This window comes from Sphaerodactylus townsendi, linkage group LG07, assembly GCF_021028975.2.
Source record: "Sphaerodactylus townsendi isolate TG3544 linkage group LG07, MPM_Stown_v2.3, whole genome shotgun sequence".
In the NCBI taxonomy this organism is placed as follows: Eukaryota; Metazoa; Chordata; class Lepidosauria; order Squamata; family Sphaerodactylidae; genus Sphaerodactylus; species Sphaerodactylus townsendi.
Genome location: NC_059431.1, coordinates 97,746,041 through 98,033,596, shown reverse-complemented (window position 1 = coordinate 98,033,596; position 287,556 = coordinate 97,746,041). Strand labels below are relative to the sequence as shown.

At 45.0% G+C, this 287,556-nt stretch overlaps 10 protein-coding genes across 17 annotated transcripts; 4 read left to right on the top strand and 6 right to left on the bottom strand.

Annotated features, from left to right (window-relative positions):
* Positions 1–92,063: 92,063 nt before the first annotated feature.
* On the top strand, positions 92,064–97,651 carry SPINK2 (serine peptidase inhibitor Kazal type 2). Its single transcript, XM_048502651.1, has 4 exons — positions 92,064–92,268; positions 93,126–93,166; positions 95,152–95,261; positions 97,494–97,651. The coding sequence occupies exons 1-4, from the start codon at positions 92,232–92,234 to the stop codon at positions 97,537–97,539; spliced, it is 234 nt and encodes a 77-aa protein (XP_048358608.1). The 5' UTR covers positions 92,064–92,231; the 3' UTR covers positions 97,540–97,651.
* A 4,493-nt stretch (positions 97,652–102,144) lies between these two features.
* Positions 102,145–103,230, bottom strand: LOC125437036 (2-hydroxyacyl-CoA lyase 2-like). Its single transcript, XM_048504407.1, is given in 2 exon segments — positions 102,145–102,676; positions 102,678–103,230. Coding segments are annotated over 2 exon segments (975 nt in total). The 5' UTR covers positions 103,121–103,230.
* A 33,558-nt stretch (positions 103,231–136,788) lies between these two features.
* Positions 136,789–159,562, top strand: HOPX (HOP homeobox). Of its 2 annotated transcripts, XM_048504286.1 has the most exons (4): positions 136,789–137,349; positions 140,698–140,758; positions 154,715–154,893; positions 158,216–159,562. In XM_048504286.1, the coding sequence occupies exons 3-4, from the start codon at positions 154,750–154,752 to the stop codon at positions 158,291–158,293; spliced, it is 222 nt and encodes a 73-aa protein (XP_048360243.1). In that variant the 5' UTR covers positions 136,789–137,349; positions 140,698–140,758; positions 154,715–154,749; the 3' UTR covers positions 158,294–159,562. The 2 variants fall into 2 exon arrangements, with proteins under 2 accessions (XP_048360243.1, XP_048360242.1); XM_048504285.1 differs by lacking the exon at positions 140,698–140,758 and having other exon boundaries at positions 136,792–137,349.
* On the top strand, positions 149,852–151,277 carry LOC125436912 (actin-like protein 7A). The gene has a single exon (XM_048504284.1). The coding sequence runs from the start codon at positions 149,956–149,958 to the stop codon at positions 151,177–151,179; it is 1,224 nt and encodes a 407-aa protein (XP_048360241.1). The 5' UTR covers positions 149,852–149,955; the 3' UTR covers positions 151,180–151,277.
* Positions 159,563–161,357: 1,795 nt separating the features above from the next.
* Positions 161,358–164,109, bottom strand: LOC125436706 (actin-like protein 7A). Its single transcript, XM_048503930.1, is given in 3 exon segments — positions 161,358–162,054; positions 162,056–162,333; positions 163,721–164,109. Coding segments are annotated over 3 exon segments (1,059 nt in total). The 5' UTR covers positions 163,955–164,109; the 3' UTR covers positions 161,358–161,507.
* A 9,490-nt stretch (positions 164,110–173,599) lies between these two features.
* On the bottom strand, positions 173,600–208,560 carry THEGL (theg spermatid protein like). 4 transcript variants are annotated; one of them, XM_048502715.1, is made up of 10 exons: positions 208,449–208,560; positions 207,060–207,090; positions 202,941–203,024; positions 200,741–200,794; positions 198,391–198,519; positions 192,173–192,304; positions 185,439–185,559; positions 178,335–178,466; positions 175,913–176,088; positions 173,600–173,808 (listed from the first exon to the last, which is right to left on the bottom strand). In XM_048502715.1, exons 1-10 carry the CDS (start codon positions 208,456–208,458, stop codon positions 173,694–173,696), a joined length of 984 nt encoding a protein of 327 aa, XP_048358672.1. In that variant the 5' UTR covers positions 208,459–208,560; the 3' UTR covers positions 173,600–173,693. The 4 variants fall into 4 exon arrangements, with proteins under 4 accessions (XP_048358672.1, XP_048358674.1, XP_048358676.1 ...); XM_048502717.1 differs by having other exon boundaries at positions 202,941–203,021; XM_048502719.1 differs by lacking the exon at positions 178,335–178,466.
* A 1,570-nt stretch (positions 208,561–210,130) lies between these two features.
* On the bottom strand, positions 210,131–222,148 carry ARL9 (ADP ribosylation factor like GTPase 9). Of its 3 annotated transcripts, none has more exons than XM_048503831.1 (4): positions 221,823–222,148; positions 215,970–216,138; positions 213,912–214,087; positions 210,131–212,807 (listed from the first exon to the last, which is right to left on the bottom strand). In XM_048503831.1, exons 1-4 carry the CDS (start codon positions 222,003–222,005, stop codon positions 212,628–212,630), a joined length of 708 nt encoding a protein of 235 aa, XP_048359788.1. In that variant the 5' UTR covers positions 222,006–222,148; the 3' UTR covers positions 210,131–212,627. The 3 variants fall into 3 exon arrangements, with proteins under 3 accessions (XP_048359788.1, XP_048359786.1, XP_048359787.1); XM_048503829.1 differs by having other exon boundaries at positions 221,778–222,142; XM_048503830.1 differs by having other exon boundaries at positions 221,808–222,142.
* Positions 222,149–226,956: 4,808 nt separating this feature from the next.
* On the bottom strand, positions 226,957–252,132 carry SRP72 (signal recognition particle 72). Its single transcript, XM_048503914.1, has 19 exons — positions 251,867–252,132; positions 249,231–249,351; positions 246,147–246,270; positions 245,325–245,468; positions 243,763–243,874; positions 241,585–241,616; positions 238,917–239,041; positions 238,764–238,821; positions 238,245–238,376; positions 237,468–237,596; positions 235,588–235,660; positions 234,557–234,621; positions 234,039–234,134; positions 232,965–233,068; positions 231,149–231,226; positions 230,279–230,416; positions 229,812–229,849; positions 228,666–228,825; positions 226,957–227,220 (listed from the first exon to the last, which is right to left on the bottom strand). Exons 1-19 carry the CDS (start codon positions 251,997–251,999, stop codon positions 227,040–227,042), a joined length of 2,043 nt encoding a protein of 680 aa, XP_048359871.1. The 5' UTR covers positions 252,000–252,132; the 3' UTR covers positions 226,957–227,039.
* Positions 252,133–258,403: 6,271 nt separating this feature from the next.
* Positions 258,404–268,612, bottom strand: LEPROTL1 (leptin receptor overlapping transcript like 1). Its single transcript, XM_048503756.1, has 4 exons — positions 268,534–268,612; positions 264,365–264,440; positions 260,681–260,867; positions 258,404–258,817 (listed from the first exon to the last, which is right to left on the bottom strand). Exons 1-4 carry the CDS (start codon positions 268,547–268,549, stop codon positions 258,701–258,703), a joined length of 396 nt encoding a protein of 131 aa, XP_048359713.1. The 5' UTR covers positions 268,550–268,612; the 3' UTR covers positions 258,404–258,700.
* Positions 268,613–271,999: 3,387 nt separating this feature from the next.
* On the top strand, positions 272,000–286,906 carry SARAF (store-operated calcium entry associated regulatory factor). 2 transcript variants are annotated; one of them, XM_048504011.1, is made up of 6 exons: positions 272,000–272,234; positions 275,277–275,455; positions 276,762–277,146; positions 279,416–279,512; positions 282,785–282,900; positions 284,895–286,906. In XM_048504011.1, the coding sequence occupies exons 1-6, from the start codon at positions 272,147–272,149 to the stop codon at positions 284,918–284,920; spliced, it is 891 nt and encodes a 296-aa protein (XP_048359968.1). In that variant the 5' UTR covers positions 272,000–272,146; the 3' UTR covers positions 284,921–286,906. The 2 variants fall into 2 exon arrangements, with proteins under 2 accessions (XP_048359968.1, XP_048359967.1); XM_048504010.1 differs by having other exon boundaries at positions 272,001–272,234; positions 279,413–279,512.
* Positions 286,907–287,556: the final 650 nt, after the last annotated feature.

The window sequence follows — 287,556 nt, the reverse complement described above, 5'->3', positions numbered from 1 at the left end:
GCTCTCATCTGTCTCTCAGGGAAAGTTGAAGGAAGGTGTGTGTGAGAATCTGGCTGCACCTCATTCACAAATGTGTAAGGAGGAGGAACCTGTTAAACACACAGCACAATAAAGCCTGTTAATCTTGACAGAGCCACCAGAACCCTTTTCTGATTTAAAATGAACGCATTCAGAGGCATTTGAGGTCCCCCCCTCAAAAAAATATATCAATATATGCAGTTAATGTATTCGCTGCTCACTCCTGAGAAATACAAAAGGTGGAATTCAGCCCTGTCAAGTCCTGTTGGTATCAGTGTGAGAAAGTTAAGCATGAGCTGAACTGTCTCAGGGAAATCAATGGGATGTAAAGTCAAAGTTTCATTTCTGAATTTATGACTCTCTGACTTTCAGTGAGTGGCTTTGGGAAAGTACTGTGAGATCTGAGAAAGGTACAGTGCAGAACACTGTGCTGTACACTGCATTGGCCAGGCCGCACCTGGAGTATTGTGTGCAGTTCTGGAAGCCTCACTTCAAAAGGTTGAGGGACCTGGGGATATTCAGTCGGGAAAAGAGGAGGTTGAAGAAGAAGAAGAAGTGTTTTGATTTATACCCCACCTTTCTCTCCTGGAAGGAGACTCAAGGTGGCGAGATCCAAAGACTGTGTCTAGGCCAAGGTCACCCAGCTGGCATGTGTTGGAGTGCACAAGCTAATCTGGTTCACCAGATAAGCCTCCACAGCTCAAGTGGCAGAGCAGGGAATCAAACCCGGTTCTCCAGATTGGAGTGCACCTGCTCTTAACCACTACGCCACGCTGGCTCTCATGAGCGGGTCATGATTGCTCTCTTTAAGTATTTGAAGGGCTGTCACTTAGAGGAGGGCAGGGAGCTGTTCCTGATGGCAGCAGAGGATAGGACTTCCAATAATGGGTTTAAAATATTGGCAGAAAGGTTCCAACTGGATGCTAGGATCTCCCCCCCCCCCCCACCAATAAGAGTAGTTCAGGAGTGGAATCAGCTATGTGGAAAGGTGGTGAGCTCCCCTTCACTGGCCGTCTTTAAGCAGCAGCTAGACCAGGGATAGGGAACCTGCGGCTCTCCAGATGTTCAGGAACTACAATTCCCATCAGCCCCTACCAGCATGGCCAATTGGCCATGCTGACAGAGGCTGATGGGAATTGCAGTTCCTGAACATCTGGAGAGCCGCAGGTTCCCTACCCCTGAGCTAGACAAACATTGATCTGGGATGACTGATCTTGCACTGATATTCCAACTCTATGATTCTAATTAAAAACTGCAACTGAAAAGATACTGCCACAATTTTACCAAGAGTGAAGGAAGCTGCTTAGAAAAGTCCTTTTTATTCAGCGTAAGTTATGCAGCCTGATTCTATGTGTGTTTGGAAGTAAAGACTATCTGGGGGCGTGGAAGGCGGCGTTGTGTAGCTCAGCCTCCTTCAGATCTCGGAAGCTAAGCGGGGTCAGTACTTGGGTGGGAGATCGCCCAGGAAGAGGAAGGGAATGGCAGACCAACTCTGCTAAGTCATTTGCCTTGAACACCCCTTCCTGAGTCAAGCTGCAAACTCAATGGCACTTCTCTACATAAGCACAGACCGTGGGATTCCAGAACCCAGAACTGCTACCTTTGCCCACATAAGCAGGCCTAAACATGCCTCATTTGGGACGGCTCTTCCTATCATCTGGCATTTGCAACCTCTACACTTTGGACTGGCTGAAGATGCAACCAGCTGCCAAGTGATCTTGCTGCCTCCAAAGAGCGATCCTGTGTCCCAGGAATATGGTACACAGAATGTTGTGCCTAGGCCAGTCCACTGTGCTCTCAGTCCTGAAGCCCCAGGCCTGAAGGCACAACAGAGCCCTGTGTCTGCCAGCCTTGCTGCTGGGCTCTGCAGAGCCTTTGGAACAGCAGAGAAGGTGGGTCCGGAGAGAGGTTCAGGACCAGCACCATAGTGTATAGCTGTCAGTTCTGCACCACTCAACTTCTGCCTGTGGGCTTGAGTCACCACGATCAGGGCTGACAGCCAGACAGGCTGCTCAGCCAGTGACGAATTCCACCTGTCCCTAGATGACTCAGCTCGGTGTTTTCCAATAAGAGCAATCAGGGAAGGGTGAACCAGCATGGAAGCAACATGTCCACAACTGTTGTGTTCCTGCCATTGGTCATAAGGACATAAGAATGAGCCACCTGGATCAGACCAGAGTCCATCTAGTCCAGCACTCTGCTACTTGCAGTGGCCCACCAGGTGCCTTTGGGAGCTCACATGCAGGAGGTGAAAGCAATGGCCTGCTGCTGCTGCTGCTCCTGAGCAGCTGGTCTGCTAAGGCAGTTGCAATCTCAGATCAAGGAGGATCAAGATTGGTAGCCATAGATCGACTTCTCCTCCATAAATTTGTCCAAGCCCTTTTAAAAGCTATCCAGGTTAGTGGCCATCACCACTTCCTGTGGCAGCATATTCCAAACACCAATCACACGTTGTGTGAAAAAATGTCCTTTGTCTTATTTTAGACCTCAGTGTGTTTGACCTTCTGGATGGTGAGCTGGCTTGTGCTTTTGAATTCACCCTCCTGGTTTTGACACCTGGATTTCTGAATACCTGTGCTTCCACTCCCAAACTGTTTTTTGACTACGCTTGTTGTCTCTTGTATCAGGCACTTGCTTGAACCCAGGCATGAACATTTAATCAAGCTGCATGTTACAGGCGAACTGGCACAAAGAGGAGTTGTTGTGCTCTGGGGACATAGCACTTTTTGATAGCTACACCTGATCCTGTAAAGGCTTGAGCTCACGGCAAACTAGTTCTGCTGGTCTGCCACTTGGCACGATGTTGATTGGCTGGTGGCCATGATATCACCAACCTCTTCCTCTCCTTTCCCCAGATCAGTTTTGTGGCTTTATAAAACAAATTATCCCCCATCAATAGGGAAGAAATAAGGTGACAAATGGAATGTTGATTGGTAAAATAAACCATGCTCCTTTGAAACAGAGGTGTTTTTTTTTTAAGGGAGTCCCCCATCCTGAAACCTGGGGGCAGGGAAACACACTTCTGAATAGGCATCTGATCCGCTGACCTGTGTTGTGGTCAAGTGCTTTGTACTAGCGGGAGGAATATGGGGAAAGTGCTCTGATTTCTATGCAAAGTGGCACGTAGGCCTAGCAGTATTTTCCTACGTCATGCAAGTGCTTCAGTTTTGTCCTGCATGGGTTTATGATGCATATTTCCTAAACAGACATTCCAACAACAATGAAATAACCACGAGCAAAGCTCACACCGGTTCTTTTGCAGAATAAACCTGTCCATCTCCGCCACAATCTTGCCTCGTGTTGAATTGATACAGCTTTCCTGGAGGCAGAAACATCGTAATCCCCAGAAGATGTAAGATGTGTTTGGGGTCAAAAGGCAAGGAAGAATTTAACCCACTGCATGTTGAATTACTGTTTATATAAGGACTCCCCCCAGGGGTGACTTCTTTCCAGCCTCATTAATAGCAATCATAAACAAATCTTCAAAAGATCATTTATATATTGTCGGACAAATATGTCACTTAAAACAGCAGTTTTTACTGAGAAAAACAGAGCTGAATGTGTGAAAACTATGGCAGTTCTTGCAGAAGTGAGTGTTAAGTGCCGTTGACTTGCTATGAATGATGGCAACCCTGCAATGAATGACCTCCACGATGTTCTATCTTTAACAGCCGTTCTCAGATGTTGCAAACTGAAGTCCATGCCTTCTTTTATTGAGTCAATTCATCTCAGGATGGGTTTTCCTCTTTTCCCACTGCCTTCAATTTTTCCTAGCATTCATGGCTTTTCCGGCGAGTCTTGTCTTCTCATGATGTGACCAAAGTATGATAGAAGTCTGCCTCTGCATAACAACCCCAGTCTTCCTTGGTGGTCTCCCATTGAAGCCAGCTTGGTTAAGAGTGATGGACTCTAATCTGGAGTACTGGCTTTCCCCACTCCTCCATTTGAGCAGCTGACTCTAATCTGGAGAACCAGATTTGTTTCCTGGCTCCTCCACATAGAGGCGTAACTCCAAGGGGACAGGGGAGTGCATGATGCACCAGGCGGCACCCCTGTGGGGGTGTGGTGAGGGCGTTCTGGGGCAGGACAAGGGGGGCGGAGGACGCACCGGTGCACCGGGAGCATTTCCCCCTTGCCACGCCTCTGCCTTCACATGAAGCCTGCTGGATGACTTTGGGCTAGCTAGTCACTGTCTTCTCAGAACTCTCTCAGCCCCACCTACCTCACAAGGTGTCTGTTGTGGGGAGAGGAAGGAATGAAGTTTGTATGCCACCTTGAGTCTCCTTACAGGAGAGAAAGGGGAATATAAATCTAACTCTTTTTCCGCCAACCATGGCCAGCCCAGCTTAGCTTCCCAGGTCTCATGAGATTGAGCAAGCCCAGGTCAGCGTACAACTTTCACAAGGCTGTGCAAAAACACACATGTACGAAATATCCTCAGTGGTAATACAGATTTAAATGACCATCAATTAACCAGTTTGTCGAAGCTTTTGCAAAATACAGTTTTTATTCATCATCTCTGACTGATTAATAATTTGCTTGCTGTTTATTTCTGCACTTGGCTGCTGAGCTGTGAACGGTGATCACAGATCCATGAAGGAGGGATCCATGAAGGAGGGAAGGAATATTTCTATGCTCTCTACGATCTTGCATATGTGAAAATATTGCCACTTGCACCCTCCGGGTCTGTGGTATTTGAATATGCAAAAAGTAGCTCAACAACTAGGCCAGAGTTGTACTTACGACAACGATCCCATTTGCTAAAAATGTCCAAACAGTGTTGTGGAATCTCAGGCATCCGATGAAACTAGGATCGTTTCTCCTTGCCATCGTCAATGAAAGTTTCAAGCAATTCCTATTGTGACAAGTATCAGAGTTATAATTACATTGAGCAACCTGGTATTATGAAACTCCAGCACAGTCTGGAAGAAAGTGAATTAAACGTTCGCATCCGAAGGAGGTGACAGAGCCCCAAGCAAATGTAGGACAATCTCAAGAAGAAGACAGTTACAGAAGAAGTCAATCAGAATAATCAGAAAGAGGTGTGGGTCTATTTGGGGCTGCCAGTTCTGGGTTGGAAAATTCCAGGAGACTGTGGCCCCTTCCACACATGCAGAATAATGCACTTTCAATCCACTTTCAATGCACTTTGCAGCTGGATTTTACTGTGCAGAATAGCAAAATCCACTTTCGAACAATTGTGAAAGTGGATTGAAAGTGCATCATTCTGCATGTGCAGAAGGGCCTTGTGGGGGTGGAGCCGGGGGAGGATGGGTTTGGGGAGGGATGGGACCTCAGTCGGGCATAATGCCAAAGACTCCACCTTCCAAAGTATACATTTTCTCCGGGGAAACTGATCTCTGTTTATCTGGAGACCACCTGTAATTCCAGGAAATCTCCAGTCACTCCCTGGGGACTGGCAACCCTTGGTCTCTGTAAACTTTCAGAAAATGCAGTGATATTTTCTTATAGAAATAGAAAAGTTAAGTAGAAATAGAGATTTGATGACCATATGGATGGAATTCTAAAACTCCGTCTATGTCTAGAATTAAACTGAAAGCCAGCAGGCTCACAGCCTGTAGAAACTATCATACATAATGGGTTCCCTCCTGTCTGTGGGGTGCTGCAGGGGGCACCCCTTTCCCTGATATTATTTAACATCTATATGTGACCACTGGTGCGGAGCTTTGGGCTGGGCTGCCATGAGCATGCAGTTGACACCCAGCTTTTTCTGTTGATGGAGGGCCAGTGGACCGCTGCCCCTGATGTTTTAGCCTGGTGCTTTGAGGTCATGGTGGGATGGTTAGCCCAGAGCAGGCTGAAACTAAATCCAGTGAAAATAGAAGTCCTGTGGCTGGGGCAGGTTCCAGCTGCTGATGCTAGGTAGTGAGGCTTTAACATAAGGTGACCAGATGTCTTTTGGCGGGACAGTCCCACCTTAAACCACTCTGTCCGGCGTGGTTTTGTAATTGTCCCGATTTTGCCTTCTGGGGCACTCCCCTTTTCCCACCCTGTCACAGGAGCGCCCCAAAAGGCAGTGCGCTCCTGCGGCTGCGTGCATGCGCCTGCATGCACGCATGCGTGCGCCCCCGTCCCGGTTTTAAAAGGTGACAATCTGGTCACCATACTTTAACACTTTCTTTTTCTGCCAAAAGCCTGGGTGTGGTCCTGGAGTCCTTCCAATCTATGGAGGCCTAGGTCACATATATGGCCAAATTGGCTTCCTTCCATCTTCTCCAGGCTAAGCAGTTGGCCCCTTATCTGTCCTGTGCTGACCTTGCTACAGCGATCCATGGGGTGGTCACCTCTAGGCTAGATTACTGTAACTTGCTCTATGCTGGTCTGCCCTTGAGACCGCTACGGCAAGAGTACTCACCAGAACACAGGTGAGGAAGCATCTCTGCCCTACCTTTTGAATTGCTGGTGTGAGTGGGGGAAAACAAAGCCCGCCCCCTTTCCCAGTTCTGGATAGGGCCAGGCACAGGCCTCAACACAGCAAGTGGCAGCAAAAAAAAAAAACAATGGGGCACAGCATCACATCACACATTCCCACTCACATTCTCATATTTTTGTGGAAAACAAGAGACTCCCCTCCCCATCGTGATATGCCCACTAATATTCAGCCCAAAGTGCACATTTCCCTAGCTATGCATTCTGAGCAACCAGTACATGTACAGAAAAGAAAACAGAGACATTTTAGGACTCCACCAGTGGCGTAGCGCCAATGGGACTTGGGGGGTACAGCTCCCTGGGCATGTGCCTGTGTGGGGGTGTGACGGGGGCGTGAAGGGGCAAAGGGCGCACACGTGCCCCGGACGCAGTTCCCCTGTGCTGTGTCCCTGGACTCCACTCTTGATTAACCCAGGCGAAATGGCAACCGGTTGATACCATGAGCAGAAAACGTGCTTGGGGGATGTTTTGGAAAGGGTGGGCTGCAACAGTTGGTGGCTCAGCAGAGTTGAAAACTGACATGATGTCATTTGGGGAGATCAGGTTGTGGGGAGATCAGGTGGCTGGGCTGGAAAAATAAATTGGTTCTGCTCCCATGGTGTTTGCACAGTAGTGGGTTCAACACAGGATTTTTGAAAAGAATTGCCAAATTGGCGATTTTAGAATTGCCAAATTGGCGATTTTAGAAAATCCCAGGATGAGGGAAATATCGCAGGACACACCCGCTTTAGGACCGGGAACCATGCAAACTTCTTGGCCAAACCAAGATATTTTTCTTGCTCAACCTGGGATATTTGGATCGTGCAGAAGTGACCTTGGAAGATTAAAATGTTCTCCTACTGGTTTTTGAGAGTTGTGGTTTTCAATGTCGTGACTTTCTCCACTCTTTTGCATAGGAACTGACGTGTTTGTTGGTTGTAGAGAGCGAAAAGGCATTGCTGACATTTCATGGCATATATAACCGTTGCAAGATGAAGAAGCAAATGAACCAGATATGGTATGGCAATACTGCTGCTAATAGCAATTAACATTACTGTTGCAAATGACTAAGAACTATTTTGACACTTAAAAGTGAAGGGAAAACAATCGATTCCCTGGCACAGTTGATCAAAGTCAGTATAGATGAGAAGCACTTAGCATTGTACTGAAAAACAAATTGGGTGTAGCAGAAGCAAACCATTTGTTCCAAGTTAACTTTGCACCACAGCTTTGGACTCCTTTCCAGGAATTGACTCGAAACAAGTATTTTTTAAAAATCACAACAGTAAAATAGTTATCACAATATAACATTAACTTCTTTAAAAAATGAAACGGAAATAGAATAATAACTTTTCAGATAGCAGAGGGCTTTGTGTACAGCAAACAACTAAAATATGCAAAAGGATGGAGGGGCCCAAAGTTTAGAAATAAAACAGTGAAACCTGTGTATCTGGGTATATCATTATTTTGGAGTGCGTTTATCCCTCAGTTTCTGCATATGCATTTGTCCTGGTGGGAACCCACTTTATAGCAGCTGGCACAAGTACTGGGCTTTGGAAACAGGATACGTCCCCTTGGGAGTACTGTTGCCTGAATGTGGGGGTGTATATGGTGGTTCAAACTTTATTTTGGGGTGCACAGGGGCTTTAACCATCCCAGTTCCTTATTCGGATCTTCTTCCCAATACGGGCTTCTTGGTGGCCACCCAAATAGAACCTTTTGGTGCCACAACCAGTGTTTGGACCAGGCACTAGTGTATGTCTTCTTGCAGGGGACATTACAACTGCGTGATGTGTGGTGGACACAGATTGTTTTGGGATGCGACTTGGCTCCAGTTTCTGCATGTAATTTTGTCCTGGGGACAACCCGCAAGGGATCCATTGGCACAAGAACTGATCCTTGGATCAAGAAGCAACATAGGTCCACTTGGAGGGCAAAGTTCCCTGAATGTGGGGTGTATGATATTTTGGGCTTCAGAGCTTTTAATCTTCCTCAATATTTGTGATTGGATTCACAAATAAGAAACTAGGAAATGTTAAAGAGGGAGCAAGCTTGTTTTCTGCTGCTCCAGAGACTAGGACAAGGACTATGGAGTCAAGGTACAGGAAAAGAGATTCCACCTAAACATCAGGCAGTAAGGGCTGCTCGACAGTGGAGTATGCAGCCTTGGAGAGTGGTGAAATCTCCTTCTTCGGAGGTTTTTAAACAGAGGCTGGATGGCCGTCTGTCAGGAGTGCTTTGATTGTGTGTTCCTGCATGGCAGGGGGTTGGATTTGATGGCCCTTGTGGTCTCTTCCAACTCTATGATTCTATGAAATGCAAATAAGGAACTGGGAACTAACCTCAACCTTGTAAAAACGAAAGTCTTTCAAAAGGTTACAGAGCTGTAAAACCTGAGCAACAAAGGAAGTGGAAGGTGTCTTCTCCCAGCTTGGCCTGAGTTTGGGTGGGATCATTAGTGCAAAAGAATTTCCTTTAAAAAAAAAGTTGTCTACAATAGGGCCACAAAAGAGGTTCCGCTGCAGACCTGGGTGTGGCTTTGGCAAGAGCAGATGCTGAATAGCCACGTTCCCAAACTGCTTCCTAACTCCCCCCTCTCCCCAGCTTCTAAATGCACAAAAGGATACTCGCCCCAAAGCTTCCCCTCACCCAAGTGCTGAAATAGCCACCTTAGCGTGTGATTCATTTCCTTTGCCGGTCTACTATACTGCCATTGCCAGGAAGGCAATCACGGAAGGAGTGCAGGGGAAATGAATTGTCAAGGCGAGCAAAGATTTGTATGATGAAATGTCAGCAGATACCTTGAATTAAGGCATAGAAATACATGCTATCGCTATCCATCAGGACTGATTCACAGCTGAGGACTTGGGGCTCACCTGTTTGGCACCTTGGTCCAAATGCATTTACTTGGACATGAGCCCCCCCCCCCCCTTCAAATTCAGCCTCAATGTTTCACTAGAATTTATTTCTGAGAATTGGGAATACAGTTTCAATTCAGGTGCATTGGCTCGAATCAAATTACAGGCTGATTGTAAATTCAAGAGCTACTCAAGAATGAAGAGATGTGTCGCTGTAACTCTCAATATACATTTTTGTGGTGTGATCTGAATTAATACTGGTGGGGGATAGGGTTGCTGCATCATGGAATTCAAGCTGAGCCCCTTTCAAAGGTTGCATCTGGGGGTCTCTGACTTGGAGCTGCTGATTTCCAGGGGGTGGCTAGAAATTTCCTGCCATTACAACTCCAGGCGATAGAAATCAGTTCATTTGGAGAAAATGGACATTTTGAAAGATGGACTCTATGCTGATATACCCCAATGAAATCCCTTCCCAAACCACATCCTCCTTAGGCTCCACCTCTCCCCAAATCTCCAGATATTTCCTTACCAAAAGCAGGGAGCCCTACTCTGAGTGCCTGCATATGATCTTCCAGGTATGCACAGTTGCTATTAAGGTTGCTAGCTTCCATTGGGGCATGGAGTCCTCCGGGAGTTACAATCAGTTTCCAGACTGCAGAGATAAGTTTCTCTAGAGAAAACGGCAGCTTTTGGAGGGTGAACCCTATGGAATTACATTCCTTCTGAGCTCCCTCTGCACCCCAGTCTCTTCACTCAACATTACCAATTCAATATTACCAATTACTCAATATTACCAATATTACCAATTACTCAACATTACCAATTCTTGCTTGGGAAATACCGGGAGGCTACAGAAGGCAGGGTCTGAGGATCTCGACCTACGGAAGCCTCTGTTCAGAAGATGACTTTTCACAAGAAGCTCCCTTAAGTTTTAATGTAGGATTGTCTTGACCTGAGGAGACCAGCTCCCAGTTGGGAGATTTCTGGGATGGAGCTCTGGGAGAGCAGAGTTTGGGGTGGGGAGGGACCTAATCTGGGTCTCGTAGAATCCCAGGGCTAGGAAGAGCAATGCAAACCATCTTGTCCTGAGTAAAGATGCTAATTTTTGGATTCGGCTCTGCAGAGCCTTCTCAGATAAAACCAGACACCGTCAGGCCTGAACCCAGGAAGTCAGCCCTGGAAGAATCCGGTGCTTTCTGCGTTTCTGACAGGATGCGGTTTTACTGGTCTGATGAGTAAAAAAATAACTGCCTGGTTGGCCAGTTTAACCCTCTGCGTCAACTCTGGCCTTTGCACGAAGGATGTGGATGTTGTTTTCCCTTGCACAGAAATCTATACCAGGAATTAAACTTTGTTGGCCTTTAGGTGCCACTGGAATCAAACTCTTTTCTGTGACAAAGCTATAACTTTCCCTAGGCTCTACAGCAAGTGCAGTTTGAAACAGAGTTATGCCCTTCTAAGCCCTCTGAAGTTGGGGGACTTGAATGGTATAATAACTCTGTTTAGGATGGCCCTCCAAATCATTTAGAGATTGGGTGACATTTGCACAGCACCACAGCTGTTACATACAACTCCAGCTCCCAAGCAAGCTGGCATGTTAACAGGACGTCTGGGTATATTCATTGTGGGAGATGCTAATAAACCTGGGGGGAATAAAAAGGAAATTATGTAAGGCGGAAAGGTAAAGAAAGACAATGAGAAGGGAGGGCAGCATCCTCCGTATGTGTTCTACCATTTCCTTACTCTCCGCATTTAAATTTTGATGGCCCATTGCAAATCACCTTTGTATAACTTTTTTTTGCATGTTCCATGGAGGAGATTAGGATGAAGAATCAGCATCCACTGCTAGTAAGTTAGATGTCTCCATACATTGTTGCTTTTTTGTTAACAAAAATACTGGTACCTGTTCTTTGCTTGTAAGTATTTTCATGTTTTGGAATTGGTGTTCCCTGTATATGGTGATGTTTTGTGTAACATGTTTTTTATTTTGTTTTACAGAACAGCCTTGAAGGTTTCATGAGGCCAGTAATTATCTAGATTCTGGCTAGCTGTTGCTGTTATTGTGTTAAAAAAGAAAAAAAATATTTACTGTGTACCTGTATTGTACCTGTATTGTACAAATGTACCTGTATTGTCCTATGTACCTGTATTGTACAAAATTGCTTTGAAATAATTCTTCAACACTGCTATGATGTTATAAAATTCCTTGTGATTTTTTAGTCTTCAGCCTGGTGGGTAAAAATTTTCTCTTATCATTATAGTAAGTTAGATGTAGCATTTTATATAGTGAGTGAGAATGGCCTTACATATTAGCGAGACTCGTAGTCCCATCCACAGACAGCTGCTGTGAACCTCTGTGGCACCTGACCGGGAAGGGCAGCTAGCATTTCACCCTGTGTTGGCTTCCAATTGGATGCCAATGCGGGAGATGGGGGTGCAGGGCATTCCCAGGGCAATATCCGACGATAGTCAGTTCTCACCTGGGCTTTCGAGCTACAGGTGCTGGCTGGCACCTCAGACTTATGCCACCCAAAAAGGTAGTGTCTATCCAGCCCCATGGAGGGCTTTTGGCCAGGCTTGTTTGTTGTTTTTCCCTGCCTTTCTGTGCCAGCTGAAAGCCCCCCAGAGGTGGCCAAACTATGGGTAGCAGTGCTGCATCCCTTTGTTTTGGGCTCTGGATGGGACTGCCCATGTGTTACCCTCAGTAATACTAAATGAGAGATTCCATAAAATGCCACTCGCATCTACATTATGCCCCCTGGGGCCCAAGCCATGCAGACTCTGTTATACATGTCCTTCTGTTCTGCCCCCTTTATCAGACCACTCAGTCCAAGCTTATCAGTGTGTTTTGTCAAAGGCTTTCACAGCTGGATTCAACTGGTTGTGGTGGGTTTTCTGGGCTGTGTGGCTGTGGTCTGGTAGATCTTGTTCCTAACGTTTTGCCTGCATCTGTGGCTGGCATCTTCAGAGGTGTATCCCAGAGAATCGTCTGTTTCACACTGTGTCTAGTGAGAAGGGAAAGTTTAGTGGGGTATATATTGGCCATGTCCCTGGGTGGGGAACCAATCAGTAAGTGTTTGGGTGGAACTTGCTATGCAAAGGTGTGGTTGAGAGCATTGTATTGCGGGTGGGGTTATCAGTCCATTTTTTAAGTATTGGGAGCCAAGCTTTGCTAATTTTCAGAGTCTCTTCTTTGTTGTTGAAGTTGCCTTGGTGTTTGTGAATTTCAATGGCCTCCCTGTGCAGTCTGACATAGTAACCTTCCAAATTGTCCAGAATTTCAGTGTTCTCAAATAAAATGTTATGTCCAGTTTTGTTTAACACATGTTCTGCAACTGCAGATTTTTCAGGATGGTTAAGCTGACAGTGTCTTTCATGCTCCTTAATGCGAGTCTGAATGCTGCATTTTGTGGTTCCTATGTAGACCTTTCCACAGCTGCAGGGTATGAGATGGACTCCTGCAGAAGTGAGGGGGATCTCTTGTCCTTTTGCTGAGAGTAACATCTGCTGTATTTTCCTGGTAGGCTTGTATTACCAGTGTGTTGTTTGTTCATAGACAGCAGCAATCTGGGGAGAATACAGTAGCCTTCCTTATCAGAATAAGGATATGATAGATTTAGTAGCCTGCTTTTTGCAGCAAGCCATGAGGATCTGTGTAAGTGAACACTATTTCAACAAACATGGATGTCGCAGAGTGATTTTATATCACTGTGTTTTCTTGGAACCCCTTTTATATGCCAAAAAAGGTGTGTGTTTGCAAGTGAGAATGGCTCTGCTTTATTAACTAGCCAAATGACTGGGGCAGTTTGGAAGCAGAGCTGATGAGATAACAACATATGGCCCTGCTGGGTCTAGTGGTGGAAAGTGGCATCAAGTTGCAGTCGATTTACATCCGCCCCGTGGGTTTTCAAGGCCAGAGATGAACAGAGGGGCTTGCTGTTGCCTGCCTCCTCTGCCTAGTGACTGTGAACTTTTTTGGTGGTTTCCCTTTGAACTACTAACCAGGGTTGACCCTACTTAGCTTTCAAGATTTGATTAGATTGGGCCAGCCTGGGGTGTCATCTCCTTAAAAGGTGGATTTGGGGTGGGTAGAAATGGGTATACGGAGATAGAAACTGGCCAAAAGGTTTGAATCAGAGACAATATCCTTCAGGGCTCAGGTTCTTAGCTACAACACTCAGATTCTTAGCTACAATCTATATAATTATTTAGATCCTGAGTTGGATGAAGTGGAGACACAGACTTTTCCACTGTTTTACACAGCTCTGTGGTGCATTTGTGTTTCTCCCAGATATTTCCTGCCTTCTTCCCCATCCTTCCCAAAGTTCCTTTTGCTGAAGACTGCAGAAATGCCTGGATGGTTTCCACATGGGTGGGAAAGTTCAAATTTTTCAGTCTTACTCATATAGGTAGCAGAAAAATGTTCGGAATCCAGTGGCACCTTTAAGACCAACAAAGTATATATATAAGCAGAGTAGGACAGAAGAGACAGATTCTCAGTTGCTTTTTCATGTATGAGTTTACTAACTATAAAGGGAGGGTTACATGGAGATAAAATAAGAAATCCTTTCTTGCGTGTTACACATCTACATTAGTGTACGTTTGGTTACATCTTGCTACTTATCTGCTGTCTCATGCTCGTGGGGGTGGTGGAGGAGTGGTGCCGTGTCTGCTCAAACAAAGAAACAGAGTTAACTTTATAACTTCAGATGAACGTGCTCACTAGCATGAAAGCAATGGCTATCTGACTGACCTGTTGGAAGTGAAGGACTTTGTTACGCTGTTTCCTGCCTCGACCTACAGAGGGGGTTTTACTAGAGAGCTAGTGGCTAGATAGGGACCTAAGGATTTGACACCTTTACTCTATCATGCTGGTTCTATCCCTTTGATGTTAGACTGATACTCTCAGGGACTTCCTTCCTTCCGGCTTCTTCCTCGACCCCTTCTCACCCACTTCTTCCTACCATGCCTAGAGAGAGGATGGATGCTCCTCGCATCCATCTCCATCCAGCTAGATTAAGATAGCATAGTGACTCTATCTACCTACCTTTCTATCCAGAATGGAGTTCACTAATAAATACTCTTTTTATTAGACCAGAAACTATAACTGACTCCGACTTTCTTTTGTGTAAGCTTGCCGCACATTGGGACTCATCACGCACACGCACGCACACGAGGTAAGGGCTTCTGCTGTGTTCTAGCCACCCGTGCCGCTCTGCTAACTACGATAAAGAGATAATCTCCAACTACCAGGAGCGCTTATCCCAACATGACCAATAGTTAATTAACAGACCAGGTCATAAACAGTGACTTCAGCAACTTGTTTACATACAGTTAACCCTTTTATAGCTGAGTTGTGACAGACGCTTGCAAAATCCCGACAATTATAGCGGTAGGTTTGTCAACATTGGGTTGGCAAATTCTGGGGATTTGGGGGTGGGTACTGAGGTGGGAGGGAAGGACCCTTCACAAAACTGCCAGGAGAGGGGACCACCGGCAGTTATCTTGAGAAGGCCCTTCCCGAGTTCCAGGATCATCACCAAAAAGCCCTGCTTTCTGCTGTTATTACTACCTGATCCAAAGAATTTAGGGGAATGCCTCTGGGTATGGAGTGACTCTCACCTGCTGTGTAAACTCTACTAGAAACATTCCAAAGTTCTGCAGATCCAGAAATGGGTTCTTCTTAGGATTGTGTGTGACTTAGAGCTCTGCTAAAGCAGAAGTCAGCACATGTAAACAATTTGACGCAGACAACAACAACACCTGAGGGGCGATTTGCATGCACAGCCCAGATTATGGTTACTTTTCTTATGGGAGCTGAATTGAATGACTGAATGAAACACCTTTTACCGCTATGATGGCTGGATGCCCACAGTCTGCTCAAATCCATTTTTAAAACTTCTCATATGAGGGATGGAGTTCTTAGTACTGATCTTAAAATGGGTTCCTCTAATCTTCTGATGTCACCTCCTCCAGAGGAGATGTCACAGTTCAAACCTCTCCACTGAAGATTATTCAGCACTGCAAACTCCTAAATGGTGATATTAAACATGTCCTGAGAACTGCCCTCAGGAGGCAAACAGACACATTACTTCCTGACTATCATGGAACTTGCAAATTGCTTTCCCATGTGCTCCCCAGGAGTGCATTTCCCATATTGTTCCCATGTGCTCACTGGGGGCTACAGATCTGCCACCCGCAGTGGGCCTTGCCTGCTGGCATTCTAAAACTTGGTGGGAGAAAGAAATGTTTTAAACCTCTGGCAGCAATGTCAGCTATCACTTATGGGGGAAAAAATCAAGAATTGAAGCCATGCCTGTCTAGGAATTGCCAAAAACTCGGTAGAAAAGCCATAAAGTCAAGTCCTACAGAAGACTGAGCTCTGATCTGGATAGTCCAGGCTCGCCTAATCTCGTTAGATCTCAGAAGCTGTATTTGGATGGGAGACCACAAAGGAAGTCCAAGGTCACTATGGATAGACAGGCAATGGCAAACTACATCTGTTAGTCTCTTACCTTGAATACCCCATGGGGTCGTCATATGTCAGCTGTGACTTGATACGAGAGAGAGAGAGAGAGAGAGAGAGAGAGAGAGAGAGAGAGAGAGAGAGAGAGAGAGCTGATGTCCCTTTTGTGAAAAAAATGGAAGTGATTCACTGAAAACTCTATGATGTTTCTCAGAGAGACATGATGTCACTTCCAGGTTTTCCCAGGAAGTGACATCATGTCCCCCTCACTCCATCTAGTTTGCCAGCCCAGCCTGGCAACCATATAGCTCTTTCTTAGTTTGCATCTAGGGCAAGGCTAGTGCAAATGCCTGAACATTTAAAGCCCCCAATGGTTTGAGTTCAAAGAAATACCTCTTGTACCTTTTTCAGTCATAGCTAGCTGGTACTGGCTGCAAAACAGAAGGACCATTGGGGGAGGCCCAAGTTATCTTCAGCTATAGCCATTAGACCAGGCTGAAGGAAGTCAACAAGGTGGGGAGGCTTTTTATTACTCAGTAGCACTCAAGTGGGTCACTAGAGTGGACTCTGTAAGAGTCTCCCTGTGAAGAAAAAGCCAGCCCTGCAAACCAAGAGATGAGGCAGAAGCTTTCTCCCTGATATGCTAGTTTTCTTCTAGCAGGGAGCTTTTGACATAGGGAAGTGTTTAAAGTGTGATGCCCTACATTCAGTCTGATGCTGCCCAGTCCATTTTACTGCCTTGGTGCCTATAAGATGAAACCATCAGAATCTACCCAACTGCATTGTGGAGTTTGGGTTTTTTTTTAAATGGAAGGAAAGGGTTAAGTCAGGGAAGAGAAAGGCTGGTGTGTGGTCCCCTGGCAGGGTTGCGTGATCCTGACCTTCACATTCTTGCACTTTTAAGAGCCTGTTTCAGATTCCTGGGGGAGATGAGAAGGGGCAGGGGAAAACAAACAAATGGAAGCATCCACAACAGTCCCCAAAGCAACAAGGGGGGGGGGGGAAATGGATTGGCCATATAGTCAAGCTGGGACATCCTGTATTATTGTGGAAGCTCTAAAAGAATGCCAGTCAGGACCAATTCTTTGCTTTGGGGAAGAAGCCAGCCCCAAAATACATCCGCAGCAGGCGCAGGTTGGCCAATCAGCAGGTAGGGCCTGGGATTCGCAAATCGACAGAATTAACATGAACTTGGGCTGCTCGCTTTCTCTCGGCCTAACCTACCTCACAGGGTTGTTGTAAGGATAAAGCAGGAGAAGGATGTAAGCTGCTTTGGATCCCCACTAGATAAGTGAATAAATAAAAATAAGAAAAAAATTAAGAAAGACATAATGAAGATGAAGCAGAGGAATGCTTCATTGCCTGGGAAGACAGAATGAGAATATAGATATCGATGATATATAGACTCCAGATGAATGTGAACAGATAATATACCTATGATGTAAGTGGGAGCATAAGAATAGCAGCACTTTCTGAGCATTATGAAACATTTAGAGGACTCTGTTCGAACTCAGAAAAGACATTGGATATCCTCTAATATCATATTGATATTCATTCACCCAACTTCTGAGGAAGCTTAAAGGAAACAAGAGTGAATCAGCAACTTGCCGAGGTCAACGGGTGACTTAGATCAACAAATGACTTCAATACCAGAAGTATCTCCAAAGATTTCAAATGAGTATCGGTGAGCAAGATCTTACAGGGAAATTTATTTTGCAACCATTTAGCTGGAATATAATTTTTGAATATATGTATAACATGATAATATACAACTGAAATATTTGAAGTTTTCTTTATGGTTGTTGTATTCTTTGTTTGGGGGTACATGTAGGATTGTCAGGGTTTAGCTTCAGAAGTGAAGTTTGAGGCTATATAAGGCAGTCATGAACTGGCCATACCTCTCTGTTCATCATCGCCACCGCCACCCCCTTCCAAGAATCTCTTCCAAAGTATTCCCTAAATCATAGGTGTCAAACTCGTGGCCCTCCAGGCGTTATGCACTACAGTTCCCATCATGCTGGCAGGGGATGATGGGAACTGTAGTCCATAACATCTGGAGGGGCGTGAGTTTGACACCTGCGCCCTAAATGCTCTATTGGAGCAGACCATCTGTACTTTCCCATCCTCTTCTGGCCCTTGTGTGTGTGTGACTGTGTGTGCGTGCGTGTGTGCGGACTGAATGGTGCCAGGATGTACGAAATTAGACGTGTTAGTAATAGAGAGAGAGAGAGCAATTTTCTGCCTCAGATTCCGTTTCCTCTGCCCCTGCCATAGGCACCCTTGATTGGCTCATCCCACATCGGAAGGTCAATTGTAAACTGCCGGGAGCTCATGATGGATCACAGGGATGCTCTGGAAAGATCATGGGAGGACTCGTGGTTTTAAAACCTGATTTATTATGAGATGATGTTGCTAATTAGTTTTATGGCAGGGGCTGGAAGTGAACATTTGCTGTAATGCTGACTGTTAACCTCCACTTTACCTCGTTTTTTAAAAAGACAATAATTCTCCTCTCAAGCTAAATGGCTCTGTCAGTATTTTTTTTTTTTTAGAAAAAAATACGACAGGGCAAAAACAGGCACACAAAAGACATCCACGTCCTACTCATTTCAGCGGAAGAATTTAGAGTGTTCTTAATTTCCTCCCATCAGAACTGTGGGACTTGAACATGGAGGGATGCCAGTCCCCCAGAATTATAGCTCATCTCCAGACTACGGGGCTCAGTTTCCCTGGAGGAAAACAGATGCTTTGGAGGGGGAACATTATGCCACAGTCCCCCACTCATGTCTTTGTCATCCCCAGACTTCATCCTCAAATTTCTGGAAATTTTCCAACCAGGATCTGATAACCCCCTGGGCCTCAACCCCCACTAGTGGCCAAGGGGAACGTGAGAACCATCTGTGGTGCACTCAACTTTAGATGGGTCAGCCCCTCCAGCTTATAGGAAACCTTAAAATCCATGAGTTATTGGAATTGATTTTTAGTTTTTTACGTTGTGATTGTAATTTCTTATTTCTTATTTTTCTTATTTTATATACGTATACATAAAATAGCATCCTCAAGCCAACCCTGACATATGTTGCAATTGCTAAGAGGTAAAAGCGATGGTTCCACATGGGCACCCAATTTAGCGGGCCCAGTGGCCATTTGTACCCTGAAGCAACGGAGTAACCTAAATTGCAAGTCTGGGCGTGCGTCTATCAATATTAGAGAAATGACCCATTTCTGGCTGCTGGCTGCGAGATTTCATTAAAAGAAGGGTGCCTGTTCAGTGGTGGGATTCAAATAATTTAACCACTGGTTGTTTACAAGCACCAATTTAACAACCGGTTCTGCCGAAGTGGTGCGAACCGGCTGAATCCCACCACTGTGCCTGTTCCTTTATCTACCAGTTTAATGGAGAGTAAAGCTACAAACTGTGCTGATCTTTCTTTTAAAATCCCAAGACAAAACACATTCAGACTTTAACAAATGATTTGTTGTTTAATGAGTGACTTCTCTAACCAGAAAGAAGTGATACAGTTTGTACCTTAGGACATTTTCTAAAAAAAACACAAATATGAATGCTCATTGTTCTGTTGTGGAACTGGTGCATGGAAATTACAGATTTATTTCTTTTTTTCCTTACAATGATGGCAGTCAGGTTTTGATATGCAAAAGCAAAGTCTCACTTCCCCCCAAGGGAAGCCAGTGTGGGCGAAGTTCTCATACAAACTGTCATGCACGATCCATGCAGCCCAGACAAGTAGCTGGCCGACTGCTCAGAAATAAAAAATCCCACATCCTTTTGGTCTATTCATAATCTCTGCAGGTAGACCCTACAAACACTCTCTAAGACTTCAGAGAAGAGCCCTTGTGGTAGAATTTATATGCTGTACCACCTTGAGAAACACCATGTCTAGCCACCATGGGGCAGGACCCCAGGCTAAATTTCTGCTAGCAGAAAGGGGTAATTTTTGCAGGCACCCATACTTTAGGAGGGCCACACCTATACTGCTGGTAGAAACCCTTTTAGCCAGTGCTGCATCTGACCAACAGAACTGCCACAAATCTGCAATTGTTGTTACAGAAGCAAAACTCAGGCTCATTCCGCACATGCAGAATAATGCACTTTCAAACTGCTTTCAGTGCTCTTTGAAGCTATGAGGAATAGCAAAATCCACTTTCAAACAGTTGTGAAAGTGGTTTGAAAACGCATTATTTTGCGTGTGCGGAAGGGACCTCACAGTGTGAGAGCTAGAGTTTCCAGGTCCTCCCCAGTGTTGGCTGGCATGGGAGGAGGGGTAAGATCCAGGTTGGAGAATTCATGGAGATACAGAGGTGGAGGAGCTTGGGAAGGACAGGAACTCAAAAGCATACAATGCCAGAAAGTCCACCCTCCAAAGCATCCATTTTCTCCAGGGAAACTGAATTCTGTATTCTAGAAACGAGCTGTAACTCTGAGGAGTCCCCAGGTCCCACCAGGAGGCTGGCTTCCCTAGTGAAGACCTGTGTGTTACAGTGTCAGCCTAAGATCTCAGAGACCCAAATTCAAATCCCCCCTTTTCCATAGAAGCTTGCTGGGTCATCTTGGGACAGCTGATCTACCCCACAGAGAATGTTACAAGGTTAAAACAGAGGAGAGGATAAGGGTGAAAAACCCATATTTGATCCTTACTGGGGAGAAAGGTAGGATATAACTGGTACAGACAGGTAGATTCTATCTATCTGAATATGTCCCCAAAGTACTGAACAACTTGCTGTCTTCTCATCTCAGTAATCAGATCCATGTCGGAGGCACGACAGTAGGATTGTAGCCAGCATTCTGAAAGCGGTGGGGTCAAAACTCTGCAAAAAGACATTTACGGTTGGAAAGACAAGCCCTTATGACTTAGGGAATCAAGTCATTGCTAGATTAAACCTGTCCCAAATTAGAGTTTGGTTCTCACAGTTTTATTACGTGCCCATGTATTGATTTTTTTAAAAAGGCCACTTTTGATAAATGACTATGGTGTGACCATCTGGTTTATTTATTTAAAGGCATGTTGGGTCAGGGAAAGTAGGGTTGTCCCAGAATTGCAATGCAATATAGTTCCTTGCTTCTGCTAGTATCTGGAAGCCTTTTCCAGATACCATGGATCTCGGTGAACACCAGCCCCTGCCAGCATGCCATGCTGGCAGGGGCTGATGGGATTTGTAGTCCATGAACATCTGGAGAGCCACAGGTTGCAGACCCTTGCCTAGAGCAAATGGGTGCTTTGGAATATAGACTCCATGGAATTGCGTTCCTGCTGATCTCCCTCCCCTTTCCAGACTGCCTCCCCCTAGGCTTCACCCCAAATCTCTAGGAATTTCCCAACCCAGAACTGGCATCCCTAAGTTCGGACAGCTGTGTCAAGAATGAACTCATGAGAAGTGCAGCGTATCTGAAGCTGAAGCTGGGAACTGGAGCCAGGCTTTGAAACGGAGACCTTTTCTGCACGCACACCTTACCAGAGCTTTTCCCAGTGGTCAGCCCTTGTGCCTTGGAAACGTTTTGTGTAAAATCATTGGGCACACCGTCATTTCCCCCTTGTCTCTGTAGTCACATTTATTTCACATGCGACTGCTGAAAATATATTTTTCTCATTGTTGTGGGTTTGGTACCCTCCTCCTCTCTGGTTTTACTGAATTCCATCAGAAGTCTCATCAATGTGGAATATTGTTGGTTGCTATTTTGTAATAAGTATTTAGATGTTTATCTGAGATTGTTTTTGATGTTTTTAATATTTATACTGTTTATTTATGCTGTTGTTTAGTATGATGTGAGCCGCCCTGAGCCCGTAAAGGGAAGGGTGGCATAGTAAGTCTAATACCTAATAAAAATAATGTCATCTGTGACACAGAAAAATGATCCTCCCCTCTTTTTTTCTTTTGTGCAGGCGCTCTAGCGTTACTGCGCAGTTACACTGAAGCAGCAATTCAAAAACTGTCTCAGCCCCCATTTCTACCATTGAGAACTACCCACGCAAAAAGGAGGGGAAAAAACGTTTTAGACAAGAGCCATTACCTGAAGAAATAAATACACCTACCCCCTCCGAACACATTTTTCAGCCAAATTATTACTACAGTAATGCACAATCGTTACTGCAGCAGTCCCCTAGTTTCCTCCTGCAAAGTCTTACCTTGTCAGTTTCACTACTTGTAAACACAGTGTATCTTCACTTTAAGGTTACATCTAATTCAATATGAAATTGACAAGGCTGATCCAATAGCCCCTGCTTCATTGAATCTGTGCCTGATCAGTAACATTGCAAGCTCTGTGTAAAATATATGCACTATATATGCACATTCTAATAATCCAAAATACGTTTTTAAAACACTAATGAATGGTTGCGGGTGTGAAATTACTATTGTAATTTTTTTCCCAAAAAATAGTTGTATTGGCATATTAACACCACCTTTCGCATAAAATAAAAGTTGTATTGGCATTGTAACATTCTCTCATTGATTAATCGTTTATTTCCCTTAAAGCCTTTTTCAGTATAATATATAGTATTTCATAAAGGTTATTTGATCATTTATGTACATCATTTCAGATATATGCTTCACATTTCCCCATTTTTCGATTTTGGGAATAATATAAACAATCCACTTTCCATTTAGTTTGAAATTCTTCGCTTCACAAATTCATTTATTCCCAAAGTTTGTTAATTTTGCCATTGTTGCATATTCCACTAGTTATTTTCCAAATTCTCTCAGCTCGGACATTCTTCTGCCTCCCATTTGGATGCAAAAACTACTCTGGCCACCATTATCAAATATCTAAACAATTTTTCTTTTTGGAATATTTTTTATCAATAAGCCTAGCAACATAGTCTTGGCATCCGTTGCAAATTTTTTGAATTTTTGCATGATTTTTTTTTCATTTTTAAAAACTTTTCCACATGTATGGTAAAATGAACCATTTGTTTCTTTGCATTTCCAACATCGTAATTTTTATCTGTCTTCTCAATGTCCTTTGGAGTGATGTGCCACCAATAAAATATCTTGTACCAGTTTTCGCTTGATATTTGACTAGCTGTGAATTTTATACCTGTCGTCCATAAAACTTTCCATTGTTGAAAGGATATTTCTTGTGACTTGGTGGCTCTATCCATCACTGAGGTGCAGTTGTGCTCCTGTTTTATCCAGCCTGTTGTTTCACAAATCCCTGCAGCTTCACTAGCAATTAAAAACATTCAATGAGCATTTCAAGCTCACTTTACAAACAATTGGCTATCCTCGCTCTTTAGGAAGCAATAAAACAATACAAAAGATTCATTGGATCGAATGTGACCGTATTCGAATTGCAAAACCCTCTTTACTATCTCATCTGGACTTAAATGCTCAAGGTAAACGAGCCACACCTGGGTTCTGCAGTTTCCCAACATGAACATCTTGTCATTGTGACCAACCATAACCTGTGTTCTTCTGGGTTATTTATTGAATTGGCCTGTGGTGTTGTAGGGCTGTCAATATGCCAGCGAGGAAATGACAGCAATAAAGAAACATCACAAAACTGCTAGGAAGAGGGGTCCAATCTTAAACCCTGACTGCTACCTCCCTTTCCCTGTTTTGCCCCATCCCAAAAAGACATCTGGCACATTCCCCTCCCCCCCTTCCTCCAGGCAGCTGGGGAGTACATAGTTCTGCCTCCCATGTCTTAGCTTAAAAATATAGGGTTGCCATTGTCCAGATGGAGCCTGGAGATTTCCTGGAATTACAACTGATTTCTGGACAACTGATAAAATGGCTGCTTTGGAGGGCAAACTATATGGCATTGTACCTTGCTGAGATCTCTCTCCTCCCAAACCCCACTCTTCCCACGTTCCACCTCCAAATCTCCAGAAATTTCCTAACATGGAGTTGGCAAACCTATCAAACCAACTCGCTGAGGGAAACTCCCTGAGGGAAACCTACCAAAATAACTCCATGTTGGGAAATACCTGGAGATTTTTTTTTTTTGGGGGGGGGGGGGGGGGAAACTGAGGATGGCAGAGTTGGGTGAGGGGTGGGATTTTTATGGGCTTTAATGCCACAGAGTCCACCTGAAGGTTGGCAACTGTACCTTCAGGTAGGCTGGGCTCTGTGTGTGAGAGAGAGAGATAGAAAGAGAAGTTAAGGATACCCAGTGACTTTTTAGACTTGAACAGGAATTTGAACCCAGGTTTCCCAAATCTCATTCTGGCCCTTTCCCCACTTACCTTAAGCCCCGTGCTACTCTCCACAAGTAGCGCGGGGTCCCACTGCACTCCCCACGTCAGGGGCGGCAACAGCGCCAGTCGGGCCCCGACGCTGTCAGCTTTCTATACTCCAGCCAGCCGCGCAGCATCCCTGCACGCTGGCGGTAAATGCGATGGGGACGTCTCGATCGCCAAGGCCAGGGATGCCAGCGCTCGAAGGCAAGAGCAGCACGCAGCGACGGCGGCAGCAGGAGAAGTGGGGAAAGGCCCTCTGATACTCTAATCACTATATCACACTGCCCCTTGCAAATTTTTGCATGCAGAGTTATTCTGCTGACAGGACAGGGTAGTGAAACAGGCATGTATGAAGACAGAGGGCTTACTCATATGTCATTTCTCCGACATGTGGCAAAAACCTCACAGTGGGCCTGAGGCACCCACAAGGTTGCCAGAGCCTGAACAGGACCCTTTAGAAAACTTCAGCTGTTACCCAGTTATAATGTTGACACCTGGACCATAAATAGCTTGGCCTGTGGGGAGTCATGAGGATCTGGCAGCTGTTGAGAGGCACAGAAGTAGTTTCAGCTGCTTCCCCCATTGGCAATCCATTCTGACCTAGGGCTGGGAGTCGGGGGAAGGGTCATCCTACAAGTGAGACTACCAAGATGGGTTCCCCTGGCAGCTCCAGAGGGTGGACCGTACGGCATCACATCCCTGCTGAGATCTCACCCGCCCCAAACTCCACACTCCTCAGACTCTGTCCCCAAATCTTCAAGAACTTCCCAAGACAGAGTTGGCAGCCTTAGCTGGGAAGGCACTTTTAAAGAAAATTGTTTTAAGGAGGGCAAATTAAAGAGAAGAATAGAAGTACTAGATATTTGGGAATGGAGAAGCGAAAATCCTGGACATTTGGGATTGGAAACTGAAGATGGTGGAGTTTGGGGAAGGGAGGGGGCCCTATGGGGTAGATAATGCCATAAACTCCACCTTCTGAAGCAGCTGTTTTCTCCAGGGAACTAAGCTCTGTAGCCTGGAGATCACTTATAATTCTGAGAGATCTCCTGGATCTGTCTGGAAGCTGGCAAACATGTACAAACACCTCTTTGTGTGTGTGTGTGTGTGTGTGTGTGTGTGTGTGTGTGTGTGTGTGTGTGTGTGTGTGTGAGTGATGCCTTGAGGAGTGCATGCTCCTATATTTCAGCCCTTCCCCCTATGTGAGTAATCCTCAGGAGCTCTACAGCTCACAACATTTTTCCTGGTCCTGTATTTATTCCATCAGCATTCACACTGAATTGCCCCACCACACACAAAACACCTAGATTTAAGCTCCAAGTATGAAACTGCAAGAGCTCGTCTCTCACCTGGGCCTATGAGGAACACAAGGACTTTGTAACTTGGGAATTGGCTTGGCGTGTGCCTCCAAAAATGGCCCCCCAGTCAAGCTGTGGCAGACACTCAAGGTTCCGCTGCAGTCAGGTCAGCATACAAAATGTTACTCTGAAGGCAGAAAGGCTGAAAATATCTGCCCTGTAACACCACATCTTCCGATGAGTTTCATGCCCTGTGAGTGCAGCCCAAGGAGGGTTGCCAGGTCTGGGTTGGGAAATACCTGGAGGTTTGTGGGTGGAGATTGGGGTATGGAGTCTGGGAAGGGGAGGTAGCTTAGCAAGGTATAATTCCATAGAATCCACCCTCCAAAGCAGCCATTTTCTCCAAAGGAACTAATCTGATCATCTGAAATCAATCATAGTAGCAGATGATTTCCAGGTCTCTCCTGGAGGTTGGCAACCCTAACCCAAAGGAGGGAAAGCATTACAGAATTACAGTCTACTTGCTAATGTGTCTTGCTGTGGCACTGTGACTCAGAAGGACTGCAGGGAGAGAAATATCTGCCGCAGGAATTTTGCAGCTTTCGTTGCCACTTCCCTTTGATAAAGGTCACCAAGAATAGACACCACACCCAAACTTGTAAAAGATGCGCACGTTAGAAAAGGCCAGGTGATTTCACAAAGCAAGCACATTCTTTTACCTCCAAAGAATGTAACTTTCTATAAGGTTATCTTCCACAAATTCCATGTGGTTGTGACTCACCATTAACAAATATGTGATTAGTAACATCTCTGAATCGCTCAAGAGTTTGCAAGCAAAGAAAGAAAAGTTCTTATCAGCCCAGGCTTGGCTGGATCTGCCCAGTTCTTACCTTTCTGCTTTTTCACAGAGGGTCGAATAATATGGAGTTTGGAATACTTTTCCTCTTGTTTATGCCATAATCTGCGATAATAGCCAAACTGCAATACAGGCCCCGCATCCCACTGGCACAAACCCACATCTTGCTTTAGCACTCCTCTCTCAACTGCCAAGACAACTTGTCTGTTCTGATAAGGTTCAGAGCGGTGAAGTGGGGTGCTGGTGAGCTAACGCTGGGGCTTACCCTAGAACAGGGGTAGGGAACCTGCGGCTCAAGAGCCGCATGCGGCTCTTCTGCCCTTGCACTGTGGCTCCACGAGCCGAGCCGCCAGCCCCATCCTTGCCTGCCCTGCAGGCAGCAGGGCGGGCGCACCAACTGCCCACAGTCGGCTGGGCCGCGCCGCGGGCTTCCCCTCTCACCCGCCCCGTTGGAGCGGGGCGGGCGCTTTCCTGGTGGCCGGCGAGGCCGAGCCGCCGGCTTCATCCTTCCCCGCCCTGCAAGCAGCAGGGCGGGCGCATCCATGCGCTTCTCAGAATGAGCGGAGTAAAAGGTAAAAAAACCCTCCTATATATATAGTGTTATCTTTGTTTTAAATGTCAAAAATTATTTGCAGCTTCAAGTGTTTTCTTTTCCCGTGGAAAACGGGTCCAAATGGCTCTTTGAGTGTTAAAGGTTCCCTACCCCTGCCCTAGAACAGGGGTATCCAACATGGTGCCTGTGAGCGCCAGGGCACCTGCCAACACCTTTTCTGGCTCCCGCTATGTGTTTTTAGGAAGTAGGCGGGGCCAGGTAGGGGTTTTGCCCAGTGAAGCTTCTGATTATTAGAGATTTGATTGGTTGTGCACATTTTTTTAAAAAACATCATTTTGGCAGCAGCTGCCACCACAGCACAAGGATGTGCTCTGTGTTACTGAAGTTAAGCGATGCCCCTTTCTACACAAGCCCCTGGAAACATTTTGCAAACATTTTGCAAACATTTTCAAAAAAACTCCATTTTTTCCTCACTCACCACCTTGAAAACACTTCTTGGCCACCATTTTGTGGTAATAACATGCTTTAAAAATTCTTAGATTCATAGCTAAGAAGCTTCAAAGCCTTGTGCTGTGATTCCCTAGGGGTTGTGTCTAGGTAGCTACATAGATACAACCCCCTGAAATGTAAAAAAAACCAACAACTGACAAAAATAAAGCACAAGACGCAAACTCAGAAAATGGTGCCAATGAGGAAGTCCAGGAATTGCAGAGAGGAATGGGAAACATTTTTAAGAGATCGCATTTTTAAGAGATCGTTTTCAAGATGTTTTCACAAAAAGAATTACTAGGGAATAATATGCAAATGAAACATTTTGGGCTAAACACAATGCGGAACTCCATGGAGGAAACCTTTTATTTGTGTTGTGTGGAAAGGGCCTGTGGCAATCATTTTTAGCTCATCTGGCTCAGTCTCCTACATCAGTTCTATGGCGTCAATTCTGTTGCTGTATCAGAATTCCAAAGGTGCCCACAAGGCTCAAAAAGGTGGGGAACCCCTTTTCCTAGAAGCTGGGTGCCTGTTTCTCCCCCCAACTTTTTTCTCTAAAGGGTTCTAACATTCTGGAGGAGCAGGGTTAGTTTCTTTAGCCCCTGGCCTTTTCTGGGTGAATTGTTTACATCAAATCTTGCTGCCAAATGCTACGTATTTTCTTCAAATTCCACACATTTTTTTTTACTCCATTTAGTTCTGGAAACATTTTCCCTTCATTTTTTCTCCATTTTTCCCCCCAAACACTTTTACCACAATTTTCCCATCAGTTTCCAACCCACCTTCCCTTGAGTATGTTGAGACAGTCTTTATTTTTCCAACCCATCAAACACCTGGCCCTTACCCATCCACGCAGCCATGATGCACCTTATCCATGCAACCAACATCTCCTTCAACCACTTTCTCCTCCCACTCATCCTCCATTTTTGAAAGGATTTTTTTTCTGTTTGTCTTATTGAACTAGCAGTTTAACCTTGAGGCAGGGATGAAAAGCAGGGGCGATTAGATCAGCTTTGTTAATTTCACATACAGTTTGCAATGTTAATGTTCAGGCATAGATACAAAGACTCAGAGGTAATTAGATCAGCTTTGCCAGTTTCACATAAAGCTTGTGACATTAACATTCAGGTACGAAGAAGCAAGGGCAATTAGATTGGCTTTGCCAATTTCATATAGAGCTTGCAATGTCAACCTTCAGGCACAGATTCAAATACCGGTAAGTAGGGGGTGATTGGATCAGCTTTGTCAATTTGGCCATGCCAGCAGGGGCCGATGGGAATTGTAGTCCATGAACATCTGACGCGCAAGAGTTGTACATCCCTGACCTAAGGTTTCATTGGTAACTCATATCTCATGATATCTTTAAAATCCAACAAGAAATCAATGTATTAAAATTAAAGGCTTCTCTGAATAAAGGACTCTGTTATCTCTCCATCTTTGAAAAGTCCAGCCACCTTTTCATATGCAGCCTAAAGATGAACCCTGCACAGCAATGGCCTACCTAACAGGGTTGTTGTACAGAGACGATATGAAATGGTCTGAATGTTTTGAACATCCTAAAGCTCTATATAAATGCATTTGAATTGTAGCAAATTATCTCTCCCCGCTGGCCCCCCCACCCCGAGAACTCCAAAATGTATATACATATCTTGTATCCTGGTAGAGCCATTTGTCCTTAGGTAACTATGCCTCCCCACACCCTCATCCCTGTCTCCGCCCCCGGAACCCAGTTTTACAAGCACCCTATTGTTAGAAAGCTCGGCATGACGTGCTTAAGTGGATTCAAATGGACTTGTGGCTCCTCTCCAGGCATTGATTTTGGCCTTCCCGAATGCTGTAATCTGGCAAAAGTCACGTCGGCATTACATAGGGGCTCAGCAATTGTTGACCTCCTGAGTAGTACATAGTCACAAGCCAATACTGCATTAATTGGTTTTGCTGTTCACTGATGCAGTACAAATTACATTAGGCAATAGCTTCTCCTGTATTTTTGGTGACCTCAAAGCAGGCAATGCGAGTGGGGGAGAGATGACTGTGTCTAGTGAGATCCGAGCCCTGCGGGGTCTGATGCAGTTACGCAGGGCCTGTAAGATAGAGACACCCCACCAGGCCTATGACTGAGGCAGCTGCATTTTTATCACCTTGGCCTCCTCCCCCTCTCCTTCTTTTTTACTCCACTATTCTATTCTTTTTTAATTGTACAGTGGAACCTACGGCTCTCCACATGTTCATGGACTATAATTCCCATCAGCCCCTGCCAGCATGGCCAATTGTAGTCCATGAACATCTGGAGAGCCGCAGGTTGCAGACCCCTGGTGTAGTGGTTAAGAGCACGTAAACTGACCCAGAGCTGGGTTTAATTTCTCACTCGTTCACATGAGTGGTGGACTCTTATCTGGTGAACCAGATTTGTTTCCCCACTCCTACGTTCCTGTTTGGTGACTTTGAGTCAATCACAGTTCTTTCCAAATGCTCTCAACCCCACCAACCTCACAAACTGCCTGTTGTGCTGAGAAGAAGGGAAAGGAGCTTGAGTCTCCTTACAGGAGAGAACAGCAGGGTATAAATCCAAACTCTTCCTCTTCTCCTTGGATATATCCAGTGGTGGGATCCAAAAATTTTAGTAACAGCTTCCCATGGTGGTGGGATTCAAACAGTGGCGTAGCGCCAATGGGAATGGGTGGGGCACGACCGGGGCGTAGCCGGGCATTCCGGGGGCGGGGCATTAATAATTTCTCTGTTACTGTAAAAAACTCTTACTGCAAAAAAAAAGTTCCTAATTTCCAGCTGGTCTCTTTCTGTCCATAATTTAAACTCATTATAGCAAGTCCTATCGTCTACTGCCAACAGAAACAACTACTTCTCCTCTAATTGACTGCCTGTCAAATACTTAATACTTTCAAATACTTAATTTTGTTTCTAGAAATCAAAAGAAGGATACTTTCCTTAAACAAGGAACTTCACCATATTTCTAAAACATGTTTTTAAAACAGCCCAACAGGGAGAATTATCCCGTTTTATACCTTCGCTAACCAGCCACAAAGGAAACAACAGGGCTTTATGATTTTTGGACCTAATGGAATTTCTAACGGAAAAGCAGACTCAATTAGTAACCCCTCTCGGCACACACAAATAATTAGTAACCCACTCTCGGGAACTGGTGAGAACCTGCTGGATCCCACCTCTGGATATATCCCAGTTGAAACCTCTGATCAGGTAGCCTTGCTGTTGACTGATGTTCTTCTTGAATAGTGTGCAAACAGCTTTGCCTCTATGTTATGGAATCTATGCATCTATGCAGGTGGCAAAACAAACTTTCTTGATCAAGGCAGAAGGGGGGGACATTATCAGGTGATTAAAGTGTCCTACTTTGTAGGGGTGAGCCCGCGAACCCCGCAGAACCGTAGAAAGAGCGCCTGGCATGCCGGTGCCGGCTCACTGCCATTATCCGGGCGCACACCGCGGCTCCCTAACCCCCGTTCCCCGTAGAGTCCGCGAGGTCATGAACTACCCAGCTCACGATCACCAGGTGTCCCATACAAAGGGACAAAATGGCCCTTGCCCTCAGGTGAGGATTAGACCCAGACAAGGATGCTTCCTCCCGCACGTAGCAGCCCGATGAGATCATGCATCACATGATGATCTCCCGCTCTCCCGACCTCCCGCTCTCCCACCTGCCCGACCCCTTTACACGCCCCCATTGAAACCCCAATAAAAGGTGTGAGGGGCGAGCACACGGCAGAGTTGCCAGGATCACGGGATCCCGCACTTCCTGCTGCTGGCTCTCTCCACCAGATGAAATCTCCACGTCTCGTCTCTTCATTGGGGCCTCGTGGGCAAGACTACACTACTTGTTGAGCACAGAATCACACAAATTACCTGCTCATTTTAAATGACTTTAAATGACTAAGATTGGCTTCATGGTCCTGAATTTATCCCAAGTCAGGGCAGACATTTAGCTTTCAGTTAGAGGCATTATGTGCTAGGACAGAAATATTGTGTTGTAAATAGCAGAAGTCCTGAAATGTATGTCTTTTAGGCATGGATAATTTTAAAAAAATAAGTTTTGCAGAGACTAGAGAAATACAGTTCCCATGAAACTGTACAAGAATGTGCATGTGAAAATTGATATGGATCCAGACAGCACAGTAATAATTGATAGATATCAAGTAATGCTGTTATAAGGCATACAGAGAAACTAAAATAGTAAATCTCAAATTTAAAAAATCAAACTTTTATTATCAGAGTTGCTTTTAAGTTGGAGATGGTGGCAGGTTTTTTTTTTTAATTTACTTCAATTATACCATACCTTTCTCCCCATTTGGAACCCAAAACACCTTACAACATTCTCTTCTCCACTTTATCGTCACGACACTACTATGAGTTAGGTTAGGCTGAGAGAGTGTCATCACTTATGCATACACTATTTATCCTGCAGCTGTTTGCTTCTCAGTGGGGTTTCTTATGATTTGTATGTATGTTTGTTTGTTTGCACAGGGATTCTCCTCCTTCAAAATGTCCTTATCTGAACTGATCCGCCATTTTGTCCTTCCCCCTGCTTCCTTGTTGTTTCCATGCAACCACCATTTGGTGCCTTTTCACCCGGTCATCTTTGTGCTGATGTTAGTTTGCTATTTCTTGTCAATTTCACCGGGTCTATTAGTCCAGGAATAAACCTTCAGAGAGTTTTTTTTAAAGCCCTTCTGATTGTTTTGAAATGGTGGCCTGAAGAGTGGGAGGAAACTGCTGTGGTGTGTGCAGTGGAAGGTGGGGAGGAGTGCGAAAACCCAAAGAAAGCCAAATGCACGCTATTCACTTTCCCTGTGAAGGGAGAGGAAAAGTTGCACTTTCAGAGCTTTTGGAAATCATGGGGATTCTCTGACCTGGAGGTGGAGTGACTGCCAAAGAGAGGGAAATGTGTGCCTAATTGAGAATCAAACCCAAAGGGAATGTATACCCAATGTAAAAGAGACCCTAAGTGGGTAAATGGCCAGGATTCTCCCCCTGTGACTGGTTCAAGGTCACCCAGCAAGTTTCCATGACACAGCGGAGGTTCAAACGTGAGGCCTTTCCAGATCCTACATCAATACTCTGACCACTGTACCACACTGTCTCTGCAGTAAATGGAGTAAAAAATCACAGAACTTCCTATAATCTATAATCTGGGCTTTAGAGCAAAGGCACATGGGAAAGATCTTCAGATTCTTTGGCATTTTTTTTAAAAAAGAAAGGTCTTTATGGGCTTCATTTTTCTTTTCTTAATTTTAAAGCTAGCCTCGGAGCCAGGCCAATTAAAACCAAAGGAGCTTTGGGGAGCAGAGCAATCCGAAGATTAAAGTTTCAGTCTTAAGCAAGGCTGTTGTAGGAAAGCTATGCCCTAGTTAACCGTGCTCCAAGTATTACCAAATCGCATCTGTTGACAAAGACTGCAGGTTGGGTGCAGACAGCAGTTACAAGAGCCAGAGTCAGGCTGACCTGGTAGAATCCAGGAGTGAAACCAGACATCAGTCTGTAAATGGTTGGGAGAAGCAGGTGTGCTCCAGAAGACTGGCTTCCACCTTTCCCAGAACTAGTCCTGTTTCTCTTGAAGTTGGGAAATTCCTGAAGACTTGAGTGCACCCGGAAAGGGCAGAGTTTGAAGAAGGGAGGGAACATAATGCCATAGAGTCCACCTCCAAGGCAGCCATTTTCTCTGGGGCAACCGATCTCTGTAGTCTGGAATTCTTTTGAATTTCAGGGGATTTCCAGGACCCACTTGGAGTTTGGCAACCCGGCTGAAGTTAGACTTGGGCCCCTTCTGCACACGCAAAATAATGCGTTTTCAAACCACTTTCACAACTGTTTGCAAGTGGATTTTGCTATTCTGCACAGCTTCAAAGAGCACTGAAAGCAGTTTGAAAGTGAATTATTCTGCATGTGCGGAATGAGCCTTGGATTCTGACTACACCAGTCTATCCTTTCCTTAACAGTCAGAGTAAATTGTTACAGAGAGGGCTACACCAGAGAGGGCTACAAGAATCACTCTGTCCTTTTCTTGAGGTAAATCTAAAACTACTCTGCTCTTCTTCTGAGGACTAAACTGAAAGAGATGTGCTAACCCAAGGACATGCTACAAAGAGTGAGTTCTTCATCCCCTGCCTTGGAACTGATCTCTGTAATCTGCAGATCCCTTGCAATTCTGGGAGATCTTCAGGCCCAGTCTGGAGGCTGGTAGCCCTAGCATCTCCCTCATAAGAACATAAGAAGGAGCCTGCTGGATCAGACCAGAGTCCATCTAGTCCAGCACTCTGCTACTCGCAGTGGCCCACCAGGTGCCTTTGGGAGCTCACAAGCAGGAGGTGAAAGCAGTGGCCTTCTGCTGCTGCTGCTCCCTCACATGCTTAAGCTTCCCTAGTCCCTCCTACCTGCTTACTCGCCTTTGCCTCTGAGGGGGCAAGATGGGGAAAGTGGCTGGGTTGGAGAAGGCAAGCGGGATTGGGCTTCAGTCTCCCTCCTCACCAATTACTACTAGCTGTGCTTTTGTGTACCATGTGGGGTGTCAAGAGAGAATCCATTTTGTTTGCTGGAAGGCCTAGTAAAAATCCTTTTGCCTTACTCATGAGCTCTGAGGGTTTAGAAAGCAGGTGTCTTTAGTTGGGAATGAGTGTACTATCTCTCCAAGGTCCTAGTGTTTGTTAGGCATCATGGAATCATCTTCATTAATCCCAACCAGCTGGAACTGGTCAGTTCCACCACGCCCCCTCCATGCCCCCACACTGGCATACACCCGGGGCATTGCCCCCCACATCCCATTGGCGCTACGCCACTGGTTAAAGGCTAACTGGGAAGCTTTCATTTTAGAAGAGAGGGGTAGGCTCGCTCTTCATCCAGAACATTCTGAACAAAGTGTGCCCTGTTAGATTAATCAATGATCCCTTGGTGTGCCAGCATAAACCATAAATTAGTTCGATAATTGTTAGCTGTCACTTCTATTTCTTTTATGTTTTGTCCACTCTGCTTGAAAATTCTATTGGAACTTTTCACATGTACTGAAAACATCCAGTACCTTTTACCTGCAAGTATTTCTTTCTGGTACGTAGACTTTAGTTTTGTCGTTTTATTTTATTAACTGAATTGCACCTTTGACTTTATGTTTACTGTGTTTTAAACCTATGTTTTACTACTCTTCTTTAATAAAATTTTAAAAATATATTTTGTGTTTGGAGTTCTGGTTCAGAGCCTATGGCTTGGTGTTTCTACCACCCTAAAGGTTGGGTCAGGTCTTTGACAAGGGGTTACAATATGTCAACCCGCAGTGCTGCTGCCTAAAAATTTGTTTTGGGGGTGGTCCCCTTTTCAAACCTAATTTGAACTTTCAGAAACTCATAGTGTAGCCAGGGCTGGTCTCATTTTTCAGATTTGTCTCTCTGCACTGTGGCTGTCCTCCTTTACTGAACTTTATGAACTGCAATCATAGGGGAAAGGTGCAAACAAACAAGATCAAAAACCAAAACATCTGCACCAGTGTGATAACTGTCTGTACCACTTATCTATGAATACTACCAGGATAATACAAAATCAATTTATCTAATGTAAGCAATATTAAATTTTTAAAAAATATTTGATCTTGCAGAACTTCATAAACAGGTTCAAGACCATTAAAGGATTACAACCCTGAATATAGGAAAAGAACAGAGAAAGGGGAAATGAAGAGAGTGACAAGACTAGTGAAGGAATTAATGTGAGTGTTAATTAATGCTGCTATTTGAACTTGGTAGTCACAGTTGGGGTTACCTGAATGTTAAGGGGCTAAACTACCAGCTTCACAGAATCAAGTGCACGTTGAGGTGGAATCAGGAGGACAGTAGATTCTGGGAACGGCATCTAACGTGAGGAGGCAGAGTACCAGGAACAAGACCATTCAAGATGCGTGGGTAGTTTTTAAGAAGGCTAGATAGTGTTGGGTGGCTAAGGATGTCTGTGCTGCCAGAGTAAAGGTCATAGGCGGGGACATATCAAGAAATCAAGACAGAGAAAGAGAAGAGAAGTATATCCATGGAGAGCTGTGAATATTTGCTCTGCTAGCAATTCTCTATCAGATGTGCTTGAATCTCTTCATGACTATCCTCATATTCATTTCTCTCTTCAATGTACAAATTAAACATTTGCTACCTGTAGATCTCAAGCTGGCCTCGTTAGGGTATTTATTTACCACTACAGAATCCCCTGCAGAGTTATTGCGAACAAATTTATTATCCATCTCTCCATGAAGAATGACTAATTGAGCTTTTGGAGTCATTCATTCAACTTTATTAATTACCCAGCTAGTGATAGCAACTACTAATGGGACTCACAGGGCCATACAGAAAGCCATAATGATTCAGCTGAGCAGAGAAGAGACATAGAAGAGACTCCAGATATTTTTTTTAAATGGGCTGTTTAAGAAGTGTAAAATAAAACAGAAGTCCGGTAGCCCTTCAAAGACTAACAACATCTATTTTTCATGAGTTTTCATGAGTCAGTGCTCATTTCTTCAGAGGTAAATTAAAGGGAAATAATTTTGCAATCTGAATGCATTCATAAGGAAAACTGCAGAGGAGGGAGGGAGGAGTTGGTGCTCTGAAAAGCTTTGTGTGGAACCTGACTCAAATCTTTTAGGTGTAATTCTCTGGGTAAGGAACTGGAACAAATTGGGTTGTTACACTTAACAAATTGTGAGAGAGGTCAGAAGTTACAGCCTCACTGTCTCATAGGGTGTAGATAAACAAAAGTGTCGTTAAGTAGGATAAGTTACAACTAATCAAGGAAGAAGCAGTGAAGCGTAATAAAATTAGCTGACGCTGGAAAAGTATGATGCAATATGTTGAGGTCAGCCAATTAACATTTCTAAAAAGTGGGTTCTATTGGAAATTGTAGTGAATAAGGAAATCCAAGTCTATATTTAAGCCAGGATGACAGAAGGTGTTTAAGGACTTTAGCTTTTCATTGCAGTTAGAATAGAATTCTGATTTAAAAAAAAATACTGGGTGCTCTTGTAGTTTTCCTGACTGGAAAACAATATTCTGCTTTCAGGGGGCATATGGTAAACAGTAGCCTGTACTCATCACATCTACAAAGCTAAGCAGGATCAGCCCTGGTTAGAATTTTGTATGGGGCACCACAGAGGACGTCCAGAGTTGCTGCACAGAGACAGGCAAAATGGTTAACCATTTTTGAATGTCTCTTGCCTTGAAAATGCCCTGAAGGGTCACTATGGGTCAGCTGTGATTTTATGGCACAGTTAAAGGGCCTTACAGTTGTGTCCCTGGTTGCATTGGTATGGGGTGGGGGGTGGCGGCTGTTGTGTAGTTGAATATAATGAAAGGCGTAGCTTTCCTCAGTTTCCCCCAGCTACACAGAATTGACCCACTTTGCAGATAAGGAGCCAAACTAAGGCTCAAAAAAGATGGGCCAGAGAGAAAGCCCCAATAATTTTCCATGCCTAAATTGGAAGGGGGTGGGGCAGGGTTGGGCACAGCTGTTCTGCCAGTGGAGGCTCCTACTTCCAAGCATGTGGATAAGGATGTTGTCATCTAAGGAAGGCATTTCCACCTGCCAAACAGATCCATGGAATCCAGCCCACAGAAGCAACCAGGCCCAGCACAAATGTTGGGCTATACCAAATTTATATACTTGCATATTTGCTAGGTAAAGGGAGATTGGGAAAGGAAGGGGGTCAGAAAATATATTCCCCTCCCTTCTCCCAATCTGTGCAACAATAGGCAGTTTTTGCCCCCCTCTCTTTTTGGGCTGGCATTTTTCCCCCCTTGAATTACCCTGCCCAATGACATCACAGCACTCCCTGCCCAATGGGACACCGCTGGTTGACAACATCAATAAGGACTATTAAACCAGATACTTGGCATCAGTGCTGATGGAGTGGCTATTGGCTTCCTGGTTGCCAAGTCAACCAGTTCAATGTTCCCTATCATGCTAACTTGTGTGTTATATTACTTGACTTCACAATGTTGCAGCAAACAAACTGAGACTTATTTCTTTCCCCACTAATTGTAAAAAAACAAAATCCTCTGGTTTGTCTGTGATGTTTGATTGCAGCCAAAGTGCTGACCTTACAATTGTGATGCCCCAAGCTACGCAAATGGCCCCTGCTCAAAGCAACTTCTTTTAATTATGCTCTTGCAGTTCAGCTCTACCCAAATGTTGCTGCTTATCACTGCCTGCTTATCACAGCAGGCAGTCTGAAGAAATATCTGCACCAGTTCCTGGAAATTCCAGTTGTCTCCCAGTGAAGTTTCACCAGTAAGATATTCCTACAGGCTTTGGGATCTTGCACAAGGAATCAATCTAGTGAGCTACTTGGGCCTGTGCTTTCTTCGTTCTCAGACCTTGCTCGCTTTGGGCACAGAAGGGAGCAAAGGTGAGTACAATTCTAGGTTTGCCAACCTGAGTTTGGTAAATGCCTGGATATTTGGAAGTAATGCCTGAGGAGGCCAACGTTCAGGGAGAGTAGGGAGTTCAGCAGGGCTTTGAGGCCATAGAATCAGCCTTCCAGAGGTGCCATTTCTACCTGGAAAATCAACACATACTGCACCCCCTTTTCAATATTTTTTTCTCATTTATATAAAATATCTAGAAGACAGAAGACCGAAAATGTCACAAACGGAATACACAAACACACACACAAAAAATCACACAATGAAAAAAATAACAAAACAATGCAACCACAAGAAAGGGAAAACCCAAAAGGATTTGGGGAAAGGCAGCCAGCCTCCTGGAACATTTCCACTTGCTCTTACCCACTGGTCTTGATTATTGGGGGGGGGGGGGGCTTGTGGACCTTTTTTCAGGTCACTTGTCAAATTTGGAGTTGCCATGACCAGGGGAGGTGGGGGTTAAGTAAAACTCACCCTTCCAGCCTACAGATCAGTCCCCTCAGTGAAGCTGTGAAAAGCTCAGCCTTAATGAAGCGCAGCGATCCCAGAAATCTCATACTGTGTTCTTTCTGGATTCACCTAAGAACAGTGTCTCCACTTCTGCATGCTTTACAGTAATGCCTGTAGAGGGCTGGCAGCCTTCAGGTGGGGCCTGAAGCTCTCTTAGGACTACAACTTTTCTCAGGCTACAGATACCCATTCCCTTGGAGAAGATAGCAACTTGGGAGGGTAAACGCTGTGGCAGTCTCCCTTCTCCAAGCCCATTCTCCAAATCTCCAGGAACTGGCCGTCCTCTGCAGATAAATCAACATTTTGCAAAAAGGTGTGTTGAAACTGTTAGTTAAATAAACAATGAATGCTCAGCCATTAGGACAGTTGATGCCAATTCCTGGTCATGATGTCGAAATTAAAATCATAGGGCTGGAAAGGGCCATACAGACCATCTAGTCCAGGGGTCTGCAACCTGCGGCTCTCCAGATGTTCATGGACTACAATTCCTATCAGCCCCTGCCACCACGGCCAATTGGTGGCAGGGGTTGATGGGAATTGTAGTCCATGAACATCTGGAGAGCTGCAGGTTGCAGACCTCTGATCTAGTCCAACCCTCCACTCAATGCAGGATCATCCCTGACAAGTGTTCTTCCAATGGATACTTGAAGTGACAAGGAGTTCACCATCTCCCTAGGCAGCCAATTCCACAGTTGAACAACTCTTACTGTAAAAAGTTTTCCCCTAATATCCAGCTGGTACCTTTCTGCCCGTAATGTCAACTCATTATTGCAAGGTCTATTTTCTGCTGCCAATATGAACAGCTCCCTGCCCTCCTCTAAGTGACAGCCCTTCAAATACTTAGAGCAATTATCTTCCCCCTGAACCTCCTCTAGACTGAATATTCCCAAGTCCCTCCACCTCTACTCCTAAGGTTTGGTCTTCAGGTCTCCGATCATCCTCGTCGCTCTCTATGCCATTCTGTCCACATCCTTTTTGCAATGAGACCTCCAGAACTGCACACAATACTCCAGGTGTGGCCTGACTAATGCAGTGCACAATGGGACTGTAACATCTTGCAATTTGGATGTTGATAAACCCCAAGCCCACATTAGCCTTTTTCACTGCTGCATCACACTGGCGGCTCATATTTTGCTTATGGTCCACCTGTATCCCAAGATCTTGTTCATACACACTGATACTCAGAACTGAATCGGCCATTCAACATGCATGTTTTTTATTACCCAGATGTAGACCTCTGCACTTGTCCTTGTCGAAGAGTGAAAAGAAAGCGCCTCACTGCTGTCAGAGGAAATATTCCTTTGGTGTTTTAAAATGAATTGCAACGAAGCCTTTCCTAGCCCTAATAATGCTGACTCAAAGACCTTCCAGTAAACAGGGCTCATTCCTCATTACAACAGATCTCTGGAGATTTGTTTTAATTTTACCGCTTCCTGCGCTGCATGGATTTGCCTTGGAGGCCTTATTCTATTTCCACCCAGGCCAGACACTCCAGAGCTGATTGGACCTGACAGCCTTATGGTCCCAGGGGCTGTGCTGAGAACCTCTTCCGTTCATGCAGAAATAGCCCGATTTCCCCATGGCAGCGGAAACAAGGCTCGATCTCCCTTCCCCCACCACCCTTCTGCATTTACACTCTGTTCGCGTCTGATTCCCTGCCACCAAAGATATTGAAACACGCTGATCCAAAACGGGATGTCTCAACCAGAAAAAGAAACTCAAGTCTGAAAATTGCCTGATATCTGAAATCCAAAACCCAAGTTTAAATGAAACTTCATGCTTCTTAAACTTGGGAGAAGCACTTTACTTAACTGGACCCCAATTAATTCATAGTTGAGAAAGGACACCATAACCGACTATAATACCAGTGTAATATAAAACAAATGAAGGTTAAGGATCATTGTCCATAGGAAAGGAGTTTCACTGTAGGGGGATGCCGCAGACTAACAATGGGCCTTTCCCCACTTACCGTAAGCCCCGCGCTACTTGAGGAGAGTAGCGCGGGGTTCCTCCTCCCTCCCCCCGGCAGGGGCGACCACAGTGCAGCTGCCCCGACGCTGCCGCTGTCGCGACTCCCCTTAAGCTGCGGCATCCCAGGTGTTTCTCTTCCTAACGGGCGCTTTTGATCGCACCCCCCCCCGCACAGAGCTGGGTCGATGGGGACGCCTGGTGCTGCCAGCTCTGGGAGCTGCCAGCTACGCTGAGAGTTGTGTGCATCCTTTGAAGTTACAGCTGACGCATGGCGACCCTGCAGGGTTTTCAAGGCACGAATTGTTCAGAGGTGGTTTGCTATTGCCTGCCTCTATGTAGTCTGAGAGACGTCAGAGAGAACTGTGACTAGCCCAAAGTCGCCCAGCAGATTTCATCTGGAGGAACGGGGAATTTAATTTGTTTCTCCAGATTAGAGTCTGTCCCTCTTAACCACTACACCCTTCTAACTCCATTGATGTTTATCTCTGTTTAGGATGGCACTCTAAACTTCCTGGAATTTGTCTTTCACAAAGATACAGGGTCTGTAATCTCCTGTGTTAATGACTGTGGAATTTCACTAACTCCTGGCATCTTAAAGGTAAAGATAGTGCAAGCACCAGGTCATTACTGACCCATGGGGTCACATTATGACATTTACTAGGTGGCAGACTATGTTTATGGGGTGGTTTGCCATTGCCTTCCCCAGTCATCTACAATTTACTGGGTACTTGTTTTGCCAATCTTTGAAGGTGATCCACCACCTGAAACCAACTTCCGGTAGTATCGAACTCAGGTCATGAGCAGAACGTTGACTGGAGTATTGCACTTTCCCCTTTGTCTCCAGACTCAGAGGCAAGACATTAAAATAAAATTTTCTCTAAACAGTTAACATTTCCTTATCTTCTGCTCCATCAACATAAAGCCAAAGTTTTGTGTCCCGAGATCTTTAGGATCTCCAGTTCTGTGAATGAGCAACGTTTTCCTTTTCCCAGTCACTGCAGATGAGCTCCAACTCGCCCCAACACCCTTACAGTGACACCCACATGTTAAAAGAATAACCCAAGGAGGCTAAAATACTACAGAACAATGAACTCTCTCACTAGAAATAGGTTACAATCCTACAATCCTATGAACCTTTTCACAGGAGTTAAGTCCTATTGAATAAAATGGGGCTTACATCTGCATAGGTCTGCTTAGGAGTGTTCTCATTGTGTTTGAAGTGCCTCAGCTTTCCCATGTTGCTCATACCCCTTTAGGGTTGCCAGCTCCTTGTTGAGAAACTCTTGGAGGTTTGAGGGTGAAGCCTGGAGAGGACAGAGATCCCAACAAGGCACAATGCTATAGAGTCCACCTCTGATATCTGTAGTTGAGCTGTAATTCCAGGGGATCCCCAGTCACCCCTGGAGGCTGACATCCTTATACCCCTTTCAGACTTCGACCCCTCATTCTTGAGAAGGCTGCAGTTTTACCAGTTGCAGACTTTGCACCTGGTGACTCTGAGGCTCTGGCTTTTGACACAGCCTAATTCCTTTCTACTAACTCCTCGGCCATTTCCTGTGACTGCCGCTTCTTATCAGGGCTTGGGCTTGCAGATGAGCCAGGCCTGAGTCATCATGTTGATGAAGACATGGATGTTCTCCAAGCGATCTCCAAAGCTGTGCCCACATTTTGCTGTGCCTTCATACCAGCCAGTTCACTTGGGGGTTAATCACAAGCCACAGCCCTTCTGCCTTTCACAGACTTCCCGTCAGTCACCGATCCGATCTCACATTTCCCTTCTTGCTCTGTGATCTTTGAACTGCTTAAGGCTGGGTATTGTCAACCTGGGCAATTTGTGGCTAGGGAAGGGGAATGAATCTTTCCCTGGAGGGGAAAAAATGTCCTGTCCCTTTAATGGAGGCTTAACAGGATGTCAGTTACCAAATAATGTCATTGACCCCTCCCCCCTGCCATGAAAAGCTTCACCTGACTATTTCCACACATTAAGCCTCTGTTAAAGGGACAGGGCTTTTTCCCTCCAGGTCTGTAGGAGGGCTCTCTTAAGGGTTAACAAAACAGCTCTCAATTAAGTTCCCTACCATAATAGGATTGCTCATATATGCTTGGGTGGGGTGCGTGGAAAGAATAGGGGCAATCAGAGTTCAGAATCAAAGGAAGAAAGATGGTAGGTGAAGTGATAGCTTGCAAGATAATGGCTGCTGAGACAGACTCATCATGTTCCTCCCAGATGCTACAGAACCCCACTAATGGTTACTAAATGTGTGTTTGAACCAATTATGAATGAACAAAGGGATCGTTATTTTTAGTTACGCCTCCAGTCACTTTCTTCACTGACAGAAATAGCGTTGCATAGAAAGTAGGTGGTTACATATGAGGGCTATGATTTTGAACTGCATCATTCTTTGAATCACCCTTCAAGACTTAAAATGCATGTTCCCCAGTAGTAAACTGAATGTGGACGCTAAGCAAACATACAGTTCATTGGTTTGCTTTGTATTTTTGCGTAGTGGGCTGCCTCTAAAATATCTCAGGTGGCTCTGCCCATCACTTAGGGTGGTCTATAGACCAGGAGAAAAATGCCCTGTGCCCTTCATGGCATTTTTAACATTTGAAAATGGCCAGTTTGAAGCTTTTCATGGTATTGTTTGCTGCACATCAAGTGGAGATTGAAGAGACAACTAGACTGGCCACTTAAAAAGTTTGCCACCCTACAAGTTCTATGACTTCCTTCACACTTGTGGACCTCTGAGGGTCTGAACTGGATAGCTCACCCTGGGAGGGCAAGAGATGGCAGCGTGCCAAAGTTAATCATTTCTTCATCCTCTACCAGAAGCCAGAGGTTATTTGGACAGATCCAGGTTTCCTCCCCTACATCCCAACGTTGCCCTTTCATCCTTCATAGACATCAAAGGGGACTAAAGCAGGGGGTGCTAGATCAGTGGTCTTCAGTCTTTCCAGACCCAGAACCCACACAGCACAGGGGCAACGAAGTTGCAAGCATGTGACAGGAAGTCAGAGTCATGAGAGAGGAAGTGGGCAGCCAGAATTTATCTATCTATCTATCTATCTATCTATCTATCTATCTATCTATCTATCTATCTATCTATCTATCTATCTATCTATCTATCTATCTATCTATCTATCTATCTATCTATCTATCTATCTATCTATCTATCTATCTATCGTCTGTCTGTCTGTCTGTCTGTCTGTCTGTCTGTCTGTCTGTCTGTCTGTCTGTCTGTCTGTCTGTCTGTCTGTCTGTCTATTTATTTGTCAGGACTAAGATGTCTAAGGATGGGAGACACAGGCTGACCAGGAGTTGCACTGAAGTGAAGAACAAGCCAGAAGCCTAAGACATGGAAGAATCCTTTCCACTATTCAATGCACTATCCTGCCGCTCTACTCAGAATGTGGAAGAAGAGTTTGGATTTGTACCCCACCTTTCTTTCTCTCCTGTGCTGTTAGGACTCAAGACTGCTTACAAATTCCTTTCCTGTCCTTTCCTTACAACAGACCCCTTGTGAGGAAAGTGGGGCTGAGAGAGTCCTGGGAGAGCTGTGACTAACCCAGGGTCACACAGCAGGCTTCATGTGGAAGAGTGCGGAAACAAATCCGGTTCACCGGATGAGAGTCCACGGCTCATGTGGAGGAGAGGGAATCCAACTTGGTTTTCCAGATTAGAGTCCATCTCTCCTCGCACCCTGGCAAAAAATTGGTGCCCTTGCTCTATATACCCACGCACACTAGCAACAAAACTTTTGAATAATGGAGTGCTGTCAAGTTGGAGCCAAGTCATCGCAATCCCTTGCAGGATGTTCAAGGCAAGAGGTGAGCAGAGGTGGTTTGCCATTGTTAACCCCTGAATGGCAGCCTCAGCCTTCCTTGCTGGACTCCAGGCTGAGTGCTCACTATATACCCTACCCTACTACACTATATACCCTACCCTACTACACTATATACCCTACTTACCCTACTTAGCTGTGAAAGGATCAGGCTAGTAGGCCATTAGGCTGCCTGAAGTGTGTCATCAATGACCACAATAAAGATTTGATTCGATTTTGCCTCATAGGGTTTTTGATATCAAAAATATTGAGGGTTACGGTAGTAGGATTGCCACAGAGAACAACGCAGCAGCTGTAACAATGATAGCTAAGACGGGCTGTTAGGGTGCCTGAAGGGGGTCAGAAGTCACAACTGATTTCATTGTGAAGATATAACTGTTGGAAAGGAAACCTTGAAAAAAGGGTAGGATATAAAAATCAGGAGTAAACAAAGTTTGCTAAGTCTGTTCTGGCCAGGAAATAGAACTCTAAACAAAGGCCCTCTTTGATTTTATGGCAGAAGCAAATCTGGGACTGGTTTGTTTCTGAGATCATGCACCAAGCTCCAGTTTTAAGACTTCATCTTAGAGGGTCCATTGTGTCATCCAGATTTTCCTTTCCACGAGACTGTGCTTTTTCATTGTTGAAGAATAACCTCATCATATTGTCGAAGGCTTTCACGACTGGAATCACTGGGGTGCTGTGTGGTTTCCGGGCTGTATGGCCGTGTTCTAGCAGCATTCTCTCCTGACGTTTCGCCTGCATCTGTGGCTGGCATCTTCAGAGGATCTGAAGATGCCAGCCGACCAGAAATCAGAAGACATGGCCATACAGCCCGGAAATCACACAGCACCCCAATAACCTCAACGTTTGTTAAAGGTGGTGCTTAAGGGCACTGTTGTAGTGTCCACCCAAATACTTCTTTCCCAAAACATTTATTTCCTACAGTAGAAAGCCAATCCTGAGGCATCACCTTTGGCTCTACATGGAGCACCCATTCAGAAAAGGTGATACCTTGATAATTTATTATTTTATTATTTTATTTATTTATTTTATCAATTTTATATACCGCCGTCTCCCAAAGGGCTCAGGGCGGTGTCCAACATTGGAGAATGCTTGACTTAGAACTTTCCAAGACTGTGTTCTAAGGTGAGTACAAGGTACAAAGGCAAATAGGTAGGAACTAGGATCAGCAGAATGGACAGTCTTCACAGTATGGACAAGTTACTCAGACTGAGGACCTTGCTTGGACACAGCAGCTTTATAGCTGCAGGCTGAATCTGATTGGACATTTCAGTCAGCTGCCCTCCCTCTGCTCGACATCTTGAGGAGGACACTGTGATGCAGAGGAATTTCATCCTGCAGTTCTAGAAGTGGAGAGTTCCATTGGCCACAAAATAAGGTTCTGGAGTTGCTGGCTCCAGGACTTAGGCTCCTTCTGTACATGCAGAATAATGCACTTTCAATCCACTTTCACAATTGCTTGCAAGTTGATTTTGCTATTCTGCACAGTAAAATCCAGCTACAAAGTGTATTGAAAGTGCATTGAAAGTGCGTTATTCTGCATGTGCAGAAAGGGCCTGAGTTTGCTTTCATGTGACACCCGTACCGAACCACATGCCTCAGCTGAGAGTGCCCCATTCACCACACATCAATATAAAAGATGCAACTAGCTCAGGGGTAGGGAACCTGCGGCTCTCCAGATGTTCAGGAACTACAATTCCCATCAGCCCCTGCCAGCATGGCCAATTGGCCATGCTGACGAAACTGATGCTAATTGTAATTTGAACATCTGAGAGAAACAGGTTCCTACCCCTGAATCCCTGAAGGTGGTCAACAATAAGTTGTCCTAGAGGGAGGTTCCTTTGCCACTGAGGATCTTCTGAGTAAACAACTCCCAGTCCATTTCCTGAGGTGTTCCGGGATTCCTTGGAACTCAGTTTAGAAACTGCTAGCCTATATAAAAAAATCCCTGATAGCTAATGAGTCAAGACGTTAAAAGCAAAAATGCATTAGCTTCAAAATCCTCCTCCGAAAATGATAATGACGCATATCCTCCACTTGTGCAAATATCCTGCCCGTATTTGCTATTACTTTACAATCAGCATTTGGCATCTGATGCTTTTGTAATAACGGTTAACATTTTCCATCCAGTAGCAGTCAATGTTTCTCAACGTTTGAATGCTGACCTGTAATCATTTGGCAAACTCCAGCCAAGAACAAAAGAAGAATCCTACCGGATCCGATCAAAGATCCATCTAGTCCCACTTTCTGTAATGGTGGCTGGCCAGAAATTGTAGGGAGTGTACAGGCAGGCCACAAAGGAAATAGCAGCTGCTTATGTCTTTGTCTCAGCCATCTAGTATAGAGAAATATTGCCTCTGAACATGAAGAAGAGTTTGGATTTATATCCCGTCTTTCTCTCCTGCAAGGAGACTAGGGGCTTACAAACTCCTTTCCCCTTCCTCTCCCAGCAACAGACATATTGTGAAGTAGGTGGAGCTGAGAGAGTTCTGAGAGAACTGAGACCAGCCCAAGGTCACCCAGCAGGCTTCAAGTGGAGGAGCGGGGAAACAAAATCCAGTTCACCAGATAAGACTTCACTGCTCATGTGGAGGAGCGGGGAGTCAAACCGAATCTCCAGATTAGACTCCACCACTCCTAACCAGCACACTATGCTGGCTCTCCATTTAACAAATCTCCCATGAGGAAGATTTTCTACATTTTTTCCCTTTTTCTCAGCCCTTTCAAAACCATCTTTGGGGCCAACTAGATACTTTGCTTTCCGTTAGTTGTGTTGGAGTTGCCTGGACCCATTTCTCATTGCCTTCAGCTGCTGTGACCACATTTCTCAGGTGCTGCAGGAGCCCTGTTTGGATTTCTACGCCGCTTTCCTGACTTGAAAAGGATATTCACTAGTGGGTATTATTTGCTCCTCTGAAGGGCTGCATGTGCACGATGGGCTCCATGTGTACTCCTCCCTCTAGTGGGACAAACATCAACCCCCTGAGATGGTTCAGGTTAGGAAAATGATGTGTGTGTGTGTGTGGGGGGGGAATGAAACCCCTACTTTCTGCTGTGATTCAGTCATCATTTGAATCAGGCCCCTGCAGCAATGAAGGAATAAGAGGGGAAGTCCTCCTATGGATTAAAAACTGGTTGAGGAACAGGAAACAAAGGGTGGGTATAAATGGGAAGTTCTCACAATGGAGAGATGTAGGGAGTGGTGTCCCCCAAGGATCCGTATTGGGACCAGTGCTCTTTAACCTATTCATAAATGACCTGGAAGTAGGGGTGGGTAGCGTGGTGGCCAAGTTTGCAGATGATACCAAATTATGTAGGGTGGTGAGAACCACAAGGGATTGCGAAGAGCTCCAAGCGGACCTTGATAAATTAGGTGAGTGGGCTAAGAAATGGCAAATGCAGTTCAATGTAGCTAAATGTAAAGTGATGCACATAGGGGCAAAAAAAATCCAAACTTCACATACACGCTACAGGGGTCAGTGCTATCAGTCACAGACCAGGAAAGGGATTTGGGCGTCTTAGTTGATAGTTCCATGGGAATGTCAACTCAATGCATGGCAGCTGTGAAAAAGGCAAACTCTATGCTGGGGATAATTAGGAAAGGAGTTGATAATAAAACTGCAAGGATTGTCATGCCCTTATATAAAGCCGTGGTGCGACCGCACTTGGAGTACTGTGTTCAGTTCTGGTCGCCACATCTCAAAAAGGATATCGAAGAGATAGAAAAAGTGCAGAGAAGGGCAATGAGGATGATTGAGGGACTGGAGCACCTTCCTTATGAGGAGAGGCTGCAGCGTTTGGGACTCTTTAGTTTGGAGAGGAGACGTCTGAGGGGGGATATGATTGAAGTCTATAAAATTATGCATGGGGTAGAAAATGTTGACAGAGAGAAATTTTTCTCTCTTTCTCACAATACTAGAACCAGGGGGCATTCATTGAAAATGCTGGGGGGAAGAATTAGGACTAATAAAAGGAAACACTTCTTCACATAACGTGTGATTGGTGTTTGGAATATGCTGCCACAGGAGGTAGTTATGGCCACTAACCTGGATAGCTTTAAAAAGGGGCTTGGACAGATTTATGGAGGAGAAGTCGATCTATGGCTACCAATCTTGATCCTCCTTGATCTCAGATTGCAAATGCTTTAGCAGACCAGGTGCTCAGGAGCAGCAGCAGCAGCAGGCCATTGCTTTCACATCCTGCATGTGAACTCCCAAAGGCACCTGGTGGGCCACTGCGAGTAGCAGACTGCTGGACTAGATGGACTCTGGTCTGATCCAGCAGGCTAGTTCTTATGTTCTTATGTTCATTTGGGAACTTAAGTTCCCTGCAGCTGCCACCTGACTGAAGCAATGAAAGATCCTACTCATTAAAAATGTAATGTTTAGTTTGGTCCTCAGCCAATATTTTGTGGCAAAAGGTTACTTTGACTAAGACCTTGGAGAGCCACTACTAACCAGAATTGCCCTTACTGAGTAGACCTCTGCGTACCAGTCAGAGTAGACCTTGATGGACCAAGGGTCTGGATCAGAATAACGCAGGTTAATCTGTACATGACATAAAACCACTTAATGCTGTTGGATTCACCTGCCGTGTTATTTCCCTAAAACAGGGACACCCCCTCCCCCCTCCTTTTTGAGCCTGTGGAAGTCTGGCACAAGATGGTTGGGGCAAGCACAAAATGCCTGTCACAGGAAGCAGAGCCAGCCACAGAACACCAGGTGAATGAGGCCATGCAAAACTATAGGCCCCTTCCGCACATGCAGAATAAAACACTTTCAATCCACTTTCACAATTGTTTGCAAGTGGATTTTGCTATTCCCCACATCAAAATCCAGCTGCAAAGTGGATTGAAGGAGCATTATACTGCATGTGCAGGCCTAATAGTAATGCCTTAGCATTTCAAGCAAAAGCTCAGTTTAACAGGATACCTTTTTAAAATGAATATACTGTTCAAAGCTATTTTCTTGCATACACACAGCTTGCCTGCAGTCATACAGTGAAGAACTGTGCTGTGGTAGTAGTGATGCTAACACCATGTTTTTAAAGGTCTGCACAGCCAATTAGAAGTACTGCTAGGCCAAAAGCCCTATTTGGTCTCTTCCATTAAAAAAAATACTCGGTGGGCATCAGGAAAAGTGGTGGCAGGCACTATGGGACCCATGGGGATCGTATTGGAGATCCCTGCCCTAAAATAGAGGAGCAAAGGAGCAGATTTGTCAGCTTCCGTTCATAGTCAAAATGGACCTAATTTAGCCAGCCATCTGTCAGGCTCCTTGCTTTGGAGGGGCAGAGATCTACTTCAGGTCTTGACCATGTCATCCACTGATGAACACTGCTCACAGTTTAAATTGCTGTTCTTGGGAGTGGGGGGTTCTCACGAGGAGAAGAGCAGCAGAGAATCAACTGCAAGAGCACAAAACAATTATTGTTAGTGGTGTGTCTACTCCCAAACCAGCTTGTTCCTCAGGGGAAAAAAATTCAGCAAAGATTTTTTTGTTTCCATAACAGATATTGATTGTCCTAATAGATTTTACTAGCTGCATCTACAAGATTGATTAAGCCATGATAGCATGGAGAACTACTGTCACACACACTGTAAAACTAGCAAGTCCTCTGTTCAAAACTTGTCTCTGCTATGAGCTCAGTAAATGGTCTAGGGCAAACATCACCTGTCGAAATACTTAACCTACATTGCAGGATTGTTCTACTCTACTGGGTGTTGATTCAGTCAGTGTTGACCTTGCCTTTTCATCAAGCAGTTCAGTGAGACACACATGGGAAGAAGAAGAGGAAGAGGAGGAGGAGCCTTCAGAGACTTCACTGCCATCTCATGGGCTTTCATAAGCCACTGAGAAGATTTTCTTACCACTTTGTCACTAGTTCTCTGCCAAGCTCCGTCTAACTGTCTTAGTTCCCTGTTTTTTCTTCCTTAGCTCTGGGTTATATCACACGAGTAAAGGGGGAGTTGGGGAGTGATTTCACCAATGGCCTCTGAGACCCAGTCATGCCAATCCTTTGTTAGCATAACCAATGAGTCTCTATGAGGCATTGGATCCCAAAAAGCATTCCATAATCCAATAGGATGCATAAGTCTCTGTGAGTGAGCAAAAATCAGTTTGCTGCCTATATGAGGAGAGTTTGGTACACTTAGGTGGGCTTTCAGGGCATAGTGGTCCAGCCATGGCACCTGAATTGTAATAATTGGATTCACTTCCCAGCACACCCCAATATTAAGCCCAAGATGGGAACTGCTTGATATATGGGGTCTGATACAAATAGAAAGAGTCCCAGTGCTGCCATGGATGACACTAGGTCTGAGGCCTATCTAGAGGTGGCATTATCCACATGGCCATTGAAATCCCCCAGGACTAACACCACTTCCATCCCACCCAGCTGGGCACTGCATAAGACCTTGATGGGGAACCTTGAACCATGTAGCAAGGTGATGGTCATTCAGGACCTGGGACAGCTCCCAATGAGCTATTCAATATAAAATGGGTGGTGCTTTGCTCAAACTGCTGCCCAGTTCAGGTCAGCGTTGTCCCAAACAGCAATGCCAGCCTCTGACCTGCTTGCTCTTTCTCTTCAAGGTAATACCCTTAGGGGAGAAAGGTGAGATACAAATGAATTAAAAAGTAGTAGCCTAGATTTTTGGAAAAAGGACTGCTCCTTTACCAAATCTTCTAGCCAGCCCCAAGCAAAATGATATTTAAAAGTTTACAATGAGTTGCTGTCCTCTATTGCACTACCAGGAGAGAATATAAATTTGTTGCTAGAATTTGAAATTCGTTGCTAGAGTTTCCTTCTTTCAGGTCCTGTCAGCAACTTACTCCTGTAATGTGTGTATACAGCTCGAAGCTTGAGCCGCATCAGGCATGCAGAGAAATTGATTCAAAGAAAATAATGACACTTTCACAGTTACTATTCTTAGCAGCATCAGATAAATACAAAGAGATACACAGGCTGGGATGCTAATTGTTCTTCAGAATATTGTTTCATGCTTCCCCAAATAGTTGAGGCAACTTTACAGGGTCAGTTTCCTGGTGAAGAGAATTTTGGTGTTTTAAAGTTTTTTTTAAGTTAAATGTACAGGTTAAAAAGTTGGGAAGCAAGTATGTACAGAGACATCACTTATCCCAAAGTAACATCACCCCTACACAGCAGTTGCGCAGAGTGCTCCCGTATGTGTGTATGCATTACTGTGAGACCTGTTGTATTGCTGATAAAAGGCTTGCAACGTCCAGGGTCAGTAAACAGTAAGCTGTGCAGTCTCAGTCACACACAAGAGCTTCCTTAGTCGCGTTCTTTGTCAGCCTCTTGCTCTGAATGTTGATGTTGTTTGGAATTATAAAAAGGTTGCTGAACACTGCATCACATGAGACCGCATCAGAGGCGGAACTACCAGGGGGATGCGTTGCACTGGGTGCATGCCTGGGGGAGCAGAAAATCACCCTAGTCCCCTGCCAACCCTCTCCCCTGCCTGCTCCATGGCGCCCCCCCTGCCCCCACAACCTTATGGCAACAGTGCAGGTTGGAGAAGTGGCCTGTTCCCTCAAGCTGAAAACGGCCTGGTGGGAACTACACTTCCCAGGAGACCTTGCGAGCCCCAAGATCTCATGGGAAGTGTAGTTCCCACCAGTCCGTTTTCAGCCTGAAGGGAACAGGCTGCTTTTCCTGGCTGAACTAAGGTAAATGTGTGTGTGTGGGGGGGGGCAGGGCACTATGGAGAGGGGGAAACACAGTGTGTGCACCAGGCGCACTGTAGCCCAGCTATGCCTCTGGACTGCATCATGCAAGTCTACCCGGTTCCTATGGACATGCTCATACCATTGCTCTCCTTTCATTTAAGCCACCGGGTGTGGGTCCTGTCCATGGGATTCAACTAATCCTATGGATTTTGGTCAACCAAATGTTGCCAAAGCAAGGTCTGATCCTGCTATGGGAAGAGCAGTAACCATGCTGTCCCAGTAATGGACACATTGAATCTGTGTCTTCTGGTGAGTTATGCCAACATGGTGTAATGGTTAAGAGCTCTAATCTGGAGAATCAGCTTTGATTCCCCACTCCTTCACATGAGCAGCCGACACTTATCTGGTAAACTGGATTTGCTTCCCCACTCCTACACACAAAGCCTGCTGGGTGACCTTGGGCCAGTCACAGTTCTCTCAGGACTCTCTCAGCCCCACCTACCCCACAAGGTCTCTGTTGTGAGTACAGGAAGGGATGGAGTTTGTAAGTCCCTTTGAGTCTCTTTACAGGAGAGAAAGGGGGTATAAATCCAAACTCCTCTTCTTCTTCATCATCAATGTGCAGAGCTATCCCAGTAGCTCCTCAGGAGGCTTGTGCATGCCAAAATTCTGCATTTAGTCCAAAGCTGAAGGGACCTACGTAACATTAGGTACTAAAAAGGGACTCTCCCCTGATCCCCACCCGCACTTTACTTATGTCACTGTTACCACGGCAGCTGCACATGAGTCATCCTTACCTCAAAAGGGCACAGTCGAGCAGGTGATGCCTTAACTCTTTGCATACCTCAGGAGCATCTGGGTTGTATGGAGGCATTTTGTTGCTCTTCCAAAATGCTATACATAGCAAACTGGTGATCTTGATTTCTCTGTAATATCTGGCTGAAAAAATAGTCCAGTTTCCTCTTCAGGGCCATGTTTGCTTTCAGAGGATCTCAGACCTCTCATTTACCAAAGGGCCCGGCTCCATTTCCTTTTATAAACTTTTGGGGATGGATTCCAGTGTGCAAAAAAATATATATTATTTGGATCCCAAAATGGAAGCAGTTCATCGATTCATCATGAAGTAACTACAGCAAATGATGACTGCAGAGAGGGAAGTGTCAAAATCATGGTTGCCGGGGACAGATTGCCAGCCTACTTTTAAAAAAAGCCTGTTGCCCATGTATTTAGTACTACTGGAAGTTTGTGAGGCAGGAACCCAAGGATCTTGTTGAAGATGGGAAAGAGAAAGTTGGAGATTCAGATATTGGCTTGGAGTAACCATTTAAACCGCAGGTGTCAAACTCCTGGCCCTCCAGATATTATGGACTACAGGAGTGATGTTACAAACAAAAAGGAGCTCATGTTTGAGGAAAAGGTGCTAAACTGACTTTTTTTAAAAGTCAGTCAGTTTTTTTATTTGGTCCTGGCAAAAATGGCTGTTGTTTTGTTAGTTTCTTTCAGTTAGGAAGTGGTTGCCAGTATGAGAAGAAAAAAGGAGGAGACCTGTCTTGAAATGCATTTATCAAATTAATATCCTTGCCCCCCTTCCCGGAACTTGAGGTAAAGGTCTTTGGCCCTCTCCTGTGCAAGACGTGACAAGACAAGGCCTGCTTAGCTTCAGCTAGGCAGGTGTTTCATGTCAGCGTTTCCCCTAACTCAGTTCTTCACAGAACACAGCCTGATTTCTAATGGAAGCATCATACAATTCTGACCCAGCAGTCATTTCTGACCCAGCATATATATATGTTTATGGTTATGTTTACACACACACACGCACGCACGCACGCACGCACGCACACACACACACACACCAATATAATTGGTAAACTCAATATAGTTAGTAAACTCAATATAGTTAGTCTCATCCAACAATATAGTTAGTAAACTCATTCATAAAAAACACGACACTCTCTCTATATAAGCAGAGTAGTTTTTTTTAATAAATGAGTTTACTAACTATAAAGGAGGGTTACATGGAGATAAAATCAGAAATCCTTTCTTTCCTGTTACACATCTACATTACTGTCTGTTTGATTACATCTTGCTACCTCTCTGCTGTCTCACGTAATGTTGTCTTCCTCGTGTCTCCCCTCTGGTGTCGTGTCTGCTCAAAGAAACAGAGTTAACTTCATAAGTTCACATGTACATGCTCACTAACATGTAAGCAATGGCTGTCTGACTGACTAACAGCTAATCAATAGATCAGGTCATACACAGTGACTCCAGCAACTTGTTTACATACAAACAGTTAACCCTTTTACAACTGAGTTGTGACTGACCGACACTTGCAAAATCCCAACCAAAATCACTTTCTTTCTTCGACAAACATGTTACAACGTGCCTTGTGCTTGTTTCACTCTGGAGCAGGGGTCTGCAACCTGTGGCTCTCCAGATGTTTATGGATGATGGTTCCCATCAGCTCTGCCAATTGGCCATGCTGGCAGGGGCTGATGGGAATTGTAGTCCATGAACATCTGGAGAGCCACAGGTTGCAGACCCCTGCTCTTGAGCTTCTGTAGACTGTCAAAATGTCTTGGCTTTCATCCTAGGCGTGGGCTTCTTGTCAGCTCCATCTGTCCTCAGACCTGTCCAGCTCAGCTTCTGAAAACTGCCCATTAGAATGAACTGCAGGGAAGATACTACGAAAATCTGGTTGCTCCTTACTTTTTGGCTTGCCAACGACTCCATCAGATTACTCTTTGTTTCAGCAAGGCACCGCTCGTCAGATATTTGACATGTGCCAGGATTATACCATTCTCTCGGGCCACTGTGAAGGTCTTAGAATACCTACCCAACATTGGTACAATTTTATCTGCAAAGCTTAGGTGGAGATGCTCAGTGTCTCAGTCACTGAAAGCTTAACTGACCTTAAAAACACAAAACAGGATTTTTTTCTGCTATGGCATCTAGATGTCACAAAATATGACATTAAGCAGCAGTGTGTGTTTGTGCACAATGACAAGGAAAACGTATAAGTGTGGGACAGCAGCAGGCTTGGTTTGCATGAAGGATAATCACACAGATCCACTGGGTAGGTCTACACTGTCCTTCGAAAAACCTCTTTCCCATGTATTTCCAGACCGTGCCCAGGGGCCAGGAGATGCATTTATCCCTTCAACACCTGCTTGGGTGGTTTTCTCCATCCTATCCCACAGGAGATTGGTGCGTATTCGCCAGCTGTCTTTCAGCTTCCCCTGTGGCCTGGCAGCTGATGACTGGAATTGTTTTCTCAAAGGCAACACCTGCCTGTGTTAATAAGTTGCTTGTTATTGCTCAGAGTCTTCACGGTCTTCTCCCACGACTCCATACGGTTTCCAGTATCTGGCCTTTGAGGCTCTCCAACCCAGCTTGAGCCCCACCCCACCCCATTCAGCCATAGAAGACTAATTTTTTACATTTTAAATAGTATTTACTTGAAATGTTTCCATGTTTGGTAGCAAAGGATGTCCAAGGCGGTCTGTTTAACCACAGCCCCATCACCTGCTTCTCTTCTTCTCTTTCTCTTTTTTTATTCTTTTCCTTCCACCCTAAAATGCTCAAACAACTTTATGTGGGGGCCTGACCGGTTGTTGATCACAACCAGCGTTTACCAGCTGAGAGAGGCAGCATTTATGGCTCATGTGCAAAAAAGAGGCACAGTGTTTGTGTGCGTGGAAAGTGCCATCAAGTCACAGCTGATTTATGGCAACCTAATAGGGTTTTCAAGGCAAGTGATTAAGCAGAGGTAGTTTGCCTTCCTTTGCAGAGCCTTCCTTAGTGGTCTCCCATCCAAGTACTGACTCTGCTTAGCTTTTGAGATCGGATGACATTGGGCTATAGACCATACCATTCCACATCTCAGTGCAGCGTCTATTTGTGAAGATTTTGATGTACTGGAAACAGTGGGGGTGAGAGGAGAGAGGAGAGTTGCCTTTGGCTAGATACATTGGCACCTTGCTTACCACTTTGGCCAGTAAAGTCTGAAGGTTTCCTTCAGCCCAAATAAACTTCCTCCAATAGCAATAGTTAAACCGTAGAGTTTTGGATAAATCCTAGAGTGTCACTCTGATTTCCAGCTTTGTTCTGGAAGTGACGTTGCATGCCAGCATGGCATTGGTTTGGCACCTACCTCCATTTCCCCCCCACACCAGTTTGCGAAGTGTGATAGCAATGGCGGTAACTGCTGAGAGGCCTCAGACTGGTACAGGGGGACTGATTTCCCAAGTGTGTAAGGTCCCAGTTTAGATTGGGACCATAGCACACTGGGGAAAGCAAATTTAGCCTTCCTCCCTCTTCTGCTTCTGTGATTTGAAACAGCACCAAGGGTTGTGTATATAGTCCCTCAGAACATGGTACCCCATGGGACAAATAAAACCATCCAAGGTATGGTTGCAATGCCAGTCAGTGGCTGGCACCTGGTGGGAGACTGGGGGAGGACACCACTGTGGTGCCATGTCACCTTACACTTCAGCAGAAATTCAGTGGTTTCTGGTGACTCCTGTGGTGGTGTGATGTCACTTCTGGGCTCTCCATGGAAACAACATTTTTTTTACATGAAATTGCTTTATTGTGAATAATATCATTTTTTTGACATAGACATACTACATGAAAATAAAACAAACATTGCAAACTTATATACAATCAACATATTTTGATACAAACAACATTAAACATAGGACATAGACTAAAAAGGTGTCCATGGAAACAACATCATGCCATGAACGCAACAGCAATGTTTGCCTTATGTTTCCCTTGCCAGTCTACCATGCATGAGTCAGGTGCTGCTGGCAGGCTGTTTCCCACTCTACCATGAGAGCTGGCATAGGAGAAACACTGAAATACCTTCTCGTCCAGAATTGTGGTGGGTATCCAAACTGAGTCCTCACACACTTACAAGTTCCATTGCATCTGACATGTGACTGAGTCGAAGTTGAGTCAGGAGAACTGGACGCTACATGTTAATGTTTATAATGGCAGGTGTGGCCCTTCAAAGGACTGGGCGAGGGGGGAATTCATAGCACAGTGCTAAAGCAGGTAGGGTTGGATCCAGCCAGCTGTTCTGCTGCTGACAAAGAGAAGAGCTGTGCTTTTTGACCATGCTGGAGAAAAGTGGTTTGAACGTGGGCAGCAGGAAGAATGAGAACTGAGAAAGGGAACTGTATTAAATTGAGTGGGAAAAAACTGGCCAGCTCCAGTTAACTCTTGGCGTGCATATAGTCTCAGATCCAGTCAGCAGTGAACAGAAATGTTGGGTAGTAACACTGTGGAAAACCTTGCTCTATCTGAGACTCTGGAGAGCTTGTGCTAATAAGTGTGGGCAAGATGTGATGGACAGCCTAAAGGTCTGACCCTTATCTAAGGCAGTATCTGTTCCATTAGTAATTGGAGGAGATGTAAAACCCTGAGAAGCAAATGATTCAAGGGTGGCATCAAGACTTTACAAGCCCAGCCAAGAAAACAAACACTCAAAGCGGAAAGATCCTCTGGATAGGACGGGACTAAAAAGCACAAATTGCTTTCCCTGGGTTTCAAGGTCACTTTGAAATGACTGGAGCAGTGCTAGGTTGATTTGTTTGGGGAGGGGGAGAATGTCAGCCCCTGATAATGGATTCAGCCCCTGAGCTTTTAATGACTTCCCGGGTGAATGTCAATGGAATGGATTTTGTCCTTGACATAAAAATGAACGTTAATTCATGAGGTGGAAATTACTCAGTAGACAATCGCAAAGAAGGACTCACGAGGGGCAGAGGAAAGACAAGAGAAGCTGTGGGTATGTGTGGGAGGGGGTGATTTGTTTGGTTCAGGGATAAGGTGATAGTTGAAGAGAAACTCCATATTCATAGGTCCCAGATTCTGGGATGAGACATCTTTCGCATGAGGAAAGGCTAAAATGTTCAGAGTATTTTTACAGGGAGGTTGAAGCTCAGTTAAACTCTTCTAAGCCTATTGACTTTAGCAGACTTAGAAAGTTGTATTAGGATTTTATCGTTGGGTTAGAAAAAAATAATAGTAAAAGGGGAACAGGATGGAGGTTTCAAGATGCAGAATGGTGCAGCGAAAGAGCAGAGAGAGGCAATGTATTTCTCCTTGTCTTGTAATGCTCAACGAGCTGAAATTGTCTGTCAGAATGTTTAGGGCTGACAAAAGAAACTACTTTTTCACATAACACGTTAGGAACTCTGGGCTGAGAAAATGGAACAGGGCAGAAGACAAAAGTCTATCCCTCCATCCTTTCTTATGGAACGCCGATAGTCCAAAAACCAGCAACTAGGGGCACTATAGGGCGTAGCTTAGGATTGAAGCTTTCAAGTCATCCTTTGGCAAAATTGGAAATCCCAGTGAGGAGGACCATGTGCAGGTTGTCCTTGAGGGAAGAAAACTAGGATGTGATCACAGAGTATATTAACTGGCACATAAATGTTGTTTTCAGCCTCTCCCTGCTGGGTTAGTTGTATGTATGTATGTATGTATGTATGTATGTATGTATGTATGTATGTATGTATGTATGTATGTATGTATGTATGTATGTATGCATGCATGCAGTGGTGGGATCCAAAAATTTTAGTAACAGATTCCCATGGTGGTGGGATTCAAAAATTTTTAGTAACAGGTTCCCATGTTGGTGGGATTCAAACAGTGGCGTAGCGCCAATGGGGCTGGCTGGGGCACGATGGGGGCGTGGCCGGGCATTCTGAGGGTGGGGCATTAATAATTTCTCTGTTACTGAAAAAAAACAGTTCCAGCTGGCTAATTTCCAGCTGGTCTCTTTCTGTCCATAATTTAAACTCATTATAGCAAGTCCTATCATCTACTGCCAACAGAAACAACTACTTCTCCTCTATTTGACTGCCTGTCAAATACTTAATACTTTCAAATACTCAATTTTGTTTCTAGAAATCAAAGAAGGATACTTTCCTTAAACAAGGAACTTTACCATATTTCTAAAACATGTTTTTAAAACAGCCCAACAGGGAGAATTATCCCGTTTTCTACCTTCGCTAACCAGCCACATAGGAAACAACAGGACTTTATGATTTTTGGACCTAATGGAATTTCTAACGGAAAAGCAGACCCAATTAGTAACCCCCTCTCGGCACACACAAATAATTAGTAACCTACTCTCGGGAACTGGTGAGAACCTGCTGGATCCCACCTCTGTACGTACATATGTACGTATGTATTTTAGCATAAAGGAACATTCAGAAATGTGATCTTTCTTCTGTGGTGTGATTTAGAACAACCAGTTGGGTCAGGATTTTGCTGTGTTGAGATCTCTAGACTTTGAAACCCTTGCTGCAGGCCATGGTCTTTTTACCTGACAAGTAAGAGGGCATTTTTTTTTGGCTTCCTGTTCTTATCATTCTGCGGTGATTCTCAGGGGACCAGGGTAATGTCTGCCTCACAATGACCCCTTAATGTAGGATCAGCCCTCAAAAGATGTTTCCCTTGACACGGATAACAGGCAAAATGGTCAGCCATGTGTGACTACTTTAGCCGCTCCGCTGTCAGCAGTGTTCATTCCCAGCAGCAGAAAAGGAGACCAGGTTGAAAAAAATCAAAAGCTTGGGGAGAAAACAGGGGTAAAAGCTCTCCAGTGCCATAACTAGAGGAGGCAGTAATTTAACTTGTGCTGCCTTCGTTTAATCAATTTCTCCATTAAAAAGCTGACACCCTTAACAGCAAAACTAATTGAGCTCAAGAGCCCCGTGGGTAGAAGGTGAGCGCAAGGGCAGCACGCAGCACTTATCCTGGCTGTGTGTCACTTGTGATAAATCGCCTACCTGCTCAGGTGTGCATAAAGGCATCCATCAGCCAGTCACTTGCCCTCTTGCTGTGCTAGGCAAAGAAAAGCCATGTCCCCTCCCCAAATATTGCATGAGGGAACCCCCAAACCTGCTCGTTGTTATTGTGGTGCATTTTTATCTGACTCAGTGCAGCTGCCAGAATTCTCTTCACTGCTTCCATTTTATTTCCAGTCCTGTGAGGCAGGCTAGGTGTGGTGAGATCTTGGGCCAAGGGGCACCCAGTGATGTTTATGGCCAGTGGGGATTTGAGTCTAGGTCTGCCCAGTCCTGGTCCAATACTCCAACCACTGTGCCGCTTTTCTTAAAGGTGGCTAATGCTTCAGAAACAGCATTAATGGCCACTGTAGACTCCGGACTCAAAATAAAAATGAGCATCACAAGTTGTGAAAAATCCCATTACAGGGCAATTCTTTTCAGTTTTGTCAGCAATTTGAGTTTATACAATCAGCATAATGGAGCAGCAAAGTTTTTTTCCCCCAGAGTGCATTACTTCAGGCTGCTAGGAGCAGCAGTGGTGTAGGAGGTTAAGAGCTCATGTATCTAATCTGGAGGAACAAGGTTTGATTCCCAGCTCTGCTGCCTGAGCTGTGGGCTTATCTGGGGAATTCAGATTAGCCTGTACACTCCCACACACACCAGCTGGGTGACCTTGGGCTAGTCACAGCTTCTCGGAGCTCTCTCAGCCCCACCTACCTCACAGGGTGTTTGTTGTGAGGGGGGAAGGGCAAGGAGATTGAAAACCCCTTTGGAGTCTCTCCTACAGGAGAGAAAGGGGGATATAAATCCAAACTCCTCCTCCTCCTCCTCCTCCTCCTCCTCCTCCTCCTCCTCCTCCTCCTCCTCTTCTTCTTCTTCTTCTTCTTTCTTTCTTCTTCTTCTTCTTCTTCTTCTTCTTCTTCTTCTTCTTCTTCTTCTTCTTCTTCTTCTTCTTCTTCTTCTTCTTCTTCTTCTTCTTCTTCTTCTTCTTCTTCTTCTTCTTCTTCTTCTTCTTCTTCTAGGAGGGGGAGTCGTTGAATGCTCCCTCATAAAAAACATCCTTTCTGCATCTAGAAAACAAACATGTCAGGGAGAAATAGTTGGTAAGGAGTCCTGACTGAATGGAAGCGACTCATTTGGAACAGGAAGGGGTAGCACCCCTCCCCAGCTCTCCTGAGCAGAGCGAGCAATGGCTGCCTAGGAGGTAAAAATGTACCTGGAAAAAAGGCATGCCCCCTGGTCTGGCCACACCCCTTGTTAGAGGAGAAAGAACCAGCATCTGCACACCCCTCACAAAGACTGTCTGGTTTGCCACCCCCCTGCTCCAGAGCATGGTGCCTAGTGCTTGTCTTGGCTGGTACGAAAGCCTCTGCTTCTTTGGGTCTGAGGAGTCCCTGGTTGGGCGGGGGAGGGGGGAAGCCTCTCAGGGCAGTGGCTCACCAGGGCTTTTCCCAGCAGTCTTTATGGCCAATCCACCCTTGAAAGTGAAATGTAATGTTTCTTTCTTGGGACACAGCCAGTGGTGGGATTCAAAAATTTTAACAACAGGTTCCAATGGTGGTGGGACTCAAATAATGACCGTTTGAAGTATTAAAAAAAGATATACTGAAAGGTAGTGTATTATTTCTTTATATAATTATGTTGATTGATTTTAAATGATAACATAAGTAAGGCTCGCAGGCAGCAAAGAGAGCTGCTGCTGCTTGCTCCCTGCCTGCAAGGGGGGGGGGACTCGCTCCTGGGCTCGCAGGCAGCAAAGAGGGGTCTCCGCCTGTTCCTTGCCTGCAAGCTGTGGGGGTGAGGGAAACTTGCTCCCCAGCAGCGAAGAGGGGCCGCCGCCTGCTCCCTGCCTGCAAGCCAGGGGGCGAGAGAAACTTGCTCCCTGGCTTGCAGGCAGCGAAGAGGGGCTGGAGCCCAACTCACAAGTAAGTGGGGCTTACTCACAGGCCAGCCACGCTTACTCGCGAGTATGCAGGGTTTCGTACATGGTATACATATATGTATAGTATTGTATAATATCAATATATTTTATCTTTTAAAACATACACAATTTCATTTTTTAAGTAAAAATAAAAGATAAAGAAAACATTCAGACTTATTCTCTGGTACAAAGGGAGGGCCAAAATTATTTGCGCTGATTTTATTTATTTATTTATTTTTAGATTTCTAGGCTGCCCATATGAAGAAGGGATTTCCAGATGATGGGGCGAGGTACTGCACCAATAACCCCAGCAATGTAAAAGGGATAACTGTAAACTAGTTCCAAGCATTTTCTCTAAACTGTAGATTCTTTTCCGAGAATCAGCCATGAAGCTTAAAACTGGTATGGAACCAATACAGCTTTGTAGTCTGATGGGGGTATTTCCATAGTTGAAAAAATAACAACTTTCTGCTTTCATTCTGGCCTTCACTGTGTTACAGACTATTTGAAAGACTGACTAATATAACCTTTCTTGTCCTGGGATACGCTCCACCGCTGAAGAATTAGATCAGTGCTCTCGTCATTCAATTTTCCATCATCATACACAGCATGAAGGACATGTGAGCTCAAAATACCAACACAACCATTTTGTAGTAATGCGTGGGAAGCATTTGGAACACTCTAAAATGTTAAAGATTAGTGTTATTTTGACAACAATAACAATATTATTTATGGAAGAGAGGAAATCCTATACCTCTACATCTCTTTCTCTAGGTCTACTTTCCCTCCCTCCTGCTGACTAATTCCTCCGCCTTTAGCTCTGCTTCCCTTTCCCCTCAGCTACAGTTTACTCACTGTGGAAGCTGAAGCTGCCGTATCAGGTGCCATTTTGAGTTGCTGCAGCAAGACGTTGCCTGAACTCAGTGCATTCACAGATCTCACTATTGTTATTTGGATTTTTTAAAAGCCCCTCTCTCAAATTTTATTTTATTTTACAAACAAGATTTTTGAACAATCCTTGGAGCTCCCTGGGTCAGCAGAAGTATTATAGCTACGGTCATGAACCTGTTTTGTGGATTTTTTGATCCGCACAGGAGTTAGCCCTTGCCCGTTAGATATAAAGATAGGTATGAAGGCTTCTTGCATATTCTTATGAGAAAAACATTCTATATGTACTTAGAGGAGTACTGCTTGTTGGATATCATTTTACACCTTATCTATTTCTGATGGCTTGTGAAAGAGGAGGCTAACCATTCCCGATAGAGATTTCCCCCACTCCCACTTTTAAAATGTTTTGTCATCCCTTAAAAAAATGTTAAAACATCCATCCTAACCAGGCACGAATTCCCTTGAAACAAAACAGCACATTCTGTTCCCTCTCCCTCAACAATTGCGACTTGTTCACACCACGTCCTTGGGGAGGTGTGTGACGTCACCCGATTCTCTCAAGTGAATCACAACTGGATACTCTCTTTGAAGCCACACATTTTTCTCTTCTGTGCACCACCTAAGTGAAGCAGCAACCTTGCAAATGATGCATTTGAACACAGCCCCTTCCTGGGAGAGAGTGGATTTTAATGGCTGCCTGTTAAAACTCTCAAACAAGGGAAAAGGGGATAATTGACACAAAGGTGAAGCAAAAGACGGAAATACATTGTCAAGGGGATGGAAAGACGGAAATACACTGTCAAGGGGACAATGGTGGACCAAACATAAACGTCTGTTGCATTGCTCCTGTCAAATGAAGGGTTTGGTTTCACCAGATTAGAGTTCTGCTACTCGTGAGGAAAAGAGGGGATCCAGTTGGGTCCTCCAGTCCACTGCTCCTAACCACTAGACCAGTGGTGGTGAACCTTTGGCACTCCAGATGTTATGGACTACAATTCCCATCAGCCCCTGCCAGCGTGGCCAATTGGCCATTCTGGCAGAGGCTGATAAGAATTGTAGTCCATAACATCTGGAGTGTCAAAGGTTCGCCACCACGGCACTAGACCGTGCTGACCCTCATCAAGTCCTTATCAAGGGTTTTCGAACCTTTAAGGTAGACTATAAGGTCTACCTTATAGTAGTGAAGAGGGGTAACTTTTTGTCCCATTTAGTAGCACAACAATGTATGACATCAGGATAGAGCACCACCTCACTGCATTCTTTATGTCTTCACCTGGAGGATAGCGCTGTGGTGGCACTTGTCAGAAAACATTAGGGTCCTGGTTAGAATAATTCCTCCTTTCCTGGTAGCTCTCCAAGGTCCCAGTTGACCATCTTGGTATCTGTTGCTGCCAATTGGGTTTGCTACCTGTCAGACAATGATTGAAAATGACATGAATTGTTAGTACAGATTTTTTGGAGCAGAACCAAGTCAATTTTAAAATAAAACAGTAGGAGGGTTTTTGTTTATTGTTTTAGCACGCTTGTCTATTTTTTGCCATTCCACTTTTAGCAATTAGAACTTTTCAATAACTGGCAATGCTAATGTAATCTTTGTTCTAGAAAAACGCTGAAATTAAATATTGGGGGCAGGAACTATGTTTTATTCAGTAATCAACGTGAATTAAGGGGTGGGGGATTTGCTGCCAGTGAAATGCACAGCTTCAGGGAAATTGTTTCACAGTGATCCCAAGACTTCAGGGCACTGAATGACACTGTTTTGGATTGCAGGTGTATTCTCCTACCTATAAAAATGATGACACCCTTTTTCTTTACCAATTGCACCGGGCTGATTGAATAGAATTTGTCTCCATTAATCACAGTCTTCATTTTGTGCTCGAACTTGCTTTGTGAGCTATTCATTTCTGCCTGTCAGAGAACACCTAGGCTCTTCAGAGTGAGGTAACTATCTCTGGCTCTCCACATGAACTTGGCAGAAGAAATTCCTGAGATTACCACAGGGTGATTTTCCTCTGGAACCATATGCACTGGCAGCCCATTCATTATAGGTTGCTATGGCAACCGTTGTCATAGCACTGGAAGTCTCTTCCCTGAGAGACCTGATCATTCATATTCTAATAATATACATGAATGAACTTAGCTGCATAAGAACCTCCGACATGCCTTGCTGGATCAAACCACATATCCATCTCGGCTTGAATGCTCACAGCAACCAGCCGCTGGACTCTGCCAACTCCCACGCAGGACATGATACAGGATTCCACCCGCTTTGTCTTGCCCTCAGAATCTGACCCTCCAAAGCACAGAAGGGGCTGTTTTTTGCTGCTAGGATTGGCTGGTAACAATAGACCCATCCCCCATGATTTCTCCTCATCTGAGCTAGTGACCTTTGCTGCACCAGCCATATGCAAGCTTCTGAGTTCTCCAGAACTCTTCAGTAATCTGGATGTTAAAAAATGGGGGGGGAAGACACTTCAGGCTATGAACATGAGGCCTTCTGTTTGCATTCTGGGCAGATTTAGGGTCAAGCTACGCATAACAACATCTTGCAGCAAGTCGAGTCACCTTTCCCAGTGGGACTGATTTGTCTCATGACTGTGACACAGAAGGAAAGACAGAGCTCTTGACTTCCCTTCTTGCACTGTTTTCCTGAGCTGAAACAGCCTTGGGGGTGGAGTTATTTGCCCCATTTGGAGCTGCATGGGCACAAGGCAGCAAATGCGGGTGGAGCCATAGCTCAGCAGTGGAGCATCTGATTGGCATTTAGGACATCCCAGGTTCTGTCTCTGCATCCCCAGTTAAAAGGATCCAGTGGGAGGTGATGGGAAAGACCTGAGATCCTGGAAAGGTGCTACCAGTCAGCATGGGCATTAATAGACCAAGAGTCTGATTCAGTATAAGGGTAGCTTTGTGTGTATGTGCTCAGGTGTTTACTACTGTCTTCTAAAAGAAAAATGGAAATGAACGGGAGAACTGGCTATTGCGAGGTCCTGCACAGAGGTACTCCAGACTGAGCCCACTACAATCAATTACAACCAGCGTTGTCCCCAGTTTGGCTCTCACCTTGGCCATGAACACCCAGACAGTAATGGGGAGAATAACACTGGCTGACTTTGCAAGGCTGTTGTAAAGAGATCCAAGGCAGAAAGGACTACCCAATGCTAACTATTCTTGGACCGGCCAATTCAACAAGACTAGTCTCTGTTTTTAAAGTAGAAAACACTATTGGGAAGGCATCAGAATAATGCAGGATGTTCTCTTTCTTATGTGGATTCTTATGTGGATTCAAGGTTCATTCTGTCTAAGATATATTTGACTGGAAAAGCTTTCTCTCCCCTCTCTTTCCTTTTTCCATTTGACTGAGAAATGCACATATTTCATGTTTGGCATTCCAACTGTTCTGTGGTTTTAAAAATCTATTTTGTCAGTGTTCTGCTGGAACACTGTTTACGTTTGAGTCTCTGTAGCAAACATTCGTATGGGATCCTATAAGATTTTTAGACACACTTCAAAAGCCTAGAGGGAACGTACATTCAAGTATTCTTTATTAAACACATTCAGGATGCTGAGTTGTATATATTTTTATCAAGGGCCTGGCTAGGGTAACTGGGTTAGGCTATGGATAAAAAGGGACCCTTTTGCTCTCTTGCATTTGGCATGAATAACGTGTCACAAGGAACTTTCTCCTGTCCATTTTCAAACTCACTGCCAACCAATTTCATTACGGTGACACCCGGTGGTTTTATGTTGACAGCGGGTAACAAATGTCTACAATCCATCTCTATGGTAAATTGAGAGGACTGCTCAAGTGGAAGTGCCGGTACTGGAGGTCTGTGGGTACCATGGTTTCTGAATGCGTCAAATTGCCTGGAGACATCTCTTAGTCATTAGGCAGAAGCCTTAGCCACCCACAGCAATCTCTGTATATAGATCTCAGTGGCAAGGAGACTGAACCACCGTGGGTGCGTGAGCTCATGCTGCAAACATGTGCACCCTTTCCCTGGGACTAAGCCCAGTTCTTATCATGGAACCCCAGGTGAGTAAGGGGGCTGTCCTAAGCTGAGTTATGCCCTTCGGAACTCATTGGTTTCAATGGATTTAAAAGGGACTATAACCGCTCAGGATCACACTGTGAATTCTTTTGGGATTACTTATTGGTCTATCTAGAGATACTGTGTCTTGGGGGCATGCCTAGGGACAACCTGGCTTTAATTGGTATCTGTGGCCAACTCAGTGCAGGAGTTGCTATAAAGACTCCCACTGGATCCACTGATAAATAACCCCTCCCCCCACACATCCCTTCCCTTGAAATAGGGCCCCTTTTAAAAAACTGGAGCATGAACAGCTGAGGAGGAGAGCAAGCTTTGCGACAGGATATTGTTAATTATGAATCTTTGCAAGTGTCACATCTCAGGGTAAAAATCCAGATCTGGCTCCTCTACCTGAGGATTTGCAAGGGAGGGAGGATCTCCTGCCTCAAACTCTGGCTGCTGAAAATGCCCATGACTTGACATTGTTTACCTACGATGTTGACTCTGCAACCCTCCTCTGCTCGCCAAGCTTTGCCTTTAACCCTTTTCTGCGAATGCTCTACCATGTGCTATTCTGTGTGTATCCCTCCCCTTGAAAAAAAAAAAGCTCCCTCTCCTCCCAGGGGCACAAGTCCCATCCTGAACCCTTGTCATTGGCTTTGGGGGTGGGGGCTTCTATTCCATCAGAGTTGGGGGGGAAGTACGTTTGGCCAGTCAGGCTGTCTTTGCAATGTATTCATTTGTCAAAGGGTTATGCATTTGCAGAAGGGGATTCGAACACACATTGGAAGAGATCCTGGGAAGCTGAGAGGCAGAAGGCTCCTACTATACTATGTCCCACATAAAGACGATAGTAGATTGTATATTCCTCCACCACAGAACAAAGCATGCCGGACCTTCTTTGTTGTACAATGCTCCTCCTGGCTCCTAACGCCTACTGAGCACTTCTCCCCCCAGTCCGTTTGAAAGTAAAAATACATTTTGGCATAAATGCTTATATCAAAATACCATGTTCAGTAAGAACATAAGAACATAAGAACATGCCAGCTGGATCAGACCAGAGTCCATCTAGTCCAGCTCTCTGCTACTCGCAGTGGCCCACCAGGTGCCTTTGGGAGCTCACATGCAGGATGTGAAAGCAATGGCCTTCTGCGGCTAAAACACAAAATGGCCTTCTGTGGCTAAAACACAAAATAATGGTTTTGACAAAGGAAATGTGTAAAAATGAATGCTAATTCTCATACTTGTTCGGGATTGTATTCTAATGCAGAAGCATACAACTTTCTCAACTGCTGAACCTCAACCGACCAAACTACCATCTTGATGTGGAACAGAGTATAGGCACATGGTAGTCCTCCATCCAATGGGGGGCACTGTATTGTCTTTGTCCCCATCCTGTTCTGCAGGTGTTTTCACAGAGGTACATCAGCTTACATTGATTAGCTTCTATTGTATAGGATTGAAAGGGGTATCTATGGCATGTCTTGCTTGGCGGATATGCAGGGTTGCCATCTTTTGCTCGAGAAAATCCACGGAGATTTGGGGATGGAGCCTAGAAGAGGACCTCAACAGAGTGTAACGCCATAGAATCCACCCTCAAAAGCAGCCATTTTCTCCAAGGGAACTGATCTTTGCCCTCTGGAAATTAGTTGTAACTCAGGGAGATCTCCAGATGCCACCTGGCAGTTGGCAACCCTGTGAACGTGGGAGTCGGCGCTGTGGTGCTGCTAGGCTCTAAGCTCCTTGGAGTGGGTGTCTTTTTGGGAATTTGTTTAGTTCTGTCCAGAGAGAGCAGAGGATCCCAGTTAGCTACCCCAGCATCATACCAATGTGAGCAATGTGCTGACCTCACAGGGCATAGGACTGGGCTGTCTGTCCAACTGAGTTGAGTGGGCAGTGCTTCTGAGTACACAGACACTGCACTGGGCTGCACGTCTCTCAGTATGGATCCACAGATCCTTCTCCCACGAAATATACAGAAGCTTTGCTTGGGCGGCTGAATGAGTCAGGTGTGACTCACCAATTCTCATTTGAAGGGCAGATGGATGCACATCACTGGTGGGGAACTAACAGCACGAAGAGCAGGAGGGAAAGGTTATCGACAGGAATATCCCGGGCCCTGTGATGGAGGGAATATATTCACTGCAGTTCACTGAAATGTATTTATTAGACCTGGTGTTTTGCATTGCATGAATAATAGCACATTCATTTTACATACCTGTCTTCCTTTCTAGATTCTTTTGGTACACTTTGGAACTACTTACACCTGCCATCCTTCAAAAGCATCACTGCAGCCACCATAATTTTATCCCGCCTGTCTTTCAAGGAGCTGAGGATAGCACATATTGTTTTCCCCACCTCCATTTTATCCTCCCCGTGACCCTGTCAGGTAGGCTAGAGTACTTGGCCCAAGAGACAAAGTGGGCTTCGGGGCCCAAGATCATCTTGTGAGCTTATGGACCAAGTGAGGAGTTGAACCCAGATCTCACCTCAGTGATCTAAATGATGCATCCTGGCTCCTAAATCCTCTATTCCATTCTAAGTACCACATCGTAGTATCAACATGTTGTAGCAGAGGTGCTGTCCATGCCTTGGAAACAGCCCCCTTACATGTGGCTAAGCTCTGATGTTCAGAGAATGTTTCTAGAGCTGGCTTGCTCAGCAATGGCTGGAAGAAGAAAAAGAAGAGTTTGTTTTTATGCCCTGCTTTTCTCTACCTTTAAGGAGTGTCAAAGCAGCTTACAGTCACCTTCCCTTCACCTCCTCACCACAGACACCTTGTGAGACAGATGGGGCTGAGAGAGTTCTGAGAGAACTGTGACTAGCTAAAGATCAGCCACAGCCTTCATGTGGAGCAGTGCGGAAACAAACCTGTCTCACTAGATTAGAGTCCACAGCCCATGTGGAAGAGTAAGGAAGACCCTCCTTTAATGATCCGTGATGCTCAGTGGAAACCTCTCACTTACTTGTGTGGAGTCTAGAGACAATGATATGTAGGTGTTGTATAGCCAACAAAGGAAACCAACATTCAATTCAGATGTTATAGAGCACACAGGCTCTGTCTGAGCTATTTAGCCTGTTGGGAAAACCCACTTGTAGCTCAGAAAATGTGGTTTACTCCAAATTTTCCAACCTGGAGCTGGCAACTCTAGGCAACACCCACACTCAACACCCATACTCAACATGGCAACCCCCACACTCAACCCGTGTGCTCTGTGACATGTGAATTGGCAAACCTGACTGGAAGAGTGATGGAGGGAAAGGTAGCTCCTTGCTGTTTGCTTTTGGGGAAACAGAGACCTTTTCTACATGATGGAGTAAAGTTACTCTTGATTTTCTTGAGAGTTGATCCACAAGCACTGGAATCCATTTGGGCAGGCTTGTTCTGCACACACACGCTCCTTGTATATTTCCCCAGTTCTGGAGTCAGTTTACTGTCTTCCATGTGGGGTTTAACTAACAAAGATTTTCAAGGGAGGGTGCTGTTGTCCTCGGTTTCATTATAGGTGGTATCACCCCCCCCCCAAAATATTGATATATCGATACAGTGTTGTGATGATAGTTTAAGCAGGTTCTCTGAATTCTCGGCTTTCAAAGTATCTATCCTCTTCCCTCACAGAGATACACCTTTTCTCCCCAGAAGTGACATCAGATACCCTTCATGTCCTGCCGTCCCCATACCTGGCAACCCTGGATTTTTATTGTAGGTATCGAGGGAAATCTTATTCCACATGGGCAAACAAACATGGGTGTAGGATTCTATAAAATCCTTTGGGGGGGGGGAACTTCCAGTGGCATAGCCCCAAGGGAACGGGGGGGGGGGGGGGGGCAACGCACTGGGCCCCGGGCACAGTTCCCCTCTCTCCGGCCCTGGGAACTTCCCACAGGTTCCGTTCCCAGAACAAGTTTGCCTCACTTTATTTCCCTCAACCTGATTTTTTAAAAAATTGCTAAATTAGTGATTCTTTTGAAAAATAGCCCGTTGGAGCCGCTCCCAAGTGAACAGCCAGGCAGGAGGTGCTTTATTTCCCTCCCCTCCACCGCCCCATCCATTGTCAGAAAGAATCTGCCTGCCAGTACACTGCCTTTCCAAGGAGGCCCCTTTTTCTTTTCTTTTGCGTGTTGCGCAAGCACAGCTACCCAAGTGCAGCTGGTCGTATTGTGGGACGATCAGCATGGCTGTGGGGGTTCATCTCTGCATGCCTGTGTAGCTACGCACACGTAGCAAGATTTTTTTGAAAAAGAGAAGCGTCTCTGAGCGAAGGTAGGAAAGCTAGATTGTTTCCATGGCCTCCAATCGCTGCCTCCGCGGAACGCATGTAAACGAATAAACAGGAAAACGTGTTCCTTTATCATGACTGCAACCCATTAAACATTTGCTGTGCAGAATCAGTCTTAAAGTTTCACCATATTGCAACAACTTTACTTCCAGGTCCCAACCTGACTGTGATGTCATTGTGTCATGTGATACCATTTTGCAAGTCTCCACTCCTAAAATACTTCTACAGGAACTTGGAGTTCAGCTGGCAACTTTAGGTGGCAGCGGCAACTATCTTCTTGGCATTTCACGAGAGTCCTCATTCTCAACATAGTTGGCAACCTTTAATAGATGACATACAGCTCAGGGACATAAAATGGAGAGATCTCATTAAAGATGGCCCTGCTGGTTTAATCTATCTGCAGTCATGGGAAAAAAATGAACTAGCAAAGGCAGCTAAGGAGAAAACACACCTGCCCACACATCTTTGACTTGTGTGTATTGGTGTGTAAAGTGTCGTCAAATCATAACTGACATATGGCTACCCCCTAGGTTTTCAGATCAAGAGATGTTCAGGGGTGGTTTGCCATTGCCTGCCTCCGCATCACACCCCTGGTATTCCTTGGAGGTCTCCCATCCAAATATTAGCCAGAGTTAAAGCTGAAAGTGTGTGACTGACCCAAGGTCACCCAGTGAGTTCTCATGGCAGAGTAGAGAGTCAAACCTGGGTTTCCCAGATCCTAGTCAGACACCTTAGCCACTACCATGCTGGACAGTTCTGAAATACAACCATGGCAGAGAGAAAAGGAAGTAGGAGAGAGTGAGTGCTAATCCAGACCACCCAACTAATGGCCTAGCCAGTGGCTCAGAAGCACTCCCCAAATAGTCAAAAGTGGGTGATTCAGGCAAATGGAACTTTGTGCAGCAAAACAGAAAAGTCAAGATGAATTCCAGTCATAAGAAACTTCTTGGGGCTGTTGACGTACTTCAAGATGGTGAATAATCTACTTCAGCACAGGAAGGGGGGGACTCATCTTCCCTCAGGCAAGCTCCAGTTTCCTCCTCTGAGTCATTCAGAAAATTGTTTTCAAAAAAGGACTTCTTAACTGGGTTACATTTCTTTTTACATGGGATTTAAAACTCTTCTCTCCATTCATATAAAACACTCTGGGAAGGAAGGTAGTGTTCCAGAACCACTCGAAGACCAAATATTGTTCTTCTTTACAACCTACAGTTGACAACATTTTATTTTTACTTATTTATTTTTTTATTTGGGGCAGGGTAGTGTAGAGATACTTGGGGGGGAGAGGAGAAGAAGAAGAAGAAGAAGAAGAAGAAGAAGAAGAAGAAGAAGAAGAAGAAGAAGAAGAAGAAGAAGAAGAAGAAGAAGAAGAAGAAGAAGAAGAAGAAGAAGAAGAAGAAGAATTTGGATTTATATCCCACCTTTTTCCCCTGTAAGGAGACTCAAGGAGGCTTACAAACTCTTTTCCCTTCCAAGCAACAGACACTTTGTGAGGTAGATGGGGCTGAGAGAGTTCTGAACAGAGGCCCTTTCTGCACGGGCCATAAACGGCGCCCTGGGGATGGCAAAAACGCCGTCCCCAGGGAGCCATTCGCACAGGCGGCACTGCTAAAATGCAGCAGCGCCGACCTGGCTCCCCTCCCCCACCCCCAGGGCGTCGTCGGGCTGCCTCCAAAAACCTCCCTCCTGGAGGGAGGTTTTTGGGAAAACAGCGCGTGCTCACCGGCACGGGCGCGTAATGGCACTGAACATCTGATTGGGTTCTTTCTCCCTCACCTCGTGCTCTTTGTCGCTCTAGTTGTTGTTGAGATTTCTCCTTCGCTGTCCTCCAACCCCTGGAGGTCGGAGGGCAGCGTGGGCGGGTCTCAGCAGTCCAGTAGAGCGATGAAGGCAATGAGGTGAGTAGGAGAGGGACGGGGAAGAGGCGGCTTCGTGCGGAGCCACTTCTCCCACGCCGGCCTCTGCGGGGGCCGCTCACATGCTCCCGTGCGAACGGCCCCCCCCCCTCCACCGGCAGAATTCCTGCCGGTGGAGGAGCGCCCTTTCCATAGTGCGGAAAGGGCCAGACTGTGACTAGCCCAAAGTCACCCAACAGGAATGTAGGGATGGGGAAACAAATCTGGTTTACCCGATAAGAGTCTGCTGCTGAGGTGAAGAAGTGGGAATCAAACCTGTTTCTCCAAATTAGAATCCACCTACTCTTAATCACTTCATCATGCTGGTTCTCAGATAAAGATAGCCCCTTTGCAACACCAGGTCATTACTGACCCATGGAATGACCATGACATTTACTAGGCAGACTTACAGGATGGTTTGCCATTGCCTTTCCCAGTCCGCCACACTTTACTCCCAGCAAGATGGCTACTCATTTTACTGACTTCAGAAGGACGGAAGGCTAAACCAACCTTGAGCCAGCTACCTGAAACTGACTTCCATTGGGATTGAATGCAGGTCATGAACAAAGCTTTGACTACAGTTCTGCAGCTTACCTTTCAGTACTACAGGGACTCTGAGGGCTCCTGAGAGCTAGTATTGTAGAAAGGCATAGAGATAACCTCACCTAAATAGTGCAGGCTAGCCAGATCTGCCAGATTTCAGAAACTAAGTACAGTCGACCCTGATTAGTATTTGGATGGGAGACCACCAAGAAAATCCAGAGTTCCTATTCGGAGGCAACCAATGGCAGACCACCTCTGAACATTTGCCTTGAAAACCTTATTGAATTGCTTAAAGGTGGTTTCTATCCCCACCAATAAGATAAACCTTTAAATTTTGAAGTTCTCAGTCCAGATCCAGTTTATTTACATGTTACCAAGTCCTCTGTTCTCTCTCTCTCTCTCCTCCCACCCCTGCAAATATCCTGCATGCGTCCTATTGTCAGACATGGGCTGGGACTGTTCTCAGTTGAAATTAAATGCTCAGATCTGTGGAGGCCTAATTTGGATTGGAACCATGGTGTGACAGGAACTGTGGTGTATGAGGAAAAGGAACTAAAGACTTCTCACCTCAAGCCTGTGCATGTTTCCCAACCTGAATCACCCTGGGGAGCTGCTTATGCCCAACTGAGAAAATTGCATGTACTAGGGTTGCCAGTGTGAGAGCCAGAGTGGTGTAGTGGTTAAGAACAGGCTCTAATCTGGAGAACCCGGTTTGATTCCCCTCTCCTCCACCTGAGTGGTAGAATCTTATCGGGTGAACCACATTTGTTTCTGCATTCCTACATTCCTGCTGGTTGACCTTGGGCTAGTCACAGTTTTCTCAAGAACTCTTTCATCCCCACCTACCTCAAAAGGCGCCTATTGTGGGGAGAGGAAGGGAAAGTCCCTTTGAACCTCCTTACAAGAGAGAAAATCCAAACTCCTCCTACTCCTCCTCCTAGCTCTGTGGTGGCGAACCTTTGGCACTCCAGATGTTATGGACTACATTTCCCACCAGCCCCTGCCAGCATGGCCAATTGGCCATGCTGGCAGGGTCTGATGGGAAATATAGTCCATAACATCTGGAGTGCCAAAGGTTCGCCACCACTGTCCTAGCTGATGATAATATCCCTACCCCACTCTGTCTCAAATAAAACAATAAGTAAAAATAAAATGCTTTCAACTGTAGGTTGTAAAAAAAATCACATGGATTTGGCCTTCGAATGGTATTGAAACACCACCTTCCTTCTCAGAACAAGCTTATCTCATACTGCCTCAAGACACAATCGGGATATAAATATTGGTCCTTTTGCTATTCATTGCTTGTGTATGTTCTGGATCCATGCATGCACCCCCCATTTGCACAGGGCTCTTTCTTTAGCTCCTGGAAATGCTGGTCATTTTCCTCTTCTGTTCTGCTTTCAGTGGATGTCCCTTCTATCACCCATCTTTGAAACCCTGTCCAACTTCCACCCATTTTTTCATAGACAGCCTTGTAAGGTTTGTGTATGTGTGTGATTGCCAAAATATACATTCCTTATTTTCAATAATAATTATCAGTACAATGCAATTTGTTGATTGTACAATTGCCTTTTCATTTGAGAGTTTCCACCCTGGTATACACAGGTTGCCGATCCCATTTACTCCTCTCACTCGGTCTCTGCAGCTACCCAACTAAAGTGGAGGCTGACAGCCTAGGGGTAACAGCACATGTTTTGCCCCCACCTCAATGCAAGAGTTCCTCCATACCCCTACCAGAGCCAGTGTGGTGTGGTTAAGAGCGGTCGACTCTAACCTGGAGGACCCAGTTTGACTTCCCTCCCTCCACTCCTCCATGTGAGCGGCAGACTCTTATCTGGTGAACCGGATTTGTTTCCCTGCTCTGACACATTAAGCCTGCTGGGTGACCTGGGGCTAGTCACAGTTCTCTCAGAACTCTCTCAGCCCCACCTACCTCACTTGGTATCTATTGTGGGGAAAGGAAGGGAAAGGAGCTTGTAAGCAGCCTTAAGTCTTCTTACAGGAAAGGAAAGTGAGGTATACTTCCAAACTCCTCTTCCTCGTTTTCTATTTGAACCTGTCCAACTCTACAATCTCTTACTGTGGCTGCTCACCTGGTTGAGGATAGCAGTTTGTCCCCTTGGCAGTGCATTGTGCAGTGGCGTATCAAGGGAAAATGGAGCCCGGGGCAAAACCTGATCTTTCTGCAAATCCCCCCCCCCATGCCCCTCCATGGGCGGCTCTGAAGCTGCCCTCTCCAGCTCCCTTGGGCAGGGGAGGGACTCAGAAGGCCTCAAGTCTGGCCCCCTGCTGTCCTCTCCCACTTGCCGGCTGTCTTCCCGGCCGCCACCTTGGTTCCAGCGTTGGGTAGGTTGCCATGGAGCTGGGGTGGGGGTGAATGGGTGAGTCTGAAGCACGGGTGTCCCCAGCCTCGAACACTTTGTTAGTGTTGACCCCACATGTCCCTGTGGGCGGCACGTCCCTGGCATTGTGTTATTTACACAGACTGTTTGCCCAGCTCTGATGTGCCCCCTGCATAAACACCAAAAGGAGCTACAAGAGGCGGACTGAGGGGAAACTGTGCTGCGGTGCCGCTGCCTGCCACCACCCTGCCCTGGAATGCCCCCACCCGGCCTGGCCACACCTCCGCCGCTGCGCTGCCTGGGGCAGCCAACCAATGTTGTTCCCCATAAGGTTTTCAAGATAAGTGATTTCAGAGGTGTTTGCCATCATCTTCTTCTTTGTAGCAACCTTGGCCTTCCGTGGTTGCCTCCCAACTAGGTCCTAGGCAGGGCTGACCCTGCTTTCCTTCCGATTCTAGACCAGGCTTTTCTTCTAGGCAGGGTTCTCCTAGGAAGGCTAAAAAAAAAACATCCAGAGGAAAGAAGCAAAACAGAGAAAGGTGATCTAAGGGGACAAAACAATATGGAAGGTTTTAGCAAAAATGGCCTTCAACAAATCAGAGAATGAGGTTAAAAACAGCAGGATACTGCTGTGGGTGATTGGATAACCTTGCAGTACTGTGCATCCAAATTAATTAAAAACTCAGTTAAAAGAAAATGTTTTAAACAGTTCGGGGATGGGAGTTTTAGAAAGGAATGGAAAGGCGGGGATGCTACATAACTTGGCCCTTTAAAGGAACCACAGGTTTGCACAAGGGTTCAATGGAACCTCCACGGTTAGGGACAGTGGAGCTCTCCCGCCCTACTCACAAATGCCTCTGAGAGATTGGATCGGCCACTGTCAGACTAGATGTGGTTTATATCTAATTCTATAGGCCTTCTTTTCGCTAAGGGAAGAAATTCAATTACAAATCTGTTCAGCTGTTGCCAAGTGCGACAGAAGCTATCAATTACTGGCCAGCCTAGAATAAATAAGAACTGGGGATTCAATTTTAACATGCTTGGATCGTCCTTTCTGCAATCTCACGAGTGCGTGTACACACACTGTGATACGGAGCCCAGCATTTTCCCCATTAACAGCTGCTGAAGCATCGCTGTCTTGGGGACTAGATTAGAATTCTAATAGGCGAACCCCATGAGCCTCTTGAAGAACAACAAAAACCCCTTTGGTGCATCAACCAAATGACAAAGCTCTGTGTTTTCAGAAGGAGGGGTATTGCACATTTTTCTTCCCAAGGATCTAGTTTTAAAAACAAAACTGCTTCCTGGCCTGATGGATTGCAGCAGCTTTCTTTTTTTAATTTACAAAAAATGCTGCAATCCATTTTTTTTTAAAAAACCAGAGACCTGTCCTGCATTTCCGCATCTCAGCTCAAAGGGCCTGATGCCTTTTAAAGAAATAGATGACCCAAGTCTGTGAAAATCAAAGGGACACCCATATTCCAAAAGAACGGATGAAAAAGACTGGGATCTTTGACCACCCGCTTTCATGGTTTTTTTTTAAAAAAAGCTTATCTCCCCTTGCAGCTGCTCTGAATTGAAAAATAGTTTTAAATTAGTTCCTCCTGCAGTCTGTAGCACACCAGTACAGCAGCGGCCTGCTAACTCACTGGCCCAAGGTTCTCTGACCTTCCTGATCTGGAGAGCAAGCTTTTACTCTCTTGCAGCTGCTTTTCAGCATGTCACAGCATCCAGTTGAGCATAGAGAAGGAGCTCCAAAGAACTGTGACTAGCCCAAGGTCACCCAGCTGGCAGTGTTGCGGTGCACAAGCTAATCTGATTCACCAGACAAGCCTTCACAGTTCAAGTGGCAGAGCAGGGAATTCAACCCGGTTTTCCAGATTAGAGTGCACGTATTCTTAACCACTACACTACACTGGCTCTCAGTAGATGTATCCTTGGCTGACAATGATACTGAGTGCAAAGCTTGTGGCACAGAGACCGATAACGGAACAATCAGTCCAAAGCATAGTACTGAAAGTGGCAGAGCCGGAGTAGTGCTTTGCATCTGTGCAGTATTGTGCCTGAATACAGGCATGTATGCACAGTATGAAACACAACTTCAAGTGTATGATGTTCATGTTAGGCAGCCAGCCTGGGGACTGAGGAGGTTGTAGGCTGGAGTTACATTTCATAGTGTTGATCTCTCTGACATGGAACTTGGACATAGGTGCAAACATTCCATTCCTCCCCAAAAGTCTGAAGCATGAAAGTATAGGAGGATTTCTATGAGGAGGGGAAGAATTTTGTGGAAAGCAGAGATATCTCCATGAGAGCATATGGGTTTCAGAACTCTTTTGAGGAGTTGGGAATCTGGCTGCAGCAGAAGTGATGCCCATGGAACGAGCCCCCAGTCATAGCATCTACGGTGTCCGTGAAGTGTCATCAGTGTTGCTGCTGAACAAAATTCTCCCTGCAGCCATGAAAAGGAGTGCAAATTCATCCCCCCCCCTTTTCTGAGTACTAGTTCATTGCTGCAGATACCAGCATGTAGACCCAGAGCCTTCCAAGTTGAAACGAGGGATTCCAACCTCCAGGTGGGGCCTGGGGGTCTCTTGGAATTACAGTTCATCTCCTTAATACAGACATCAATTCCCCTGGAGAAAATGGATGCTTTGAAGTGTATGTTCTGTGGAATCGTCCTCCTCTGAGGTCCATCCCTGTCCTCACCAGCCTCCATCACCAAATCTCTAGTTTCCCAATCTGGAACTGGCCACACTAGTTGAAACTCAAAGCCTGCATTGTATCATATTTACCCCCAAGAACCCCGAATGTAAGGCCCTTTCCCCACTTACCTTAAGCCCCGCGCTACTCTCCTCAAGTAGCGCGGGGGTCCCCCGGCACTCCCCACTACAGGGGCACGACAACACAGCCACCCCAACGCTGCCGCTCTCGCGCCCCCTCAGCGCGCTGCATCCTTAGCGCTCCTCAAAATGGCGCCTTTTGATGACCCCGTGCAGAGCGTGGGGTCGTGGGGACGCCCGGGAGCGCACCAGAGATGCCGCGAGCTGAGAGTAGCGCGCAGCAAAGGGCAGCAAAGGTAAGTGGGGAAATGCCCTAAGATGATCCTCCCACCAATGTAATGCAAGTTTTATTAATGTATCTCCATGTATGAGAATGTAAGATCCACCACCGCCCCTTTCTTAATAGCTCACCTGGAAAAAGAACAAATCCTCCTAACACTAAATCCAGTGTTTCAGCGTGGTATCCATGGTGATCAGTTGCAGCCAAAATGAAAGGAGCTTTCTGAAAAGACCAACAGATTTATTATGGCATAAGCTTTGTTGGACTAAGGAAAAAAGCGTGGGCTCTCCTTCACAAAAGCTTATATGCCAATAAGTCTTTATAATGCCACAAAACCACCATTTGTTTTCCTTGCTAGCTAAGGGGCTGCCTTCCTCCCACACCCATCACCTCATAATGCTGGATTTTTTGCGAGGTTATTAACCATGAAGATGACTCTATGCTTGGCACGCAGCAGCATGGTTTTACCACCACAGTTACTTGCCAATCCGTCTCTTCTGTGCTAAAGGAGAATCCTGTTATTCATTCATGCTGCTAGTGCCTCTTGAATTCTCTCTATACATTTTTGGTTTTTCCCCCACATATCATAGAGGACTAAAATCAGCACCAAGAGAGGCCAGATAGGAATGAATCATTGGAGCAGCAGAATCACTGTGCTTTCCAATCCCAAGAGACTTTTTGGATTAATAATGAACTGAATGGAGCACCGCTGGTGGGGTGTGTGTGTGTGCGTGCGCGCACGCGGTGAATAACATATGGCTTTTTGATTCCCAGTCAGCTGAATGACATGACTCACAGCAAGTGTCATGGGACGAAGAGCAAATTGTTATATCTATACCCTTAAAGAGCTGTAAAAGCTGCTTGGCTATTGTAGTGTCTCTCTCTCTCCCTCTCTCTCTCTCTCTCTCTCTCTCTCTCTGTGTGTGTGTGTGTGTGTGTGTGTGTGTGTGTGTGTGTGTGTGTGTGTGTGTGTTCAAGGCGGGAAAAAACTATCTATGCAAAAATACAGGCAGTACCATACATCAGGGTGTTCTTAAGACAGTGTCAGATACTTTCAGGGCTTTAAATGGAGAGTTGTTCAAGTCTAGCATTACTTCCCTGGGCCCTTTGCTATCAGGGCTAGGGATCAGAAGCACAAGGACAAACTTGGAGTCCAGTTATGCCTTAAAGGCCAACAGGAGTTAAGCTCAGGGGCGTATCTAAGGAAAACAACGCCTAGGGCAGGGGTCTGCAACCTGTGGCTCTCCAGATGTTCATGGACTACAAATCCATGCTGGCAGGGGCTGGTGGGAATTGTAGTCCATGAACATCTGGAGAGCTGCAGGTTGCAGACCCCTGGCCTAGGGCAAGCACCAAAAGTACCGCTCTCTCCCTCCTGGGCTGGAGCCAGCAGTACAAAGCTAGACCTGGCCATGTCAAGCTCACAGTTCAATGCTGGACTTGGCCTGGTCAAGTCCCGCTTTAAACTGCTCCTGCACCTTAAAGCTGAGCCCAAAGTTGGACTGTGGACTCGGCCTGGTTAGATCCAGCTTCATACTGCTGGTTCCACCTCTGAAGTCCATGTGTCTTCAGGGGCAGGGCTTCAGAGACAGAGACAGCAGTAGAAATCTGGACCCAGCCAGGCCATAGCCAAGGGTCAATGCTGGGCTTGGCCTAGCTGAGTCCAGATTTAAACTGTCGACTCCTCTTCTGAAATCCATGTGGACTTTGGAGGCAGAGCCTGAAGCTGGACCCGCCTGGGGCACAGAGAAGTGTGGAGGGGGAGGGGGCTGGCTGAATGATAGCATCCCCCTTAAAGTGGTACCCAGGGCATGCACCCTGGCTGTCCCAACCTAGATACGCCTCTATATCCAGTGTTTATGAGTCAAAACTCCCTTCATCAAATACTTGATCAAGAAAGACCCAAGCAGTCGATAAGAGTTTGCCAGGACATGAAGGACAAGACTATGAGTATGTGAAGTAGGCCATCTTTGATCAATAGGAGATGCCTAAGGAGATATATAGACAAAATGGTTCCTGAATTTGGGGTATTATCCTAATAATGACTGTGCCCATAGCATTTGTAGGTGAGGTAAGAGCCAGCATGGGTGTATGGTTAAGAACAATGGACTCTAATCCAGGGTTTCATTCCCCATTACTCCACATAGGTGGTAGACTCTAATCAGGTGAACAGGATTTGTTTCCTTATTCCTACACATGAAGCCTGTTGGGTGACCTTGGGCTAGTCACAGTTCTCTCTTAGAACTCTCTCAGCCCCACAAGATGTCTGTTGTGAGTTGAGAAAGGGAAGGAGTTTGTAAGCTGCTTTGAGACTCCTAACAGGATAGAAACAGGGAATAAATCTAAACTCTTCTTCCTCTTGCCTTGAAGTAGTTAGAACCTAAAATTGGTAGGACTTGCCAGATAAACCAGACCTCCAGCAATCTGTTTCCAGAAATAGCCTGCCAGATGTCTAGGTACTTACATAATGACATAAAAGTAGTGGCTCTGCCTCTGCTTCAAGGCATGGTTCGTGTGCAGTGAACTTTGGACTTTAAACATCCTTAAAGCGAGCATCAGGAAAGCCATCCGACTGGCTCTACTTGAGAAAGGACAATCAGATCAATACTTCCCAATCTGTGTGCTAAAATGCACTAGAAATAAATGAATTAAACAAGACTAGGCACAGCGTGTAACAGACTTCTCTCTGATACACCTCTGAAAATGCCAGCCACAGATGCAGGCGAAATGTTAGGAACCAGATCTACCAGACCATGGCCACACAGCCTGGAAAACCCAAAACAACAAGTTGAATCTGGCCATGAAAGCCTTCGACAATAAATTAAAGGGTACCTTGAGCCCAAATAACACCCCCCCCCCCTCAATAGTGGAGTTTGCACACTGTTACTCTGCAAGATTTCCTTCTCTTGCCTCCTTATAAATTTTGTCTGACTTCAGTTAATTTGCTAATTTTCTGCATAGGGTCTCATTGGCTCATTCAACTACTCTCAGTGCAGAGGTGCAAGGAAGTGATCAGCGCACATAACAGGCCTGCCCGTTGTATCTCTGTATGAATCATTCCTCTGGATGATCTTCTTTCTAATCAGGAGGCATTCTGAAAACAGTGATTTAAACAACACATGGGTCTGCTCTTCAAGAGTTGGTTATTCTTACTGTTATATGATCTGAAAGTGACCTTTGGAGGCTATAACTGAAGCTGGCTTCCAATTCAGAACAAAAAGATATGCCTCAGGGATCAAAAGTTTTGAAAGCACTGCATTTTCTTTGCCCCATTCTGTGTGGCTGAGCTGAAAGAACATCTCACATCCATCATCACATGGGTCACTCATCTTCAGAAAGATCCACCTCTGATCTGACACCTGCAGCATAAACAAACAACAGGTTGAAACCTGTTTGAGAAATTATTGTGTGAAAGAAACTTACAGTTGAACAGTTCTAATCAATCAAGAATACAAAACCAAGTGGGGGAAAGGTATTATTAGTTGCTCTATCTTACAGCTGCCATGATATCTTGTTACATTATGACAAGAACGGGAGTGAATAGTGAACACTGTAAAAAGAATGATTATATATCTATGTCCACATCAGTATCAATATGTATGAAAGAAGACCATTTCAAACTCCAACACCTTTAAGTATGAAATATGGTTATGACCAGCACATTTCTGGTGATATCAATGACAAATATGCATGTCTCACATATATGTTGGACCTGCTCCTTTTAGGATCAGGTCTGGGTATTGATCAAAAATAGGGCATAAGATAGTAAGTGGCACCTAAAATATTTATTGAGTTCAGTGATATAGTTTTGTCACATGAGTATTGTGGTTGCAGAGAAACCAAAGAAACTACCACTTGTCATTGATTGGCAGTGGCGTATTTGCTAGGGACAGGGGGTATCTTCTGTTCCCAGGCGCCACTCATCTGGTCACACAGGGGGCGCAAAATTGGGCCCCCCATGTGACCAGGAAGACAGCAAGGCAGCAGGAAGTCCTACTGCCTTGTCATCTTCTGGAGCCCTTGGCCCCACCCATGTTGTCATCGACATGGGTGGGGCCAAGGAAGCCAGAGGACCCTCAAGCCTCGCCCCCTCCCAGCTGCCAGCTGCCAGCTGCCAGCTCCCCCAAGCCCCACCCCCCTCCTGGCTGCCAGCTCCAAGCCGGCAACCAGCAGTCCCTTCTGCCCTCCCCTGGGGGAGGACAGAAGTAAATGGAAGGCTCTGTGCTGGGGCTTTTGCTTTTATAAGTTGGGGGGCGTGGCCCTGCCCCTTGGGAGCATGGCCCCACTCCCAAGCTTATAAAAGCAAAGTCCCCAGCATGGAGTCTTCCAGTTGCTTCTGTCTTCCCAGAGGGGAGGGCAGAAGGGACTGCCAGGTGGCGGCTCGGAGCGGGCAGCCAGGAGGGGGCAGGGCTTGGGGGTGGGGCCCAGGCATGGGGGGGGGCACCCGGAGAACTGATGTCTCCGGGTGCCATTTCCCCCCAGGGATGCCTCTGTTGATTGGTGTGAACAGATTTGGAAGGGGGTGATATGAAACTGAAAGAGAAGCAAAAGACAATCAGTCAAGTTGATTTGGGGAGAAACTAGCCATTGTTGATTGAATATTAGAATACAACATTTTTGGACTCTGAACCACCATATGTATTATATTCTTTGGCATAAAAAGACAAAAAGAGAAACAGAGTGAGTCAGAGGGAACATATACTTCAGTTTAATTAACTGTGTTAAGTTCCAGGCCCAGGTCTGTTTCAGAATTATAAGCACATTTATAGAACTGGATCCAGTGACTCCTTTCTGCTAAGTATTTCTTGATTGGTGGCTTTTTTCTAACAAAAAAACATTGGCAGAAAGGAATAAATGACGCCAATCCAGTAGAAGAAAATCACTAGAGCCCAGCCCATTTTTATACATGCATTTTGTATCATGTCTGTCCCCCAAACTCTTCAGGGCAGCATACATGAGCATATTCCATTTTATCCTCAAAAAAGCCCAGACTTTTCTCTGCAATACATCTCTGAAGATGCTAGCCACAGATGCAGGCAAAACATTAGGAACAAGATCCACCAGACCACAGCCACACAGCCCGGAAAACCCACCACAACTAGTTGAATCAGGCCGTGAAAGTCTTCGACAATACCCTGTGGGGTGGTTTGAGCAGAAATACTGACTTGACTACAGTCATTCAAGGTCCTTCATAAGAACATAAGAACATAAGAACAAGCCAGCTGGATCAGACCAGAGTCCATCTAGTCCAGCTCTCTGCTACTCGCAGTGGCCCACCAGGTGCCTTTGGGAGTTCACATGTAGGATGTGAAAGCAATGGCCTTCTGCGGCTGTTGCTCCCGAGCACCTGGACTGTTAAGGCATTTGCAATCTCAGATCAAAGAGGATCAAGATTGGTAGCCATAGATCGACTTCTCCTCCATAAATCTGTCCAAGCCCCTTTTAAAGCTTCGCTATCCAGGTTAGTGGCCATCACCACCTCCTGTGGCAGCATATCTCCAAACACCAAATCACACGCTAAGTGAAGAAGTGTTTCCTTTTATTAGTCTCTAATTCTTTCCCAGCATTTTCAACAGAATGCCCCCTGGTTCTAGTATTGTGAGAAAGAGAGAAAAAATTTCTCTCTGTCAACATTTTCTACCCCATGCATAATTTTATAGACTTCAATCATATCCCCCCTCAGACGTCTCCTCTCCAAACTAAAGAGTCCCAAACGCTGCATGACTAAGTAGGAATTTGAACCCAGGATCTTCCAGTTCAAGTATAAAATCCAGATTTTATGTGGGAGGCACAACTGAGATAGAACATGACACAGGAGAGCTAGCCTACTAAAAACATGCTTCGATTTGGTTGGCATAATGAATCTCTTCAAGCCAAACTGAAACAAATCTGAGCCTCAAAAATGTCTCTGGGGGAGGGATTTACAAAGCACAATAATTTCAATTTCCATAAAGATCCTGTTTTGTTCATATAATGGGTTATTTTTTACAAAATACAAACCCTCCCTCCAAAGCAACTGACCTCTGAAGTCTGGAGATGAATTGTAATTCGAGCAGATCCCCAGGTCTTTCCTGAAGGCTGGCAACCCTAGTATATCAGGCAGAGACACAAGAAGCAGCTTCCTCTTTGGGTGGTATTTTTAGCTCTAGGAGCCTTTAATCATAACATTGATTATTTTTTGTAGTGATTCAGGTCTCACTGGGCATAAGGAAACGATTTGTCTTTTTTGGACATCGTTGTGAAACTGTCCTTTGAGCATACAGGGTCATTCCAACCAGGGCCCAATGTCAAAGTGACCCAGACAGAACAGTTTTTTAAAAAAACCAAAATGTTTAGCTTTGCTTTTAGGAATAAAATATAGAATGTGCTGATTTGATCCATCTGATTTCTTCCTAGGTAACAGCTCCTGGTACGTATCAGCCATTCTGTTGCACTGATGTGACATCTAGTGGTTAATTTTATCAGATATTTTGGTGCTTGGCACAGTCTGTCAAAATGGGACGGGAGCCACCCAAATAATGGTTAAAATACAAGGTGCTAAATTAATAGATAATTTACTGCCCACTTCCTGAGAACCAATATGGTGTAGTGATTAAGGTGTTGGATTCGGACACGGGAAAACCAGGTTCAAATCCCCCCTCTGCCAGGGAAGCTTGCTGAGTGCACTTGGGTGCCAGTCATACATTTGCTGGGCGCACTTGCTGGGTGCCAGTCATACACTTTCGGTCCTAACCCTGGCTACCATTTGGGATGGGAGACCTCCAAGGAATACCATGGGGACATGGAGGCTGGCAATGGCAAACCACTTCCTAATGTCTCTCCCAGGTTGCCATAAGTCAGCTGTGATTTCACAGCAAACAAAAAAAAATCTGCTTCCTGGGGCAGCCCACTTCTTCCTGCTCTAAGGTGCTCTCAATCTTGAATGCCACATTTGGCCCACAGGATTTTGTTTTACCAGTGTTAGGAAGAGGGAACTCTAAAGAGGAAGCTACCAGCAAGTGTGAGAATTGAAAATTCGGGTTTGCCTGCTCAAGCTAATGTTGGAAGGGAGGTTCTTGCAAAGGGATGAAATTAGGTTGCTTAACCTTCCTTCCCCTATACTCTTGCCTCAGCTTTTTGAAAAACATTTGTCACTCTTTCCACTCTCTTGTTTAACTGCCTGTTGATGCCTATCTGCCCACCTTCCCAGGAGGATTCTGTACCTAGATAAAAGGGGATGGATAACAGCAGCTATTGCTTTAGCAAAGGCAGAGCAGGGCCTTCATTGCATTGATGTTTCCTCCACTTTGGGTTTTTTTATTTATCTTAGCAGCATGCAGCATATAAATCCCCTATGCTTGATGCAATCCCCATGGTCATTACATCTTGGTACAGAGAAGGCTACCTTTTGTGTTGTCCTTTCATAGAGCACCAGAGGGTGGATTCTTAATGGGGCAATCTATAAGTGGGGTAGGAGGATGCAAAACTTTGGAAGACTTTCTGGAAAATGGAGAGCTGTTCGGTTGTTCCAAAGATAATTCATTTTGGCGTTGTACGAGAGCAGTTGGGACCTTCTGGAAAAACCTAGATCTAAGTTCTGTGAATTTGGGGCAGACAAGTAAAATTTGTTCTGAGGTCTCATCGAGCATTGGGCAACACATACAGGCACACATGTGATGTAGAGCAGACTTGAATCTCTCTGGTGATAGGGTGGGAGGGAGTGTGTTAGTTCTTGCCCTGAATCACCCATCTTAACTTGGGATCAAGCAATACATTTAGATAGCCAGCTACTGTACCTTTCTTGGTTATAATGCCAAAGTAGAGAGGGGAGCAAAGGGTCCTTGCTTTACCAATTAAGAGTTGGTATTCTTGGTCAAGTAGTCTCTCCTTGAGGCGATGAAGCATTTTGCTGGGGTAAAGCATGTGAAGCTGATCCCAAGTAAAGTCCAGGGAGAGAATCTTTGATTTAATGTGGGCCCTCCAGGCAGATCGTTGGAGTTCGGGAAGTGCACAATGAACAAGACTATTTAAGTCATGGAAGAAGCACAGCCGGACGCAAACTTTGAGGGTAATCCACCAGGCCCTTGTTTCTAGGAGGTGTTGCCCTACCTCTAAACAGAGAGCTGTGTAGGGTACACAGTGAGGGACCCCAAAGATCTTTTACAGGAATCTGGACTGGATACGCTCCAGGGAGATGTGCCTTCGCATTGAACACCCTAAGGGTATGAACCTACCCCCTTTTGTGAAAAAGAATTTTGCAATTGCTGCAGATAATGTTTTGCAGCTCATAACCACGGCCTCCCTATGCTTGAGCCAGCTGGTTCTATGATGGAAGTTGATGTAAAAATTTGACCTGTTCGATGGTTTCACTATTCAGGGTTCAGTTTGTAGGCTTGAAATTACTTGAAAAAATCAGGATCTTGGATTTGAGTGGGTTGATTGACAGGAAGTTGGTGGTACAATATTCATTGCATTTGCCTAGGAGGCGGGTTAAGCCAACGTTGGTGCGAGATAGTAAGAGTGCATCATCTGCATAAAGCAGAATTGGTAATGGCACGTTTCCTAACTCAATGGTTCTCAAGGTAGGGGCAAGGTCACTTAGAAACAGATTGAATGGAAAAGGGGACATGACACCTCATTATTTCTTCCTGCCAGAAAAGTAAAATCAGGCAGCTTTAGGAGAGCACTGTCATGCATTAAGTTATTATGGCTTGATGCAGGCAAGGAGAGAAGATTCTTAACACAAGGTTTTATTCGTCTGTCTTTCTTATACCCCCTAATCTACTTTCTCCATCTTTCTTTCCTCTTCCTGTGTTAATAACTCTTTCTGTACAATGAAATAAGCTGCAGATATTAAAACACAACATACATTTTAGGAGGTTAAAATATTCAGGTATCCACTGTGAGTTTGTAATAAGGTTGTTTGCTAAACATCAAACCAGTGTAAGATGGCATGGCAGAAGCACCATCCACTGAGAAGGCTGGATTTATGGACCATTTTCTTCGTTCCGTTTCTATCGAATACAGTCCAAGCCAAAAGCAAATACTTAAGTCTTGCCCTTTTACTGTGTCTTCATTAACTGTAAAAACTGGAATCAACCAATTTCTTCAGATGGGCTGGCCAAATCTGGGCCAGGCTTTTTGTGGAGGTGCAGATGCTGCTTGGCAACGGATGGTTTGCATATTGAATTCTGCAGCTAAATTTGGAAATGTGTGAAGTAGTTATTAAATGAAATAAGTTGTACAAGATTTCCCCGCGGTTACTTTCTATAAAATTGGGTTGCAGGCTGCAGTGGAGTATGGATTGTCACACAAAGAGAGCTCAACATGAATCAGTAAGCCAAAGTTTAGTGTCGGGGCTACTTATTTAGAAGGCCTTGTTAAGGTTAGAAGCATTAGCAGCTGTCCACTCCTGTAAGAGAAACAATGACCATTAAAAAAAACAACAGCCCTCCCCTCAGCCTTTCTGTGTGTTTTCTATATCACAAGATGTGTGTTGTCTGTTGTGGAATACCCTTGTTAAGGTGGTCAGCTCTGACGTTACCCAAAGTAGTGGTCCGCAACCAAGTAAATTATTGTGGGGAATTTTTATTTAAATAAGAGCTGTGGTGATGTATGCCTTTAAGACTTGAGGTTAATCTGTGGAGTTAAGAGACCCAAGAAAAGCAGTTGTAACTGAGACCTGGGAGAGTTACGACTGAGAGCTTCTGTTCACTGTTAACAGTACTAATAGTTTTCATTGTTAACTGAAAATAAACTTGTTTTAAACCACTATGGTCATCCTGCCTTCCGTCCTGACAAAAGGTGGGTAACAGCAAGCCAGTGTATACCAGGATCCTTCGAAAGGAGTTTAGACCTTGGAATAATGAGAACCAATCTGACAATTAAGATTTTTTTTTACTGAGTCTCAGAAAAATAATAAAGATTATTACAATAATCTTAGAGTGATTCATTCATATGGAGTCTATGAAAATATAGTATTGAATAGGGTTTGGAAAAGATGTAGGAAAGAGCTATTACCTTACCAATCCAGAAGTCAAGAAGCAAAAGAGCTATGCATGACCAGAGCACATAAACATGATGGGGAGAAGTGACGGGATGGGATGAGAGCAGCAGCAGCAGCATATGTAGGTGCTAGCTTTATTAAAAAAATGTGCTTAACTGATGCTGAATGATGCTCAGTTTTCATAAGAACAATAGCTGAATGTTCTCATGAAAACTACGTGTTCTGTCAATGTTGCTTCAGGAAATGCTGGTCAGTGTCTTTAGCTGTGATAAAAGACACATTAGGCAGCTGAGTGAAACTTACCTGGGAGAAGATTTTTTTAAGTATGAAAGGACAAACTGCTGATGATCTTTTATATTTAAAAAATAGGTGTTTATCTCTTGTACTGCATTCCTAAAGGATAGCCCCTCTGCAGACAGTATTGGTCTGGCTTATAACAGCCACATTCCCAGCAAAATGTATACCGTAATTCTTCAACAGTAGAAATCCCCTGATACTCTCAAACCTGATCAAGGGACAAATCATCTTTTGGCTCAGAAAACAAACAAACAGGTGGCTTGCAACAAACTGAATCACTTTGATAAATTTTGAACTAGGTGACAAATATGCCCCAGATCCAATGCAGGCTAAGCACTAGTCATCAAAATCACCATTGATAAATTGAATTATAGTGGAAGAATCCAGTTTTCTGCTCATGAGTCTCGACCTCCACTGCATCTTTTGGTGTAAGCTATTTGTATTTTACCTTTTAAACAGAAACAATAATTGGCCTTATTTAGGGCAGGAAATCCCATCTCCCACAATTAAAGGCAGGGGGGGAAATGTCTGGAAGGCGTTCCCTGATGACTTTTCCACAAAGAGTCTTTGTTGGCCTGCGGATGAATGGCTGATTGGAAAGTAGACAATTAATACCATGGACCATTTGGGCAGGTAGATAAGCAATGGAACTTAATACAAGGTAACCTTCTAGCTATACAACTCCAGTACATATCAAACAATCAGGAATACCATTTGGTTTTTTCTCCCTCTTGGTTTGTTTTTCCTGCAGACAATGTGTTCAAATAATGAATGAAACCTCCTTTAGTTGAAGTATTTTCGACTAAAACTTTCAGAGTCTTGCAGTTTCCACATTGATTCTTTTTCTCCATAAGCTTCAATTGATTAGTGTAAATGTGTAAAAAAAAGACTGAAAACTGCTTTATGGCTTCTAAGGAATTTTAAATTTTATCTACTGATTGTACTCAAGTGTTTTCATGTTGTTTTAGTAAGATGGTTTTTTCCTTTTCCTTTCATCGTGGTCTTTTAGAATGGCTATTGTTAGTGTGCTAACATTTGATATGATATTTGATATTTGATATGGAGAAAACTGCCTTGGAGGTATATTGAAAGGCAGCACTTTCAGATATCTAATAGCCCAAGCTGCACAACAGAACAGCCATCACTACAATGTACAATTCTGCAAACTGAGCGGTTGGGGTTTGCGTTTGCAGGAAATGCATGATTTAAGAACAGTAACTGTTGCATAATTTTTTAAAACAAACGTTAAGATCACTGTCTGTACAGGTACAGATATAAAAAAACAGAGCTGGGGAAATCTAGGGTGCCATAGCAATCCAAAATGCCACCAGGAAGAGGAAGTGAGATTAGGGAGGGAAAGAGTTAGCACTAGCAGGTGATTGGAACAGAGGGATCATAGTGTCCAACTTGGGCAGGGGAGCAGAGCCAACTGACAGTCAAATGGTAAGTAGAAGAAGATGAAGAAGAGTTTGAATGTATTAACCCCCCCTTCTGTCCTGTAAGGAGACTCAAAGGGGCTTACAATCTCCTTTCCCTTCCCCCACCCAACAAATACCCTGTGAAGTGGGTGGGGCTGAGAGAGCTCTGAAAAGCTGTGACTAGCCTAAGGTCACCCAGCTGGCACAAACTGGAGTGCACGGGGCTAATCTAGTTCCCCAGATAAGCCTCCACAGCTCAAGAGGCATACCCGGGAATCAAACCCAGTTCTCCAGATTAGAGTGCACCTGCTCTTAACCACTAGGCCACAACTGCTGCTCCTTTCCCTTGAAAATCCATATGGGTTTCAAAATACTCCCCCCTAACCCACTCTGCTAAGAATAAAGAGTGGAATGACTACTGCAGGGGATTGGGAAATAATTAAATTGCAATTGTTAATTAATTATTACAATGATTATTGTCTTGCTTCAATTATTGCCATGTGGCGTGTGTTTTTTTAAACCTAAAACTGCCTGGAAAGAAATTTCAGAAATTCCAACTGTTACAGAACACACTTTGTATCAACTACTGCCAAATCTAATTTGCAAGCATCAGAACCTAGTTTTTGGGCAGAAGACAGATGTATTTGTTGCCATGTGTTCCTTTTCTAAGTTGGTTCACTGGTGACCAGAAATGAGTAGCCATAAGCCAACAACACATTTCTTCTTCTCACATCTCCTATTTTTCTTGTGAGTCCTGATTGAGGCTGAAGGCTGAATGGGCAGCAAACCCCCAAACCCCCACCTTTCACCAGGTGACCATGCAGGGTGGGCCCAAGTCATTTTGCTGACCTCCACACAGCTGGAGTGTTGTACCCCATCCTTGCTTACAGAGACAGGTTGTAGAGTGGAATAATTTCCTCCAGGATGTGATGTGTGATGAGGACACTTGTGAGCTGCCTGGCAGGTTAATACTTCTTGGGGACTAGTTTTGTTGGGGCTCATTTGCAAATTTGAAGCATGACCTACAGAGCCATGTTTGTACAGACATAGATGAAAATGCTCTTTTGTTACAGCACCACTTGAAAAGAATTAGAATGTGTGTGTAGGAGGGGGGGTTGTGTTTCAGTTTCTATATTGAAAAAGAGCTAAATTTTAATTGTCTACAACTTTAAAAATGTATTTCATTTCATTAACCTTTAAAAGGCATAAATTAAAAATTACATAAACACCTTACAGCCTCAAGCATGGCTTAATAAGAAAATGATCGGATCAGAGAGTTCCAGAATCACATCAGGTATGAAAAGTGCCAAGAAGAATGAATATACATTGCAATATTTTTATCACTTGTGTAAAGGAGTTTAACAATTTAAAAGAAAGTGGAACAGCAGTAGGTATGCTAACAGGTATAATTAATAACGTCAAAAGGATTTTTTTTTGCTTTAATAGTTTTGCTAAAATGGAGGACGAAATTATTCACTGCTCAGAGCCCTTTGGGGGTGAGCGGTATAAAAGTCCAACAAACAAACAAACAAATAAAGATTATGATAATGATAATGATAATGATAATGATAATGATGATGATGATGATGATAATAATAATAATAATAATAATAATAATAATAATAATAATAATAATAATAATAAAAAAAAAAACCTTGGCTACTAGAACAGAAGTTCCAGCATATATATATAGACAGCTCGAATTAGTTTTTTTAATTTATGTATTGTCTGATTTCTGCTACACAATTTGGTAACCGACTGTCCTAGCTGCCTTTCGCTTCAAAGCCACGGCGGGGGTGAGACAAAACTCGTGAGTTTTGGTTTAAAAATCCATTTAAAGCAAACGAATGACGACCTCACTCTGACAGAATTTCAGGGTTCCTCGACTTGATAGACAGGCTCGCTCTGACAGGCTTTTTGCGCCATTGGCTAGCTGGATGCCGAGGGGCGGAGACTTGCGCGCCAGGTCCGGCCCGTCGAGCATCAGTTGCTTCTCGGCGGGGCTTGGGCCCCTCCCCCTTCTGGCGCGTGCTGCTATGGCGGGCGGAGGGGGGGCGCCCCTGGGGGTCCCGTGGGCGTGGTTTCCTCCGCGCGCTCTAACGGACCTCCCAGACACCTCAGGGCGGGACTGGCTGCTCCCCTTTCTCCACCTGCCGTCGGCGCTGCTGGAGGAAGATGAGAGGGTCGGTCCCGTTCCTGTGGCTGGTGTCAGGTACCGAGAGGAGGGGGCTTTCCCTCCATCCCACCCCAGCAACGGCTCCATTGATGTGTGGGGAGGGGGACGGACACCAGCGCGGGGTCGGGAATTACCAATTTACCAGCTGCCCCTTGCTCCTGTGCGCCTTCAGGAAACAGCCCGACTCGGTAGCGAGGCTCCACCTGTTAAGATTTCGGCCACAGGTTGCAAGATAAAACAAAAACTTGAACAGCACCTTTAAAGATGTTTATTTTCATGACGGGGGTAGTAGCTGTGTTAAGCTCTCAGTGCAGGAGCGCAGAATAAAATCGGAGGGTTGTATACATTTTTCACATGCCCTAATGTTTAGTGCCTTCTTACGAAGTTAATTAAAATTGCTTTTTAATGCCAGTTTATTTATTTGGGGTTTTTTTTGTTCATGATTTTATAGACATCCCCCCTTCCCCCCAGGAAGTGCAGGTGAAACACGTAGGGACAGTATAATTGAATAAAATTAATTTTCTTCCAATTGCATCCTTGTTTATTTTGGGGGAGGGGGGGGGTGTTACTCCCTGTTGCTTTTTTAGTGTATCTTTAAAAACTGACGATGTTGAATCCAGCACAAGCTTTCATGAGTCTGAGCATCAAAGCTTGCACTGGAATAAAAATGCTTTAAAAGGCCCCTGTTTTATTTCCTCGGCAAAGGAGGCTCTTTAGTGCATGAACTTTTCTGCTGGGATAAACGGTGCAAGTCATTTAGGTGCTTTGTTTTATTTTGACTAATTAAATCTTGTCTGGAGTTTCTGTGTGTTTTGGGTATTGGCGGGAAGTAAGTGAGGCTGCTGCGGGAAGGAATGGGGATGTTTGTTAATGAAACTTTTTTGTCCTTCTAGGGCTTTTGTTGATCCTTCCTCTGGGGAAGGGGGACTCTGTGGTGAGTTAAAGGGTATATGAGAAGGGGGATAGAGAATTCCTACCTTCTTCCCATCCCTTGATACAATAACAAGTACAGTTGCTACAGTGAATCAGGTGTGTGTGTGTGTGGGGGGGGTCCTTAGTGTATTATACTACTCCCCTTCTTTTTAAAAATAATTTTTATTTTATCGACAAGAAATTACAGAAATGAAAGAAGAAAAGAATGGGGAAAAGTAAACATAAACAAACATAACAAGTAAACATTAACAAACATAAACAAACAATAATAATACAATTTTAAAAATAAAAGAACTGAAAAAATAGAGAGGAAAAGAAATATTACAAAAGAAAGGGGGGAGTCTACTTCTGAAGGCTCACTGCTCACATGGGCTTGCTAATCCTAGGTTTCCCCTGAACTAGTGGGTCTATATGAAGCCCTGTCTAGTCCACCTGTTGGATTTTAGGCCCCCAATATCTGAGGAAGGGTGAGCTGAGGAAAAACTCGCTCTTTGAGCCAGGAAAATTGCTCCTTTCAGCAAGAATGGTTAGGAACCCCCGAGAGGCTCAACTGCAGGAAAGTGCCATTTCCCCAGAAGTCCACTACCCCCTTCTTAAAATGCCCTTTAAACGCCTCTGGGATCACTTTCCACCTTTCAAAGTGTGCTGCCCAGCTTTTCAGAGCACAGTCAATGTTTTAATGTATTTATTGATGTGAACTGCCCTGAGCCCCTAAGGGTATATAAACTTAATAATAATAATAAATGGTCCAGAGGCTTATTGTGAGGTTTTTTTTATTTATTTGCTTCATTCGTTCCTCAATGGAAAGATTTTCTCCCCAGTAGGGACCCAAAGTGGCTTTTGTTGTTTCCTCTGTTTTATCCTCATAACAACCCTATGGGGTAGGCTAGGCTGAATGTGTGTGAGACTGGCCCAAGGCCAGTCAGCAAGTTTCCATGGCAGAAGGGGGATTCGAACCTGGGTCTCCCCAGATTCTAGTCTCCTGGTGGTTCTTTGGCACCTTCCAGATAAGGATGGACTGCTGGCTCATCAGTCTTCCCTGCCAGCATGGCCAATTGGCCATGCTGGCAGGGGCTGATGGGAATTGTAGACCATAACATCTGGAGTGCCAAAGGTTTGCCACCACTGTGACCTAGTCCGACACTAACTACTACACCATACTGGCCTATGTAAGTGCAGATATTCCTTGATCTATATGCGTCATGGATAATCTGATACTTGGAGGCCTTTGGAGTGGCACTGTAACACATTTTTGAAATGTTTTAATTGTGGCTCCAAAAGCCACTTTTTGGATGGAGAATAGGACAAAAATATAAACATTGTTTTATGAATAGGGAAATAAATTTCCCTATTCTGTCAATATTAGCAGTCCGACTCAATGCTATACAATGTCAGTTTTCATCATGCAATGTTACATCGCTGTTCCACAAACCTTAAGAAGGGGTGAGTTTGTGTTTATTTTATTTATTCTTTTGAGGTGCTGGGTTTTCCTTGCAGGTTACCCTGTGAAGTAACAGTCGGCTAATGGGAACTGATTTGAACTAAAATCTCCCAGTAATTAAGGTGCTGAACTGAGGTCTTCCCAGTGTATGTTCAGTCCTTTCACAGCTGTTACACTGCACAGCCTTCCCAAGACTGAATTACCCTGTCGAGACCCATAGTTTCATTGACCCTGAGCAGTTCGATAATTGGTTCATCGTGTGCTCAGTACAACCTTCAACTTGCATTGATAGCGCAGCTACTGAGCTTCAGAAAGCAAAGTGAGTGGACAATTGATACGTGGGAGTTGAACTGCAGACTGAATACACAGTGAACTTTCCCACGTTATGACATGCTGAATGCTGCACAGGTCCACTTAATTCTGTGAATTGTTCCCTAGTTCTGTGACACTGGCAAAGTGGGCTTTAGAGAATGATTGATCTGTATTTCAAGTATTCTAAAAATATGCTTTTTTGGTAAATGTCAGCAAATCGGTTTTCTTTGCAGCCCCAGTGCAGTTTGTATGGTTTGCCTGGATGCCCAAGGAACTTTAATCCAGTCTGTGGGACTGATGGAGTAACATACGCAAATGAGTGCATGCTTTGCTCTTCAAACAGGTAACCGGTGAATTCATTGTTCTTATCCTCTGTCTGAGAGCCAAGCTGAGGGGGAATCTTTCAGGTCAGTTACTTGTGTTTGCTCCAGTAGTTTCCAACAGACATTTCAGTCTGGGAAAGTGATACAGGGAAGAAGTTTCAACTCTCCCCCTGACCCCGGTGTGCCCAAATCCTGATCAGAATTGGTACTGCTAAACTAGATGATTGCATTAAAAAACAACAACTGGGAATTGCAATCATAGAACTTCCAGTGCTTTTCTCCTTGTGGCCCTAAATTCATGTTAATTTTGCAAATAAACAACTAATTCAGCAACTTTAGATATTTTTAGTACAATAGTCCTCCACACTATTATACTAGGTCACATATACAGTGCCTGCCTCTTCCTTCCCTTCCACCCATACTTGAGCAGTGTAATTGTATAGTACTCTAGTGTTACAGTCTTAAGGTTCAGGTTCCGTGAGCAGCAAGGTGTTATTCCCACCTAGGTTTTCCCTCCATCTCTCTCTGGGTTTCCTCAAAATTAGTTTTTCTGTTTTCTCACTATTTGTGTTGTCTTCCATGGTTTCTTTGTTATGCCTTTGGGTTTTCTCAAATTGGACCAAAGGTGGTTTGTTAAAGTATGCAAGCCATGGAAAGACAACAAATACAAAAATAACGCTGTGAGGCAGCACAGAGACAAACCACTGCAGTTCAGCACCTAAACTTCAGGAAAACCTCCACTCATAGAATGAGGAGATGAATTTTTTCCATTGATTACTCTTCCTCCCCTTTTTTTGTAGGTCTTCAAGGACCCTTTCAAGGACCCTTAGTGAAACTGGGCCACTCACACATGATGGAGAGATTTCTGCCTAATTGGGACTACCCAATTATGCAGAACTTTTTTTTAAAAGTCCCAATGAAACTGTTGTAAGCAGTCGGCCTCCTCTTCCGCTACGGGAGTACCATGAAGGCATGTGGGCCAGACTGGCATCAGAAAAAGGCACTACTCTACAAAAAATGGAGGCCTCTCAGAGAATTTTGTGTGTCAAGACTGGGCTGGCAGGTAGTTGACCACTGAACGTTTCCCCTGGCCCTAATGCAGGGGCGGAGCAAGGGGAAACTATACCTGGGCCACGCATGCGCCCTGCGCCCCCGCCACACCCCCATCTGCCCCTGCCCCAGAACGCCCTCGCCCTGTCCCCTTGGCGCTACGCCACTGCCCTTGCTTTGCTGGCCAATCCCCTAGCTAATCTAGCTAGCTAATCCCCATTGGGTCACCCTAAGGTGATTTAATCAACTCTCAATTGGTATTCAAGAGAATAGTCCAGGCATTTTCTTGGGTCCTGACAACTCATCAAACCTCTCCTATCTTTTCTCTGGATCCCTGGAAAAGCAATCAGTTAATTTATTGTCTCTGGCTTTCCAGTCAGCGTTCCACATATTACCTCAGGACCCATTTTAGGGTGTAAATATTGGCCCTTTGACCATTCATAGTGTGTGTGGTTTTCTGGATCCATGCATGCGCACTCACTTGCATATGGGTTATTTGCTTTGCTCCTGAAAATGCTAGTCATTTTCCACTTCAGCGCTGCTTTCCCTGAACGTCCTTCAAAACTGGTAACTATCACCCATCTTTGAAACCCTATCCAACTTCCTCTCTTTTCTCTTAGTCAGCCCTCGTATGCTTTGCATGTGTGCGCTTGTTGCTTAAAATATATTTTCTAGTTTTGTATTTTTATCCCTTAGTAAAACTACATTTGAATTATACAACTGCCTGCTCATTTGAGAGTTTTCACCAAAGACTATCCTGATATACATAAGTTATCGATCCCAATTGCCCCCTCCCGCTCTCTGTCCCACCTAATTCCCCCAACTAAAACTGAGACTGCCTACTTAGGCTAGCAGTGTCTGCATGTTGATAGAAACTGAATGGTCACAACCATTTGTTTTGACCCTGTCAAGGGAGTAATTTTTCCCAGAGTTCTCCCTACCACATGACGCTGTTATATATCATGTCAAACCCTTTGTTTGTGAAGGCCGATATTAGTTCCTGTGGCAGTGGCTGTCCGAGTTTCCAGGCTGAGTTGCTGACATCTCCTACTCGCTTGTCATATCTAGGTGGGATCTTTTCTTCACAGAGGAATTAATAGTTGAATGTGATACCTGATGTCTGTGGATGAGTCACCAGACTGATATTCTGGGATGGGGCTTGTACATTTCACCATCCCCAGTCATTTTCTTTCTCTCTACAGGGAGGAGAAGAAGAATGTCCAGATCGCCAGCAAAGGCCCATGCTGATGAGACAAGCGTCAAGGGAAGACAGTACACATGTGACCTACTGAGAAGTGGAAACCATCTTTTAAAAGTAGCTTCCAATCTGCTAAAATGAAAACACTCTGTTTAACCCTTATCCAGCCTCTCTGTGTGCTTAATGCTGCTATTTTATTGGGGGGAAAGATGTGTGGCTTGTTTATTGGTAGGGAAGGGAGTGCGTGCACCAGGTTTTGTTGTTTGGGAGGATTATGTGTTTCTGTCACAATCTTAGGAAATTCTGTTTTTGATAACAGCTTTTCGTTGTGATAAATGGGATGTAAGTTTGTACAGTGGCTCATACCATGAACATGTTATGGAGAGAAAGAGATGTCAGAAATTGGAAGAGGGGGTTATCAATACAGAGGCCCCTAGAAACTGCCACCTGAAGGTATTTGTAATTCACAGAGCTCCAGCAAAGGTGCATGTGTAAATGCAACTTAAGCAAGCAGAAGAAGCACAACTTAATCAGAATTTCAAAGTGACAGATCAATCACGGAAAATAGGTTGAGTGTGAAAAGAAACAGATAGACCCTTCTGCTGCTCCCTTCTTTCTGGTCTGCTGCTGCTGCCACTACTACTACTATGAAGTTCCTCCCCGTCAATAATAGATTAAATGAATTAGATTAATAGAATAATAAATGGATTAATAGAATAATAGATTAAATGTTACTTCACAGCTACTTTGCTTCTACCTTGACCTGGATAGCCCAAGCTATCTTTTAATCTAAGCACAATTAACCTTCCTTGAAAGGGCAGCCACTTTTTCTTGCATAGGAGACCACCCAGGCAGAACAGGGTCTCTGTGCATTTTCTATGCTGAGATCCGGGAATGACTAGTCAACTTTTATTGACTAGCAGTGTTTACAATTGCAACATCTGATGGTATTAAGTGTCTTGGACTTCCCTTTGCTCCTGAAAACTCTTAATTGAATCGATGAGGAAAACAAAACCTACAATATTTCTTTATAAATATTTGATGTTGATTATTAAATATGGTATACAAGGAATGTATGGGATAAAGTGCTAGATTGCCTTGTTTTGCTGTAACAGAGAGGCATGGCCTTGAAGTCTACATCTGCTCTCTGTATAGATCTTAACTTCCAACATTCAACACAATAGTGACGCTTTAGTAAAGAATTGAGTTAAATGATTAATTGTTGATGCTGTGATTCATAGAAGACATCCTTTAAAGCTATGCTTTGGGCATGTCCTGTTTATCTGGGAAGAAGTTATTACTCATATCATTTTTTTATTCAAACGTTCATTGGTTTTTGAGGATTTTTCTGTACTTTTATACTATCTGCCCATCTCCTGGAAGCTAACTGATGGTCCGTTAGCTTTCTACAGCTAAAAGACCTGTGTAATAACATTGGAGAGATGATGGCCCATTTTGCACAGAACACTTAAAACATCTGAACTGTTTTGGCTTCCTTGCCCCACACAGCGCAGGACAATAAAGCATTTCAGGCCAAAACAGTTCTTTCTGCCTGCCTGCCTGACAAAGCTTGTCAGTTTCATTTTGTTGTGCCTGCCATTTTGTGCTGCTACAGAGATTCTCCGAGCTGCCAGCCATTTGCTGAAGGTTTCCGACAGATTTCCTTGGCTTGCAGCTCATTTGCATGTGATTTCACTGTGTAAAGTACATGAATAAAGTTAGTTTGGATGGGAAATCCTGTGCATGCGTCATTTTTCCTTTTTTGTTTTCAAAGAGATCTTTGAAACTACAGCAGAGGTGGAGTGAGGGGAAACTGTGCCCGAGGGACGTGCACGCCCTGTACCCCTGCTGTGGCGTTCCCCACCCCAGAATGCCCCCGCTCCATTGGCGCTACGCCACTGAGCTATATTGCAGATTTTCATATCAAGTCGTAACTTTGAAGATGTCTCATTGAAAACAAACAAAAAGGAAAAACTACACGTGCACGGGATTGCGAGTCCAAACTAACTTTATCGATGTACTGTACACAGTGAAATTGCATGCAAATGAGCTGCGAGCAGAAGAAACTGCCATCGGAAGCCTTCAGCAAATGGCTAGCAGCATGGAAAATCTCTGCGGCATCACAAAATGGCAGGCACTGGCTGCAGAGAAAATGAAAGTGGAAGCTGGTAAGTTGGGCAGGAAGAATGAACTTTCTCCTGCTTTCTGCACAGCAAGCAGGGAACATTTTGAAAACATCTTAGGGAAAAATGCTATTTAGTGTTTTCAAAATAAAACGTTTTGAGAGAAAATAAAACATCTTCTAAACGTTTTAAGGAAAAAGCTGTGTGGAATTCCAGCAGGAAACATTTTATATTTCAGCCTCAAAATATGTTGTGTTGTGCAGAATCAGCCAATGTCAATGAATTAGTTGAGGACCTTACAACTTTTATCAGTATTTCAGTGCGTTTCATATAGACAACAACTGAATAAGTACTTATTTTTTAGATATTTGGAAATATTTTATAGAAGCTTATATTCCTTTCTTAATCTTTTTGTTTGTTTTGAAAGACAGATTTTTTAAAAGAGTTGCTATGCAGAGGCAGGCAATGCTAACCCCCCTCCCCCAGAATGACTTAAAAATGTCGCCTTAAGCCAGCAGTTGCTTGACAGCAAAGAGTTTATTTCTGCTGTAATCAGCGTAGTCACTAGGTGGTGCTCAATCTTATGATAAAAACAAGAGAATTGGTAGGTGTGATAGCTTGGATTTCTCTTGAACTTGACTGTGGTCTCTCAAGTCATTACTTAACAGAACTGTTATTGAAAGGTTAGCCAAGGAGACAATGTAGAGCACTACTGTAAAGCTGGCCCTGACAGCGAAAAGTCAAAATAGTAAATACAACTTTCAAGGATTTGTTTAGGCATTCAAAGTGGGGAGCAATCCATTTCTTGGGTTCTATGATGTTAAGAATGGAGAGATTTTTTTAAAGTCCTAGCGTAGGATTTCCAGTTCTTGAAATCAGAGGTGGATCATGAACAAGGAGTCTGCTGCGCGATGGGGGTGAATGTCCATCATAGCAAGATTTCTTGTTGCCTGGAGCTTTCACTTTCCAATCTCTCTCATACTTCTGGAATGACTTTTAATTTGCTTCACTGCCAGAGCAGGCAGAGTTGCCAGTTAGCACAGCCTTGGTCTGGACATCAGAGATTTTTGAGGAGAGTCCACTTTAAGCCTACTGGGGCAGTGAAGAGCCCCAAGGTAAGCCTTCCATGCATAATGGGACAAAAGTTCTGGTACCTGGTTTGTAGCCTCACAGGTGCGGAGGTAGCATCTCTATGTAAAGCCCTCTTTTCTTAGCTGTGCTATGATGTGCTTATGTTTTCTCCTACCTCCAAACAATACCAGCAGAACATGATATCCAACCACCCTAGATCAACCTCAACTTCAACTGACCTTTATTAGGCATATCAGTAAAAATAAAACAAAATACAGGACAGAGTGGGTGTTAAACCTAGCAGTGGAGATTTAAGGCTGTATCACGAACTGACAAAAACCTATGCTGTTGAATTTATGCCATTTTACAGATGGCAAATATTGAGACTGGCTTTTTCGCAAGACTCAAAATCAGCATGTAATGTGTAGGGGCTATTTTACAACACCAAATCCATGGAATAGCATTCCTATGCAAAGCGCAGAGATAGCAAGCACAGTACAGAGGACAGTGAACTAGAAGGACAATGATAACTCTCCTTAACGTAGTGTGTATATGACTTGCTAATGAATTGGTATATGTTGCCCTGCCTAGTGGTTCAAAGAATCTTAACTCTACCCTGCTGTTTCTGCAGATTTTTAAATCATGCAGAAAAGTGTGATAACAATTTCCTCCTATCTTGGCAGAACAACAGCACTAGGCAAGATTCATGAGCACATTTCCAGTTAATTTTAATTGTCTTTAGAAGCAGGGGTGTGGTCGGTGTGGGACTTGGGGCTGGGAGTCTAGTTTCCTGTCTCTACCCTTTCGAGAAATCACACACATCCCAAGAGGTTATAGGGGGAAAGACAGTGGGCAGTCCCACCTAACACTCCCACCCCTGCAGAGGCTGTTAGCAGCTTGGCAAAGGGAAATTCCGTCTGGGAAATGATGGAGGAGATGAACTCCCCGGCATTATGACCCCATTGCCCATCCTCCTTTTCCATGGCTACTTTTCAGGACCAGTGTGCCTGGAAACCTGGCTATGAATCTGGCATCTCATCTCACTGCTTTCATGATATGTTTTTCATGAATCAGGCCCCTTTCCACAATCAGGTGCCCAGGGGTTTTAAAAACAATATTTTCTTGTAACTGCTGGAAAACTTGTTTTAAAATGTAACATAATTCATCCCATTGTGACCATATGTGAACATATGTATCCTAGGGTATGCTAACACTTGGCAAAGAGAGCATCAGAGATGGAAACAGAAAAGGGGCGGGGGATACCTGAGCAGGTATGATACAATCACAGATAGAACATCATACAACATGTGACATAGAAGTAGTATTCATTCTCACAAACGGGAAGTTTTGGGAGTGGGGAGTCACTATTGCCTGTCATTGCTGCTTTTGCTATGAAGAGCACATTTATGAGTCCTGGGAAGCAAGATCTGCTTTTCCCAGAGATGTTTGCAGGTAGTCACTTCAGTACCGGTGCACAGAAGTAGCCCTCTGCTTCCTGTTACTTGGCTGTCTTTCCTCCTTCATGTGCTCTAACGCAGCTCTGAGTACCTCTACGGGCGTCGGAGGTGATGTCACTTGGCTACCAAGAAGGAGGAGCGGTTTCTTGGCTCGGCTGATGAGCTCCACACACTGCTGGACCTGACCCTTGGTGGCACGCGGCACCCTCACTGGCAGTGGTGAACGGTCCCTCGGCTCCCACGCCCCAGCAAACAGGTTCGCTACATAGTGGCACAGATACAAGTTGACCATGTTTCCCACCAGGCCCTTCGCAGCCTGAGCTTTCAACTGCTCTCTCTTGACCAGATGATAGGGATACAGCACATCCAAAGGGAACTCCACAAACACAGGACCTAGTGTATCACTCTGGGCAACGGCAATGGCCTTCCGCAGCACAGGGACGATCTCCCGCACAGTCTTCACCGTGGCACAGAATTTGCAGAGGGGCTTGAAGAGCGACAGCTCGTCAATGTCCTGGAGAGCCTCTCGCCCCTTCTGCAGCCCCTCCGATCAACAGCACGGGGGACTCTGCCATCTGCGCATTCTTCATTGCCGTCACGGTGTTTGTCACTCCTGGTCCTGCGGTCACTGCAGCAACTCCCACTGTCCCTGAGAGTCGAGCCACTGCATCGGCTGCAAACACAGCTGTCGTTTCATGCCTTGTGTCCACCACACAAATGCCCATCTTCTCACAAGCCACCAGAATAGGTGATATGTGTCCTCCCACCAGGGTGAAGACGTGACGCACACCGTGGGCTTTCAGCACTTCCACCACACTCTCCCCGCCATGCCGAGGGCTCTGGGTGTCCACCTGATGCCAAAGCTGGTAGGTTAATCCTAGTTTGTGAGAGGCCACGAAAGTCAGCATCCCTGACAGCACTAAGAGCCAGAGCAAGGGGCCGCCCAGGGCCAAAGCGATGGCAGAAACAGCGGGATCCATTCGGTCAGCTGAGCACACAGTCCTAGCAAGGCAGTCGCTGCACAAACTCCCCGCTGACTCTTCGCCGCCTCCCTTCGTCTGGCGGCTTTTATGGGGCAGTCAGAAGACCGGCTTGGTCTCCCTTCCGCCCCCGTGGCGTCATTTCTGGCCCCTCCTTCATGTGTATGTGCCTGCCTTCTGCCCCCCCCCAAAGAAAGACTTTTTAATAGAAAAAAAGTTTAAATTCTAAATGTACCAAAACTTCAGGAGCGACAAGGAAAACCAAGTTCACCCTGACTTGTCTGGCATCTATCCATATATTGTGTGTGTGTGGGAGGGGGAGATGCATACTGAGCCTTTGTGTGTGTTTTTTTCTGGTTGACTGACAAACTTTAAACTTAGCTTGACAGAATTGCTGTTTGATGTTCAAATTCATGAAGAGTTGCCATTTGTTTGAGAATGCATTTGTACAGTTTGTTGAAAGGTGCATGCGATCCAAAACTCCAACATGGGCCCTTTGCCACTTAGAGGAATTTGCTTACACCTTCCTTCAACTACGAGCAATATTTCCTTCCCTGCAAAACCAGTATGTGACTGGGTCCAAACCGTGCTAACATTAGCATTCCCTCCAGCAATCATAACACCCTTTGCCTCCCCAAAACCAGATTAGTTGAGGTCCCAGAAGTCAGTAATGTGGTCAGAAGTCAGTAACTCCCAGAAGTCAGTAACTCCCTGCTGTCCTCTAAATTAGAATCTTTCATATATTTAAGATGGCAATCTTGTTCCCCCTCAACCTCTTTTCCAGACAGAACATGCCAAAGTCCCTCAGCCTTTCCTCGTAGGGGACTGGTCTCCAGGCCCCTGATCATCCTCTTTGCTCTCCTCTCTGCCCATTTTCCATTCTGTACACATCTTTTTTGAGATGAGGCCTTCAGAACTGCAGGCAATACTCAATAGCGTGGTCTGGCCAATGTGTATAGCAAGGCTATGACATCTTGCAGTTTGGATGCTATGCCCCTGATTATTCACCTCAAAACTGCATTAGCCTTTTTTTGCCGCTGCATCACAACTGACTGCTCATATTTAGCTTACAGACCACCTGTATCCCAACATCTTGTTCATAGGGTTGCTATGCAGAGGTAGGCAATGGCAAACCTCCTATGTTTGTCTCTTGCCTTGAAAACCCTATGGGGTCACCATAAGTTGACTGCAACTCGATGCACTTTTCACCATCAAAGTGTACACACCAAAGTCATCTTAATTGCTTAGCAGCACTCAGGTACTCCTTGCTCCCTGTCTAGAATTGCTAAAGGGATAAAAGACTATAGATGCTACTACTGTGTCCTGTTGCCAAAAGTATGTTCTTACTATGTAATTTTTGCATTGTTTAATGGTTAATGTTTGAACCATTAAACAATGCAAAAATTACATATACTTCATCATTATACTTCATCATTGTTTCAGCTCAGGATCAGACTTCTGCATGTTTTCAGATGTCCACAATCCAAACCTCATATCACTGTTTACTGGATATCCCAGCCTGTTGATCCTATTTATTTATATTGTGTAATCTGTCTGGAATCTGAGTGAACCAGGCAGACTATAAATAACATAAACAAGAATTCTAGAGTAATTATTGAGTCTTGCTAAGAGAAAACGTTGAAAGAGCAGAACTAACTACATGGCAAAGGTTTGGATCCTGCATACATTTCTGCGTGTAGGGTATTGTGGGGTGGATTGATTCCCCCCACCCCCCCCATGAAAGACCTCTGATCCCCCTAAGCTATATGTAGGGATTCCTCATCCTACATGAACAGCACAGTGTAGTGTATGTGATTTGAGCTGTCATGGGAAAGATGAATCAGTTAAAATTTCTGCCCTCTTCCAGCGCCTCCAGAAATCTATTCAGGATAAAAACACGAGGCTTTCACTAGAATGTGCTTTGCTCTGGTCCATTTGGAACAAAACATGCACAAAGAATAACATCTCCCTTTCACATTCGTTGCCCTTTATCTCCACTGCCTGTGTTCCACAGAAGTGCATTGTTCATTACGAGCCGAAATCATTCTGGAAAGTGTTTCCCTCCCTCCCAAACAGGTCTGACAGAAACCAGCAGTGTCAGAAGTAAAAGAATATGCACAAAAAAAACCACACAGCAAAATGCACATTCCCATGGAAAGATGCCAGAGCATCTGTCACTTTGCCAGGAGTGCAGCGTATGGTTTTTAGCTTATAACAGCTCCCATGGAGAGCATCTAAGATCGAACTGGGGGCTCCAAAACATGGCTAAGTCATTGATATGCCATCCAGGTCTGTGCTAATTTACTTTGAAGTAATCCCCAGTCTATTCCAATAGGTTTACTCTCAAGGACACACATAAGATAGCAGCCTTGTTTACCTTGCTTGGGAACACTGCTGACAGTACCACCCGGTGCACTACGCCGTGTGTCAACCCTTTTGTCTTTCAAGAGGAGGAGTAGTTTGGATTTATATCCCATCTGAAGTCTCAAAGTTGCTTACAATCACCTTCTCTTCCTCTCCCCTTGTGAGGTAGGTGGGGCTGAGAGAATTCTCAGAGAACTTTGACTGGCCCAAGGTCACCCAGCAGGCTTCATATGTAGGAGTAGGCAAGCAAATTCAGTTCATCAGGTCAGAGTCCACTGCTCATGTGAAGCAGTGGGGAATCAAACTTGCTTCTCCAGATTAGAGTCCACCATTCTAAACCACTACACTATGCTGGCTAGCGAAATTATCGGCATTGTGCTGCTCAAATGGCATGTGCAAAGAGGTTTGTACATTCATTGCCAGAGTGCCTGGGAAGGGGTGCATCTCTGTGATTTGCAGGAAGGAAAAAACCCTTTATTTTGCCCTCCCTCCCAAATGGGATGCTTGTCAGTGGGCCACGTCGTCATAGCCAGAGAGCAAATTTTTGGCACAGCTGTGTCCCAAATATTTGTTTGCTTATTTTTTACTTTATATTCTGCCTTTCTCTCTGAAATTCAAGGCAGACCACATATTATAAAAGAGGAAAATCCCAGCCTCTGGAGAATTCCCTATAGCCCAAAATATACTTAGGGTGGCTTAAGTTGGACTCCTGCACTGGGGCATCCCTGGACCGAAAGTCTGGTGAAAGTCGTGGTTAAGCGTAGTGGTTAAGAGCAGGTGTACTCTAATCTGGAGGAACCGGGTTTGATTCCCCGCTCTGCCTCTTGAGCTGTGGAAACTTATCTGGGGAATTCAGATTAGCCTGTACACTCCCACACACGCCAGCTGGGTGACCTTGGGCTAGTCACAGTTCTTCTGAACTCTCTCAGCCCCACCTACCTCACAGGGTGTTTGTTGTGAGGGGGGAAGGGCAAGGAGATTGTCAGCCCCTTTGAGTCTCCTACGGGAGAGAAAGGGGGGATTATAAATCCAAACTCTTCTTCTTCTAAGGTTAGCTCTGCCTCCAGGAACATTCCTAACTCACCCCTAGTCATACTGGCATCAACATTGGCTCCGGAGCAGGTAGTATCTTTTGGGTCAGCTGCCTTTCAGCTCCACAGCACCTGGTCACCACCCTGTTTGTCCTCTCTTCTGGTGTAGGTGTCACTTATGTCACTGTAGTGGGCAAATGCATCAGCACAGGCCCACACTGCTCGGGCACCACCTCTGGATTGGGCTGCCCACCTGTTCCATGTAGCTGATGCGCACTATGATTAAGATCCAAGCGTGTTCCCTTTTACATAACCCACCCCAGATACCATTTCTGGAGAACTATTAATACAAAAAGAACCCTGGGTAGTTTGGCCAAATACTGGCAAGTAATCTCTATAGGACATATAATAAAGACTGGAGTCTGAATTGTAATTCTTTATTCTTCAGCTTGCTTTCATCCAGCGAAATGTCTTCAGTATGTAAACTTAATCAGTTCAATTTCGCTCTTCCATGCAATGATACAGCTAGATGCAATACAGACAAGTTGCTGGCTCCAGCTCTGTTTTGTTATCTGCCTCAGCGTATGCTTATTCATCATTGACTATTGAGCTAAGCGGTTAGAATTCTGCTGTAGGCTTTCTCAAAACTGCTAATGAAGCATTATCTCCTATTGTTTCTGGGGAACTGGCAGCGAAAGGGAGAGGGGAATCCCAAAGCTGGCTTCATCGAGAACTGTATAATGATGATAAATCTCACTGGATGTAGTTACCTGTTGTGGAAGAAGAAGAAAAAATACAGGGTGGAGGGGGCTATGTTTCATGTTCCACTCTGTGGCCCATTATGCATGGAACACTTTCCTCTCAGCTCCTATATGCGCAGTGGAGCTGTAGTGTGGTCTCCTTGTGTTTCTCTGTTTACATGCGAGGAGACATTCACTCCCTGCTCAGCGGCTAACTTGCTGAAATCGCAAGGGGCCTCTTCTTTTCCTGGTTCTCTTAACTCCGCCCATCAGCTCTATCTTGAAGGCACAGATCTCATCACACTGGATGTTGCAAAATTGCTGGCTTTGTTAAAGCCTTTTCAATTGCAGTTATGTCGATATACCTGTGATTGCAGTTATATCAATATTGTAGACTCTTTCCAAAAATACACCCCCCTCCCCCAAAAAGAAAAAGGCAAAGTAATTCCCTGGACAATTTCTGCTGAAGAAGAGGGCCATGTCCTAGAAACCACCACCCCCCCCACACACACACACATACTTCCTGCCACTACTGCTGTGGGAGGAGAGACAGGCTTGTGACTAAATGGTTAGGCCACCCACTTTATGATTCATCATAAAGACATCCCTCCCACAGCCTGTTGTTAATTCATGAGCTCTGTAAGTGAGAGCATGGCTGATTTGCCATTTGGAGGCTTTCAAATACAATAAAAGTGTGTGGTTTTGCAGTGATTCTCTGTATAATGATATATCAATATAATAACAAAAATTAAAGCAACAAAAAATCTAAAAGGGGGGAAGGGAAGAGGTGTGTGCAAGAGTGCGAGGGAACGGGAGGGGCTGGTGTGAGCGGAGGGAAGATGTTCAGGGCAAAGCTGCGCTCGCCAGCAAATCTCCCCTGCTCTGGTGGTGAAGAATATTAAAGTTGCGCTTAAAGTGGTATCGCTTGGCATGGGGAGAATGGAAATTGAAAGTGGGGCTTGGGAAATACATCTGTACTAGAAATCTTGCTGCAACGGATATGTGCTCCTTCTGCACAGCAGACATGTTGTGCGTAGAGGGTCCATGAGCCTCTAGCAGTGAATGCCTAGCCCTAGATGCTTGTTGCCAGGAGCCATCGATAGATTTTCCCCCCTTACAATTCTGCGTAAGCTTTATCGACCTCCATATATGTGAATGGTAGCCATTCATTTCTAGTGAAGACAATGAAAAGTGCACTCAGGGGTGTCCTCGCACTGGGAACTAAAACTGCACCACCCACCCACAGTGGCCCCAGTTTCTCAGAAAGCTGTCATGTTTGGGCCTTTCTGGGTGGTGTTTCAGACTGCGGCCTCCTTCTTTTGTTCTATAGAACTCAGCCGAAGTCATTGAGAACTCTCTTCATAGCTCCTCCCCTTTATTTGCATATCAGTGCCTTCCTTTCCATTCTTTGATGGATTTTGGAGCATGATGGAACCCAGCCAGCTGTTCTGATGCAGATGTGTTGTGTGAATACACAAAATCAGAGATACAGTTTCAGCAAGTATATTTTACTGAACTACTTTATGCAGAGGAAACTTTGTTCAATCTTTGGTCAGGAATGCAGTTCTCCTGATTTCACCACATTCTTTGCTAGACAGACTGGAAAGCTAGCCAGGTAGTTTTACTGCACTTACATTAGAGAGCTCTTTGAGTCTAGAAAGTTCATGTGCCTCTTCATCTGTCTGTAATCTGTAGTACTTTTCTAAAGTTCTCTTATATATTTTAAAGGCTTGGCTTTGAAAAGAAGGTGAAAATCTTGATCCACCCGATTACCACTCTTTCCAAATTAAATCGAAGTGTTTATAAGACATCAGAGTGATACCCGATCTTCAGCCACAAAACTCCTTGGCCTGCTGTTTGCCTCTCAGAGCACTTGAAAAGTAAAGTGATCTCCATAGTGATCTCTTTCCACCAGAGGGCAGAATGGGATCTGCCACTTAAGAAAGGACTGCTTATTTAGCGAGTATTGAAGGTGCTTTGAAGTTTTGCTGAGGGCAAGTAGAAGGGGCATAGACAGATTTGTATGCTGCGCATCCACAATAATCCTGTACCACTTCATTCCGTACATTTTTAGGGATATGTTGAACATTTTTTTTGTAAAAGTGTATCCCTGAAAGGGTAATGAGGCAAATGCATAATTGGAAATGTGCATCAGAAGCATCAAAGTGTGGGTCCTCCTGGCTACAGTTTTCTATTGTGGTAACAAATTGAGGGAGGGAAAGTGATCTGGTACAGCCTGATTTGGGATGGGAGACCAACAAAGAAGGCTCTGCAGAAGAAGGCAATGGCCCTTGCTGGCAGTGGCATATGAGGAGGGCATGGGGGGGGGGGCAGAGCACCCCTTCCTGGGTGCATATTGCAGGGCCACACACATCCCTCACAACTGCGCCCCAGCCCTGAATTTTCCATGGAATTTGGGACAGGGGCACAGTTAAACACTGGCCAGTGGTGCCCCCCCCCCCAGCTCCACGTGGGAGCAGGGCCAGCAGGGCTCTCCCCTGCCCCCAAATTCCACATGGAGTCCAGAAGGTCGTTTGAGGTTGGCCACAGTTTGTTGGGGCCAGCTTTAAACTGCAGGGGGCAGGGATGGCCCACGGGGGAGGCCCAAATATCCTCTTACAACACCATGCCCCTGCTTTCTGGGTTCACAATAAGGTGGTTGAGACTTGACGGCACATGTCCTACACTACAAACTGGGCTTGCTGCCATGTAACGCATGGAATAATCCTTTGTATTTGTTTCCACCCTGAAGGGGTTGTTTTTCTTGACTGCAAGCAAGGCCATGTGGAGGAATCATGTGTTCCAGCCTTGCTGGGACTGCTGGTGGAGGATTGCAATGCCTGAATGTTCTCCCAGGTAAAAAGAGAAATGACCTGCTTATAGAAAAGGAGCGTTCCAACAGCTGTGCTGCTGGCAGGCGCCAGCTATGGCATAGTCAGGCAGGTCTGAAGTTAAGTAGTCCAGGAGTGGAAGCAGGCTAGGAACCGAGGGTCAGAGGAATTAAGAAGCCAGGCGTGTAGAGCTTTCCTGTGAAATACACACATTGCACCAAGACAGAACTGAGCCCAAGACAGGATTTATGTAGAAGGCCCATGCTAATGAGACCAGGATCCTGCAAGGAATCAGTCGTCCTCTGCTGTTGCTGTTTCCAGCTCTCAGAGCCTTCTGTCATATCGAGCTGCAATGCCAGCACTTCTTTTAATACTGAGCTGTTGCCTCTGCCTTTGCTTCCTTTGTGCAGCTAGCCTAGCACTGCTGCTGAAGGCTCTCCCAGATTTACTATCTGGCTCAGCCTTGGCTGACAGGGAAGTGCTTGGCTCTATTACTTGCTTCTCCTCTCGAGGAGCCAGCTCCTGGCCTATAGTGTCATCAGATTGAGATTCCTTGTCTCCCAGGGACTGGCTCATGACACCAGCATTACATGGGTGGATATACTTCACTGCATTAGGCTTCAGGTACAAGGCCAGTGAGGAACTCCAGCAGTGTCCCTTTGGCCAATGGGTGGTTCTTGTACATCTTTGAGCAAACTGGGAGTCTGGCTTCCTACCTCCCACCAAGAAGATGTAATTTTATGACATTTTAACTCCTTCCAGTGGATGACTTCGGGTGTCATTTCAGCACCCTTGTCCATGCTGCGCTCAGGGCGGGTGCTGTTCATGGCACTGCAAGAGCTTCCTACTGTGATCCCCAAGCAAGATATTTCCAGGATAATTGTAGGACTGCCTGTCATCCCTCTTTTGAATGCACATCAGAGATGAAAGCACAACTCCCACAGGCAAGAAAATGAGATGCTGAAATGCTGAGATAGCAAGCAGGGAACCTCTGTATTAAAACGTCCCTATATTCTAAATTGCTTGTAGCCAGAAAACTTTTTTTTTAATCTCTGGAATGAAATCTTAAATATGATCAAGAATGTGATTGGTCTGCACATCTCTTGTGATCCATGAATGTTCTGTTATGATACTGAAAACAAAGAAATTGATAGATCCGATCTAAGAGTTAATGCTGAGTTTGCTATCAGAAGCTTTGTGTCTGTCTGGCGCAACCAATCAGAAACAGGCATCAACAGTGTAGAAAGAAGCTTGGCTGGCATCGTCCCACCATTTTGTGATGGCTCCCTTTTTCCAACGCAGCCATTTTGTGGTGGCATCCACGGCCTGTTCCCAGAATTCCAAAAGTGGTCGAAGTAGTTTTAACCAACACAAATAAATTCCAATCTAAATTACTGAAACTTAGTGGGAGATCACGAAGGAAGACTCTGTGGAGGAATGCAATGGCAAACCACCTCTGCTTCTCCCTCGCCTTGAAAGCCTCTTGCTGGGATCATCACAAGTCAGTTGAGACTTGATGGCACTTTGTGTGTGAAGGGAATAGGCCTTGCTATCATTCTTTCCCTTTCCAGTGGATGGCCTGGCCTCTGTCAGAAATTGTGTGGGGAAGATAGGAATGGTTCCTTGCCTAAGTAACTTCTTGGGACATAACAATGAGGAGGGTGTCAGTATTTTGCTATGGTGCAGACTTTTCTCAGGTATCAGCCACATGGAAAATGATTGGGACTGCCTGCCTGTTGTCTGGGTTCAAGACAAATCCCTATGCTGGTTTAGGAGGTGATGGGTATACCCAACTAAGGGCAAGAAAACATCTTGAACTAGCTCTGGCAGAGCTTCACTTGACAGTTGGCCAGGAGTGTGGAAGATATGAGGCACCTTTTCCCCTCACCTGCAGAATGGGCAGCCATTGACTGAACCAGCAGTTACAAATAATGGCAGTCATAGCCTAAAACATGGAGGTAAAAAGTGTATTGTATTACTGAGCTCTGCTGTTCTGTACCTTGAACCTCGTCCATTTCAATACGTGCAGGGCTTTAAAACCCTTTATCTACGCAACAACCAGCTCTAGACCATCTAGCCCGAGCTGCTCTATACAATACATATTCCAGAGGGGAAAAAAAGGTAAAGATGCATGTCTAACTGTGCAGTGGACCTGTGCTGGGAAACTACAGTCCTTTGCATCTTTATAGGTTGTCTTACTGAATGCATCTCCTTCAAGCTTGACACATTTACTACTGAAAAGACCACTGGAATAGCTGTGGAACCTGGTTGCTACCTAAAATATGAAGCAACTCTACCTTTTGCATGACAACTTGGATCCCCTACATGGGCTTATAACATTCCCCCTTGACTGTCTTAGCTTCAGATGATGCTTATGTAGGACTGCAGAAGGCTTGTTTTGGTAACAGTTCATGCTTGGTTTGTGGTTTTCTAAAGGACTTTTGTTTTGTTTTGTTTGAGATGCTGCTAAGAGAGAGGATTAAAGATGTCAAGAGGCTCGGCATCAAAAAGGTGCGGTCACAAATTAGTGTGTTGTCCTTTGTAGGAGTTGCATTTCAGTCTTGGCCTGTTTCCTGGGAGGGTTTGGTATCCCACACAAAGATGTTTAATCGTCTTTGTGTAGCACAACAGTCGACTGGAGGTATTAACAGTCTGTCACCTACAGCTTATGGCCCTGGACCATCAAAATGCTTCGGAAATCAGGACACTGAGAACCTTCCAGGTCTGTAAAAAGGAGGAATCGGCATGCTGTAAAACTGAGGTTGCCCTACTAGAAACTACTGCAGTGTGGTTTTTTTATGAGTTCCGATCTAGGATAACCCATCACATCAGTTCTGTCAGTCTTCTTGACATAGTGGTTATACTAGAGTTCAAATCCCAGCTCAGCTATAGAGATGATAATGAAGAAGAGTTTAGATTTATACCTGCCTCTCCTTCCTGTAAAGAGACTCAAAGGGGCTTACAAATTCCTTTCCCTTCCTCTCCCCACACCTTGTAAGATAGGTGGGAGTTCTGAGAGAACTGTGACTAGCCCAAGGTCACCTAGCAGGCTTCATGTGTAGGAGCGGGGAAACAAAGCTAGTTCACCAGATGAACATCGATTTTAGTGATTCTTTTTCTGAAAACGTTGTCACCTGTTGTGCGGTGTCTTTAAGACATTTCCCACACCTCTCTGCAGTCCCTAGTCTTCCTCCTCAGTGCCATTTTCTGAGCTCGCTCCACTATCTCTTCTTTTTATTTTCATCAGATCCTGAGGGTTAAATCCTCACAGTTTTGAGTGCACAACCCTTGGAGAATTGTGGCACGAGGCTTTGAAGTATCAAAACATCAAATCCATGGAGCATTTAAAAAAAACAGAAAAAACTCACAAAATGATGGCCAGGAATTGTTTTGAGGGAGCAAGTTACTGGCAAATGGGGGGGGGGGGAGAAGGGGAGTGAAAACGTTTTGCAAACATTTTCGAAGACTTGTGCATTAAAAAACAATGTGTGCTCTAAAACATTCATTTCCTACAGAGCAGGGGTCTGCAACCTGTGGCTCCCAAGATGTTCATGGACTACAATTCCCATCAGCCCCTGCCAGCATGGCCAATTGGGATGATGGTAATTGTAGTCCATGAACATCTGGAGAGCTACAGGTTGCAGACCCCTGCTACAGAGGAAAGTATCCCTGTAGTCTGGAGATCCCTTGTAATTCCTGGAGATCTCCAGGCTTCATGTGGAGGCTGGCAACCCAACCCATATAGCTTCTTAGATGCACTGTGTTTTATCCATGGGGGAGCATTCAAACTAGTCGCTCACCACATTCCAACTGAAATGGTAGAGTCCAGAGCACTGCTTCCCAGGTATTCTGCTCTTTTTTCGCAGCCTGTTAATACATCAGCATTCCCGGCATGAGTGCTCTCGATAACAGCTGGTTTACAGGGTCCCATCCTGACATCTGCTGCTTCTGTTCAAAGCCTTGGTTCTATTCAAAGGCACCTCCCCTCCCAGTCCTCATGAGGCTCCCTGTTATTACCATAGAAGGTAGTAAAGGGAGAGTCTAAGGAAGGCCTCCTTCTCACAGTGGCCAGAGGCAAGGGAGTCCCGTCTTACAAGCTTCTGATGTACCCTCAGTGTTATGTCATTACTTTCATCATCACAGCACTCAGTGGCTGCAAAAGGAACTGAGGATATATTACTGTGAAAGAAAATATAAAAAGATTTGCTGGTTCAGACCGAAGGACCTCTTGGTCCTGGGTTGTCTTTCAAAAGTGCTAAGTAGGTATTTCTGGGAAGCCCCATAAGCCAGGCATAAATGCCACCCCTTGTTTATTGCCAGCCTCTGCTGCATAGTGGTAGGTTGCCTCTAAACATGGAGGTTTCATTGTGATACCATGGTCAATCAGGAATATATCTACGTAGAAGATTACCTAGGGCTAGCCTAGGCACCCCACCGCACTGGGTATGAGACTGGCGAGCAGGGCTTGCCCCACTCACAATCTTCATGTGGAGATTGCAAATGGGGCCGGCCAGGTTCACCCTACCTGGAGATCCAGTGTGGCATTATCCTGCCCAATCTCATGTGAAGATGGGAACAGCAGGGATCCTTTGAGCCCATCTGAGGCCAGGCTTTGATCCAGCTCTTAGGTCCTTTCTGCACACACAAGGCGACTCAGGTTTGACTCATGTCTGCGGAAATCGTTACCTGAGCTCGACTTTTGGGGTGGGGTGGGGTGGGGTGGGGTGGGGTGGGGCACGATGCCCCGGGTGGAGCCGCAGCAGAGGCATGGCCAGGTTGCGGAGGGGGCGGGGCAGGGGTGTTTCGGGGGCAGGCGCCGCTGCAGCAGGGGCACAGGGCACACGTGCGCCCCAGGCGAAGTTTCCCCACGTTCCGCCTCTGCATCCGTCTAGCTTTATACTGTTGGCTCCACCCAAAACTCCATATTTGGTTAGAGGTGGTGCTTGGGGGCGGAGCCAACAGTATAAAGCTAGAGAAGTGAGACTTGTGGGCTTCAGTCTGAGCCCGGCTGAGACCAGATTGGAATCTAAGCTGGATCCAAGCCTGGCTCAAATGGGCCTTGCTGCTCCCATCTCCACATCAGCCCCATACCTGACCTTCAGTTGAGATCAGGGCAGCAGGATGAGCTGACTGGCCTTGTTTGTAGAGATTTCAGGAGGGAAGAACCCAGCTCACTGACCTTCAACTGCGTCCCAAACTCTGTGGGGAGTTCTGGGGCACAAATGCACACCCAAGAAGTGGTGCCTGAGGCTCAAGACCCCCCCTCCTAGATACACCAGAGTAGTCCATAAAAGCAGAAGAGGCTCAGACCAAGGGGCTATCTAAGCCCAAATTCTTATCTCCAATCATGGCCTCTTAGATACCTCTGAAACATTCTCAAGTAGAACTTGGAGGTGTCGGAAAGTGAGTTTCTTCTCTGTTTCAGCTAGGGATGCTAGCTTCCAAGTGTGACCTGGGGAGCCTCCGGAATTACACCTGCTCTCCAGACTATAGCGATCACTTCCCTGGAGAGAATGGATCCTTTTCATTTAGCTAAAATGACTAAACTGAGGCTATTGTACTTTGGTCACATTATGAGAAGTCATTGGGGGAAAACAGCAGTGCTAAGAAAAACTGGAGGCAGTGGGAAAAGAGGATGACCCAACATGAGATGGCTTGATTCAACAAAGGAAGCCACAACCCTCTCAAGGCTGTGTATGATATGACATTTTGGAGGATATAAAATTACAGGATTGCCATAAGTCGGAAGTTACTTGACGGCATTTGACATGCACGTAGTCCAAGAAGGGAATGCTGCTACTGAGACAAGCCTTTTCACTTCCTCTGGCAGTCTGCATCACAGGACAGATGTAGCAACAAGAAAAGCACAGCAAACAGGGCAGGTGGGCCAAGGCACTCCCCTTGATGCTGTCCCCTAGCACTGGCATTCAGATGTTGACTACTTCTGAGGGTGCCCTTCAGTCATTGATAGATACCCTGTTTCCCCGAATATAAGACATCCCCTGAAAATAAGACGTAGTAGAGGTTTTGCTGAAGTGCAAAATGTAAGGCATCCCCCGAAAATAAGACGTAGCAAAGTTTTTGTTTGGAAGCATGTCCGACGAACAGAACACAGAAAAATAAGACATCCCCTGAAAATAAGACATAGCACATCTTTGGGAGCAAAAATTAATATAAGACACTGTCTTATTTTTGGGGAAACACGGTAGACCTATCCTCCATGTTCACGTTACAGCCTTCATTTTGAGGCATGTGTAAGAAAAGCTAACCCAGACGGTATCCTGAGGGGGTGGCCTACATGTGTGGGGTGCCATTTTGCTTCTTTCAGAAGACAAACCCCCACTAAAGCAGCCAGTATGTCACCTGTTTTCAAATGAATGGTGGGAAAAAATGGAGGACACACTAGAATTTTGCCTATCCTAGAAAATTGTTGATTTTGTGGTACACAGCGGCATATCTAAGGGAAATCTGTAAGAAAAAATGTAGGAAGGCTATTGAACTTCAGGGCCTCGAGTGTAGCATATTCAGAACTACTGCTACCTTTCTGCCTGCAGGGGCAGCTACATACATAGAGCTGAGGAGTCTCAATGTGTAAATTAGACTATTAGGGGAAAGGCTTTTGACACTGGAGCAGTGTTTCCCAACCTTTTCGAGATCAGGGTACCCTTGACCTCACTCTTCATATCTCACGGTACCCCTGCCGCCACCATCCACCTTCCCCTCCCATTGCCCCTGTTTGCCACACCCCCCACCTTCCCCTCCCAGGGTGAAGGGTAGCACTGGGGGTGGGGGGTGGCTGCTGACCTTGTGGCAGGCCCTGCCCCATGGGCCAGCTCCATGTCCTTGCTGGCGCCGGTGGGAGACACCACAAAAATGACAGCGGGGGCGGTAGTGTTGCCACGGTACCCCTGGGACATGCTCACGGCACCCCAGGGTCCCACGGTACCCTGGTTGAGAATGGCTGCACTGGAGGATGTTTTGGGATAAACTGACCCTGTACAAAAGAGACAGCTGCCAGTTCAGTCCAAATAGAACCTGACTGCTTATGCTTAATTATTATTTTTAAATTTGCAGAGCAGCAAAAGACAATTTTTAGATCGAAAACTATCTTTGTCGGAGCAAAATATGTCAGGAGACCACAACCTCATTTACTCCAGTCCCTCTGACAGGGACTCTCACCTGGAGGACAACAGGAATTCTTGGGATTGTAACACTTGTCTAATGAAGTGAAGAAACAGATAGATAAAGCCAGAAAGGTACATAGAAATAGCCTATTACAACCCAGGCCCAAAGGGAATGCCAGCAGAAGTCTGCTGGTTGTTCCCTGCAGATCAAACCTGTCCAGTGCATCATTAATGATTTGCAGTCTGTCCTGGATACAACATGTCTCTTTCGGACGCCTTGGGTGATATGCCTGCCCTTGCCTACAAAACAGAATCCTGTGTGAATGGCCAATGACCTAGCAAAAATTTCAATGCAATGTATGATAATGAAGTCTTAAGTCTTATTTTAAATAATCTTTCTTCTTCTGCTTGCTTTAGCCACATCAGTGCAGGGAGAAATTCAATTTGCTTCCATTAATATACTGACACAGTACATCAGAAACTCAACTTGCTTCCAGCCCATATTGACATAGTACAAGCAACCATTTAGCTTGCTTTCAGCTGCTGGCTTTCAACAGTACCAGCAGAAGCGAAACTCATTTTCATTAATACATTGACACACCACCAGCCAGTATTGGAAGCAAATTGAATTTCCGCCTACGCTGAGGTGGCTGAAGCAAGCAGAAGATTAACAGCCCAATCCAGACCTTTCTGGTGGGCGGAGATGGTGCCACTGTGGCACCACCCCTCCACCTCCACAGGGCTTCTCCCCAGTGTGGGAAGCCCCCCTCCCCAAAAGGAAAACACCAGTCATCTACAATTCCCCACAGGGCTGATGGATGTATGCCACGAAAAAAGTGCCATATGTCCAAAGCTGGCTTTGTTGGTGCATAGAGGCTGGGAGCACAGCGGAAGGCCTGGGGTGGCATGCCTGTCCTTGCCTACATTCTACCCCCTGGAATACCCCCAGAATTCCCCTAGCTACACCAGAGCATCTTTCTGCGCTGGGGGAGCTGGGGAATCATGGCGGCTTCTGAGGTCGGGTGTCCCTCAGCAGCGTAGCACCCGCCCACATATTTCCCCTCTCCACTGGCACATTTGTCCCTTGCACTAGTAGGGTGGGCCCCCCCACAACAGCACAGAGCTGCACTGACTGCTAAAATGAGTGCCCCCCCTGAATTTGACTGCTTAAAGAACCACATTACATTGAAGGTCATTTGCCATTCACACAGGATTCTGTTTTGTATTAACAGTTCCTACGGTGGGTTCCCTTGTTTGTATTTTTATATTCTCCTTGCTTACAGACAACCTCCCAGTCTAAAATACCTTCTCACCGTGGATGAGAGACGCAATGAAGAACAAAACTCTGCCACAGTCCTAGATGGGCACTTCATTCTCACACAGGCAATATTATTACAAGACCCAGTCACATAAGCCACACGCACAGTTGGCAACTTCCCGTTGGGAAATTTCTGGAGATTAGGGGTGGGGCCTGCAAAAGGTGGAGGGACCTCAGTGGAGTGGAGTGCCATAGAGTCCCCTCTCCAAAGCTGCATTTTCTCCAGGGAAACGATAGCCTGGAGAGCAATTATAATTCCAGGGGATCCCAAGGCCCTGCCTGGAGGTTGGCAACTTTATGCATGGCTCGTCCACTTGCTTTATCCTTCAACACATCATACACCATCATACGTCAACAATGCCCTTCTACTCTCTACATAGGACAAATGGACCAAAGGAAAAATGGATGCCATTTTTTAACATTAAAAATCCCAGCATTCAAAAACCAGTGGGTGCATATTTCAGTCACCTACAGTGTTCTGTTGTTCAGCTACACCTCTGTAACTTCCTATTGCATCTGCTCATCTTGATGTAGAATCTAATCCTGGATGAACATCAATGATATTTTACCTATGTAATGACAGTGGGAGTGGCTCTCCCCTGGTTTAAGCAATTAAATCTTGTTTCAAATGGATCTCTCTTTGTAACATCGCTCTTTTCCCTGCCATTCCTGTTGTGTTGTAAATATAAACGTCTCAGCCTAAGGGATGCACTCTGTATGTGTCTGATGAATCTGGCTGACAAAAGCATCTGCCGGAATACATTTACTTGACCATTTAAGCACTTGTAGCCTCCTCTGCATTGAGCCAACGTTCCCTTTGGGTTTGATTCTTGGATACACACACATTTTCCCCTCTTTGGTCTGGAGGTCACCCAGCTTTCAGCCACCCAGCTTTCAGATCAGAGAATCTCTAGAGAATCTCCAAAACCTGTTTAAGTGCAACTTTTTCTCTCACTTCATAGGGAAAGTGAAGACCACTATGCATTAAGCTTTTTTCAGGTTTTCTCCCTCTGCCTCACCTTTCCCCCACCCATGCAACGGCAGTTTCTCCCATTCTTCAAGCCAGCATTTCAAAACAATCAAAAAAATTAAAAAATTAATTAATTTTTTTAATTTTTTTTAAATTAACACTGAAGGTCTGTTGTTGAAGTGATAGACCCTTGAAATTGACATGGTCTAAAAGCAATGCTCCACCAAAGACGGCCCATGCGCACACACACACGCACGCGCGCGCACACACACACACACACACACAAAGACAGCAAGCAACCTCCCCAAATCGAGATTGCACAGAAACCACAAGGAAGAAGCAGGAGTGCAAGATGGCAGCTTTGCTTGGCTGGGGACACATTGCAGGAGTGAAATCCCTGAGCAAACAAAGAACTGCAGGAAAACCCCACTGTGAAGCAAACCACTATGGGGTGAGCAGTGTATGCATAAATGACAATTTTGTTACCTCTAAGGAGCTGGTGAACTCCTGACTTACCCAGAGTGAAGCTGATGGGGGAATTTCCAATTTGGAGCAAGAAGAGATTACAGAGCAAATCATCTGAACTGGGACAGGACAGTACTGCAAATGAACACACTGAAGGAAACACTGACCACTTAAAGAGACCACAGGGATCGTAACTGAGGACAGAGGACCCCTGCCTAGATGTTTGTATGGTAATTCTGCAAGTCTCTCAGCCAAAATGGGAAGGTAGAGCACTTATCACGTAGAGTCACAGTCTCCAGATTGGGAAATGCCTGAAGATTTGGGGGTAGTAACCAGAGAAGGCAGTAGTGTTGCCTCTTCCTGGTGGTAGAGGGCATTCTTCCAGTCTCAGGGAGGAACTCTGGCTCAGTGATAGAGCATCTTCTTGTCATACAGAAGGCCCCAGGTTAAACCCCCGGCATCTTCCGTTAAAGAGTTCAGGTAGTAGGTGATGCAAAAGACCTCAGCCAGAGATTCGGGGAGGAGCTACTGCCAATCCGAGTAGCCAGTACTGACCTTGAAGGACCAAGGGTCTGATTCACAGAAGGCAGCTTCATGTCCTTCCACAGGTGAATCTGAGTATGTTCTCCTAAAATAGTGATAAAATACAGATTAACAAAAGATTCTCCAGAAACAGTGTCACAGCTACCCCCACAAAGTCCTAGGAATTCCCCAAATCTCCTTGAGCAACATAGGATACCTGAGATATCAGTTCTGTGGAAGGGGTGTTTGCCAAAAGTGACATTGCAACACACGCACGCACACATGCACGCACGCACGCACGCATGCACGCACACGTTCCAGCTCATTGTGGGACCTGGGCTTGCAAAGGCAGAGTTTGGGGAGGGGAGGGAACACAGCAGGACTGCAATGCCATAGACCATCAGTTCACGACTGCTTTGGTACGGTGAACCACCCGTTCAAATGTACTTGGTATGGAGATCCAGCCACGACTGGCCAAATACGTAACTTTTTTTTTGATGCCTTAAGCAAACTATTCCAGCGTTCCATTTGGCTGACCAAAAGTTTTTGAGAAACCAACGAACATCACACAAAGGTCCTCACTGTGAACCAGGTTCCATTTCAGTCATTGGCTACCCCATCTTTCTTTAACCCCCCCTAAGATTCTCACTCAAGTAACCATCAGGACATGTTTCACTTGATCAAAGTATATATGCAGTGAAGGAAAAATAGCAGCTAATGTATGACATGGAATGTGCTGTTTCCAGTATCAGATTTTGGTTTCCGGAATACAAAAGAGAGCAATAGAAAGGGAAAGGGTGGCCATCTGGGAGGATTGGGCCATGACCCACATTCAGAGACTTTGCAACTCTCTTTTGGCATGTGCCAGTTTCTCCAGAAGAACCGATGTCTCTTGTCTGGAGATCTTTTGAAATTCTGGGAGAATTCCAGACCCCACCTTGAGGTTGATAACCCTATTAGCACAGGACACAAACTCTTTCAAATAGGCTTTTTAGGTCATACTGGGAGCACGGTGCTGTATGTCAACGAGGGCGTCAAGACAGTCAGCTAGAAAAAGAGGAATAAACAACTCCTCCACAGAACAGCTGTGGGTGGAAATATCAGGCCTCGGAAATTATTTCAGACGTGGTATGTATTCTTGCACTCCTGATTTTGAAACCAGGGTGGCAACCCAAGAAGAAAATGTTGTAATGATGGGTGACTTCAGCTATCCTCTCGTTGACTGAGCAACTGCAAGCTTATTTGATTCACAACAAAGAAACGACACATCCAAAGACTGTTCATGACTGTATCAAAGCTACCACTTTGAGGTTGTTAACTCCATCTGAAACCGTCACATGCAGTTCCTCAGAATGCTTTCGAGTACAACTTGTGTGCTGTGCTTAATTTCCATGCACTTGCTTCCTGCTCCAGATTGGTGCGCATGTGCAGAAGCAACTACAACCTCTCCTTCCTGTACCAACCCACACACCTCACTCTGTTAACCTGAACTGAAGAGGTCTGAGGCAGAGTTCTTTGGCCTGTTATACAAGAGCAGATGCATAGTGGCAATTGGGACATCAGGAGCGGCTTGTCCCGGGCGCCGCCACTGCAGTCACATGTCAGGGGCAAGAGGAGGCGCGTGGGCAGCTCATTCTCCGGGCATAGTTCCCCCTCCCTTTGTCACTGTAGAGGACCACATGGTGTCACATAGGCCAATTCCCCACGGAGAAAATCATCTTGGGATTGGACTGGAACCATAAAGTACAGTACCTTTTGACCCTGGTCTGTCACTCCCCATGGCAGTCAAGGTCTGGAGTTGAAACCAGGATCTGAGCCCGGGATCAGCTCCATGGCTCTTTTGCTCCTCGCTCCTGACTGGCTGTTGCTTTAGGGCAGGAACGTGAACAGGCATTCCCTTTTTTGTTTTTTTCGTAATGACTACGTAGTTAAGTCGTTACAAAGCATAGAGCTTCATGGCCAAGAATGGCACACAAACGTGCGCCTATTATTTGTACAGTCATGGCTTCATATGCAAGAATAATTTTTTTAAGGTGCATGTTTCTGCCCTCCCTGAGTCTCCTGTTCTGCGCATGCCCAGGCCACTATGCTGTGATTGGCTGCCAGAACGAACAGAGACTCAGGGCAGGAAAATGTTTACCCACGATACTGGGTTCATCCTGGGATCACCAGAAATCACCAGAAAAGATTTACCATCCTGGTGGTTTCCAAAAATCCCGGGATGAGGGGAGTATTGCAGGGTCGGGCTGGGACGGAGTCGAATTTGACCCAGGAGCCATGCCCCAGGATACGTGCCAGGGCTATCCCAGGATAATTTCGCTCGTGGGGAATTGCCCATAGTTTTCCACCTTGAGCCAAATAGCTCTCTCCCTGGACTCTGTCAGTTCAAAGTAATTGTCTGGGGGCACAGAAACTCTTTTTGAATGCTTGCAGTAGCCATGATCTGAAGCGGGAACCACATATGTGGAAACTGAGGACAATAGATGATTCAGATACCTTTATGGATATACAAATGATAAGTTTTTTAAAAAAATTAACATCAGTAGGTTAAAAAGAAAAAGAAATTAAACAGCACCGTTTTTCAAATTATAACAAATCTTCATTTTTGGTATCAGTGAGAGAAATTTGGCAATAGAGCTGGTAAGAACTGGATCCATATCTGACAGAAGGAAAGAGAATAGCTTCTTTTTACTTAGGAATGTTTTGGCTTGAATTGCTGGAATTATCAGTTTCTCTAGCACATAGGGGTCAAACTCGTGGCCCTCCAGATGTTATGGACTACAGTTCCCATCATCCCCTGCCAGCAAGATGCTGGCAGGGGATGATGGGAACTGTAGTCCATAACATCTGGAGGGCCACGAGTTTGACACCTGTGCTCTAGCAGATCCTTATGAAGCTGTGAGAGATTATGTGAGAGATAAGAGGCATTATGTGAGAGGGTGGTTGTGAAAAAGGAAATTCTGTTCTAGGCATTATTAGGAAAAGGTTTGCAAATAACCTTGTAACACCAAGTAATTATTAGTAAATTATTAGTAAATTAGTAAAATGCAAAACTGATCTGATAGACTAAGAACGTAACTGAGTAATTAAAAAAATAAAAGGTAGAAAATAGTACTTAATAATAGCCAATACATATTGTTAAATTTTCTTGTGGTAAGAATAGAAGGATAAATTCTACACTTACTGCTAAAATATAAGATTGATGAGAAGATTATTATATATTATTACAAATGAATAATTGTTTATAAGGCTCTCTTATACTGTAAATTCTTTTGTAACAGTTACAATTTCTTTCTATTATTTTTATTTTGTTATATTGTATAGTTTGTCTCTAAATTTTATTCATGTTTCTTTGGTATGTTATAAATGTGAAAATAAGAAAAGTATTATTTTTAAAAGATGCATTTAAAAAAATCTCTGATGCAGCCACATTTGGAATAGTGTGTACAGTTCTGGTCAATTCACCTCAAAAGAGCCCTTCGGGGGAGGGCAGTATAGAAATATAACCAATAAATAAATAAATAAATAAATAAATAAATAAATAAATAAATAAATAAAAGAGCAAACCAAAAATCAGGCAGAGGTTAGAGAAGCCCCAATACAAAGAAAGTACTAAAATACAGGGGCCTCTTTAGTTTAGGGAGGTAAGATAAATGATGGGGGAATATGATAAGAATTTATAAAATTATGCACAGGGTGGAGAAAATGAATACCGAGAATAACTACTTCTACAGTCAAAGGACCCAATCAAATTAACAGGGTTTTAAAAAAGGGTTCTGGGTGTGACTTTTGGTCTGATCCATTAGCATTTGCTTAGCTTGCAAGGTGATCCTCATTATCTTTGGTGCAATCAGCCAAACTTGGAAAGAGTTAAGGATGGTTAAAAATAGCTGTGGATCTTTCAGGATCTTTATGCAGCAATTCCCAGATCTTCCTGCAGAGATATACTGCTCTGATTCTTCTTCAAGGAGTCCATCCAGCATTTTGCCGGAAAGCTGCCTGTCTGCCTGCTGCTGCCACTTTCACTTGTCTGTCATACATTGTTGCAGAATGTTTAGGAGTTTCAGAGTATTACAGGACGGCCTCTTGGGAAAAATGTTAAAAAATGGTGCAAACATGTTTTTAAAATGGTATTCCAAGAGCTCAACTTTATGTGGAAACCAGGCCCTCAGACACTTCATGCAAGCGTTAGCTCATCTATGTGGGCTCAACCAGCCATAAATCCCTGGAGGCAAAGTAACTTAGTTTAAATGAAATGTCAGCCATGGGGAATACAGCACAAGTAAGTTTTGCTTTTAACAATAAACATATTTAAATAGTCCACCCAGGATACATGCCAGACCTGTTGAGCCTCACTGTGGTGCCAGGTGAGATTGAGGGTGCAACCTCAAAGACACCCCCTCACCAGATTGATAGTGGCATTTCCGGGGAAAGTATCTGTCATTTTTGTTTTCTCACTGAAGAGCAGTAGATAAGCTGCTGAGAAATCCCAGAGTGCCTTGGGAAACCTCTGGGCTACAGGTGCAGTGCCAGGGTCAAATCATTCAAGAGGTGTCTATGGCAAACGAATAAGGAAAGACAGCATGTTGTAATGTGTTTGAATGGCTGGATTTCATACCTGCGACTCATCTAGATCAGGGTTAGGGAACCTTTAACACTCAAAGAGCCATTTGGACCCGTTTTCCATGGGAAAAGAAAACACTTGGAGCCGCAAATAATTTTTGACATTTAAAATAAAGATAACACTGTATATACTGGGTTTTTTAACCTTTTTACCTTTTACTCTGCTCATTCTGAGAAGCGCATGCAGGGCAGACAAGGATGGGGCCAGCGGCTCGGCCTCGCCAGCCACTGGGAAAGCGCCCCCCGCTCCAATCCATGGGGCAGGCAAGAGGGGAAGCCCGCGGCATGGCCCAGCCGGTTGCGGGCAGTTGGTGCGCCCGCCCTGCTGCCTGCAGGGCGGGCAAGGATGGGGCCAGCAGCTTGGCTCATGGAGCCGTAGTGCAAGGGCAGAAGAGCCGCATGCGGCTCTCGAGCCGCAGGTTCCCTACCCCTGATCTGGATAGTCCTGGGAGCAAGCACCTCCATTTCCCCAAATTATTGACACTGAGATTGCTGGATATTGATTCAGATTTCTGCACAGTTCATGAAAGGTCCCCCTACCCACAACACAGGCCACATTCAAGACAGAAAGAGGTACTTGCTAAGAATGGCACTGGAATATTCCTTAGCAATTTCTCTTTAAGCACCACAAAGTTCTCCAAAAAGGTCAGTAAAACATGATATAGGTTGGAAAATCTCAGTTTGCATCCTACAGCTTGGCCAAGTTTGAAGTCTTCCTTGGGTCTAAACAGCCTTTTTCCAGTGACAAAACCAGATTCAAATCCCTATTACATGGTGAAGTTTTTCTGGGTGACCTTGGACCAATCTTGATCCAGCATGATGTAGTGGTTAAGAATAGTGAACTCTAATCTGGAGAACCGGTTTGATTCCTCACTCTTCCACATGATCGGTGGACTCTTATCTAATGAACCAGATTTGCTTCCCCAGTCCTACATTCCTGCCAGGTAACCTTGGTCACAGTTCTTTGGAACTGTCTCAGCCCCACTGTGTCTGTTGTGGGAAGAGGAAGGGAAAGAAGTTTGTAAGCCGCCTTGAGTCTCCCTGCTGGCAAGAAAGGCAAGGTATAAATCCTGTCCTTACAGGAATATAAAAACAACTTCTTCATAGAGGGAGAGGCGGCCTTTGAGGTTCACAGCTTTTCAAGGTAAACTCAGCCAAGTGGTAATTTGGTTTTAAAAAGTTTCCCTTTCAGGGGCCAGTTAATTATGATGCAACACCTCATGAGGTGGCCTTTTCCGGACTGATATGGACAACACTGTTCTTTCGTAAGATACTGCTCCTTCAGACCGGTCTGGCAGAGGGAGGAAACCATGTTCCTGTTACCTGGCACTGCCCCTGGGCAGAACTTATGGGATTGGAATGTGGCTCCAGAGTTGCACCTCATGTTTCAAACGTGGAAGCACATGCCCTAAGTTGCATGCCAGGGTGAGGTAGGCTGGCACATTCCTGCTTTTTCTATATTGGCAAACACCTACATTTGTGGAGGACAGATCTTTGCACTAGTTATTAGCCATGTTACCTAATATACATCCTAAACACCAGATGTCACGGACAACACAACAACATTACCTTCATCTCTGAGAACCATCCAGCTAACTGGTACTGCTGGGCTAGAAGACACACCCCTAGTCAGATACAGCAAGGCAATTCTTTCAGGGGCCCTTTCCCCACTTACCTTAAGCCCCGCGCTACTCTCCTCAAGTAGCGCGGGGTCCCGGGGCATACCCCACTACAGGGGCGGCGACAATGCAGCCACCCTGACGCTGCCGCTCTCGTGCCCCCTCAGCGCGCGGCATCCCTGGCTCTCCTCAAAACGGCGCCTTTTGATGACCCCACGTAGAGCGTGGGGTCGTGGGGACGCCCGGGCGCGCGCCAGAGATGCCGAGCACTGAGAGCAGCGCGCAGCAAAGGGTGGTCAAAGGTAAGTGGGGAAAGGGCCAGGGTTGCCAACCTCATGGCAATGGAATTATAACAGCAGAGGCTTCTGGTGGCCAAACAGCACCCGGAGACAAAACAAACTCTGGGTGGTGCACTGCACGGAGCCCCGTTCCCATGAGGCACAATACCTCCTCAGACTTCATCCTCCCTGCCTCTACCCCGGGACGATGTGGGCAGGGCCGAGGGAGGGAAAAGTCCTCCCTCAGCCCCACCCGCATTGTCAAAGAGGATGATGTGAATAGGGTTGGGGGGGGCAAAGTCTGTTGAGGCTCCCTCATCAGACTTCATCCTCACGCAGCCCCCACCCACATCGTCAAACCAAACAACGTGGGCAGGGTTGGGGGTGGCCGAAGTTTGACGAGGCTCTGTGCCTCATCAGACTTCTGCCTCCCTTGGCCCAACTGTCTGGTCCTGTGGGGGGCCGATTTTGCACACACACCCACATGACCAGAATGGTTGCACCTGGGTACCCCATGTCCCTAGGCAGATATTCCTTTGTATAACAGATCTCCAGACTATTGAGATCACTTCCCTGGGATCAGGTAGCTGCTTTGAGGGGAGCTGGATTCTATACTATTAAAGGCTGCTGAGGTTCCTCTCCTTCCCAAACTCTGTCCCGCCCCCCCCCAGGCTCCACCCCCAAATCTGCAGGAATTTCACAACCCAGAGTTGACAAATCTAGTTTTGTAAGTGAGCCCAGAGAATACATGCTTGGAAACTGGAGCATGCACCAGCTCCATGATTTAGAGGGAATATTCCCTTGTATCTGTGTAAAGTGCCATCGTCACAGTTGACTTATAGTGACCCTATGGGGTTTCAAGGCAAATGATTAAGCAGAGGTGCGCCCTTTCTGCACAAACTTTAAAAAACATTTTGAGGCAGTAAATAAAACATTTACTCCATTGAGTTCTGCATTGTTTATATCCACTTTGGTTCCCAAAATTTTTTATTTGCAGCTTCAAAATGTTTTAGCTGAATGCACTTTTTAAGTGATTTTTTTAGTTAAAACATCTTCAAAATGGCTTCATTTGCTTGAAGAAGAGTTTGGATTTATACCCCACCTTTCTCCCCTGTAAGGAGACTCAAGGTGGCTTACAAGCTCCTTTCCCTTCCTCTCCCCACAACAGTCACCTTGTGAGGTAGGTGGGGCTGAGAGTTCTGAGAGAACTGCGACTAGCCCAAGGTCACCCAGCAGGAATGTAGGAGTGGAGAAACACATCTGGTTCACCAGATAAGCCTCTGCCACTCAGATGGAGGAGAGGGGAATCAAACTGGTTCTCCAGATTAGAGTCCACCTGCTCTTAACCACTACACCATGCTGTGCAATCTCTTTAAGATGTTTCCTACACCTCTGTGCTGTTCCCTGAACTTCCTTCTCGGTGCCATTTTCAAAGCTCACTCCTTGCCCCTTGCCTGTTTTTCCTGCACCATTTCTGTCAGTTTCTTTAGTTTTGAGGAGCTAATCTTCGAAGGATAGAGTATAGAAGGCACATAGAATCACAGCATGAAGCTGTGAAGGATTGAAGCATTCATTGGACAGTGTATTCAAAAAAAAGGGGGGGGGGGTCATAACATGGCAGCCAGGAATTGATTTGAGGGAGTGAGTGAGGACATACATTGTTGTAAAGGTGGGGATTGAAAATGTTTTAGAAACGTTTGAGGGGATTTTTTGCAGAAAGGACTGTAGTTCTGCCATTGCTTTCCTTTGCAGAGTCTTCATTGGAGGTCTCCCTTCCAACTACTGACCCTGCTTAACTTCCGATGAGATCTGATGAGATAAGGCTATATTACACCATACTACATACCGGATATTTCCTGAGAGAACATAAAATTGTGATGCTGTGTCATACTTCATAACAATATGCTGGAAGCACTTTACCACACACAAAGCAGGTGTTGCATTATTTTAGGGAAGGCATCTTCAACCTTCCCTTGTCTGAGATCCATTAAACATGGTACATGACAGGAAGTTATGTGACATAAGAGCCATATGATGGGACAAGGGGGAGCCTGAAGTTGTGATTTCACCAGTGTCAAGGCCTAGATTGTGTGCAGATGACCAAAACATTTGGGGTCAGGGATCACAAATCCAAGCATGAGGCGATGGTGGACCAACTGGGCCTTCAGTGAGGCACCAAAGGTCAGAGCATAAAAGAGTCCTCTCTGAGACATCACTTTGCTGTGCTTCTGCTCTCTGAGTTTGCATGCAAAGCGAGTAAGGAAGCATGGCTGCCTTATTATTTTCCCAACGGGTCCTTCCAAAAGGCAAGCAAAAATTGTTGGAAGTGAAGGACTTTGCACTGTCTCTTAACCTCAGACTTCACAAGGGGGCTACAAGAGAGTCAAAGAGTTGGGCCCTTTCTACACAACACAAATAAAATTCTTGAAGAGGAAACATTTCCTGCAGGAATGCCACAGTTTTTAGCTCAAAACATTTTGTAAATGTTTTATTTCAGCCCAAAAATGTTTTATTTGGAAATGCTAAATTCGCAATCTTTTCCCTCAAAACATTTTATTTCTCCTGCCTGATTTTGAAGTTCTCACTTACGTTTCTCTGCTGCTTGCTGCCTGCCATTTTCTGCCTCTTCTCCATGCTGTCTGCCATTTGTTGGAGCGTCCTATGGACATTTCCTTATCTGGCATGGTTGCTGCCAACCATTTCTGTCATTGCTGTGCACTAAATCAGTGTTGTTTGCTGTTTAGGCTAACGTGTTTTTTTCTGTTTGTTTTAATTTTGTGTGAGGCATCTTTGAAGCAACGTAGACATGATATGAGACTCAGCAAGGCTTTGGATATTGAGTCCCCATAGCTTTGAAGATACAATGGCTTCTTTTTTTACAAAAGGAAAAAACTGTTGTCCCCAGAAATGCTTTATTTGTCCATGCTATGCAGACAAAATAGACAAAATGATTCTTTTCAAAATGTTTGCACAAAGTTTTAAACGTTCTGTGTGGACAAAGCCATCGATAGGTTCCCACACTGAATGTCCTCCTTTCTACTGCCCTGTTTGCTATCCCTTTGATGTGTACATTGAAACTCTCAAGGTAGTTTTTTTCACTTTCTCTCCACACCTTTTCTCTGTCTTGGCACTATGAGGGAGGGCATGCACCCTACCACTCTCTCCATCCAAGTTAGTTACACTAGGTTAGAAATCTATCCCTACCCTTCTGAGAAATGGAGTGTTTTACAATGAAGGAAGCATATTAGTTTTACAAAAATAAAAAGGCTCCATGTATAACTTGGTTTTATACCAGCAAATAAACCAGGTGGTACTTTCTGCATATATGTGTCCTCGAACACTCTGCTAATTTAAGGAAAAATCTGGAGAAAATTTCAGACAACCCGAAGGTCCCATGGTCAGCCCATTAGAGCCATTGTTTAGAGCAGTGGTGGCAAACCTATGGCATGGGTGCCAGAGGTGGCACTCAGAGCCCTCTCTGTGGGCACGTGCGAACAGAGTTTGTCATGTGAGGGGGTGGAAAACCCCACTAATTTTCATGGGAAGAACTAAAGCATGATCCTTTACCAGGGAGTAAGCTCAGTTGCTGGCAATGGGGCTTGCTTCTGAGTAAACCCTCCTAGGGTTGTGATTCATCCATTCGAGGCATTGCATGGTTGCTTCACCAAGCTTACTCCCAAGTAACGTGCGCCTCGGAGCCTCTTTCTAAACTAAAACCTCAGTATTCAGGTTAAATTGCTGTGTTGGCACTTTGCGATGAATAAGTGGGTTTTGGGTTGCCATTTGGGCACTCGGTCTCAAAAAGGTTCACCATCACTGGTTTAGAGTCTTCTGAGAAAGGGACTGAAAGAAAGATCCTTCTAGAAGTGCTCCTATAGACAAAGCCGTGGCAAGATTCATTCTTGCTTTTACTACTAAGAAAGAACAAGCTGCCTCCAGGTCTGGTTCCAGGTCCCGTTAAGTGTTAGCACATGGAAATGCAATTGGAAACACTGCCCAGCAGTGACACAATGCTTAGCAGAGAGATGGGACTGCGAGAAGCATATTGTAACAAAAAACAGATGCGAGTTCCTGCCTGGCTATTAAATCAGTCTGCAACTCACTTTCGCCCCCAGATCGGCTCTCGAGCTGGAAAGATTGGTGGAGAATGGAAACAGAAGAGTTTAGCGTTTCCCTAACATTTACTGCACGCTTTTCATGTTGATGCTCAAATGCCCTGAATCTGTAAGGCTGCTGCCAATGGAATAATATAACAGCTCCGTTGGCCCCAGACCAGTTGGAATCAATCAATCCAAGAATCAATCCAAGAATCAATCCAAGCAAGTCCTTGAAGGAGATGTTTGTTGCATATGGCTTCTCACAGTCCTTCAACTCCAAGTATGAATTCCATCTCTGTAACGAATGCATTGTTACAGAACCACAACAATGTTGTGCTGGCACTAATCTCTGATGTGGAAGTCAGTTCTCTTCCTTGATGGCTAAGCCACTCCCATCTTGAGAACAGCTTTATCAAAGATCCTTTCAGCACCAACACTTTAAAATGTTTTGGGACATGAAATAAAGGGTTTCTTCCAAGGAGTTCTAAGTTGTTTTTCCCCCAAAATGTTTTATTTGCAGTCTCAAAATGTTTAAATATATCCTCTTTTCTCACGATTCTTTTGACTGAAACATTTTTTTAAAGGTTTCATTTATGTGCTGTCCCTTTAAGATGCCATTTTGTGAGTTCGCTCCTCACCTGTAGAAGCCCTGTTTTTGGAGCATTTCAGAGGCTCATTCTGCACATGCAGAATAATGCACTTTCAAACTGCTTTCAGTGCTCTTTGAAGCTGTGCGGAATAACAAAATCCACTTGCAAACAGTTGTGAAAGTGGTTTGAAAATGCATTATTTTGCGTGTGTGGAAGGGGCCAGAGTGTTTTTGGTTGGGGGCTTTATTCTTACAGCATGGACTACAGAAGACGGGGAAAATAAAATGATTGCCACAAAAGCACAACCTCTTCTTCTGGGATATTTATTGTCAAAATCCTTTTCTGTCTAGCTGGTAGACGTCCACGGAGTCATCATTTCTTGGAAAATACAAGGATTGTTCTTGTGTTGACTGTAGAGAAAGACAGGATGCCCAACAGTCCAGATGGTACCTGTTATTGTACCAACTGTGCTGGTAGGGGAGCAAACTTCAGCCTTGCTACGTGTTCCTGGAAACTACCAGGGTGCCTCCAAGCATGAGCTGAAAACGGTACAATCTATAAAAATTATATTTATTATATAGCATGCACAAAAGCATTTGTTAAAAACACAAGACCTGAAATAAAGACTACACCTTAAAAAATCAGCATGAACTGTTATGCAAATCTCAAACACTGTTGATGACACAATCATATAAGTGACCAACAAGGGGCCATACACGTTTCAGTCTGTTTGGCCTTCCTCAGTGGTCATACATACAAACAAGAATATTAAAGATAACACATTTGGAAATACACCGGACAAATAGTTTTACCTGAAGATGAAAAACGTTTATATCCTGTGTGACCTGATATTGCTTTTTAACACAAACCATGAGTTTTTCATCATTGAAACTGGCTCACACTGTATCTGGTATCTAATTACCAATGTTTTCAGATGTGTGTAACATCAACCAGTGATAAAACAATCAGACCGTAACATGGAGCGTTTTCCCACTTACCTTCTGCCCCGCGCTAGTGTAGCCAAGTAGTGCAGGGTCCTCCAGCACTCCCCACTACAGGGGCGGTGACAACACAGCCACCCCGATGCTGCTGCTGTCGTGCCCCCTCAGCTCGCGTCATTCCTGGTGCTCTTCAAAACGGCGCCATTTGATGACTGCGCGGGGTCGTGGGGAAGCCTGGGCGCGCGCCAGAAATGACGCGCGCTGAGAGTAGCGCACGGCATAGGGGGCTATGAGTAAGTGGGGAAACGCTCATGGAGTGCTTGACCAGCTCTGTCACCCATTTCACATAGCTGAGGATATATCGACCTGGCTGGTTGCCCATCAGATGTGGGCAGATGGACTATGGAATGGCAGGATCTGTATTGAGCAGTGGGGTATGCAAGACATTTGATTGATGTATCCTCCGTCACTGATGGAATTCAGCTCGTTTAAAAAATTATATTAAATTTCTATATTGCCCCTCATCTCGTAGCATTACTACAGCCCTAAAAAGCCTAATCCTGAAAGGGCCTTTGAGAGTATTCAAGGCTTATCTTAATCTAACGTTAACAACAACACATCTATATGTGTGAGTAATGGCAGGAATCACCACTGATTTGTCAATCAATCAATCAATGGCCCTTTTTTGCACAACACAAATAAAATGTTTTCAGGACTGAAATAAAAGTATTTTGGGGAGGAGTTCTGCACAGTTTTTTTTACCCAAGTTGTTTTGTTTGCAGCCTTAAAATGTTTTAAATTACCATAATCCTCTTTTCTGGTGATTCTTTTGACTCGGTACCTTTTTAAAAGGCTAGTTCTTTCCTTGCCTGTAAAAGTTCCTTGCCTTGTTTTTGGAGCATTTCAGAGTGTTTTTGAGATTTTGGGGGGCTTAATCTACAGAAGACTCAGGGAATTGCCACACAAGCATAGAATACTGATTTGTCCACATTCTGGGGAAAAACAGGGGAAAACAGAAAATGGTGCCCAGGAATCATTTCAAGGGGGTGATTTTGGACAAAAAGGGGAGGGAATTGAAAGCATTTTATAAATGTTTTAGAAGGTTTTGTGTGGAAAGGGCCCATTTGTGTTATCCACAAAAACAGTCACCTTCTCCAATCTAGTCTTTCCTGGAAACTATATAATGTATGTTGTCATTGTGGCCCTTATTCATTAGATTTTTATCCTTCCTGTCTTCCAAGGAATTCAGAGCAACATGCATGGTTTCACTTCCACATAGCTTGCCCTCACAACAGCCCTGACAAGTAGGTTAATCAGAAAAAATGACTGGCCCAAAGTCACTCACTGAATTTCATGGAAGGGTGGGGATTTGAATGCCTCGTTGGTCTGAGTCCAACATCTTAACTAGTGTGCTATTAGCTGCCAAATTATTCGAGGGCTCCTCACAACAAATGCAATGTCCAGGTATAGTGCTGACTTCTTTATATTTGTATCTCCCTGAGGGCTCAGACAGATGAGACAGAAGATCCTGCAGCTTTGGCTGTCTATAAAATGTTATTTGTAGGCTTTTGCAGCCTCAATTTGCCCTGGTCCATGCAGGGAAGGGATGGCTTCAACCTTCACTCTGGCCTGCAACTCGTTCATGCTGATATTAGCATTTTAAGGGGGAAAGGCCTTTGTCCTTTTTGCAAAAAAAATACCCTTTTATTGTAAAATGTTAACACAGGAGGGATCAGTGGTGGGATCCAAAAATTTTAGTAACAGGTTCCCATGGTGGTGGGATTCAAATTGTGGCGTAGCGCCAATGGGGCTGGGCAGGGAACGACAGGGGCGTGGCTGGGCATTCTGGGGGTGGGGCATTCCTGGGCGGGGCTGTGGCAAGGACGCAGCCGCTGTGCCAGTCCTTGGGTGGGAAACGAATGCACGCAGGCGCAGGCTGCCACGCGCGCCGGTACACCTCCTGCTAGACTGCTTCAAGTTCTGCACGCTACTGCTTAGAGGAGGGGCGTAACTAAGGCAAAAATCACGTGGCAAAATCACCAATTAGTAACCGCCTCTCGGCACACACAAATAATTAGTAACCTACTCTCGGGAACCTGTGAGAACCTGCTGGATCCCACCTCTGGGAGGGATCCTAGTTATGAATAAAACAACCCTTGCGCAGTGCTGAAGCAAATTGAGGCTGCACAAGCCTGCAGCTTGCATATTATAGAACTGTGAAATGGATAACTATCTCATCCAATGGAGGATCGTGTATGTTTATATCCTGTTTGCTCTGGAATCCCTTGTTTTTGCTCCTAGGTTTCTGTGGGTACTGTGCCCAATCAGGAGGAGGATTCAGTGGGAAGGGAGAGGGTAAAAGTGCTTTGGAAGGAGTTCAGGATTGAGAACAGATGCAGGATCTAAAGGTGAGGGGTGTATGTGGTATTCTCATTCTAGAATCTAGTGGGATTAGGAAGCAAGGAGACCTCACAGGCAAAATCTCAATGCTCCGAAACAAGGAAAGCTGGCACAGAAAGATACTTATGACTATATACAACACTGGATTCCTAGCCAACTGGCTGCTCAATTAAGAAGGCCGCACTCCCAGCCCAAAGCCAAACCCTCCCAGTGATCACTCCAGAAATGTATTATTATAGATTCATATGCCCTGTTTGTGTCCCCAGTGGGAATCCAGAATGACTGTCCACATTATTCTGCCCTCCTCCATTTTATCTTCACAACTCTATAATGTAAGTTCGGGTGAGAGAAAGTGACAGGCCCAAGGTCACCCAGTGAACTTCCTTGGCTGAGCGAGGATTTGAACTTGGGTCTTCAAGATTCTAGCCCAGGGGTCTGCAACCTGTGGCTCTCCAGATGTTCATGGACTACAATTCCCATCAGCCCCTGCCAGCATGGCCAATTGGAGAGGCATAAGTTGCAGACCCCTGTTCTAGCCTGACACAGTACCCACTACTGTGTGGTGGCTCAGAAGTAATCTGGAGGGCACAGATGAATTCCCCACTCTCCCAAAGCAAATGAAAAACCAAAAGCAATGGTGCTTGAGGGAAAACATTTATTGGCTGTACACCCCTGTGAGTGTCGCATGGCTTCCATCAGGGAATGTACAGTTATCCCTTCCACATCACTGGGGTTAGGGGCGCGGCACCTCCCACAATCTAGAAATCCACATAAAATGCTTTGGCTCTCCCTTCGTACCAGAGAATAAACATATTTTTTCTTTTCTTGTATTTTAAAAATAAATTGCGTATATTTGTTGTAATAAAATATAAAATATGTTGATATATTGTGCAATACTATACCTATAATTTGTGCATTTCTGAGTTTCTTTTTCTGTGTCATTCGTAGCATTCGCAAAATTCCCCAAGATTCCCATTTAATTTCTCATGCTGACCTGCGATATATCAAAACCGCTGTGGGGAAAGTCACAATGTGGAAGGAATAACTGTAACAAGAAATTTTAAAAAAACATTCCAGTTACACCTGCCTGATGAAGCTCATGCGAAACATGCAGGGATGAGACAAAAAACATTTTTCCTCAAGGACCATTTTTTGGGCTTTTCTTTCGTTTCACTTGGTGCAGCCATTTTCTCCAGAACTGATCTTGTAGTCTGGAGATCAGGTGTAATTCTGGGAGGTGCCAGCTTATAGTTGGGACCTGATGACCCCCCCAGAATGACAGTTTATCTCTAGACCACAAGTTCCCCTGAGGAAAAAGGGATGCTTGGGAGGATGAACTCTATGGCCCTGTACTCCACTGAGGCCCCTGCCTTTCCCCAGACTCCATCCCTACATTTCCAGGAGTTTCCCAACCAGGATCTGGCAACCCTATCCACCCATCCCCCGCTGGTACCCAGGGGAGACGCGGCCACCCAATCTCCAGGCCTCCCCTGGAGGTTGTCAACCCTACGTAGGCATCCCCTCCCAAGTGTGGGTGCACGCCCTAAGCACCCGAGCACCTGCCTTTTGCTCCACGACACGTGAGCGCCGTTTGCACACACACCTTCCTGGTGTGCTTTCTCCAGGGTGTGGACAGCAACTGCATGAGCAGTTTTTCTTTTCTGGCAGAGGTCAGGTGGTTGCATCATCAGGCCCACCTCCCCCCGGCGTGTGGCACAAATACATGCCGCCCCTCCAGGTTAATAACAAGTGTCAGCTGCCACACGGGGCAACTGGCAAAGGGACCATCCCAACCGGGGAAGCCAAGTTCTCTGGCAGCCGGAGTCTCTGGCACGCGCGGCCGCATCCCCTCCTCCCCTTCCCCGCCCTGTCACGCTGCAGGCTTCAGGAAGGGAAGCCAAGAATCCACTCTTCTCCCCCATCCGGAGCCCAGCCTCGTTTTTCGGGGAAGAGCCGAGGGACTGGCGACCCAGAAGGCTTCCGCAGGCGTCTTCGGAGGCGCTTCCTCCCGCCCTCCCTCGCTCGCTCGCTCGCTCGCTCCGCAGTAGGCTGGTTGCCAAACCTGAATTGTCAGCGGGAGAGCGGCAGAGCAGCCCAGCGGCTGCCCTGTAGTTTCAGCCTGCCTGTGCTGCAGGTTTTTCAGGTCACAGGAGCACCTGCCTAGTGCGCACTCATTCATATAAACAGGCACGCACACACACCCCACAGGTACACACACATATAAGGGTGCTGGTTGAGGCAACCGCCTTCAGAAGTACAGCAGCCTTCACCTGAGAGCCGAGCCCACTTCAGGAAGAGCCCTCGCTTGCTTCCCAGGTAAGTGCAATTTTGAACGGACTGCATTGATGTGCTTTTGATGCCCAGAGGGAATTTCATGGTCCTGCAGGGATGCCGGAGCAGAGGAGCACTTGCAGAGAGAATGCAGGGAGAGTTGGCCTCATCTCTTCAGGTGTTTTCAAATGTATAGTGACAGGGAGTTTCCCTCCCTCTTAATTTCCGCTGCTTTTTGTTAGCTATCAATAGCATTATGAAACAAGTAGATGTTGTTTTACAGGGGGTGGAAACAGTGCGGTGTTGTGGTTAGAGAGTTGGGCCAGCGTCTGAGAGACCCAAGTTCGAATCCCAACTCTGCCATGGCAACTTGTTGGGGAAAACAACTCTACCTCACAGGGTTGTTGTAAGGATCAAATGGAAACGGGGATGTTGTATAAGCAGTTTGGGATTTCTGTTGGGGAGAAAAAGCAGAGGGTAAATAAAGGCAGTCTCCTGCCCCAAGGAGTCTACTTTTTCTCAGTGAACGAGACAACAGAGAGAGAGAAGAGAGAAATTTCTGTAGCCCTTTTTTTTGCAAAAGATACCAGTCTGAGCATGCTATCCTGATGACGGAAGTTTCTTTACAACATTGGTAGCTGACATGCAAATGGTATTTAATGTGACTCCTGACAGCTTATGAGAGTTCAAATTTAATGGCTTCTGAAACAGTCCCTGACGCTGGCGCTGCTAAAACACCAACCTTTCCAGTTTTGAGGTGCGCTTCAAAATGCAAGTGTGGATGTCTCATTCAAAATTTTACATTTAACATTCAAACAGCAAAATGAGTGAAAGCCAGCATGGTATAGGGGTTAGAATCTGGGAGAGCCAGGTTCAAATTCTACAGTTTCATGGCAGCTGTCTTGGAGATTTTGGGTCATTCTCTCTCAGCATAACCTACCCAACAGGGTGGTTGTTGTGTGAATAAAATGACGGAGGCGTGGATAGTGTCATACGTTGCTTTGGGCTCCCTTTGGAAAGGAAGATGGGATATAAATAGCTTATTGGTAACATTTCCCTGTTGTCAAAGCCCTATGAACGTCTGCCCCATTGGACGTAAATGTTTACAAACATTCAGCTTGTGAACTGTGCAAAAGCCTCACAAAGAGGTCATTATTGTATGCATTCAAAGAGCGTGCATGAAAAGGCAACTTTTGGACAGACTGAGCTCATTTATGCCTTGCCAAATCTGGCCACTGTAATCGCTACATAAAATGGACAACACCCAGAGAACCTTTTGTGGAAGATTCTGTTGTGCCCCATCCAGAGTGAAGCTAAGGGAAGAGAAGTGAGCGGCTGTGTTTCTTGACGGTCCTTACGTTCCCTTTCTGCACAGCTAGTGCTTGCCAACAGTTTTGCTGGGGAGTCCGTGGAAGGAGCTGAAAGCAAACAGAAGCTAAGAATAGCAACTCCTCCAACGATTGAACAACAGTGCTGCATACAGCAGTGTGGTCGACACCAGAAGCATACATTATTCAAGTGCCTGCTTGTTAAAAGGATGATGGAGGGGAAAATAAAAGGCAAACACAATGGGAAAAGTTTCTCTTCCTGGTGACATAAGAGCTGGCCTATTGTTTCCACAATGCAGCCGGCAGCTGAATATCTGCCCTTCAAAGGAGCCATCAGAAGGGCAGCGTTTGTATGATGCTGTTGGAGTAGCCACACCAAAGGGAGCAGCAAGTGAAATCTCAGGAGAAGGGTCATCCTCCGGGGTCAGGGTGGACCTGCACAGGTAGCTGTGAAGGTGTAGCCTAAGAAATAGGAGATTGCGCCTAGCACTGCCAAGCTCTGCAGAAGAAAAGCCCCGGGATACTGTTTCAGATATCAGGGGAAGGGGCAAGGCTCGCCACAAAGTTTGACATTCCAATCTTGAATATATATTTACTTTTTGTTTTTAAAAGATGGACAGGTCACCTTTTCTGGAGATCTGTTTGTGGAAGCGAACTAATTAAAACCAAACATCATTAAAGAAACCATAATAAATGTCAGCGGCAATGCCATCCCAAGGGCATCAGCAACATAAAAATGGCAACCAGTCCTTCCAGAAGTTAAAATCAGTAGACAAAAAAGAACAGGACAGAAAAACAACCAATTTCTTTTAAGATGGGATAAAACTTCAGCAGAAAGCTCAGGTAAAGCGGAAATGTTTTTTGCCCAGCACCTACATGGCAGTAAAGTAGACTGCAGATGAGCCTGAAGGGGAGGATGTTCTAAAGCAGGGGTATCCAACTCTGGTGCCCCAGATGTTCATGGACAATTGACCATGCTGGCAGGGGATGATGGGAATCGTAGTCCATGAACATCTGGGGCACCAGAGTTGGACACCCCTTTTCTAAAGGGAAGGCACCCCCACTAGGAAAGCTCTGCCTTTGGTGACCACTTGCCTCACCTTCATGGATGGCATCCATTTTGAGATGGAAATCTCAAGTACCTTGGAAAGAAGCACAGAATTGTCAAAGGCTTTCATGGCCATAATCACCTGGCTAGTGTGGGTTTTCCAAGCTGTGTGGTCTGTGGTTTGTTAGTTTTTGCTCCTAGCATTTTGCCCACATTCATAGATGGCACCTTCAGAGGTATATCATAGTCAGATGAATTTGGGAGATTGTGACATGCCTCTGAAGACGCCAGCCATATATACGGGCAAAACATTAGGAGCAAAAACTACCAGACCACAACCACACACCCTGGAAAACCCACAACAGCAAGGTCAGAATTACTTTTTTGAGAGGGCCCCATGTTTAGAAGAGGCTGCTACTTCAGAATAGTCTGAGATGAACTGATCTAGTCATAGCAGTGCTATAAATTATATCAATCCATAACAGTTTGTTTTCCTATTTCATTGTCACAGTTTTGCCTCAAAAGGCCTGGGACTTGTAGTTTAGGGAGAGTGCTGGCAATTCTCTGTTAGGCTGCCTTGCAAAATCATTGCTCATTTAAAGTGGTTTTATAACCTAAGGACACGATTATACATGCCAAGATGCTCTTTCTAAGGCAAAGCCACTTTGGGAGAAGGCAACGCGGAGGTGCTTCGTAACTATTTCTGTGCTCCAAATCATCCCCTCCCCTATCTGCTTCTGTTTAGAAATTGCCACTCCGAAGTTGGAGCTTTTTAAAACATATTTTTTGTAGTTCTGCATTTAGTCTGTGTGGTGCAGATACTGAGCTTTTTACCTTACTGAACAGATCTCTGGTTCTGCGCTGCTGGAAGGCACTCTCTTTGCGGTCCTTGATGTGAAGCCACACGGCTCTCTATGCAGGCAGCATTTGGGGAATTAATATGCTGGGCTGGTCTTGGCCTGGTTGAAGTCCAGGGCGGGAGGGCTTGGTAGAAGAACAACAACTTTCTCTCCTCGGGACACAAGGGCTGCCAAAGACCAGCTGAGAGAGAGCCCAGCGTTGACAGCCTCAGAGCAGAGTGAGTAGTGAGTTGCTTTCCCTGGAAGATTCGGTGGGATTAGATTTCTTTCAAAACCGGGACAGAACAATCCCGTAAACTGCTCTTGGTGAATGAGGCCCAGTGTGTTCTGCAGCAACCTCAGGTTTTGTCTGCAGGTAGCAAGGGAGCACAGGTTTGAATGCCATGAGAGGTGGGGGTGGGGGATGGGAAAGCAATGTCCATCTGTCAGACTGGAAAAATCAAAAAGAAGGAAAATCCAGGCAGAGAGTTAGCAGCCAGCCACTGTTCTATTTCTAGATAGTATATTTTTCCATCTTCTCTGCTATGCTTGTTTGCATTTGTTTTGTTACACAAATCCACCAGGGTTCATGCCTCGAAGCATGGGCTGTGCCAAAGGCTTGTCGGAGTATTGGAGCTGTGTGCGAGCAGGTGTTTTGAATGTTCCAGGTTCAAATCTCATCTCTGTACAAATTTCCAAAGGTGGGCAAAGCCCTGGCCCCTCCTCATTCCACCTTTCTAACAGGGAATGGCTGTAAGGGGACTGCTTACGTTGAGGGTGCACCCCAACACTCTGGCCAGCATTGTGAAATGAAAGGGGGTGCATGCTGCCCCTTAGAAAGAAGTGCAGATGCCCACACCTCTGGACCTGGCTGCCATCAACAAGGGAGGCTTTGAGGTTCAGGATGAGGTTTGGGCACAATGTGGAGCAGAGAGAGAGAGCCATGTCACAGTGACTCGCGTGCCTTGGTTTCCCTGGTGATTTTGGAAATCCATTGGTCTCTGCCTTGGTAACAGAAAGCCACTACTGAGCTGTACTGGCATTGTGCCTTAGGCACTATAGGGATAATCCAGATCTACCTTACGAGGCACCTTTAAAGAACAAGATCTTTGTGGCTTGAGCTTCCAGTCTGACAATTGCAGGGGATGCAGGGGGCACTTACAGGGGGAGAGTGAGTAAAAGGGAGCTTATCGCCCCCTATAAAGTGTGACCTGGTAGCCTGCTGGAATGACAACTGACCTTCAGAGATCAATTCTCCTGGAGCAATTGGCTGTTTTGGATGGTGGACTCTATGGAAAGATACCCTGCTCAACTTCCTCCCTCCCCAAACCACACCCTCCGTAGACTCCACCCACAAATGTCCAGGAATTTCCAAACCCAGAGTTGACAATCCTTCCTACACTTCCTGAGTCCTGATTCTCCCCTGAAAATGCCAACATGGTGTAATGGTTAAGAGCAGTGGGCTCTTATCTGAAAAACCAGGTTTGATCATTCCTCCTCATGAGCGGCAGGCTCTAATGTGGTGAACCAGATTAATTTGTCCCATTCTTCCACCTGCTAGTCACAGTCCTCTCTCCAAACTCTCTCAGCCCCACCTATCTCACAGCGTGTCTTTTGTGGGGAGAGGAAGAGGAGTTTGTAAGCTGTTTGAGACTCCTTATGCTTAAGAAAAGTGGGGTATAAATTCCAAACTCTTCCTTTTCTCTTCTTCCTCCCCCAATGGGCTTTATTCTGTTTTGGGGTGCTAGTTGGGAAAGGCAAAAATGTTATAAATGTCTAAAGGAGAGGGGGTTTTGCAGGTAGAATTGTTAATTAATTAACGTGTTAATAAATTAATTAAATGTTAAATAAAATAATTAATTAATTGTTAAATAAAATAATGAGTAAATGTTAATAAAAAGGAACGAAAGTGTTAATCATTCCCCTCCTGCTTACCAATTCTTCCCTGCAAATACTCCCACCCCACACACATACATTTTATGGACTACATGTGCTCTCGTAGTTTGGCCCTGAGATGATGTATGTGACCTTCTAGAGTATTATCTCACTACTAAGCATCTTACATCATCAGATCCTCCAAGGTGGCCTGTCCAGTTTCTCTTCCTTGCCAGCTGTGACGCTGGTACCTCTCCCACATTTTCACTCACAAGCTTCCTCTCCCAAGGAAACGACCGTTAAGCTTATGCGATAGCAAGCACCAATCGCTATCCTCATCTCAGAACTATTTGCAGGTTTAGCAACCTAAGAGCAAAAACACACTCAACAGACCTGGGAGCAAAGAGTCAAAAACAAGTGTGGATATATGGAAGTGAGCTACAGTCCATTGTACTGCCACATTTGCCTCCGGTCCTACCATTCGGTGGAGATTTTACTAATTATTGTTAACTTGACAAAGAGACTTTCTTGATTCCTCGTCCATACACTGTTTTCGGTGCAATATGAGCCTTATTATTTATTTATTTAAATTTATAACCTGCCCTCCCCCGTAGGGCTCAAAGTGGTGAACAAGAAGAAGATAAAACAAAACAACAAAAATCAACCATAAAATACAATAAATAAGAAACAATAACAATAGCAGATGATGACAGACACCCCCCCACACACACACACACCATACCCACGGGAGGCCAAGATGGTAACATGGGTGCAATCAACCAGACTGACCCGATGGAAACGCCTGGTGGAATAGTTCTATTTTGCAGGTCCTGTGGAAACTTTGCAAATCCCACAGGGCCCTGATCTCCCTAGGGAGCCTATTCCACCAGGTAGGTGGAATTGATTAATTAATAGATTGATATTTAGCAATATTTGGAGGGGCGATTCTGGCACAGTAACACAGCTGTCTTTTTGGAACGGGTCTTATAGTTCACTTAGCTTGCATGTCAGAGAAGGAGGAGGTAGGCGCTATAGAGGTCCAAAGAAAGACAAGGCCTCCCGCCCTTATTTGCTGAACCCTTTCAAAAGCTGTCACTTGAGTGGCAGGACCGTGACACAGGCAGAAACAGTTGGTCCGCTCCTGAAGCTCTGTGGGGCAATGCCCTAAGAGGTCTAGCACTGAAAGCAGCTCAAATGGGTGCATTCAGTGGGAAACTGGAATAGCTGATCCAGCTGCATAGGAGCTGTGAGTTCTTGGAAGGCAGAGAGAGCTTTGAGTCTTGAAAACCCATGGTCTGGAAATCTTGTTGATCTTGAAGATGCTTCTGGACTGAAATCTTGGTCTTCTTATCAGACCAACACAGCTACCTGCCTGAAACTATCTTGGAAGACTCAGCATCTTTGTCTTCGAGGTCACCAGTGTAAACCCTATATAGATTTCCGGAGGTGTTCTTTGCTACAGTGTCTTCGATATTGATTCTTGCAGGTTCTATTGATAGAACGCCTAATGGTGTGTGGTGCTGCAATTTATGGACGCTATGAGGCCAGTCAAGGTGATTCACGCAGACCTGTGTGCTCAACCGGGTCTGCTGCAACATGCCTCTAAGATGTATGGGTTGGAGAGCGATACAGTGTGGATAGTGGGGAGGGGGAAACTGAACCCCCATCCCCATTCCAGGGTCTCCCTCCAAACAACAATGCTTTTCTGTTGTGGGGGGAAGTCCAAGACCGGAAGTAACGCTTGTTGGGAGAAATGAAAAGTGGGTTCAGTGGGAAAATAGGAGGGTGAGGGCCATTTCACCCATTTACCTGTTCATGCTGTCCCCACTCCATGTTACAGGGAATTTTGGGCAGGACCCAAACAGAATCCTGTTAGGGTTGCTGATCCTGGGTTAAGAAGATTCTGGAGCGTGGCACCTGGGAAGGGAAGGGGTTGGGGAAGGGACCTTGTAAGGTATAATGCTATAGAGTTCACCCTCCAATGCAGCCATTTTCTCCAGGTCAACTAAACTTTGTAGCCTGGAGATCAGTTGCATTTCTGGGAGAATGCCAGGCCTCCCCTGGAGTTGGCACCCAACCTGCCACACCATGTCCAGTTGGCACCCAACCTGCATGTAGCCAAATGGAACTGGGTTCCTTATTCTGCCCTCTGTGAAGCTCAGAGGCCACTTTAGTTATTTTTTATTTATATCCCACTTTTGCTCCCCAGTGAGGACACAAAGTGGCTTACAGTGTTCTCCTCACATCCATTTTATCCTCACAACAACCCTATGAGGTAGGTTAGGCTTAGAATATGTGGGCAGCCCAAGGTTGGCCAACAAACTTCTATGGCAGAATAGGCGTTCAAAATTGGCCTAGTCCCATATACGCTGTACTAACTTTCATACAATCATCCTCTTCTTGCCCCCCCCCCCCGAAAGCAGCACCAGTTTTTAAGCTTCTACCATAACCTTGCTGCTGTGTGTTTTGTTGGGGACACATTTTGGAAAGTCACTTTTAAAGGGAACATAAAGTATCTGTGGTTTTATTATTGCTTCTTCTGTAACAAAGATTGCCTCAGAACATCTTATCCGTTGGTTTAGAAGGATCCGGGGACAGGATGGTGTAAGTTATTTCTTCATGTGGTTCACTTCTCCTGTGTTCTCCTTGAGAAAGTTTCTTTGCTTCTTTGCACATCAAATGCCATTTTCTGAAATGTTGAGGTTGCAGTATCAGTGTAGTGCTTATCTGCCCTTTTATTTTTCTTTTAAATAAACCCTTCAGGGGCTGCTGGCTAAGCATGCTAAACAGTTAACGAAAACTCTGACACAGAACAGCGGAAGAGAAAAGGAGTGAAAGTCAAAGAAATTGCAGCTGCTGCTATATTTTGATAATCATTCATCTAATAGATATTACTCATTACTGCTCCTCGCCCTGTACGATTTAAAAAATCTGCAGGGTAGGTTTCTTATGACTTTGCCTGCTTTTGCAGATTTGGAGTAATCTCTAGGTTTGCACAAAAAAAGGAGGAAACTTTAAAAAAAGGATTAAATAAAATTGAAAAGGTTTGAAAATACTGGTTTGGAAATACCTTGTGAGATCTCAGCTGCCATTTAGGGTTGTGTGAGAAGCCTTTTTTCCTCTACAACAGAAGAAGAAGAAGAAGAAGGAGAAGGAGAAGGAGAAGAAGGAGAAGGAGACGACTCAAAGGGGCTTACAATCTCCTTGCCCTTCCCCCCTCACAACACCCTGTGAGGTAGGTGGGGCTGAGAGAGCTCCGAGAAGCTGTGACTAGCCCAAGGTCACCCAGCTGGCGTGTGTGGGAGTGTACAGGCTAATCTGAACTCCCCAGATAAGCCTTCACAACTCAGGTGGCAGAGCTGGGAATCAAGCCCGGTTCCTCCAGATTAGATGCATGAGCTCTTAACCTCCTACGCCACTGCTGCTCCTGAGGGGACACATGCAGACTTTGAAGATTTTTGGAATTTAGGTTTGCTTTAAACTATCAACTTTCTCCTCAGTTTCCTGGTGATCTGCAGGTAGCGAATGTATGGGCTTTGGGATTTGCTGTTGTGAGGTAAATTTTGTGGTGCACAAGGTGATTACTGAGATCATTGAGACTGGATTAATATATAAACAACTAAGAAGATTTATTTAGTTACATACTGGTTGTAAAGGAACAAACCAGCAGCACAGGTCTCCATGTGGAAACCTGGCAGAGGCACAAAAACTTAAGCGGGTTATGACTTCAGAGAGTAGTTACACTTTTCTACAATGCTTTCAGGCAGACTTTTATTGACTATACACTAGATTGGATCCTCTCTCGCACACAAGATCCCATCCACACCAGCCTGCCCTTTCCCCCGTCAGATGGGCAGCCCCATCCAGTTGAACAGATATGTAGGCATCTATAGGAAGCTGTCATCTGACAGGGAAGTCTATGTGCTTTTGTGTATGATTGAAAAGTCTCTGTGTGTTTTTGCATATGAAATTACCAAGAGCTTTAGGTGTTTTTCAAAGATTCCTGTACAGCATCAGTGGCTGCTCCACATTAGGAAACCTGCTAGCCTTGTTTTGGCACATTCTAACAGCTGAAGGAAACTTTCCCCTCCCCTTTTGCCCCCCAAATTAAAATGAGAGGTGTTCTTCATTCTGTCACACACACACAAAGGTTTATTTTCACATATACAAAAAGATTTACCCATCTGTAGAGGAATGCTCCCCCACCCCAGGGCCAGTTCCAGGTTTGGGAGGTCCTTGAGCAAAGAGGACTCAGGGCTACCTCTTCCCCCCAGAATAGCACCAAGACCCCAACTCATGCTTTCTATCCATCCACATTGCCCCCTGCCTTGGACTAGTCACAGTTCTCTCTGAAATCTCTCAGCCTACTTACCTCACAAGGTTCTGTGGTGGGGAGAGGAAGGGAAAGGACTGGTTGTGGTGGGTTTTCCGGGCTGTGTGGCTGAGGTCTGGTAGACATTTTGCCTGCATCTGTGGCTGGTGTCTTCAGAGGTGTATCACAGAGGGAAGTCTGTTACACACTGCGTCTAGTGTGAAGGGAATGTTTAGTGGAGTATATATTGTCCATGTCCCAGGGTGGGGAACCAATCAGTAAGTGTTTGGGTGGAACTTGCTATGCAAAGGTGTGATTGAGTGCATTGTATTGCAGGTGGGGTTATCAGTCCATTTATATTTATAGTCGCATTTGCATTTCCTGCAGCAGCAGCAGTATTGGTGAATTCAAATCCTGTGTCTGGGTGGAGTCCACTGTCCATGAACTTAGCATGCCTTTGGCCTTTGTAAGGCATTTGTAAGCAGCTTTGAGACTCCTTACAGTTGAGAAAAGTGGGGTATAAAATTCAAAACTCTTCCCTTTCCTTTTTCAGCCTGCAGCTTCAGCTTGTTTGGTTTGTAGGTTGTCTTGTATCCCCTTCCTACCCAATCCACCTCTCACTGGTTCTAAAGACAGAGGAAACAGCTCTCTCCTCCCCCCCCCCCAGAGGAGAAAATATACCGGGTCTGCTCCTGTGGTGTTTGCACGGCAGCGGGGTCACCCCAGGATTTTTTAAAAGAACCTCCAAACAGGCAATTTTTGAATATCCCAGGGTAAGGGAAATACTGCCTGGAAGTGCTGGGCAGAAATGCATTTGCACTGGGAGCCATGCAGAATTCAATGCTGAACTGGGATATTTTTCTTGCTCACCCTGGGATATTTTGACTGTGCAAAAACAGCCAATGTCTGCCTCCTCCTCTCTGGCCCTGGCTTGTGTGGCACCTCATTTCTCCTTCCCTTGTTGTCTGCTTTCCCTGCTTGGGACCCCAGTCTTTCCAACTCCGGCTCCCTGAACCAAATCTCTGCCTAATAATCCAGGGGCTACTGCTGCCCCCAAATGCTGGCTGACTTCATACAGATGTCTTGCTCATGCTTGGATACAGGAATTCACCAGGAGGACCATTAACCCATCTGCAGACAGATTCTCACATTCTATCCTCCTTTTGCTGCATTCCTCAATTATTTCTGGCTGCTTCAACTTCACGAACCTCGGCTGTCCCACTGCGTCCATATTGGCTATTCAAAATCACCCTGCTTTGTAGTGAGAAAAAAAAAGAAATAATCCCATTGCCTCCACCTATGCATTTGTATAACAACTTTTTAAAAATGCAGCCAATTTTATTTCTTCACTAATCCCGGCACATTCCAGCCCTCTGCAGGGGTGTGGGAGGTTGCTCCCTGACAAGGTCTTCCAAAGCTCCTCCCAGTCTTGCAGATTGGCTTGCTTCCTGTGGAACTGTTGCTGATGTGGGCCTCAGGGGATTCCAGTTCTCTTGTAAACTCATGAGATTACACTGTTCTCTCTACACACACAAAAAAAACCCTTTTCCTAAGACATCCTTCTCTCTCTTCAGATATCTTCATTCCTCCACAGCCAACTCTCTTTTATTTGTTTCTTCAGCAGCCTCCTAGAGCTTCTCCACAGGGACAAAACTCTTTCCTTGTTATCCTACATTGTATTATGGAGGGGTGTGTGTGTGTGTAAGCTCTCGTTCTAAGTGAACATAGGTGGTGTTTTGGAGAAAATGTTAACTACAAGGTGGTGTTTTTGAGAAAATGTTAACTCAGTTTTTGCACCAAGCTTCATTTTACCCAAGCTACGCCTCTGGTGTCTCCTCAACTCCTATTTGTTAACATCTCTCTTCTTCCTGAGATTTACTGATGACATTTTTATCATCTAGACACATGAGGAAGAAGGCCTTGAGAAATTTCACCAAGCCTCCAGCAACAGTCACCCCACTGTCAGCTGGAAATCAGTCTGCCCAATAAGTAAATACGTGATCTTATTCCAGGAAGCTACTGTTTGCCAAACCTATTGAATCACCCTCCAGTTACCATCCTAAAAACACCAAACAATCCACTGTCTAAGGCGTTTACAAACATTTAAAAACCGAGAAGACCACAACAGGGACTCGTTCATCAGGTAGCCCCCCCCCCCCCCGCAATTTCTGAGCTTTCAGGTGTTTTTGTTTTATTTATTGTGGCACACTAGCCACAATTTGGGAATTACTGGATGAGGAGACAGCACAAAGCAAATCAGAGGAGTGCAAAGAGTTGATGCTGGTATGACCCATGCAAAGCCAACAATGCTGCAGGTGTGCAGAGTAAGCCAATATGAGTAGCTATATTCTGCACATGTGCACTACTGCTGGTTGTATACCAGCCATATCAGTGTTAACGCATTCCTGTCTTCTACTTTGCCTTTTTTGTAGTATCAGCTGTGTAAACTCAGATTTGGTTTCTTACAATTCTGGCGAGTTACCAGATTCTGTGGCATTCTCTGGCAAGTCTGGCCCTTCCAAAGCCTTCCTGACAAATTCCGCAAATTGTGCTGAGGATACATCGATGTGTGGAACATAGTGAGGCTCCTAAAGAGCCAAACATTGGTTGGCGCTGGCTGGTCCAATCTCATCAGATTGTGGCAGGTCAGCAGTTGACCCTGGTTATTACAGGGATGGATATCACCGAAGTCCAGCATTGCTATGCAGAGGCAGGCAATGGCCAATCACCTGTTTGTCACATCTTGAAATCTTCATGGGGTTCTCATAAGCTGGTTGGGACTTGACCGTGCTATCCACCAAAGGGTCAAATATGGCCTTTGGATCTTTTCTCGCCTGCAAATTAAGTGATGGGTGAACATTTCCTCATTCCTGAAAGAGAGCAAGTGGACAGGCTGAGAGCACAGATTTCCACAGAGCTTTGCCAGAAAAGTAATCAATATCCTAGCAGGTACTGAATCACTTTGTCTTTTTAAGACTACTTAGGATCCATCAAGAAGTGCCCAGCATTTGTTTTGCAAGACCAAATGACTTGAATACAGGTAACAACCATCTTCCTGTGGCTAATCTCATCTACTCTTTCCACAGGGATGTGGTTTATGGGTTTTTCCTCCTCCACTTTACAAGCAAGCATGTTAGTGATGTCATAATACACAAGGCTTACATCATCCAGGTTTTAAAACTGTGTGTACCTTCTCTCCATGTGACATGGCAACCAGAGAATGAGAACCAATGAGAACTATGAAAGACAATGTCGAGCAGAAGCAACGCCAGTTCCAGTTCCGTGTCAGTACGGAAAGGGCCAATAGGTAGGCCCAGCGCCAAGCCCCAAAGAGAGGCAGCGACACCGCGGAAAATGATAGTGAAAGAGACCAGAGCTGTTATCATAGATATCGGGACTGGGTCCTGCAAGTGTGGCTTTGCTGGAGAGCAGAAGCCAGCCCACGTGATCTCATCGACCGTGGGCAAGCATTTCCAGGAGACTGCGAAAACAGGAGACAACAGGAAGGAAACTTTTGTCGGTAAAGAACTTCGGGATGCCGGAATACCCCTGAAGCTCATCAACCCTTTGAGACATGGCATAATAGTGGACTGGGATACCGTTCAGGACATATGGGAGTACATTTTCCACAAGGAGATGAAGATCCGACCAGAGGAGCATGCTGTCCTGGTATCCGACCCTCCCCTCAGCCCCACCACCAACAGAGAGAAATATGCGGAGATGCTCTTTGAGACCTTCTGCACCCCTGCCATGCACATTGCCTATCAGTCTCGCCTGTCCATGTATTCCTACGGGAAGACATCCGGTCTCGTTGTGGAAAGCGGCCACGGGGTTTCTTATGTCGTTCCGATCTACGAAGGCTACACTTTGCCCAGCATCACCGAGCGAGTAGATTATGCTGGGTCAGACGTCACTCAATATCTCATGAAATTATTAAACGAGTCTGTGAAACTGTTCTCAGAGAAAGACTGGGAGACCCTGGAAGACATCAAAGAGAACCACTGCTTCACCTCACTGGATTTCCAGCAGGATTCCACAGCACCTGTGGGGAAACATGAGATCGAGTACGGGCTTCCCGACGGGCAAGTGATCCATATCGGTCGGGAGAGATTCATGTGTTCTGAAATGCTCTTCAAGCCGTCCTTGATCAACTCGCAGCAGTTGGGGCTTCCTCTCTTGACCATGACGAGCCTCAACAAGTGTGATGCCGCCCTCAAGAAGAACCTAATGGGCAACATCTTGCTGTGCGGGGGCTGCACCACAATGAAAGGCTTTGCTGACCGCTTTCAGAAAGAGCTGACTAGGATGTGTCCGAATGATAAACCCATTCTGGTAGCCTCCCCTGAAAGAAATACCTCCGTGTGGACGGGAGGCTCCATCTTAGCGTCCCTCAAGGCCTTCCAGCAGCTCTGGGTTCATCGCAAGGAATATGAGGAACGGGGTCCTTTTTACATCTACAGGAAATGTTTCTGAGCACACAACAAGCAGATGACTCTCTCTCTCTCTCTCTCTTTCTTAAGCAGGTGCTTGTTGTTGAAGAAATCAACCAGAATATTGATTGCTGTGTAAGAACTGGCGGTTTGCTTTCAATTGTTTTTTCCATTAAAGGCTTAATTATCATGCTTCAGTTCCAAAAATGTGGTTTTCTATTTCTTGACACACATGGCATACAAAAGGGGCGAGAGATTTATACACATGCAATTTTCCTTCATAAGTGCTTCCTATGTGCACTTCCAACTTCCTATGTGCACTTTTCCTTCATAAGCTCTTCCTATGTGCACTTTCTGAGGACTGGGATTGGGACTGTTCTCATTTAATTCAGTTGGGGCTGTATTCTGAGTAAACATGCACAGGATCTAAATTGTTGGGCAATAGCCAGTAAGTCTCTGGTTGAAATTCTGACTCTGCAATGAACCCTGGGCCAGTCACTCCCTATGAGTCTCTGAATAGCACCAGGACCCCAACTCATGCCTTCCACCCACCCACAACGACCCCTATCTTGGGCTAGTCACAGTTGTCTCTGAACTCTCTCAGCCTCACTTAACTCACAAGGTGTCTGTTATGGGGAGAGAAAAGGAAAGGAGTTTGTAAGCTGCTTTGAGACTCCTTACTGTCAAGAAACGTGGGGTATAAATCCAAACTCCTCCTCTTCTCCTGCTGCAGCTGCCCCACCTTTGGGAATGGTGATGCTGGCCACGTCACCCCTACCCCAATATTTCTGCATGTGCATTTGATCCAAAGATTCTTCCTGGGAGGAGGAAGACAGGACAGTAACAGTAAGGCAGCATCCAGGTTCTTCCTGAGCTACTCTAACACTGGAATTTAACCTTGACAGAAAAGATGACGCTGGGCACTTCCGCACATGCAGAATAATGCACTTTCAATCCACTTTCAATAAACTTTGCAGCTGTATTTCCCTGTGCAAAACAGCAAAATCCACTCGCAAACCATTGTGAAAGTGCATTGAAACTGGATTATTCTGCATGTGCAGAAGTGCCCACTGAAAGGTATTCATGTTGCTACAGTGAAAGTAACAATAATAATCGTAGTGTGTAGACTGGCCTCTCCCAGTATGTCCCCTGATGGATGTTGCGATCAGCAAGTAATCTGCTGGTGGTCCCTGGCGCAAAAGATGTCCAGCTGGCCTCAACCCAGGCCAGGGCATTCTCCATCCTGGCCCCACCTAGTGGAATGCTCTGTCTAGCAAGACCCTGCGGGACCTGTTGAAATTCTGCAGGGCCTGTAAAACAGAGCTGTTCCACCAGGCTTATAGCTGAGGCAGCTACGGTTGCACCCTATGAACTCTTCTTTCCCTCTTCTCTTTCCCTTTATTGTTGATATTGACTGGGTTATTTTAGTAGAAACAACCTGTGTTTTTGATTGTTGCATTTATGGTTTTATGCTGTTTGTGTTTTGAAATGTTGGAAGCCGCCCTGAGCCCGCAAAGGGAAGGGCGGCACATAAATATAAATAAATAATTTAGAAAGAGATGAAACAGGCAGCTTCTTTCGAGAGCAGGAAATTCAGCTGTATCCTCAGTGACTGAATGAACCATTCCCTCCTGATAATGCGATATGGCAGTCTTACACACACCCCGCAGTGAGTTATAATGCAGAGACCTTTCCGTGGCTGAGAGCTTGGAGCTCGACAGAAGCCTTTGATTACTTAATTCATTTATGGCACCAGATTCTTTCACACCACTGTTGTGCACCCTGGCACATAGGGGAATTTACTGACACTCACAAAGCATGCTTAGTCAAGCAGAGCTCAGGAAGGGTCCCTGTTTGTGCCAAGATTCTGTGGGAGCCCAGAAAAAAGCTACACCGTGCAGTGTTGGCCACACTGTTAAACGTATGAGGAATTTCAGCATTCTTTTAATTTAAAAAAAATATTTCTAGCTGTTATGCTTGGAAGTAGGTGGATTAAATCTCTGAAGCTGCTAAGTCAGGGGACATAATTTCAGTGCCCTGCACTAATCGTGTCCCCTCCTTACAGTGAAAAGAAAGAAAGAAACCTTGAAACTCTCCATCCTGTGAATAACTTTAGACAGGTTGTGCAACTGCTTCCCACTGAACAGACTTTTTTTCTTTGAAATACTCAGCCCCCCCTGCCCCCCTCCCAGCTCTGGGTTCAAATGACAGTGCCTCAGTTCAGACATTGCAGGGGACAAAGTGTGTTCTCTATTGCTGGGTGTGGTGGCTGAAACTGAACCCATGGCTGTCTCTCCAGATGCTACTGTCCTACGGAGACAGGCATGAATTTTATGGAGAGCCAGCATGGTGTAGGGGTTAAGAGTGGTGGACTCTAATCTGAAAAACTGTGTTTGATTCTCTACTTTTCAGCTGATTATGCACAAGGTGCCTGCTGCATGGTAGGAGGGAATGTCTGTCACCACCCTATTTCTTGTACAGATATATTTCTTCAAACCTCACTTCCACTTTCCATTCTCTCCATGGCAAGTGAGACCACTTCTAGTATGATTTTAAATTTGCTTCACTGCCAGAGTGGGCACAGTCAGCTTGCCTAGTTTCACCCTTCCTACTCTCTTGCACTACATGCTTTCCTGCTTGCTCTCCTCTTCCATATTGCCAGCTCACAGAAAAGAAGCTCATTCACACAGAATCACACACCAATCTCCACTTTCTCATGTTGATATATTTAGGTACTGACATAATAAGAACAGAGAGTGCTTGGAAATAACAAGCCTCTCTGCTCTTTCGCAGCAGCAGCATGAATTGGAGCAGGGGGGTGAATATCAGCTATAGCACAATGTCCCCTTCTTTGCCACCAAGTAATCCAGGGAATTTCTTGGTCTTTCTTTTGGTGGAGTGGTATTTTTGGAACAGTAATATTGATAAAAGTGCAGTTAGATATTGTATTCAGTCATTTAATTTTAGTACTTAGTTTGGTATTTGATGTACAGCAGCATGTTATGGTTGACATGTAACGGGATCTTGCATTTGAGAGCAGTGGCATGCAATGGTATTTCTGATGGTACTTAATGGCATGCAATGGTTTTTACTATTTTACAGTATTTGGAAGCCAACAGACTATGGTTCTTAGTAATTTGTCAGTAATATTTTGTGCAATTTCAAATCTGACAACTGCCAAATCAAAACAATTAAGGGATGTCCATAAGACTGAAGAATTCTAAGTATTTAGTTTGGGGGTGGAAAAGGGAAGGAAATTTCACATTCTACATAAACTTGATATTGAAAAGATGAATGGTGAAACAGAAAATTATGCCACGTATTCAACACATGCAAAAATTGGTGTGGCTCTATTGGCACATTTCCACTGACGGGAGGATTTTTGCCAACAGAGTGTGACTTTCTCTCTCTCTCTCTGTTCCTGATACAGTCTAGAGTGGAAATGAGAAGGTCATGCTCAATGGGGAAAATTACTTCCATTGAAGGAAACACGCAAGTGGATCTGAGCCATTTATTTAAGTCCAAGAAGACCTCTGTCTTGCTGGATCTAATTCTGGTATCCCTGTCTTTTCCTATAGATCACTCGTTCCATCAAACCAACACAAGCAGTAAAATGTCCTCTGAAACAGTTGCCAGTCCCACCGAGGAACAGAGAGAAATCCTGGAGTTCAATTTTAACAGGGTGAACAAGCACCCTGACCCCACCACTCTTTGTCTCATTGCTGCTGAGGCAGGGCTGTCGGAGGAAGAGACCCTGGTGAGTGACACAGCCTCTCGTCCACCCCGAGAAGCCAAGGCCTAGGGGTGCCAACTTCCAGAGAGTGGTTGAAGTTCTCCTGAATTACTGCTGATCTCTAGACCACAGAGATCAGTTCTGACAAGATGGGGGGAAAGAGAGCAAGAGAGAATGTTCTTTGCGTTTCAGCTTCAGCATGCACAGGAGAAACAACTGTGATGATCAAAACTGTGTTCCGCCTTTGTTGGCTAGCATGCTATTGTCATGTTACAGCACTCATTCATCTTTGAACTGACTTACCCACAGAGTAAAATCCTGTTGGAAATGATGAGCATAAGGCAACTGTAACATAGCAGCCAACGTTGTGTGAACACAACCCAGAGAATGTTCTCTTTTTCACCTTCTTTCCCCCCAAAAGTGTTGTTTTCCCAGATTTTTCCTCCCTTCATTTAAAGATATGATGCACAATATCTGAAGAGAAGTCCAGAATAAATGCCACAATATATCCACACATATGCCCCTCGATTAACTGTGGCTGTTACCATTTGGCAGAATTTATGAAGTCAAGTAGAATTTGAACACTTGATATAGTTGGCTGTTGTGGGTTTTCTGGGCTGTGTGGGGCTGTGGCCTGGTAGATTTTGCTCCTGACGTTTTGCCTGCATCAGTGGCTGACATCTTCAGAGGCCTGTCATGGTAAGATCCACGACAGTTTCTCTCCACGACAGTTCCTACTGTGAAAGGTCTCTGAAGATGCCAACCATAGATGCAGGCGGAACTACCAGACCACAGCCACACAACCTGGAAAATCCACAACAGCCAATTGATTCTGACTGTGAAAATCTTTGACAATGCACTTGATTGAGTTGCCAACCTCCAGTTGGCACCTGGAGATATCCTGCTTTTACAATTGATCTCTAGGCTATGCAGATCAGTTCCCCTGGAGTAAATGGCTGATTTGGAGGGTGGACTTTTTGGCATTATATACCCTGCTGAAATGCCTCCCCAAACCCCATCCTGTCCAGCCTCCACCCCCAAAATCTACAGGTATTTCCCAACCTAACACAGGCAATCCTAACGCCTGATCTACGTTCTGTGTCATGCTGATTATTCTTTGCTGCGTTCTCCCCACCCCCCCACCCCCCCACCCCCCCACACACACACCTTTCCTCCAAGGTGGCATGTGTTGTTCTCCACCCTTCTCCAAGAGGCAGCTTTGTCTTATGAAGTCCAAGAGAGTTACTGTCATGGATGAACTCAAAACATTATTATCCAGTGACTCATTCCTTAACCTGCCCTATTTTACTTTTCCTTCACCGTGGGCAGAAGTGAATGCTTAGCTTACAGCCACAAACTTCTCAAACACTGAACAAACAGTTGTGGCCCACAATAGCCCATTTTCCATGGCAAGGGATGTGGAGCCAGAGCAAGCTGTGTCGGCTTTCAGCATCCAGGAGGAATGGGATTATATAGAGCTGCATAAACCAGCCATTAGAGATTTGGGAAGGAAAATTTGAGATGGACTGAAGGAAGCCTGACAGAGCTGAGATTTATCTCCCCAGACTTAAAAGGAGGGGAGACCACTGAGGCTGCTGTAAACCCAACAACCTGCAGAGGCCTGGGCTTGCTTGCTAGTCTTGCAAGGTGAACCAGGGTCCAATTTTTAGTGCATACACATGCACAACTATTAATGTTCGACAGTGCTCATGCAGATGAAGGAGAGAGAGCGCAAGCAACTCCCCTCATCCCACTTCAGGGATTCCTGAAAGGGGGGAGGAGGAGAGACAGAGTGGCACAGTGGTTAAAGTGTCAGACTAAGGCCCTTTCCGCATAAACCAAATAAAATGTTTTGAGACAGGAAATAAAACATTTCCTCTGTAAAGTTCTGCATGGTTTTTAGCCCAATTTTTTTTTATTTCCTGCCTGAAAACATTTTATTTGCATGCTGTTCCCTAGCAACACATCGTTGAAAACATTTTGAAAATGTTTTCACTTGCTGTGCAGTCCCTTTAAAATGTTTCCCATGCCTCTCTGCAGTGTCTGGACTTCTTGATCAGTGACATTTTCTGAGCTTGCACTGACCATCTTATACTGTATTTCTGTCAGGATTTTTTTTTAGGGGGGGGGGTTCCTGTTTATGTAGCTCAGCGGTTCTCAACCAGTGTGTCGCGACCCCTTTGGGGATCGAACGACCCTTTCACAGGGGTCGCCTATGACGCTCTGCATCAGTGTTCTCCATCTGTAAAATGGATAAATGTTAGGGTTGGGGGTCACCACAACATGAGGAACTGTATTAAAGGGTCGCCGCAATAGGAAGGTTGAGAACCACTGATGTAGCTAAAGAATCACAGTATGAGGCTTTGAAGCCTCATAGCTACAAATCTAAGAAGTAGTTAAAAATGGAACAACCACAAAATGGTGGTTAAGAAGTGTGTTTGAAGGGGTGGGTGCAGACAAATGGGGTTTTAAAAACATTTCCAAAACACTTTCAGAGGCTTGTGCAGAATGGGCCTAAGGCTCAAACTGGATATGATGTCATCTTCATGGTTACCACAAGGGTGCAGGCTGAGGAGACTTGCCCCCCCCCCCCCCCGCCCACCAACCAAGGTCTTCTGAACTGCCCAAATAGCTGCACACATGCACCCCACTGGATATTCTGGCAGTTCAAAAGGTATTTGAGGGGGGTGGGGAGAAGACCACATGTCAGGAACTAGGCCCTTACAGCATTTTAAAATCATTTCAGAATGGTGACAGAGTCCTTGTGACTGTCTGTCACATCCAGTTTGCCTCCAAGTTCAAATGTGGTGTGATGGTTAAGAGTGTCAGGCTAGTATCTGGAAGGGGGAATCCATGTTCAAATCCTCACTTGTTCCATGGAAGCTTGCCCCATCACACACTCTCAGCCTAATGAACCTCACAGGGTTGTTGTGAAGATAAAATGGAGGAGAGGAAAAGGCTGCAAGCTGCTTTGGGTCGCTATTGGAGAGAACAGCAGGCCATCAATGCATTAAATAAATACAGACAGATGTAAATAAATCCATATTCTCTACCATAGAAGTTTGCCCGGTGACTTTGGGCCTGTCACACTCACTCAACCAAACCTTCTCACTGGGTTATTTTGTGTGAATACAGTGGAGAAGGAGAGAGTGATATAAGCATAAATAATAAAGCAAATAAATTAAGGAAATGGCTATTGTAATGAGATCAGAGGTATATATTTGCTCTCCGTTGATACCAAGTAGATTAAGCATGTGTGAATAGAGATTTGAGTGTAGTTGGATGAGCTCATGTACCAGCTCTGTTCCTTTGTATTCATTCTGCCCTGTTCCTTTCCTTTCCCCAGAAATGGTTCAAGAAGCGCCTGGCAGAGTGGAGGAGATCAGAAGGGCTCCCTTCTGAGAGCAGATCTGTCAGAGACTGACTGGAAATACCCTTCAGGAGTCAAACCTGCCAAAACTGATGGCCGTCTGAATTCAGTGATGACTTTTGTTGTGGGAATTGCGACTATCAAAACTAATGTATTCTGTTATTTAATCTGCTGCCTTATTTAAAATGTACATAACCTAATAATTATATAAAACATTATGCATTAGCCATGGTTGTGTAAAACTTAGAAAGGAGATGCTACAAATCCCATTTGCTGCTGTGTTCCTTTTATGGTTATGATCAACATTTCCTTCAATTGCTGGAAAAACGAATACAAGATTGAAAGAAAATGTCTCTATGCACAGTCATAAAATTACCCAGGGTTGCTGCTAGAGCATGTCAGAGCAACTTCCAGAAAACTGACAATTAACAACCTAGGCATAAAGTTGTCAGTTATTTGTCCACTGAGAGGCCTTAGCATACAGAAGCGAGTTATGCATTGTTCATGTTCCGTTCCTAAGGCCTGTGGTTGTGCAAAAACCACACTGAGCTAATGAGGTTTCAGGCTGGAATTGGGAAATCCCTGGTGATTGTGCAGTGGAGTCCGAGGAAGGTGGGATTTGAAGAGGGGAGGGGGCCTGAGCAGGTTATAATGCCATCGTCCATTCTCCAAACAAGCGGTTTTCTTCAGGGAACTGATCACTGTAATCTGGAAATCAGTTTTTAATCCCAGGATTTCTCCAGGTCCCACCCAGAGATTGGCAGCTCCAATACTAATACACAATAGGGCCAAGGCACTCCGGCCACTATCAGCTCATTTCTCACAGCTGGACGATGCTAAGAATTTCACCAGAACACATCTGCAGCAACAGGAGGGTCCTTGTTTGGGAGGGGGGGAGGGACAAAGCAGTGCTTTCCCAAGGCTCTTGTAAAAAGGAAAGAGCAGACTAGAGCTGCACATTGAGGCCACTTAGGTCCTATCAGGAAGGGCTGGATCCAGAGTGGCTGCTATATTTCTTCCACCCAGCTTCCTGTTCCTAGTCAGGCAGGCTGAGTCACTTAACATTGCCATACCTTTTCCACTTCGGTTGGCTTGGTACAAAGAGGGCAGCAGGAAAGTCTGCCCCAGGCAGTGTTAGCCTCTACTGGAAGGGTTGGGTTGTGCCCTTAGTACGCTGGCATATTAAAATGTTGTGTCAGCTGAATGAGGATTTGTGAATGCATACACAATAGCCACATTTCCTGGATTCTTCCAAACGTTTGCTAAACAAAATGGATTATTTTTTTCTCAGCTATGTTAATAATAAAGAATGTTTTACTTAAACTGCATGTGTGCATTTTTATTAATGTCATCACATCTATCTATCTGTCGATTAATTTCTGTGTCGTTCTGTTATATGTAAGGCCTGTCTGTACATTCATGAATGGGAATTGGTCTGCTATTGGAACTTCCAAGTTCCTCTCTTAAGAAATCAATTCCCAGGCACACAAGACCCTGATTTGCTTGGGACCACAAGAAGATAAGATTGCCAGGTTCACCTGGGCCACTGGTGGGTGTTGGGGGCAGGAGAGGGTAAGGTTGCCATATACAGACTGGGAAACTCCTGGATATTTGGAGATGGAGGATAGGGACCTCAGAGGGGTATATTGTCATACAGACCAGCATCCATTTTCTCCAGGGAAATTGATTTCTGTAATCTGGAGAGGAGGCATATTTTGAGGGATCCCCAGGTCCCACCTGGAGGCTGGCATCTCTAGGAGACAGTGGTTAAGACTTATTCCTGCATTGTTTTCCGTCCTAAAATAGCTGGGGGGTCTATTTGCCCAGTTGCATATACCCCAGCAATACAGGGCAAATACAACCCTGCTGAATAGGTTGTTGGCACTACCCCTCTCTTCTAAAAAACCCCACCCAGAAGCTGGGGTCAGGCATGGCAGAGTTGTTTGGTTGGAAAGGGAGGGAAGCCTAGCTTACCTCACCCTCAGGGCCTTGAGGCCATGTTCCATGAGGAGGAAGGGCAAGGCCAGGTGTAGAAAAGAAGGGCAGGCCTCACCCACTGATCTGCCTGAAGCAATGTTTTTAATAATAGGGAAAATCAGAGAAGCTGGGATGAGGAAAACCAGGAACACTCCATTCCTCTTCCATTTGTCATTCACAGGGGAGCTGACAATAAACAAGAGGCACCGATACCAGTGCACCAACCACAGAACTCTACCCCAGTTGCACCGTATATCCCTTTCTATGTAACCTTTGGTTGAGCCAGAACTGGGTCTGACTGATGTACTGCAACAAGCACACAATATTGCACGATCTGTGGTGGATGGGAGAATAACCCCCATGTTCCCATCACTTCAAACTGGAACATCTGTACTCCTAATTTTGACAACTCAAAGCATTCAATGAAGTTTAAAAACCACTTCACAAAGTTTGGTTAGAAATCTGAACAAATGTGTTTCATATTTGATTAAATATTTTTTTCATATTCTGTCTTAACTTTTTTGTTTTGTTTTTCTCAATCTTTTTGGTTACCCAATTCAATTTGAGTTGGGAGTTTTCCCCTTCATTTTTCTTTCGAACTGTAAACTGCTAGCCTGTCTTTATTAAACACCGTTTAGGCTAAGTATCGAGAGTAGGGAAAGATGTTTGCACTTTTTCTTTATATCCTTGCTCAGCCTGAATGCTTGAACAAACAGTGTGTATTCTTTTAATTCATTTTAAACTTTGTTATACCTTGAACGTTTAAAGCCTGCTCTCTGGAAACACAACATACCAGTTTGTGCGATGTGGGTGGGTAGAAAGCATAAGTTGGGGTCCTGGTGCTATTCAGAGACTCATATGGAGTGACTGGCCCAGGGTTCATTGCAGAGTCAGAATTTCAACCAGAGACTTACTGGCTATTCCCCAACAATTTAGATCCTGTGCATATTTACTCAGAATACAGCCCCAAATGAATTCAATGAGAACAGTCCCAGTTCTCAGAAAGTGCACATAGGAAGTTGGTCTAAAACACTTATGAAGGAAAAGTGTATGTTTATAAATCTCTCGCCCCTTTTGTATGCCATGTGTGTCAAGAAATAGAAAACCACATTTTTGGAACTGCAGCGTGTTAATTAAGCCTTTAATGGAAAAACTATTGAAGGCAAACTGCCAGCTCTTGCAGAGCAATCAATATTCTGGTTGTTAAAGGAACACAGGAGATTTCTTCAACCACAAGCAATCTGCTTAAGAAAGAGAGAGAGAGAGAGAGAGTCATCTGCTTGTTGTGTGCTCAGAAACATTTCCTGTAGATGTAAAAAGGACCCCGTTCCTCATATTCCTTGCGATGAACCCAGAGCTGCTGGAAGGCCTTGAGGGACGCTAAGATGGAGCCTCCCGTCCACACGGAGGTATTTCTTTCAGGGGAGGCTACCAGAATGGGTTTATCATTCGGACACATCCTAGTCAGCTCCTTCTGAAAGCGGTCAGCAAAGCCTTTCATTGTGGTGCAGCCCCCGCACAGCAAGATGTTGCCCATTAGGTTCTTCTTGAGGGCGGCATCACACTTGTTGAGGCTCGTCATGGTCAGGAGAGGAAGCCCCAACTGCTGCGAGTTGATCAAGGACAGCTTGAAGAGCATTTCAGAACACATGAATCTCTCCCGACCGATATGGATCACTTGCCCGTCGGGAAGCCCGTACTCGATCTCATGTTTCCCCACAGGTGCTGTGGAATCCTGCTGGAAATCCAGTGAGGTGAAGCAGTGGTTCTCTTTGATGTCTTCCAGGGTCTCCCAGTCTTTCTCTGAGAACAGTTTCACAGACTCGTTTAATAATTTCAATGTGCATGGCAGGGGTGCAGAAGGTCTCAAAGAGCATCTCCGCATATTTCTCTCTGTTGGTGGTGGGGCTGAGGGGAGGGTCGGATACCAGGACAGCATGCTCCTCTGGTCGGATCTTCATCTCCTTGTGGAAAATGTACTCCCATATGTCCTGAACGGTATCCCAGTCCACTATTATGCCATGTCTCAAAGGGTTGATGAGCTTCAGGGGTATTCCGGCATCCCGAAGTTCTTTACCGACAAATGTTTCCTTCCTGTTGTCTCCTGTTTTCGCAGTCTCCTGGAAATGCTTTTTTTAAGTGATCTGGCTTCCTTTTTGATGGAGGATTCCTCGCACTGCCCTGCTTTGAATCATATGACCATACCTTTACTTTTGTATGCTGATGACGCTATATTACTCTCCCGTACAAAAGCTGGCTTGAAACGCTTACTGGCACGCTGTGTTGAATATTGTAGTCATAATAACCTGACGCTTAATTTTGCAAAGTCAAAAATAATGGTTTTTGCTTGTTCTTGGAGACCATTTAGTTGGCCAATAAATAATGAACAGCTTGAACAGGTCAAACATTTTAAATACCTGGGTCTCCATTTTAATTATAACTCCTCTTGGGTTACCCAAAGGAAATTGGCCATTGAATCAAGCAAACTTAGTTGCAAGGCCATTAGCCGCTATTTTCGCACCAAAGGTCATGAATTTGTACCTGCAGCCATTAAGGCATTTAATGCTAAAATCACCATGCAATTACTATACGGAATCCCACTGTGGATACAAGCATGGAGCTGCTATTTGGAAAGAGTTCAGTCATGCTTTCTCTATAGTATACTCGGCTTACCTCACTCAGTCCCATATGCTGCGGTCTGTTTGGAGGTGGGCCAACATCTACTCCATACAAGAGCATGGTGCATGACCTTCCAATTCTGGATCACGATTGTGCTTGAACAACTTTCACAAAAGCTTTACCTACCAGGCTCTTTCTTTCCATAGCCAAAACCGAGTGGTGGTCCTTTGTTTTGGCGAAAATCCATGAAATGGGTCTATCCTTGGATGCATTGGTTTTAATGAATGCCAATGAGCTAAAGCTGACTATCAAAAAGATTGTATGATCTCGGTATAGTCACCTGATGCAGCAGGCTAATAAGCGCTGCTCTCTCCTTGCACTTGGGTATACCATTAAAACCCTATACCATGGCCAAGTATTTCCATTTGGTCTTAGAACCCAATTGCGACGAGCCCTGACCCTTGCCAGGTGCAATATTCTCCCTTCAGCTACCACTCAGGGCAGAATACAGAAAGTGCCTTTTAATGAAAGATTTTGTCCCTGCAGTTCAGCTTACGAAGAATCAATCCAACACGTGATATTACACTGCCCGTTACACAGTTTAGCCAGGAATAAATATCTAAACCCGTGGTTAAAACCCCCCATTGATAATATTAATCTATCAATTGTGGTAACGATGTTGGATTGTGGTTCTGCAAGTGTATTGGAAGCGCTGGCTAACTTTTTGTGCTCTGTCATCAGCAAACGGTTATAACTGTACTGGAGATTGTATCATTACACTGAGGTCGCCATTTTTTCTGGTATATTGCTGCTGTTTTAATTATGCCATTAAAGGTTTATATATATATATATATATATATCCTTCCTGTTGTCTCCTGTTTTCGCAGTCTCCTGGAAATGCTTGCCCACGGTCGATGAGATCACGTGGGCTGGCTTCTGCTCTCCAGCAAAGCCACACTTGCAGGACCCAGTCCCGATATCTATGATAACAGCTCTGGTCTCTTTCACTATCATTTTCCGCGGTGTCGCTGCCTCTCTTTGGGGCTTGGCGCTGGGCCTACCTATTGGCCCTTTCCTTACTGACACGGACCTGGAACTGGCGTTGCTTCTGCTCGACATTGTCTTTCATAGTTCTCATTGGTTCTCATTCTCTGGTTGCCATGTCACATGGAGAGAAGGTACACACAGTTTTAAAACCTGGATGATGTACGCCTTGTGTATTATGACATCACTAACATGCTTGCTTGTAAAGTGGAGGAGGAAAAACCCATAAACCACATCCCTGTGGAAAGAGTAGATGGGATTAGCCACAGGGAGATGGTTGTTACCTGTATTCATTTGGTCTTGCAAAACAAAAGCTGGGCACTTCTTGATGTATCCTAAGTAGTCTTACAAAACAAAGTGATCCAGTACCTGCTAGGATATTGATTACTTTTCTGGCAAAGCTCTGTGGAAATCTGTGCTCTCAGCCTGTCCACTTGCTCTCTTTCAGGAATGAGGAAATGTTCACCCATCACTTAATTTGGAGGCAAGAAAAGGTCCAAAGGCCATATATGACCCCAGTGACCAGTGGGGTCACATGTCCCTGAGCACACACCACCTGATCATGTGGGGGCAGAGCATTGCCCATCCCTTCATCCCCACCTCTGCCAGCTGAAGGAGCAGCCACCGGGTGCCCCTTGGCCCTGCCCTGCCTGTCAGCTCCTTCAGCCGGCAGAGGCTCCGCTGGCAGAAGGAGCAGCCTGGCAGGGATGGGCAAGGGGTGGCACACAGTAGGCTCCCACTGACTAAAATATGGGGGGGATGTGGAGGAGCACCAGGAGCAGGTGTTGCCCGGGTGCCATTTTCCTCTTTATGCCTCTGTTTGACCCCTTGGTGGAAAGTCCCAACCAGCTTATGGGAGCCCCATGGAGATTTCAAGACGAGACAAACAGGTGATTGGCCATTGCCTGCCTCCGCATAGCACCCTGGACTTCCTTGGTGATATCCATCCCTGTAATAACCAGGGTCAACTGCTGACCTGCCACAATCTGATGAGATTGGACCAGCCAGAGCCAACCATGTTTGGCTCTTTAAGAGCCTCACTATGTTCCACACATCGATGTATCCTCAGCACAATTTGCGGAATTTGTCAGGAAGGCTTTGGAAGGGCCAGACTTGCCAGAGAATGCCACAGAATCTGGTAACTCGCCAGAATTGTAAGAAACCAAATCTGATTTTACACAGCTGATACTACAAAAAAGGCAAAGTAGAAGACAGGAATGCGTTAACACTGATATGGCCGGTATACAGCCAGCAGTGGTGCACATATGCAGAATATAGCTACTCATATTGGCTTATTCTGCACACCTGCAGCATTGTTGACTTTGCATGGGTCATACCAGCGTCAACTCTTTGCACTCCTCTGATTTGTTTTGTGCTGTCTCCTCATCCAGTAATTCCCAAATAGTGGCTAGCGTGCCACGATAAATAAAACAAAAACACTTGAAAGCTCAGAAGTTGCTGCGGGGGGGGGGGGGGGGGGGGGGTGCCTGATGAACGAGTCCCTGTCGTGGTCCTCTCTGTTTTAAAATGTTTGTAAATGCCTTAGACAGTGGGTTGTTTGGTGTTTTTAGGATGGGAACTGGAGGGTGATTCGGTAGGTTTGGCAATCAGTAGCTTCCTGGAATAAGATAGTGTTTGTGCTTCTCTCACGTATTTACTTATTGGGCAGACTGATTTCCAGCTGACAGTGGGGTGGCTGTTGCTGAGGGCTTGGTGAAATTTCTCAAGGCCTTCTTCCTCATGTGGCTAGATCAGACCTGGGCATTATATGGCCCGCGGGCCACATCTGGCCCGCCGGATGACCCTGACTGGCCCCCCTGCTGTGCTGGGGAGCGAGGCGTCTTTGAAAGCCCCACAGAAGCCAGTTGCCTTGGCTGCCAGTTTCTGCGGGGCTTTCAAAAGCGCCTCGCCCCCCTGCCTTTTGGCCCGGCCCTCCACAATATTTTCTGTTTCTTATGCGGCCCCATGGGAAAAATAATTGCTCATCCCTGGGCTAGATGATAAAATAGTCATCAGTAAATCTCAGGAAGAAGAGAGATGTTAACAAATAGGAGTTGAGGAAACACTGTTCCAAGTCAGACATGAAGACGTTGGCAAATTGTGCTGTCTTGTGGTTGCTCACAACTGTGCCATTGATCTGAGCAAAGAAATCATTACAAATAAAGGAATAAATTTCAAAACTGAAGGACTTGCAATGGACAATCAAGTCATTGTGTAGGGACACGGGACAATGTGGTAAGCAGTGGGGGAGTGGGATTTCCATATAAGTATCTGCTTGTAGTTAACATATTCTCAAAAACACCACCTATGTTCACTTAGAACGAGAGCTTACACACACACACCCCTCCGTAATATGATGTAGGATAACAAGGAAAGAATTTTGTCCCTGTGGAGAAGCTCTAGGAGGCTGCTGAAGAAGCAAATAAAAGAGAGTTGGCTGTGGAAGAATTAAGATATCTGAAGAGAGGGGAAGATGCCTTAGGAAAAGGGTGTGTGTGTGTGTGTGTGTGTGTGTATAGAGAGAACAGTGTAATCTAAGGTGACCAGATTTTAACACTGGTAAAGTGGGACACCATTGACCTTCGCGCCCCGCCGCCAGACCTACCCAGGCTCTCAGGGTCCCCGGGAGGCACAAAACATGTCAAGGGACCCGATACCCCGAGGCACGCCTTTCCGTTTAACCCGAATGGACGATAAGAAAAGGTGCTTCAGATCCTTTTTTTCAAATACCTTAACTCAGCAGAGCTGCAGCCCTCTAACATCACTCCCGTAACCTCGGTAAAGCACTTTCTTGGGCGCAGAGGTGTAGCTAGGGGAAATGGAGCCCGGTGCAAAATCTGAGTTTTGCACCCCCCACCCTGTGGATGGCTTCCCCAAGACCAAAGGCCGCCCTCCCCCACTATGACCAAGAGAACAATTTTTTTGCACCGGGTCATCTCAAAGTCACAATCACATTATAGAACATGCCGCAACTCACAAATCTGAACACATGCCCCAACTCACAAATCTGAGGCTCCCTAGTTGAAACAATATTGAAAGTGGATGCTGTTTGGGGGGTGGGTGGGTGGAGGAATCCCACCCTGAAACAGCATCACTTTTAATGTTGTTAGACTAGAGAGCCCAGGTTCTCCTTTTAAATCCGCTTTAAAGGGAGAATCTGGGCTCCCTAGTTTGAACGACATTGAAATTGATGCTGTTTGAGGGGAGATTCACTACCCACCCCACAAACAACATCACTCAATGATGTGTTGTTGTGTGTTTTCAGGCTGCGTGACCGTGTTCTGGTAGATCTTGTTCCTAATGTTTCACCTGCATCTGTGGTTGGCATCTTCAGAGGTGTATCACAGAGAGAAGTCTGTTATACACTGTGTCCAGACTTCTCTTATTACAGACTCCTCTCTGTGATACACCTCTGAAGATGCCAGCCACAGATGCAAGAAGAATGAAACGGTAGGAACAAGATCTAAACTCACCTGACACACACCGACCAGAGCGCCCACGACAACCAGTTGAATCCATCCTGTGAAAGCCTTCAACAATACTTTCAATTTTTTTTTAATCTAGGGAGCCCAGATTCTCCCTTTAAATCCCACTCCAGAAGGACCCAATATCTGGGGAAAATTTAGGTGGTGTGCCTGTCAGGGTAGCAATGGTTAAGCAGTACCAAAATTTCAGGCTACTTTCAGGAGACTATCCTGATGATACCACCCAGGTTTAGTGAAGTTTGGTTCAGGGAGTCCAAAGTTATGGACCCCCAAAAGGGGTTCTCCCATTCCCCATTGTTTTCAATGGGAGCTAATAGTAAACCATAAACCATACTTCACCAGACCTGGCTGGTATCAGCAAGAGTCTATCCTGATGATACCACCATACTTCACCAAACCTGGCTGGTATCAGCAAGAGTCTATCCTGATGATACCACCCAGGTTTGGTGAAGTTTGGTTCAGGGGGCCCAAAGTTATGGACCCTCAAAGGGAAGCCCCATCTACTATTAGCTTCCATTGGAAACAATGGGGAATGGTGGCAATGGGGAATGGTGGCACCAAAGTTATGGACCCCCTGAACCAAACTTCACCAAACCTGGCTGATATCATCAGGAATGTCACCTGATGATAACCTGAAATTTTGGTGCCACTAGTCTAAACATTGCACCCCCTGCAGGCCAACAAAGTAAAAACCCTAAAATATTTTTAAAATGCATTTTTGAGGTTTGGGCAGCCCCTTCAGGCATGCGCCCGGTGCATCGCACACCCCTTCAGCCCCTGGTGGCTATGCCACTGCTCCCCAGTGCGTACCAAATCTAAGGCTTTCCTTCTTGCATCACTTCCTCATCATGCATTGAGCCCCCTAATTTCTGCCTGCTCAGTGGATCTGTGCATGGAACTGATAGCAGTTCTGAGAATACTATCTTGGAGATTCTGGTCTTTAACTTTCTACCTACTGATGTACCTTCTTCCTCCAGGGCTACACAACTACAATAAGCAGATTGCATTGACATCTTTCTTGTCTTCTTAGTAGACAAAAGTGAAGCCCTGAAGGGTTTTCCTGTCACGCTTTAAAAAGTTTCTGGCCTTTTGGAAGATACATGAGGACAGGAGTTCTCAAGAAACATGCACAGGAGAAAGCTGGGGCACTAAATTTCCTAAACTGATGTACTTAAATATACAGGCCAACTGGCCGAGATTCCAAGGCTGGTGGCCTGGTGCTTGGCATTGAGCAGGCTTCCACAGAACTGAGTCCCCTCCCAGATCACAGAAAACACACAAGAATCTCTCTATTGTGGTGGGGGCTGTGGGTGAAATTCGATGCTAAATGGATGCTTAAATATATACAGGCCAACTGGCCAGGATTCCACACAGAAAAAAATCCCAAAAAACTTCTTTATTTTTTTTTGAAGGAAAAAGCCCCTCCAAAAAACTCAAAGCCCTAACTTCAGAAACAGCCCAGGGATTAGCCTTTGAGAAGGGGACAGCCATTCATATGGCTAGCTTATTTCAACAAACTGGAAGTGTGGGACTAAGTGCTTAAGGAGTCTCTCAGTACAACAGTCAGTAAAAAAACATAGAAAGAGCCTGCTGGAACAGACCAGACACCATCTAATCTGGCACTCTGCTACTCGCATGAGCGGCTCACCAGGTGCCTTTTGGGGGCTCACATGCAGGATGTGAAAGCAATGGCCTGCTGCTGCTGCTGCTTTCGCTGAGCACCTGGTGCTGCTAAGGCCTTTGCAATCTCAGATCAAGGAGGATCAAGATTGGTAGCCATAGATCGACTTCTCCTCCCATCCAATCTGCCCAAGCCCCTTTTAAGCTAGCTATCCCAGGTTAGCAGCCATCACCACCTGCTGGTGGCAGCATATTCCAAACACTAATCTGCGTGTTCTTTGCATTGAAAAAATATCTTCTCTTTATTAGTCCTAATTCTTCTCTCCCTAAGCATTTTCAATGGATGCCCCCTGGTTCTAGTGTTCTGAGAATAATAATGGGAAACTCTTCATAAAAGCCTCCAGAAGCCTTCACTGAACTGGGTCAGGAGGCAAATTCATAAAGCAAAAAAAGCAAGAACTGAGAGTCTCTGCTAAGCTAACATTGAATACTAGCAACAATCCAAAGTCCCCCTCCCCCACCCCACCACTATTTAACCAGCATCTTCCAGAATACCACAACAGAGACCTTGGTTTAGAACAACAGAAACGAGAAGGGGAATTGTTTTAGTAGCTCAAGTTCATCACCTATGAATTGCCATTGAAAGACACAGCAATTAAGACTGGAAAAGGGCCATTGCATGATGAGCTAAGAGAAAACGAAACTGGTTTTTCCCCCAGCAAACAACACAAAGCACCCATGAATTTCACCACTCCGCCCCCCTCCTCTCAACTCCCAATCTTTCTTACCCCGCCTACCTCGTTGGGGAGATTGTGAGGAAGTTCTCTCCCTCTCCTTCCATCCACCAGCGAGCAAAGCATGTTCTATAATGTGATTGTGACTTTGAGATGACACGGTGCAAAAATTGTTCTTTGGTCATAGTGGGGGAGGGCGGCCTTTGGTCTTGGGGAAGCCGTCCACAGGGTGGGGGGCGCAAAACTCAGATTTTGCACCGGGCTCCATTTCCCCTAGCTACACCTCTGCGCCCAAGAAAGTGCTTTACCGAGGTTACGGGAGTGATGTTAGAGGGCTGCAGCTCTGCTGAGTTAAGGTATTTGAAAAAAAGGATCTGAAGCACCTTTTCTTATCGTCCATTCGGGTTAAACGGAAAGGCGTGCCTCGGGGTATCGGGTCCCTTGACATGTTTTGTGCCTCCTGGGGACTCTGAGAGCCTGGGTAGGTCTGGCGGCGGGGCGCGAAGGTCAATGGTGTCCCACTTTACCAGTGTTAAAATCTGGTCACCTTACTGTAATCTCATGAGTTTACAAGAGAACTGGAATCCCCTGAGGCCCACATCAGCAACAGTTCCACAGGAAGCCAGCCAATCTGCAGGACTGGGAGGAGCTTTGGAAGACCTTGTCAGGGAGCAACCTCTGACACCCCTGCAGTGGGCTGGAATGTGCCCGGATTAGTGAAGAAATAAAATTGGCTGCATTTTTAAAAAGTTGTTATACAAATGCATAGGTGGAGGCAATGGGATTATTTCTTTTTTTTTCTCACTGCAAAGCAGGGTGATTTTGAATAGCCAATATGGATGCAGTGGGACAGCCGAGGTTCGTGAAGTTGAAGCAGCCAGAAATAATTGAGGAATGCAGGAAAAGGAGGATAGAATGTGAGAATCTGTCTGCAGAGGAGTTAATGGTCCTCCTGGTGAATTCCTGTATCCAGGCATGAACAAGCACATCTGCATGAAGTCAGCCAGCATTTGGGGGTGACAGTAGCTCCTGGATTATTAGGCAGAGATTTGGTTCAGGGAGCCGGAGTTGGAAAGACTGGGGCCCCAAGCAGGGGAAGCAGACAACAAGGGAAGAAGAAATGAGGTGCCAGAAACTCTGAGCACAAGCCAGGACAGAAGGAGGCAGACATTGAGCTCACCTTGCATGTGCAAGAACTGGAGAGAAAGGAAAGTCTGGAAAAAGAGGATAATGGAGACAAAAGAAAAGTGGAAGGGAAGGGAAGGATGCAGGACCAGGAGGACCCGAAGGACTTTGAGGTCCTGCACCAGAAATCCGAGCTGAAAAGTGAAACACAATTGCCATGAGGTCAAACCTGTTCCAAACCAGCTTACAAGACAGCCTGCAAACCAAAGAAGCTGAAGGCAGAAGAACAAAAGAGTTTTGGATTTTATGCTCCGCTTTTCTCAACTGTAAGGAATCTCAAAGCGGCTTACAAACTCCTTTCCCTTCCTCTTCCTATAACAGACACCTTGTGAGGTAGGTGGGGCTGAAAGAGTTCTGAGAGAACTGTGACTGACCCAAGGTCACTCCGCAGGCTGCATGTGGGAGAGTGGGGAAACAAACTGTTATTTGTACCTTTAGTTAATACTATATAAGAATAGCTCCTATATTAAAAACTACTAGCAGGACTTCCCTAGTGACTGGCAGGAAGTTTCAGCTGTAGTAGAAAGCAGTAGTGTTCCTCAATATATGAAGAGGATGCCGAAGGACTTTAATCAGGGCTTTCCATTAATTTTCAGACACAATTTAAGCTATTGTTCGGAGCCTACAAAAGCTTTTGTGTTTGCGTTCCTCCTGGATTACTGCTGCCTGTCTCACCATCCCCTCCTTCTGTTGTCTTCCTATGCTCCTCTACACTACATTTAGGTGATAGCTTTCTTGAGGCAGGGATCTGGCTTTGCTTATTTATGGGTTTCTGTAGAGCACCAACAGATGAGAAGTAACACTAGCGTCACAACTATCAATAATATTGGGGTGTTGTGTGGTTTCCGGGCTGTATGGCCATGTTCTAGTAGCATTTTCTCCTGATGTCTCGCCTGAATCTGCGGCTGGCACCTTCAGAGGATCTGATGGCAGTAGAGCATGGCCATACAGTCTGAAAACCATGCAACACCCCAGTAATTCCAGCCGTGAAAGCCTTCAACAATACATTGAACATCTCTATGGGGAGAAATTGTTCCAAGACACATGGAGATTGGAAACATGGCTATACAGCCCGGAAACCCCACAACACCCCAGTGATTCTGGCCATGAAAGCCTTCAACAATACATTGAATAATAATAATAATAATAATAATAATAATAATAATAATAATAATAATAATAATAATAATAATAATGTCAATAATATTGTTCTGGACCAACCGTATCTCAGATACTAAATTCTTCATTTTCTTGCATTTTCAGCTTTAAGGTCAACCAGGATGGATTCTTGGGCGTGTCATCCATATAGCAAGTTTGAGTGAAAAGGAATCATGGGTGTGGGTACCCACAACTCTACAGTTCCTCCTTTTTGAGAAGCTTGTCAAAGTCTGAAGTTGTGTATGTCCTCAAAGTGCTTTCCCTGTTTGCTGGCACGAAGGAATTTAGTGACTGAACTACTGGATCTCTTGTAAATGCATTTTGTTTAAATTGTCATTAACCACCATGGCTGCTGGGGAGAAGCAGTTAAAAAATGAAGTAAATAAACAATACATCCACACAGAAAATGTTCTCTATGGCTCCTTCCACATGGACATTGCTTCCAAATGGAACAATTTTTTAAAGTCATCTATAACCCTTTCCCCACTTACCTTAAGCCCCGCGCTACTCTCCTAAAGTAGCGCGAGTCCAGCTGCACTCCCCACTTCAGGGGCAGCGAGAATGCAGCCGCCCCGACGCTGCCTCTCTCATGCCCCCTCAGCGCGTGTAATTCCTGGTGCCTTTTCAAATGGCGCCTTTTGATGACCACCCAGCGCAGAAGCGTTAAGGGTCATGGGGAGAAAGCTAGAGCTTTCACCAGGAATTGCACACGCTGGGAATTGCGCACAGCATCCCTCCGACAAGGGTAAGTGGGGAAAGGGCCTTAGTGACATCCTACAACTGCCCTATTTCCAGCTTTTCCCTTGCTTTGCTATGATCTCTTTTGAATGGAAGGGGCAGATTGGCCATTTACTTTACTTGGGTGGGAGAGGCAAACATGGTGGGTCTGTGCCCTGGAAGGTGCCCTGGCCAGACCCTTCACCTGCCCTCCTGGTAGGGCTGGTGAAGAAGAGCTCAGCTGAGTCTGTCTTTGCCCTATCAGGCTGGGCATGGTGTGACTTGCCAGGAGGAGCATAACAGCGCATCCTTTCCATCCAGAAGGCTCTTTAGCTTTCCATTAGGTAAAGGAGCAAAGCGGTAAGAGGAACGTGGCACTTTTCCAAGGTAATTTTGGCCTCCCAGCCCATGCCTGCCCTGTAACTTTCTCCACCTGTCTCTGGGGGATTCTCAGGATTCTCATCTGCCAGAACCTGGCTTTTCGCTTCAGAAAAAATAATGTAGAATCAGGCTGTATAACAGACTGATTCCCTGACATGGTAATTCAGAGCCAGCTGTCCCTTGCCTTCCTCACTTTCTTATTTTTACTATGTGGTGAAAATAATTTTCCAGGCCCAATGCAGAGCAACCCTGAAAACTGCTCCCTCCTCTCTCAGCTCCCTTCCCCAGATTATTTCTGGCTTCCCTAGATTATTTCTGATTTAAGAACAGCTAGAAGTCATTTTCGGAGAGGGCACACAAGCCCAGGCCCACCTTATGTCCAAAAACTCCTGAGCATTTTGGGGGGAGGGGCATGCATGAAGGAAATACAGTCAAATAAGTAACCATTGCCCATCTGTTTTAATGATGGATAGAGACAGCAGAGATAGTTCTTTAGTTCCAATAAATGGGCTCAGATAGTTACAACAAAAGGGTTCAGCGCAAAATTGGTTCGGCTAGCTTGTTGAGCCGATCTGTACAGCGTGCCTTCTTAGCTGCCTCTGTCACCGTAAAGGCTTCTGGGTTGAATTGTACAAAGTTGGTGGAGGCTCTGCAAAAGCAAAGGGGAAAAGAAGAAATTTATCCGTCTAAATATTATCTTTTTTTGACTAAGGTGACCTGCAGTACTAGCAATTAAATTTGATCCGGAGAGGGTTATGTCCACTGGGTGGGATTGGGATCACTATTTATGTATCTAGGGCAGGGGTGACCAACCTATGGTGCTCCAGATGTTCATGTACTACAATTCCCATCAGCCCCTGCCAATTGGACATCAGCCAATTCCCATCAATTGGCCATGCTGGCAGAGGCTGATGGGAATTGTAGTCCATGAACACCTGCAGCACCATAGGTTGGCCACCCCTGATTTAGGGTATGATGCCTTTCTCCCGGCACAATCAGGACTCAACGTGAGGGGTGTGTGTGTGTGTGTGTGTGTGTGTGTGTGTGTGTGTCTGTGTCTGTGTGTGTCTGTGTGTAAAGTGCCATCAAGTCATAGCCGACTTATGGTGACTTATTAATCTTTGTCTGCACAGCAACCCAAGTAAACAACAGCAAATACAATACCAAAAAATGATCATCTGTTAAAATAAATAATTAATACCTATTAAAGCAGATAAGCCATTGCCTCATCTCTCCCAGGCTTTTGTACAAGAAGAGGGGGGTGGGGGAGCCCAAGCCCAGGCTGTAACAGAGAGTACTCTCAAAAACCAGGGGACTACTAGGAGGCAAGTGCAATTTCTACGTAGTTTTCATGTTGACAGAGATAGTCCTTCAAGCATGTGGGCTCCAGGCCATGAAGGGTTTTTAAAAATTTAAGCACCCACACTTTGAAATGGACCTGGAAACAAATAGATGCCCAATGAAGAGACGTCATGTGCTGCAGACAGGCAGCTCCTGATAACCAATAGGCCACTACATTTTGTACTCCTCGTAGTTCCTGAGTTGTCTTCAAGGGCAGCCTTCAAGAAGCCAGTGTGGTGGGTGGTTAAGACTGATTTTGCACTTTCTAAATGCTCCATGGCTTAGCCGGGGAGAGTACCTGCTGCAGGGCTTCAAACCCTGCTTGTAGTTTCCCACTGCTGCCCAGCTCTGTCCTTTGCTCGAGTCAGGGCCGGTGAGGGAAGCCCCAAATGGCTCCCAATAAGCCCAGGGCTTTCCCATAAGCACCACTTAAGCACTGCAAGCTCTTCCATAATCTCTTTCACGCACGCGCAGGAAGCTTCCGTTTCCTGCGTTTGGATTGGCTGAATCTCACCCAATTCCCCCCACTGACTTGCACTATTCAGTTTTATATGACAACACAAATCAGGCGCTGGGAATCGGTCCCCTTCCCCCCTCCCCGTCTAAAATCCTTGTGTGTGTGACAGGATCGCCATCCTCCACCCCGCCCCCCGCATCTAAAATGTAAATCTGAAATCCTTGCGTGTGCGAGAGAATCGCTGCCCTCCCGTTCGTAGCACCTGCACATATCGCTTTTCTGCCAAAGGTTTCTCCCTCCATTCTAAAAACCAAGGTTTCTCCCTCTGTTTTTTTTTTCACTGCAAGGGGAGGAGGGCGCCACTTCTCCATTGGTGGAGCGGGCCAGAGTGGCGAGGCGGGAAAACTGGCCCCATTTCTGCTACAGAGGGTTTTGCACAGTGGCGGAAGCCTCCGGAGCAACAAAGGGGCATTTCACAAGGACCTCAACCTTTGCATGCTTCTGTATTGGAATACAGTCCTGAACAAATATTCATTTTTACACACTGCCTTTATCAAAACCATTGTTTTGTGCATTATTGAACGTCGTACTTTAATACAAGAGCATTTATGCCAAAATGTATTTTTTACTTTCAAACGAATGTGGAGAGCTAGGTAGGCACTACGACCCAGACCCAGAGCATTCCACAACACAGAAGGTCTGGCATGCTTTGTTCTGTGGCGGAGGAATATACAATCTACTAACATCTTTATGTAAAACAATCTACTAACATCTTTTAACTGAAGATGTTGGGGATTTAACCTGGGACTTTTGTGTGCAAAGCAGAGGCTCTTCCATGGAGCCAAGAGGAAGGCAAATCTACCACACTCCTTCCTTCCTCATCCAGCAATGGGGATCAGACATGCTGTATGAGGACAAGCAGAACTCATCCACTGAGTAATCCCAGGAAGCTCACCTTGTGGGACAACGAGCAAGTTCCAAAAGTCTTGGCGAAGCCACTGTTTTCTTTGCTGCCTGTGACACGGACCACTCCGCACGGCGGTCAGGGAAGCTATTCGGGGGCAGCGCTTTCGCTTTAGATAGTTCCACTAGTCTTGGAGTCGCAACTGTTTGAAGGGCGGCCAGGTTTACCTGCAGGAGGGGACATTTGTTATTGAATAAGCCTACCAGATAGATCAATCCAATATGCATTTGAAAAATCGCTTCCAATATAGGGATTCAATTCAATACATCTGGATTTCTGGTGGAATGGCGTTTTACTATGATTCAGCGGCCTACAAGTTCTCCCAGACTACACATTGCTTATAGGGCTATTTTGCTGGCTACAGAGCAAGATTTTCTTAGCTCTCGCCTCCCTGGATATTGGGAACCTTCAATTTGACAGATGGACTGGAAGGGTCCGGATTTTAAGCCCACTAGATCTGAAAAAATCCAGAATCAGCAGTTGTATGAGCTGCTGAGCTCTTGGAAACAGCCTCCTCCTTTTCTTTGCTTTTCCTCTCACTAGTCTTTCTTTCATTTTCTTTCTTATCTTTTCATTTTTTAGCTCTTATATTTTTTAATAATAGTGGATCTGCTTTACTTGAAAATTTTACAAGGCCATAAATGCAGACCCACTCTAATAATTTTTAAAATGTACTATTATTATCGCTATTACTGTCAACTTTCTTTTCTTGTAATCTTTTGTTGATAAAAGAAAAAAATGTTTTTTTAATTGGAAGCTAAACTAGGAGATGATACAAGGGATATTGGCTGTTGTTAATCCACCCACCTCCACCCTGGGGGAGTGGGGGGGGCCTGAATGCAATATCTGGTCTACAGTTCTCCAACACAATTAAGCTAAGCTGACTGTCCGGAGATCAGGCCACTTCTTGGCTCTACAAATGGCTGCTGCAGGGATGGCTCTACAGCCAAGCCATCTGGGCAACTTTTGGGGGCACCACAACACTGCAGGCGCTCATTTCTAGTCACCAGCAGCCCAGGAGGGGACTGACATCCCTTCATAGGCCTGTGGAGGCAGAGGAAGGGATGGGGGACACTGACTGGAACAATGGAATTCCTTGAACTGGACCTACATCTACACTGCCACATAGTAAGGCGGTCTGTGGTGGCAGTGAAGCCCCTGTGGATGGTTGGTGAAGGTCACCTGGTATCACAGAAAGGCAGGTCAAGAAAAACAGTCTCTGCCTCCCACTGGCTGACCTGAAACTCTGGTACCAATTGAGCTGAGCTGTACAGATCAGGGGTAGGGACTAGGAACAGAAGGCTATAAAGAACAGGATGAAGTCTGTTCAGCCTGGGACCCGTGTATCTATGGGACTGCATGTCCCCATATTGCCCACAAAGGAGGCCTTCTAGAAGGAATCTCCTGGTGGACCCTGGCCCCAAGAATATTAGCTTGGCCTCAACCAGAGCCAGGGCTTTTTTGGCCCTGACTCCTCCCTGGTGGAACTCTCTTCCAGCTGACATCAGGGCCCTGTGGGACCTGGTTCAATTCCACAGGGTCTGCAAAACAGAGATGTTCCACCAGGCCTTTGGTTGAGGCAGCCTTGAGTCCATTCCATCTGCTGGCCTCCTGACCCTGTCCTTCCTCCTTTCCTCATCTCAAGAGTTAATGTCTAGCGATATAAATGGCACAGTGTTGATATTATATATTATAGGATAGGTAAGGGTCCTTGTGGACACATAGGTTACACCATGTTTGATATTTACAGTGTTTTAAGTGTTTAATTGTATCATTTAATCGATTTTATGATTGCTTTAATCACGTGTGCGAGCTGTTGAGAGCCTGGCCCTAGTTGGGAAAGGGTGAGGTGTAAAATTTTATAAAATAAAAATAAAATTTGCCACATGCTCCTCCTACTTAAGCAAGCATTCAGTTAGCTCCAAGGACCAATCTCTGTCCACCAGCCCCGATAAAACTTCAACCTCAGACCCTGATTTTCAATCTTAGCAGTTTTTCTGTGTAGAGAAGACCTCTCCTGGCTAAGTGCCTGGTTGTACTGCTGGTTTTTGTGTACTTCCTGCCTGTTTTTGACTCCATCACCTGCCTCTGGCCCTTCTGACCTTTGGCTCCAGTTCCTGGAATGTGGAGTTTGCCTTTGACTGTACTGCTTATCTGGTTCTATTGCACAGGCAACTGACCCCTCATCTTGGAACCTTGAAACCTTAATGCTTGGGGCTGGCCCACCATGGCATCGCTTCAGGAGAATAGCATGAACATTCAATGACATCGCAGTAGCCCAGCCAATGTCTAGGGGGTGAGCCAAAGGCATTTGCCTATCACCAAACAAGAAACAAGTGTAACGGTATGGATTAAAATTCACCCATGGGCGATCCAAACAGCTAGAACTTCTTCTTTGAAGCTATGGTATTACTTTTCGGATGGGAGCCTCCATATATCGGTTTTCGTAGCAGGGGTTGCTCTTCTTGACTATCGGCTGGGCAAGACGTTGTATCCGTGCGGATGCTACAGCGGTCCGGACAGACTGTTTAATGCGTGTTTTGTGCTAGGTAAGGCAAATCAGTTGGTCAGTAAGATGCTCTTTTCTTTTTAAAAACCCACCAGCCCCAAAACAGGCCCCTCAAACTGGTAATTACAAATTTTGTAATAACTACACAATTCCCTTGATAGAAAAGTGCACTTCTTAAAAAGAGGCCAGTCTTACTAAATGACTCCTTTTAATAAGGAGTTTGGGATCCAGTTTGGGATCCAGAAAAACAGGAGCATGACCTGGGGTCCAGGGCAAAAGATGGTGTTGTATCCTACCAAGCAACACAGTGGCATTTGAAGTCTTCCTATAGTCCAGTGACTGCTGGATCAGTCCAATGTCTATCTAGCATACTGTTTCCAACAGTGATCAGCCAGATATCTTTTGGTACTCCAGCAAAGAGCCTGAAGCAGATAACCAGCCCCCATTGCTTTCCCACAGCAGCTGGTACTCACAGCAATGTTGGTTTCTGAAAGATGCATGTGGCTATCCTGGCTATCTGCTGCTGATACATCTCTCCCTATGAAAGTTCTAATCCTTTAAAACAAAAGCTCGTGGCCTCGGCCATGACTTGTAGCAGTTACTTATGTAGCTTAATGATGCGAAAGAAAAGGTATCAAAGAGCTATCCTTTGACTGTCCTGAGTCTACTGTGAAACTGCTCTCTCTCAAATATTTTTCTTCCTTTAAATATTTGTGCTACATCTTTCTCTGAAGACCCCTGTTCCCAGCTGCCACTCAACAGGCTACAGGAAGGTAAATGGGGTAGGATTTCCATCATTGTACCAATGCACGACGTCATTTTTGGCATACAACACACTGAGTTGCCACAACATGGCAGGACTCACCATAGAGTTTTTGGTGAGTCCTAGAGCATCCCTCTGACATGATGACATCTCTTCCAGTTTCATGCTGGAAGTGATGTTGAGTCTCTGCAATGCCAAACAGCCTGCCTGCTGCTAAAATTCCCCAGCAAGGTTGTCAGTCAAGGTCCCTGTATCAGATTATCAGAGCTTCTTTTATCTTGGGCCACAGGAAAGTTTTGAAATTTGCTGAGTTGAGTACAATGGTATGTAGGTCAAAGTCTTTGGGCACTTGTCCTGTTCTGCCCCCTTCCAAAACATTTTTGGCAGGTAACATAGCACCCTTAAGTACATAGAATATGAAAATAATAAATGTATTCTCTCTCATAGTTTGCTGAAAGTTCCTCTCTCTGCATAACCCTCATTCATAATGAACCTAATCTGGAAACGTGTCTATTTTGTTGGCAGGCCACTGTAGTTTCATTAGTGTGTAGGGTCACTTTGACTTTCATTAGCCAGTCATGAATTCTGGGCTTTTTAATTTTTTTGCTTCCATTTCCTAGCAAAGACCAATCTGGTTGTGGTACTCATATGTAAAGCAACTGCTTGAAGATTATTAGGCATGTCAACTACCTGATTTAACAGCTGAAAGCAAGTGAGGCCAATTGAGGCCAGATCATCAGTTCTTCTCAACAGCAGGTAGACTAGCTCTCCGGAATGGTGGTCTACCTGCAGTTGAAAGCAATGGGTAGATCTGGTCACTGCAGAGGCCAGGTGTTCCAGTTTGTCTTACTGGCAGGTAGACCAACTCTCCAGAGAGCTGGTGCCCATGTTGAAAGCAACGGACAGGCTTGGCCATAGGAGACCTGGTCTACCAAGATGGAGAAGACCTGTCAGGTTTGGGTGGGCATGGTGGTGACAACATTTCATTGCTTGTCCTGGGAACCATTTTCTGCAGATAGGTCCCTGCCAAGACACTTTGCCCTCTCTATTCCTCCTGCCCATGTACCCCCAGCATGCAAGCAACACATGCATTTTGCAAGCAACTATCTACTTAGACTCTGTCTACATCACAAATGTGGATTGGTTTCATATCAGTTTAACTCCCACCAAATTCTGGGAATTTAATTAAGAACATAATAACACAACAAGAGGCCTGCTGGCTTAGACCAGTGGTCCATCTAGTCCAGCATCTTGTCTCCAACAGTGGCCAACCAGTTCCTCTGAAAGGCTAGCAACAGGGCATGGAGGCCAAAGCCTTCCCATGATGTTGCCTTCTGGCACTAGTATTCAGAGGTTACTGCCTCTGAATATGGAGGTTCCCTTTATTCCCCATGGCAAGAAGCCACTGATAGACCTATCCTCCACGAATCTATTTAATTCCCTTTTAAAGCTATCTATGGCTGGTTTTGCACTGTAGAAATGCCCTGTGGTATGTCCGGGAGCATACCTGCTGCAGGGCTCCTCACCCCGCTCACAGCATCCCACAGCTGCTCTATTCTCTCCCTGACTTGAGTCAGGGCCTGTGTGGAAAGCCCCAGCTGGTTTTGCACCAGCCCGAGGCTTTGCCATAAGCACCCGAGATTTGCCATAAACATCTTCTGGGATCTCTTCCATGCATGTGCGGGCAGCCTCTGTTTCCTGCATTCTGATTGGCCGACTCTCGCTCCATTTCCTGTGTTCTGATTGGCTGAATCTAGCTCAGTTTCCTGCATTCTGGTTGGCCGAGTCTCATTCAATTTCCTGCGTTCTGATTGGCCAAATCTCGCCCCATTTCCCCCACTCACTCTCAGTATTTTATTTTTAAAACTTTTTATTTTATTTTAATTTTTAAAAGCTGGTGATTCTCTTGCACGCAAACTCCTTGTGTGTGTGAGAGAATCACCAGCTTCCCTGCCAGCAAACTCCTCACGCATGTGAGAGAATCACCAGTCCCCCCCCCCCCCCGCAAACTCCTCGCACATGGGGGGACGGGAAGGCAGGGATTCTCCTGTTCGGTGGGGTGGGTCAGAGCAGTGAAGAGGGAAAAAGTGGCCCCAATGCTGCTGCCGTGTGGTTCTGCACAACAGTAAAGCCTCTGGAGCAACAGGGGGCATTAAAAAAAACCATTTTGGCTATTCTGGACAGTTGCGGAGCAAAGCCAATGCTCTGGGGCCGTGTCAGGACAACAGCGTGGCAGACATGCTGCAGCAATGGGGGCAGTGCAGAACTTTCCATTGCACTGAGGCATTCCCCATGCCAACAGAGGAGCAATTTCGGCATGCAAAACCAGCCTATGCCTGTGGCCATCACTAAATTATCCAGCTGTAAATTCCACACTCATTGGGATAAGTAGTATTTCCATTTGTCCATTCTCAGACCTCATTTGTCCATTCACCAGACCTCATTTCTAAGAGAACTACAGTTCCTAGTGTTCCAAGGAAACAAGGAAAGGGTGTTAAATCCTTACTGTGGGTTTACTCTTAGACCTCCTGCATGAAGACTTTCCATGTTGTATTTGTTTCTGCCCAAACAGATCCCCCATTCATCTGTACTTCAATAAGGTTCAGATTTTGGATTAGCACAGTGAGGTCTTTCCACATAGCAGTAGACACCAAAACAGTGATGGGACATAGCTCTCCTATTCCATCTTGTTTTTGCTACCAGAAAGCCAAATTTTAAGAGATTTTTCTTTTGTACTCCATGCAGTTTTATATAAAATATCTTCATTTATGACCTTTTGGATCATTTGCTGCTGTTTGAAATGGTTTCTATCAGTCCCTGGTTTTTTAAAAATTGGGAACCTTCCTGGATTTCTGCCTCATGAACCAGTCCCTGGCTGAGGGAATGCAAGATAACCATGTATAATAAAATAATATAAATGCCTGCCTCTCGTTAAATGCCCAAGCTGTCCTCTTCTTGTAAATCTACTTCTGACCAACCAGTTGTGATGCCATAGAACTATGTCTCCTCATAAGTTCCACGGAAAGGAAAGAGCTTTGGCAATCCATCCTGCAGTGTTTTCATAATTTCACCCACTCATGGGTGTTGTTTTAAAAAAGAACACTGTCTGGCTGAATAATCTTTGCCCAGAATAACGCATTTTACATAACTGTCCAAGAAACAGAATGCTGGATTTTAGTGGGACAGAGTGGGAGTGCTTTTAAGCAACACAGGAAGCAGGAAATGATGGTTATGTAGTGAGTCAAAGAATAGAAATGGAAGATTTTGTGAAGTTTGTGTGTGAGACATCCTGGTATTAAGTCTATGCATTTGGAGGGTAGATTTACAGCGCAAGCATTTTATACCAGTTTCTTGAACATGATCAGTCTCTCTTTCAAATTTTATACTACTGACCATTCCTTTGAGGAATTCATACTAATGTATTCAATTCTCCCCTCTCTAGTTTATGCTTACAATAACCCTGCAAGGTAGATTAAGCTGCAAGAAGGTGATTAGCCCAAGGTCACATGACGAAGTGTCATGATGAAGTGGTTTTAGAGGGTAGCCAAGTTGATCTGCAGTAGGACAGATACCTGACAAAGGCAAGGAGTTTTGACTTTCAAAAACTTATACCCCCAAAATCTTTTTGATCTTTATGATGAAATAAGAATTTGAGCCTGGCACTCCCATGTGTTTAACTGACCCTGTAACCATTATACCAGGGGTGGCCAACCTATGGTGGTTCAGATGTTCATGAACTACAATTCCCATCAGCCTCTGCCAGCATGGCCAATTGGGCATGATGGGAACTGTAGTCCAATTGGAATGATGGGAATTGTAGGCTGATGGAAATTGTAGTCCATGAACATCTGGAGCACCATAGGTTGGCCACCCCTGCATTATACCACACCAGCTTTCTAAAGGCAAAACCAGATGCCACAACTACAGACAGAAAAAAATGGGTCATTACCAAATTCATATGTCTAAACTACAATTAGAAGATTTAGAATCCAAATGAGGAGTGATATTTGGGAATTATCAAGTAAAAGTTATTCTTTATTTGAAAATAATTTTCAAAAAATGGAAAGAAATCAAAGATCTTTTAAAGAAATGGAGAAATCTTCAACTATCTCTATTAGGAAGAATTGTCCCAATAGAAATGTTGATGCTACCAAAAATTATTTTTTCTGTTTCAGACATTGCCAATTATTAGCTCCCAAAAACTAGAAGACAGGGTTGCCCTTGCCGGGGGTCTTTGGGTTGCCCTGGCCATGAGCTTTGCCATGGAGGCTAGCAAAAAGCTTGAGCAGCAGCCTCAGAAACTGGAAAGGTTGTGAACAGAAAACACTGATTTGCTTGTGCACAAAGGGACTTTTGCTTCTGTCAAATCACAGGCAGGATCACAGGCAGAAACTGGAAGATGGGACTTAAACAAGGGACATTAAGCTCAGGGGTGGGGTTGGTTTTACTATCTGACAGGGTTGCAAGGGGAGAATGAGCTCTCTCAAACTTACAGCCATCACCTGAGGGATTTTCAGAGCAGCAGGAGGAAGAGAGTCAGGAACCCAGTTGAGCTAACTTGGTCCAGATTCAGAAGGGAGGGTGCTGCTCCACAACGCAGGACAACTGGCTAACCCTAACAAGTCTGGCACCATGACAGATATTCCCAGCTATTGTTCTCACAAACATGATCCTTGGGGAACTAAAGCTAAGGGGCTGGGAACTCCCTACCACTACCTTGCTAATCAAAATGGCAGCCTGCAGCCATTCCAAAGGAACTCCTACCCTATCAAAGCACCTTTCTAATGCACCAAAGATCCACCCAGAGTAGATCCAAGATACCGTAGGTCAAAAGGAAAAAGCACCATGTTGCCCCATTGCAGTCCACTATGCCTCACAGCCATTTGCACAAACTTGTGTGCTAGTAGGAGCAGCTGAACACCACAATCTTTGAAGGTGAAAGGGGGAGAAAGATTCCCACACCCGATAATCACTCTTATAGAATCAAGCACACTCAAACACAAAGAGTCTCCCACTGGGATGTCTGTCTGTAATCTAAATACATTTTGAAAGTGGAATTTAGCACTACTCCAACTCCATTGGTGTGATGCAGCAGGCAAGAAAGTCAGTGCCATTCTGGGCTGCATCAACAGGAGTTTAGTGTCTAGAATGAGGGACATAACAGTATTACTCTGTTCTGCCCTGGTCAGACCTCCCCTGGAATACTGTGTCCAGTTCTGGGCTCCACAATTCAAGAAGGATATTGACAACCTGGAACAGATCCAGAGGAGGGTGACTAAAATGGTAAAAAGTCTGGAAACCATGCCCTATGAGGAGCGGCTTTGTAAGCTAGGTATGTTTAGCCTGGAGAAGAGAAGGTTAAGGGGTGACATGATAGCCAAGTTTAAATATCTGAAGGGATGTCATCTTGAAGCTGGAGCAAGTTTGTTTTCTGCTGCTCCAGAGACTAGGTCAAGGAGTTCAAGGGACAGGAAAAGAGATTCCACCTAAACATTAGGAAGAACTTCCTGACAATAAGGGCTGTTCAACAGTGGAATATGCCACCTCAGAGGGTGGTGGAGTCTCCTTCTTTGAGGGGTTTTAAACAGAGGCTGGATGGTCATATGTCAGGAGTGCTGTTCCTGTATGGCAGGGAGTTGGACTGGATGGCCCTTGTGGTCTCTTCTATAATTCTATCCTCACTGATGGATGGTCCCACCCACAGTCACCTCTACATATTCCCCTTTAAGTCATAGACAATGAGGTTAGCATTTTCTTTGGTATTAAGGGGGGCAAAATGACATCCCTTCTGCTATACCCAGATTTGGACGTAATGTGTTCTGGATGCTTGGAGCTTCCTGTGTCCATTTGGCAGGAATTCCCTATATCAGATGCTGACTCAGCCAATAGTCACATTCTCTTTTTCACATTATCTGACAAACTGGGAATAGAAGGCTAATGAATTATCTCACTCTCTTTATCACATGGCACGTAGCCCAAAACAGTAGTGTTTTTTCAAGCTGGTTATTTCCCATCAGTCTCAAAGCCTCTTACGTAGCCAGAGGAATGCCAAACACAACAATATTTATTTCAGGGCTCCACTATTTTTAAAATCATGAAGCAGCTACGTTTGTCTTGGGGCTCCACCGTAGCCATTCCAGAAAGCTGAGAGAAACGTAAAATGCTTCATGGCTTCGAAACGGAGCTCAGTACAGAAACCCCTGGACAGATGATCAAGACAAGTTCTGGTAAAAAACTGTTATTACCTCTTTTGGAAAAATGAAGGACGGGCTTAGGTTTCTTGGCTGCGACAGGTCCAGAAGCCGCTGGGAAGCTTTACAAGATAATGCCGACGAGCTGACAGGCCACACTGCAGACCTTCTTGGCCTACAAGGAAACACAAGGACCACTAGCAAGCCTCGAACCCCATTTTTCACAAGAATGGGGCTTTGTTCCTCTAGCCTAGAGTTTCATAGCTACCTGGACAGCACAGTTGCCATTTACAGTCGTTAGTGGCAAACCCATTGATGCAGGGCTGATGAGCGCCACCTCTGGAACCCAGGCAAAGATTTCCAGTTGGTCCCCCTTCCCTGAACACACGCTGACTTGACACAACACATCACTGTATAAACCTTAGGAATAAAAGAGGTACCCTCCTGAATCAGATCAGCACACCATCTAGTCCAGTATCCCATTTTTCACAGATACCAACCAGATGCGCTGAAAGGACAACAGAGGCATAGAGACTGAGGCCTTCCCTCATTTGCCTCCTAGTGCCATCATTCAGAATGGGCCTAAGTCTCTGGAAGGATACAAGAGGAGGTCATGTTCAGCTGGATCCTTATTTATCTTCTTTCTTTGATCCTCCTGAGCCTGGGCTGGACAGCTTAGGGAACAATCTGTTTTATATCTCTATATAACATAAAATAGCTGGGGGGCAGAACTGTTCTCCTTCTTTAATTTCCCTCACATAAGAAAGTTTTTGTATCAGGGAGCACTGACTCACATACGCCTCTCCCTGCAGTCTGAAACCACCTTCTTCTCTGCTTGTAAGAATAGAAGCGTTAGCTCAAGAGGAACGGCATATCTTCACAGAAAGGCAGCTGAAGAGCATTTGTGTGTCATTTCTAGCTCTTTTCCTGGCCAATAGTTCTGTTGAAGCCGCTTCTGCAAAGAGCCGCTCCTTTTCTTATACTTTGGCCTTAAGTTTTGCAGTCAGTGGAAATGGGGCGCAGGCGACACGACCGCTTCCAGAAAAGCAGGGAAAAGACGTCCAGGCCAAGCCACTGTACGTGCTTAATAGACAAACGTTTTTACAGTTATTGTAGCAGCAATACTGCTGCAAAAAAAAAAAAATCTCTAGAGGGAAATGGTGGCCAAAGATGAGAGCAGTCTAATGGTTCAGCCAAAAACAAGCAGACCGAGTGAAGACACCCGGGTTTGGTAGCTGACTGAAATCAACAACCTTGAGGCCACTGCCTTTAGGGAGGTTCTGCTGCTTACCAGCTCCTTCCTGCACCATTTGCGTATGTTCTCCACAAACAGATGGAACAGAAAAGATGTAGTAGTTCACCAGGGAAATGAATTTGTAACAGGCTGCCCCAAGAATGTCCTACAGTTTGGGGTATAAATAAGTGCAAAACAGAATCAGAAGCATTGAAAGAGAAGGAGCAGGAGAACTGAAGGAAACTGAGAGACAAAACTAGCAATGTATGGAAAGAGCGAGTTCCCACTCTGTGTAGTGTGAATGAGATATGATAGTCCAGATGGGTGCCTGCAAATGAGTGAGCCACTATGTGTCAGAGCACATGTCTGATCTACAAAATCTAAATGACAGGTGTCATATGACCACTTCTTTATGACAGCCTCTTTCTGGAACTAATTGGAAAGGTGTTCTGATTGGTGGATGGAATGCATATAATGCAGCAGTGTGCTATGCACTGTGAGACTCTTGTCTTCTGGCCGTCTGTCGAAGCACTTTGACAGAGAGAGAAACATTGCTGTGTACTTAATAAAGAAGGACCGCTTCTGGGAAGCTGATAGAGCTGTGTTCCTGCTGTGTGTTCCGGTGTGAGTGTTGCGCAAACTCTGCTATCTGGGGAGTGAACCCCGCTTCAGTACTGCACCCCTTAACACTATGTCAGACTACACAGAGAAGCCATTGAAATCCACAAACACATGGACAATTTCAACAGGAAGGAAGAAACCATGAAAATGAAATTTTGGCTACCAGTACTGAAAAACACTAGAATCAAGACAGTGACTAATGAACACCACCTAGACAAAGGATGTCTCTAGGCAGTAGGCAATCAAAGGGCTAGTGAACACCACCCAGAACATCACCCACCACTCTAGGCAGTAAGGAATCAAAGGGATCAAAAGGCCAAGCTGCTACAATGCAGATGCCCTCACTAATCGATTATGCTATCTTCATGGTTACTCACATGCTAAATGGGTGGATCCCACCCAATACATGGAAATCAAGCTTGCTAATTGCACCCTTTACACTTGTTAACAGGCAAATGATTCTTTCTCCCACCCGGGACATTCCACAGGTATATATACTCCACTTGCTTTACTACCATCAAATCCTCTGAAGATAAATCTCATCATATAAATCTCATCATAAATAAATAAATAAATAAAGATGCCAGCCACAGATGCAGGCGAAATGTCAGGAGAAAATGCTACTAGAACACGGCCATACATCCCGAAAACCACACAACACCCAAGTGAGCCACTGTCCTTTAGTGATTAGCAGGGGCGTAATGCCCATTGGGCAAAGTGGGCAGTTGCCCAGGGCACCCCCTTGTGGTGGGCACCAAAAATGCAGGGTTCATTTGTAGGGTTTTTTTGGTATTTTAGTGGCTCTTCTGTTTTTGGCCTGCAGGGGCGCAGTTTTTAGGCTAGCAGCACCAACATTTCAGGGATGTTTCAGGAGACTCTCCTGATGCTATCACCCAGGTTTGGTGATGTTTGGTTCAGGGAGTCCAAAGTTATGTCCCAGAGACTGAATATTTGCCCCCCCCCCCCCCCCCCGAAAACTTATATGCAACCCATCAGGACACATTCATTTCACCAAGAGGGCAAATACTGACACTCTGAAGTTATTTCAGATCAGGAAATAGGGGTGGGGGTCACTCAGCGCTTACGCCACCTCTCTCTACCCACTGTGGTTCCAATCCAGATCGGACCCCCAAGAATCTGGGAACTGTGTTCCAAACTCAGAACTGCCAGCGCATGTCTGGTCAACAGGACTGGAGCAGACACAAGAGGAGACTTCAACTGAGGAGGCTTGGGTTCAAATCCCCACTCTATTCACTAAGCAAGAATGAGCAAAGACATTTTCCTTCAGTTTAGCCACTCTCACATGGTTATTATGAGGATAACATGGAAGGAGGGAACCAGATAGGTGCTCAAAAGTTCCTTGGAGGAGGGGTGGGTTGAAAATACAACAAAAAATAAAGGAAGAACTCTGCAGTGAAGAGCAGGATTGATTCTCAGCAGCTAGAGTCATAGAGGGAAGGGAGCAAGATTAGTGCCCTTCCCTGAATGCATCCCTTTACTTTGGTTCACATGAATGAACACTAGTCACTCTTACGCAGGCACTGAAGACTAGCCTGGCCCCCATCCAGTGGGGGCAAAACTCACCTGCCACCTTTGATGTGAAATGGCCCAATCACTGGCAGCAGAGACCTCTGCACACCCCTTCTCCCTCAGGTCTTCGCAATATATGCCCCCACCCCATCCCCGGTGTGGAAGATATATTCCCCTCCACCCTCTAATGAAGACAGGTATTTTGCTGGTTTGCAAATGAAAGAGAACAGGTATGCATCTTTTCTTTTCTTTTTTGCTGAGCTAGGGCTTTGCAAAGGGTGCTGCACCTGCTAGGACCTGGTTCTTGGTGCAGGGAGGGGCGAGCCGCTGTTTTACAGTAATAGCTTTTCATGTTTTCATCTTCTTAAGACCAGACATTCCTTTTCCCATGACCTCAGTTCCCACCCAACCCCCCCTCCACTTTGCTGTTTTTAGTTGCAACTGTGGGAAAGTCACAAAACTAGAGGGAAGATTCAAGGGGCGACCATCTAAGTCATGGTTCTGAGGACGGGTCTCAGTGACTTTTCCTGAAGAATAATCTGCTTCCCTGCGTAGGGTTATATTTGAAGCTACGGTTTCTCCGGTAACCAACACAAAGGACTGAAATAACCAATGGAAGTCCAGATTCTCCCCAGGTGTACCCGTAGTACCCATTCCACTCCTCCCACCTAGGTGTCCAGACTTCTGGAAATTAAAAAAAATTAGCAAATTTATCCCTTTTTTTGGCACCCTTGTTCCCAGGAATGTAACTGGCCCACACAGCCCATTGTTTCCGAGGATTCGACTATAATTAGTCTAGGATTAAAAACTACCGTTTCTAATCCCTACTTCAGATTCAGACAAATCCAGACAAGGACGGAAGCTCTGGAATGTCAACGGCTGACTTCCATAGAGGGCTCACACCTCCACTAAAGTCTGACTTCTCCTCCGCCAGTTGTGTGGGGGTTTTCCATTTGAGAAGCCGTCTCTTCATATTCTGGAGGCCTGACAGTGAAGCAGATGGGTTATTTAAGCACTGAGGTGTTTTTCTTGTGGGAGGCAAAACGTGCTTTTCAGTCTCTCTAGCACTATTTATGCAAGTGTTCAATCGGCATGAGTTGAAAATGAAGAATGGGGATTTGTCACGCAAGAACAGTCCAAACATAGAGGTGTATTGGGAAAAAATGATGCCCGCCGCGCCCCCCGCCACACTTGGGGGCAGGGCTCGGGATGGGGCTGCCCACCCTGAGCCATGTCCCCAGCTTCCAAGCAGCCCGGCAGGGTCTGGGGAGGGAAAAGCCAACCTAAACAGAAGCGGGGGGGGGGGGGGACACTTGGCGCCATGTAGCTGGGGCACAAGCCTTTTAGTAATGGGGAGGCACTTGGCACCCTCCCCCCAGAGGTGGGATCCAGCAGGTTCTCACCAGTTCCCGAGAGTGGGTTACTAGTTATTTGTGTGTGCCGAGAGGGGGTTACTAATTGGGTCCGCTTTTCCAAAAATCATAAAGTCCTGTTGTTTCCCATGTGGCTGGTTAGCGAAGGTAGAAAACGGGATCATTCTCCCTGTTGGGCTGTTTTAAAAACATGTTTTAGAAATGTGGTAAAGTTATGGAAAGTATCTTTCTTTTGATTTCTAGAAACAAAATCAAGTATTTGAAAGTATTAAGTATTTGACAGGCAGTCAATTTAGAGGAGAAGTCGTTTCTGTGGGCAGTAGATGATAGGACTTGCTGTAATGCGTTTAAATTATGGACAGAAAGATACCAGCTGGAAATTAGGAACTTTTTTTTTACAGTAAGAGTTTTTTACAGTAACAGAGAAATTATTAATGCCCCGCCCCCGGAATGCCCGGCCACGCCCCCGTCGTGCCCCGCCCAGCCCCATTGGCGCTACGCCACTGTTTGAATCCCACCACCATGGGAACCTGTTGCTAAAATGTTTGGATCCCACCACTGCCTCCCCCCCCCACATGACCAAAAGGCGTTTATGATTACATCCTTCTTGTTTCTTGGGGAGCTAGGGGGCATATGTGAACTGTACATGTTGGCTGATCATTGGTCAATTAGCAGAGTTTCTAGGCCTCCCATTGGCAACCAGTGTGATCAATCACAGCTCCGAGGGATGGCAGGAGAAATTTTAAAACAAAAATTAAAGAACACTGGCATAGCATGCATCATGACATCCCACTTCTGGGGAAAACCCAGACGTGAAGTTGGGTCTCTCTAGGAACTGCCCTACAGTTTCTGGCAATTGGGGGAACAACCTGATGTCATTTCTGGGAAGTGATGTCACAGAGCATGTGATGCCCGCCCATGTTCCTGCAATACAAGCTCCTGCCAGACACAACCTGGCAACCCCACTATCTTGCCTAGAGCTCCACTCTTCAGTCAATATTGACTGATCAGTGACTGAACTACACTGAACTACACAAATGCCATGGCACATGAGCTGAACCCCAATGGTACAGTGTACCTCACCATGTAAACACTGCCTGGTTAGGAAGAAGACAGTTCCTAACCAGCCAGTGGTGTGTATTGGTGAGAGTATCAGACTAGGATCTGAATGAGCAAAATAAGCCAGATGCTGAAAAAGCCAAATAGGATTCCGCTTTTTCAGCTCTTGAAACAACCTCCTCCCTCACCACCACTTTCCAGTGGGCCAGAGGCAGAGGTGGAGCTACCAGGGGATGGGGAGGGGCACATTGCACCAGGCGTGAACCTGGAGGCTGAAAGTCACCCCCTCCCCCCCGGCTCCTTTCCGCCCCGCGGTGCCCCCTCCCCCACTTACCTTAGTGAAACAGTGCAGGCTGGAGAAGTGGCCTGTTCTCTTCAGCTGAAAACGGCCTGGTGGGAACTATACTTTCCAGGAGACCTTGCGAGCTCCAAGGTCTCATGGGAAATGTAGTTCCTACCAGGCCATTTTCAGCACTGTTTCACTAAGGTAAGTGTGGGGTGTGTGGGCAGGGCAGGGCACCCGGGTGGGATGCAGAAAACACAGAGTGTGCACCGGGCGCAGTATGGCCCAGCTACACCTCTGGCCAGAGGAGCACTGGAAATGAATGCTGAACTCCAGCATTAAGTTCAACTGCTCCTTCCCCCTCCCCCTCCCCAGCATTCCATTGACGTTCTCCCTGCTGCAGCTTTTCAAGTCTATCTGGTCTTGAGAAGGCACAGCAGGGAGAACCTGTATATTTCAGGTTTTAATCTCCCTCCACACCCCAAAAAAACTCTGTAAAATGCTGATTAACGCCAATGTGAATCGGTTTTAGTCGGCTTTGTCAAAAATTTCCAGATATTGAAATCACAAACCTGAAATGTACTGTTTTAAAATAACTGTGCTCACCCCTATCCTGCATGAATGCAGTTGTGTGTGTGTGTGTGTGTGTGTGTGTGTGTGTGTGTGTGTGTGTGTGTGTGTATCTCACCTCTGTTCCAGATAGAGTGTTGAGTACTGCCTAGGTTCCGATAAAAGTCGTATCCGTTCAGATGTATGATAGATGTCTGAAGGGTGTTCCCAGATTGTAGACTCCAGATTGCTGCTGAACACATGGAGGGGCCTAGAGAGATATCAGTGCAGACCAAAAAAAAATGTGGAAGATTAATGTGAACAACAAACTTCAACATGCTATCTTATTTGTGATTTCATAATAATGAACAATACAGTAAGGATGGCTGAATGCTCCCTGAGAAAATGAGGCCTCGCCTTTTCCCCGATCGGTGAGTTTTTTAGCTGCAGAGAATTTCTTTTTATAATGTGAGGCATTCAGGCCCATGAATCCTGACATTCTAGTCGTGGCTGTCTGATCTGCCATTTGTGAGAACAAGGCCTCTATCTCAGAACAAGGCCTCTATCTCGGGGGGAAGAATTAGGACTAATAAAAGGAAACACTTCTTCACGCAACGTGTGATTGGTGTTTGGAATATGCTGCCACAGGAGGTGGTGATGGCCACTAACCTGGATAGCTTTAAAAGGGGCTTGGACAGATTTATGGAAGAGAAGTCGATTTATGGCTACCAATCTTGATCCTCTTTGATCTGAGATTGCAAATGCCCTAACAGACCAGGTGATCGGGAGCAACAGCCGCAGAAGGCCATTGCTTTCACATCCTGCATGTGAGCTCCCAAAGGCACCTGGTGGGCCACTGCGAGTAGCAGAGAGCTGGACTAGATGGACTCTGGTCTGATCCAGCTGGCTTGTTCTTATGTTCTTAATCCTTTGCGTACTTAATAAGAGGTGCATGCTCTCCCTCTGTAAGAATTAGCCCTGACCATCTTAATGCCCTGGCTAGGCTTCGTGTTTTGTTTCAAACGAATCACCTACTCAGGCTGAATCCAGGCCCATCTGGCACATTCGGGCCACATCTGGCCCGAATGCATCCTGCCTGAATTAGAGCCGATCCGAATAGAAGGTATTTGGATCAACTCTTGCATATTCGGGTTTCGGTACACGCACGGGGCTTCACAAGTAAAAAAAAACTTGCAAAAAATACCAAAAAATTCCGATGGACCCGAATATATTCGGATAATTACCAAAATATAATCATGCTTGTTTGGGCATACAGATAATTTTATGCCCGAATAAGCCCAAATCCGAATTTTAATGAATGTTGTGGGTATTGCTCAACCCTAGTCCTGGCATGAAATCATCTTTATTGAACAAGTAGATCATTATTTGGTCACTGACACACATGATGCTATCTACTATTTGGACTTCCATACACAAAAGGGCAACATGTTTTTCAACTGCTTATCCAGCCCTGTCACGATGAATTCTGAGGTGGGAAATTTGAATTTGGACCCTAGCAACTCAGATTGCAAGGGAGCTCACATAAATCTGAGCTCTTCCGTGCACCCCAAATTAAAAAAAAAATTCCTACACATATACAATTCGGTATCAAGGATAAGGCTAGGCTAAAACTCTCTTGTTAACTTCTGGTTCTTTAAGTGGCAGGAACTTCTAATATTTGGCCAAGACAGCCTTCCTCTGGGTGGACTCTATGGGAAAGGACTCTATCCCTGCTAAGCTCCTTCCCTTTCGCAAGCCTTGTCCTCCCCAGGCTCCGCCCCCAAATTCCAGTAATATCCCAAGCCAGAGTTTGTTACTGAGCTCATGTTACTGAGCTCATGTTACTGAGCGTTGCAGTCATCTCAGTTTTTAAATAAGGCCCTGTGTCATGGGATCAGGGAATACATTCAAGTAACATGTAGGCATTTTCTTCCCTCCCTGCAATGAAAGGCCAAGCTATGCATTACTTTTTTTTTTTTAGCAAGTCAGGTCCAGATTCCCCTGAACCAAATTGTTTTTCTCACAAGTCAGACAGCAGCTGAGAGAATCTAATTTTTAAAGTGCTGCAGGGGCCAGATTCAAATCATGACTGGGGAGGGGGGGTGAGTGGGATTCAACCTCCCCACCATGCCATTTTCCTAAGTTGACATGGCCTTGGCTGACATGATCACCAACTCATGAAATACCTGGAGATTTGGGGTTGAAGCCCGAGAAAGGAGGGGTTTGGGGAAGACAGGGATCTCAGTCTGGTACAGCTGCAGAGTCTACCCTCCAAGGCCGCCATTTTCTCTGAGGGAATACACTCTCTGTAGTCTGGAGATTTACACCAAGTATAAATACAAAGTCTAGGACCAAAAATCCACAGCAGAGAGTTCCCACAATATCGAGTATGCAGAAGTCAGTCTCGGAATTGTTCCTTGGTGTTACTCAGAGACGTACGGAGAGAAAATGGCTCCCGGAGACAACTCCTTCTCCAAGCGCCCCCCTGCATTCAGGGGCAGGGCTCTGGGCATGGGCCCCCGAATCCCCCCCAGGCTCCCTGTAGCGGGACCACACATCCCAAAGTTGCCTCCAGCTTCCCAGCTTTTAAAAGCCTGTCGCTGGAGGCCATGCGAGAAGCCGAGCTACAGGGAGGCCGGGGGAGGGGGGAGGCCGGCACTCCAGGAGGAAGGTGTGGTCTTTGGGATCCCTCGGCACCCACGTCCATGACGGCATGGGTGGAGCGAAGGGAGCCCCAAGACGAGGCAGCAGGACTTCTTGCTGCCTCGTCTTCCTGGAAGGCATCTGGTCACGTGGGGCCGATTTTTCGCCCCCCATGTGACCAGATTAGTTGCGCCTGGGGACATGGGTTACCCCTCTGGTGTTACTGGGGTTGGGGCTCCAACAGGTGCAAAATTCAGCCTGGGATTCCCCCGCAGCAAAAAAAAAAAAAAAGCTGCTCTTTCCATGAGTCAGATCCTCTTGGCAAAAAAGTTGATGTTACAACCTACTTTTTTGTGATTCTCCACAATGCCTGCCAATGGTTGAAGCAGAACCAAAATTAACATTGCATATCTTTATTGTTACTACTTATAGAAAGACATTTCCATTACCTGGAGGCCAAACCAAAACCTTTTTACACTATCTAGGCCAAACTGAGCATGCTCAGATTGCACTGATTTCTCAGCAGGAAAATCTATTAGGCACTAGCGGGGCCTGGCCACACGTTGCTGTGGCAATTGTCCTTCTCATCCTCTGGAAAAAAATGGATGCTTTGGAGGGACTTTATGGCATTATACCATCCTTCGGTCCCTTCCTTCTCTAAGCCCCACTATCTTCAACCCCCCCCCCCCCCCCCGCACAAATCTCCAGGAATGTTCTGAAACAGAACTGGTAGTCCTATCTATATATATAAAAAGCTAACCATTCGTTTGTTGGTAATGCCCTAACGCCGAAATGGCTGGATGGATTGCCCCCAAATTTTCAGACCCTGGAAGCTACGGAGGAACAGCCCTAGTTAGTTCTTGGATGGGAGACCCCCAAACAAGCCTAGGGTTACCACGCAGAGGCATGCAATGGCAGAATCACCTCTGTACATCTCTTGTCTTAAAAAACCTGCAGGGTCACTACAAGCCAATTGTGACTTGACAGCATTTTCCACCACTGTATATGCCTCTCACATATGAAGCCATCCATTTATAGACACTTTATATTCCATTTGCTCAATAGGTGGGTACTCTGATGAACTATTTTAAAAGCTTATTCTTGTTTGATTTATGCTTTTTAAAATTTATCAACTGACGTCCCCCGAAGTCTGTAGATTAATGAAGATGGTCACTGTGAATACTGCAACAGGTGTGTCTTGTTCTGTTCAATAAAACTAAATAACACTGTCCTGTTCGGATGGTTGTATACATAGGCACGTAATGGATGTCCTGTTTGTTGTTGCTGTGCTCTGACAATGTGATTGTGTGTTGTGATCTCATTGCTTGGGCTCACTATTCAAGAGAAGGTCACATTGATTCTGTGACTATTCCGTTATCAGTTTCCACTATTAAAACACACAATGCTTGGAGACACACCTCTGTTTGTGTGTTAAATCAGCACACTCAAAATTGTCAGTACATTGTCCTCCAAGGAGAAAATGCATCTAGATTCTCAGAACGCATGGCTTCAAAACTGAATGCAAGGATATAATAAATGCATGCACATAAGCTTGGAAATATGAGGAAATCATAAATGGATAAAATATACAAAAATGCAACTGCTTTTGACGATTGAATGCATACAATATATGCATAATAATGTATATGGTCGGCACAGTGATAAGGGGAAATGCAATTTATCCCATCCTATTTATGGACAAACTTCCCAATTTATCCTAATTGCAGCAAGATGAAATGGCCAAATGGATGCTGAATTGCAAACTTGGAGGGGTTCTAGGATTGCCAACTACTGGAAGTATCCTCAACACACATCATTTCCACGGAGCAGCAGACTCTTTCCAAGGAAAGCGCCCTTTGAAATCAACAAATTGTTCTCAGGGAGCGGCTCCAGGGAAGTCCCACATCACTCTTGGGAGCCCAGGTTACAACTCTCATGTAACAAACTCCCATTTAGGTCAGAACACAGATCTGGCCTGTAGTTAAGCAGCTGGGTTGGAGAAGAGTTCAGAAGTCTGGTTCCCTTCTGTTTCTGCCTCCTCTTCAAAGCACCCCATGCCACATTTTGAGAAAGAGCAGGAACCGTCCAAGGGGTGTGGCCAGCCCCAGAGTGTTTTTTGAGCACAGGTGAACAATGCCGAGGCACCAGAAGCTTTTGGGCTCCCTCTGGAGGTCATGTGAGGAAATGTTCTCAGAAAATTTCTGCCAATCTGTCTCTGGATGTATGAGGAAAGTGAAAACTGAACATGTTACATTATGCAATTTCTAAAACCTCAGCACCTGCTTAGGAAATAGGAAGTTGCCCATGTTTAGGTTCTTTTGAGGACATCCTCTTCCCATGAGAGTGGGCTCTTTTACCAAAGAGTTCTTCTAAACAAAGGGTTCTAAAAGAACCCAGAATTTGGGTGATATTCTTATCCACTCTGACTCTGGCAAGCAATTAAAGAAAGCCTTATCAGTACAAGGTCACTTTAAATGAGGAAGTTGTGCTGCTTGCATGTTAGTAATTGAAATGAGAAGTATGTGTTTTCTGGAGGTAAATTACTTCAAAGTTTTGGATAGTTTCTCCAATTGTAATTCTGTGAACTGTGTATATTTTATAGTTTGGACATGTAATAAATATTATACTGGTAAAACAAGGAAATTAAAATTAGGAATTTTGGAACATGCTTCCCGGATCAGGAATGAGATAAAGGATGCTCCACTTGTTGAACATTTTTGTGCACATGAATCATCCTTGGAATTCTCTACATTTTGGAGTTTTAGCTATCATTTCTGATAAGGAGGAAGAAGTGGATCATAAACTACACCATCTTGAGAGTTTCTTTATCTTTCACTTACAAACTCTTCACCCCTCTGGTTTAAACCAACTAACTGACTTCCAACCATCTATGTCAGTGATTCTCAACCTTCCTAATGCCGCAACCCTTTAATACAGTTCCTCATGTTGTGGTGACCCCCAACCCTAACATTTATCCATTTTACAGATGGAGAACACTGATGTAGAAAATCTTAGGTGACCCCTGTGGAAGGATCGTTCGACCCCCAAAGGGGTCCCGACCCCCAGATTGAAAACCACTGATCTATGTAGTACATTAATGATTGCATCTGGTCATGCATCCTTTTTCCTCCTTGTGAACTGTATAATTAGCCTTGTGCTTTGTTCTCATTAAGGACTTTGTGAGAAGTGTAAGTGTAGCAAGCAGAGCACAGTCCCTTATTATAACAGCTGTGTTTCTTAGTATTTTTCAGTTTGTAAGTATAAATATTTTGCCATTGGAATGGGATTTGCCTTATGGACTTTTCTATTTATCTATTTATTTGTTTTTGTTTTTGTACTTTTAAAAAGAATAAGCCTTGAAGTCTTATTACAAGGTTGGCATTGAATCTAGAGTACCGACTAGCTTATTCTTGTATAAATAGCTGATTTGTGACATACTTGTATACTTTATGCTTTTTCTTTTGAAATGTAATAGAAATGTAAAAGAATTATATAGTATAATAAGTATAATAAGCTACTCTGAGGCTTTGATGTGCAGCAACACACCTGCTGTGAGTCTTCCCTCAGGCTCCCAACAGGAGGCTGCTGTTCGACACATGGGAGTCCATGGGAGTACCGGCTGTGCACAGTTCTTTAGGTCCCACCAGACTTCATTCTGTTCATTCAAGTCTTTCAAAATGAAGGGCGGGAGGAAAGGAAGGGGGGGAGGCAAACCTGTGATGGAGTTTCCTGCCAAAGTTCTTCTTGGGTTTTGCTAGGTTCAGGATTCTTTTGTTTGGCTGACCTGTCAAGGCCCATGGGGAGAGGGGCCAGATGGTTTCTTGGTTTCCCCAGACCAACTTCCTGTTGTAAAGAAAGAACACAGATGTCCTGTCTGAACTGCCCTTTGCGACTGTATTAGAAACATTTCCAAGGGGGGACCCATGAGGACTTATGGGAAAAGGAAATACCACATCTCCCCATTGCTTACTCTGCGGCCCCTGTCCCTCACAGTTCCTGGCCACCTCCTTCTCCACATCCTGACTGTTGCCAGTTTTCACACTCCATTTATGCTGGCAATTGACCTTTTGCAGTAACTGCACGTGAATATCATGTGGGTTTTTAAAAAAACAAAAACAAATTATCTTTCATGTTTTAACAATTTAAACCTTTTATTTGTAAATGTGGGGGAGTCTCCCAGGTTTGCAGACATCTAAATGATAGCTGTAGCTAGCCCCTCACACAGATTTCACTACCTAAACAGAGATCAGCCCTTGATCGTTAGATATTCTGGTGTCTTTGCATGTTTGAGGGCACAAACTTATTATTACATGGTGAGGGGCATTGCCTTTTAAAAGCACATGCCTGACTGCCCTTCTATTAGATGCTCAAACTCCCATAATCTTACACTGCAGTTTTCAAAAGGCTTATGCTGGAGCAAATCACCAATTGACCATGTGGGTACACTGGAAAGGGTGGCATTGTTCCCAAAAGAACATTTTCTAAACATCAAAACTATATAGTTTCCCAGCATTTTCAGACGCTGCTGCTCAGACAGTATCAGGCTGTAAAATCTGGGTGCTTTACAGCACCATCTAAAGTAGAGGCCCTTCTAAACCCACACCCTTCTAAAACTGTCTGCTGTTACATTTTTGTGCTACCATCACAACTTTAAAAGGCTGAAGCTGCTGTTTTGTTCTTGACTGCAATTCAGTGACATCATAGAGGATGGTGTATTGCAAATGACATTTTTGCAACTGGTCAGGCAACCATCTAGGGGCAAAGCAACACAAATTACACTATATTCAAATAACTACACTCTTCTGCAAGATTCTCTGGTGCATACCATCAAAAACATCATAAAATATTTGATCAAAAGTACATCAAGGTATCTGAATTCCTGATGCTAAGAACTTGGCTGATCTTACCAGGGCAGACATTTTAGACTCCCTTTAAGGAAAAAAATCTATCACCATGGGACATTTCAAATACAGCAGTTGTGCTGCGTGTCTGCTTGCCATTGACTCTAAAGAAGTTTGTTTTCCAGAACAGGGCTTCTCCAGGACACTAAATGGATTTTCGAATTGCAATACCAAAAAATGTAATTTACTATATAAAATGTCAATGGAATTCACCTGATGTATTTTTGAACTCATATTTGATTATGTATTTGTTGAGATATACAATACTCACACACAGAGGCGTAGCTGAGCCAAACTGCGCCCGGTGCGCAGAGTGTTTTTTCTGCCCCTCTGCCCCCCGCCCCCTCCCCGGCACACACACACACACACCCCAACCCCCTTCCCACACTTACCTACGTTCCTTTTCTTTTTTTAGTACTTTTTGAGGCTGAGAAACGCAGCCTAGTTACAGTTCAAAGAGAAAGCTGCCTGACGAACTATACTTCCGAGGAGACCTTGTGAGCCCCAAGGGGAGGGGGAAAGGGGGAGGGGTCAGGGGGCGATTTTGCGCCCCCAGGCATGCGCCCGGTGCACGATGCACCCCCCGTCCCCTTGGCCCTCCGCCACTGCACACACTAGATAATTGTATAGAAGAGTGTTGTTTATTTGAATATAGATAGCAACTGCTGTGAGCCTTTTTCAGTGTCATTCATGTTGGTTTTCACTGTGTGCCCTGATCCCCACAATTAATATGATAGAACCATCCAGGGGCCAGCAGGGGTCAACTTAATTGTATAAAACTTCTGGCTCTAGCTCACCATTGAGCCATGTGCACTGGGTTTGCTTTCAAAATCACCCATCCCTGTCTACCTACATGCCTCTCAGCCCCCACTATCTGCAACATGAAGTGTGGTTGACTTCCTTCACAGCTGAAATGTTGAGACAACGGAGATCACACAAATGACATGATTCATCTTCAGAGTACTATATACATTCTAAGGCCCCTTCCGCACAGGGAGAATAATGCACTTTCAATCCACTTTCAATGCACTTTGCAGCTGGACTTTACTGTGCAGAATAGCAAAATCCACTTGCAAACAATTGTGAAAGTGGATTGAAAGTGCATTATTCTGCATGTACGGAAGGGGCCTCAGTGCTGTTATTACAATTCACACAAATCTTACCTAGAAAAGTTCCAAACATCCTCTATTTTCTTCGGTTTTGCAAGATGATGGATCCTGGAAAGTTCACGTTTTTGAAGAAGTTGTGAGATAAATATACAGAGACAAATGTACAGAGACACAGCTACAAAACACACAGAGAGAAGAAAAACCCTAGCGCATAGATGGTGTATTTCCATCTATTAAACAATTCTAATGGGTGGGGGGGATCCTTCAATTTGCTGCAGAATAAGTCAAATGTGTGGGAGGCACTGGGATATTAAATCAGCAGAGTGTTCAGGGCACATACACACAGCAGCAGTACCATCTGATCTTTGTGTGCTGCTAAGATACAAAGCTACACAGGTAGCTTTATCTTTGGACCATTCTGGACAGGATAGAGCAGAGACAAGATTTCAATCTTGTCTAACTAACTGGATGGAGAGTGTTGCAGGATGCACGTCCTGCCCTCATGGTGCCAAGATGGAGGAGAAGTGTGGAGAGAAGGTGAAAAAGGGGAAGAACAATTCCCTGAGAGTGACAATCTAGACATCAATGGGATAGCAAACAGAGCAGTAGAAAGGAGGACGTTTGGGGTTCTGACCTATCTATCTCTCTGCCTCTCTTGCAGTCCTTCTCTGAAGTCTGGGTTTAAGAGACAGCTCAAAGTCCTTCACTTCCAACAGGATGGAAACTGTACCAGCACAATGTACCAAGCGATGGTACAGTCTCCCCTGTGTAGGCTGTGATGGAGGCGAGACTGGAAAGAGAATGCCAGCATGAGTGTTTGGCAGGGCACCTGATGGCCTCTAAGAAATATCTAAAATAGTGTCCAAAATGGAAGGCCTTCACATTTCATAAGAAGAACACTGAACCAAGCCCAGGACCTCAGCACATACCACTTTTCATTGCACAGAGATGACAATTGTCCACAGATTGAAGGCCCACGAGGAATTGCTGAGGGGGTCAATGTGCACCCCCCGCTTCCCATATCCTCCCTCCCAAGAACTCCCCTGATGAGCCCCTGAAGCAGACAAGTTCTCCCCTCCCCCAATCCTTTTCTCACACTTTAGCTGTTGTTCAAATGCTCTGACCATCCCATCTTCATGGATCAAACTCAATTTTCCTACATTCTTGGGGAGTTTTCCAAGGATGCAGAGATATCTGCTAGGTTGTCTGGTTTTGTGGTCTTCTCTATCCTGAGGGGGTTAGCCAGTTTACTTTTAGATATAGTGACTACCGGTATTTGCCTTGACTTGGATGGCCCAGGCTAATTTGATCTTGCCACATCTTGAAAGCTAAAGCTGGGTTGGCCCTGCTTATTACTTGGATGGTGTTGGAAGAGAAGGACTTTATGCTGTTTCCCGCCTCGACCCACAGAGGGGGTTTAACTAGATAGCCAGTGGCTAGATAGGGACCTAGGGATTGACACCTTTATCATGCTGGCACTATCCCTTTGATGTTAGACCGATACTTTCAGGGACTTCCTTCCTTCCGCCTTCTTCTCGGACTCTCTCCATCTTACTTTCACCATGCCTAGAGGGAGGATGGGTGCATCCGTCTCCATCCAGCTAGATTAGGATAGATTAGTGAACCTATCTACCTATCTTTCTATCCAGAATGGAGTTCACTAATAAATACTCTTTTTATTAGATTAGAAACTACAAATGACTCCAAGTTTCTTTTGTGAAAGCTCACACGCACATGGGATCCTCACACGCACGTACAGGAGGTAAGGCTTCTGCTATGCTTTCAACAACCCGTGCACTCTGCTCAATATGAACAGGGATAATCCCCATTACCAGGTGAGTATTCCAACAGATGGGAGACCACCAAGGAAGTCAAAAGTTGCTACATGGATCTAGGCAATAGCCAGCCACCTCTGCTCTCTTCTCACACCTTGAAAACCCTGTAGGGTTACCAGAAGTTCAGTGTGACTTGACAGCACTTTTCACCAACACTACCCATTTATTGTTGATTCTGTTTCACCACAAAGTCTAGGGCAATTACCACAACTTTTAATCTAAGGGTTTTCAAATCATTTCTTGTAATTTCATGAATTGCTTCTGGCCAGGGGACTGTTGGATCCCTATCGTTTAAAGACAGATCATTCTTTACTTTTGCCTGGCTTGTTTTTAACAGTTTGATTGTGAGCCACTCTGAGCTGTAAGCCTCATTTCAGAGTTGGAAGTAGTAAAATGTGCCTTTTTGGGGTTCATGTTACCTGTGGATGTGGCTGTGCTGGCTGGGCGGGGCTGGTATGCTGCCACAGCAACACGCAGTACTCAGAAGGCTCTGGGCTGGACTGCTGGCAGTTCAACAAGGAATAAAGTCCAAGGTTATCAAGTCCAAGGGAGAGTCCAAAGAAAAGTCAATCAGGCCAGGAGTCATTTGTCAGGAATACATACAATAACCAGGTGAATCCAGAAATCAAGGTCAGAAGCCACTCTGGAGATAGCAGTGGTGTGCAGACAAAGTCAGGTAGAATCCACTTTGCAACCACAACTGCAGTTCCTGCCAAAGGCTTTTTATTTCCCAGACAACTTGACGGGGGCTGCTCCTGCAAAGATTCTGGGCAATGCCTAGCCTTCAGTCTTGCTAAGCAGCCTTTTAGGCCACTCTCAATCTCTGTCTGCAACACAGGCTTATACCTGGAGACCCAGTGCTGCTAGAATGTCCCTTAGCCCTGCTAATTAGTTCTGAGCCAGAAGACTGTGCTGGCATCTCTGCCAGGCTCAGTTACTGAGCTGTGAGGTGGCAGCTACCGAGACTGAGGCGCGAGGATTCATAATTTTGTATTTTGCTGACCCATACCCGAAATGCCTTGGACTAGGAGTTTTTGACAGGGAGTTTTCTAAAACTAAGTCCCAGACTCTTCAGTCTTCTTTTCTCACAGGAACATTAGTGTGCATTTCAGCTTCTCTGTTACCAGTACTACTAATTCATCACGGGACCACAAACCTGGCTCGAAAACACAGATGATTATGTTCATTTGACACAACACCCTACCTAATGTGCTGAACTAATTACCCCTCTACTTCAAAGCCACTCCGTTGTGCACAAACCTGGCTCTTAGACCTTTTCTTCAAGCCACGACGTGCTCGGGTACATAACACTGTCCTGCAAACTTAGCGCCTCTTATTCAAGTTCATTTTATAATGATGTATTCTTGACAGTCTGCTGAAGGATGAGTAAGAAGGGGAGGGAACAGATCTTTCAGAAGTTCCCATCTGATTAAATAACAGATGCAAGTGAAGTCAGTGTGTGTGGTCTCCAACCCAAGGACTCAAGTCTAATTACATGATGTGCAATCCTCAGGACAAGTCCAGAATTACCACCTGGACTGTCAGGAAGAAGTGTGCTTGTGAGTTCCTCACAGGGAATGGGAAGATAGTGCTTCTGCCCTCTCTGCACCACTGTCCAAAACCAAAATGGTGCTGGGGCATCTCATTTGCCCCGCAGGGGAATATATTGGTGTACCTCATCAGTACACTTGGAACTGCCAGTCAAACAAATAGAAGTCCCATGGAGCTATTTTGAGTTGTTCTTTATTATGGCTCACGGGTCATTCCGAAGCAGAATAAAACAGATTGGAAACACTAATATAAAATTATCAGCATAGAATCTCACTATTTATTTATTTTATTTATTATTTATATTTATATACCACCCTCCCCGAAGGCTCTAACCGTTTAAAGCTGAGCATCTGAGTAAATTACAAACTGGATGTTCTCAACCCTTATTTTCATTGCAAAGGCAAAGAGTCTTCTGCTCAGAGAAGTTTTCTTATTAGCTAACAGAGGTTCCAATCAATCTAAGTGTCCTTGTCCATAGAATCTACCACAGAATAACATGCAAATCAATATCTCAGATTGACAGAGCAAGGACAAAATCTTCAATTAGAAGGAATTTGCCTCCCTGACAGGAGTGCAAGCGGTAACATATTCATTCCAACCAGGGTAAATACATGGCAATACCTTAATATAAATGGGTAAGGTGAATGTGGATGTGGGATCATTGGAGCTAAGTTAAATAGCAGGGGATGGCACACACTGCAGGCTTTAGCCAATGTTTCTTGGACATTAATATCCTTTATAGCAGGGGTCTGCAACCTGTGGCTCTCCAGATGTTCGTGGACTACAATTCCCATCAGCCCCTGCCAGCATGGCCAATCTGGAGAGCCACAGGTTGCAGACCCCTCCTTTATTCAGTCATTTATTAGTAAACTAACTTTACTTGCATGAATTAAAAGTGGGGGCAGGGGAAAGACCGAAAGTGGTCAATTCCTCATCCATTGGTGTAAACCAAATCAGAGTATATATTGTGGTTTTAATATTGTTATATGGCAACGAGCTAGGAATTAGGATTGCATCTTTAAATTCTTAATTTTTAAAATTTCAATCTTAATTGTTGATTTAGTAATAGTAGCATTGTGGCATAATACATTTTAATTTTAGGCCATAAGGAGCAAAAGAAATAGACTGAATTCTTATGATCATCGTGATAATGAAGAGTTAGATATCTAGCGTAAGGAAAATGGCAGAGAGGAAGACTGGAAGCCTCTTTATCTTTGAGCATCATGGTCCTGATCCAAATTGGGCTCCATGCTGAGCTAGATGGACTTTGTTCAGAGGGCTTGCATCCTATCATGTCATGGGAGGAAGGCTTCCTACAGTATTTCCCCAAAAATAAGACAGTGTCTTATATTAATTTTTGCTCCCAAAGATGTGCTATGTCTTATTTTCAGGGGATGTCTTATTTTTCCACTCGACAGCTGCATGCTCTGGTGTTCTGTTCGACGGGCATGCTTCCAAACAAAAACTTTGCTATGTCTTACTTTCGGGGGATGCTTTATATTTAGCACTTCAGCAAAACCTCTACTACGTCTTATTCTCAGGGGATGTTTTATATTCGAGAAAACAGGGTAGGCTGAAAAAAGACCAAATCAGTGCCGGACGTATTTATAGAATTGGTAGGCCAAAGCCTAGAGACTCAAAATTTAGGGGGCCTTCAACCAAGGTGATAATATTTTTTACACTGTCATAGGCTTTTCTTACACATGCTGTCATAACACACTGGAGGCTCTAAACAACTCTTCAGTAATTTCCCTTGCACTCCATTTCAGAATTATACTGTCTTAATTCGACACTACCATTAATTTCTATATTGATTTTGTCTTTCCAGGACTTCACTGAAGTGGACCCCATTTTGTGAGAACCCACCTTCATATTTTCCTTTTTGTTTAAAACACTCTTCCATCTTCCTCCACAAATGGAATAGCCTAGGGCCTCTCTTTGTCTAAATCTGGCACTGCTTCAAATGTAGCTGAGCAGTGTGGTAGGATGCAAGCCCAGGCTCCGAATACTTTGATCCTAGAGTGTTGTTGTTCAAGGAGTAACCTGAACTACACAAGAACAGAAGAATAGTGACACTCCCTTTTTCTTGCCTGGTTCAGTAAATCCTTCCCCTTATCCAGATAACTTGCAGTATTGAGTTCTCCCTAACATATGCTGCAGCCAACTTCATAACCGTCAAGGCATTCGCGTGTTTACTTTTGGAAGGCTCAGTATAACTCCCTTTGGACACCATGGTCCTATTAACATTCAGGGCCCAGAATTGCCAGTAGCACTGCAGAGGTTACTGGGTGAGCTGTGTGCAATATATATATATATTTTCTTGTAACAGATGCCTCAACCCAGCTTCAAGAATATGAGTCGGTTCTAATCAGTATTTGGAGAGGAGACCACCAAGGAATTTTAGGGTTGCAACGCAGAGCCTGGCAATGCCAAACCATCTCTTGCCTTGAACCATCTCTTGCCTTGAAAACTCTACTGGATTGCCATAAGTCAGATGTGATTTGACAGCGCTTTCCACCACCACATCATACATATCCATTCTGGACACAAAGGAAAAAAAATGTTGTACGATCATTGCTATCTCAAAGGAACCTCCATATTTGTTGGACCTCCAGGGAAACTGGTTGGCTGCTTTGTGAAGCAGAATGCTGAACCACATGGATCACTGGTCCGATTCAGCAGGACATACCTTATGTTCTTAAGTACCCAATTAGCCTTAATCACTCCGTACACAGGTTGCAAGAGCTGTAATGCCTCTTGCCCTTTCACATGTCTCTTTGAGGCTCTGGTTTTTCCAAATGTTCTCACTTTCAAATAGAGGCCATTTGCATGCCCCATCCTGTAAAGAGCAGGATGTGAGGAATTTTTGTGGCAGCAAATCAAATCCAAGGCACTGCTGTGTCTGAGGGAAGACCAGGATGCCATCTTTGGTCCCAATAACCCTGGTGCTACCTGGAATTATGGTGGTCCTGGAAGTATTGGCTTACCTTTCACTCATGTGAAAATCCAGTTGAGGAACTGCAACAGAAGGAGGGAAAGTGATGGCTTTGAGTAGATGCAGTATTTTTCATATTAATCTATTGAACTCTATTTGCAGCAACACAGAGAATTTTAATACTATTTTCAATTAAATAACCATGTACAAACAGACCATGTAACAAAAACACACAGTAACACAACCTCTACATACCAGTTACCCACCAACAGGAAAATTCACAAAGGCCGTGTGTGTGTGTGTGTGTGCGTGCGTGCGTGTGTGTGTGTGTGAAAACAATTGTATCTCACACTATATTTTTCATGCATCCAACAAGTAATCTAAGCTATTTCTTCTGATACAATTTTACAGACCACATTAAATGAAATGATGTGAGCCATCTGTTTTACATTCCATTGCCCTGCCTGCATGTGGTTATTTAGTTAAGAATTGTGTTAAAGCCCAATGTGTTGCTGCCAACAGAAGAAAATCAGTCAATGTTACTGGCTTTGATAGTAGAGAATTGTTTATGCCTCTGAGTGTGGAGTAGTGGTCAGTGCTGGACCAGAATTTGGGAGTTTTGGGTTCAAATACCCACTCTGCCTTGGAAGCTTGCTGGGTGACCATGGACCACTTATACACACTGTCAGCCTCAAGAAGAAGAAGAAGGAGGAGGAGGAGGAGTTTGGATGTATATCCCCCCTTTCTCTCCTGCAGGAGACTCAAAGGGGCTTACAATCTCCTTGCCCTTCCCCCCTCACAACAAGCACCCTGTGAGGTAGGTGGGGCTGAGAGAGCTCCGAGAAGCTGTGACTAGCCCAAGGTCACCCAGCTGGCGTGTGTGGGAGTGTACAGGCTAATCTGAATTCCCCAGATAAGCCTCCACAGCTCAGGCAGCAGAGCTGGGAATCAAACCCGGTTCCTCCAGATTAGATACACGAGCTCTTAACCTCCTACGCCACTGCTGCTCCTGCTGCTCAACTGCTTCTCCCAGGTGTTGTGAGGATAATATGCAGGGGAGGAGAATGGCAAAGGTTGTTTTGGATCCCCATTAGGGAGAAGAACAAGGCATAATTGGATTAAATAAGTCATAAACAAGATATTTGGGAGGGGAATCTAGCCCTTTGCAAGAATGATCCTAAGCAGCTTTACTTAGAAGCTTACTCCCAGGAAAATATTCTTAGGACTACGGCTTAAGGTTCCATTAACAATCATGATTTTGTATTATTATTTTCTGATATTTGTTTCTGGTCTGTAAATACACTGGGAGCAAACCCCTTTCCAGCCCCTCCCTGGAGAAGTGGTGCAGGGATACTAAATAAACAGAAGAGAGCTCGTTTGGAAGGCGTCTCGGGTGCGGGGGAGTACCGGAGGGGCTGTGCAGGGACTCTTTGTCACACACCTGAAGCCATTTCGCGTAGAACGTGATCCCTCCGCCTACGGCTCCTTCATCCAGCGCGCTCTCCGTGGTGCTGCCAAGGGTTCCGGTCGCCGGGCAACCAAACGGCTTTCGCCCCACCCATTTCCTCGGAGCAAGCGTCTGTTCGCTAAGCTTGTGTGCGCACGCGCAAGAGAGATTGGGAGGTGGGGCTGTCTCAGGCTCGCAGACACGTTTCACTTGCAAAGTGAGGCGACTTTGCAGTACCTCCTGTACGCACGTTGCAGTAAACGCGTGTGTGTGGCGTGTATGGTCTTTCGGTGAAGCCAGGAGCCCGCTGTAATTCTTAAGAGGCATTCAACACGCGTGCAGCTGAGCGTTGGGTCTGAACACCTCATTTATTCAGATCTTGTAACCTCTGCAGGACCTTCCATTTTCTTTTGAAAGAACATGTTGGGTGTTCATTATAAACAGCTACAAAATGGATACACCTTCACTGCAAACCATGCAAGAGGCTACTGAGCCGGTCTGCTGTAATGGTAAGACAGAATAGATCTGAACGGTACATATCCTTGGGAATAATCTATCTCATCAAACAGCCATTGCAAGTTAGTGTTTTTAGGGAATGATTCCAGTTTCCACTCCATGCCAGGGAATCATGGGTCAGCCGCTTTCTCAACCCAAGGTACCTCACAGGTGAATAAAAATGTACCCAGTGCATTAGGGAGAAGCTGTGGCTCAGGGGTAGGGTGTCTGATCAGCCTGAAGAAGGTTGCAAGTTCAGTCCATTTAAAAAAAGGGTCCAGTGAAAGACCTCTACCTGGGATGTGAAAAGTTGTTGCCTAGCCAGCACTGATCTTGATGGCCCAAGTGTCTGGTTCAAAAGAAGGCAGATTAATGAGTACCATAAATTAAAGGCAGCTAATCTTTTCAAGCACATCTCACACCTCACCTCTACCTGCAGCCCATCCCAAGTTAGTGTCCTGCAATAGCTTTGTATTTAAATAGCCAAATGGCATGCCTTCTTGAATGGCAGGACACTGCAGGAAAACATCAACTGAACAAGATTGCTTTTTACCTTCACTAATGGTCAGCTAAGAGCAGGATCAAACTTGCCATGAGTGTGTCAATTCAACAACATGGCCCCATTTAAACAGCCTGCCGAGGTATTCCTGTAGTGGTGGCGAATCTATGGCACTCGATGCTCATGGACTACAATTCCCAATTGGCCATGCTGGCAGGGGATGATGGGAATTGTAGTCCATGAACATCTGGAGTGCCATAGGTTCACCACCACGGTAGGACATCATGGAGAAGTGGGTGCTCTGCTGCCCTGCTAATTAAGTGCATAGTGGCTTTGTAGAAGGAGAAACTCAGTTTACTCAAATTGCTGCAAGTGCGCAGAGGACTTATCCCATAGATTGTGTGTTTTTGTGCATGTGTGGGTAAATAGCTGGACATACAATTGCTTCTGCTGCCTGCTGGGAAAACCTCATGCATATCATGAGATAAAGGTAGTACCCTTTTTAGCTGGTGTGCTGTTTTTGTACCGATACTGAGTTTAGACAGGAAAATAATTCAAAATACCAAGTACACATGATACAACCCAGTCAAAACAGTCTTAGTATTGGAGGTAGAAGAAGCAGAATCCCCAAGTGTATATGCAATAATGTTCACGCGCACCTGCAAACCTCTTCAGATTCCAATTTAAGAAAGCCAAAGACATCGAAATCTTTATTGAATCTTGGGACACTGTCCCTTTCTTCACATTATTTTCCTGGTAGGTCACTTGTTATCACCAACGCCACGACAGATCTCAAGAGTCTGGTAATGAAAAGTACCAAAAAATCTGATTTTATATAAAGGAACTGCTTTGGTATGCAAGTGAGAGAGAAATGAAGTCCCTAGAAAACTTCTGAATGGTTTTCCAAGTTTAGAGGCAAATACAGAGATTTTCTTCAACGTTTGCAAGAGGTCCAAGACAGAAGCCGTTTTGCTTAAAAGTGCTTACAATTTGATCTGCAATGTTAACATCTCCTGAGACCGTTGTTAAGGGGCAGGTGGGTGGAGGAAGTGGGGAGTCAACATCAGCTTGATGCATTTCGCTATACTGATGCTGCTCACTTGAGGCACTGAATGTAATGTTTGAGACCTTAAGGGAAGCCACTTCATACACTGCAAGCAGCGTCTTTTGAGGTGAGCTGCCATTCATCATATCTCAGCAGCAGTGGGGAGAGTGATTCTAAACAGGGAAGCAAGTGGGAGATGTGTTATTTTCTTCTTATGAGGGAGGAAGCAGGCTAAATGTGCAGCCTCCGGACATCAAACCGGAATCCTCCATGCATTAATTTCATAGAGCTCTGACTAGAAGATATATGGCCTTTCTGGACAAGAATGCAGAAGGTTTCAGAATGCAGAAGGTTTCAGCTTGAGTGAGGATTTCTTAATGTTCAATAGAAGAAAACAGTGAAACAAAGAAAAGCAGGATACTCTCAGGTTTTTATGAGCTGCAATTCTTTTTAGGCAATCGCTGAGGCTGCAATTTGAAAGAGGCTGTGCGGTAGTGTGGGGGGTCAGGATTCCCTAATATTCCCCTTTCCCCAGCCTTTACCAATGCTGCTTGTGGGGTAAAAGAAAATTATGTCCATTATGTATTGTCGAAGCCAGAATGAACTGGATGTTGTGGGTTTTCTGGGCTGGGTGGCCATTGTCTGGTAGTTTTTGCTCTTAATGTTTAGGGCTGGCATATTCACGGGTATGTCCCAGTGAGATATGTTTACCTCCGTGGCACAGAAATGTTAGGTACCAAAACTACCAGACTATGATCACACAGCCTGGAAAACCCACAAAAGTCAATTTTCATTATCTTTCACCTTCAGCAGCAGAGGGTAGATTTTTAGCACAAAAATGTAGTGCCACAAAGGTGCAGGGAAGCCTCTTTCCACTCCCCCGCCACCAAATCACAGCTCCCCACAGCTACGTATATGAAAGGATGGCAAAAGTCTCTCAAAATCTTTTATTAAAACCTACCAAATGTAATAGAATAATACTGTTTACTGTCTAGTCCTACCCAGACGCACAAGCAGGACATTCATTCTTCAAGACTAAAGCACAAACCAAAAGCCCTGTGCGTCATTTTTGGCTTTTCAGCCCTTTAATGTGAATTCTTCTAGGCCCAGGTTTATCCACCTGAGGCCTCACCCACACACGGTCAAATACCGTGAGCTCACTGTACCATGGCAGCCATTTGCAATCAGATTGTCTTGGAGCTGCACCCACCAGGGGACGAGAAAGGCTGCCCCTCCTATTGAATTAGCAGCAAGCTGAACGGAGGTGCCCAGGGATGAGATCTACACTATGTCCCTGCACCACTTACTGGTGGCACCTCCCCACCCCTTACTGCTATTCATGTCAGCAAAGAAGCTGGACGAGAATCCTCCATGCAGCCCAGAAAGCCCTGTTTCCTCCCCAACAGCTGAGCCGCAGCTCAGTTAAAGGGAGAAAATATACCCTGTTAATGAAATAAAGGGGAGGGGACACCACAGTTGAGAAGCAACATTGTGAAAGTGGAACTCCACCCCCTAGACTGGATGCCAGCAGAGCCTGCAGCCAGTGTGCTGTTTTCCCCTTTTAAGATGGAGCAGAGGATTTTTTTTTCTCTGCTATGGCTTAAAAGGGACATGATTTCCTGACTACCCTGCCCCCACCAATATCTGAGGTAAAAAAGACATGAAGATGTTCAAGAAATGCAGAGCTCTCTGAGGTATATGCAGCTACAGTTTTTGTTCCTTGACTCCTGGCCCTACGGTTTGAACAAAGTTGCCCTCAAATATAAACTTGTTCTCTTTTCTACAAGTCCCCTCCTAAATTGGTGGAATCCAGTGCACAGCTCTCAATGAAACCTACAACAGCTGTCCACACAAACAGCAGCAATGTTTGGTTTCGATGCCAGGGGGTGTAGGATCCAACTGTTTCATTTGAACTCTTTCCATGTGGTTTTAAAAACAGCTACTTTTCCAAAATATATTATGTTAAAAACCACAGTTCTAAGGCTTTCTGCAACTGGGCACTGCCTCTACTAGAATGCCCTACCTGAGGATGAACACTGCAAAGTCCAAATGCAAAGTAATGCTATTTGATCGCGGCAAGCTGGGTATCCGAGGACACTTGAAGTCCCGTGATGGAATCCCATTCTGGGACCAATCACATCACTTCCAAGACCAGCCCTGCAATCAGTTCCCGCATGTCCTTCATGCCAGAAGAGATTTCGGAGCCATCTTCTGCCACGTGTGTGCCAATCAGGAACATCTTCCTCTGATCCCCAATGTCAGACAATGCCAAAGCGTCGTGAATATCTGTAATGCAGTATGCCCCTTCAAGATCCTGCCCGAGAAAAACAAAAAAAATACATCATCCTTTCGTTTATTTTTTTGAAAGGATAACCAGCTTGTCCCGAGTACCATGAGCAAAGACTGACCATTAAAATAGAATACATTCAAAGCAGGCACCAATAATTTCATAATATAAGCCGCACTGTACAGCTGCAACATTCACTAATTCATTGGCTAATATTTTCAAATGAGGCAATTTTTTAAAAAGCTGTTTACCGAAATGGCAGGCAGCGAGCACCATCTCTCAAATGAACTACTTCCTCCTTTGAAAAACAATCCTTTTCAGAGGAGGAAGCAGCCATTCAAAAGATGTTATTTTTATAGCACTTTAATTCACCTTTGTCCACAGAACTCAAGGCAGATTACAATACATATCTTAAAGAAGCATATTGGAAGATGTCAGTCCCAGCCCATGAAGGGCTTTATAAATCAAAACTAAAGCCTAGGACTGAACCAGGAAACTAAATGGCAGCCAATAAAACAACGGTAAAACAGGTGTAACCTGCTCACCTCACTTTCTTCCTAGCGATAAATGAGTTCAGACAAGATGTCTGAACTGATGGAGAATACAAAGATGGGGGGTTGTGCACTTAATGTCAGAAATGTAGCGACTGCACACACAAGGGGCTAGCAGCCAATAGGACTGAATAACTTCACACTTTACTCAATCAGTAATGTGAATGAAGTCTACAAACAGGGCTGTGCTATAGAAAGTGCCCCAATATCCACAAATTTGTCAAAGCATACAAACACTCATGATGTAAACTCAGTGTAAGCTTCTCTAAGCTAATCAGAAAAGGCACAGTGAGCTGCCACTATGTGGTAATATCTGGCTTTGAGGCTCACGTGAATTTTCAATGTACATAACATTTGTCCCATAGAAAGTCATTCTTAATCCTTCCTGATTAAAAATATTTGAACTTCAGGCACAAATACGGGTCATCTTAAGAATTGATACACGCACCTAATTGGTACAGCCTACAAAGGATCAGTAAAGAACCACATATCAAGAATCAATATATGCCCCTTACTCTTTCCCTTTACAACCCCGCCGCCCCCGATGACATCTACCATGAATTCCAGAGCTCATAACTACCTGCTTATTGGCTAGGATCATCACAGGCAAGGTTGAGTCACTCTGGACCAGCTGATGAAGCAGCTTCTTTGCAACAGGCAAGCGCTTATGATCGGCTGAATCCACAACAAATATGAGCAGCAGGACTCGCGATAGGTACATCTTCCAATAGGATCGCAAAGACTCGCTGCCCCCGACTGCAAGGAAGGCAGCAAATCAGCAACATCCAGCATAAAGCCCCGCTCATTGAACAGCACTTCTTCTCTCTAGGGAGTCTGAAACTGGCATTTTCAGAATGTGTTCTGAGGATCTTGCTGGCTCAATGGCAGCTTGTAAGGCAGGGACTCCCCAAACTTGTTGAGTCTGCAGGCATTCTGGAATTCTGACACAGGCAGCCACAAAATGTGTCTCCATATTTCAATGTCATTCCAGTGTCGTAAAGGTGGTCTTTGTGGACGCCACGGCACCTAACAACGTCTTTCTTGGTGCTTGCCAAGTGTTTTCAGCAGGGTGTAGCTTCGTGAAACACCGCCCAGGGCAAACCTTGGGTGCCATGCCCCCCTCCCCAATCTCGATGTGGAGATTGGGAGCGGGGCCAGCCAGTTTGCCCCACCACCAAACTCCATGCGATCAGGGCAGGATGGCCTGTTTGATGCTGGCAGCAGCTGGATCCAAGCCTCTCTGAGGTCAGGATCAGACTGAGCACCAAGGCTGACTGGATCTAGCATTATATCAACCCCCTGCACCCTATTCACTACACCACTAGTTTTCAGAAAGTGAGTGGGGCTCTTGCCCAGCACAGCTTTACATTTGCTGCTGAAGATCTCATTGACTAGACCAGGGGTAGGGAACCTGCGGCTCGAGAGCCGCATGCGGCTCTTCTGTCCTTGCACTGCGGCTCCACGAGCCGCTGGCCCCATCCTTTCCCGCCCTGCAGGCAGCAGGGCAGGTGCACCAATTGCCCGCAGCCGGCTGGGCCGCACTGCAGGCTTCCCCTCTCACCTGCCCCGTTTGAGCGGGCCGGGCGCTTTCCCGGCGGCTGGCGAGGCTGAGCCGCCGGCTTCATCCTTGTCCACCCTGCAGGCAGCAGGGCGGGCGCACCAATTGCCCACGGCCAGCTGGGTCGCACCGTAGGCTTCCCCTCTCGCCTGCCCCGTTTGAGCAGGGCGGGCGCTTTCCCGGTGGCTGGCAAGGCCGAGCTGCTGGCCCCATCCTTGCCCGCCCTGCACGCAACAGGGCGGATGCATCCATGCGCTTCTCAGAATGAGCGGAGTAAAAGGTTTAAAAAACCCAATATATACAGTGTTATCTTTATTTTAAATGTCAAAAATTATTTGCGGCTCCAAGTGTTTTCTTTTCCCGGGGAAAACGGGTCCAAATGGCTCTTTGAGTGTTAAAGGTTCCCTACCCCTGGACTAGACAGATTAAAATAACATTGTTTCAGTGGCAGCTGCCACCACAGTATTTTTTTAATTTTCACTCCTCTTTCCCATTATTAAAATTACTGCTCCCCTCTCCTGCACTTGGATTTCCTCTGTGTGGTTCTGCCTCTTGCAGCAGTAATGTTATGGTTGGCTCCACCCACAAAATCCCAGAGGTCCCCCACAGGCCTGAAAATACAAGCTTGCTGTAAATCCAATGAGTGAGTGAGTGAGTGAGTGAGTGAGTGAGTGAGTGAGTGAGTGAGTGAGTGAGTGAGTGAGTGAGTGGGTGAGTGGGTGAGTGGGTGAGTGAGTGAGTGAGTGAGTGAGTGAGTGAGTGAGTGAGTGAGTGAGTGAGTGAGTGAATGTGGATAACACCTGCCCTCCCCCTGGATAAATGACAACTGCTCTTAACAGCCCATGCTTCCTGGAAGGCAAAGAGCATGCTCAGTCCTTGTCACGTTCATCCTTCTCTTTTAATTTTCACATTTGAATAAAAATACACAAACTTAACATTTCTCTGCAAATCTAAAGTATCCCTAAGTATGCAGAAATCCAACTTTGTTTGCAAGTGGCCCCATTCCACTGCCCTACTACTGATAGGCAGAAGACCATCCAGTTGTTGTTAGAAGAGGCAGGGGAGAGATAAAGCACTTACTTTCTAGGAATTCCATCTTGGAGTCCTCTGTGCTGACACAGACTGCATTGAAGCCCTCAGTGGGAGCTGTGCTGTGCTTTACCTGGTTAGCAGTTAGTGAGTGGAGAATGCTGGTTTTCCCAGCTCCATCCAAGCCCAGAACTAAGATCTGCTTGTTTGGGGGCTTTTCCTGCAACGTACAAAGCAAAACAACCATTAATGAAGATAGAACAGACCTGAACTTCAAATCTGCATGGAGCAATTTTCACATGTGTATCTGGGCTGTGTGCCTCCAGGGGCAATCATCTCTGTTCTAAATCACAGTTCGCCACCTCAGAGAGTCCAGATTATAAATGGCTATACAATTACTATACAACATCTATCAAAGAAACACATACTACTGATGAATAGATACATGTGTATTAAGAAATGTGCAATCTCTATTACATAAAAGTGCAAAAACAATGGGGGAAAAACAACGGAAATCCAGGAAAAACAACAGAATCCAAACATTCTGAACAGTTCTGATCTTTCCAGGAGACAAAATGTCAGTGGGCTTTATCACTGCCAACGCAGTAGATGCACATTACTTTTCCCACTAATGGAAGAAGTCAGGCAATGTTGGCTGATTCTCCCTTCCCACCACAGAGTTCATTCCAAAGGGTTCCTCTTCCCCTCAGCTGCTCCTAGTGCGTCGGTTACTAAAATCATACTTTTGGATCTGTTATGTCTCAGGAACCAGGAGTCGGAGGAACAAAATACAACACTTTATTCCCTGGCTGCTACCCACACATAGCATAAAATCACTCTGCAGCTGTGCTCAATATAACACAAATACTAATTACCAAATACCAGTGCAGCAGCTGCAGACTCTTAAAACCATAAAGTACCTCACATCAATACAATACATTACAGATCCATTCTGGTCTGCAGTTATTGTGTATGTACACTGATATGTTTTCACTGAATTGTGTAAACACTTCTAATACTTTTTAATGTTTATATGTTTGATGCCTTGAGGACTTTATTTGGATGTAAAGGTGGCAGAGGCCAATTATACAGAGAACACTTACCTCAGGACTCTTCCCTGCGCAGTGGGATTGCAGAGGGCTCTCCTCTCATTTCTCTGTTTACACAGATAAGCCCATAGCCTGCCAAACAGCTGCTTACTGAAATCTCAACCAGCCTCTCCTTTTGCTGCTTAAGAGCTTTGCTGCTCTGCCCATCAACAGCCTTAAAGGCATAGATCTCGCTGATATTATCTTCCCCTCCCTTCCCCTAGAGTTAGACACGCTGCTGCAAGAGAGAGAAGCTTGTTTTTAAAATAAAAACTTTGAAGTAAAGTTTTAAAAATGCTCTCCCAATCATCGGGGAGGACGTAAGCAGAGTATGGAGCTGGGTAGAGTCAGAAAGAGATCCCATTTGTGCTGTTATTACTATTTTAGTGTATTGATACGAGCATTTAGAGAAGTGGGAAGAAGTTGGCAACAAGGAGGACAGTGATTGGGAAGAGTGCAAAGCAACGTGAGGGAATGGGGGATGAGACTAGGTGGGCTGGCTGTGGGTGGAGGGGAAGAGATCGAGGGCAAAGCTGTACCCACTGGCAAATCTGCCCACTCTGGCTGTGAAGCAAAATTAAGTTTGTGCTAGAAGTAGTCTAGCTTGTCATGGGCAGCATACAAAGGGAAAGCAGGGCTTGAGGAAATACGCCATACAAGAAGTCTTGTGGTAATGCACACTTACCCCCATTGTGCATAACTGGCCAGAGAAACATTTTAAATAAATAAACAATTGCTCCAAAATAATCCTCTGAAGATGCCAGCCACAGATGCAGGCGAAACGTCAGGAGAGAATGCTGCTAGAACACGGCCATACAGCCCGGAAACCACACAGCACCCAAGTGATTCCGGCCGTGAAAGCCTTCAACAATACTTTGCTACAAAATAAGTTTCATGATATTCATGAAAGGTGTCTTTAGGATTTTAGTCTTAATCTTGAGTGTGCGTTCTGTTACAGCATGTTAATCCAGTAGATACCAAAGCGAGAAGAAACCAGCAAAGCAACAGTTAAAGAAGCAAACAGCATGAAGTTGCTCATAAAATCTGTGGTCAGACCACCTTAATTCTGGTATTTCTGCCAAGTAAAACAAAGGTACAAAAGCTTCTGTTCTGACCTATCTTTCCATTCTGGCATTAATAGGATTTCACTCTACCTATGTTAGTCTAATCCGTCCCTGGCCTCAAAACACTGAAAGTCGCCAGAGGGAGACTCCCTGCTTTGGATAGGTCTACAGAGCAGAAAATGCATTGTCTCAATACAAGAGCAGCCTTGCAAAAAGAACTCCAAGAGATAGCTGTGAGTCTGTGGCATCCAAGAGATAGCTGCAAGTCTGTGGCATCAGAAGTAACAAGGAATTATGTTACTCCAGGACTAACAGACCTTTTGTGGCACAACTTCTATAGCAGGGCTAGCCAAATCCCAGGCACCTAGAAATTTAATTGTGGTACCTAGCATTTTCAACATTTTGCGGGGAGGGGGTAGCACTTCTTGGCAATTCTCAGGGGAAGTACAAAGCTCATTTATTGTTTCCCATTGGAACATGTTCTGTTGTATGACATTCAAATAAGTGTGTTGTTTATACGTAAATTTTAATTCACACTAGTCAACCGCAGAGAATGAATTCACTTACCAGCTGACTGCTATAATTACTCTAACATTCAATTTTTAAAACAATATGAGAAGTTGGAAGAAAATTGCATGATTAGGGTTCCATGGTGGTTGTTTTTTTGGGGGGGGGAGTAATTGTTGTGGTGCCTATAAGAGCTATTCTATATTTATGATTTTTTTTGTCATAGCATTAATAACATTGTTAGAAACTGTGAAAAAAGGTTAGGATTAGGTTTTGTGGTAGCAATAGTCAGAAGAAGTGGTTATTAAAGTAGGATCCCCCAAGGACTGCAAAATTAGCCTGGCTCCTAAATTTCTGGGCTAACTTTAAAGAAAATTAGGAATTCTTTTGCTTGTTCACTCTGAGGCATGATATATGCAGTCCTCCTGTTTACAAACCCATTCTGCTTGCTATGAAAGACACACTGAACCGTCTGTATGCAAAAGAAGACATAAACAGGAGATCACATCTGGCAGCTTTCAAAAAACAGTGGGAAAATATTTCAGCCATCCAGGTCATTCTGCTACTGACTTGAAAATCATCCTTCCTTTGTTATTTTATTTTTCATCACAAGAACTTCAACAAGGAAGATGCTAATGTGGAATTACTGCATCAGAAAACCTGTCATTCAAATCAAAACAATGGTTTGCTGCCACATTAATGGTGCTAAATTGGCTTAGTGAGTCTAGGCAGATTGTACAGGCGGATTGCACAGAAATGGCAGTGTGTACTACTTGCATTTCATTGCCTCCCCTAGCATTCATCATCTTTCTTCTCCCATGCCTCTGCTAAGTGAAGCTCCTTCATGCATCTAAGAAAGGGGGCTGCAGTTCACAAAGAGCTATGCTTTAAAAAAATCTATTAGTCTTTCAGGTGCAACACCCACCATTCCCAATAGTTCAAAACAGCCAAGCATTTGGAGCATTTAATGTCTACTGTATAATGATGTCCAATCAAGTGTGCATGCCCTCAGGTGGATTTACTAGCTTGCTTTGCAATTAAGTCCACAAAAAGCTCATTTGTCCATCTGCTGCATATCTATTAGTCATTTGATGCACCTTATGGCTCTTGCTGGGGAGGGGGGCAAGGGCAGACTCCAGTTATTTCCCAGAGCACAAGCACTTGTATATCTGGCAACCAGCAAACCCCAGTACTTGCTAGTGCTACCCTTATTTATCCTGAACCCATACCTGGTTGCCCAGATGCAAATCATAATGGATTAAAGGAGGCTTATTCAGATGCAAATCATACCAGATTAAAGAATGCTTAACTACTAGGCATGTTCACTTTAGATGAATTCCCTAAGCCAGTGGTGGCGAACCTTTGGCACTCCAGATGTTATGGACTACAATTCCCATCAGCCCCTTCCAGCATGGCCAATTGGCCATGTTGGAAGGGGCTGATGGGAATTGTAGTCCATAACATCTGGAGTGCCAAAGGTTCGCCACCACGGCCCTAAGCATTAAACAGTTTCAAATGTCTATAATGTCCAAAATATATGTCCTTCCTTCATTTACTATTTACCATTTGCTTCGTACTCATCAGGATGTAGCCAAGGTGTTTCGTGGACATTCATTCACAACAGCACAAGATAATTTTTTTTAGCCTTTCCAAATCAGGATTTGACACTTCTTTGTTTGGGGTTGGGTGAGAGATCACTGCATAAGAAAAGCTGCCCTGTAGCATTTCATCACCTCTTCCCACTCTCCATAGCAATATATACACTGAAAGCAAAAACTGAATACATGGGGGCAGGGCAGTCTTGGATTGAATGGGATCAGTGAAAAGTACATATCGGGATGAAATTGACAGAAACTACATTTTCTCACTGGTGTCTTTGCTTCAGTGATATTCTTGTACTACAAAAGGGACATAATTCATGGAGTACCTATGGATTATCATTACCCTTTGCAGTTAGGCGCTACACTCAGTGAAACCTCTGAGCACTTTTTGCCTGTGGCTTCTTTTATTTGATTCCAAGGCAGGATTAGAAAATGATTTTTGTTCTGTCCACGGAGAGCAACTAGAAAGAAATGGAGAGTTGTGTATGTCAAAATCTCAAATATCCAAGGCAGCACATTTTGTGTAATGGACACCACCCTGAACTTCAGAATAAAAAGTCCATGTCAAGCCTAATTCTCACTAACAGCGGATGAGACAGCAAACTAGCATCTCACTTCAGGTGGGGCCCACACCTGAGGGACTACTGCCTCATGATGAAAAATAAAACTTACCCACACATAGAAAATCAGCATATCAGGTGAAAGGCAGGATCGCTTTTTGCTTACACACCAGCTTTCTTTCTCCCCCCCCCCCCATTTTATAACCTTTATTGGCATAAGAAGCAACAGAACAATAATACTGGTAGGAAGGAGTGGTTAAGATCGTATTGAAATAACAATACACAGAAATTTTGCTACGGCCTCCAATGTTGCAATGTTCTCATTATTAAGGAGAAATATAATTTTTTTGTGTATCGCTTGCCTCAACTTGGTCTACCAACAAGGGAGCTAGGTACTTGGCTCTGATAGACGGATACAAGGGACACTGTAATAAGACATGCCAAACAGTCTCTTCACAAGCGAGATCACAAATACATTTCCTCCAGCTTTCTTTAAGCAGAGATTTGGGGGTGTTTTTAAACAATTCATTACATTTGTACTCCAGCCTTCTGCCAAGAAGTTCAGGGCAGCATGCAAGGTTCTCTCTGCACCATCCAACAACCCTGTGAGGTAGGATACAATCTGCGATTGGGCCAAGGTCGCCCAATCAGATTTACAGCTGATAGGGATTTAAACCTGGCTCTCTTTTGTCTAAGGCTCTAAGCCCTAAACTCGAATTAGTACACCACATTGGACGGAAGAAAGATCAATTAATGAAGTCCCACCTGCGCGCGCGCGCGCGCGCACATTTACCACAAATGGGCAGGAATGCTATTTATTGCACAGGGGCCGCAGGTCTCATCCTGGAGTAAAAGCTCGCTAATTTTCATGGCGCCTCGGGAATCCTCTTTATGCTCACTCCCGGTGTGGGGAGGGGAAGGGAGAGCAATAACTTATAAGGAACCACTTGCGGAAGAGGAAAAGGCAGCGATCGGAGCGGCTCTCCCCAGTAGCTCCTCCGTCCTGCCTCGGGCAAAAAAGCCCAGGACTTCGCCTCACCTTTCCCGCAGCAAGTCCACATGCGCCCACCTCCGCCTCGCTCACCTGCTCCGGGGGTGGCTCCGCGCAGTCGAGGCGGGCGCATTCCGGCGAGAGTTGGCGCGGTTGGCGGGGCGCGACCGGCGACGCTTTGGGGGCCCGGTAGCTTCTCCAGACGACGTAGGCCACCCCGCCGGTGACGGCCACGGCGGTGCCCACCAGCGCGAAGTGGCGCAGATGGGCCGACATGGCTGGCCGGGAGAGGGACGGTCGAGGCGCGCCCGGGGCTGGACTCGGAGCCCGGGGAGAGGCAGGGCCAGGCGGCGGGAGCGGAGGCCAGCGCCGGCCCCACCCCGGGCGCGCTTGCCTGGAGCCGGGTCATGCTCGCTTTCTCCCCGCCTCCAGCTCCGCCTCTTGCGAGCACCACAGGCCTCCTCCCCGGCTCCAGCTCTGGGACCCTCGAGGGGCCCTGGAAAGCCGGCTCGTGCAGTACCGCGATGACCACCACGCCAAATGCAACAGAGAAAGAACCCAAAGCCACTTTAACCACTAACAGGCTTTATTCGGTCATGCCCCCGACTCCCCTTTTATCCCGGCAGGGATTCCCGCGCAAAAGGCTGGAAGAGGCTGAGCGCCAAGCCGTAGACCCGGCTGTGGCGCTCCGGAAACTCCGTGCGTAAAGCTCCCCGCGCAGAAACGGCCTCAGCCCGGATCCTGCCTTCAAGTTCCTTGGCCTTTTGGAAGCCCATCGACTGTAATGGACCCACAAGAGAGCCGTCTAACTCGCAGAGAGGCAAAATGGTCGCCGGGTGCAGGGGCGTAACGAGGCAAACTATAACCTTGGGCAAAACCTGAGTTGGATGCCCCCCCCCCCCCCCCATGGGCGGCCACTCCACCACAACCAAAAATTTTTTTGCACCAGGACATTGGTGCCTACTGGGGGTGCATTTTTAGACATATTAGCACCAAAATTTCAACTTATCAGGAGACTGTCCTTATGCTACCCCCCACGTTTGGTGAGGTTTGGTTCAAGGAGTCCAAAGTTATAGACTCCCAAAGGAGTGCTCCATCCCCCATTGTTTCCAATGGGAGCTAATAGGAGATGGGGGCTCCAGTTTTGAGGGTCCATAATTTTGGCCCCCCTAAACCAAACTGCACCAAACCTGGGGGGTATCATCAGGGCAGTTGCCTGATGAGACCCTGAAAGTTTTGACACTGCCTTCAGAAATGTGCCCCCCCCCCCCGGGCCTGCAACCCCCATTGATAGCAATGCAGAAAACTCAATGTGGAACAAAGATTTTTGGGCAAATTTATGGGATGTTCCTGCAGGGGGTGCGTTTTTGGATGTATCGACACCAAAATTCCAGGGTATCATCTGGAGACTGTCCTGATGGGACCCCCCAAGTTTCATGCAATTTGGTTTAGGGGGTCCAAAGTTATGGACCTTCAGAGGGGGTACCCCATCTCCCATTCTTTGCTAAGGAGATGGAGGCTACCCTTTTGGGGGTCCATAATTTTGGACCCCCAAACCAAACTGCACCAAATTTGGGGAGTGCCATCATGACAGTCTCCAGATGATACCCTAAAAACTCCACCCCATAAAGGCAATAAATTGAAAACCACTAAAATACCCCAAAACAAACCCTGCATTTTGATACCCCACACAAGGTGGTGCCTTGGGCAGGTGCCCACCTTGCCCAATGGGCATTACGCCCCTGCTCCCAGGCATCCCGTCCACCTTCCCAGGTACCCGCCCAACCTCCCAGGAACCCCGCGCAATCCTCCCAGACAGGGAAGGCATCCGGACAAGCAGGGGGGCAGTCCGGAAACCTAGGGGGCGTCCGGACACGCAGGGGGGGCCTTCCAGGCATCCCACCCAACCTCCCAGGTGTCCGGCCAAGCCTCCCAGGCATCCCACCCAATGGCCCAGGCGTCCCGCCAATGGCCAAGGCATCCCGCCCAAACTCCCAGGAGTCTGGCCAATCCTCCCAGGCATCCTTCCCAACCTCCCAGACATCCTGCCCAACCTCCCAGGCAGGGGGCGGCGGTCTGGACATGCAGGGGGGCGTCCGGATACGCAGGGGGCGTTCGGACATGCAGGGGGCGTTCGGACATGCAGGGGGCGTTCGGACACGCAGGGGGCGTTCGGACACGCAGCGGAGCCTCCCAGGTGTCCCGCCCAACCTCCCAGGCGTCTTGCCCAACCTCCTGGGCATCCTGCCCAACCTCCCAGCAAATCCTGCCCAACCTCCCAGGTGTCCGGCCAATACTCCCAGGCGTCCCACCCAGCGGCCCAGATGTCCCACCAATGGGCCAGGCATCCCGCCCAACCTCCCAGGTGTCCAGCCAATCCTCCCTGGCATCCTGCCCAACATCCCAGGCATCACCCCCAACCTCCCAGTTACTTCGCCCAACCTCCCAGGCATCCCGCCCGAACTCCCAGGCAGGGGAGGCGTCTGGACACGCAGGGGGGCCTCCCAGGCATCCTGCCCAACCTCCCAGCAAATCCTGCCCAACCTCCCCGGCGTCTCGCCCAACCTCCCCAGCGTCTCGCCCAACCTCCCAGGTGTCCGGCCAATCCTCCCAGGCATCCCACCAAACCACCCTGGCGTCCCGCCAATGGCCCAGCCATCCCGCCCAACCTCCCAGGCGTCCGGCCAATCCTCCCAGGCATCCCGCCCAACCTCCCAGGAACCCCGCCCTACTCCCCAGGCGGCCCGCCCAACTGCCCAGGCATTTCGCCCAACCTCCCAGGCTTCTTGCTCAACCATCCAGGGAGGCCCCCCTGCGTGTCTGGTCACCCCTGCGTGTCCGGACGGCCCCCCTGCGTTTCTGGATGGCCCCCTGCGTTCCTGGACGCATCCCCTGCTTGGGAGTTTGGGCGGAATGCTGGGGAGATTGGGCAAAATGCCTGGGAAGTTGGGCAGGATGCTTGGGTGGTTGGGCGAGGTGCCTGGCAGGTTGGGCGGGATGTCTGGGAGTTCAGAGCCTTTTTATGGGGCAGAAATTGTGATCCCAAAGAGCCTTTTTATGGGGCAGAAATTGTATGGTTTCAACACCTCAAGGCCTTCTGGCTGCTCTCACTGGACAGATCTGTGTCTTGGGCATCATCAAACAGGCTTGTTAAATTCCTCCACATTGATATCAGCACCATGAAGCTGTTCAATGGTTACTGCCTTTGTGTCAGAACTACAAAAGCAGATAATCTTGCAGGAACAGGAAATAGATCACAGGTGGGTGGCAGTTTTCAGAAAAATGTCGGAGGGTGGTCATGACAGCCAAATGCTGAAACTGGTCTCTTTTGTCCTTTCCGTTCATGCACCCAATGACTACTGTGAATGAGCCTTCAGGTTAACGGCGTAGTTCGGGAGCAAGGAGAGAAACCAAGCAAACAAACGGTATGGTGAAAGCAGAGATGTGGATAAAACTTCAGCATATTGTGTGAGAACTTTGATGAGTGCTTGAAGAAGAACACAAGAGTTACTGCTTTAAAAGGAAGGCAACAGAGGAGATTCCACAGAGGTGCGAGCATTAAGGTAAGCCATCACCATTATTGATGCTGCAGTGCCAGACTATCCGACCCTGAAGTCTAAAACCATTTCTTGTTGTGAAATTGGAAAGAGGCCTAGAGTGGCTAGGAAGCCAAGTGAGAGGAAAAGGCAGAAAGTGATTAAGGTGGGGAATTTAATTTTAAAATTTGAAGGGAAGAAAAGAATATGAGGACTGGTGTCGAAAAGCCATCTCAACCCAATATCACAAGATTACTTTACATACCTGGTTACCAGCCCCAAATCTTCAGGCATTTCCTAGGCCAGAGTCAGCAACTCTAGACCCAGGAGGATGTTAACTCGGCGTAGGATTACATTATATTAATGAAAAATGAGCTTGACTGTGTAGGTTGCATTTCAAGGGTGCAAACTGATATATTAGTGTAAGCCCAAGAAACGAAGAAAGGAGACGTGTGGCACAGAGCAATAAGCTGCAGTGCTGTAGTCCAGGCTCTGTTCGTAACAGATGTTGGTTTTAAGTAGTCACCTCAAGGTTGACTCAGCCTTCCCTCCTTCTGAAGTGGGTCAATTGAGGTGGAGCAGTTGGAAAAGCTGTATACTTCTGCACTAGAACATTGTCCCAAACAAATACGAGAATTATCGTCCATTTTTACTCACTGCCTTTGTCAAAACCATTATTTTGTGCATTACTGAACATGGCACTTTGGTACAAGAACATTTATGCCAGAATGCATTTTTACTTTCAAACGGATGGGGGGGAGCAAGGCTAGGTCGGCACTAAGACCTAGGGGGAGCATTCTACAATAAAGGTCTGGCACGCTTTATTCTGTTGCAGAGGAATATACAACCATACTCTCATCTTTATGCGTAACAGAATATAGGCAGACTACGTTTACAGGTTGGTTTGCCATTGCCTTCCCCAGTCATCTACTCTTTACCCCCAGCAAGGCGGGGACTCATTTTACTGACCTCGGAAGTCAACCTTGAGCTGGCTACCTGAAACCGACTCTGTCAGGTTCAAACTCAGGTCTTGAGCTGGGCTTGGACTGCAGTACTGCAGTTTACCACTCTGTGCCATGGGGCTCTCTCTGCCAACTAGTATTGTCCAAGCAGCGTATCCTCATTTTGTGAACCAGGATGGGTAATGATCAGAGGCACAGGCTTTTTCAATAGTGACGCCTCATTTATGGAGCACACTCTTCCCACCAATATCGGTCTGGGACCAGCTTATCTGTCCAGCAGCAGGTAAACCCTATTTGTCCAGGCTTTTCAGCCCTATCCCCCAATCAGTCCTTCCAACTGGAAATGCCAGGGACTGAGCCATGGAAAGCAGAAGCCTCTGTTGCCTTCCTTTTAAAGCAGTAACTCTTGTGTTCTTCTTCAGGCACTCAAAGATGAGAGTATGGTTGTATATTCCTCTGCAACAGTGCCACAGCCTCTCCCTCACATCTTGTGTCAGGGAAGACAGAAGGAAACTGCCTGATGCAGAATGGATCCTTTGGGTCAATTCTGATGATTAGTGGACAGTTCTAATTACAGGTAGCAAAGTTCTTTCTTCACTACTGAAATACCTTTTGCCAACAGTCAAAGCCTCGATTGAGTACTGTCTCTCTGTGGGAACCAAGTACAACTGAAATGAAGGAACTGCAAAGTGCAAGAGAAAGGGGGTAAAAGAGACATGCATTCAGGCCTGTCCTTTTTGTCCTTTATTCTGTATTCACAACAGGGGTGGGGTGGGGTGGGGAGTTAAAATGCAACAGCCTGCTTGCCACGATCACCAGCCTCCTTTCCCGCCTTTCTTTTTCTTTTGTTGCTGTTTTTTCTTGGTTGCTGGTGCGCCAACAGGCTTTTGGTGTCTGGGGGGTACCATGTTGCTCGTCGATGCAGAAGGGGTTGCTGTGACGGTGCCAGGCCTCGGGGATGTAGGGGGGCTGCTTGCGGTCTTGCTAGCGTCCCTGCAGACAAAGGGGGCAACCAAGGGAGATTATCATACAAGGCCAGAGGTACCATAGATTCTCGGAATGTCATTAAACAAGGGGAGGGAAAAAAAACCTTGAAATTCCTTACTCCATCCTAGGCATCCTTTCCTGTTACCAATAAATCAGGAAGAAACTGTTTCTCTTAATAAAGCCGTCTTGGGCATTTTCAAGCAATCCCACCAGCCCCTTTGCATGGAACTCACTACCATGCAGCAGGAAGTCACGTGGCGTCACAGTGCTGGAGCCACTGAACAGAGAGATGAGCCACAACTATGACCTTGCTGGGATCGAGGGCAGGACAGGCCATGAGAACTGGGCACAGAAAGCACAAGCTGTAGTGAAAACAATTAAAGAGTCAGAGGAGAGTTGGTTTTTACACCCTGCTTTCCTCTACCTGTAACGACTCTCAGAGTGGCTTACAATGTGGAGGAGTGGGGAAACAAACCCAGGTCTCCATATTATAGTCTGCTGCTCTTAACCACTACATGCTGGCTCTCCCTTACCCCTAAATGACCTTGAATTACTGCCCTGCTGGTCCTTTAGTGGTGCTTTGTAAAGAGCCCTGGGAGGGCCTGTCTTCCTTGCTTTCTTCACATGCATGCTAGCAGCAGGCCCTTCGAAAGAGCGACAGATTACTTCTATTATACTCCACTTGCCTCCCCAGTGGGGACCAAAGTAGTTTACATCATTCTGTTTTCCTTCATTTGACCTCACTACAACCACCCTGTTATGTCAATAGGTTGGGCTGAGCGTGTGTGACTTGCCTAAGGTGACACAGCATAGTTCCATGGCTGAGTGAGGATTCAAACCTGGGTTTCTCTCCAGATTCTATTTTGATACTAACCACTACATCATACTGACTATGGATTTGCATCCTAGCAGATCACACTCCATGGGTTAAAGACCACTGGCATGCAGCCACTAGGTAAAGCCTAGTTATTACTGAAGGCCTAGGGAAGGACTGAGTCACTGTTCAATGGTATCCTGTCAGCACTAAGATGTATACATCCATAATCCACTCAGAAACCAGGTCTGTTTCTGATTTTTTTTTTTAGCCCTGAGGATTTTCCCAATGAAACTGGCTCTCAAGCTGAAGAATTAATTTTGTATTTTGGGCCACAAATACCGCAAAACACTGTGATTAAATTAAAATCCCACCAAACAATGAAGATGTATGTGAAACAGCTCCTCCTGGACCGCAGCATGTGCATTGCTATGAGTAGAGTCCCCTCTTGTGCACTCCATTAAGGGCTCTCCGCTTGTTTGCCGAAGACCATACATGACAGCCATCCAAGCAACAGCTACATGATCCTTGATTCACAGAATCATAGAACTGGAAGAGGCCATAAAGACCATCTAGTCCAACCCCTATTTCTCAGGGGATATCAGAAGGACCAAAACGCGCAGACCCAGTTACTTACAGTTCAGAGGATGCTGCCGATGTCGCTCCTTGGGTCCCTTTCCCGATTTGATCCTTCTTCTTTCCCTTCTTCCTCCCCCGGTAGTAGGAACGCTCCCGCATGGGAAGCCACCGCTCTGGGTCGGGAGTCACTTTGGGATCATAATTCTTTGGCAGTTTTCCTAAGACACATTCAGCACAGGGAAATAATGTGCACTTGCCCTTGAACTGGTAAGTAAACAGCTGAGCAGAGGGAAAAACTCTGACTAGTCTGAAACAGAGTCTAAATGCCAGAGCATGGGGCAGACACACTGTTGCATGTAATGTTGAAGGCTTTCACAGCCGGATTCAACTGGTTGTTGTGGGTTTTCTGGGCTGTGTGGCTGTGGTCTGGTAGATCTTGTTTCTAACGTTTCGCCTGCATCTGTGGCTGGCATCTTCAGAGGTGTATCACAGCGAGAAGTCTGTTACACACTATATCCAGATCTGTATGGCTGTCTTTTAGTCTAATGGATTGCAGCCAAAAAATCTGGGATGTGGGGGACAGTCTGTAACAGTGTCTAGACACAGTGTGTGACAGACTTCTCGCTGTGATACACCTCTGAAGATACCAGCCACAGATGAAGGCGAAACGTTAGGAAGAAGATCTACCAGACCACGCCACACAGCCCGAAAAACCCACCACAACCAACACTGTTGCATTATTGCACAGTACTATTACATTCCTTTCTAGCAACAGATTTTTTGGCTGCAATCCATTAGACTAAAAGACTGCCATACAGATGCTTATTCAAGAACCGGGGCACCTAGCAAAAGATTTTTAACACAAAAGTTTAACTGCATTTAAATCTAAGAGAACATAGGAGGATCAGATTTAGAAGCCTGTCCCCGTTTCCAGTATCAGGAAGCCAGATGCTTCAAGTATCAGGAAGCCAGGGCACAAAAGTGACACCCCTTCCTCCTCATAGCTCGCCCTGAAAATGCTGTTCACATTGCAAAGTTGCTGGGAGTTTCTCTGCTCTAGGTGAATTCTGTTTAAACTTGCTGAATCTCTGTTGGAAAATTCTGATGTATGCTGGCAACTTTTAGGTTGCTCTATCCCACTCTGTCATAGTGTGCCTCTCGACTCATCAGTTAGCCAGGCAGCCTACAACGATGAGGCACTCACCTTTCTTCTTCTTTTTCTTCTTCTTAACATCTCCTTGGCTAGAAACAAAATGAAGATATGTGAGACTGTCTGAGATGCAACGTAAAAAACAGAGCTAATAAATGATGGGGGCTTGGGAGGGAGGAAGGGAAGAAGCATATTAGCCAGTATCTGCAAGAGATTTTTTTTCTTTTTATCCATCCAGTCACAGCCAACTTATGGCAACGTTGCGGTGTTTTTAAGGCAGGGGGCTTTGAGAGGCTGTTACCATGGCCACCTTCTGCATAGCAACCCCGGTATTTGTTGGTGGTCTCCCCTCCCAAGTAGTAACCAGGGCTGATCCTGCTTAGCTTCTGAGGTCCGAGGAGATCAAGCTAGCCTGGGCCATCCAAGTCAGGGGCATGGGGCTTGTTAAAACCCATTTATTCTGTTTATGAAGCTTGTTTTGTTTTCAGCAACATTGCTTGGGAGGACTTCTTTATTTTTACCCTTGCTCTTTCGGTTGATTCTCGTTGGTGGGTTTCCCTCCTTTCTTCCGAACGTACGTAGCCCCGTGCGAGTTTTCAAGCTCATCCACGTCTACCTTTAAAGACATCGTGTCAGAGGAGGGCAAGTGCTTGCTAAGACTGTCAGAAGAGAAGAGTTTAGGAATAACAGGGACACACAAAGAAAAAGGAGGGGAAGGAGCTTTTTCAAGGCCACCCAGTTCAACAGTTGTGACAAGGGAGCTCCAAGATGAAGAAACTGGAAGAATCCCCAGTGGCCTCATTAGAGCACATGGTGTGGAAGAGGGTGGTGGGGTGGTGACAGCTTTTCTGTCTTTACTAAACCAGAGCTGCAGTTCTAATCTTTGTTCCAGAGGAACCTGGTGTTCCTATGTAATACACAGCCATAAGTTTGTTGCTGCCTCACGGTAACAGAACACGAGGCCCCACCAAATGTGAAGCTCAAAGTCTTGGTCAACATCCTCTTCCAAGCATGTGACAGCCCAGAATGTGCCCTCTGGAGTTCAGGGGCATTTCCAAAGTGGTTCATCAGCAGGCAAGATGGAAGTTTTATTCTGAAGGTGGAAAACTTCAAAGAGTACCACTGTAGTAACAAAACAGCTAGATTCAAGTCCAGCAGCGCTGTGGAAACCAACAAAATTTTTGGGGCATAAGCTTTCAGGAGTCAAAGCTCGTGTCCCGAAAACGTTGTTGGTCTCTAAAGCGCTTCTGGACTTGAATCCAGATGTTCCACTGCAAACCAACATGGCCACCCTCAAGCTATCTTCATTGTAGCAAGGGTGTCCATTTAAGAAAGTCACCAAGGAATGTCTCTTAATAGCCCCACCTCCCTCGCTGACTTAGGAAGGATACACTTTAGCTTTCTCGGGATCAACCAAGGAGTACGCTGAGATGAGTTGGGCCAGGGTATGGATGTCCTCTGGGTTTTGCCTGCAAAAATAAAACCATATCAAAACAAAAGGCAGGTGCAACTGAAGACACAAACATAAACCACCTTGCATTTGTTGGCTAGAAGTAAATTAATCGTTAACAGCTTTTAAAAATCGTACCTGAATATGAAGTAAACACTCAAGGTGCCAACCACTCTCTTTTACTTCACATAAACATTACGGGCATCACAATAATTAAATATACAATCCTTAGATGATTCTTATGTCTTCACAATCTCATTACATCTAGACGCAACTCGCGTCTTAACAATCTAATCAAAATCCTTCTCTCAGTGTAATAAGAATACAAAGCAAAAAATCTAGCAGGCTGATCTGTCACCAGTTTCTGATTACATCTCGTGTTCTGCACTTGGAGTGTCCAGTTTTGTTCAGCTATTCAGTATTAATATTCTGCTAGCCAACAGGTACAAGATGGTTTATGTTTGTGCAAAAATAAAATAAATAAAACCGCACACTTTTCATGGCTGCAAGCAATTTAGGAGACAACAAGCAATCCAGTGTAGCATACTACTCCTGTACAATAGCAACGATAAATGAGTTATTCCTGGGGTTTCCAATCTTCAAGTGCAGGGTTAGATACCTCCTGGAACCACAACTGATCTTTAGACTCATACATTGTTCAATCCAAAAGGGAGGGGATTGAGTCTTGGAAACTGCGCAGGATTGTGCTAACTCAAGTGGCCACTCCGCTGGTATAAGGGGTGAATATATCAGCAGAGGGGGTGTTATGCTGGCAAAAGGCTGCTGCCCCAGTCTACGGCGCCTGAACCCAGAAGCTGCTGTGTACACCGCAGCCCCTCCACTGCACCCTGTATCAGTGAGATGGGGGTGTTCTAGGGGCATTCCCGGGGAGTATCCAACTTTAATCAGCTTCCAGTGCCCTTTCAGCCCAGGAACACCCCCTTGTCCAAGGAGAGGCCTATTCCAATCAAAAAGGGGGGTGTAAGCTGTCACCTTCAGTGGGGCTTTTCAATGACTAACAGGTTTTTCCTTTCTTTTCTTTGCGGCTGGGCCACTGAAAGCCTCTTTTGGAGACAGCATGCCGTGCCCAGCTGCTACAGATCTTACCTTCCCCCCACCCCAAAATTGGGCTGTAACAGGGCAAGCCTCAGCAGAGTTAAGTCCTTCTAAGTCAATGAGCACAGAAGGGTGTAACTTTTAAAAAGGGCTTGGACAGATTTATGGAGGAGAAGTCGATCTATGGCTACCAATCTTGATCCTCTTTGATCTGAGATTGCAAATGCCTTAGCAGACCAGGTGCTCGGGAGCAGCAGCAGCAGCAGGCCATTGCTTTCACATCCTGCTTATGAGCTCCCAAAGGCACCTGGTGGACCACTGAGAGTAGCAGAGTGCTGGACTAGATGGACTCTGGTCTGATCCAGCAGGCTCTTTCTTATATTCTTAACTGTTTAGGACTGCCCTGTGTAGGACTGTACTTGTGTTTTATTCCGGGACTGGTTTTCCTATGGACTTCTTGGTTAATCAAAAGGGTTGAAGGAAAAATTATTTTTTCGCTAAAAAGAATCCCTTGTAGCTGTCCACTGCACTGCTCCCATGTTCCAGTTGCAGTCATAAGGTTTTTTAAAATGTGTTTTCCTTTGTTTTCAGTACACGTGATCCATGAAGACGCTCATGAGCATGATTACCCCTGCTTTCAACAGCCAAATGCTGAAACCTCTTCCTACCATTGTCTCTACCCTTCTCAGGGAAGGACTTACTTCCACAGCTCCTCGAGATCGCTGATGGCTTCCTTCTTCCGACCGTGCTTCAGCTTAAAGTTCGCCGCTTCCCTGATGAGCAACAAATGAACTGAAGACTTTGGCTGAAAAACAGTATCTGCGCATGTTATGTTATGCAGCTGAACACCACTGATACGGTCATGCTCTCTTTCACGCTGATGGAGAAGCAGGTTCATCCACGCAGCCTTCAGGGGACCCATAAAGCCAATGCTCACCAGTATGAGTGTGTTTTGTTTCTAAGGGCTAATTAAATCCAACCAAGAGACTAGCGAAACAGAGACAAATATAAACAATGACAGGAAAAGCCTGTTATACCTACACTATGAGCAAAAATGATTGTAGGCTATGAGACTGGGCAATATGATGTAGATCAGGGGTCTGCAACCTGCGGCTCACCAGATGTTCATGGACTACAATTCCCATCAGCCCCTGCCACCAAGGTTGCAGACCCCTGATCTAGATTCAACAAGTCTGCAAAGGGCAAAACATTTAAAGTGCATTCAAAGAATAGACTGTTTCTATATAATGTTACTTTTGTCTACTCTTCCCTGATGTGGTAACTCTTTATGTTTCAGGAAGTCTGTGAGGTAGGTGGGAACCACCACTGTGGCCAGAAGCCAACTGCCCCAGCCCCAGACAGGGGAGAAACAAGGGGCAGCGGGAGCCTGCTCCTCTTCTTCTGCTCGCTCCTCTTTCGAGGCGTGAGGTTGTAAGCTGCCCCAGCTGCCTATCGGCTAGACTACCCCTAACAGTAGAATTATCTCATCCTTGACTGAAGTTGCTTGGAAGGCTAGAAACACATGGGGAGGCCATGCACAGAACTGAGGGTAAGAACTGGGAGTACATGGACAGTTTCAGTTACAAAGCAAAGCAGTCATTCTGTCACGGAAAAGTGTCAGGAAGCAGCACTGAAAACCATCTCGCCAACACCAATGGACTGAATGCAAGAGAAATTATCTTTTTCTCTCCTACTGCTATTATCCTGCAACAGTGTAAAGTCAAAATAAATCCTGAAAAATGTATATGCGTACACACGAGCACACATTTACTTGCCTGGAATTTTTCATACCACTCAATGGTTTGTGACAAGACCTCAATGGCGCTATCGATGTCTTCTTCGTGGCTGTACATCATCACTAAGGCTGAAACCTGCAACCGTTCAAAATGCAGCATTAAACTGATTTATTTGGAAACCTGTCCACAGGACAGCTTACAACTAAGATGACTACAACAAAGCCATGACAACGCAATCATTCAGAAACGAGCAGGAGGATGCATCTATTGAATACTAGAATGATGAGAATGTGCCACCATTTAAAAATATTTCTGTTATCCTGACAGCTTCATTACTTTACTAAAGATGAAATTTGAAAAAAAAATTAAATGAAATCACACAGATGTAACACTCAACTATGATCAAGCAACTCATTCACAAGGCAATCCTGTGCAGACTTACTCCAGCCTATCCCACTAAAAGCAGACTCGTGTAACTCATCGCAGATCTGTACTGTCAGAGATGCACAAGGTGCTACCAGTGATTCTGCAGATGCTTAACTTGGGCAGTAACTCACCATGCCTGGCTTTTGCCTTAGTTCTTCTATGCTCCTCAAGATGATGCATGCTTTGGTAATGTTGCCTTTGATTAAAAAAAAAAAAACAAGGAAAAAGTGTGGTTACCCACAGAGCCTTTCTCCAGCTCCCCACTGGTGTGCTTTGTTCTCTGAAACAAGAAAGAACCCTCTTTTCTTTCAAGGTGGGTGAGAAAGAGATGCAGGCACTTTTAACCAGTCCTCTGCGTACGCTGCAGTTCTATAAGAGACAGGTTGTCAGGAATTTTAGTTTTGGTAGCTGTGGGTTTTCCAGGCTGGTATTATTAGCTCCTAATGTTTCACCTGCACAAGTGGCTGGCATCTTTAGAGACATGTCACAGTAACATGTGTTTGCTCTACACCAGGAGTCTGCAACCTGCGGCTCTCCAGATGTTCATGAACTACAATTCCCATCAGCCCCTGTCAGCATGGTCAACTAGCCATGCAGGCAGGGGCTGATGGGAATTGTAGTTCATGAACATCTGGAGAGCCACAGGTTGCAGACCCCTATTCTATACTGTGTTGCAGAGAGAAAACATCTTACCATGACATGCCTCTGAAGACACCAGCCACAAATATAGATGAAACGTTAAGAGCTAAAACCAACAGACCATGTCCACACAGCTGGAAAAAAACCCCAGTCAATTGATTCTGGCCATGAAAGCTTTCGATAATATAATTTCAATTTTCATTGAAACAGAAAAGGTCACATTTCTAGCTCATCACTGCAACCACAAGTAAAATTATTTTCTGTGGTTGTTTTTTTTTTTAACAGCAGCTATGTTGCCATTCCCAATAAATCAGACAGGTTCCACTTGCAATATTTGGCCAGTTGTGAAACTCAGCTTTTCTTGGGCTGGAATTTATAATTTCGTTGCATCACCAAACACACCTTTCACTTAAGAATCACTACTAAAGCAGCCTCCTTCTATGGATAAAAAAGACTTTAAGGCTATGGAAACGATATAATGCTGAATTTGAACGCCAGTGAAGCTTCTTGACAAAAAAGCTACCTTGAGCCACTTTTAGCTGTGCCATGGTCAATTTGATCTCCACTGCTTTCTCGGGGTGCTGCTCTGCAAACTCCTAAAGAAGCAAAGAGCAGGAAAACAAGTCAAGAGACTTTCAGACAGGACCAGCTTCAGAATTTATAGGACAGGAACCTGGCAATGACCAAGTGCATCACAGGGAAAGTGTGTGCCTCTTCTTTAAACATGCATGCTGTTCTGGAGGACTCCACTTTAAACATGCATGCTGTTCTGGAGGACTCCACTGATTCAGATACAGGTGTGCATTTAAGGAGCCCCAGGTATCTAGTGAAAAGTGCTGTCAAATCCCAGTTCACTAGTGCTAACCTCATAGTTTTTCACAGCAAGAGACATTCAGAGGTAGTTTGCCATTGCCTTCCTCCCTGTGGGCTGAGAGATTTCTGAGAGAACTGTGACTGGCCCAAAGTCACCTAGCAGGCTTCAAATGGAGGCGTGGGGAATTGGATTAGTGAGTGTTCACTGCTCTTAATCACTAGACTATGCTGGCTCTCCATCTAGCTAGATATTAGATCTATTACTTTCCGAATAAGAGGCATGCCTCAACAACATTTCTGATGTACTGAAGGTAGTCCTCTGTGCAAATACCAAGTCATTACAGATCCATGGAGTGAGTTCACATCACAACATTTACTAGGCAGACTATGTTTATGGGCTGGTCTGCCACTGGCTTCCCCAGTCGTGTATCCTTTACCCCCAGAAAGCTAGGTACTCATTTTACCAACCTCAGAAGGATGGAAGGCTGAGTCAACCTTGAGCCAGCTACCTGAAACCGATCTCCGTCGGAACTGAACTCAGGTCATGAGGTGAGCTTGGATTGCACTACTGCAGCTTAACACTCTGTGCCACATCTGGTATAGTACACAAGTCAAAATATTACTGGAGAACCTCCATTTCATCTTTTCATTAAAACATAATTATTTCCACTTTTTACCTGGACTTTCCCAAAGGAATATAATAATACTATTTATTTTATCTAGGTCTTTAAAGGACAGCAATTGTTTGAGACCATTAATTACTTCCAAAAATAAACCTTCCAGACTCTAGATGCTCTGAATTAATTGTTTCCCATATTAATAGGTTTTCAAGTCTTCTTCCATAATAGCTAGCTGTCCTACCTGACAGGGCTCTCATTCCTGGCAAATTATCTTATAATGTGAGACCCCTAAGTTACCTATATTCATGCATTTTCTTCAACATCTTCATTCTTGCTACTTTTTATCCTAACAAAGAATATGAAATATGGGGACTGCCAGTTTCTCATACTTATGGCCAAGTCCTTAACCGACACACCCATCTTATACTTCTTTAAACATTCTGGCCATTCTAAGATGCTTCTCGCACCTGGGCCCGGACACATTTTATCTGATTATATTAATTATACTATTCTCATATACAAAAGGCCTATTAGTCCTTTGTTTCTTATCACTCTCCAAGGATATTCTGTTCTGGGTTTCTGGACTTCCTTATTTGGCATGTCTCATTGTTTCACTGAGCGACGAGGCCAGCTCCAATTCTGGCCTCTGGAAGCAACCTCTGTATCAACATGTCCAGCAGATGCTCTACAACTATGGCCCCACCTGCACATTTTAATAAGTTATGAAATGTGATGAGGAAGAAGAGGGTGGAGCCTCTGGGAGCATTCTGCTCCACGGCAATGGGTACTAGAGAACCCCACACTTAACTCACCAATGAGAGAGGTAATGATAATCAGCCGGAACTAGTTTTCCAGGATTGTCTCCCAGATGCACAACCAATTAGTCCAGATCTATGTAACTCCTGTGGGTATGATCTCCTTAAAGGCAAACCTTACTCTTATTCTCTCAAGCAAGGAAACTGCAGCCTACCTGTAGAAGGTCTATTGCCTTGGCATACTGCTTCTCTCGACACAACTGAGCTGCCTGGATTAACACAGGAAGGAGGTGTTCGGGGCTCTGCGACTGTAAACTTGAGGACAATTTGCGACACTGATCTGCCTGCGGGATAAGGAGAGGGGACAGAATCACAGTTAGAAAGGCAGATGATTCAAGAAAGAAGGCAATGTTTATGTGGATCCAGCAACAAGCAGTGAGTTTGACTGTAAGAGGCACAGCAAATCCACTTTGCTGCAGCTCGTTAAATAGACTGGACATAGTGTTTGAACAGATACCATATTTGCAATTTTCATGGGAGTTTCTACTGGGATTTTGGTATCCCAGTCAAAAAACATTGGAACAAACAAATGATTGGTCAGTGCACACTTTTTTCCAAATTGCACTGTATACCACCTGGGCTTTAAACTGGGATTTAAACTGCCCACCCCCGAAGGGATTAGAGATCACTACTCTTAACCACTACACCACGATGGCTCTTACGTCACAGAAACCTTGCCTGTAGAATGCGTTTCTGTTTGAGAGAAGGATTCCCACCTAGCCTCATCCTTGTGTTAAGCTTTCTTTAAAGTAGGGTTGCTGGGGTTTTTTTAGCATGTGAAGCATTATTTATATGTTTCCCCACCTGCCTTCTGGAGTGGTCTACTCATCAAAGAACTGAAGAACGAAGAATTCTCCAAATGAGCAGCACAGCTCCTATGAGCACAGAGACAGATCATGTCCCACAGTAATCAAACAAGCACAGCTTGCTACCTGGTTGGTGTACATGGCCAGCAAAGCTTTGTTAAATTCTATTGCTTGGAGCTGCTTTTTAGAGAGTTTGTGCTCGACGCCTTCTGTGTTGGTCAGCTTCACCTTCTTCTTTGAGTCAAAGACATTTTGGTCCTAGGGAAGGTAAAGGCACAAGGTGAAGGGTTTCATCCATTTGGACAGAACACTACTGCAGTTTGACACTCAGTCATGCTCCTTCCCAAGTGGGATGCAAACGCTAGCAAGAGCACATGGCAAAATCATAGTATGAAATCCACAGAGAACAGGCTTAGCAGCAGCTAGGAGCCATAAGAGCTAAAACAGGGCTCCATGTTGCAACCCTGTGAACTTTTGAATGCCAGTTGCTGGAGAGCAAAAGGTAGGGGAGGCCATTAAGGCCCACCTTTGGCCTTCTCAGAAGCCCCTGGCTGGCCCAGTGGGCAATAGGATGCTAAAGTGATCCAGCAGGGTTCATCTTATGTTCTCACACCCCCTTGATGACCAACATCGGGAGCTGTATACCTTGTTGATGGTAACAATATTGTTAGCAATGACAGCGAGCAATCCCACATCTGTTGGCCTGTAAAGAAGAGACCACATTTACATAAGTTACACAGATTCCAACCCCGCCAAAAGGTGATCAGAGGGAAGAAAGCAGATCAGAGAAGCCCTTACTTCAGTTTGATTATCTGATTGTAAAGCTGTAGAGCTTCCTCCGTGTGACCCTGAAGCTGCAAAATATAAGCCATCTGGCCATGAATGATGGCCAGCTCAGCCTCAATATCTTCTTCAGTAGCATCCTAAAAGAAGATGTTAAAATAAATGTTAACACACCAATTAACACACATAACACTTAGAATTCATCTGCTTGCGACTTAAAAAGTAGTATAATGCAGTGGTTATTATATTTTAGCTACCACCAGTCATGGCAAGAACGCAGTGTGGAAACTAACTGCCAGAAATCAGAACGCCTAGGCAAACTCCAGAAACAAGGGTTGAAGTTCAGATACAATTAACCAGAACAATAGACACTGAACCCAGACTCAGGAGCAAACAATTAAAAATGCTGAACAGTTTAATATCCATTCTTCAATATGATATAAAATTACAACTGAACAGCTAGAGATTAACACCATTCTCTAGCACTAGAGAATCCGTCATGTGTGGCTCAACCCATTAGAGGAACAAGTGTTTCGAATAGCTGGTAAAATTCTGGAAGTTATACGGCTGCAGCTTCAAAATCTCTGAGAAAGCTGGTGAAGTGGGTTTTTCCTTCCATGAAACAAGAATCAGACTTAATCGACAACCTCATACCCTTTCTCTTGGACGTTGATATATGGCTTCCCTGTATTAGAAACTTTGTGGTTCATGGAAGATTTGTGTACCATGTTATATATGATGTTCCTCTGTAGCCATTCAGTTGTAATTTTGTACATTTTGAACCTGTGTGTTGTGTTTAAAGGCTGCTCTACACATCTGTGCGTTGTTACAATATTGTATTTGACACACGTGGATATTTTGATATAGGACAACGTTATCAGTTCAGCAGCACCAAGCCCTGCATGGGAGCTAGGGATGGTTTTTCTCTCTCTTCTGATATTAAACTGTTCAGCATTTGTAATTGTTTGCTCCTGAGTCTGGGTTCAGTGTATAGAGATCAGAGCACACCAGGATGATGTTCTCCAGAAGCACCACGCAAAATAAAGGGGCTTGTGCATGAGAATGTCCCTTGTGACTCCTACCCAAAATGACATCTTCACAGAAAAAGGATAATCGGCGGAAGTCACAAGCAAGTCAAAGTGGTGGGCGTTTCCCATTTATCTCAATGGCACAATTAAGCAAATGTGTCAGTCTCACTCAGAATTCAACAGAACTCAAAAGATTGGCCCAGGTTAGTGCTTAGATGGCAGACCACACCAAGAAAGTCCAGGGTTGATTGCAGAGGGAGGCAACGGCAGATCATTTCCAAACGTCTCTTGCCTTGAAAACCTTGCAGGGTCATCCTAAGTTAATAGCGATTTGGCAGAACTTTCTGCCACCACCACAAAAGGTTTTGCCTGTATCACACGCAAAGCGAGCACAGCTACATAAACCAATTTCTGGCTTGAAGCTTAGTAATAAAAAGAGGTTCTGGGTTTTTGTTGTTGTTTCACAACTTGCATCAGCAATAGCCCTGGTTAACAAGGCTGCCTAGGCCAAGGCTGCATTGGTGCAGCTTTACGGGAAAGCATTCTCCTCACTTGGGCAATTCACAATATCCAACTAGACAGGATGCAGGGAAATCTGCAATTCACCCAGTCCAACTAAACAGGATGTAGTGAGATCTACCATGTGTTTTTAAAGAACAATTTGCAGCCATCAGTTGAGATCAAGGCTTGCAAGAGGAAGGAGGAGCGGATTTAAGCCAATATCCTTCATCAGCCCTGGAAACAAAAAAGATTGCTCATCTTTGGAGCATTGCCCTTTTAAGAAAATCATAGAGACACCCTGCCCGAGCCGAGCCTCAGAACATGCAGGGAAAGGAAAAGATGAGTGAGTGAGTGAGGGGGATGACAGGCGGTGAGCAGCGGCAGTAGGGCGGTTGGCAGGAGCCTGCTGGGTGCCCTACAGGCGTGCGCCTGGCATCATGGGTGGCCCCGGCTCTTCCCTGCCACCGCCTGCTCTGGCGTTTCCTTGCTGGCAAGCAAGGAAACGCCACAGCAGCCAAGGGCTGGGGCTGCTGTGGGGATCCGGGAGGCGGCGGCGGGGGGGGGGGGGGGGGCAATCCAGTGGGGAGCAGGCACCCTGGCTCTTCCCTGCCCCTGCCTGCTTTGGAGTAACCACCCTAGACTTATACACGTCAATAAGTTTTCCCAGTTTTTGGTAGTAAAAGTGGTGCCTTGACTTATACACGGGTCAACTTATACATGAGTAGATATGGTATATGCTTGGTATGCAGAAGGTCCCAAGTTCAATACTCAGCACCTTCAGCTGTAAAAAAAGGTAATGCAAAAGACCTCCATCTGAAACTCTGGGAAGCCACGACCAATCAGAGTGGACAGTTCTGGTCTTGATGGCCCAAGGGTCTGATTCAGTAAAAAAGAGCTCCAGATATTCAAGAGACAGGCCTGGAGTCACACACAGCTGCAATTTGCTTTTTGAAAACATCCGGAAGTTCCCAGCAAGGACTCCCCAGAAGTCTGGTCTAGTTGATTCCTTCAAATTACTAAATATCAGGATTATAAAAGAAAAACTAGATGACTTACCCCTACTTGATTTATACAACCAGCATACAAATAAGAGAACTAGTTTTGTTTGGCAAAACACACACACGTCTGGCTAAACTTAAACAGCAGCAACTTACCGAGTCTTCTGCAAGAGACTGACGACACAGCTCTGGAAAGAAAAAAAGGGGGTCAATTATCTCCGACACAGACAAGAGCCACTAATCATGAGCTTCCATGAGAGATTAATACATGCCTAGAGCAACCACAGGAATGCAAACATTCTTGATTTTTTAAATATTACAACAGAGTTTGATCACAGCTGAGCTGAAGAAAACCTTTCACTTACTCTCCCTTTTACGTTTTAGTGGTTTCTCCACTTGAAAACCAGGTCCAGTTGTTATTCTTTCATTGTATCTTGTCTAATTACTTATTTATACATTACATGGTAACAGCCCCATCCAAAAGAGGGGGGGGGGGGCAAATCGCACCATGGAAGCAATGTACGCCTACATTCAACGATTCACTCTCCTTAGAGCCCTTACCCCCGTGGAGGAGCAGAAACAGCGGCAAGTAGACATGGTCTCAGTGCCCTGGCAGCACTCCCACACAGCTAGCTGCATTTCCACTTGGTTCTGCTCAACACAGAAGCCAGTCTTTAGTTTTGCCCTTCACATGATTGATATCTGACAGTATTCCCAACAAGAATCATAACATGGTGTTCTTAAAAAGTCTCACTCTTGCAGTCAAGGGCTTGCTCAGAAAGCATGTGGATTTTGCCTAGTGACCATCAGTCAGGACTACAATTCTGAAGATGACTGTATACACAGGAGAAACCAGGAGGTACCTGAACTACTCAAAGGGCCATGTTGTGAAAGGTAACGGGAATCTTACCTAGCAAAAGTTATGTCAGCTCTTATCCTTGCACTTTCAAGCACTTAAATTCAGGATTTCTATGTCCAATTGTCTACACCAACAAATTTAATGTAGACAACAACACTGTGCTTGAAGGAAAACAGACAGAAATGTCTCCTGTGGAGTTACATCCTTGGTTTTGCAGAGAGAAACAACGGTTAGAAAAGCTCACTGCGCAATTTTCCAGTTAATCCCCTGCTTGTCCAAGAGCTGAAATCAGCTTGGGAGAGACTTCAGTCCTGACTGGGACTGTGATCTATTTCACTATGTATAGCTGATTGGAAGTGGGATCCTACTATGCAATTTCTCTACCACTCAATGTGCCAGGTGAATGTGTATTTATTTTTATTTATTTTATGATTTCTACCCCACCCCTTCCTGATCAAGCCAGGGTCAAGATGGCTTCCATCATATACTATCATTTTGCTAGTTATGCTTCAGTTCTTTCTGGTAGTTTCAGACATCTAAATTCCTAATGGTTTTGTTATGCAATGTCCCATTTTGTTGACCACACTGACTCACTAAAAGACAGACTATAAATAATTTAGATGGATGATACATAGATAGATATGGAGACCCAGAGTGGTGTAGTGAGTAAGAGCAATGGACTTCTATCTGGAGAACCGAGTTTGATTCCCCACCCTTCCACATGAACAGTGGACTCTAATCTGGTGAACTAGGTTTATTTTCCCACTCCTCCACAAGAAGCTTGTTGGGTGACCTTGGGCCAGTCACAGTTTCTCTCCAAACTGTCTCAGCTCCTCCTACCTCACAAAGTGTCTGTTGTGGGGAGAGGAAGGGAAGGAGTTTGTAAGATTCTTTGGGATTCCTTACAGAAGAGAAAAGCAGAGTATAAATCCAAACTCTCTCTCTCTTCTTCAATAAACTCACTTCTGTCTGAAGCAGGAATCTCTCTCTTTGTTGCTCCTGCTCCAGAACTATGGAATGTTCTCCTTTACTAGATACCTTCTCTGACTTGTTTTTCACAATCAATTTTTGGTTCCATTAATCATTTCAGAACTGAATTTTGGTTAACTGGCCCCTTTATTTTGCTACTGTGACTTTTAAGATACCTAATTTTTAACAGTTTACTTCATGCTGTTTTGATTAATTGAAATGTTGTGCTTCAGGAAAATCCTCAAGAGAGGCTACTGACAAGCAGCTTATAAATAGAAGTAAACAGGGTAACACAGCAGAAACTGTGAGGTACATCAGTTATAGGTTATCAGAAACTGTGAAAGAGCTTTTAAACAGATGGACGAAGACATCTCCTGATATCAGGGACGATAATCCTCTCTCCTTTGTAGACCACATTTTGTTTCTCTTGAGGAATCAGGCACCATACTTTCCCCCTCTGCAAAATGTCTAGAGAGAAAGGGTACAGTCAATTGCCTGTCCGTTACCTTCTGCTTTCTGAAGGCTTTTCATGGCATCATTCAGCCTGCCTTGGCCAATTAAGGCACATGCAGCATTATAGCACAGCTCATAGGTAGCTTCTTGGAGGCCCAGATCTTCCTGCAGAAGAGCAAACAATTAACAAAAGCAAAGGGGATTAATTTGGAATCAACATTATAGACAGGCTTATACCAGAGGTCTCGAACATGCCACAGAGATGTTGGATCTGGCCCCCTGAGAGGGGTGATCAGGCCAGTGAGCCAGCTAAGGCAAACCACCCACCCCACCTTGCTCCCAATTGGGAGTGGGGGGAAGTGCCTTATCAGGGCTCATGGGCCTGATAAGCCCTCTCAGGGGGCTCTCATCTGGGCTGGCAAGCCTGCTGGCCGTTCATAGCCAAGCAGCCATGCTTCCCCCTCAGCCCAGTCTAATCAAGTAACATTTATGTTGTATCAGGCCCTCGTAACAAATGAGTTCGACACCCTGGCTTATACTGCAAGGCTGCTAGATGCAAAGCAAATAACTTCTGGGTTCAGATAAAGAGTTCTCCCACAAGCAGAATCTGCCAGTGAGCAACATGTGTCAACCATCTGCTTCAAAAACAGTTTTCTGTCAAGTTATATACACTATTGTAAATGCAAAATGTAACCAAATTTACCAAACAATTCTAAGATAGCAAACTCCCTTCATATTTACAGTGAAGCTGTCTGTCAAGGCCCTTACACAAATTAGCAGCCTTCTGTGAGATGCTGCAATACCATAAAAGCTGGAACATATGTTCTGGAAAAAAAATGTTTTAAAGCAAGCTACATTTCAGGCAAGACCTCTCATCAAGTACTGAGACAGTGCTATAAAGGGCATCCTTTGAAAGAGAGAAAATACTGTTGCTCCTTCTGTTTCAAGAATTTGATTTTTAAATCAGTATGAATATACAAGTGGTTAGTAAAATAGAATACAAAAACAGAAACTTAGAATTGTCCACGTGCATATCAGGAAGATGCAAAGGGCACTTTTAGCATAAGTTAGGTATCTCAAGATAGAATGTGACCTATTTAACATAAATTACTTCAAGCTTTTGCAGGTTTTCCAAACTGTGTGGCCATGGCCGGGTAGTTTTTGCTCCTAACACTTCGCCTGCATCTATGACCAGCATCTTACCATGACATACCTCTGAAGATGCCATAGATGCAGGTGAAACATTAGGAACAATAACAACCAGGCCACAGCCACAAACCCCGGAAAACCTACAACAGCCTCTTGATTTCAGCCGTGGAAACCTTCAACAACACACAGCTGACACTTAAAAGGCAGACAGTACTTCCCAAGATTCTGGATTCAGAAATCAGACGCCACTACAGAGTCAATGCTTTGCTCATTGGGAAAGACAAAGTTCTATGGGGGGTACTGAAGCCCAACCTGACTGTGCCTCTATTCAATGATCCAATATAGAAGATCCCTGACTTTTTACAGAGCTTATGGAATTCATCTGTTATGTGGCTGCTGCGAGAGGCACAGCACAGAGGGTTGACAGGCAGGGGGATTCACACACCACCACCACCAACTTACTTACTGGCACCACTTTCTCCCAAGCGCTCTGTGCCGCAACCACCGCCGAAAGGTTCGTTTTCCGTTCCTCTTCATAGTCGTCTTGGGAGTTGCGGATGAGATCACGATACACAGCTGAGCAGTCATCGTAACGTTCTAATCTGTACAGCTAAAAACAGTAAGGGGAAACAAATATCAGCTCAATGTACCAGAGACAGAGTCGAAACTAGCAGTAGGGAATCATACATTCATTGGCCTTTTGGCTGAAATAAAATTATTCAATACACTCATTGGCCAGGATCTGACAAAGCATTTCTACGGGCAGAAGGATTTCCACCAGCAAAGGGAAGTTTCCTCAACTGCTCCCACCCAGTGCAGCCCCAATGCTTCCCCAAAAACAGCAGCAGGGGAGCATTTGGGCTATGGCGAAATGTGAGAAGAGCGTAATCAGCATTCTTCCCCAGGAAGTGCTCCTCTTGATCCAAGTCACGATCTCATAATCTTCACAACAACTTGCTGGGTAGGTTAGGAGGAACTCTACAATGGTGACTGGAGCATCTATTCTGATTGGCTGCTGCTCTCCAGGGTCTCAGGCAGAGGTCCTTCACACCATCTGCTACCTAATCCTTTCCACTGGAGGGGCCAAGGATTTAACCTGGGACCTTCTACATGCAATACAGATGCTCTATCGCTGAGGCTCAGCCCTGCCTCACTTGGAACACAAGCCTTTCCGAATGAAACAACTGAGCTCTGCCATTGAAGAACACTGAATTACACCTTTAACACCAAGACTGAACCTTCTCCTTGTGAGCATTACAGGACACAGAGTTTTCAAAGCAGCCATTACCACTTGTCCGTAAAGCTCCCTGAGCTTGTCTGTCTGCTGGCTGGCTCCTTCAATGGTCTTCAGGGCATTTTCAATCCTGTTCAACCTGTATTCACAATAAGCCTTCTCAAAGGCTATCAAATCACTGCAAAATAGAAGCCAGAATGTGGAGGTCATTTCCTAAGTATTCATTTCACATAAAGACATTTACACTTGCAAGAACTGCATTGCTGTTTACTCATACTGAAACACCATCATTACACTGAATGAGATTACACAAAGGAAGGAGTAAACACTGTTTAAATTAGAAGGGAGTCTGGAGACATTTCAAGGCTGTAATCTACAAAAGCAGTAAGATTGTGATGGATGTTGAAAGCAAAATCCCTTCCTTCTACTGACCTATTCAAGTCTGCTGCTTATATTGATTAGTATAGGCACCGACCAATCTGTCAATAGCAAAGGGTGTTAAAAAAAACTTACATACAGTTGTCTGTATTCTGCAATGTCCCCTTAAAAAGCTAAGCTGCACATATCCAATCGTACTGAAAGTGCTCAGTGCAACTGTTGTAAAAAATGTCTTGTTAATTAAGAGCAGCTGTGGTTAGCACCTACTGCAGTTAAAGGTAAGTATACCTGTTAATTGCATATTGTTAACATTTCTCTTATTTTCCTCCTTACAGATTCCTGCTGGATTACTCTCAAAAAATAAACTGACAAGTCTATTGACATTAAAGAATCTGATAGGTCCATGAATTTTAAAGAAAACTAGACAAATGAAGGCTGGTTGGACTTCAGTTCTTGGCAAAGATCAGAAGGATCAGGTTGGTTATTTTGTCCTTGTTGAGTTTAATACAATTCTGGTAACTCTGCCTCACATTATCAATAAGTTACAAAACATTCCATTGTTTTTATATGTTAACAAAGAATCCATAGTTTCTGTTATTTTTGTTAATTAACCTGAATTTGGTGTGATGAGAACAGTCATTTAACTTCTCACCATCCCCAGACTTGGCTTTGCTTGTGCAAAACCAGAATTGTTTTTGTTTATTCAGGAGTTTGCAAGACTTCTGGTTAAAACGAGGGCCCTGTTTGTGGCAACAGAAGGTATGTAAGTTGGCAGCAGTTGCATAGGTCAAGTTCAGCAACCCCTGAAGCAAGTTGGATAGGTCCTATATTAACAAAACTTCCCAATGTCTAATGCAGCAAAAAAAAAAAAATTCTGCCAGGGATGTAAACTATTAAATGCTTACAGCCCAATCCAGATGGGGTGGGGGTGGAATGGGCTGTGGGAATGGCGCAGGTCCACGCTAATGCGTGTGTCCACCCCACCGGCATAAGTGACACTGAAAGTGGCCTCCAGCCAGAGAGCTGTGCCAGCCTAAACCTGGATGCCAGTGCAGCTGGGGGCAGAAGTGATCTTAGTTGGCTTCCACTGGACTTTCAGCCCAAGCGCAGGCCAATGACTCCTGCCATGCTAGGATGTGGCAGAAGTCATCATTTCCTATTGAGTGTTCTAGGTAACAGCAGGGTGGGTTTTTCTGCCCCACTCGTTATGCTACTCATAGTTCTATTGGAGGTGGTGAAGCACTGCCTTTCCTGCACCTTCTCCAAGCACCATGGGAAAACAGTCCCCCTTCTAGATTGCGGTACCAAAGGATTAAGTGACAAGGTTTCACTTACACAGCCTCTGACTAACCTAGGATTATTGGGAGGATAAAACAGAGGAGAGAAAAACAATGTAAACTGCTTTGCATTCCAACTGGAGTGAGAGACTGAGTCCAAATGTATACTAAATGGTTAAATGAATAAATGACAGCCAACTGGTTACTCTCACTGCCTTTGTGCTGCCTTTGCTTCACATCCTTTCCCTGTGCCTGGCTATAATTGCCCAATTGCTAGATTGTAGGGAGAAGCGACTGTTTTGCAAAATAAGAAGCCATGGGTTGCATTGGGCAGCTGCAAAATTTGGGACCCCCAGCAGGGTAGTCAAATCTATTTCAAATATTGTATGGAACTAGGGGCCTTGAAAGAAGAGACCTACAGAAAATGCCCAGACTCCTTGATTTGTACTCTTTGGAGAAAGGAACATTAATCAAATAGACATATTTACTGCTCACAAAACGTTTTGGTTACAAATCATAAATTCCAGCAGAGTAGCAAAAATCAGTAGCAAAGCCAATAAAATTTGAGAATGTGTACATGATAGACTGTGAACTTGTTAATGTTTAAATAATAAAACTGTTAATAAACAGCTGTTCTATAAAAGTGAAATTAGACTCAAGGTGTTCATTAAATGGAATGTTCTTGTAAAAATACTAACAGAAAGATAAATTAAGGATCACCAGACTATGAATGCATTGCATTTAAAAAGTATGATACTATGTGACACTATGCCACCATTTATTTCTTGAAGAAGAGAAGAAGAGTTTGGATTTATGTCCTGCTTTACTCAACAGTAAGGAGGCTCAAAGCAACTTATAAACTCCTTCCCTTCCTCTCCCTACAACAGACACCTTGTGAGGTAGGTGGGGGCTGAGAAAGTTCAGAGATAATTGTGACTAGCACAAGGACATCCCATCAGGCTTCATGTGGAGAAGTGGGAAATCAAACCCGATTCACCACATAAGTGTTCACTGCTCACGCGGAGGAGTGAGTCTGCCACTCACGCGGAAGAGTGGGAAATCAAACCAATTCTCCAAATTAGAGTCCAACTGCTATTAACCACTGTACCAAGCTGGTTTCCCGGCCTACACTGTGAAAGAATACATTTACATCTTGTAAAGGAAATAAAAGAAGGCATAAGCCCACCTAAAGTAAGAAAGAAGGGCCAGAATGCAGCCTCTGTAGCTTAACTCTCTGTCAGATACAAATCAACTCTGCGGACTTACAGAATGCATCACTACTCTCAACATACTGCGAAGAGAAAATAATATTTCTCTTGAATTGATAAAGCATCATCATTAAGCCTAGAATTTAGTGCCACATTTTGGAAAACTAAAGACAAACTCCACTATGAAAGCAACGTAGCCCAAAAGTCAGTCTTAAGAGTTGCCAGCTTCTTAACAAGGGATGCTATGTGAGAAGTCTCCAGTACTCAGCACTTACCTGGTCAGAATTTTGGTGTGGGTGTGAATCACACTGAGGGCTTCCTTGAAATTTCCATTTTGGATAAGACAGACCACTTTGCAGTGTAGTGCAGTCACGTCATCCTTGTTGACTTGCAGTACTAGAAAGCAGCAGAAGCAGTACCTTCAACTGAATTGTTAACCCACATCCCTCCAACTCTCCATAGCTTGGTAACTTCCTGGTTAGATCACAGTGTTAGTAAAATAGCATTGTGGGGACATACTGGCAGTTCCAACATAAGAAATTTCCTTCTTATACAGCTTGTTCAAACCAATGGATTCCCTACTCCCTAACTATAGGAAAATGTTCCGTCTGGACATGTGGAGTAATGCAGGATTGGCCTAAGGCTAAGCCATACAAGACCTTAGTGAGAATTCTACAACATGTGAATTTAGAACATTCTCTGGAACTCATTGAGGCTCTGCGGTTGATTGGAAGGGTTTTGTGAGTGTAGAAAAACCAGCTGGACTATTGTCAAGAGTGCCTGCGAAGATAGTCTAGATTAATCTTGAATTGGTCAAGAACTCAAACTTAAGACAGCAGGTTGTGTGTGTCCACATTAAGACAGCATGGATTACCAGTTCGTATCTAGGCTCTAATCAAACTGCTAGTTCCAATCTTAAAGCCCTTTGACAACGAAGTCCAGGGCAGCTTATAGAATTCTTCCTAATATGGATGACCTCCATCAACTGGAACCTTGCTCCTGGTATAATCTAGAGGGGCCACAAGAAACAGAGGGGTTCCACCTTTTTAGTATTGTGATATTCTTCCTGTGAACTTAAGCCACTCAGGACCAAATGAGGCTTTCCTCAGGTCTCTGAAAGGTTAGTAGATTATTTAATTGCAGAACCCATTTGAAAACAGTCAGAGGAGTCCAGGGTTTCCCATGACAGAAACCCTAATGTATTTTCTTGCTTTGGGTTTCACTCCTTCCGGGTTGCTCTGCCGTCCAAGCCAAGAATGAAGATTGTTGCTTTGTGTGTGGGGGGGAGGGGGGTTTAGCCCTTTAAATATAATATCGATATTCCTTATATCGCTCCCATTCTTTTTTCTAGGGAAATGCTGTCCATCAATCCCTGGGAGAAGTTGGGGGGGGGGGGGGAGATGGCTCCTTGCAGGGACAGGCAGCATTTCCCTAAAGAAAAAAAATGGAAGAGATATAAAAAAATATCGATATTACATTTAAAGGGCTATAAAAAACCCTAAAGACAACAATCTGCATTATTGGCTTGGACAGGGGAGCGACCTGGATGTGGGGACAGGCAGACTACACAGTAGGCAGTGGGGCACTTCCTTGTGTGTAAACAAGGAAACATGAGGAAACCCCACTGTGAAGGGCACTACTTGGCAAGGGGTAGTATGGGAAGTGTTCCATGCATAATGTTCCTATGTTTGTTTGGCATCCTACACCCAAACAACGTCCTTGGAATGCAGCAAGCTTCAGCACAGTAACACAAAGTACCATATGTTACACAGCCTCCATACAAATCCAACCATACCAAAATCTGCTTGTAATTTGTTAAAAAGTAGCAATTTCACTCAGCTGCACTTCCACCACATGCAGGACTGTAAGCACAGCAACACCCTCCCCCACCCAAACGAATGACCTTCCCATACATCTGGAATTAGTGATAACCTTCACAGGGGAAGCATCTTATTTCTCACATGGAAACACTTTCTGCCTAAATAGGAATCATGAATTGCTTAAGAGGAAAATAGATTTAGTTCAGAACACAGTAAAAGCCAATGGTCCTATCCATACTTGGCATCCTGTGATACAAGGTTTTGGAGGCAACCCCAAGTATGCACATATAATGGGCTCCTGTCGGCCAAATGCCAAGGACAGCAGGGTTCTTGTACCTTAGCAATTACACAAAAGAGGAGGTTGATCAGGGTCTACTCAAATTTTTAAAACACTCTACATGATTAAACTTGCTCTTCTTCACACCTATCAGACACATAATCTTCATTCTCCTTTGCACCCACCCACCCTCCTTACAACTGCCATTTTCTTCAACTTCTATTTCTTTTTAAAAATATTACTTCTTTGACAGATGCTATAGGACAAACATTGTGGGGAGGCAGCTTTTTAAAAAGAACGATGATCACTCTGGCCTACCCACCGGGGTGTTGTAGCAAGCTCAAATCTTCCGAGACCCTTTGAAAGTGGTTACGTTAATGTGTTTATTTGTTAAAAGGATTTGTACCCCCCCCCTTTCCACAGTCATATTCAAAACTGTTTACAAAATGCAGTAAAATCCAAAAATGCCGTAACAACAAAACTGAACACCATGCCATAAAATGCACTGAAATCAGCCCACGCTGGGGGGTTTTAAATCACTAAAATACACCTAAAATCCTAAAATGCCAATGGCTTAAAAATCTTGAAAGCTGTTAACACGAGCAGCTGCCCTCAGGCAACACAGGAACGAGGAGCGGGGAAGAAGCAGTAAAGAACAGCTGCTGCCTGACCCCTCGGACATTTTAGCTCCCCATCCCGGGAGTCCCAAATACAGCAGAATCCAAAAGTGGCAGGGGCGGGGGGGGGGGGGGGGGAGGTGGAATAGACCCACCACGAACACGCCACGTGACTACCCGCGCGCTCCCTCACTCACTCTTATTGACCGACTTGAGCGCGCGCCCGTAGTCGCCGTTCTGACCGCAGCGGTTCACTTCGCTCCAGAGCGACGCTACTGAGGCGACCCCAGCCGCGCCGGCACCGCTTCCACTCCCCGCGCCCGCCGCCATTTTGGCCGCGGCAGACAAGTCCGGGGGGGTGGGGTGGGGTGGGGTGGGGTGGGGAGGGTGGGAGGAGAAGCAAGGCACTGGTATTGGGCGAGAACAGGCCGAGGACCGAACTTTCAACCCGGAAACAGATCTCGTAGCGTGTGTTGTCGTGTCACCTCTCTATGGTCCGGCCTACGCTAGCTCCACAACCGACACCGCTGTCCGCCCACTTTTCTGCGCATGCGCCACGTGGGAGTAGTCCATTGAGGCGCCGTGAGAGCGTGCTAGTGTGTAAAACTGAAACGAGAGCCGAAGCTGCCTTTTTATTAAGAATAATGAAAAATGTCAGAAAACAGTGCGCCGGCTTTCGAGTTTTGCAGAAGTCTTCCTCAGCCTGGGAGCTACAAAATAAGGGTGGGTAGGAGAGCGAGGCAGTGATTTTAGAAGCCTTCCCCCAAACCTCCAACCGCACCTCCCCCAGGGAGATGCATCCATTGGTGACTTTGCAGTGTAGATTCATCAAACAAGAAAAAATACCAATAAAAGCGAAGCTGCTTCTAGCTGAGAGCCTGTAAGGATGCCAGAGTTCATTTTCCTCAATGAGAAACGATTTTTTGGAGAGTGTGCCCAATATTTATTTACCAAATATCAAGCCAACAGAAGAGAGTTTTAAGTAGCTTTATTTGCAAAGAATGGGGAGCCATCCCCACATGGGCAGACTCCACTGAAACAGTATATTCACAGCATGTTTATTCCCTTCTCCCGAATTCGCCACACCATCTCTGTTCCCCCATTGGCTAAGCACACTTAAGAGTCACAACTTTCCAGTCCACCTATTTGCATGTCCCTCCTTAATATGTGCCCCTTCACATATTCTTCCTGTAAGTTTATTATAATACAATCTGTCCTCAGAGCAGGAGAAGTTAATATGCATTAGCCTGTTAAGCATGCTCAATGTGTACAATCTGATACAAGTCTTGTTCTGCAGCGCCGCCATCCAGGATCTTATCTTGTCCAGCCACAAGCATCCTCCCTTATGATTCATCTCATTCTTGGTAGAAAACAGATTTATTGCTTATCACAAGAGGATGGGGAACATCTAAGATCAAAGTACATCTCAGTAGAGGTCTTCTTACACCGAGGGACATTTCCTTGGAGCAAATGACAGGAAGAGATATTGTCCTGAAGAACCAACCAGCAGGCAGAAAACTGAAGTTTTATTAATGACATTTTTTCTGCGCGCAAGACACTGCCCCCCCCCCAATAACAATCATAATATTAATGCTACTGAATTATATGAAGCTGTGTTTAAAAGGTTAATTAAAAACGTTTTCCAGATTTCTGAGCGTTTTGAAAGGGGATTGAGTGGATTCATGGGAAATGCTAAAAAAGAACAATAGTGAATAACTATGGGGTTAATTGGCAGTTTCCAATTGACCATAGGAATTTATTGGTTGTTCATATCCCACCCCCTCCATTCTAGCAAAGGGCATTTGGCTCATTACTGTTTTGCAAACTTTTGAGCCTGGCTCAAATCATGGTGCAATTGGTTCTGCATATGTATCCATGGATTCTCATGCACAGTTCTCAACAGCCAGTTGCACTGCCAGCAAAACTACTTGGTTCAGAGGACTAAACCAAAACTATTAGAAGAAAAAGTGGGACATCTGTGACTTTCCCACCCCATATTCCATACATAGAACGATCATTAGGACAAGACCGTAAATTCTGTTACTCCAGTTCAGGTTAGGATACCTGAGATGCAGTCACCACCACCAGAGAAATATGGACCAGTGTTATTCTCACACTGCAAAGCTACTGAGAGTGTGTGTAAGCACACCCTGCAAACGCCCCAAGCTTTTCAAGGGAGATCTGACCCACCACCATCTGCAATTACATAGAACTCTTTCTGTGATCAATAAAAGGTTTGGAGGTTACTCCAACAGTACAAAACCTTATCTAAGCTGTTGACCTGGCACGAAACGCAAATAACAATGCTCACAAGCCATCCATTTTCAGTGCTCAGGGTAGGGGAGGGGAAGATTATCTTTAGCCTTGGTGAACGCTAGTTTATACTCAAAATGGTTTATGCTTCCCTTTCTCACAAACACAAGTATCCTATTAGGTAAGAGCCTCTTTTAGTAACTGAAGTTATTGCTGTAAATTCAGAAGAAAATATATTCCAGAATTCTCTGCCCAATGTGGGCTCCTCAAGAAGACAAATTGGCTGTATGAAAAGATGAAAAGTTTGAAGATACAATGTTTTAAAATCACTGCCAACATCTTAGGAGTCCATCTTCTTATTTAAAGGAAAATGAGGAAGCATGTAAAGGCGGCACAGCCCCAGGATTTCTTGGATGACATCTGCCCTTGATCCTGTCCAATTAAGTGTCAGGTCTGGACCCAAGACTGCATAGGCGGGCAATCTCCGTTGAACAAGGTTCTGTTGGTGATATTCCTAAATCTTTCAGAGGTCTATGATATAGCTAACCATTCCATCCTTGTTCATGTTGAGTCGTTCTTCGGTGATTTCAGGCTATTTTGTCTGAGCAGATGACAATCTTCTGGGTAGAGTTGCCAACTCTGGGTTGAAAAATGACTGGAGATTTGGGAGTGGAGCCTGGGGAGGGCATACTGGGGAAGGTATATAGTAGAGTGTACTGCTGTGGAGTCCAGCCTTGAAAGCAGTTATTTTCTCCAAGGAAAATGATCTGTGTGGTGTGGAGATCAGTAGTAATTACTAGGTGGCCGCAGGTAAACTCTTGATAATTGTTGCCATTGATTGCTGACACTCATCTGGTCAGCAGGAAGCAGAATGGCAAAATGAGCGGGAGACACTCTTCATCGTGGCACAATGATGTCACTTCTGGTGCAACCCAGAAGCACCATCATCACACCAGGGCAATGCCCTAACACTTGCCCAGAAACTCTGCACAGTTTTGGAGTGAGTGCTAGAACGTTGCCTGTATGTGAGGCTAGAATTCCTAGGTTGCACTGGAAGTGACATCACTGCATGGCAATGAAGATTCCTGCCCTCCAGTAAGTACCCATCTGGTTGCCAGACCATGTCTAGCCACCCTATTAGGAGGTGCCCAAATCCCACCTGGAAGTTGGCATCTTTCTCTGCACCAGCTGCAGCCCTCTGCTTGCCACCTTCTGGGTATTCCCTCCTGAAAGAGCATCACTTGGCACCAACAAGGGCCCATGCTTCCCTGCAAAGTTATTTGGCTCTCTTCATAAATATCAAAAGCAGAAAAAAAACAAGTAAAAACTGCAGCTTCATACAAAATTATGCAAATTTGCATTTATACAGATTGAAGAGACCCGTTTTGGATTAGCTGGGTGCAAAAACTTCATCTGTACACTCAGCCTTGTCTATATCCCATTGGGAGCATTACAACAAATTTTAAGAACCAGGCCAGGTATCTGTTGCTGGACATTACAAGCAGATCTTTCACATGGTGCTTAGAAAAAAACAACTTGCCACCTTGAATATTCATTAAACAGTCAAAGCAAAGTGGTATTTAAAATTTTTTATTGTTTTTCTCATCAAAAGTTCTCTTGGTAGAAGGATGGCAATGCTGTTCAGTGCATATTACATGGGGAAAGGGAAAGGACACACCTCTCAAATGTCTAACCTGAAAACCATACTCAGCGCTGTGTCTAAAAATGAGCCAATTGTCATCACAATATGCTGCCCACACAGTTCACATACAGAAAATACACTATATTATTAAATACAAGTGGGTGCCTAACTGAAGAACAGCCATTTAAAAAAGCAACAGTAGTACATGAAGAAAAAAGCAATTTGTTATCAGACATGATTTCGAGAGTCACAAAATGAAGTTACATCCATCTGTATAGTGACAAAGAATACACCACCCTTGGTACCAAAGGAGTCCTGTGAATCTGAAAGTGCAACTCAGCTTCATATACAAAGAGTGCAATCCTATGGTGAGTGACTCCAGTCTCAGCTCATTGAAGGCAATGGACTTAGACTGGATTAATTCTCCATGGGACTGCACTATGACAGTTGTGTTTCCAAATCCTTTATACTGGAAAAGAATTCCACATCCTTGAGGGAGAAATTTGCACTGTAAGCCAATAAGACTTTTAAAAGCTGTTGAAAAGACAGTACAAGGGAATGGAGTGGGCATGTGCTGATTAAAGAGGGGGGTGCCAAAAACTCCCCTTCAGCACCTCAAAAGTAGCTCTGTTTGGAATCAGTCTCTTTACCATCCTACACTATATCTATCTTCTGCTATTATCCAGATGTTACAACACAGATGTCACTGTAACAGTCATCTGGTTTCAGAGTTAGTGGCTTCGTATTCAACATTAATATTGTGTTATTTTAAACCCAGTGCTGCTTATGCATCAATAAAGAGCTGTAAAAGACTGCAGTTTCTGCTGCTTGTGAGTGTCATGCACTCGATCCAGTCCCTAGAGGTAGCTATATCAGTGACAGGAGATCTATTTATGGGCTCAATGCAGCCCTCATGCCCTCCCCCTGACTACCTTCCCTTACAACCCATCAGGCATCACCTGCTACCAGAAGCCAATACATGGCTCATTTATGCTTATCCAGCTGTCTGCATCTTCTGGAAAGGTAAAGGGTGGCGAGAGAGTCATATGGAAATCAGGCAAGTAAACACTTGGGACTATGTATTGTCGAAGGCTTTCACGGCCAGACTCAACTGGTTGTTGTGGGCTTTCCGGGCTGCATGGCCTTGGTCTGGCAGATCGTGTTCCTAACATTTCGCCTGCATTTGTGGCTAGCATCTTCAGAGGTGTATCACAGAGAGAAGTGTGCTCTTCTCTCTGTGATACACCTCTGAAGATGCCAGCCACACATGCAGGCGAAATTATAGGAACAAGATCTGCCAGACCACGGCCTCATGGCCTGGAAAGCCCACAACAACCACTTGGGACTATGATATACCACTGTCTTTACCTCTTACTATAGACTCTCACTTGGCCTCCCATGCTGCCCCCACTGACTCCTGGTGGACACAATTTCAAGGAGGCACAGTAGGAGGAGGGAAGTCAGAATGTTTGCTTCCACTTGAATGAAATAGGATCCAATAAATACAGGGGCACTATGGTACATATATGCCTGAAGTTAACCCAGAAGAGGCAAGAAAGTTCCATTTAGCTATACCCTGGAAAATATCCACTGTGGATCAGGCCCCAAGTAGACACTTAAAAAAAAAAGTACAGACAGGCATCTACACAATCCAACAGAGGATCCATTAGCTGATTATAATTTCCAAAGAACAGCAACTAAGAAATGTGCTAATTTATGGTTAACAGAAAAGACAGTTAAGAGGTATGCAACTAATATTAAATCATGAAAAATTACAAGTGGTATACTCTAACAGAACTACAGGTATGAGCTAACATTTAATATATTAATGCATAAATTGAAACATTAACAATCCCTAAAAAAAAACAACCCTTCAGTCAAAGATCTGCCAGACAGCCAAACTTTGACAATATTTTAATACAGCAATCAATCAGTGGAAGTTTCAGTCTCCATTTCAAAAGCCTTTCGTTACCGTGTATAAAATAAATTACAAAAAAGGGAAGCAAAATCCTCCTACTATATGCTGTAAATGTCATGGGCACAATCCACTGGGAAGTTCTCCCACAAAAGACCCTATGGAAAATAATGCAAGGCAGGCGAGTACATTTTGCATCAGGCTCCCAAAGGAGAATTTCTTGCTGGATTGTGCTGATTAAGTCAGTAGTTCCATGGATGTGCCACTCGTTTCCCCTTTGGTACAACATAAAAGAGTTGACACAGAATGTCAAAAGCACACAATGTTCATAAATAAGAAGGTTTCAATTTTTTTAAAAAACCAAGGTTTTAAAAGTCAGCTTTCCCCACTACGAAGTGTCTCCTGCCATTTAACGCATCTGAAAACAAAAAGCTTGCAAAGTATTTGCACAATGAGCACAAGCTCCTAAAATAATTAAAACACAGAAACCCCTTTATCGTCAAAAGCTATCCCACCCCAGACTAATGGCATGATCCTGTCCCCCCTGAGCTCCACACAGGAACAAGCAACTCACTGAGTCCTTCTCTTCTGCCCTTCACATAACACTGCACAAAATTCTCCAGGCATGCAGTTGTCTGCTAGTTCATGGCACAATCAAGCCAAAGCTACACACTCTAAGTCCTCTTGGGCTTAAAGGTGGGAGGGAGTGTTAAGCGCATGCTGAAATCTACTGATCCCAGTGGAGACTTCAAGTGCAATCTTATGCACATGTCCTTGGAAATTAGGCCTCACTGAACTCACAGTGAGGGGTGAGTGGCAAAAAGTGCTTCCCTTCAACAAGGCTTCACTTTCAACCTGTTGTCAGTTTGGTTATACGATTGTACGTTACAGCGTTAAAAAAATAACCCGGGGTACTTTTTTAAAAAAAAGAAGTCTATGGTATCTTTAAACACATTGTGATTTTTAAAAATACACATTTAAACATCACATTTAAGTATTCTGGCTCCCACAGTGAAATAAAAAGGCGTCAACATTTTGAAACATTTGAAATCAAAGAAAAGGTTAAAACTGTATGTGAAAGGAGGGGAAAGGTGACTGGACAGCATCCTACGCCTAGGGTCCCTCTCTGGAAACAGTACATTTGCTTTATTGCCCATTCTCTCTCTTAGATGGATGGCCACTGAATGACACAAGATGCCCAATAGTTTTCTGTAGTGTTTTTCACCACTGCTGCCAGCTGAAATCGTCGTTGCTGCCGAAAACCAAGAAAAACCCTAGGATGGTGGCAAAGATGACCGTGTTTCCCGTGAGGACGAGGGCACAGGCACCCCACTTGATCTAGGGATACAGACACAAATTACGCATACTGAAGGCAGATACAAATATGTTCACACCTGCTACATCACTCTCTATTTCACAGGTGTCAAACTCACGGCCCTCCAGATGTTGTGGACTACAGTTTCCATCATCCCCTGCCAGCATGATGATGGGAACTGTAGTCCATAACATCTGGAGGGCCGCGAGTTTGACACCTATGCCTATTTCTTTAAATATTTCTTGCTACATTTACAACCCCACTCTTCCTCCAAGTGGCTGAAAATGGGATTGAAAATAGTCTCCCATTCATGTACTACCCTAGGACTGATTGTATAGCTCCAACAGTCAAATGGTACTGTGTGCCTTTAGCTCATCCTCTGGGGCTGAGCTACTGATACACTGTATCCTCAGTTACACATGAATAGGGGAGCAATTTCCTGCTGACAAAATGTAAGGGCCGTCTGGGCAAAACACTGAACAGATGCAAACCTCTCCAAAATGGCCAGGATCTGGTGCAGCACCTTCAGCAGGTACAATTTCAGGTACAAGACAAGGTGTATGGCTGCTGGAAGAGGAGCTGACAGTAACCTCTGTTGTTAATTAAGCAGTTTAGAGCACCTCAAACACAGTACACCACATGAGAAGGGAGTATGAAGCTGTATAAAATCTGTGTGCTGGGGCTGATGGATATTTGGAAAGGCACATCACCACAATTGTTTGTTAACAAAAGGTGCTGTGTGTGCACTGCATCCAGAGCTGGATTGGAGCAGATGTGGACTCCGCCCAGTGTGTTTATGACATGTGGATCCTCAACCATGTACTCCCGTACATACACCAGGAGATATGCCATGCCCAGAACAGCACTTCTAAAATGGGCAATTGGGCAGCACAGGTGAAGATGCCAGCTGTTAAAGAATGCTAAGAGCTCCATCTAAAGGGGAAGGGGCTGAATCTGCTTGGGGGAGTGGCAGGGCAGCTGCACCAGCAGATTCACCCTCTCTGGGGTACTTATCCCAGAGGAAAGGTGAAATCACCACAGTCCAGCTGCCGCTGCCCTTCCTGGCAGTGGGATGTGGTGCAGGATGCTATGGCAGTATCCCTGCACCTCTACTGCACTTGGAGGGTGACTTGACATAATAATGGTCTGGCTTAGATGGCCAGGCTACGTCAATTTCAGCAGGTCTCAGAGGCTAAGCAGGGTCAGCCCTGGGAAGTACTTGGATGAGAGACCACCAAGGAAGTCCAGGGTTGCTACACAAGGGCAGGAAATGGCAAATCATGTCCAAACATCTCTTGCCTTGGAAAACCCTAAAGGGTCATCATACGTCTGCTGTACCTTGATGGCACTTTCTACCACCAATTTAACAGCAAGACCCCAGTGAAAGGGATATACAGTTTCATTCCCCCTCTGAATATGGCCTCCAGTGCTTGGGAAAGGGTACCAAACCCTAAATTAATGGAAGCACAACATGAGATGGAGTCTCTGTGGTTGTGACATTACAGAAATGGCCGTGAGGAGGAGGAGGGAAGAGAAAGTTGGTGGGGTGTATTGGGAGGTAGCCCTCCTCTGCAAGTTCCCACAGGTTCAACAAACATGGAGAACCAGCAGTGGTAGAAGAAGTACTCAAGTCAGAATTCATTGATGACTTCAGCACTGCTAGTCCTCCACCCCATGAGAATGGTGAGAACATTTCAGAAGCTTCTGTAATAATGTAGGAGGCTCTGGTGCACAATTCATTGGAGTTTGCCCCTCCCACCATCCAGGGTGGCAAAGAACCCTCGGGCCAGCCCTGAGACAACTTTCATTTGTGCTACAACTGTCATTTTTAAAGCACTCGACCACCCCCCCTGCTGAGGACATACTCAAAAGGAGGAAATACTAACCAGGTGTGCCCTGGCAAACACAATTGGAAGCCCAAACGCTGAGACGACAATGCCCGTTGTCAGAAATATGGCAAGTTCCTTGCAGGCGTTGCTTGTGGCATCTGTGTCTTCAACGACTCTTCTTGCTATGCAGTAGGGAATTGGAGAGAGGATGTAGAAGAACAGAACAAACAGGGGCCAATATGTGCTAGAAGTAAAGGGAAAACACAGATATGTAGTTAACTGGCGGGAGTTCTCCTTGCATTTGTTTCAGATAAACAGTCCCATGACCCTTATGCAACCCCATTCGTGCAAGGTTTTTGGGCAGCACTGTCATTACTGTTTATTCACTGAATGCCGCCTAAGCAGAAATACTTTTTTTCTCCCTCATTAATCATCTCAATTGATGGCAATGCTGAAATAGGCATCTTAAGAGAATCACTGATACTCCAAGACTGGCAAGCTCAGGGTCTGCCCAGAAATGGAACCCCCATTGTCCTTACATTCCGTGAAGATAGAAAGAGAAGGGGAGATCGTATCTGTGGTATAATGTCCCTTTAACAGGAGCAGTCTTCCAATACAGGTGTAAAGTATTAATTACCCAAAGGTTGGTTTCTGAATCTGAATTTGTGGGTTGTTTCTGAATTTGTGTAGAGCCTTCAACAAAGCTATTTGGAGATGTCAACAAACTGTTTGCTGCATGGGAACACCTGAATATCTCATGAGTATCCTCAACATCCTCATATGATATAGTAATATTACAATATCTACCTAACAGAGTGACCATGTGGTGTATGGTTAAGAACATACCTCTTAAGTTCCTCTAATCTGGAGGAACCGGGTTTGATTCCCAGCTCTGCCACTTGAGCTGTGGAGGCTTATCTGGGGAATTCAGATTAGCCTGTACACTCCAACACATGCCAGCTAAGTGACCTTGGGCTAGTCACAGCTCTACGGAGCTCTCCCAGCCCCACCTTCCTCACAGGGTTTTTGTTGTGAGGGCGGAAGGGAAAGGAATATGTAAGCCCCTTTAAGTCTCCTACAGGAGAGAAAGGGGGGATATAAATCCAACTCTTCTTCTTCTAAGAGAGGACAGGTCTCCCCTGGCTTTAACGGGAATGGGTCAGAGAGGACATGTATTTTTATTGAGATGGACAGGCCAACAAAGCCTTGACTAAAAAAGCTTTAACTATGGATAGTTGGAACTATAAGGAAAGCTCAAGTTGGAAGGTTAGAAGGGAAGTCTGGTGGCTAGAGGTGTGCACATGCTTTTGGTAAGCACGACATGACTAAATGGTAAATGTCAGACAGTTAAATCACTTATACTATTCCCAGCCTTCTCCCATCTACTAGCTCTGGTGAAAAAATATGGGCACTTGCTAGGCAAGGAATTTGGTGTTTCCAACTGGATATAAGTTCTATAAACAGTTTAATCTGTGAACGGGGCCGTTATTACTTTACAGAGAACAATCTTCTGAGGCACACAGTTTCCCTTAGACTAGTGAAAATGCTGATTTTATTGCATGGAAGGAGTTTACTCTTTGGGACATTCTAGTCATGGAAAACATTTCCACTGTGATTCATAACAAAGCTTTCCAGATTCAGAAAAAGGCCCTGTACAAGCACCAGGTCATTACTGACCCACTGGGGTGATATTACATGGGCAGACTGGGTTTACAGGGTGGTTTGCCACTTCCTTCCCCAGTCGTCTACACTTTACCACCAGCAAGCTCGTTTTACCAACTTTGGAAGGATGGAAGGCTGAGTCAACCTTGAACTGGCTACTGAAACTGACTTCCATCTGGATTGAACTCAGGCTGTGACCAGAGCTTTGATTGCAATACTGTAGCTTACCATGCTGCACCATGGGACTTCTCATATCTGGATTTAGAGTGCATTTGTTCCACTGAAAACAACAGTCCCAAACAGCAATGAGACCAACAATTTATATCAGATCTGATTTCATAGCCCAAACTATACTGTGTAGCCTGCTACAGTCACTCCACTATACTATTTTCGGGCTCTTCAGAATCACAGCAGATTGCAAATTCCAGGTCTTTTGGAGTTTATCTGCTAGATCCCATATATCTGGGATCGTAGTAATAGAATACAATCCATAACAATGTCAGCATCTAGATGAAAAGGGACCATTCTCCGCTGAGGTCATGCACAGCTGGCATCTTCTTCCTTCTCTAAATCTCAAGGGGTTGGCTTGCCTTTTGCAACTCAGAGGAAGGAGGGTCAGGATCATAGCTGGGACTTGCCTAAGTGGTTCTCCATACAAGGCTCATACTCCAGGGGTCTGCAACCTGTGGCTCTCCAGATGTTCATGGACTACAAATCCCATCAGTCCCTGCTAGCAGGGGCTGATGGGAATTGTAGTCCATGAACATCTAGAGAGCCACAGGTTGCAGACCCCTGGTCTACTCTATCAAAGAACAAGGATGGAAGAAGATCTGAGCACAAGGCTATTCAATGCTCAGCTGAGTTTATGCCAAAAAAAATCCAAGAGGAAAGGTAGAACAGGGAAGAACAGCCATGGAGGATGGGAATAAGGAGAAGCAGAAGAAAAGCTAGGTAGTTTCTGCCAAGTAATTATTCTGGCCATCTGGACTCAGCATAGGTGACTTCCTGTAGCCCTGCTCTTAAAGTGCTTGTAGATTCTTGAGGTCAGGCTGGTTTTATTGTTGCACTGTCCACTCGGCTGAACTCCCAAGTTTCCTTTTGCCAGATTTTTACTAGTAGAGACCGTTTTTAACTGGAGATTATTTGGGGTGCTGGTGAGTTTCTGACTAATTTCGTTGCTGCTGTTCTACCACCTTCATTTTTATTATGTCAAAGTTGCGTTCAGTTGTATGCCCATTCCTGAAAGAAGCCACATAGGGCAATTTTATTTCTTGGGGGGGGGGGGGGGGGGACCACTTTTACATTGCCTGTCCTGATTTTCCTCAGATTCACCCTCTCTTCATTTAATTATACCAGATGCAGTCTCTATTACAAGTCATTAATTTAACAGCAAGAGTTCGAGGACAGAGATGGGAATTAAAAGGAACATCATTGGTCTACTACAGAGGTCTGCAACCTGCAGCTCCAGAGCCACATGTGGCTCTTTCAGCCTTATACTGTGGCTCCGCGTGGCCTGGAGGTCAGAGGGTGGCATGGGTGTGTCCCTCCAGAGCAGTGCTGGAAGGAAAGGTGAGTGGAGGGGCTGAACCGGAGGCAGCTCCGTGCATGAGGGTGCCGCTTTTCGTGTCCCCTCCACTCACCTCTCCTTCCAGCGCTGTTCTGGAGGGCTGGAGGGATATGCCCATGCTGCCCTCCAACCCCTGGAGGTCGGAGGGTAGTGTGGGTGTGTCCCTCCAGAGCAGCCGTCATCCCCCCCCCCTCTGCCATCCCCGCAGCCGCCATCCCCCCTCTGCCCCACGGAGCAGGTGGCTGCCTGCTCCATCAGGCAAAGGGGGTTTCCCTGCCCGGCGCCTCTGCCTTCCAGCACTGGAAGGAAAGGTGAGTGGAGGGGTTGAATCGGAGGCAGCTCCGTGTGGAGCCACTTCTCCGGCTCAGTAGATCTTCGGGGCTGTGGAAAACGGGTCCAAATGGCTCTTTGGGTCGTAAAGGTTGCCGACTCCTGGTCTACTATCATGACAAATAACCACTGGTGAAAGAATGAGAGAAAACTGAAATAGAGTATGTGGGAAAATACATTACGTGTACTGTGGAAGGGCACAGCCAAGCATCAAGAACATGAGCCCAACAGCTCCTCCAAAGGACAGACTAATCAGAGCTGTGAAGGAGAAAATAAAAATATATCAGTCCCTCAAAGAATGTTGACCATTTTCTCCAGCTACCGCCAAGAGCTATAGAAAAGACCAAAATATGGCTTCTGTTTCCCACTCCCAAGCACCCAATTTAGGAGTCTGAACACTGAGGACACAAATGCAGAATACTGTGTTTAACACTGCAACTTCAGCTGGATGGAGGGAAAAAGAAAGCACAGAGCAGAAGGAAGAGGGGAGTGAGTCACATTTGAATTAGGCACAAACTGACATTTCTTAATTATATTTACACTAGAGGTATAGGTACAGTATTATAAAGATGAGAACATTATTATAAAATGTCAGTGTTATGTATATAAATACAGATAAATGGGGACTTGAAGGAAGAGGAATGTCAACACCCTCCACCCCATGACCCTCTTTCTGTGCTGTCTTCATGTTCCCCTCATCTTGCTCAATCACTTTCTCTTTCTGATGCTGGCAACAGGTTCCACAGTCATGATGCTAATGGATCGTCCTGCAAAGTCTGGGGGGTGGGGGGGGGGAGATCCACAGAGTTTTCAGAACCCCAATTGTTTTATATAGTCTTTATTAAATTATTCAAAAAGAATACACACAGAGAAGAAAAAAACACTTAATCAATATCATATAGGCAGAATCTGGGCCCATAACCTGTTAAAGCAGCGGTTACTCAGAGTAGACCACCATGCAGGCTGCAACATAGAAACAACAGGCAAACACACAGTCTATGGTGCAGAAGTTCTATTTATTGCAAACGACTAACAAAGTGCTTCGCCAGACAACAGGTGTTTCCAGGCACACATCTCTGCTGTCTGAGCTAACTATATACATTGTTGGTACCAATCAGGTGCCCTCACCTTATCTGGTTTGCACATGGTACATGCTGGGCACTCAGTACTAATCTGCACACGGCACCTGTTAGAAGGAGGGTCCAACTGTCATTTAGATTTTGCCCATCTAAACATTTACACATGTTCTGACAATTCGACCTCCATCTTCACATCCATCTGAGAGAGAACTATCTTATACTTAGTCTCTCTAATATATATCATCTGCATATCTAATTTATATCATAGAGAAGATTAAAAAGAAAAAAGAAAAAGAAAAGCTAATACAATATCAACTAAAATGCAAAAAAAACCTTAATCAGTATCCATACTTAATTCTAAAATTTAAAGTAAATATGAGAGTAAATCTGAGCCAAATTCTTCTTCCATAAACTCTAACCAAGGAGACCATATTCTCTCGTATTTTTCTATGGCTGCTCCCACTGTACTGATTCTCTGATGCGCACTATGGCCAGCCTCTGGCTGTTAGTTATTTTTTAAAAACAGTGCTGAAAACTTTCTAGCTGGCATCGCAACAATTACTAGGTCAAAAAACAACAACCCCAAACCTCTTGTATCCAGACCCATTTATTCGTATTTATATGTCATATGTCACAGCATTCAAAGTGATTTACATTCATTATCTTCACAGCAACCCTGTACAGTAATCATTATCAAAATTATTGACAGTTAGAAGTAAATAACTGTTATTATTTCCCACATGCTGGAGGCAAGGGGATCAGAGAGAGTGATTTGTTCCCAGACATGGCCACATTTCTAATGAGGACCTCCTGCTTCTCTGTTCATTCACCTATACTTTGTCCCTAATTGAACTTAATATTCAAAAGGGCATGTGGGCTTCAGTCATTCCACAGAATAGCCAAGACAGCTTTTTCAAAAATCAATGTAAAACTATCAGAATGAAACAGCCTAGCTTGGGGCCCTTTACATAGAAGAGGATGTCCGCTCCCATTAATACTGTAAATATCATTTGCTTTTACTGTGTTACAATCTACTTTCTGTATTGTTCATCATATACTTTGCTTTTGTATTATCCTATAATGCTGCAAAATTATACTTAATGAACTGTTCATTTATGAACTTGCACTGTCTAACTGCACTGTTTTATACCTTGTAATTCTCGGCCTTTACTGGTTGTTGTGGGTTTTCCGGGCTGTGTGGCTGTGGTCTGGTAGATCTTGTTCCTAACGTTTTGCCTGCATCTGTGGCTGGCATCCTCAGAGGTGTATCACAGAGAGAAGTCTGTTATACACTGTCTGGTGAGAATGGAATGGAAAGTTTAGTGGGGTATATATTGTCCATGTCCCAGGGTGGGGAACCAATCAGTAAGTGTTTGGGTGGAACTTGCTATGCAAAGGTGTGGTTGACTGCATTGTAATATGGGTGGGGGTTTTCAGTCCAGGGAGTGATTCACATTTGCATTCCCTGCAATAGATTAATTTACCGGTAATCTCACCTCCCGCCCCGCCCCCCATTCTGTACATATTCATGCTCTAGAGTTATGTTATTTATAGCATATAAGACCTGAAATTGAAAATCCTGGTGGGCTTTTGTTGGTTTAGATAAAGGAATTCTGTTCACAATGTCACACAATGCAACCATATCACTTGTGCCGTCAAAAAGCAATTCAAAACAGCCTTATTCTCCAGGCCAAACTAACATGATCTGCTCAGAGATCCACAACTGCAGCTCATAGAGTGTTTAAAATTTAGCTATCAGGTACACAGAGACTCAATTTGGACTGAAACTGGTGTGAAGGATTTAAGCTTTCCAGGGCTGCTTTCCAGATCTAAAATGACTGCAAGAAGCTGCATTTTGCCCTGCCAGAGCAAATATAAGGTAGCTATATGTTTCTTCAAAGGGGCAAACAACTCCCTGTGTCTGTTTTAGATTGGGGAGGGGGTCTGCAGGGCCTAAATTCATTCTTTCCTCAAAGTACCAACACAAAATCAGGTTGCTGCACATCTCTAGGATCCTATTTGATTTAACCCCTATTATAGGATAAGAATGCCAGATTTGAAACATCAACCTAAGTCATTCTTGCAGCATCTTACAGCTTTGGCACTTCCCCAGCAGTTCTCATAAAGACATCCCACCTACACTGAACCAAAAGATACTGCCTATTTATCACAGTTATGTCATAAAGAGAAAAAAGAGGAAAGAAAGCTTAGAGGAAAGATACTTAGATTGTGGCTGCTTTTAATCATGCGATTAATGTTGCGAGTTGTTTCCAGATGGCAAAGATGGAAATGTTTTAAATACATATGCAGCTAGCAAAGCCTTCGGGTTTTATCTAGGCAACATTCAGCAACAGATAACAGTAAAGGCTCTGAGGCTAGCCCACAGATCAGATGCACTGCTCAGCTTCACACGCATTTCTTTGGAAGCAAATTCCGCTGAGCTCCAAAGTAACAGAATCACACTGAGCTTCAAAGTAACAATTTTCAGCAGGATTGCCTTGCTAGGATAGCAAAAGAGCGAATAACCTCAAGGCAACCTAAAAAACAGATGCATTCATCCTTACAAGTTTTCAGAGAGGACAAGAGGGATCTCATCTGTGACAGCTGAGGCCACATTAACTGTTAGCTTTTAAGGTGCCACAAGACACACACACTCAATTCAGCAGGTACAGAAGTACATGCACAGTACTGCAGCTCAAAAGTCCACTAAGTACAAGGTGTAATTCCTCTTCTTCCCTTAAAAAGGGGCGGGGGGAAGGGGCTAAAGAAGCTAGCAGTCAGCTTTTAGGGAAGTCACCGAAATCACCAAACCCTTCAAACCTTGTACTTAAGGTATACTGCCATTGTACATGGATGTTCTATTCACCTATTACAGCCAGTAAGCATTCATAGACCGTGAATACGGCAGTCAGAGGCACGCATCTGCTGCCAGCTGCCTTAGTAAATAATCGTTATAATTGTAAACTATATTTCTTTTTTTAAAACTAACGTCTAAACCGACATTGCTCCTAGGGCTTCAGAAGACAATAAGGAGACGGCGAAGGCCTCTCCACCCACTTCCGTGTTTCCCTACCCGAACAGCATCACACCCCCAACCAGGCGCCCGTTGCCATGGAAACCCAGCGGGGCCCCGGGACCGTCGGGCTACGTCACCGCCAGGATGAATGGCCGGGGGGGGGGGGGGTCTAGACCCGGGAGAAGGCCCGTTGCTCCACCACATGGCTTCCGCCTCCACCCTTCCCCACCCCGCCGAGCCGCCGCCGGGTTGCTACCTTTGATGCCCGCCATGATGCCGTCGTTGTTATTGCCGCACAGGCTGCTCCCAGCCAACCACAGACAAGCACCGGAAATACGCGCTCCCGGAGTAGGTGAGGCTTCCGGCGATTTGAGGACGCGCATTCATACCTCATGTCTGGGACCAGGCCAGTCTTCAAACTCTATGATAGGGAGCTTCTTGCCTATTCTCAAACCATTAAAATGTTTTGCAACAGACTTACTGAATAGTGCTATTGAACTTGGTCTGAAGTAGGGTAGCCAACTCTGGGTTGGGAAATTTCTGAAAATTGGAGTTGCACCTTGGGAAAAGGGGGTTTGGGAAAGTCCTCAGCAGGATATAATGCTTTACAGTTCACTCTCCAAAGCAACTGCTCTCAGGGGCAACGGATCTTTACAGTCCAGACTCGTAATTCTGTGAGGTCTCCAGGCCCCTTCTGGAGGTTGGCAACACTAGCCCTGGAGTCCTAGTGAGAATGACAGACTATAAATGAAAATAAGAAATCTATATTAATATCCCACAGTGGGTGGTACTTCTCTTGATAAACTATTATGGGTTCGACTTAGATGAAGAAACCAGGGCTCATTCCGCACCTGCAGAATAATGCACTTTCAAACTGCTTTCAGTGCTCTTTGAAGCTGTGTGGAATGGCAAAATCCACTTGCAAACAGTTGTGAAAGTGGTTTGAAAACGCATTATTTTGCGTGTGCAGAAGGGGCCCAGGTGAAAACTGCCAGAAATAACTTCTAACCTTCCCAGGTTCTCACCTTTACATCAACCCTGCAAAGTAGGGCAGGGTGAAAGACAGAGTGACTGGTAACCCAGCAAATTTCCATGGCACAGGACAGAGCTGAATCTGAGTCTCCCAGATTCAACCCAATACTCTTAACTATTACATCACTCTGGCTCCAATCCTCCCCTCTGACTTACATGGGATTTATTCCCAAATAAATAGGATTGCAGTCTCCTTACGTAGTGGACAATGCAAGAATTCTATATTTTCCTCCAGTCTTTGAACTTTGCTCCTAATTTCACCCTCATTACATCATGAAGTCACTAATGAAATTAGATATGACTCACACCCCTCCATCATTCCTCTTAGTCATGTAATCTTAGTCATGTAGTGACATTTCATCACCAATTCTGTAAAATACTTCTAATTTATTTCTGTTTTCACCAGTTAAGACATATCTATCTTATTTGACCTTTTGCATACATAAGGTTCCCTTCCCCGTTTTATCGTCACAACAGTCCTATGAAGCAGTTTAGGGTCACCTGATGAGCTTTAAGACAGTGTGACAGCTTGAACCCAGGTTCTAGTATGCCGCTTTCACCACAGTACTTCACTGACATTCAAGCAACAGTCCCCAAACCAAAAATCATGTAGTACTTTTGTGTTAGGACTAACAAATAGATCACAGAACAGTGCATACATTTTCTGAGTTGGAGTGTGGGGTTTACGGGACACACAAACTGCTATTAAATATCTTCTTGTTATTTTGTTGATGAAACATTCTGTACCTAGAAGTGTTAACAAGATTATAAGCTCTGTAAAAATAAGTGAATGTATAGAGTGCATACAAAGTTGCCTTGTGGTGTCACTTTAGGATCTAGGATTAACTAATTTAGGATCAGATCCCAAAATCCTTTGTGGTTACCTTGGACCAGTTATTCTCTGTCAGTCTAATACACTTTCCAATATTGTAGTGGTAGGGCTGCCAGTTCTAGGTTAGGAAATACATGGTGATTTGGGGTGGGTGGGGGGTGGGGTTAAGCAGCCTGAGAAGGATAGCGTTTGGAGAGGGAAAATACTTTAATGGGATATAATGTCATAGAGTCTACCTTCCAAAGTGGCAATTTTCTCCAGGTGAACTGATCTGTGATAGCAGGAAAATCTCCAGCTTCAACCGGGAAGTTGGCAATCCTAATTGTGAGTTCTAGGGTGTCTGGGCGGGTGTCTGGAGATCTCCCAGAATTACAGCTCATCTCCAGACTACAGAGAACAGTTCCCCTGAGAAAAATGGTTCATTTGAATGGTAGACGATGGTATTATACCTTGCTGAGGTCACTTCCCAGCCCCCCCCCCCCCCCAAAAAAAAAAAATCTCCAGGAACTTCCTAACCCAATGTTGGCAATCCTAGGATGGCATGGAAATGTATAGCTAGATTTATGTGCCACTGAACATCATTCTGTTTGTATTGGTTTTATATATATCACAGCCACAAATGTGGCTCACACACCATGTTTTAATCAGATTTTAAATCTGCATACTCCTTTGGAAATAAGCCCATTGAAAAAAGGTACTAACTTCTGAATAAACATGCAACTGGTATTTATTGCTTCAGAAATACTTGCCTCCCATGTCATTACAGCCAATCTTTAGAAGTATATCTATCATCAATAAAAATAATTAGATCAGCTGTTACAGCCCAGTTCTTCACATGGTTTATTCAAAAGCAGATCCTTCATAGTAAGTCTGTACAGTATTGCATCCTAAATATTCATTTGCTTTTATTCGTTTATCATACTTATACTCATGGCAGATTACACAGTGTAAACCAATGCAATAAAATAACATGAGATATTCAGTCAACAATACACCGATGATTACAGAAATTAAAATGAATGTTGTTTCTCTATAGAAGTACACTCGAGTCTTGACCTATTCCATTATACCATGGAACACTTTGTTTGCTGCTAAAGGCAAAGGAGCAGATCAAAGGAGGCATTTTCCTCACTGGTCCATTGGCTTCTTTAATTGACACCCTAACAATATTTATTTTAATAAGTGCTTTCATGATTCACATCTAATTTCTTCAGAAATCTACTGAAAGCGAACTGAGAATCTTTCTTATGAGACAGATTTGGGGAAGGGAGCAGGTTAGTTGTCCTGACTGGGAACAAAAAGATTCATACTGGAAGATTCATAATAGAAATTAACTCTCTGCCTTAATTCCCCTTGCTTATAACCTGCCTCATTCAATGGATTTTCATTACGTTTGCAGTAAGTAAAGGCTTTGTTACATTGCTTAATGTAGCATATGTTATAGGTGTAAATACAAAATATTAAAAGAAATACTAAAATAGATATTTGAAAGATGTACTACGCTCGATCTTAGCCGATAGGCCGAGAAGCTACTACCGTACAACTACATCAATACTTTAACCAACCAAATTCACTGGAGCAAAATCCGCCATCAGAATTCTGCATTCAGAACTTTCCTTAACCCCTTGTTTACTAACAATGGATCACGTGAAATAACCGTATCCTGGATATACACGAAGCACGCTTCTATTGGTTAGCTCGCCTTTTGCTCGGCCCATTTTTGATAGAGAGTGAGCCAATAATATTACTTTGAGAGCCATCAGACCACTCATATCCGGACGTTGGACAAACCGGCTCTCCCTCTTATTGGCTCTGCGTGAAGCAAAGGCGGGGCTTTCAACAAAGGTAGACTGCGCAAGGACTTTCCAGCGCCTAACAGACTGCAAAAGGAGCTGAGGGGAGAAGGTCCGACGTTGAAGCGAAGTGACAGTTGACGCATGCGCTGTCGCCACAGTCACTGACAGGACGAAGCTTGCAGGCTCGAGTCCAGAGCTGAGGCGCAGTCATGGCGGCGCCGACCGGGGAGTTGCTGTGGCTGCCGCTGTTGGTGGTGCTGACGGGAAGCGGCGCGGTGTGGGGCTGGCAGAAACAGGGTAAGGCCGATGTCAGGGTCGTTAATTCGGGAGAAGGAGCCGCATTAGCCTGTCGCGGCCAGATAAACAAGGAACCCGCTTGGGAACCCGTAAAAGTCAGTCAGATGTTTTAGTGCAACATCAGCTTCCCTGGACTGCTGCGTCTTTGTTATAATTTTGTATTGTTTGGCATCAACACATCCATATGACATTATTAAGTCGATTAGACGTTGTCCATCAAATTATATCGGCCATCAAAATTGTATCGGCCATCGGTACCTTTTATCAGATTTAATAAATAGTAATGATCAAGTTACTCATATCGAGTAAATATAGAAGAGATATAATAAAAATTACTGTAAGAGGAATTAGTTAAGTGCCTGGACTGTTTTATCACATACACGTTCCTAATCTTTGCTAGACAGATACCTGTATATGAAGCAAGCTACCTACTAGCTTGGTGTTGTGGTTAGATCAGAGCTGGGGATAACTGTATATTTTATATTTTGTGTCTTAATGTAGCTATGAAATTAGGTGCTGGTTTTGGATGACCAACCCAAGGATTTTGTTATTGTCATTACATTTTAAAATTTCTGTATAGAGACTATTTCAATCTGTGGGGATTCTATATTTTATGTTTTAATGTAGTTATGGAACTATGTGCTGGCTTTGGACCATATTAAAGACTCAGGTTCGAATCCTGACTCTTCTGAGCTCAGTTATTTTGAAGAGTCCAGTGGTGTGTGGTTGACTGCAGCTGGGTTAGCCTGAGGAGGACATCGGACTTCGGGAGGATTTCAGCATAGTAAAAACCACAGTGTAACATGTTAGTTCAATGGAACCTCCTGTTCCAAGGCTTTGCATACCAAAGGTCTTTGCATACCAAAATCATGGACTGACATGGATTCTGATTTCTGCCTTGCCATGCAACAGGTGACTATGGGCCACTGAGTGGTATTAATTGGGTAGGGTATCAATTTACTATACTCTGTCCCACTAAAAGATCTCAGTGGAATTGTGAATTAATCCGCTGCTACTTCCTGGACCTCCTTCCTTGTAGAATGCTCCTGTTGGGTCTTAATGCCTAGTGTCCCCCAGCTCAAACACCAAGCTGGGTCCAGAGGAACAGGGATGGCAAGTAGTGGCCTCCCCATTCTCTTGGCCACCTTCCCCTTGGCCAAATAAGCAAGCCGGGCCAGCCGGATAGTGACAGAAAGGCCCTCCACTCCTGCAGGGCCTGGCAACAGCCTCCCCATTCTCCCAGCCATCCTCCACCCAGCTCAAACACACTTCTGCTGCACTATTAATGACCATACTTTTATTTTTGGGTGGGACATGGTATAGTAGCTATGATAGTTAAATGGAGGTTTTGGTCTACCCCTTTAATGCCAGATGCTGAATCCAAAGAATGAGAAATCGTGTTTCTTTTGCTCGTAGGCTTCCCGGTGACATTCTGGCAACTAGTTGTTTTGGTTAGTAGTTAGATCCATTCATTGGTTCTTGCATTGCTAGTTTTCACAGAAAACTTTGTTTATTGTTTTAATTGCCATTGTAATCAACCTTCAGTCTAGTTCAGTGATTGTGAACTTTGCAGCATCAAAAATTCTGAAAATGCCTGACTCTGCTGGCATGTTTCTCTCTCTCACTCACTCTCTCAAACACGCACACATGCACTGAACGAAAGAGAAACAATTCTTTACATATTGATTTATTTTTTTAAAATAGTCCAATCATGTTTGGTGCTATGTATTACATAAAGAAATGTCAAATTAAACAATTACATATTCATTTATTTTTCAAAATACAGTCTAATCATATGTGGTGCCATGTATTGTATAAAGAAATGTCAAATTAAACAAAAAGGACTCACACTCTTACAAGGAGAATTGCTGCACTAGATATATTATATTTTTATTTTGTTACATTCTTTTATGCAGTATACAAAGAGTTTTTGGAATATTCCTATATCCAACAATATTATCATTGATGTTGCTGTTAATTATAGAATAATGCTAGTACTAATAACTTAACATTGGAAGCAATTCAGTGGAACTTCTTGATCCAAAACATATGCTGGGGAGATGCCAACATTACAAATAAGTAATGGTAGGAGAAAAACATAATCTCTGTATCCTGTTTGTTAGGTTCAACCATGTGGAGGTTGTTGGGAGACTGAAAGCTGGTCTAAGACGGGCCTCTTGAGTCTGATCCAGAAAGGTCATTTTTGAATGTTAGTAAACATTTCAGTTCAGTAGAACTTCTTGATCCAAAGCATATGCTGGGGAGGGCAGCAGTCTTTATGGTCAGCTTGGGAAGAAGCACCTGTCTGGCTGTTATTGGGAGAGAAGTCCAGTAGTGGCCAGGGTGTGATCTGGCAAGGCAGATTTTTATGTATCGCGTTATTAGACTTGGCAATTAATAGCTCAGTCCTTGGAATGAAATCCCTCAGAGTTTAGTTCCCAAGTAAGCACGGAGTGGTTTACACTCTAATAGGCCTTCTGTGTTCAGGTGCAGTGTAATGGTTATAGTGTCAGACTGTTATGTGGGTTCAAATCAGGACTCTGTCATGAAGCTCACTGGCTGACCCTGGGTCAGTCTCTCTCAGACCTAACTTATCAGGCCAGTGACCTAACAATGCTGTACAGTTTTGTTGTGGGGATTAAAATGGAGAATCATGTATACTGTTTGGAGCTCCTTGGAAAATGGGTAGAAGAATCAAAATGTGGCAGGTTTCTATATGGCAAGGGAACAAAACAAGAGCTCTGATCTCGATTGGCAATAATTATGCTTCTTCTTCATTACACCTGCTTATATGGTTTTCTGCAGAAAAGGTATCAAAAATACTTTCTCTTTTCATGCTTTCAGTCATTGCAAAACCTTGTAGCTATATACCTGTGTTGTTAAATCGGGGTTTGCCACAAGGAGACGAAAGCTCACAACACAAACTCTTTGGTTGGCTTTTAAACCTGTCCGCTCCAGTAAATATTAACATCTAGAACTGCAGCTTCAGCACTGGGTTCCTCAAGTCTCTGCTTAAATTAATGCATGCCTGTGTTCTTTCAGAAAGAATCTTGTTGCGAGATGTTCAAGCCCTGACGCTTTACCCTGGTCAATACACCAATTCCCGGCGGACATCTCCAATTCCCCAGTTGCAGTGCATTGGAGGTACAGCTGGATGTGCAGCGTACACCCCTGATGTTGTCCAGTGTTACAATAAAGGCTGGGATGGCTCTGACGTACAGGTACTTTGACTTGAAACTGGTACGAAATAAGTATCTAATAAACAGCCACTTACAATTCAAATGTTCTCCAGACCAGTGATAGTTGCTCAGTGACTTGAGAGCCACTGCTGACTCTTCTGGGCACTGGTCCTCAGTTCTTTATTGAAGTGAAATCTTCAGGGTAAATTTGCAATTCCTTAAGAGTGAAAGACCCCTGTTGTCAAGCATTTCTCATCTGGCTGCTTTCCCCAGTGCCATTCTGAACTCCCACCTTGCAAGCCCTGTTAGGTGCATAAAAACTGGAACTCACCTTGTTTGTGGGACTCTCAGTGGCTTGGAATATTTTATGTGCCAACTTGTGAACTATTGGTGATCTGCTTCCCTAGTCATAAGAAACAACTGATGGAATTTTTAAAATGGTCTTGAAAGAGAATCTGAGAATTTCTGATCTTACATATAGATCCGTTGGGATAATTAATTGGTATATTGCCAGGTAAAATAAATAAATAAACATGATGTAATGGATGCTTCAAATCTACAGCTGGATAATTCACTCTAATTCACTGAGTCATTAGCAAAGTTATTGGTGTCTTTTTTGCTATAGGGACATAGGCATAACACACAGTGCTTGTAAAAAGCACACAGCCGTTTTTGGCTCAAGGCAAGCTGAATCTTTTCAGGCAAAGGAGTAATTGCTGTATCTGATCAAACACAAGATGTCTGCTACATCTTTGAATGGAAGTTTCTTATGTTCTGATGTCTCCTATCTTCATCAAAGTAATTCGAAGCTCAATAATTCAATTTAAAATGTGACGGTTTTTTGAATCAGCTCACTACTTAAAGTGAGCTGTGGGATATATCTGATTAGATAATCCACTGATTAGATAAGACCAAGACCTGGATAGCTTGGGCTAGCTAGCCTGATCTCCTCAGATCTCATAAGCTAAGCAGGGTCAGCTCTGGCAAGTTTGGATGGGCAACCTCCAAGAAATACCAGGGGCATGACATGGAAGCAGGCAATGGCAAACCACCTCTGAATGTCTCTTACCTTGAAAGGCCTACATCATAAGTCAGCTGTGACTTGACAGCAGAAAAAAAGGATAAGATATCATTGGAAAGAATGAAAGATTTCAAAGATCAACATAATGTTAACATGTGACAAATTTCTTGCACCATCACATCTATCAAGTTTTCAACGATGATGTATTTTTCAGTTCCTTGGAAAATCTACATAGTTTGCAGAATGTAAATATACTTCTGGTGAAAACTTGGTCTTGCAGTGAATGCAGAGAAAATTAACACCCCCCCCCCCATTTTTCTATTTCAGTGGGAGTGCAAAGCAGAGATGGATCATTCATATCGCTTTGGAAAAATTGAAGTTAGCTGCGAAGGCTACGATTATCCGGATGACCCTTACGTGCTGAGGGGCTCATGTGGCTTGCAATACACTTTAGAGCTAAGTAAAAATGGACAATATAAGACCAACTACTTCAGCGGCAGTCACCATTCTGCTACTGCTCACGATTCAATAGCTTCTGGGGCTGGATTGGTCCTGGTAGTATTGTTTGTAGTGCTGGTGTATGGCGTTTATAAGCTGTTCCTCTGCGACAACCACCCACAACCTGGTTTCTCTTATGGTGATGGGCCATCAGGAACCTACGGGCTGGGTCATCAGAACCCACCTCCACCTGGATTTAAATCAGGTTTCACAGGTACAGTTATCATCACTATTTGGCAACAGAGATGTAGAACTATTGGACTATAGGACTAGGGTGATGTTTGCTTGGCAGATGGCAGGAGAACTGAGGGTGGTTAGAAATGGGGCAAACCAGACATGTACCTCAGGTCCACAAAAGCTGTTGCCAGTATATCTCATACTCATAATCGATGTACTGTACAGAACTATATAGTGAAATATAAAAATCATAATGAAATACTGGTTGTAGTGCGTTTTCTGGGCTATGTGGCCGTGGTCTGGTAGATCTTGTTCCTAACGTTTCGCCTGCATCTGTGGCTGGCATCTTCAGAGGTGACTTCCCTCTGTGATACACCTCTGAACATGCCAGCCACAGATGCAGGCGAAACGTTAGGAACAAGATCTACCAGACCACGACCACACCACCCAGAAAACCCATTACAACCAGTTGAATCTTGCCATGAAAGCCTTCGACAGTACATAATGAAATAGTCTGTCTCTTATCATTAAGTCCAATTTTAATATATAAATATTTTAAATATATATTTTAATATATGAAGCATAATATTTAAAGTGTTGCTTTAGATCAAAATGCTAAACGTGGTGCATACTTGCACTCTGAAAACAAATCAGTTTAATAATAATGCAGAAGTGTACAAGGTGCACATTATCACTCTATAAACTATAATCACCAAAGGTGATTTTCTAGATGAATTCTTAATTTCAAAAAAGTTCTTTTTGGAAGGATTTTTATAGTCTAACTAGTAATCTGATTTTTATATTTGACTATATTGTTCCATACAGTACATCAGTTGTGTGTACCTTTTTTGGTCTAATCCCTAGTACTTGTAATTAACCTATATGTCTCATGGCAGATCCTTGTGTTTCTTATGTGACAATTTAGGCTAAACCTCCAGTGCTGGAAACAGTATTTGAAAATGAAGATTTGAGCTTGAAGTGGTGATCTTTCTGTCCCTCTTTTAAATGTCTCTCTCTGAAATTATGAGTAGGCTTAGGAGGTTTAAGAATACCATGAAATACAAAAAGTATGGAGGTTTTCTGTTGGAAAATCTATAGCTAGTTAAGTGCAAAGGCATGCAAAAAACTTTTAGGCTGTACTCTTGCTATTGACTTAAGTTTCTTTAATGTTGCAATCCTGAGTAGACTTACTAGGAATCAAGTGGTTCTCAGTTTGCTTTCTTCTGAGTAAACACATCTGGAATGCACCGTTCAGAAATTCCAAAGGCATTTGGCTACTAAAGTGGCGTAGTGGTTAAGAGCAGGTGCATTCTAATCTGGAGGAACTGGGTTTGATTCCCGCTCTGCCGCCTGAGCTGTGGAGGCTTATCTGGGGAATTCAGATTAGCCTGTGCACTCCCACACATGCCAGCTGGGTGACCTTGGGCTAGTCACAGCTTTTCTGAGCTCTCTCTCAGCCCCACCTACCTCACAGGGTGTTTGTTGTGGGGGGGGGGAAGGGCAAGGAGATTGTAAGCCCCTTTGAGTCTCCTACAGGAGAGAAAGTGGGGATATAAATCAAAACTCTTCTTCTTAAAGTGATGCAGGTTTTTTTAATTCAATCTGGTCCACATACTTACATCCATTCACTATCATCAAGCAATAATGTACCTGTTGGCTGTGAATCACAGGAGCTACCGGTATTTATCACACAGGGACTTAAATGGAAGCCATCCAAACCTTCAGCTTCAAATCTTAAACACAGCATAAACAACTGATAAATGCTGGCTGAACCAAATCATATTCTGGTTCCCTAGCAGATTGTCTTCTTTGAAGTTCTTCAGTAGGGCTTAAAAATGTATTTTCGAAGGCTTTCACAGCTGGCATCAATTGGCTGTTGTGGGTTTTCTGGGCTGTGTGATCATGGTCTGGTAGTTTTTGCTCCTAACATTTCACCTGCATTGATGACTGGCATCTTCAGAGGCATGTCACAGTACGATGTGTTTCTCTTGTGTCACCCAAACTTTTTTATCTGAAGAGGCCAATCATAGATGCGGGCAAAACATTAGGGGCAAAAACTATCAGACCATGGCCACACAGCCCAGAAAACCCACAACAACCAGGGCTTAAAAAACCTCAGTCCACTGAAGAAGGGAAGCAGGGAGGGGAGATAACCAGCACTGGGGGATGGGAAGTGGAAAGATGCCAGAAAACTGAAAACATTGTGTTGAATGTGATAGTTGTGAAATGATCTGAATGTGCCATTATTCCTCATTTTTTTTAACTTACAAGAAATATTTCTCTGTATTTATCTTTGAATGAAGAAGCTGCCAGTGGTTTTAGTCCAAATTCAAATTCAGGACCAGGTTTCTGGACTGGATTAGGTGCCGGAGGACTTCTGGGATATCTAGCTGGTAACCGAAGGTAAGCCCTATGATTCGCCATCTTGGGTTGTGTGCGTGTTTTAATCAGGGGTCGGTCCTTCTGTTTCCTGATGAACCATTGTTCATTTTCATTGTGGGTGGGGTGGAAGAGAGGTTAATTTTGATTCCCACGGATCGTACCATCAAATCTTAAGCATGGTTCTGCACAGTTTGACTTGGGAAGAAAAGGACGTGGATTTCAAAAGTTGTGAGAACTGTTTATCTCACCTGTTCATGTTCTGTTTCTTCAGGTTTTTCAGGCATTGGTTCAGTCCTCAGGAACATTATTACAGTGCCTGATAAAATCCAACAGTTTAGTTTTGTGGCAAAATACATTTCAAGCTGGTTACCTAAAATTACATTAGCAGCCACTTGAGATTATAGAACTTGGCTTTCTCAGACAAATACCACTTTCCTTTGATGATGTTCTTAGCTTTGCATAACCTTGCATCATACAGGCAAAGAAATCCCTAGTGTAGTGTTAAACCTGAAACTTATAAGTGGTTTAAAAATAGATATTAGTTTATTATCGTAGAGTTTATGTGCTATGTAAGGATTTCCTAAATTCTGGTCACTAAAATCTCCATTCTAAATTGCTATAATGGACTTTTGCTTGGTCTTCCTTGTTACCTTTTTAAGTCTTTTATGTGCTGCTACATACCTATTTTTTGTTTGTGCTACATATTTCTGCTACATACCTATGTTTTATATGTTCTGCTACATACCTATTTTTTATATGATCTCTGCTTTTCATTTTCCTAAATTGGCTCCCTTTCACCTACAATTTAAGATTTTGCTACTTATGGTAATTTGAAATGTATTATTAACACGGTCGCTTCACATTTTCTGTTTTAGAATTTTCTGCAACAACCGTCTTTGTATGTTTTGGGCCCCAAATTTCTTCTAATTTTCATCTTTGTATTTTTTTTGTTCCTTCCTATACGGAACAGTCTACCAAATGATATTCTTTCACTTGACACTTATTTTTACTAACCTGTGTTTACTGTATTTGCCATTCTCCAACTTTCAAATAGACCTGTGGTATCTTGTCCTTTAGATTGTCAGCCTCCTGGACAGGAACTGTCTCTTCGTGTGTGTGTGTGTGTTTGTGTGTGCGTGCACGCCATCAAGTCACAGATAACTTGTATGGCCCAGTAAGGTTTTCAAGACAAGAGATGTTCAGATGTGGTTTGCCATTGCCTGTTCCTCCATGGAATGGTTCTGGGAATTGATCTGGTCCCTTGCATGTTAATTAGCTGAGGCAAAACACCAATAGGTTCCTGGAGAAACACAACAGCATCCCAAGGAAGTTTATTTCACTAATAAGCCTTCTAGCATGATGCAGAAATTCAGTGCAACACAAAATTGCATAAACCAGAAATATAGACAGTATAAATAAAGTGCTTCTTAAAAAAATAAAGTGTTATATAAAAACCACACACACATAAAGAGCCCATGTGGCAAAGTGGTTAAGAGCAGCAGACTCTATAATCTGGTGAACTGGGTTTGATTCCCTACTCCTTCACATGATGCCTGCTGGGTGACCTTGGTCTAGTCACAGTTCTGTCAGAATTCTCTTAGACCTACCTACCTACCTACCTCTCAAGGTGTGTGTTGTGGGGAGGAGAAGGGAAGGTGATTGTAAGCTTTGAGACTCTTTAAAGATAGAGAAAAGTAGAATATTAAAACTCCTCTTCTTCTACCTGTCTTCCAATCCCTCTGGCAGCTGCTGTTTCATGGTGGTGACCACCTGCCAGGCACAAACCCTACCAGGCAATGGCCTTGTCCACTTTTGTGGAATATGGGGTGGGGTTCCACATTGAGAAAGTGGTGCTTAGAAGAGCTGCAAGTGACTCCTGGGTCACTGAGCATCAGTGCTGTAATGCATTTCTAATTTCAGTGGTTTAAAGCAAATGCAGCAGACTGTAACTGAGAAGCTGTTGTGAGAACTATCAATTAGGTTTAGCCAGGAAGGGTTTTTTCCAGGAGGTCATCTTGGAAGAAAACCAAAGGATATCATCCTGATATGACAAAACTAAATAATTTGTTTCTTCTTAAAAGCACAAAAGGGTCTCATTGTTTTGATCTTTGCATGCCATTATGTGAAGATGCGACACATTCTTAACGCCAACTGTGAAGCGTGTCAGTTAGCCAGAATGCAGCTGACTGTTCCTCTGTATATTTTTAAAGTGAAGGCCAACTTGACAATACTCGGAGCTTATAGTGGAACTGTGCAAGCATCTCAAGATAACCTAACTGCCTGTAAATTTCATGCTTATTTCCCATTTTGAATAATAATTATGATTACATCGTGTAGTTATCTACACTTGTTTGCTCAGGCATCTCATGGCCCATGGAAAGTTACTGGGTTGGCTTCTGCACATGAAAGTATGACCTACCCCATCGCCCTGAAACAAGGTGCTGGTGTGTGTGTGCATGCAAGCAAGCGTGCGCATGCATTTTTGGGATTCAGCAGGGGAGGGATGGGATCCATGGGGAGCTTTCCCACAAAACAGCATGGTGGGCTGACCCAGGAGGGGGGAGATCAGCAAAAGCTCTTTGATGGGCAGGAAACTTATCCACAAGATCCAACCAGTTGAGACTTTGCTTTGTTTTACAGACTTAATGATTGCCTTACATGGCTGTTCATTTGCATGGAAGTTATAATCACCAGAACCTTAGTTTCTAATTTGTATATTGAATACTAATTTATTCATGTATGCTGTTTTGATGTTAGCCTCTGTCTGTTCAATCAACCACCCACCCTTTGGGGAACTCTTAAATATTTTTATAATATTTACTAAACTGTATTTTCTCAGTAGTTGTTGGGTAACTCATCTGTAGTACAGGTCAATTTTCTTGATGATCCATTTGAAGGCATTTTGCTTTGCTCCTCTTATTCTTGCCCACGGTTCAACCTGCTTTGAAATATTATTCATAGCAAAGCAACGGATTATTCAGTTTCAGTAATGGCTTGGTAAAAATAACGAAATTAAAACATATTTTTGAACTGTGAAGCATTAAATAAAGATATGTTTAATATTTGTTTAAAAATTGCTGGGGACACTTTTAGTCTAAGATTTAACTGGCTAGGTATTGCAGCTTTATTGGATGTAATTTTAAATTTGAATTTATTCCTCACCGTCCTCTGTACTCTTTCTTCATTCATAGCTCCAAAATTACTTGACTCTTTGAAATGTAATGTTAGTATCTACTGGAAAACAAATCTCTGGCAATGACCACTAAGATTATCAAAACCGTCTCTCTGCCCAGGTCTCCTTCATATTCTCCATACTACAATACGTGGAGCAGTCCAGCTGCTTCCCCTCCTGGATTTGGCCCTTCGTATGGTTCTACAGTCCCAAGTTCAGGGACAAGAACCACCACGGGTAAGAGAGATGCTGTATTACCTTTATGCTCCTGCTGCCTCTTAAGGATTGTGTCTAGAGCAGTAACCCTTTAGTCTCATTCTGAAATTCATTTCAGTGGGACTTGAGTTACTTGCAGTCAACATGCCATGGATTTTGACATGATTTTGACATGTGTATGCAGAACCCATTGTGTGCTTCATTTATTCAGCATATAGCTACCAAGCTGTTACCAGACTGAAGAAATCATGTCTCCAACATGGTACCAAGCTGCATATAGCTACCAAGCTGTTACCAGACTGAAGAAATCATGTCTCCAACATGGTACCATGATGTTTGCCAGGTGTTTTAGAAAGTGGATGGGGTCATGCAGAGATCCTCTCCAGCAGAACTTCTGAGTGGCTACTGGAGATCTGATTGGCAATACAGATTAAAGCTGGGGTTTGCAACCTGCGGCTCTCCAGATGTTCATGAACTACAGCATAGCCAATTGGCCATGCTGGCAGGGGATAATGGGATTTGTAGTCCAGGAACATCTGGAGAGCTGCAGGTTGCAGACCCTGGAATTAAAGAATATTGTTTCAGTGGCAACTAGTGGCGCAATGTTGGTTTCATTCTCTCACCCTCTTTTCCAGTGGTTTTTCTTTTTAATTAGCTATCTTCTCCCCTCTTTATTTCCGTCATTGGAGGCCTGTAGTGTCTTCCAATAACTTCTTTATTTGCACAGTACAGGTGGTTAAGAAAGCGTTATGGAGATGTACAGGAAGCCTAGCACATATTACATGTTAACTTCTGAATTAAAATAAATTGAAATTCTGAATCTAATACAAGCATTTCATCCAAATGTTAAAAAACTGAATTTATGATCCTCTATCAGACACATAGGCCTATTATGAACTAGTGGTCTGCCCTGCAGTGAGTGTACATTCTCTTCGGGGTAGAGTTTCTATTATGGACACCTTTCCCTCCTTCTAAACTCACTGAGCTCCAGATATGATAATCTCTGCTGTTTCCAAGAGTGATTTTCCCTGGCTCCATAGGGAAAGCATAGCAGATAGCTCTGTGTTACTCTCTCCTTGGTTTTTTCCACTCCTCCCCCACCTTAGTCCCATCGTTACGGATCAATTAGAAGGACTCCTTTTTACCTTTAAACGTGTAGATCTTTTGTTGGAGCAAAGGGCCATATTAAATCAAGCTAAATAACTCTAGATCTAATATGAGAAACAAAATAAGGCACCAAAAAGGGGCTATGGAGGAAAAAGGAAGGCAGCGGTAGTGGGTAAAATAGCATCTTGACTCAGCGCACTTTGCAGCAGGGGGATCAGGTAAGGACAGAAAGCAGTGGGGGAATCCCACTGCGAAGTGAGCAGCCATGGGGGAAGTGGAGCATGCATAACAGGTCTTAGAATTAAAAAGCTTTTTCCAGATGTCTTTTTCAGAAATTACTTTTGAGGTTAGGAAGTATACAGTAATAGCCTGGGTCACACTGTATTTATTACTATGATCTTTTATGCCTACAAACAACATGCCCTGTTACTTTCCAGGGCTTGAGGAACTATTCTGCTGATCCTTTAAAAAAGTATTTATAACATTTTTTTAAAAATCCAAACTTTTCTTCAAGTTTAGGGTAACTTTGTACCCCTCCTCCCGTTTTACTCTCTCAACAAGTCTGTGAAGTGATCTTTGGCTGAAAGGGAATGAGTGATCCAGATCCTCCAGTAAGTGTAATGACAACAGTGAGGTTTGGACTGAGAATGACGTCAACTTCATATGGTCCCACTGGGCTAGTATAGTGTGTACCACACCATGTGCTTCCCATGTATTTAGAATGTATCTAGAATATAGCATGCTTAAACATTCTAATATGAATAGCCTTAAACACACTCAGCTCTGTGTCCGGTTGCGTCCCTTGTCATCAGGATCGTTGCCTTTACATGATTTCAGAACCAGTCAAACCAAATTCCACTGTCTTTGTAATTGTGACTCTGATCTTACTCTTTTTCCCTCCTCTGTAGGTTTTGGGGGCACAAAAAGGAGATGAATTTGTCTCCTCATCCGTCTGAGCAATTGAATAAAAGCAACAGCATCCCAGCACATGTGAAGCTTGCTTGTTGGGTTATTTGTAAGATTCCAGTTCTGGATTGAGTTGTATATATTCTTGTATCAGCCTTTTATATAATATACTGTAAGGTTTTAAGTTGAAACCTGTGGCGTGTTGAATAATTGTTTGGAAAAACAAATAGAAATTCAAAATAATTAAGAATTTGTTTCAATCCTGTTGTTAGCACTTAAGAAAATCCTGTTGAAAGCTGTGGCTTGAACCTGAGTAAACTGTAGGTGAGTTCAAGTTATCGCTGGCCTTGGCCTGGCATCTCATATGTTTCTTTAGCAAATGCACATGGGGTACAATCTTTTGCCTCAAACCAAGGGTTGTGTGGTGGGGCTCCAGGATGCTGGCTGTGATGTGGATGTGACCGTGGGAGATGGCTCAGTGAAACTGGTAGAGTGGGACTTCTCCACCTGCCCCTTCCCTGCTGTGGCTAATTGGTATCCAGATTATGCCCCAGAGATAAAGATACCCCCTAGGAACAGCATGAGGAACACAATGGGATAGGAAAGGGTCCCTCCTGTTCCACCAATGTAAGCAGGGCACTGCATGTCAAAACAGCATCGTTTGATCCTACCCTCTGAACATAGGTTCCTGTGCTGCCATTTGCTCAGTCCTGATAGTAGGGGCAACATCTGTAGTGCCCTCTAACTCAAGGTATGTTGTCGGGAAGAATGGGCTTGAGACACATGCCCACAAATGCGTACGAGGCTTAGCGGATCATGATTTTCCTTTCACAGAAGGAAAAATCAGTCATTTTCAGAGAAAAAAGTAGAAGCAAGGTGATTTGTGTCCCGTCATGCACGCGCCTTTAAAGACTCCGCGACAAGAGTTCTTCTGGGTATAAGTTCCTCTCAAGAATCAAAAGTTCCCTCTGGACAAAAGGGGAACTTTCTCTCTCAAAAGCTTATACCTGGGAAATGTTGTTGGTCTTTAAGGCATAACTGGGCTTCAATCTTGCTCATCTATTGCAGACCAATGTGGCTACTTACCTGAAATGTTCTTCAGAGAAAGAGCTTTATCATGTGCAGTACTAATTTATGTTGGAATAAACCTGTAGATTCTCAATATTATGGGGTGGATTCTGAAGAGGGGATAGATCTGCTGAAGAAGCCCTTCACTGATGCATCTAGAGTGACTTGCTTCAAGCAGAGACTCCTTCCACCCAAGGAAAGTGTTTGCCCTAGCAGAGTGGATCTGTGCAATCCGGCTCATGAGCTGTAGTGGCTAGTATGTATGTGTAAAGTGCCTTCAAGTCACAGCTGACTTCTGGTGATCCCAGCAAGGGGTTTTCAAGGCACGTGAGAAACAGAAGTGGGTTGCCATTACCTTCCTCGGCAGAGCCTTCCTTGGTGGTCTCCCTTCCAAGTACTGGCCCTGATGAGCTTCTGAGATCTGCTGAGATCAGGATATATCCTGCCACCTTTCCTCCACAGTGGTTGTTATAAGCACATCTTTGATTTGGCCTTAATGGGGGAGACTTGAGTCACCTAAAAGGGTGATCCCTGGTCTAGCTCTTGCCACAGGCAGCTAATGATTCTTTATCATTCATGGCATTGTCCAGCTAGTTCAGAGTGGCTTGGGTGAGAACTGTGATCAGGGGATCCCTACAGGTTTCCATATCAGCTGCTCAGGCACAAGACTGCTTCCCTGCATGGATCCTCCTTTCTTGATTACAACAGAACGTGGGTCGCACAACATATAACGGACTACTTTTTGTGTTTCCCCCCCTGCCTTTGGCTTTGTTTCCTATCTGAGGATTGTAGTACCAGATCTTTTTAATATAACCATCCAGCCTTAATCTTACTGAAAGTTTTAAAAATGTGGATGTTGTCTTGTTTTCCTGCTCCCCCAGTCTGGAAATAAAAAAGGTTTGCATTTAAAAAGTTCTAAAATAAACTAGTGTCATGCCTTTTCAAATTGGTGTCACAGCTCAGTATTAAGCAAATGTGATTTGTCACTTAATGAATAGGTGGTATTGGGAATTGACCATGAGGGTTCCATCAGCTCTGAGGTAAGAGGCATCTTGGAAGCTTGAGTGTTTCCCACTGGTCCAAGTCAGCCATAAATTACAACATGGATCCGTGCATTTCTCAGGCATAGAAATCCAGCAACATTCCCATTCCTATAGGCATCACAGTTCATTTAGTAAGAAGGGCAGCCATCAACGCTGCATTTGATTGTCAAGCCTCAGTTGACGAGACATGCAAAGTCAGTGGTCATCCTTTGCAATCTTTGTTAGGCATTACAAGATAAATTCTTTTTCTTCAGCTGATATGGCTTTCAGACTTCAAGTTCTGCAACAAGAAGTGGAAGATTCATAATCCCCACCTGAAGACAGAGGGATGCCACTATTGGAAGTCCCACGGAGCCCAAAATTGAATCTTGGGCCCTTTCCGCACTGCAACGGTGCGGGGGGTGGTGGTGTTGGCATAAACAATGCCGACGCACCCCCCCGGGACCGTTCACATGGACAGTCCCGGGAGGGCAGGAGGCGGCGGCGCAGCCTTCGCACTGCAGGTCCGCGACTGCTGCTGGACGTTTGCTTTTGTTCCTGAGCTTTGAGCTTG

Bases quoted from the DNA above. Each gene is read 5' to 3' on its own strand.
- SRP72 (XM_048503914.1), bottom strand. From the start codon at position 251,999: ATGGCGGCGGGCGCGGGGAGTGGAAGCGGTGCCGGCGCGGCTGGGGTC. The intron at 241,617-243,762 runs GTAACGGACAGG...TTTTCTTTCCAG, and splicing joins AAGCCTTCAGAAAGCAGAAG to AGCTGTGTCGTCAGTCTCTT. The intron at 228,826-229,811 runs GTGAGTGCCTCA...AATGTGTCTTAG, and splicing joins GAAGAAAAAGAAGAAGAAAG to GAAAACTGCCAAAGAATTAT.
- SARAF (XM_048504010.1), top strand. From the start codon at position 272,147: ATGGCGGCGCCGACCGGGGAGTTGCTGTGGCTGCCGCTGTTGGTGGTG. The intron at 279,513-282,784 runs GTAAGCCCTATG...CTCTCTGCCCAG, and splicing joins TATCTAGCTGGTAACCGAAG to GTCTCCTTCATATTCTCCAT. The intron at 282,901-284,894 runs GTAAGAGAGATG...CCTCCTCTGTAG, and splicing joins AGGGACAAGAACCACCACGG to GTTTTGGGGGCACAAAAAGG.
- THEGL (XM_048502715.1), bottom strand. The intron at 192,305-198,390 runs GTTTGCCTCCCC...ATATCTCTCTAG, and splicing joins GGCAGGAAACTCCATCACAG to GCCCCTCCATGTGTTCAGCA. The intron at 173,809-175,912 runs GTGAGCTTCCTG...TTGCTTTTGCAG, and splicing joins CTTGCTCGTTGTCCCACAAG to AGCCTCCACCAACTTTGTAC.
- LOC125436912 (XM_048504284.1), top strand. From the start codon at position 149,956: ATGTCGAGCAGAAGCAACGCCAGTTCCAGTTCCGTGTCAGTACGGAAA.
- SPINK2 (XM_048502651.1), top strand. From the start codon at position 92,232: ATGAGAGGGTCGGTCCCGTTCCTGTGGCTGGTGTCAG. The intron at 92,269-93,125 runs GTACCGAGAGGA...TTGTCCTTCTAG, and splicing joins GTTCCTGTGGCTGGTGTCAG to GGCTTTTGTTGATCCTTCCT. The intron at 93,167-95,151 runs GTGAGTTAAAGG...TTTTCTTTGCAG, and splicing joins TGGGGAAGGGGGACTCTGTG to CCCCAGTGCAGTTTGTATGG.
- HOPX (XM_048504286.1), top strand. From the start codon at position 154,750: ATGTCCTCTGAAACAGTTGCCAGTCCCACCGAGGAACAGAGAGAAATC. The intron at 154,894-158,215 runs GTGAGTGACACA...TCCTTTCCCCAG, and splicing joins TGTCGGAGGAAGAGACCCTG to AAATGGTTCAAGAAGCGCCT.
- LEPROTL1 (XM_048503756.1), bottom strand. The intron at 260,868-264,364 runs GTAATGTATTTT...CTTTACTTCTAG, and splicing joins TGTGCCCTTCCACAGTACAC to CACATATTGGCCCCTGTTTG. The intron at 258,818-260,680 runs GTTAGTATTTCC...CTGTATCCCTAG, and splicing joins TGTTTGCCAGGGCACACCTG to ATCAAGTGGGGTGCCTGTGC.
- ARL9 (XM_048503829.1), bottom strand. From the start codon at position 222,005: ATGTCGGCCCATCTGCGCCACTTCGCGCTGGTGGGCACCGCCGTGGCC. The intron at 216,139-221,777 runs GTGAGGCGAAGT...TGTACGTTGCAG, and splicing joins GTGGACTTGCTGCGGGAAAG to GAAAAGCCCCCAAACAAGCA. The intron at 214,088-215,969 runs GTAAGTGCTTTA...CCTTCCTTGCAG, and splicing joins CAAGATGGAATTCCTAGAAA to TCGGGGGCAGCGAGTCTTTG.